A 288,358-nucleotide genomic window follows, 5' to 3' on the forward strand; every position below is an offset into this window, starting at 1 on the left:
CCCTAGTGACGCCACTGTGGGTGAGCTTATTAAGGACATTCTTTTGCTCCACTGTACCGTGTGTGTGCGCACTCCTCCGAGCCTCCAGGATGTTTCCTTATGGTTGTCAGTCCCTCACAGAGTCATACAGGGTACAGACTCACATTCCATCCCCCCTCCTGTGGCATGGTACTAATGTGAAGCACAGCTGCACAGTGGAGAGGCTGCCTTGCAGATGCTCACTGAAACTACTCAGTGTTGATTTCCCACCTTTGAAGTGCAGATAAAAGTGTTAAAGCGAGGTGCAGGAACTCTGTAACTGCTCACATATAAAAATAGTTGTGCATTAACTGTAAAAAAATAAATGCTCCTGTGCTCTAAGTTTGTACCCCCCTGCTGTGGGCTCTTAGGCGGCTGCCTTGTTTTCCTTACACAAACGCCAACCCTGAATGCTGGAAGCAATAATTTATAAGGTGTGACATTGTGGCCTGTTTGTAATGTAAGGTACCGCAGTGAGTTACCCACTCTGGCCACTAGTTGGAGGGTTTCCGGAGCGTTGGTATAGTATGTAGTGGAGAAGTGGAGGAGGGCAAGGCAAAGACGTAGTAAAACAGGCAAGGTTGGCAACGAGCGATGTGGCACAAAAGAGTAATCCAAGAAAGTAGAATTTAAGGCTAATTTGTGGCTAATTGGTAGCTCATGACAACAGAAACAAGCTGTGTAGGTTCAATACCCACATAGGCCGTGACACAAAACTAATTAGATAATTGAAGTAAATTGGAAAGGTGTTTAAACTTACAAGTTCTATCTGAATCATGAAAGTTTCATTTTGACTTTACTGTCCATTTAAGGCAGCTGCATCTTAACTTGCAATTGCAGGCTCCTGAGTGTCACCACTGCTTCATAAATGGAGCCCAAACTGATATTTAAAACTGATTTTCAATCAGTATGATTCAGGTTGCTATAGATATGAGGAAGCTCTAGTCTCCTTTGTTTTGTTGCTACTTTGTGGTCATAGAGACTCAACATTTTACTTCCATTTTACTTCAATCATCAAATGTGCTTCATTCTCTTGTTATCCTTTGTTAAAGGAGCAGCAATGCACTACTAGGAGCTAGCTGAACACATGGAGTGAGCCAATAACAAGAGACTTATTTGTGCAGCCCCCAATCCACTTCTAGCTCCCAGTAAAGCATTGCTGCTCCTGAACATACCTAGGTTTGCTTTTCAACAAAGCATATCAAGGGAACAAAGCAATAATAAACAGAAACTGCACACTCTATCTAAAGCATGAAGGTTTTTTGGGGTTTTATGTCTCTCTTTATTCCTGTGTAGTCATACCAGTGCTCGTTTTCAAAGTGTTACGTATACTGTGGTTTCACCTCTGACCACCTTAACGTCTTACAGAACCACTGTCTATCCAATGCACAGAGCGCTTCTGCTTTATAAAGTGATCCTGGGAACGTAATATACTCTGCAACTTATTTCCCATATCTGCAATTCTGTTTTGAGCTCTTGTAGATTTCAAGATTTGATAAATTAGTTGAAATGTGGGAAAATGTTTTTCCATAAAAATATAAATAGATTTATATAAATAGATTATTTGTTGTATTATAGAAGAGTTGACCAACCAAAGGCCCTAGGGCCACTCCCAGCCGTCCCATATACACAGATTATTTATTCTTCTCTGCAAGTGGCTTATTCATGTACTTAGCCTGTGTCTGCTTAGCTTTGTGACATTTATATTGATAAAGAACAGTTCATATGAAGTTTATTTATATATACATTTATATGTAATAGCCATCTAGTAAAAATAATAAATAAAGTGGCAGAAACATTTTGAGTACAGTGTCCCTTGCACTGGACTTTCCAATGGTAAAAACTGTTTAAATTTAAATTGAAACTAACTTATTTACATCAGTTGTGCACTTCTTGTTAATTGAACATTTTCAAGAAGTACCTATCTACCATTGGGAATTAACAGGAAATACCTATCAGCCAATGAACATTATTAGGAAGTTCTTATCAGGCAATGAAGTTCTTAAAGGGACAGGGTACTGCCAGAATTTCTATTGTATAAAAGATAGATAATCCCTTTTTTTCCAATTTCACAGTTTTGCATAACCAACATTGTTATGTTAATACAATTTTTACCTCTGTGATTATTTTTTATCTAAGCCTCTGCAGACTCTTCTTTTGACAGACTTGCATTTTAGCCAATCAGTGTTGACTCTTAAATAACTCCATGGGAGTGAGCACAATGATATCTATAGGACACACATGAACTAGCAATGTCTAACTGTCAAAAACTGTCAAAATGCACATAGATAAGAGGTAGTTCAACAGCTTAGAAATTAGCATATGAGCCTACTTAAGTTTAGCTTTCCACAAAGAAAACCAAGAGAGCAAAGCAAATTTGATGACAAAAGTAAATTGGAAAGTTGTCTAAAAGTGCATGCTTCTGCTAAAGGCAAGGGGACTGGGTCATACTGAGCTAATTTAATGTTAGTAGTTCCACCACTACTCAATAGGGAACCTGCTGTACTGATACAAAAATATACCCCACACAGTGACAATGCCAGGCAGGCAAGGGCACTAAATAAGAGCTTTTCCTGACCATAACATTGTCCACAAACCATGTAGAGCTTTGTAACACTTGCACAAGCAAGGGATGGGGTTCTTGCAAATAAACGGGCTCCCCTACACTATCATAAGTGAAGCTGTTATCTCTTTGTGGCAACTCTTGAATTTGTTTAATAAAGGGTCTTCTGCCACATCATAAGATCGGAATCCTGTGGCTTAATGCCAAGTTCCTTTCTTAAGACTAGATTCTCTGTCAGAAGATCCCAGGGGTGACAAGGTTTGGTCAGAAAAGAACATAGGATGGGGGTAGGATGCTCCTACTAACTCCCAGACACGGTCCACTACTCGGTCTGAGCTTAAGTTGTTTTGGCTTCCTCCATCATCACGGCCATCCCTCCTTGATGACACCTGACTGGTGCCTTCTGCAGGATCATTATTCACCTTCCACTTCAGGTTGAGTAACAATTGATTACTGTTCTTTGATTTGACTCCTGGTAAATTGGAAGCTTTTTCAAGCAGGATAATTTTTCATCAGTCAGACAGTTTTCCAGGTACCCAGGTTTATCATGTGCACTCAATCTCCAGGTTGAATATCTGTATATAAGAGTATTCATGATGAGACACGGCACCATTAAGAGACTGCGGGGCAAGAAACCACAAGGTGAGAGTTGAGACAATAAAGAGACAGATTCTAGCCATATTGCCTTGCTTGAGGTTTCAGGAAGTGGGACACCTTTTCTGCACTTGTGCACTTTAAGAGGTAGTAAGTGCCGCCTGTCAATCATCAAGGGCTCCAGTATACACAACTGATATAGGGACTCAGCAAGAGTACTGCAGTACTAATTTGGAGGAGGGTATGCTCAGAGTATGGTATTATATTGTTGCTGTTACATCATAGCAATTGCATAGAGATAGTCTACAAGGAATTTAAAACTATACTGTTAAGCAAAAACACAGTACAAGGAATCCAATGTCTGTAGTATATGCCCTGAATATGTAATAATCCAATAAATAATAGGCCAAATTACAAGTTGAGTGCAAAACATTGCTTCTGTGAAAGTGATATTTGCACTCAACTTAGTAATACCAGCTCACACAAATGTGAGTTGCAATGCGAACGCATAGGCGATATCACAAATGATAATCCAGGTTCTGCCTTATTGCAACATTTAATAGACATTCAGACAAAAATGTGAAGAAATTTAAATAATATACTATTGAGGTGATAGAACTCCCCCTAGAGGAGGTAACAAACTTGTCTAGGTAGGAAATGTACTGGATATTTAGGTCCTAGATTTCTTTAACTCTTAATATGTTGGGAATAGCTCAATACAAATAGAAGAAATACCCTTAGATCATATGTAGTGTGTTTACATTAAATTGTTATTTGTACAAGCTTAGTTAAAGAACCTATTGTAGAGTCTAAATATAAACTGTATATATAATGCAGACATCATGAAATGACATGCTACAATTGTATAATGCAGGTAGAACAACAATTATATTATTAGATTTAGAGGGTTTAAAATATGAATAACAAGGATGGCAGCTTTTGTACGAAGATTTATATAGCATCCGAGGATGAAACAAATAAATAACGTTTTGTACCCTTTAGTTTTAAGTAGAAGGAACTGTAATAATTTACAAAGCTGTTGTGTGGTCATATAAGGGTTAAGTGGGAGTGTATATTGATTTTGGGTGATGGACCAATGAGGTAAAGAGGTTTGATTTTTAAATGTTATTGTACCATGAGAAGCTATGATCTATGACTATGGCATTCTGATGAAACGTGTAATATCTGTACATTTGTCAGGGTTGCAGCCTCCCTAATAGGATGGAGTCCAAAGGGAGGGATAGTACTATGCAAAATTGGCAGATTTCATAGTAATAGCTAAAGACTCAGTATATAAGAGTCTTATTAATTAGAAGAAATGTACACAGTCAAATAACGAGTAATGTACTGAAATAGATTATACTGGGAAACAGGTACAGGCACGTGTTAACTGGAGCAAACTGTACAAACTGGTCAGCAGCTACAAGTTGAGACAGACAAGACCCATGATCTGGAGTGCCCGCTTCAGGACCAAGGACTGGAGTGCCCCTTTGGGGCTAAATAAGGGAGTGTCCACTTCTGGTCCAAGCAAGGGAGTGTCAGCTTCTGGGTCTAGCAAGGGAGTACCTGAGCAAGGGATACCAGGGTGCTAAATACAGGCTGCAAGCAGCAGCAGAGAGGGGCAGAGCTGGTGACAATGAAGTAGGCAATAAGCTACTAGACCTGGAAAAACTGCAACATTTAGTTTTAGTTACTGATCAAGAAAACAAAAGCAAGACAGTCCCCTTTTAACCTCAGTGTCTTTCTTTTACCTACATCCTGCCCTTTGCCTTATTCCACCACAAAATGGCAAGCGTCATTGTCAGCTGTTCTTGCTGCTTGCAGTTTCCGTAGGATAGTGCAAAGTATCACTACTCTCACGCCTCCCCTTATATGCTATGAAAACCACTGATTTATACTGTCTAGAAAGTCAGATACATTTACCTTGGTTGTTTAGTGCCTTATATTGCGCTATATGCCATTCATTTTCTGGTGAAGCTAAATAATATATTGCTGAATTGGTGCCTGGATCATTAATGTGCATTTGTGGTGGGTATCTCTCATGCTGGCGCTAAAGGGGTTGCACTTGTTTATTACATGAGGAGGCATAGGCACTGATGATATAGGGTCGCCAGACCAATGACAAATGGCCTTTTTGGTCTCTTCAGTCTCGCAATACATAATAAGAAAATGGGCTGATCCTCTCTATTGTGACAAATAGTGATGAAACTTCTATAGGAAAGACTAAAGATCGCTGCCTGTTCAATAATCTGCCCACATCACCAGTGCGTTCCCTAAAAGTAAACATGTTTTACATGTAGTAACAGTTTAAATAATAGATATGTAATCTAAGTTTCACTGTACCTTCAGTAGATTTCCTATTATTTAAAATCTTGCCAATGAAAGGTGTAGGTGCATCATAATACGCCCATGAAATTCCCATGGAACACCTATATATTCACCATGTATGTGATTATTGTTAATAAAATACGTTTTAAAAAAAAACACTTTAAAAAACCTACAGGAGCTGGGGGACTTGGGTATATAAATCATGAGTGTGCAGTTTACTATTGAAATGTTAAAGAGGCTGAAATCAGTGTTTGAAGGTGGTCTTGCCAAGATGCGTTTTACTATACTTCTCAGTGGGAGGTGATGAGTCTCTGACACTGGTGGAATTTTAAAAGCAGCCATGTAATATACATTGAAGGTGAAATGTAAATATTATTACACAATATTGAATGTTAATATAACTTATGTGTGTGAACTGAAACTCAATACCATTGTGAAACCATCAATAATAAACATGTAGGACCTTAGGGATTGTGGGTATATTGTACGTTTATTCACTGTGTTATGAATATGTATTATACAGTTAAATACAATACTATAGTCTTTCTCATTATTTAAATAAAAGTGCTTTATCTTTTGGCATGTTCTTTTCTTTTTAGACCTAAGATTTCATGTACAGGACATTAATTTTCCATAGAAGACACTACCTGCGGATTTTTTGTTTTACAAAAGATTTTCCAGTTTTGCACTATGTAAAACATGTTTTTTGGAATTGACAGCTTTTTCTTATATTATGTTTTTATGTTTTCGCTGTACTGAACGTGCTTTACATCTAATATTAAAGGGACACTAAAGTAAAAATTAAACTTTCATGATTCAGATAGAGCAGGCAATTTTAAGCTACTTTCGAATTTACTCCTATTATCAAGTTTTCTTTGTTCTCTTGATAACTTTATTTGAAAAAGCAGAAATGTAAGCTTAGGAGCCGGCCTATTTTTGGTTCAGCACCTGGTTAGTGGTTGCTGATTGGTAGCTACCACTGTCTTGGGCTTATAGGAGAGCACCTTGGTTGGTAAGGATGGACAGAAGGTGTCATCAGTGGAATGGCACAGTGCACCATCTCCAAGATGCTGCCCTGTTTCCTGAACGCCCTCTGCATTTACTGTTAGATGTTTATTTGCATTTCCTCCAGGCCTAATGTAATATCAAGAGGAGATTCTACCTACAGGGAGATTTGCCCAATGTCCTGAGAGCCATAGATTATACCAATGTGACACACAGATTAGGAAAAATATTATTATTTTTTTAAATATCTTTTTATGAAGAACAAGCTCAAATCTGTGGTTGTCAGATATTTTAAGATATAAATAACATTGGCGAATGTGTGTTACATGATACAGACAAACAGTTGGCATATTGGCCCAAACTATTTTGGAGAAATCTCTATATCTTAAACATACATATAACATAACCCAGAAATAACATTCACAGATGTGCATGTGTTACACTATCATATACTATTTGTGTATCATTACAAAATGCACTGTAGCATAAACCACCACCGTGCATTCAGGGCACTTTATGGCCTCTAGGTTTATGAAGAAATGAGATGCAATTCGGGTTCACATTGGAGAGGTCATGCATATTTGACAAAGAACATTTATTAGGATCCATAGAACTCAACATTTATCTTCTAGGCTTCAACCAAATCTCAACCAGAAGTGTACTTATGAGACGAACTATGATAATGTTACCTTCCTAGATCTAAGCATATCCAGGGACATGTTTGGTAAGGTAAAATCTGATTTACATAGAAAAGATGAGGGAATGTAGAAAGAGTCCTTCTAAGAGAAGAAATAAAATGGATATTTTGGTTACAAACTATGGCCCCTGCAGGTCTAAATGAACAGATAACATATGGCTCATATTTGTAGGATCAAAAATACTGGTAGATACTATACGGTCCTATATTCATCTGGAGAAAAAAAAGACAAGCAAAACATCAACATCTATATGTGTACTTTTAAAATAATTATGAATGTTTGTGAAACTTAACTTATTATTAAAAAAAATACTGAGGAAATAATGTGAACTTGTAAATGTGCCCTATCCCAATAGGGTTTGAGAGTCCCTGATAACTACATAATGAAATACTATTCATATAGAGAATGAATATAGACCCATCCTGTCAGTTTAATTATATGACATACAGACATATGAATACTCTTTGTTCAGGGAAAATATGATACACAATGACCCTGGATCACTGCATAACCAATACATTATGTGATTTGTAAAGGAATAAGTGAATATCAAGTGAATGTGTGAAATTCAAGAATGATAAGTATGTATTTAAATAAATACGATCATAAATATGAGTGGTAAACACACTATCTTGCCAAAATATGAACACACTATGAAACAGATGATTATCTGCAAACATCGATGACCAAAGAACGGAGATAATTATAACTCTAAAATTATAGAAGCAATAATATGGACATTAGATGCTTTACTATATGAGAGTTTAAATGAGAGACTGGTCTGCTGTAAAACCTCTATAAAGTAGATTAGATTGGTGATTGGTGGACATATATCCACACACCCCCTTCTGACGATAATATGCACATTGAAATAGGGAAATTCTGAACGTCACTACCGCAATTTGACTGGCGGTTAAAATCACATGACGGTCCAGACACACCTCCCTTCTGATTAGCCAAGCGCTCTTTAAATAGGTGGCAGTGAGGGCGATCTGTGCATTTGAAAAAGCAGTGGCGAAACGCGCATCAGGCGTTCACACTGCCTCTCCATACCAGCTATTATAATATTCTTGGCCTTAATTGGCATATAGGGGCTTAGTTAGGTATTTGGCTAACGGGAAATAATTGGGTCTCTGCGGCCCTCACGCTCGATGGTTACATGGAGTGGGTGATTGTTTATACTCCCTTGTGAGTCCGGCTCAAACCTGATATCGAAACCTTTATTCGTAGAAACGGCTCTTATCCCTAGCCTTTACTAATAGTGTCCGTAAGCTCCCTACTATAGATAATTATATATATATATATATATATATATATATATATATATATATATACATACATACAGTATATATAATATATGAGAGGTTAGTTCTTGATTAAGATCTCCATGTTTTTAAATGTGTGTTATGTACAGATAGCATAGTCCATCATCTTTTTTTAACCCCTTAATGACCACAGCACTTTTTCATTTTCTGTCCGTTTGGGACCAAGGCTATTTTTACATTTTTGCGGTGTTTGTGTTTAGCTGTAATTTTCCTCTTACTCTTTTACTGTACCCACACATATTATATACCGTTTTTCTCGCCATTAAATGGACTTTATAAAGATACCATTATTTTCATCATATCTTATAATTTACTATAAAAAAATTATAAAATATGAGGAAAAAATGGAAAAAAACGCACTTTTTCTAACTTTGACCCCCAAAATCTGTTACACATCTACAACCACCAAAAAACACCCATGCTAAATAGTTTCTAAATTTTGTCCAGAGTTTAGAAATACCCAATGTTTACATGTTCTTTGCTTTTTTTGTAAGTTATAGGGCAATAAATAAAAATAGTAGTTTGCTATTTCCAAACCACTTTTTTTTTTTTAAATTAGCGCTAGTTACATTGGGACACTGATATCTTTCAGGAATCCCTGAATATCCCATGACATGTATATATATTTTTTTAGAAGACATCCCAAAGTATTGATCTAGGCCAATTTTGGTAAATTTCATGCCACTATTTCACTGCCAAATGCGATCAAATAAAAAAAAAAGTTCACTTTTTCACATTTTTTTTTACAAACTTTAGGTTTCTCACTGAAATTATTTACAAACAGCTTGTGCAATTATGGCATAAATGGTTGTAATTTTTTCTCTGGGATCCCCTTTGTTCAGAAATAGCAGTCATATATGGCTTTGGAGTTGCTTTTTAGTAATTAGAAGGCCGTAAAATGCCATTGCGCACCACACGTGTATTATGCCCAGCAGTGAAGGGGTTAATTAGGGAGCATGTAGGGAGCTTTTTGGGGTAATTTTAGCTTTAGTGTAATGTAGTAGACAACCCAAAGTATTGATCTAGGCCCATTTTGGTATATTTCATACAACATTTCACCGCCATATGCGATAAAATAAAAAAAAACATTACATTTTTAAAAATTTTAGGTTTCTCACTGAAATCATTTACAAACAACTTGTGTAATTATGGCATAAATGGTTGTAAATGCTTCTCTGGGATCCCCTTTGTTCAGAAATAGCAGACATATATGGCTTTGGCGTTGCTTTTTGGTATTTAGAAGGCCGCTAAATGCCGCTGCGCATCACACGTGTATTATGGCTAGCAGTGAAGGGGTTAATTAGGTAGCTTGCAGGGTTAATTTTAGCTTTAGTGTAGAGATCAGCCTCCCACCTGACACATCACCCCCTCCAGATCCCTCCCAAACAGCTCTCTTACCTCCCCCACCCCACAATTGTCCCCACCATTTTAAGTACTGGCAGAAAGTCTGCCAGTACTAAAATAAAAGGCATTCTTTTTTTTCTTTTTTTTTTTTACATATGCTGCTGTGTAGGATCCCCCCTTAGCCCCCAAACCTCCCTGCCCCCCCCTAACAGCTCTCTAACCTCCCCCTCTACCCTCTTGGCAGCCATCTTGGGTACTGGCAGCTGTCTGCCAGTACCCAGTTTACACTATATAGTCTCTTTTTTATTTGTTATTTTATTTTTTTCTGTAGTGTAGCTGTAGTGTAGCCCAAGACCAACCCCCACCCCCTCCCAGATCCCTTAGATTACTTTTTTGGGGCATTTCTTCCCCCCTTCCTCCCACTTATACTTGATAATTTTCTGTAGTGTAGCGGTTACCACCCGCTCCCTCCCAGTGCACGCGCCCGCCCGCCGCCCCCCGTGCACGCGCGCGCATTGTGTGCGCACCCAACTGTCCCGCCCCCGATCCCGCCCCCCTCTGTGTCTTAGAACCCATCGATGGCCGCCCACCCGCCTCCCACTGCAGCTCCCACACACCAACGAATATGCGGCCATTGATGTCCGGTGTAGAGAGGGCCACAGAGTGGCTCTCTCTGCACCGGAGGGGTACAAATTGTTATTGCAGGATGCCTCAATATCGAGGCATCCTGCAATAACCGGAAAGCAGCTGGAAGCGATCAGGATCGCTTCCAGCTGCTTTCCAAACTGAGGACGTACGCCATACAGCCTCAGGCGTTAACTGTATTTTTTCTGAGGACGTATGGCGTACGTCCTCGGTCATTAAGGGGTTAAAATGATTTACTAATAAAAGTTATAATTTATATACAGCCCTCATCCCCAATAAATTGGTATTATTCTTTACTCAAAAATGTGTGCTAATAATGCTTCTTTGTTTGTTTCTAGAATAGCGGTAATAGGCTGATGCTTTTTATGCCCCCCCCCAGGGGAGCTTAATAATAGACTGATTTCTTTCTACATTGCACCCCTATATTTAGGGAAACTGAAATTAATGGATGTTACTAAAAACAACATCTGAAAGCATTAATAAGCCAACATTGTATCTGACAGTATTCATTGTTAAATATACTGTGTTACAAATTATATTTCTGACACTCAGTAATAAAATGTTGTTATCTCAAGGTTTATGCTTAGAGGCCCATTTATCAAGCTCCGAATGGAAGTTGAGGGTCCGTTTTTCTGGCGAGTCTTCAGACTCGCCAGAAACAGCAGTTATGAAGCAGCGGTCTAAAGATCACTGCTCCATAACCCTGTCTGCCTGCTCTGATAAGGCGGACAGAGATCGCCACAATTCAACCCGATCGAGTACGATTGGGTTGATTGACACCCCCTGCTGGCAGCCGATTGGCCGCGAGTTTGCAGGGGGCGGCGTTGCACCAGCAGTTAACAAGAGCTGCTGGTGCAATACTGAATACAGAGAGCGTATTGCTGTCCGCATTCAGTGATGTCTGTCGGACCTGATCCGCACTGTCGGACCTGAACCCCACTGTCAGATCAGGTCCGACAGACATTTGATAAATAGGCCTCAGTGTAATCACACAGATTCAATAAAATGGAGTACTTAGATACTGTATAAACTGCAAGCACATATTTTAATTGGCCTTTTACTAGATTTGGTGATTACATATTTGCTAGTGTGTTGGATTTTTTTTGCAACAGAATTGTACTTTTTTATTATTTTGTGTAAAGTTGAGTCTCTTTCGAAATGATGTAGATTTCTCTTTAGTATTTTGACTATGCGCTCTAATTGTTCTGTGCCTCTCCATGTTTTTTAGTTTTTATATGAAATTGTAATTATTGTTTCTACACTTTACAGTTTATGTGCTCTGTTTAGCAATTATTATGTCTTGTGTGATCAGAGCCAATAAATCCACGTAAACCCACAAATATAATAGTGATAATAGTGCCAAATAGGACACCCAAACAATAAAACCAATAGACTTATTGTTTTATTCTTCTCTCCTGCATTAATGTTTATATAGTGTGCAACAGTGCTGCATGTGGTCATGTTGTCAATAATTGTGAGTGTGTAGTTGATATGTGAAGTTCTCTAAAAAGAGCAAAAATTGACCATTTTATATTTGAATGTTTGTTGCGCAGTTGTGTTTTTTTTTCATGTACTCATCTGGTTTTTGGTTTTCGACCATTATCGTTTATTAACGGTGCCGTTGTGGGGAACTGAAGAACAAATTTTGAGGGAGTCATCAAGCTCGGCTGTGTTTGACTGGGAAAGACTGTGGTTGTTTTGATAAAATATTATTTCTAATATTGAACGAAAACTTTGGAAATATTCGAAAGGACCTCAATATCAGAGACCAATAGTTGCATGTGGCACAGATTCTTCACAGCATCTTCTTCTAAATAACTCACTAAACCCGTACATCTTTGTGCCTTCATTGCAATAATAAAACTGCTTTTTCACAGTGAAGTATTTTATTTTAATGTTCAAGCAGTTTCTATGTTGGTAGCCTGGGTGTCTACAGTCACATGTGACTACATAATCCCCAGTGTGACGTTTAAAAAAGTTGTTGGCGTTTGTACATAATTCACCAGTTTGCTTGCTCATTGGTAGAATATCCAGTTTGGTGTTGGCCCTATTCACAGATTGCAGGAAAATGGGCTAAAATTAGTGTGTAACACACCTCACAGTAATGCACTGTTTACTTTAGCAAATAAGAATTAAGTTCACACGTATACACCCAGCGAATGTCACTCATATAGCCACAGTATGTATTATTCTCTTTGTTAATGGTCCTGTTATCCAGCCAAAGCACACATACTATAAGAAAATATTGTGCACACTCCCACTTAAGCACAGTAACACTGCACTGCTCAGTCATAAATTATCTATCTATCTATCTATCTATCTATCTATCTATCTATCTATCTATCTATCTATCTATCTATCTATCTATCTATCTATTTATATCTATCTATCATCTATCTATCTATCTATCTATCTATCTATCTATCTATCTATCTATCTATCTATCTATCTATCTATCTATCTATCTATCTATCTATCTATCTATCTATCTATTTATATCTATCTATCATCTATCTATCTATCTATCTATCTATCTATCTATCTATCTATCTATCTATCTATCTATCTATCTATCTATCTATCTATCTATCTATCTATATCTATCTATCTATCTATCTATCTATCTATCATCTATCTATCTATCTATCTATCTATCTATCTATTATCTATCTATTTTCTTTCCACTACTTTCTATCATCTATCTATCTATCTATCTATCTATCTATCTATCTATCTATCTATCTATCTATCTATCTATCTATCATCTTTCCACTACTTTCTATCTATCTATCTATCTATCTATCTATCTATCTATCTATCTATCTATCTATCTCTCTCTGTCTATCTGTCACCTTGTGTAGTGCATAAACATGGCACTATTATTAGGTACTGTGTTGCTGGCACATAGACAAGCAGTGAAAATGTTAATAAAAGACCTTTACCCCACAATTAGCTGAGTTTTGTTGGTAGAGGTCCAGCCCAATCTGCTCCCCTCCTCTTTTCTTCAGTCTCTCCTCCCTGTATCCTGTGGTTTCCACAGTCTTGCTCTGTATAAGTCAGTCTGTTTACTCTGAATATTGTGCAGTTTCTGTTTGTGGCTTTAGAAGTTCCTCTGTGCTGTGAGAAAATGATGCAGCCTCATTGTTTGCTACTTGTGACCGGTCCTTATGTCCTTTAGTACCCTGCAGTGATGTTTAGACCTTGCTCATAACTTGCCTGATATTGGTGGTCAGCACAAGAGGGTCAGCATGTCTTGCTGCCTTAAACTAAGGGGCTGTAAGATTCCTGTGACATTGCTGCTGCTCATCCTGTATACCTGTTACCTGCTGGTTGGTGCCACTGTCTTCTGGGCACTGGAGAGCAAAGCAGAGGTGGATCTGTCCCAGAACTTTCAGCATGAGAAGTGGGAGCTGCTGAAGAACTATACATGTATGGACAACGAGACGCTGGAGCAATTTATAGTGGTAAGACCATTAATATTACTGTGGAGCTTTATGTACAGGATGTAATCAATAAGATACAGGTATGGTGTTGTATCAGAAGGTTTTGAAGAAATGGCTAAAGGCATGAGATGTCTCTGCTAATCTATATGTAACTGACTCACCTGCTGTGCCCACGCTCTTTATATCTGAGATCATTTAGCTACATTGTAAATTGCTATTGTAGACAAGTGTTAATATACGTTATGACCACTGCACATTATGCAGAATTATCATAGAAATCCCAATGTGCCCCCATCCCGGAATTCTGTCCTGCTTCTTGTTTGATGTACCCCCATCCCTGGATTCTGTTCTGCTTCTTGTCTGTTATTCCCCAATCCCTGGATTCTGTCCTGCTTCTTGTTGGATGTGCCCCCATCCCTGGATTCTGTCCTGCTTCTGGTCTGGTGTACCCCCATCCCTGGATTCTGTCCTGCTTCTTGTCTAATGTGCCCCCATCCCTGGATTCTGTGCTGCTTCTTGTCTGTTATTCCCCAATCCCTGGATTCTGTCCTGCTTCTTGTCTGATATTCCCCAATCCCTGGATTCTGTCCTGCTTCTTGTCGGATGTGCCCCCATCCCTGGATTCTGTCCTGCTTCTTGTCTGATGTGCCCCCATCCCTGGATTCTGTCCTGCTTCTTGTCTGATGTGCCCCCATCCCTGGATTCTGTCCTGCTTCTTGTCTGATGTGCTCCCAACCCTGGATTCTGTCCTGCTTCTTGTCTGATGTGCCCCCATCGCTGGATTCTGTCCTGCTTCTTGTCTGATGTGCCCCCATCCCTGGATTCTGTCCTGCTTCTTGTCTGATGTGCCCCCATCCCTGGATTCTGTCCTGCTTCTTGTCTGATGTGCCCCCATCCCTGGATTCTGTCCTGCTTCTTGTCTGATATGCCCATATCCCTGGATTCTGTCCTGCTTCTTGTCTGATGTGCCCCCATCTCGGGATTCTGTCCTGCTTCTTGTCTGATGTACCCCATCCCTGGATTCTGTTCTGCTTCTTGTCTGACGTGCCCCCATCTCGGGATTCTTTCCTGCTTCTTGTCGGATGTGCCCCCATCCCTGGATTCTGTCCTGCTTCTTGTCTGATGTGTCCCCATCCCTGGATTCTGTCCTGCTTCTTGTCTGATGTGCCCCCTTCCCTGGATTCTGTCCTGCTTCTTGTCTGATGTGCCCCCTTCCCTGGATTCTGTCCTGCTTCTTGTCTGATGCGCCCCCTTCCCTGGATTCTGTCCTGCTTCTTGTCTGATGTGCCCCCATCCCTGGATTCTGTCCTGTTTCTTGTCTGATGTGCCCCCATCCCTGGATCCTGTCCTGCTTCTTGTCTGATGTGCCCCATCCCTGGATTCTGTCCTGCTTCTTGTCTGATGTGCCCCCTTCCCATTATTCTGTCCTGTTTCTTGTCTGATGTGCCGTCATCCCTGGATTCTGTCCTGCTTCTTGTCTGATGTGCCCCATCCCTGGATTCTGTCCTGCTTCTTGTCTGATGTGCCCCCATCCCTGGATTCTGTCCTGTTTCTTGTCTGATGTGCCCCCATCCCTGGATTCTGTCCTGTTTCTTGTCTGATGTGCCCCCATCCCTGGATTCTGTCCTGTTTCTTGTCTGATGTGCCATCTGTACTTTATGTGGTATGTGTACTTTTTGTAACAGATGTATTATTTCAGCAGTGGTGCATTTTTTATATTGTTTTTCATTAGCCTTTGCTGGTAACATTTAAGAATTCGGTGCCACTGTGCTACCTTATGTATTGGTTGCCCTTGTGCTGTAGCTGCAGAACCTCTTTTGCCATTTTAACCCTTTTCTAACCTCCTGTACTTCCTTTGGTTACTGCATTTATCATAGTGAAAGGAACTGATGTCTTTTAAAAGAGAATTTAAAGTGCCATAAAACAGGTTGAGATCTGTTCATATCCTAAAAGGGCTAATTAAGTAAAAATTAGTTTGCATTAAAAATTGTTTAAAAATTGCTGGCAAGTATTTTAAAATAATTTTCAAAAATAAGCAAAATTAGTTACAAAACCATGCTGTCTGGAGCAGCCTGCTCCACCCCCCTTATGTATTTAGTAGACACAGGCATTGTATTTCAACTGAGTTCACAGCTTCTAGGCATGCTCCAGCAGATAATCACCATGCACTTTTGCATTCTAGCAAAACAACAATATATATAAGATATAGATACAGCCTTAAAAAGAAAGGGTTAATAGTGAAGCACTGCAGTATAAATTTGCAGGTAAAGTAAATAAAGTACATATTATTATATTTTGTCTCTATCCTAACTTGTTTTATGTCCCTTTAATGTTTTGTTGCATTTCCATACTAATGGTAAGCAATGCAGAGCCAGTATCTAACACTTACTCTGAGTGCTGTTTTTTATGAAACTGTTTGTTTTAAATTAAATACAGCAGCTGTGTCCTTGGCTCCTCTGTTTATAGAAAGCTAATTTATTGGTCAGATAAATAAACAGTGTTTCCAGAAGTTTGTGCTAAGGACTCGATGATACAAAACTCTGGTATTTACCTCAGCATTTTTATTAAACTTACATCTCATAGGGTCTTTTCTCCATCTGGAAAACCTTGTGTTATCCTTTAGGGCCTATTTACTAAATGTGTAAGATCTCTGCTTTATGGACTGTAGCTCTTAAACATCTACATATAGGGACTATAGGGCCAAGGCCCCAGATGTGGTGTTTTTAAGTCCGGGGCTTCGAATGAAAGATTTGTTTTGGATTTTTCAAATATTCAGTTCGGCTGAATATTGTCCATGGAGGCATTTGTTTTGGATCAATATTGGATTTGCATTTGATTACCGTTATTTCCAAAGGGAACAGCAAATTCACGGCTAGATTTAGAGTTCTGCGGCCAAAGGGGTGCGTTAGCTACGCATGCTTTTTTTCCCCTGCACCTTTTAAATACCCCTGGTATTTAGAGTTCACAGAAGGGCTGCGTTAGGCTCCAAAAAAGGAGCGTATAGCATATTTTCCGCAACTGCAACTCTCAATACCAGCGTTGCTTACGGACGCGGCCAGCTTCAAAAACGTGCTCGTGCACGATTCCCCCATAGGAAACAATGGGACAGTTTGAGCTGAAAAAAAACCTAACACCTGCAAAAAAGCAGCGTTCAGCTCCTAACGCAGCCACATTGTTTCCTATGGGGAAACACTTCCTAAGTCTGCACCTAACACCCTAACATGTACCCCGAGTCTAAACACCCCTAACCTTACACTTATTAACCCCTATTCTGCCGCCGCTATCGCTGACCCCTGCATTACACAATTAACCCCTAATCTGCCGCTCCGTACACCGCCGCAACCTACGTTATCCCTATGTACCCCTAATCTGCTGCCCCTAATACCGCCGACCCCTATATTATATTTATTAACCCCTAATCTGCCCCCCACAACGTCGCCGCCAGCTACCTACAATAATTAACCCCTAATCTGCCGACCGGATCTCGCCGCTACTCTTATAAATGGATTAACCCCTAAAGCTAAGTCTAACCCTAACACTAACACCCCCCTAAGTTAAATATAATTTAAATCTAACAAAATAAATTAAATCTTATTAAATAAATTATTCCTATTTAAAGCTAAATACTTACCTGTAAAATAAATCCTAATATAGCTACAATATAAATTATAATTATATTGTAGCTATTTTAGGATTAATATTTATTTTACAGGCAACTTTGTATTTATTTTAACCAGGTACAATAGCTATTAAATAGTTATTAACTATTTAATAGCTAAAATAGTTAAAATAATTACAAAATTACCTGTAAAATAAATCCTAACCTAAGTTACAATTAAACCTAACACTACACTATCAATAAATTAATTAAATACAATACCTACAAATAACTATAATTAAATAAACTAACTAAAGAACTAAGTTACAAAAAATAAAAAAATATTTACAAACATTAGAAAAATATTACAACAATTTTAAACTAATTACACCTACTCTAAGCCCCCTAATAAAATAACAAAGACCCCCAAAATAAAAAAATGCCCTACCCTATTCTAAATTAAAAAAGTTCAAAGCTCTTTTACCTTACCAGCCCTGAAAAGGGCCATTTGCGGGGCATGCCCCAAAGAATTCAGCTCTTTTGCCTGTAAAAAAAAACATACAATACCCCCCCCAACATTACAACCCACCACCCACATACCCCTAATCTAACCCAAACCCCCCTTAAATAAACCTAACACTAAGCCCCTGAAGATCTTCCTACCTTATCTTGCCATGCCAGGTTCACCGATCCGTCCACCGAAGTCTTGATCCAAGCCTCCGAAGTCTTGATCCAAGCCCAAGCGGGGGCTGAAGAGTGACGTCCATCCTCCGGGTGAAGTCTTGATCCAAGTGGGCAGAAGAGGACATCCAGACCGGCAAAAATCTTAATCCAAGCCGCATCTTCTATGTTCTTCAATCCGATGACGACCGGCTGATCTTCAAGACCTCCAGCGCGGATCCATCCATCTTCACCGACGACTTCCCGACGAATGACGGTTCCTTTAAGGGACGTCATCCAAGATGGCGTCCCTTGAATTCCGATTGGCTTATATGATTCTATCAGCCAATCGGAACAGCCAATAGAATGCGATCTCAATCTGATTGGCTGATTGGATCAGCCAATCGGATTGAACTTGAATCTTATTGGCTGATTCCATCAGCCAATCAGAATTTTCCTACCTTAATTCTGATTGGCTGATAGAATCCTATCAGCCAATCTGAATTCGAGGGACGCCATCTTGGATGACGTCCCTTAAAGGAACCGTCATTCGTCGGGAAGTCGTCGGTGAAGATGGATGGATCCGCGCTGGAGGTCTTGAAGATCAGCCGGTCATCATCGGATTGAAGAACATAGAAGATGCGGCTTGGATGAAGATGTTTGCCGGTCCGGATGTCCTCTTCTGCCCGCTTGGATCAAGACTTCAGCCGGAGGATGGACGTCACTCTTCAGCCCCCGCTTGGGCTTGGATCAAGACTTCGGAGGCTTGGATCAAGACTTCGGTGGACGGATCGGTGAACCTGGCATGGTGAAGATAAGGTAGGAAGATCTTCAGGGGCTTAGTGTTAGGTTTATTTAAGGGGGGTTTGGGTTAGTTTAGGGGTATGTGGGTGGTGGGTTGTAATGTTGGGGGGGGGTATTGTATGTTTTTTTTTACAGGCAAAAGAGCTGAATTATTTGGGGCATGCCCCGCAAATGGCCCTTTTCAGGGCTGGTAAGGTAAAAGAGCTTTGAACTTTTTTAATTTAGAATAGGGTAGGGCATTTTTTTATTTTGGGGGTCTTTGTTATTTTATTAGGGGGCTTAGAGTAGGTGTAATTAGTTTAAAATTGTTGTAATATTTTTCTAATGTTTGTAAAAAAAAAATATTTTTTGTAACTTAGTTCTTTTTTATTTTTTGTACTTTAGTTAGTTTATTTATTTATAGTTATTTGTAGGTATTGTATTTAATTAATTTATTGATAGTGTAGTGTTAGGTTTAATTGTAACTTAGGTTAGGATTTATTTTACAGGTAATTTTGTAATTATTTTAACTAGGTAACTATTAAATAGTTATTAACTATTTAATAGCTATTGTACCTGGTTAAAATAATTACAAAGTTGCCTGTAAAATAAATATTAATCTTAAAATAGCTACAATATAATTATAATTTATATTGTAGCTATATTAGGGTTTATTTTACAGGTAAGTATTTAGCTTTAAATAGGAATCATTTATTTAATAAGAGTTAATTTATTTTGTTAGATTTAAATTATATTTAATTTAGGGGGGTGTTAGTGTTAGGGTTAGACTTAGCTTTAGGGGTTAATACATTTATTATAGTAGCGGTGTGGTCCGGTCGGCAGATTAGGGGTTAATAATTGTAGGTAGGTGGAGGCGACGTTGGGGGCGGCAGATTAGGAGTTAATAAATATAATATAGGGGTCGGCTGTGTTAGGGGCAGCAGATTAGGGGTACATAGGTATAATGTAGGTTGCGGCGGTGTACGGAGCGGCAGATTAGGGTTAAAAAAAATATGCAGGTGTCAGCGATAGCGGGGGCGGCAGATTAGGGGTTAATAAATATTATGTAAGTGTCGGCGATGTTAGGGGCAGCAGATTAGGGGTACATAGGGATAATGTAGGTTGCGGCGGTGTACGGAGCGGCAGATTAGGGGTTAAATTTTTTTAATAGAGTGGCGGCGATGTGGGGGGGCCTCGGTTTAGGGGTACATAGGTAGTTTATGGGTGTTAGTGTACGTTAGAGCACAGTAGTTAAGAGCTTTATAAACCGGCGTTAGTCCAGAAAGCTCTTAACTACTGACTTTTTTCTGCGGCTGGAGTTTTGTCGTTAGATGTCTAACGCTCACTTCAGCCAAGACTATAAATACCGGAGTTAGAAAGATCCCATTGAAAAGATAGGATACGCAAATGGCGTAGGGGGATCTGCGGTATGGAAAAGTCACGGCTGAAAAGTGAGCGTTAGACCCTTTCCTGACTGACTCTAAATACCAGCGGGCGGTAAAAACCAGCGTTAGGACCCTCTAACGCTGGTTTTGACGGCTACCGCCAAACTCCAAATCTAGGCCATAGACAACCAAAAATTATTTCATGATTCAGATAGAACATAACATTTTAAACAACTTTCCAATTTATTCTATTATCAAATGTTCTTCAGTTTTTTGTTATCCTTTGTTGAAAAGCAAAGGTGTAAACTCACGAGTGTGCACGTGTCTGCAGCACTATATGGCAGCAGTTTTGGAACAATGTTATACATTAGCGAGAGCACTAGACGACAGCACTATTTCCTGTCCTGTAGTGCTTCAGGCATGTGCACGCTACCTACCTAGGTTTCTCTTCAACTAAGAATAACATGAGAATGAAGCAAATGTGATAATAGAAGTAAATTGGCAGTTTTTTTTTTATTTGTATTCTCTATCTGAATAATGAAAGAAAAAGTTTATGTCCCTTTAACATAAATCATACATCATAGAATTCAAACAATTAAAAGAACCTATATTTCAATGTTAACATAACAAAACCCTCTACTTGTATTTGAGTCAATGACTAGCTCACAGAGGCCCAGAAGTCACACATCTGCAAGCTCCAATAGCTCTAGTCAAAGTGATTAAAAATATCTGAGCCTCTTCTAGTTTCCCACCTCCCTATGCCAAGTTGAGGTTTGATTGGACAAACTCATATGACTAAAAACCAACATTTAGTACCTGATTGGCTTTCCCTAACATCAATGATCACTAATACATAGCAATATTGGAGAGGGGACGATGGACAGAGCCCCTGTATATCATTACAAATAAGGAGCTGATTGATCAAACAATACAACTATGCTCCTTCCTGCTCCTTTCTTGGCACCAAACAAACTGATTTTGTCAAGCAATCATTTGTTCTTTCTCCATTTTGTCCAATAATGTATTTGGCTGTTCATGTATTGGACGACTCAATAAATCAGCAAAATCCGGATTAAGTTTTATTAGTCTGAAGCCTGAATGCACATCCCTAATTAGCACCTCTTAGCTGTGCTTCCCAGTGATGGGTGTCCAGGGTATGGAGAGGCAATGCATCCCCTTGGAATCTCAAGGAGAAAAAAATGCCAAAAACGCAAATAGAATTTCACATCCTTCAGCCCACAGCTGATAAAATTGCTCTGATTTTCCTCTCCCCTTTTTGTGATTCTTTCAATTATTTTATCCATCTCTCTCCCACCCAAAAAAAAAGAACTTATATGAATGCCCATGTTTCCAGTATCTCCTTGTCCTGTAGTGCAAATAGGTGTTATCACTCCCCAGGGAGTGCATGTGCTTGTCATTCACATAACTTGGCACACTGAGCTGTGCTGCAGAATTTCTACTAGATATTGTAGAGGCTGTATAATGGGTTGCCAGTGTAGTCAGCCTGGTAGTCTGCTGAATAAAGCCCAGATAGGCTCCTCCAAATAAGATACATGGGCATCTATTTATCAAGCCATCAACCGCAAATACACTGGAATTCCGCAGCATATTTGTGGCGAGCCTGATTCGCCTTAGTTATCAAACCCTACAAACCGGCAAAAGTAGAATTTGGTGACGTAACATACGATCCGCCGGACTCAGTCCGACACAGATCGATGCTTACGTCACTACAGATGTTCCGAACGCAAGTTCGGCACAATCTGACTACTTTTGGAAGTTATCAAATATCCACCATGTACGCTTGGCACTATTCCGGCCCAGCGTACCTGGTTTTCAATCCGCCGCCCTGGAGGCGGCGGATGCCATAGGAATCAATGGGAGTCGGAAAGCAGCGAGAGCTCATGTTCGCTGCTGCCCGATATCCCATTGATTCCTATGGAAATGTTTACACCTAACACCCTAACATGTACCCCGAGTCTAAACACCCCTAATCTGCCCCCCCTACACCACCGCCACCTACATTATACTTATTAACCCCTAATCTGCCGCCCCGACACCGCTGCCACCTAAATAAAATTTATTAACCCCTATCCCGCCGCTCCCGGACCCCGCCGCAACTTAATAAACTTATTAACCCCTAAACGGCCACTCCCGGAGCCCACCGCCACCTACATTATACTTATTAACCCCTAATCTGCCGCCCCCTACACCACCATCACATACATTATATTTATTAACCCCTAATCTGCCCCCCTACACCGCCGCCACTATATTAAATATATTAACCCATAAACCTAAGTCTAACCCTAACACCCCCTAACTTAAATATAATTTAAATATATCTAAATAAATATTACTATCATTAACTAAATTATTCCTATTTAAAACTAAATACTTACCTATAAAATAAACCCTAAGCTAGCTACAATATAACTAATAGTTACATTGTAGCTATCTTAGGGTTTATTTTTATTTTACAGGCAACTCTGTATTTATTTTAACTAGGTAGAATAGTTATTAAATATTTATTAACTATTTAATAACTACCTAGTTAAAAGACAAATTTACCTGTAAAATAAAACCTAACCTATGTTACAATTACACCTAACACTACACTATAATTAAATAAATTCCCTAAACTAAATACAAATAAATACAATTAAAAAAAAATATCTAAAGTACAAAAACCCCCCACTAAATTACAGAAAATAATAAGATAATTACAAGATTTTTAAACAAATTACACCTAATCTAATCTCCCTAACAAAAAAGCACCCCAAAATAAAAAAGCCCTACCCTACACTAAATTACAAAAAGCCCTTAAAAGGGCCTTTTGCGGGGCATTGCCCCAAAGTAATCCGCTCTTTTACCTGTAAAAAATACAACCCCCCCAAACATTAAAACCCACCACCCACACAACCAACCCTACTCTAAAACCCACCCAATACCCCCTTAAAAAAACCTAACACTAACCCCTTGAAGATCACCCTACCTTGAGAAGTCTTCACTCAACCGGGCCAAAATCCTCCACGAAGCCGGCAGAAGTGGTCCTCCAGACGGGCAGAAGTGGTCCTCCAGATGGATAGAAGTCTTCATCTTCTATCCTCATCCATATGGCGCGGAGCGACTCCATCTTCAAGACATCCGACGCGGAGCATCCTCTTCAAACGATGTCCAACTGAAGAATGAAGGTTCCTTTAAATGACGTCATCCAAGATGACGTCCCTTCAATTCCGATTTGCTGAATTCTATCAGCCAATCGGAATTAAGTTAGGAAAAATCAGCCAATAGGATTGAGATTGCATTCTATTGGCTGATTGGAACAGCCAATAGAATGTAAGCTCAATCCTATTGGCTGATTGGATCAGCCAATAGGATTGAACTTCAATCCTATTGGCTGATTGCATCAGCCAATAGGATTTTTCCTAGGATTAATTCGGAATTGAAGGAACGCCATATTGGATGACGTCATTTAAAGGAACCTTCATTCTTCAGTTGGACGTCGTTTGAAGAGGATGCTCCGCGTCGGATGTCTTGAAGATGGAGCCGCTCCGCGCCGGATGGATGAAAATAGAAGATGCCGCCTGGATGAAGACTTCTGCCCGTCTGGAGGACCACTTCTGCCGGCTTCGTGGAGGACTTCGGCCCGGTTGGGTGCAGACTTCTCAAGGTAGGGTGATCTTCAAGGGGTTAGTGTTTTTTAAGGGGGTATTGGGTGGGTTTTAGAGTAGGGTTGGTTGTGTGGGTGGTGGGTTTTAATGTTTGGGGGGGTTGTAATTTTTTTTTACAGGTAAAAGAGCGGATTACTTTGGGGCAATGCCCCGCAAAAGGCCCTTTTAAGGGCTATTTGTAATTTAGTGTAGGGTAGGGCTTTTTTTTATTTTGGGGGGCTTTTTTATTTTGTTAGGGGGATTAGATTAGGTGTAATTAGTTTAAAAATCTTGTAATTATTTTATTATTTTCTGTAATTTAGTGGGGGGGGTTGTACTTTAGATTATGTTTTTTAATTGTATTTAATTGTATTTAGTTTAGTTAAGTTATTTAATTATAATGTAGTGTTAGGTGTAATTGTAACTTAGGTTAGGTTTTATTTTACATGTAAATTTGTCTTTATTTTAACTAGGTAGTTATTAAATAGTTAATAACTATTTAATAACTATTGTACATAGTTAAAATAAATACAAACTTGCCTGTAAAATAAAAATAAACCCTAAGATAGCTACAATGTAACAGTTATGGGGGGCAGATTAGGGGTTAATAAGTATAATGTAGGTGGCGGTGGGCTCCGGGAGCGACGGTTTAAGGGTTAATAATTGTATTTAGTTGTGGCAGGGTCCGGGAGCAGCGGTTTAGGGGTTAATAATTGTATTTAGTTGCGGCAGGGTCTGGGAGCGGCGGTTTAGGGGTTAAACACTTTATTTAGTTGCGGTGGACTCCGGGAACGGCGGTATAGGGGGTAAACAGTATAGTATAGTGTGGATGTTTAGTGACAGGGTACCAAGAAAGCTGAAAAAAAGCCGAAGAGCAGCGAGATCGATGACTGTTAGTTAACAACAGTCCGCTGCTCATCGCATCGTACTTGGTGCGCGGCTTATTGACAGCTTTTTTGATAATTATGGAGAACGTATTCCGGTCCGCGGCAGCGATGTTAGGCGATCTTAGGCGAGCGTATTGGTGCCGTTGAATGCAAGAAAGTCGACGCTTTGATAAATAGATGCCATGATGTGTGGAGTTTGGCTATTGAACAATTATTGCAGGAGATGTTAATTTGTTTTAAAAATGTTATGATTTGGCTGATATGTTATTGTTTATCAGCGCAACAGAAATGTCTTCTAATAACAATAACTTGCTAGAGTTATAAAACTGTTATTTAATACACTGAGCATATTTTTTTCCTGCCTCTGCGGCAAAAGCGCCTTTTGAATACATGTGGGGAATGTGATTTACAAACAATATTGTGTTTCTCATAATATTTAAGACATAGAGATGTGGAATTACCATTTAATAACAGAAATACACTACTTGTATATTTTAGATTAAAAACAATGTCACTCATTATAGTATAAACAATATTCTCATGTGCTACAGATTTATGACAAGGAGTGTAAGGGAGAGCAGTGTTTGTTATAGCACAAGTATTCACATTATTTTGTTGGTGCAATGCAGCTGGTGAATTATCTCAATCTTACCATTTTCTTATTTTTTAATAAAAGTTATGTTTTAACTACACTATCTGAAACACGCTCACACCATTTGTCATATTCTAGCACAGACCAGTGAGTGTTCAGGAGTGTACCCTTTGTTCTTTTGCTGAAATCTTTCTTGTCTATTAAAGGGACTGGAAACACATTTTGTTCTTTCATGATTCAGATAGGCAATACAATTTTACACAAGTTTAAAGTTTACTTATGTTATCTAATTTGCTTTATTATCTTGACATCCTTTGTTGAAGAAGCAGAAATGCATTACTGGGAGCTAGCTGAGCACATCAGGCGAACCAACAACATAAGGCATGTACAGTATGTGCAGCCACTAATTAGGAGCTCCTTAGTCTACCTAGGTATCCTTTTCAACAAAGGATACCAATAAAACAAATTAGATAATAGAAGTAAATTGTAAAACTGTTAGCTCTATTTGAAGCATGAAAAAATAAAATTAGATTTCATGTCCCTTTAAGCTACCTCTGGTTTATTGGTTCAGTCCTGTGTAGTACACTGATATGTGTATACACAGAAACAAGTCTATCTGTTCACTGGAGGGGAATATGTATGTATGCAGCGCCCCTGGATTATTGGCTAGCAAAATATCATGGCACAACCCTTCAGGATATGATAAGAATTTCACTTATCTCTAAATCTAATCCTTAGGGGTCAATTTATTATTGGCCTATACGATCAGGCTGATTGACACCCCCTGCTAGCAGCCGATTGGCCGTGAATCTGCATGGGGCGGTATTGCACAAGCAGTTCACTAGAACTGCTTGTGCAATGCTGAATACGGACAGCATATGCTGTCGGCATTCAGCGATGTCTGGCGGACATGATATGCTACAGTGTATCATGTCCGCCAGACTTTAATAAATTCACCCCATTGAATTTGTTTTCAGAAACATTTTTCTTCCTGCACAGTTCGCTCACTTACCATAGCAGCCAAGTCTTTCTGCAGTTTATCAATGTAATACATCATAGGGTGTATAAGGGCAGCAAGAAACTCTGTTTTATTGTAGGATCTTTACAAACGGAGCATTATCTCTTACACTTCATTGTTTCCTATTTAACTTATCAGGGAAACATAAAGATATAATGTCTATGATGATTCTTATCTGTGTCACTAAGATAGAGCTTGTTGTTTTATGATTCAGTTATCAAGTAAATATACAATATTAAATCCTTAGGCTTTCCCTCTGGGCATAAAGTTCCTCTTTACAACTTCTATAAATGTGAGCCTGCAGTATTTGGAGAAGAGTGGGCACCATGCAGTGGCGTAGCGTGGCTTCTCAGCGCCCAGGGCAAGGCAAGAATTGCACTGGTGGTCTGGTTCTGATACGGACCCGGTGATGAGTTTGGTAATTTCTGTTGACACTACTTACCTTATCATTGCGGGCGCGGCGTACTAGTCAGTCTGACTCCACTCTGGCTCTGCTGCTCTGACTTCTTCCTCCCTCCTGACATGTGCGCTGGGAGTGGGAGTGGGCCGTGCTAACTAGTGGCATAAACACTAGTCTAGTAGCAGGTAATGGTCGGATAGGATTACACTCAGAAAATTATGATAATTAAATCCTTACACAGCACGTCTTGACTTCAGAGTAGTAGACAGTTCACTTGAGAGACAGAACGGCTGGGCGCAGGCGCCTGTCAGATTTTTTAGCCTCCCTGTAGCGCCGCTGGGAGTGGGACTGTGACTGTCTACTGTCTTGAGATGGTGGGGACTGGGGAGGCTGGGAGCCAAGCATTTTGCGCCCCCCAGAATTTTGTGCCCGGGGCAACCGCCCCTGTGGCCCCCCCCACGCTATGCCACTGGCACCATGTAACTGTAATATAAGTGATGGGAGTATGCAGAGGAGACAAGTATGTCACGTGCACAGTACAGTTATCACAGTATCAGTCATAACAACCAATGTATTGTGACAAACACAAGCATATAACAGCAATGTTTCTAATTGTACTTGATATGTGCTTCTGTGCTCTTCATATACTGCTCTAATGTCCCTTTATATGAAGATTATTACTACTGCTCCCAGAGAAACTGGAGTGTAACTCACTGTGTAACATGCTCTGCAGCAGTTGCATGATCAGTGCAGGAGAACATGTATATACAGGATGTTCCTAAAAGATTAGATAAAAGCACTTCTAAGGATGTGTGTCCCTGGACTACAGAACAATGCAACCTATTTCTAACAAAATTAGAATGTGATGCTTTATTGAAAAAACATAAAGTGTATATATGAAAATTAGTTTAAAGTGAAAGTAAATTTGAATGAATAAGTGCCCAGTTTTTAAAATACTATTAAAAACAGAGGCACTTTCATTCATTAAAATTTACATTGAAGCGTTTTTTTAAAAATACCTTTTTCTTTAGGAAACCAGACCGGCGAACTTCCGCCTGCTGCTCCTCTGTACTGCAATGACGAAACCGGCTTCCTCCAGCTCGTGAAGCCACATAACGATTGGAGGAAGCCGGTTTCGTCATCGATATGCTAAGTACAACAGGAAAAGCGGGCGGGGGATCGCCGGTCTAGGTTTCCTGAAGAAAAAGGTATTTATTTTTTTTTAAAAACGCTTCAATGTATATTTTATTGAATGAAAGTGTCCCTGTTTTTAATAGTATTTTTAAAAAACGGGCATTGATTCATTCAAATTTCCATTCACTTTAAGGGTCCTATAAAGAGACTTATCGTTCTGTCTTCCCCACCTAAAAAATAAAACCATGCATTACATATATTGTCTACTGCAATACCCACTCCTGTACAATCTCTCTGCTTACAGAAACCACTAACTGCTCTTGGTGTAAAGAAATGAGGCCACTGTCACAAACATGAGATAGAGGGATGATTAATAATGACAACTGCTGTCTACAGACATATTGTAATAAAGTATTTCTGTAGTTGCCTTTCTCAGGTCCTTCTGTACCCCTCTGTTTTAGACAACATTATAATGGTACAGACTATCACTGGAATTGCAGGGGTTAACTCAGGTAGCGTCTGAGTCTAGAGACTAGGTTGTTCTTTTTGTGTTGACTTTAGTAATGAAATTGTTATTAGAACTATTGTTGGGGTTTGTAATTCCTTCCTGTTTGATTATAATGTCATTATAATCTGATGCCGTTAGCCCTTTAGTCTAGTGTAAGATGACTAAGTAACAATGTTAGCAGGATGTGATTATGTCCATGAGTTAAACCTCCCCACTTATATAAACTGTGTTCTGTATTTAAAGGGAAAGTTTACTCTTAGATATTATCCCCTTTAATTTGTTCCCAATAATCCACTTTACCTGCTGGAGTGTATTAAATTAATTACAAGTATTTCCTTTATCCTTATATTGGCATTTGAAATAGTTGATTTAGCCGAGGGTATCACCACCTACTCTGAAAGTTTCTGGCCTTAGGTCCAAGCTATAGATAAGTTTTGCAAACACAGCCAGCAGAAGAAATTACACTCCCAGTGGGGTATAGAAGAGAGATAAGATAATAAAATGTTATTTTTCAATTGTTATCTCCAAGTATTGGTCTTTGGTTTACAGACAAATTTAATAAACCCATTTTATTAGGTTTATTAGGTTTATTAGGTTTTATTAGGTTGTGGCTTCAAAACACAAAATCAACTATTTCATCTACACAAATAAACCTTAAAAAGCAAATCTCTTAAATTTTATACTCAATTTGTAAAAAAAGTAATTGGAAACACGATAACGGAAAAACAATTTTACAACCCTCCTTGTTGTGGTTCTCTGGGGGATGCTTAGCGCTACCCGTTGGGTGGTGCTGGAAAGCAAGACACACTGCTGGATTTTCCCTGTCGGAGAAAGGATGAACGCTGAGGAGGAAGAGGTCTGGAACCCAAACCCGGGGACCATTCCTCCAGTGTCTGCTAAAAACTAAAAAATTAGAGAATACAACAGAACATAATCCTTTACTGAACATTGTAGTCACATAGTAAAATGTTATCTTCCAAGTGACATCAACTGAGTTACCTAAACAAACCCCAAACCCTACTAGATCAGCTGCCCAACATTGCTTCTCTCCACAGAGCTCCTCCTTATAGGACCAACCCACGTAGAGGAGCTCACAAGCTCAGACCTGAGGTATCATGCTCTTCTCATTGGCCCAACCCGACTCTGCTCTTCATCTGGGATTCTACTACCGTCAAGGCCAGGGACAACACAGCACAAAACCTTATAGGACCCCCATCAAACCTAACATGCAGACCCAGCGACAGCAGACTTGAATGTCCCTCAACTAGCATTTCTAAAGAGCCATAAACACTCAGGGCAACCACCCAAAGAACCCGGAACAAGACAAACAAACCTCACAGAAAGGAAAGGGAGGACGGGATATTCACGGGTAGGATCAGGAGCAAAAAGGAAGCTGAAGTGGTTTTATGCAACTTTATAAAGTAAACCCAACCCTCCCACCACCTTGCAACATACATTCACCTAGATTTGGAGTTTTGTCGTTAAAGACCTGCTGTGCTAACGAGCCTTTTTTTCCAGCGCACCCTTAAGCCAACGCTGGTATTACGAGTTTTCTGAATGACTGCGTTAGCCTCAGAAAAGTGAGCGTTGAGCCAAATTTAGCTCCACTTTAACCCTCAATACCAGTGTTGCTTACGGTAGCAGTAAGCTGGAAAAACGTGCTCGTGCACGATTTCCACATAGGAAACAATGGGGCTGAGCTGCCTGAAAAAAACCCTAACACCTGCAAAAAAGCAGCGTTCAGCTCCTAACGCAGCCCCATTGTTTCCTATGGGGAAATAAATTTTATGTCTGCACTTAACATCCTAACATGAACCCCGAGTCTAAACACCCCTAATCTTACACTTATTAACCCCTTACCCACCGCCCCTGACATCGCTGACACCTACATTATATTATTAACCCCTAATCTGCCGCTCCAGAAACCGCCTCCACCTACATTATAGCTATGAACCCCTAATCTGCTGCCCCTAACATCGCCGACACCTATATTATATTTATTAACCCCTAATCTTTCCCCCCCAACGTCGCCGCCACCTACCTACACTTATTAACCCCTAATCTGCCGACCGGACATCGCCGCCACTATAATAAATGTATTAACCCCTAAACCGCTGCACTTCCGCCTCGCAAACACTATAATAAATTTTATTAACCCCTAATCTGCCCTCCCCCAGCGTCGCCGCTACTATAATAAAGTTATTAACCCCTTAACCTAAGGCTAACCCTAACACCCCCCTAAGTTAAATATAATTTAAATAAAACAAACTAAAATTAATATCATTAAATAAATGAATCCTATTTAAAACTAAATACTTACCTATAAAATAAACCCTAATATAGCTACAATATAACTAATAGTTACATTGTAGCTATTTTAGGATTAATATTTATTTTACAGGCAACTTTGTATTTATTTTAACTAGGTACAATAGCTATTAAATAGTTAATAACTATTTAATAGCTACCTAGTTAAAATAATTACAAAATTACCTGTAAAATAAATCCTAACCTAAGTTACAAATACACCTAACACTACACTATCAATAAATTAATAAAATAAATTAACTACAATTAAATAAACTAAACTATAATACAAAAAAACAAAACACTAAATTACAAAAAAAAAAAAATATTACAAGAGTTTTAATCTAATTACACCTAATCTAAGCCCCCTAATAAAATAAAAAAGCCCCCCAAAATAATAAAATTCCCTACCCTAAACTAAATTACAAAGTAATCAGCTCTTTTACCAGCCCTTAAAAGGGCTTTTTGTGGGGCATTGCCCCAAAGTAATCAGCTCTTTTACCTGTAAAAAAAAATACAATCCCCCCCAACATTACAACCCACCACCCACACACCCCTACTCTAAAACCCACCCAATCCCCCTTAAAGAAAACCTAACACTACCCCCCTGAAGATCACCCTACCTTGAGCCGTCTTCAGCCAGCCGGCCACCGATGGGACAGAAGAGGACATCCAGACCGGCAGAATTGACCTTGCATTCTATTGGCTCAGCCAATCGGATTGAACTTCAATCCAATTGGCTGATTAAATCAACCAATCAGATTTTTCCTACCTTAATTCCGATTGGCTGATAAAATCCTATCAGCCAATCGGAATTCGAGGGATGCCATCTTGGATGACGTCATGTAAAGGAACCTTCATTCATCGTTAGGACATCGGAAGAAGAGGATGGCTCCGTGTCGGCTGGATAGAAGATGGCTCCGCTCCGCTCCGCTCCGGAAGGATGAAGATAGAAGATGCCGCCTGGATGAAGATGTCTGCCGGTCCGGATGTCCTCTTCTGCCCGGATAGGATTAAGACTTCTGCCAGTCCGGATGTCCTCTTCTGTCCCATCGGTGGCCGGCTGGCTGAAGACGGCTCAAGGTAGGGTGATCTTCAGGGGGGTAGTGTTAGGTTTTTTTAAGAGGGGATCGGGTGGGTTTTAGAGTAGGGGTGTGTGGATGGTGGGTTGTAATGTTGGGGGGAGTTGTATTTTTTTTTACAGGTTAAAGAGCTGATTACTTTGGGGCAATGCCCCGCAAAAAGCCCTTTTAAGGGCCGGTAAAAGAGCTGATTACTTTGTAATTTAGTTTAGGGTAGGGAATTTTATTATTTTGGGGGGGCTTTTTTATTTTATTAGGGGCCTTAGATTAGGTGTAATTAGATTAAAATTCTTGTAATATTTTTTTATTTTTTGTAATTTAGTGGGTTTTTTTGTATTATAGTTTAGTTTATTTAAATGTATTTTAGTTTAGATAATTGTAGTTAATTTATTTTATTAATTTATTGATAGTGTAGTGTTAGGTGTATTTGTAACTACATTTATTTTACAGGTAATTTTGTAATTATTTTAACTAGGTAGCTATTAAATAGTTATTAACTATTTAATAGCTATTGTACCTAGTTAAAATAAATACAAAGTTGCCTGTAAAATAAATATAAATCCTAAAATAGCTACAATGTAACTATTAGTTATATTGTAGCTATATTAGGGTTTATTTTATAGGTAAGTATTTAGTTTTAAATAGGATTAATTTATTTAATGATAGTAATTTTAGTTCCTTTTATTTAAATTATATTTAACTTAGGGGGGTGTTAGGGTTAGGGTTAGCCTTAGGTTTAGGGGTTAATAACTTTATTATAGTAGCAGCGACGTTGGGGGCGGGAGATTAGGGGTTAATAATTGTAGGTAGGTGGCGGCGATGTTAGGGAGGGCAGATTAGGGGTTAATAACATTTATTTTAGTGTTTGCGAGGCAGGAGTGCGGCGGTTTAGAGGTTAATACATTTATTATAGTGGCGGCGATGTCCGGTCGGCAGATTATGGGTTAATAAGTGTAGGTAGGTGGCGGTGACGTTGGGGGGGGCAGATTAGGGGTTAATAAATATAATGTAGGTGTCGGCGATGTTAGGGACAGCAGATTAGAGGTTAAATAATTTTATTTTAGTGTTTGCAATGTGGGGGGGGCCTCAGTTTAGGGGTTCATAGGTAGTTTATGGGTGTTAGTGTGCTTTATAGCACTGTAGTTAAGAGCTTTATGTTCCGGCGTTAGCCCATAAAACTCTTAACTACTGACTTTTTTATGCGGTTGGAGTCTTGACGGTAGAGGCTGTACCGCTCACTTCTTCCAAGACTCGTAATACCGGCGTTAGGCAAATCCCATAGAAAAGATAGGATACAGAAATTAACATAAGGGGATTTGCGATAGCCTCGAGTCGTGGAGAAAAAGTGAGCGGTACACCTGTACCTGCCAGACTCGTAATACCAGCGGGCGTTAAAAAGCAGCGTTAGGACCCCTTAAGCTTTTTAAGGCTAACGCAGAACTCTACATCTAGCCGATTGTTTTTCCAATTAAATACAGCAGTAGAGAGCTAAGCCCACTGCCAGAACAAACAAACCAATCACTCCCACTGTACACATTACATGATATGGCAGGAGCACAGAGGGGGTGGCAATGCTGACCAATCAGGGTGTATGTGGGACTGTTGTAGGCTTCTATAATTATTCAGTGGTGCATGTGGTAGACATATATCATATGACTTTGTAATCATTTTGTTACCTGCACTAATTCTATTATAGTGATATGAAATTAAACATTTGTTTTTTGTAGAGACAGTGCACAATTTTAATTTACTTCTATTATTAAATTTACTTTATTCTTTTGGCAACCTTTGTTAAAAAGCATATCTAGGTAGGCTCAGGAGCAGCAATGCACTACTGGGAGCTAGCTGCTGATTGGTGGTGACACACATGTGCCTTTTGTCATTGGCTCGACAGATCCGCTCAGTTATTCCTGCTCTGCAAGGGTTAAATACACAGTTATACACAAGCTATAGTGCAGTAATAAAATGCGTTTGTTTTTGCACTTATGGTCCTTTAGGTTTTTACTGTATCTCTCATGAGCACGACCAATAGCTGCTGTTATTTACACAATAGTCCTTTATATAGATGACACAATGCAAGTAGCAGATAAATGACGATCAGTAAAATAATAACCAGTGTGTATCTGATACCTTCATTTAAAGAATTGTAATAAATATTTTTTTTTCCTCTTTTTTGTTTGATATAAAAGACATTTCAAAATGTATTACGGTTTTGCAGTCTAGTCAAAATTAAACTTTTATGATTTAAATAGGGCATGCTATTTTAAGCAATGGGCAATAAAGGGATTTTTTATCTTTTTATATAACAAAAATTCTGGAGTAGACTGTCCCTTTAATTAATCTCTTCCGATTAAACCAACATTTTATTGTCAGACTTGTAAGACATATTCCTTTCCACCAATAGACAGTTGGGGTGGGTGTCCTTATCTACCAGTGAGCATTTCTTAAAAAAAATACACAACCTGGTACTGTCATATTAATCTACATTTATTTTAAGTACATTATCTCTAATTTCAATGTAAAAAATTTTTGTATCATGTTTAAATGTTGCTCAATCACATGTAATAGTGGCGCAGTGTCTGTTTAAGGCACATTTGACAGTAAAAACAACTCTTGGTGGTCCTAAATATGACTAAATGTGCACAAGTAGCTTCTGGTGCAATAGATCATATATAGGGGCTCTGGTATGTCATCCTATAATAAGTATTGCATATTATCCATTCCGCATATCCAGACCAAGATGGAATTTCTTTTACATACATACCCAGGTATTTGTGCAGTTCTGTACCAGGGGAGGCTTAAACCCTTGTCTGTATGATCTAGAGTTTGTTATGTTGTCCTACATTTCTTCAGCTCAAATAAATACCAATCTAAAAACTAATTCTGTCCTGCACAGAAATGTGTAGTGAGTTAGCATGTAAATATGTGTAGTGAGTTAGCATGTAAATATGTGTAGTGAGTTAGCATGTAAATATGTAGTGTGTAGTGAGTTAGCATGTAAATATGTGTAGTGAGTTAGCATGTAAATATGTGTAGTGAGTTAGCATGTAAATATGTAGTGTGTAGTGAGTTAGCATGTAAATATGTAGTGTTTAGTGAGTTAGCATGTAAATATGTGTAGTGAGTTAGCATGTAAATATGTAGTGTGTAGTGAGTTAGCATGTAAATATGTAGTGTGTAGTGATTTAGCATGTAAATATGTGTAGTGAGTTAGCATGTAAATATGTGTAGTGAGTTAGCATGTAAATATGTAGTGTGTAGTGAGTTAGCATGTAAATATGTGTAGTGAGTTAGCATGTAAATATGTAGTGTTTAGTGAGTTAGCATGTAAATATGTGTAGTGAGTTAGCATGTAAATATGTAGTGTGTAGTGAGTTAGCATGTAAATATGTGTAGTGAGTTAGCATGTAAATATGTGTAGTGAGTTAGCATGTAAATATGCAGTGTGTAGTGAGTTAGCATGTAAATATGTAGTGTGTAGTGATTTAGCATGTAAATATGTGTAGTGAGTTAGCATGTAAATATGTGTAGTGAGTTAGCATGTAAATATGTAGTGTGTAGTGAGTTAGCATGTAAATATGTGTAGTGAGTTAGCATGTAAATATGTGTAGTGAGTTAGCATGTAAATATGTAGTGTGTAGTGAGTTAGCATGTAAACATGTGTAGTGAGTTAGCATGTAAATATGTGTAGGGAGTTAGCATGTAAATATGTAGTGTGTAGTGAGTTAGCATGTAAATATGTAGTGTGTAGTGAGTTAGCATGTAAATATGTAGTGTGTAGTGAGTTAGCATGTAAATATGTGTAGTGAGTTAGCATGTAAATATGTGTAGTGAGTTAGCATGTAAATATGTAGTGTGTAGTGAGTTAGCATGTAAACATGTGTAGTGAGTTAGCATGTAAATATGTGTAGGGAGTTAGCATGTAAATATGTAGTGTGTAGTGAGTTAGCATGTAAATATGTGTAGTGAGTTAGCATGTAAATATGTGTAGTGAGTTAGCATGTAAATATGTAGTGTGTAGTGAGTTAGCATGTAAATATGTGTAGTGAGTTAGCATGTAAATATGTAGTGCGTAGTGAGTTAGCATGTAAATATGTAGTGTGTAGTGAGTTAGCATGTAAATATGTAGTGTGTAGTGAGTTAGCATGTAAATATGTGTAGTGAGTTAGCATGTAAATATGTAGTGCGTAGTGAGTTAGCATGTAAATATGTGTTGCATTAAAAATATTACTTTAAAGCTGATTAAACTGATACCAAACAGGATAGTGTAATCAACTGATATCCCAGGGTTCAGTAGTTCACTGGGGCCCGATGATCTAAAGTGCTGTGAGGCAGTGAAAAATTCAAAAGTGCCGAAATTAAAAGGCAGTATCGCCAATAGGCGTTTTACTATAAATCGCAATGGGTGGCGATGCTGTCAAAATATTCCAAGTAGCATTAGCACCGACATTGGTGATGTAAAAGTAAAGGATCCCTTTTAAATATATATCATTGTGCCTAATAAATATACCTATGTACCCCTAATCCGACATAACCCACAACCGCAAACTAACCTTACACTAACTAACCCCTAAACCGCCAATAGCCCAACACTAAAAACTTCCTAACCGATTAACCCCTATACTACCAATACCCCGCCACAATAAACTTCCTAACCTATTAACCCCTATACCGCCAATACCCCACCACAATAAACTTCCTAATCTATTAAACCCTATACTGCCAATATCCCACCGCAAACTACCCCTACACTACTTAAAGGAATACTGAACCCAAATGTTTTCTTTAATGATTCAGATAGAACATGCAATTTTAAGCAACTTTCTAATTTACTCCTATTATCAATTTTCTTCGTTCTCTTGGTATCTTTATTTGAAAAAGCAGGAATGTAAGTTTATGAGCACCTGGGTAGGGCTTTCTGATTGGTGGCTAAATGTAGCGACCATTCAGCAAGAGCTATCCAAGGTGCTGAACCAAAAATAGTCCGGCTCCTAAGCTTTCACTCCTGCTTTTTCAAATAAAGATACAAAGAGAATGAAGAAACATTGATAATAGGAATAAATAAGAAAGTTGCTTAAAATTGCATGTTCTATCTGAACTATGAAAGAAAAAAATTGGGTTCAGTAACCCTTTAACCCCTATATACCACCATAATCCCCCATTGTAACCCCTGTAACCTATTAACTACGAAACCGCCACAACACCGCAATACAAACTAGCCCTACAACTAGCCCTACATTACTTTACTACCTTACAGTTAACCCCCCCATGTCCCCTAACCTAACATCCCCCAAGTTACACAAAATAACAAACATTAAAGTTACACATTACCAAAATCAAAACAAAAATGAAGCACTACAAAAAATATAAAAACCTAGTTATGGACACAGCTTTCAGTTTGCTCAATTGTTTTATGACGGAAAAATTCCGTCATATGCCCATAAAAGGTTAAAAAAAAGCCCACCCAAAATAAAAAACCTATAATAACACTAAAATCTACTCTAACAATTGTCACTTTAGTGTTTGCGTTTTCTATTTTCTATTTGAATTCATTTAGATCCAGCAGTGATTTTACAAATTCTGATTCTGATTTGAAAGTTTCTATGTAACTTTAACAAATTAGAATCATACTTTGTATATTTCTGTGTAACTTTTACAAATAGCATTGCACTTTGTATTTTCTCTATTGTAAAATAAAACACAGCTTCAGAAAGTGGGAGGGACAGGGGAGTCCCCTTGCCTGAACAGGGGAGTTCCCAGGGTATGTCTGAAGCTCTCTCACAAGTCTTGTGAAATTCTAGTTTTTACCTATTAACCCCTATACAACTAATATTATTATTATTATCAGGTATTTGAAGAGCGCCAACAGATTCTGCAGCGCTAATAAACTTCCTAACATATTATTCCTAGCCTTTTAACCCCTATACAACTAATAGCCCACCACAATAAACTTCCTAACCTATTAACCCCTATACTTCCAATACCCCACCACAATAAACTTCCTAACCGATTAACCCGTATATTACCAATACCCCGCCGCAATAAACTTCCTAATCTATTAACCCCTATACCGCCAATACCCCACCACAATAAACTTCCTAACCTATTAACCCCTATACTGCCAATAGCCTGCCGCAAAGTACCCCTACACTACTTAAAGGGATACTGAACCCAAATGTTTTCTTTAATGATTCAGATAGAGCATGCAATTTTAAGCAACTTTCTAATTTACTCCTATTATCAATTTTCTTCGTTCTCTTGGTATCTTTATTTGAAAAAGCAGGAATGTAAGTTTATGAGCACCTGGGTAGGGCTTGCTGATTGGTGGCTAAATGTAGCCACCAATCAGCAAGAGCTATCCAGGGTGCTGAACCAAAAATAGTCCGGCACCTAAGCTTTCACTCCTGCTTTTTCAAATAACGATACAAAGAGAATGAAGAAACATTGATAATAGGAATAAATTAGAAAGTTGCTTAAAATTGCATGCTCTATCTGAACTATGAAAGAAAAAAATTGGGTTCAGTAACCCTTTAACCCCTATATACCACCATAATCCCCCATTGTAACCCCTCTAACCTATTAACTACGAAACCGCCACAACCCCGCAATGCAAACTAGCCCTACATTACTTTACTACCTTACAGTTAACCCCCCCCATGTCCCCTAACCTAACATCTCCCAAGTTACACAAAAAAACAAACATTAAAGTTACACATTACCAAAATCAAAACAAAAACTAAGCACTACAAAAAATATAAAAACCTAGTTATGTTTATCCTAAAACTAAAGTACCCTTAAAAAAAAAAAGCCCACCCAAGAAAAAAACCTATACTAACACTAAAATCTACTCTAACAATTGCCACTTTAGGGTTTGCACTTTCTATTTTATATTTGAATTCATTTAGATTTAGATCCAGCAGTGATTTTACAAATTCTGATTCTGATTTGAAAGTTTCTATGTAACTTTAACAAATTAGAATCATACTTTGTATATTTCTGTGTAACTTTTACAAATAGCATTGCACTTTGTATTTTCTCTATTGTAAAATAAAACACAGCTTCAGAAAGTGGGAGGGACAGGGGAGTCCCCTTTCCTGAACAGGGGAGTTTCCAGGGTATGTCTTAAGCTCTTTCACAAGTCTTGTGAAATGCTGGTTTCACAGTTTTTTCTCGCCAGCCGTATGCAGGTAAGGTACACGTATTTAACTAACAGAAAAGTAATAAATACTATACTATAGGCTAAAGCAAGTTAAATTGTAGCGACAATGTTTCCATTTAATATATAATCAATGTAAATCAAGCCTTTATATTAGCCCCAGGTGTTTTCCAGTTACTTTCTCTCTTCCCTGTGAAATTCCCAGAGAGCTTCTTTACTTTCTATGGAAGGCATCTCTCATATCTCTGGGACTTCCAGGTTGCACCATTTTTCTTATAGAGTTCAGTGAGTTTAGTGCCTGTGAAGTCTGCACTATAATTTCACTCCAAACTAGAGAATCTTTGCTTATCGGGCCCATAGAATGTAATGAAGCTCTCTGGGAGACTGAAGCTGTCAGTTTCTTAGTTGTCAAATCGAAGAAATACAAAATGCAATGTAATTTGTAAAAAAAATGTTTTAATATACAAAGTATGATCCTAATTTTTTAAAATAACACAGAAACTGTGAATGCACAATAATAATTTGTAAAATCACATATACACTGCTGTATACAAAATACAATACAAAATAGAAAGTGCAAAGTTTATATGTAATAAAACATCATCTGAAGTATATAACAATATGAAATACAAAGCACAAAGTGTAAATGCAGCAGAACTGTCATGTCACGCAGTGCTATATGGCATTGGGCTTGTCTCTCCTTCACATACAGAAATGTAGGGAATGCCCCTTGGAGAAGTAAAGCAAAATCTGCCTTTTAAAGGCACAGTCTACAACAGAATATTTATTGTTTTAAAAGATAGATAATCCCTTTATTACCCATTCCCTAGTTTTGCAAAACCAACACACATATTAATACACGTTTTACCTCTGTGATTATCTTGTATCTAAGCTTCTGCAAACTGCCCCCTTATTTCAGTTCTTTTGACAGACTTGCATTGTAGCCAATCAGTGCTGGCTCATAGGAACTCCACGTGCATGAGCACAGTGTTATCTATATGGCACATGTGAACTAACACCCTCTAGTGGTGAAAAACTGTCAAAATGCCCTGAGCTAAGAGTGGAGAAATTTAGGTCATCAGGCCCTTTGTGCTTTATTATGGTTACTTATAGTGAACTAACTGACTGTTTTGTGTTTTGGAGGTTTGTAACGTTCTTGGCAAACAATGAAACATAAGTTTGATGGATAGTGTCAGACCTTGTAATTCATAGCTTATCCTTCCTTAAAGGGATACTAAACCCAATTTTTTCTTTCATGATTGAGATACAGCATGCAATTTTATGAAACATTCTAATTTACCCCTATTTTCTATATTTTTTAGTTATCTTGCTATCTTTATTTGAAAAAGAAGGCATCTAAGCTAAGGAGCCAGACAATTTTTGGTTCAGTATACTGGAGAGCACTTGTTTATTGGTGGGTGCATTTAGACACTAATCAGCAAGCACAACCCACGTTATGAACCAATATTGGGCTGGCTTCTAAACTTATATTCTTGCTTTTCAAATAAAGATAGCAAGAGAATGAAGAAAACTTGATAATAGGAGTAAATTAGAAAGTTGCTTAAAATTTCAGGCTCTATCTGAATCATGAAAGAAAACATGTGGGTCACTTACAGACAGCGCTGGTATTATGGGTTTTTACAAAACAGACAAGAAGTGAGCGTTGAGCAAAATTTTGCTCATTATCGCACACCAATACCAGCACTGCTTACGTTAGTGGTGAGTTGGTGTAACGTGCTCATGCACAATTTCCCCATAGGAATCAACGGGGAGAGCCGGCTGAAAAAAGTCTAACACCTGCAAAAAAGCAGCGTAAAACTCCTTAAGGCAGCAGCATTGATTCCTATGGGGAAATACATTTTATGTCTACACCTAACACCCTAACATTAACCCCAAGTCTAAACACACCTAATCTTACATTTACTAACCCCTAATCTGCCGCCCCCGACATCGCCGACACCTACATTATAAATATTAATCCCTAATCTGCTGCTCCGGACCGCCACCACCTACATTATACTATAATGGGTAATAAAGGGATTATCTATCTTTTAAAAAAATAAAAATTCTGGTGTAGACTGTCCCTTTAATAAAATTTCTCACTGAAAAATGATCTGCAGTATGGCTAAAATATGAGCAGCATCTAAAAATTCTAAAACAGCTCAGCACAGGGATGTGAAATGGCTCAGCAGTTAAGGGGTTAAATCCATACAAATCTACCAGAAACCCTTTTTTTTTGCATAGTTTTTTTATGTATTTATTTTACTTATCACTGTGAAAACTCATCACATACTTGAGCCTCTGCTAAGCAACAATTTCTGCCAAACATATTGCATCCTTTTAAATATAACTTTATTTACAGCCTTGTCCTTTTTAAACCTCATTTTGTCCTATTTCAAGCAGCGTATTTTGGCTTTATGCACAGCTTTTTTTTGTTTTGTTTTGTTTTGTGCATTTGTTGTTGCAAATAGAACAAAACCTGTATTTGTTTGCTTTTATTAGTTAAGTGAAAAACAATTGTATTAAAAAATCAGGCAGCCTTAAAATTAAATAAATTACTGGTGGTGGCTAAAATAAATATTCTATCCCATACTATTGTATTTTGGTAACTTTTCAACATTTATTCTGTTAAAAGGATGCTTGTTTTTTTGTGACTGTGGTATTTGTGTCATTTATATGTACATGGTACCAATCACAAACGTATAAGCAATCTCTTAATGAAGCATATGTGCTGTGCATGCACTTGATATGCACCCACCAATCAGAAACATGTGAAGCTCAGCATCTTGTGTACAATCATATCTTGACCTTAAAAGAAAAGTCTAGGCAGTATTTTTTTACAGAAGGCTTATTGTAAAGTTGTTAGCAAACTACAGAGCCTCATGATAAAGGGCACCAAAATATCCTTATAACTAATCAAAACAGCTGAGCGTCTTATGGAACAAAATGTCATTGGTATAGCACTACTATTTAATGCAACCTCACAGGCCACTCCCTGCCCTGACATTATGGTTTATACACCCTGTTTGTGCCTCTGACCTGCGCCTGTATTCAAGATATTCTGGTTTATTTTCTGACTTCTGTGCCCGGCTTGTCTCCTGAGCTGTCTTTTGGATCTCCCCTGTGTTTAGACGAAGGATCGGACAACTTCTCTGGACTGAACTTGGCTTGTTTTCTGACTATTCTTCTGGATACTCCCTTTGTTTGGTGACTGATCAGATTGCTTTCTGGTATCTGACCATGGGTTTATCTTCAGTCTATTCTCTTGTTTACAGCCTATCAAAGCTTCCAGTATATTTAGTGTCACCAACCTGTAACTCCAGGGTCCTGCTTCCATACCTAGCCCTGCAGAGGGCCCCTGCCAAGCACTGGTATTCTGCACTGTACCCAAGCCCTGCAGAGGGCATCTGCTAAGCACCGCTAATCTTCTCCGGTATCCACCCCCTGCAGATGGCATCTATCAAGCACCGGTATCCTGCTTCAGTACCCAAGCCCTGCAGAGGGCATCTGTTAAGCATCAGTATCCTCTTTCAGCACCCTAGCCCTGCAGACAAAGGGCATCTGCTCCAGTAATCACCCCCTGCAGATGGCATCTGTCAAGCACCGGTATCCTGCTTCAGTACTCAAGCCCTGCAGAGGGCGTCTGCCAAGCATCTGTATCCTGTTCCTTTCTTCGACCTCAAGTGGGCACTTTAGTCTCAGCCTCAAGTGTGCACTCCAGTCTCGACCTCAAGTGTGCACTCCGATCTTCGGCCTCTAGTGGGCACTCCTATCTTTGACTTCAAGTGGGAAGTTCTGTCTTCAGCCTCAAGTGAGCACTCCTGTCTTCAACCTCATTGGGCACTTCAGTCTCGGGCCTCAAGTGGGCACTCTATCCCGGAATGGGCACAAATCAGTAATTACTGTGTTTGTAATTGTAATATTGTGTTTGTAATTACTGATTTGTGCCCATTCCGGGTATATACTTGAGCCACAGGTTTGTGCACTTTTCCGGTTTTAGGGCTGGCGCACCTCTTATTTACAAATATGTCTATCCATTTGACTATATCGTGGTATAATATATGTTAGTGATTTTTGAGCACTATGTACTTACGTTTGTATTGTCAGGATATTAGCTAATGGTGCTAGACATTGAGTATACTTAGGTTTAAGATGGGATAAGTGAGTACAGATAATGTTAGTATCGCTTAGTAAAAAATGATATGCTCCAATTATCTGTATATATCAAGCAGGATTCAATTCGATTTGGATTCATAGTTTGTAACCTTTTGTACTGACAATGTATTTAGTCTATTTTGTTTAGCATACTTTGTGACAATTTTTGTAACTCCGCCTACGGCTCCTGGTTGGTCATTGTAATGATGAGTCACATTTGTTTTGGACACGTTGCTATGGCAACGTTACGCTTATGTGAGTACGTCCACATGGTTTACATGCTTCAATGGGGAAGCCGTAATGCGGATATGTAATGTAGGTGATGAATGAAATTAATAATATGGTTGCTGAAATGGGGAACAACTTGCTGTATTTTAGTCTACATTTATGATCCTTTAACTTAGGTAGATATATGCTTAGGATGGCCATAGGGAGATATACATCTTGTAATAGTTTTTTTTTTTTGCAATGGCTATCATTATATAATTGTGACTGTGTTGTGCAATATTTCCCCATATTAGGATGTTTGGATTTTTTTGTAAATACTGCTGATATTTTATTCATTGATTATGATTGGTGTATTGTCTTATGTAGAGGCAATAGATATATTTATATTCTTATAAAACTCTGTGCTTGTAAAGGGGGAGTGTACCAAGTTTTTCTTGTGTTGTCCCTAATCAGCTGCAGATCATCAGTGATCAGAATCATGTGACTGGATTCCAATATGTGTATCTAATGTGATTCTAATTATTGTATATTGTTATGCTCTATGTATATGTTGTTTATTGTATAGCTCACTTATCACTGCCTGATGAAAGGGTGCCACAGCACCTTGAAACGCGTAGCAGTTTTATTGTATTGATTTTAACTTATCTTTTAAAAAAATATATCCCATACTTTGGGATATTTATTTTATATGGTTTGTGAGCTTTATTTGAGGGATATAATCCTTCTTTGGACCGTGGTCCGTTGTGTTCTGGAGTGAGCCAGCTGGTGGGCTCTGATATACCAGCTTGTGTTACTTGCATTGCATTATAGTGCGCAGCCTATGTGAGTATCCATTCTCAGCGGGGAACTATTATTGGGAACATTGAATTTTATAAGTGACCATCTGCACTATTGGAGTATTTTGCCCCCTCCCCTGTCTTCTTTTCCATCATTACAGGACTAAGGATACATATAATCCTGTGGGAGCTAGCTGGTAGGCTCTGATCTATCCAGCCTGTTTGAATAGCTTTGTACCATAGTGCGCTCTCTTTGTGAGTACCTAATTATAGAGAGGGTGTTTTTGGGATTGATTTGAATTTATTTTGTTGTAACATACTGCACCATTAGCAGGAGGTATATATCGGCCAATAAGCATTAGCAGGATGTACTTGCCAGCTAATGTGCATTAGCAGGAGGTACTAATCAGCCAATGAGCATTAGCAGGAAGTATTTTTTAGCCAATGTGCTTTAGAATGATGTACTTATGAGCCAATGTGCATTAGCAGGAGGTACTTATGAGTCGATGAGCATTAGCGGAATGTCATTTTCAGCCTATGAGCATTAACGGGGTGTACTTATCAGTCAATAAGCATTGCGACAGATACTTATAAGCTAATGTGTATTAGCAAAAGATACTTTTCAGTCAATGATCATTAACTGGATGTATGGATGTACTTATCAGCCAATGAGTATTAGCAGGGGTACTTATCAGCCAATGAGTATTAGCAGGGGTACTTATCAGCCACTTATTATTAGCAGGAGCGATACTTAGCAGCCAATGAGCATTAGCAGGCGGTACTTATCAGCTAATGTTCATTAGCAGGATGTACTTATAAGCCAATGTTCATTAGCAGAAGGTACTTATTAGCCAATGAGTATTTGCAGAAGATACTTATCAGCCAATGATCATGAGCAGGGTGTACTTATCAGCCAATAAGCATTAGCAGGAGCGGTACTTATCATCCAATGAGTATTAGCAGGATGGGCATTAGCAAGAGGTACTTATAAGGCAATGATCATTAGCAGGATGTACTTATCATCCAATGCGTATTAGCAGGATGTACTTATAAGCTAATATGAAATAGCAGGATGTACTTATCAGTCAATGAGCAATACAACTGATGCTGCTGTAGTTTTAAATTAAATTCAAATAGCTAACACTTAACATTTCTTCAAACAAAAAAAAATAAACATGCTTCTATGCTGATCTTTCATGTGGATGGTAACATTTTTAGGATGTGTGTCCCTTATATAGTACAGCATGGGGTCTCTAATTGAATTCAGAGGGATTTTTATTACATTCTCCCTATGCTGTAAATTATGGGCCAAATTACAAGTGGAGCACTAGATATTGCTTTTGTAAAAAACGATATTAGTGCTCCACTGAGTAATACCAGCGCACGCTAATGTGTGCTGGTATTACAAGTTGACAGCAATGCGAACACAAGCTCTTGTTTGCTTTGATGGGAAGCATTACGCTCATGAGACCGCTCTTCCATAGGCTCAAATGGGAGCCTTATTCTCATTCCGAGACACATGGCATGTGAACCTCACGCAGCAAAGGGGGAAATAGCGCAGCAAATGTTAAATATATATGTATATGATTATATATATATATATTTATGTGTTAATCTGTATTTATGTACATACAGTATATATATATATATATATATATATATATATATATATATATATATGTTTACAGGTGACACACAGTTCCTATAGACCACAATGTAAAGGCATTTTTCAGTGCTGTTTGTTTTTCTAACATCCCCACACCAGCAGTTGCTAATTTTTTTTATAATATAAAATTAGAATACCCTCTATTTTGAGGGCATTTGGGGCACGTTTAGAAAATTAACCAGAGATCTGATCTCTGGTTAATTTTCTGAACGCTAATTGCTACCACAAGCAATAAGCAGTCACTTACAATGGCTGGTTATTTATTGCATGTCCACAAACGGGAAGATTTGCAGGCACACAATAAATTAGCGCTCCACTTGTAATCTAGCCCTATATCTGTAAAATCTTATTTCACTTAATCTGTGAAAGAAAATTGCTCAATGAGGTCAAAGTGCAAAACATATCAGTGTCTTGTAGCTGCAATTATAAAATACAATGACCCCAACATAAAAGTGTAGCAGCAAATTCCACCACAGACAGGTAAACTTAAGGAAATCACAGAGAGTTTACATATTACATAAATGGTTCAGAATAATAGATGACTTAGAAGACAACCCTGATATACTAAGTAACTGCAATATACAAACCTCTGGATTTGATTACTTCATGTATTTACACTTCTGCAAAGCTGAGTATCAATTCCCGACAGGAGGTCTCAGTTCAGGTGAAGTATTACATTATAGTGAGTGCAGGTGAAGTAATACCTTATAGTGAGTGCAGGTGAAGTATTACATTATAGTGAGTGCAGGTGAAGTAATACCTTATAGTAAGTGCAGGTGAAGTATTACATTACAGTGAGTGTAGGTGAAGTAATACCTTATAGTGAGTGCAGGTGAAGTAATAACTTATAGTAAGTGCAGGTGAAGTAATACCTTATAGTGAGTGCAGGTGAAGTAATACCTTATAGTGAGTGCAGGTGAAGTAATACCTTATAGTAAGTGCAGGTGAAGTAATACCTTATAGTGAGTGCAGGTGAAGTAATACCTTATAGTAAGTGCAGGTGAAGTAATACCTTATAGTGCGTGCATGTGAAGTAATACCTTATAGTGAGTGCAGGTGAAGTGTTACATTATTGTGTGTGCCGGTGAAGTGTTACAATATAGTATGTGCAGATTAAGTAATTCCTTATAGTGAGTGCAGGTGAAGTAATGCCTTATAGTAAGTGCAGGTGAAGTAATACCTTATAGTAAGTGCAGGTGAAGTATTACATTATAGTGCGTGCATGTGAAGTAATACCTTATAGTGAGTGCAGGTGAAGTGTTACATTATTGTGTGTGCCGGTGAAGTGTTACAATATAGTATGTGCAGATTAAGTAATTCCTTATAGTGAGTGCAGGTGAAGTATTACATTATTGTGAGTGCCGGTGAAGTGTTACATTATAGTGAGTGCAGGTGAAGTAATACATTATAGTGAGTGCAGGTGAAGTATTACATTATTGTGAATGCAGGTGAAGTATTTTATTATTGAGAGTGCAGGTGAAGTATTACATTATAGTGAGTCAGGTAAAGTATTTTATTATTGTGAGTGCAGGTGAAGTATTTTATTATTTTGAGTGCCGGTGAAGTGTTACATTATAGTGAGTGCAGGTGAAGTAATACATTATAGTGAGTGCAGGTGAAGTATTACATTATTGTGAGTGCAGGTGAAGTATTTTATTATTGAGAGTGCAGGTGAAGTATTTTATTATTGAGAGTGCAGGTGAAGTATTACATTATTGAGAGTGCAGGTGAAGTATTTTATTATTGTGATTGCAGATGAAGGGGCACCGCTCAGGCCCTCCTGTTTTCTTGGTGGGGGACACAATGTCAGGGGTGCGGTTATGAGAAGATACAATGTACATACTGTATTTAAGAAGTGTTTATGGAATCAGGAGGTGTAATATTTAGTGTTATTCTTTATATAGATAACAATGAATGCTGGAACAGAGCAGGGCATATAGAGGGAGGGAATAAGCATTCTGGGCTGAGGGTCATTACAACTGTATCTTGCCCAGGGCCCTGCAAATGCTAAGGGTAGCCCTGTTGTTTGCTATAATGTTTGAGGTCACATGACATTAATATACTTCCCACCTATCCAAGATCTTGCAGGTTGTGATGGGATGGGACGTCTGCCCGCTGTCATTTTGTCCCTCCCCCTGTCATGGAAAAATTACAGAAAAAGGGAATAAAATAAAGCATTAAATCATACTGCACACTTTTTGCTACCCATATTTATATAACAATCTCAAACCCTGTAAAGATGTAAATTTAAATTGCCAAATTCCTGTTGTATTTCATTGAATGCTCCCTACTGAACAAATGGCAGCATTTCAAAATACAATATTCAACATAAATATATATATATAAATTTGAATAGAGATTTCCATACACTTAAATTGAAATCCATGAGTCAACATTTAAATGTTAATATTTGAATACTGGAATAATAAATATGATAACCATAGACTTAACATTCATTGCAAAATATTGTTGTTGAATGTTAATGATTTCTACAAGGAATATAATATTAATAAAATGCTTGTTATAGTCTGAAAGAATTTACACAGCCCGAAAGCTTTCAAGTAATGTTGCACACAGCGCCAAGGTTACTTACAACAATCTGCCTTCCTGATTGAGTTTTGCGTTATTTAGCTTTCTGATGCCTGCGTCACATTTGTCACCTGGATAACCCAGGAGAGACGTTAACAGGATAAGAAAGTTTTTCCTGGAAGAGGAACTTATAAATATCTTACTGACATCCTCAGAATGAATGTAAATTTAGCTTTACTGTCTACTTAAAGGGACACAAACTTCCCTTGTTTTATTTCAAGAGGGTATTTTAAATTGTATTACTTTTTATTTATTTATACAATTTTTTTTATTTATTTATATACTTTTTTATTTATTTATACACTTTTTTAATTTATTTATACACTTTTTTTATTTATTTATATACTTTTTATTTATTTATACACCTTTTTATTTATTTATACACTTTTTTTATTTATTTATTTATACACTTTTTTATTTATTTATATACTTTTTATTTATTTATACACGTTTTTATTGATTTATACACTTTTTATTTATTTATACACTTTTTTATTTATACACTTTTTTTATTTATTTATACACTTTTTTATTTATTTATATACTTTTTATTTATTTATACACTTTTTTATTTATTTATATACTTTTTATTTATTCATACACCTTTTTATTTATTTATACACTTTTTTATTTATTTATACACTTTTTTATTTATTTATATACTTTTTATTTATTTATACACTTTTTTTATTTATTTATACACTTTTTTATTTATTTATATACTTTTTATTTATTTATACACTTTTTTTTATTGATTTATACACTTTTTTTTATTGATTTATACACTTTTTATTTATTTATACACTTTTTTATTTATACACTTTTTTTATTTATTTATACACTTTTTTATTTATTTATATACTTTTTTATTTATTTATATACTTTTTATTTATTTATACACTTTTTTTATTTATTTATACACTTTTTTTATTTATTTATATACTTTTTATTCATTTATACACTTTTTTATTTATTTATATACTTTTTATTTATTCATACACCTTTTTATTTATTTATACACTTTTTATTTATTCATACACCTTTTTATTTATTTATACACTTTTTTATTTATTTATACACTTTTTATTTATTTATACACTTTTTTATTTATGCACTTTTTTATTTATTTATACACTTTTTTATTTATTTATATACTTTTTATTTATTTATACACTTTTTTATTTATTTATACACTTTTTAAAATATATTTATATACTTTTTATTTATTTATACACTTTTTTATTTATTTATACACTTTTTAGCAAAACGAATGTTCAAGTACTGAAAATACGATTTTTGTTATTATATTTGAGACACTGTCACTATACACCAATAAGGCAATGAGAGATCTGTTCATCAGCCAGTGAGAAATCAGGCCTTAAGGCCCACAGGCACTTCTTGTAAGCTTTCAAATAAAAATAAACAGTTTTCATTTAACATTTTTTCATAGAAAACTTTAAGTTGTGCTTTTTCTAGTAAATGATACTACATTGTTTTTAATAGTTTTTGTTCATGAGGTTTATAAACCTTGTTATGTTCTTAAAAACTGAAACCCTGTTTAAAGCCAAGAGCACAGAATGTAAGAATCAGTGCTTCCTGTGCTGTATTAGAGCACAGAATGTAAGAATCAGTGCTACCTGTGCTATATTAGAGCACAGAATGTAAGAATCAGTGCTACCTGTGCTATATTAGAGCACAGCATGTAAGAATCAATGCTACCTGTGCTATATTAGAGCACAGCATGTAAGAATCAGTGCTACCTGTGCTGTATTAGAGCACAGAATGTAAGAATCAGTGCTACCTGTGCTATATTAGAGCACAGAATGTAAGAATCAGTACTACCTGTGCTATATTAGAGCACAGCATGTAAGAATCAGTACTACCTGTGCTATATTAGAGCACAGCATGTAAGAATCAGTGCTACCTGTGCTATATTAGAGCACAGAATGTAAGAATCAGTGCTACCTGTGCTATATTAGAGCACAGAATGTAAGAATCAGTGCTACCTGTGCTATATTAGAGCACAGCATGTAAGAATCAATGCTACCTGTGCTATATTAGAGCACAGCATGTAAGAATCAGTGCTACCTGTGCTATATTAGAGCACAGAATGTAAGAATCAGTGCTACCTGTGCTTTTTTAGAGCACAGCATGTAAGAATCAGTGCTACCTGTGCTATATTAGAGCACAGCATGTAAGAATCAGTACTACCTGTGCTATATTAGAGCACAGCATGTAAGAATCAGTGCTACCTGTGCTAGATCACAGCATGTAAGAATCAGTGCTACCTGTGCTGTATTAGAGCACAGCATGTAAGAATCAGTGCTACCTGTGCTGTATTAGAGCACAGCATGTAAGAATCAGTGCTACCTGTGCTGTATTAGAGCACAGGAAAATGTATAGGACAATATAAATAAAACAATGGTTTAGATATAGTCAAATGTCTATGTTGATATTTGAGTGATCACCTATGCTAGTTGTTCTGGTATGCAAACAGCTATACACTCAAATCTATCAGAATCAACTTGAATATCCAATTTAATAACCAAATTTTACATTCAGGGCCAGATTACAAGTGGAATGTTAATTAATGCTCCCGCTCGAGCATTAATGGCGCTATAACAAAAAAGTTGAAAGTAAATTGTTTTCGTTCGAGCGCTAACACTACAAGTGCAAAAAGCCGAAGTTAGAACATCAAGTGCATGTTCACATATTCCCCCATAGAAGTCAATGGAGAAAAAAGGTGGGAAAAAAAACCTAAAACTCCCCTCTCGCACAAACATGATCGCATATTCTCATGTGCGCAAACCCAACATGAAAATATGAATATTTCACCTTCCAATGATATTAATATTTCACCTTCCAATGTTCTTCACATAGAAGAATATGTTCTATTTATTCATAAATATATATATTAGATTTTTTTTGGTACACTATATATCTATACCTATATAAATATATATATATACTGTACATATATGTGATTATATATAGGTATCAATATATACAGATATACATAGGAATATCTATTTATAAATGTATAGAACATATTTTGCTATGTGCAGAATATTGGGATGTGTAATATTTATAATAAATACATAGGGGCCGATATATCATGGACTGAATGGCCCCTGATACCCCTGTATCCGCACGAGCCTTCAGGCTCGCCAGAAACAGCAGTTATGAAGCAGCGATCTTAAGACCGCTGCTTCTTAATTGGTCCGCCACCTCTGAGGCTGCGGACATCAATCCGCCTGATTGTGTACGATCAGATTGATTGACATCCCTTGATAGCGGCCGATTGGCCGTGAATCTGCAGGGGGCTGCATTGAACAAGCAATTCACCAGAACTGCTTGTGCAATGTAAAATGCCGACAGCGCTGAGCGGATCATGTCGGACAGACATTTGATAAATCGACTCCATAGTCTGGTCTGACCTCTGGTTAATTTCACTAAGCGAAAGGTGAAACTGTAAGCTTGAGGGAACATTAACCAGCCACTTATAATGGCTGTTTGTTTAACGTGCGTCTGTAATAGGGCAAAATTTGCCCCCTTATTGGCGCACATTAAAATGGCCCTTAATGTGTTCCCAATGAACCGTATTACTTGCTGGATTGCATTAAATTATGTACATATATTTCCCTCACCTTTATTTTGTCATTTAACATAGCTGCTTTTACCTGTTGAAACCACTACCTGTAATGAAAGTTTCAATACTGCTATATTGTGTATCGAAAGACTATGTAAACACAATGCAACAACATAAATCAACCTTGAGGTGGGAGAAAGACTAGCCCATTTAAAATGGTGTTCCTGTGGTTAATGTAAATAATCTGAGTATTGTGGTAGAAAATCATGAGGAGCTATCCAAAAAAATGTAACTGTTTTTCTTTTCTGATTTATTGGAGTGGTCTTGAATTTGAAAACCCTTAGTCCTGTGTGATTTGATAAAACTGCTTTTACAAATTGGAACACGCCCCTGTGATAAAAACTAGACAGTGTGTCATGTGCAGTTTTATTTGTAGGACAAATGTAAGCAAAGTCATTTAATAGAAAGTTTTCATAAGAAAAAAAATATTTTTAAATATCCATACCAGTTAACAGTGAAGTAACTATATAGCATGCAACATAATTATGTATTTCTAAAATCAAATCAAACAGATATGATGTTTACCCCAGTTTTTATAGTCAAGAACAAACACTAGTGCCTGTAAAATGAAATGAGTCAATATTATGATTGAATAATTCTCGGAAGCTGGATGCAATGGGTTTAAAATATAATATTAAATAACAAAACTGGTTTAAATTAGAGAATACAAATAACAGAGCAGCTAGACATTGTAATTCATTTATACAAGCTGAGATTACTGGTTCCATTGTGTTCCTTTGCTAAAGACCGGTGTAACTGCAAGATAATGCAACAGGAGCATTTGTGTTAGGTCCCCCTGGGGTCCCCCTGGGGTAATGATGTGCTTATATCTCACAGTGATATTGAAATCGTTTTTAAAGGGCCAGTACAATTTCAGCATTTATCATTGCACAAGCATTTCTAGTAATATGCTTGTGCAATGCCGCCCACTGCTCACTGATGGCCAATTGGCTGCTAGCAGGGGCTATCAATCATCCAGATCGGACAGTTGGCGGACAGGTTAAGGAGTATTTAGGTTTTGTGCTGCTGAACACACAGGATCCCTAACAAACAGGTTAGGGGGTAAAATGATATATTTTTACATTTTTCATAACAATTCCAATGTAGATGCTTACCAGGGCTTGCAAAACACTTACATACATTCATGTGGGTTGAATTGCATGCATCTCATACCATTTTTACACTCAGCTGCTTCAACTGCCCTCTCCTAACTTACAACAGGTAGCCTTCTGGAAAACAGATCTCAGACCTTGTCTCCAGATACTCTCCCTCTCGTCCCCTTCGCTCTGCTTATGGCCACCTACTCTCCTCAACTCTGGTTACCTCATCACACTCCCGTTTACAGGACTTCTCCAGACTGGCTCCCATCTTGTGGAACTCTCTGCCTCGCTCCACAAGACTCTCTTCTAGTTTTAAAAAGCTTCAGGCGCTCCCTAAAGACTCTACTGTTCAGGGATGCATCCAACCTATGCTAACCTTACTTTATACCAGTTCCACTCCTCCATTGCTATCCCTTGAACCCCCTTAAGTCCAGCTGTCTGTAGATCACCTTCTTAAGAGCAAATTACAACAGTGCAACTCTTGGCAGGGCCCTCTACCAATTTGATCCCTTTAATTGTTTTGTTGTACTACCCTGTGTTTAAAGCGCTGCGGAATCTGCTGGCGCTCTACAAATAACCAATAATAATATTCTCCCTGCGAAGGCAGGGAGACCAGAGAAGAAAGGGGAGGGGAGAGGAGTGAAAGGACAGAGAATAGAGAAGCGGATGGAGAGAAGTGGAGGGAGGGGAGAAAACTTAGGGAAAGGAAAGAAGTAAGGGAGGGAGAGGAGAAAAGGGAGGGAGGGGAAAGACATAAGGGAGAGCAATAAAGGGAGGGAGAGGAGAAAAGGGAGGGAGGGGAAAGACATAAGGGAGAGCAATAAAGGGAGGGAGAGGAGAAAAGGGAGAGAACAAAGGGTAGGCATATATAAAAGGGAGGGGGAGAATATATATATATATATATATATATATATATATACACAGTATATACAGTATATAAACCAGTGTAGGAACACAGGATGCTTTTTAATAACTAATTCAGGGACACATTGATGGGGCTACACAGCTTCACCATTTTATTCTAAACAACTTTGTGGTATAAAATGTGTTTTTAAAACATAACCAAACAAATAAGCAAAAGAGCGGATTTATCCTTTTTGATTCTATCTTGGAGATGTTCTTCAGCATTAAGTGCACCCTTGTTCAAAAGAGGGACTATTACAAATGAGTGTTTTCAGTAAATTAAGGGGTGAGATTGGGATCACAAGATCTTCCCTCTATAAATTATTTGTTCCTGGTGTTTAGTAGTATCAGTGGGGCAAATGAAGAAGGAAATAGGAGCTTCATTAGTGCCCCACAAAAAACTCTCTTTGACTTATTATTGCAGGTGATTAACCTTAGAGAGGCCACTCCTCATATAAAGTAAGGTGTCACATATCCCATACGTTTATAAACATCAAGATTGTGAGTTTTTAATACATTCTGCACACATTCAGAGCAGTAGGTAATATTCTCAGTAACAATGTATATAATTAGAAGGGGCCTCCCATTCCTCCTCACTAGAGGACAATGAGTGTGGGGGATGTGAATACCGTATTGTGCAGACGTATCACAGTACAGGACATATAAGGACAAGTAGTAAATACTTTACAGATTGTGCTAACCTTATAGTACATGAGAATCCCCTTCTATTTAGAGTGTGGTTTATGGCCAGGACACTGCATCACAGGTCTTTGTCATTTAATTAAATACGCAATAAAGGTAACAAGGAGAGCTCACTACAGTGTAAACAGAGAAGCTGGCTGTGTTATGATATAGGTTATAAACCAGGGACAGTCACTGTAGAATGGCAATGCTGCATATTGATAAGATAAATATTTGTTTAACCCCTCTTAACAGCACATTTACCCTAATTTAAAGCTATATACCCATGTCAGGAATATACTTTATGCTATTTACCATTACCTAGATTATGAGTCTTGCGTTAGCCTTAAAAAGCAGCGTTGAGAGGTCCCAACTCTGCTTTTTAACGCCCGCTGGTATTACGACTCTTGAAGGTACAGGTGTACCGCTTACTTTTTTGTCAAGACTCGAAAATACCGCAAATCCGTCAATTGCGTATCCTATATTTTCAATGGGATTTGCCTAACGCCGGTATTATGAGTCTAACCAAAAGTGAGCGGTAGACCCTCTCCTGTCAAGACTGGTACCGTATTTAAAAGTCAGTAGTTAAGAGTTTTATGGGCTAATGCCGTAGCATAAAACTCTTAACTAAAGTGCTAAAAAGTACACTAACACCCATAAATTACCTATTAACCCCTAAACCGAGGCCCCCCCCACATTGCAAACACTAAAATAACATTTTTAACCCCTAATCTGCCGAACCGGACATCACTGCTACTATAAAAATATATTAACCCCTAAACCGCCGCTCTCCCGCATCGCAAACACTAGTTACATTTTATTAACCCCTAATCTGCCGTCCCTAACATCGCCGACACCTACCTACATTTATTAACCCTTAATCTGATGCCCCCAACGTCGCCGCAACTATATTAAATGTATTAACCCCTAAATTCTATCAGCCAATCGGAATTAAGGTAGAAAAAATCCTATTGGCTGATGCAATCAGCCAATAGGATTGAGCTGGCATTCTCTTGGCTGATTGGATCAACCAATAGAATGCAAGCTCAATCCTATTGGCTGATTGCATCAGCCAATAGGATATTTTCTATCTTAATTCCGATTGGCTGATAGAATTCTATCAGTCAATCGGAATTGAAGGGACGCCATCTTGGATGACGTCACTTAAAGGAACCATCATTTAGCAAGAAGACGTCGAAAGAAGAGGATGCTCCACGTTGGATGTCTTGAAGATGCACCTGCTCCGTGCCGGATGGATGAAGATAGAAGATGCCATCTGGATGAAGACTTTTGCCCGTCTGGAGGACCTCTTCTTCCCAGCTTGGATGAAGACTTCTGCCCGTCTGGAGGACCACTTCGCCCGGCTTTGTTGAGGACTTCGGCCCAATTAGGTGAATACTTCTCAAGGTAGGGTGATCTTCAAGGGGTTAGTGTTAGGTTTTATTAGGGGTGGATTGGGTGGGTTTTAGAGTAGGGTTGGGTGTGTGGGTGGTGGGTTTTAATGTTGGGGGGTATCATACTTTTTTTACAGTTAAAAGAGCTGATTACTTTGGGGCAATGCCCTGCAAAAGGCCCTTTTAAGGGCTATTTGTAATTTAGTATAGGGTAGGGCTTTTTATTATTTTGGGGGGCTTTTTTATTTTATTAGGGGGATTAGATTAGGTGTAATTAGTTTAAAAAACTTGTAATTATTTTATTATTTTCTGTAATTTAGTGTTTGTTTTTTTCGTACTTTAGATAATTGTATTTAATTGTATTTAATTGTATTTAGTTTAGGGAATTAATTATAGTGTAGTGCTAGGTGTATTTGTAACTTAGGTTAGGTTTTTTTTAAACAAGTAAATGTTACTTTATTTTAACTAGGTAGCTATTAAATAGTTAATAACTATTTAATAACTATTCTACCTAGTTAAAATAAATACAAAGTTGCCTGTAAAATAAAAATAAATCCTAAGCTAGATACAATGAAACTATTAATTATATTGTAGCTATCTTAGGGTTTATTTTATAGGTAAGTATTTAGTTTTAAATAGGAATAATTTAGTTAATTGTAGTTATTTTATTTAGATTTATTTAAATTATTTTTAAGTTAGGGGGTGTTAGGGTTAGGGTTAGACTTAGGTTTAGGGGTTAAGAACTTTAATATAGTGGCGGCGACGTTGGGGGCGGCATATTAGGGGTTAATAAGTGTAGTCAAAGAAAAGAAAAGGACAAATACGGATAGATAGCCAGTGCAATTAGTTTTTATTCATCTGTGGAGTAGTTTAGCAGGGCAGCTTAAACTAATAAGTGTAGGTAGGTGGCCGCAACATTGGGGGCAGCAGATTAGGGGTTAATAAATATAATGTAAGTGTCGGTGATGTTGGGGCAGCAGATTAGGGGTTAATAAGTATAATGTAGGTGTGGCGGCGGTGTCCAGAGCAGCAGATTAGGGGTTAATAATATAATGTAGGTGTCGTCGATGTCGAGGCGGCAGATTAGGGGTTAATAAGTGTAAGATTAGGGGTGTTTAGACTCGGGGTTCATGTTAGGGTGTTAGGTGTAGACATAAAATGTATTTCCCCATAGGAATCAATGGGGCTGCGTTAGGAGCTTTACGCGGCTTTTTTGCAGGTGTTAGTTTTTTTTTCAGCTGGCTCTCCCCCATTGATTCCTATGGGGAAATCGTGCACAAGCACGTTTTGCCAGCTCACCGCTACCGTAAGCAGCGCTGGTATTGAGGTGAGATGTGGAGCAAAATTTTGCTCTCCGCTCACTTTTCTGCGGCTAACGCCGGGTTTCTAGAAACCCGTAATACCAGCATTGTCTGTAGGTGAGCGGTGAGGGGAAACTGCTCGTTAGCACCGCACCCCTGTTACCGCAAAACTCGTAATCTAGGTGCATGTGTGTCTATTATGTAACATTTTGTGAGATGATTATGGTCATGTGATTATGGCTTCATGGTCTCATGGTCATGTGATTATGGCTTCATGGTCTCATGGTCATGTGATTATGGCTTCATGGTCTTATGGTCATGTTATTATGGCTTCATGGTCTCATGGTCATGTGATTATGGCTTCATGGTCTCATGGTCATGTGATTATGGCTTCATGGTCTCATGGTCATGTGATTATGGCTTCATGGTCTCATGGTCATGTGATTATGGCTTCATGGTCTCATGGTCATGTGATTATGGCTTCATGGTCTTATGGTCATGTGAATATGGCTTCATGGTCTCATGGTCATGTGATTATGGCTTCATGATCTCATGGTCATGTGATTATGGCTTCATGGTCTTATGGTCATGTGATTATGGCTTCATGGTCTTATGGTCATGTGATTATGGCTTCATGGTCTTATGGTCATGTGATTATGGCTTCATGGTCTCATGGTCATGTGATTATGGCTTCATGGTCTCATGGTCATGTGATTATGGCTTCATGGTCTCATGATCATGTGATTATGGCTTCATGGTCTCATGGTCATGTGATTATGGCTTCATGGTCTCATGATCATGTGATTATGGCTTCATGGTCTCATGATCATGTGATTATGGCTTCATGGTCTCATGGTCATGTGATTATGGCTTCATGGTCTCATGGTCATGTGATTATGGCTTCATGGTCTCATGATCATGTGATTATGGCTTCATGGTCTCATGATCATGTGATTATGGCTTCATGGTCTCATGGTCATGTGATTATGGCTTCATGGTCTTATGGTCATGTGATTATGGCTTCATGGTCTTATGGTCATGTGATTATGGCTTCATGGTCTTATGGTCATGTGATTATGGCTTCATGGTCTCATGGTCATGTGATTATGGCTTCATGGTCTCATGGTCATGTGATTATGGCTTCATGGTCTCATGATCATGTGATTATGGATTATGTTCAAACATTCAGATGTAAGCACGTTTTTGGCAAAAATTTAGTTTTTCAACAGTCATCAATAACTCTGAATATGTGAAATAAATATATATATATGTCTTTGAGATATAAAAAAGCTCATATTGCAATGGCATTAAAACAGTACAAGGCTATAAAGAGACATTGCAGCACCATGGGTGCATGATATAGACAATATCACTTATCAGGTAAAGACCATTTTATGTACTTGCCTCTCAGTCACATGATGCTACACCAACATTCCATGATGTCGGTGTCAGTACACTGATTTCAGTCTGCAAATGTCAACACATGACCAGAAGCAGCCAATGGGAGAATGTAACATCTGTGCATGGGCAGAGGGCAATGTGTTCAAGTGGATAGCTCCATCTCACAGCACATACATAGGGCTGATTCTTTAAACCTCGCCAGATCAGGCGTGGTTTTTCACGGTGACTCTCATAGGGGCTGCCATTGTGGAATTATTGTAAAAAAGAGGCTATCCCTGCAAGTGGCGAGATGGCTCCTATGTAATGTAATGGAGCTTGCTGGAAAGGGTCACTTCGCTCCATAGAGTCAAGTTAGTAGTAAGCAAGGGGGCGCACTAAAGAAGTTAAATCCTGCAGCCAATATAAATAAAAAAAGTGTAAGTGTTAAACTAATAATATGCAGTATATGTATTTAAATAGTTTTAGATGGCCTAGAATTTTATATTTTATTTGGCTCTTCAAATTAATTGTAATAGATCCCTTTTGTTCCTAGTAACTTGTGATACATTTTAATGTTCTGGGGTATTATAAATAAGAATACCGCAATGCATTCGGACTGATGAAGGTTTTCAAATTATACCCAGTCTAGTATCTTGCTCTACAAATACGTTGTTCTACTAAAGTATCACGATTCTCTAAGAATTATTATATTTGTTTTTGTAACATCGCGTTACTGTAACATGGGTTGCCACCTAACTGGTAATCTACTTATGGGGAACTTGACAATTATTACATTTAAATGCTATTTAATTAGTCCATAATATTCAAACACATATTTTCAACCAATTGAGAGGGAATTGTTTTATTTTATTTGGATACCTTGATTTATTAATTAGATATCGGATTTTGTACTTTTCTGTGATCTTTTACATTTTTCTTTTTTAATTTTTAATATGGGGGTGTCCCAACCTGACGTATCTGGCTATTGGCGAGAAAATTGTGACAACAGTTTTTTTTTTTTTTAATCATTCTATTTATTTTTTCTAGAATTTTATTTTTATTTGGGACTTCTTTACCTATTTATTTCAGTAATTTCCAATTTTTTTAATTTATTATTAAAAGTTACATTTTTAAATTCTGTGCAGTTTAAAACCCTTTTTTTTGTAGTTCATGTTTTATTTTTCTTTGGGGTTTGCTGCAGCAGGTTATACCTGCGTACTGCATTATCCATAAGCTTTTTCACACACTACTGATATAAATACGTGGGCTTTTACTGGTAAGCACAATATTTTTCAACCTAAGGTTGATTTAGATTTTGAATTATAAAGAGCTTTAGTTTATGCATTAAACTACATCGTAATTTATGCTAATTCATGCTAATTAGTAGGACTGGTAATTAATTTTTCTAAAAATAATTATCAGCCCTTCTGTCACACTGCCTGTGTGCTGATACCTAATTGCCTGTAATGATTTATCTGTGGTCATTAAAGGGACAGTCTAGTCAAAATGAAACTTTCATGATTTAGATAGGGCATGCAATTTTTTACAACTACAATTTACTTTTATTATCGAATTTGCTTTGTTATCTTGGTATTCTTTGTTGAACGTTAAACCTAAGTAGTCTCATATGCTAATTTCTAAGACCTTGACGGGGCATTAGTTCATGCGATATAGATAGAATTGAGCTCATGCACGTGGAGTTACCTAGGAGTCAGCGCTGATTGGCTTAAATGCAAGTTTTTGAAAAGAACAGAAATAAGGAGGCAGTCTGCAAAGGCAATCACAGAGGTAAAAAGTCTATTAATATAACTGTGTTGGTTGTGCAAAACTGGGGAATGGGTAATAAAAGGGATTATTTGTCTTTTTAACCCCTTAATGACAACTGACGTACCAGGTACGTCATGCAAAAACTAACAGTTAATGACAATAGACGTACCTGGTACGTCAGTTGTCTAACAGAGTGCTGGAAGCGATCACAATCGCTTCCAGCAGCTCTGAGGGTATTGCAGTGATGCCTCCATATGGAGGCATCCTGCAATACCCCTTTACAAGCCTCCGATGCAGAGAGAGCCACTCTGTGGCCCTCTCTGCACCGGAGCGTCGTTGGTGGGTGGGAGCAAGGCAGGGAGGTGGGTGGGCGGCCTGCCAAGGGCCTGTGATTTGGAGGGGGGCGGGATCGGAGGCCGGATCGGATGCGGCAGTGTCCAGGGGCGCGCACGGACGTGCGGGCGCGTGCACGTGGGCGGCGGGCGGGCGCGTGCACGGGGCGGGAGCGGGTGGGAACTGCTACACTACAGAAAAATGTAATTTCAAAATTGGGAGAAAAGGGTTTTTTTAAATGCAATAAATGATCGAAGGGTTCTGGGGGGGGAAGCTACACTACAGAAAATGGGAAAAAAGTCCAAAAAAACAATAAAAGCATATTTTTTTTAATAAACTTTATTAAACTTTTTAATAAACAGCTGCCAGTACCCAAGATGGTGCCCATTAAGTTAGAGGGGGAGGGTTAGAGAACTGTTTGATGGGGGATCTGTGAGTTTGGGGGCTAAGGGGGGATTCTATACAGCAGCATATGTAAATATGCTATAAAAAAACAAAAAAAAACAAATATACCTTTTTATCTTAGTACTGGCAGACTTTCTGCCAGTACTTAAGATGGCGGGAACAATTGTGGGGTGGGGGAGGGAATATAGCTGTTTGGGAAGGATCAGGGGGTCTGATGTTTCAGGTGGGAGGCTGATCTCTACACTAAAGCTAAAATTAACCCTGCAAGCTCCCTACAAGCTACCTAATTAACCCCTTTACTGCTAGCCATAATACAAGTGTGATGCGCAGCAGAATTTAGTGGCCTTCTAATTACCAAAAAGCAACGCCAAAGCCATATATGTCTGCTATTTCTGAACAAAGGGGATCCCAGAGAAGCATTTACAACCATTTGTGCCATAATTGCACAAGCTGTTTGTAAATAATTTCAGTAAGAAACCAAAAATTTAGAAAAATGTAAAAAAAAAATTTATTTGAACGTATTTGGCGGTGAAATGGTGGCATGAAATATACCAAAATGTGCCTTGATCAATACTTTGGGTTGTTTACTACACTACACTAAAGCTAAAATTACCCCAAAAATCTCCCTACATGCTCCCTAATAAACCCCTTCACTGCTGGGCATAATACAAGTATGTGTGCAGTGGCATTTAGCGGCCTTCTAATTACCAAAAAGCAACGCCAAAGCCATATATGTCTGCTATTTCTGAACAAAGGGGATGCCAGAGAAGCATTTACAACCATTTTTGCCATAATTGCACAAGCTGTTTGTAAACAATATCAGTGAGAAACCGAAAGTTTGTGAAAAAATTTGTGAAAAAGTGAACGATTTTTTGTATTTGATCGCATTTGGCGGTGAAATGGTGGCATGAAATATACCAAAATGGGCCTAGATCAATACTTTGGGATGTCTTCTAAAAAAATATATATACATGTCAAGGGATATTCAGAGATTCCTGAAAGATATCAGTGTCCCAATGTAACTAGCAGTAATTTTGAAAAAAAGTGGTTTGGAAATAGCAAAGTGTTACTTGTATTTATGGCCCTATAACTTGCAAAAAAAAGTAAAGAAGATGTAAACATTGGGTATTTCTAAACTCAGGACAAAATTTAGAAACTATTTAGCATGGGTGTTTTTTGGTGGTTGCAGATGTGTAACAGATTTTGGGGCTAAAAGTTAAAAAAAGTGTTTTTTTTCCATTTTTTCCTCATATTTTATATATTTTTTATAGTAAATTATAAGATATGATGAAAATAATGGTATCTTTAGAAAGTCCATTTAATGGTAAACGGTATATAATATGTGTAGGTACAGTAAATGAGTAAGAGGAAAATTACAACTAAACACAAACACCGCAAAAATGTAAAAATAGCCTTTGTCACAAACGGACAGAAAATGGAAAAGTACTGTTGTCATTAAGGGGTTAAACAATTAAAATTCTAGAGTAGTCTGTCCCTTTAAGGTTTAATTTTTCTTTTATAACTCTTAACATCTTTTTGCATTGTACGTGTTATTTTATTCTCCCTTAGAGCCTCCGAAATATCAGCTGTGATTTATTATTATTGTGGGATATTCAATATGATTATTTGCACCGTGTTTACACTGCAAACAAATGATTTTTTTATCACTGCAAAACTTTGCACTGACCTACATCTCACGAAAGCAAGGATTAAAAGGAAACTAAACCTAAATTTGTAATTATTTACCAAACCCCTCCAGGGTACTCATTCACCAGTTCCTATTCTGGAGGTCTACCCAGGTAGGAATATGGTGGACTGTAGCTGTGAATCGCATGCACAAGCTTCAGAAACGTAAGCCGTTACGTCACTGAAAGTTTCCCTCTATTGAAAGCACCAGTTCCCATAACATTATGATGGTAGCATCGACTTCAGGGTTTGCATATGGGCATGCACAATTTGACTGCTCGGACTGCGCATGCTGAGGGTGACAAAATCGTCACCTAATAATATTCATAGGTACGGCATACGATTCGAGAATAGCTTTTCCACTTGTATTGCCCACATTTCTGGATTGTTTTGAGTGACATCAAAAAATGTATAGATGCATCGTTGGACCCTCAAAGTAGGTGCTTTTTATTAGTTTATTACTTATAAGACTAAATTTATATTTGTTTTATGCACAGAAAAAAAAAAATATTGTGATGTTTGGTTTTATCCCTTTGTACAGAGTTTAGGGGGACAATTTATAAAGACCACTGTGCCATAACCTGTCTGCCTGCTCTGAGGCGGCAGACAGAAATCAACCCGATCGAATACGATCGGGTTGATTGACACCCCCTGCTAGGGGCCGATTGGCCGCAAATCTCCAGGGGCGGAATTGCACCAACAGTTCACAAGAACTGCTGGTGAAATGATAAATGCCGACAGTGTATGCTGTCAGCATTTATTGATGTGCAGCAGACATGGTACGCTACATGGTATCATGCCTGCTCACACATTAATAAATTGACCCCTAAGAAATGTTATCATTTACATGTGTAAAATGAACAATCCTGATAAGTGTTAAACAATATCAATGCCATTTGTCTGTGTGTTTGATGACTATACTATATATGTTTGTTCTGTGTGTGTTTTTTTAACTTTTAATATTTTAAAAGTATTTTTTTTTTAAATCTTCTCATTCAATAAGGAAATACTGTTCCCTAACTTGGCAAAGCTTTCATCTGAAATCCCATAGAACAGGACAGGAAATTAATTTCCCCTCTATAACAGGATTTTAACACTTCCCATACTGTAAATTGCAAAAGTTTCAAATGTCACCAAAAGTTACAGACCTCACTGTACAGAATGAGGTTTGTCTTTACCAAAATATTATTGTAAATACTGTAAGAAGGTACTGACAAAAAGCTCAAGATAATGTATATCCTAATTATATAAAACACAATTTGTGGGACTTGCTATTTAAAAAAAACCAGTGCTAAAGATCTCAGTGAATAGCAAATCGCAATCACTACGACGAGATTTCCATTTAAAATGAGAATATATTGTAAATTGTAATCATGAAAATGCGAGTAGGATTTCTGTTAGCTCACTTTTATACAGATCTAATTAGCGGTAAGATAAATGACATATATGGCTATTAAATATGTATACATATGTAAATTTTTTAATATCAATGGACTATACAATAGCAACACAAAAGCATGAAAACCGTGTGTAAATCGAAAGCCGATACAATGCAATGAGAATGCAATAAATTTGACAAAGGTTTTTCTAAAATTGCATGGTCTATAAATCATGAAGATTATGGGTCCGATTATCTGAACTTCACCAGATCAGACAAAGGTTTTCTCACTGACTCTCGCAGGGACTGTCCTTGTGGAATTATTGTAAAAAAGGGCAGAGATGTATCCTATTGAAAGATTTGGAGCTCGCTAGAAAGAGTGATTTTGCTCAGTGGAGTGAAGTTAGCAGTGAGCAGCGGCGCAATTTAAAAATTAAATCCTACAGCCAATATGAATCACATATCTGCGTGATAGCATCTTAAAATCACCTGTATTTTCGTACGCATCTGTTTTTCAATTAGAGCTATAATTATTTGAGTGTTTGGAGAAAAGCTCACCACCTTTTAGTTTGCGAGAAAAAACTGTGAGATCTGTAGTGAGAGGATCTTTACAGAATTACGCTGGGTTTAGAGAGACAATTTCATATACACACATGGAACGACAATGTTCAGCCCATTTTACAAGAAAACATTTCCACGTTGTATTTTGTATTTATAAGTATGAATTTATGTGTGTTTTTGCACATCTAGTGCACTTAAATTATAATTTACTCTGTGCACATTTAATATGATTTATTCCTGTCTAATTTACATACAAATTTTACGTTTTTTTTATAAAATACGATTTATGGTGAAGAATTTTTTTATGATTTTCGATGCACCTTAACAATAAAAAATGTATTTTTGTGTGACTGGTTCAAGTATTCATTTTGTAAGATTTTTAAAATATGAATTTATTTCTGCACTTTTGTAATGTCTGTATATCTTCCCCATTCGATGGGTACTATGCACCCATTAGGGAGACACCCTGTTTTCAGGGTAAAAATCGGCTTCAGATCATTCGACCAGGGAAACAGAAGTACTGGCCACATTCTTTATTAATCTTGCAAGCCCAGAGACCTTCAGATTATCAGGCCCTTGGCCTTTACAGTCCATTTAATTCAATTTGAAATATAAAACACCACAAAAAGCACAATTATATATTAAATGCACACATATGGTAAATAGAGAACTTGTAATCTAGCAGTTGTGCTGGCCTGAGGATCGTAAGGTTGTTTTGTGGTTTTGCTATTTCCCCTCAGCAAGCAGCTATAGTCTGGGCTCAAGATAAATGTTTAATGCAAAGAGAATTCTTGAGCTGTAGAGCCCCTGAACAGTTTTATGCACCAATCAGAAGCTTGCAATCTTCTGAGATTGAAACCTTGTCCTGAACTTAGGAAAAAAACATTTTTTTCAAAGCAAGTGAATTGCAACCTTGCTAAACAAATTGGAACAGTTTGGGCTGGAATGCGCCTTTAAGGGCAACATTACAAGTGAAGAGTTATTTATTGCTCCCTCTCATGCGTTAATTCCACTAGATGTAGGCTTTTTGCACACGTCGGGTAGCACGAGTAAGTTGAAAGTAAAAAGTTTTTGAACAAACGCTTACCCGATGCGCACAAAAAGCTGAACTTCGAATATCGAGACCATGGGGATATTTATCAAAGCCTCAACCGCAAATATGCAGCGTAATTGTTGTGAGCTTGATCCAACCTAGTTATCAAAGCCTACAGACCGGCAAATGTTGAAATTTGTGACGTAACATATGATCAATCCAACGCAGATCGATGCGTCATTACAGATGTTCCGAATACATATTCGACTCTATCTGACACTTTCTCCCATTTACCAAATAGTTAACAGGTACGATCGCGGCTATTCCGGCCCAGCGTACCTGGTTTTCAATCCGCCACCCTGGAGGCCGTGGATGCCAATGAAATCAATGGGAGTCTGAAAGCACTGAAAGGTTATGTTCGACGCTGCCTGATATCCTATTGATTTATATGGTAGAAAACAAGTGATGTTTACACCTAACACCCTAACATAAACCCGAGTCTAAACACCCCTAATTTGCCACCCCCGACATCGCCGCAGCCTAAATAAAATGTATTAACCACTATTGTGCTGCTCCCCGACACCACCACCACTAAATAAAGTTATTAACCCCTATTCCGCCGCTCCCCGACACCACTAAATAAACGTATTAACCCCTAAACCTCTGGCCTCCCACATCACCACCACTAACTAAACCTATTAACTCCTTAACTGTCAGCCCCCACATCGCCATAAACTAAATTAAGCTATCAACCCCTAAACCTAACAACCCGCTAACTTTAAATGAAAATTAAAACATCCCTATCTTACTTGTAGAATTAAAATAAACTATTTTAAAATATTAATTAACCTACCCTAACTATTATACTACGATTAAATTAAACTACCAATTAAATTAACTAAATTACATATTAAAAAAACCTTAACCCTACTCAAATTATTTAAATATACTATTAAACCTCATTAAAAGTACTACATTACCAAAAGAAACAAAAACTATGTTACAAAAAAAAAAAAAACACTAAATTAGGAAAATTAAAAAACCACATTATCAAAAATAAAAAAAGAATTACACCTAATCTAATAGCCAAATCAAAATAAAAAAGCCCCCCCAAAATAAAAAAAAACCCTAGCCTTGAATAATCTACCAATGGACCTTTAAAAAGGCCTTTTGTGGGGCATTGCCCCAAATAAATCAGCTCTTTTACCTGTAAAAAAATAATACAAACACCCCCAACAGTAAAACCCACCACCCAACCAACCAACCCCCCCAAATAAAAAATCTAAAATAACCTAAGCTCCCCATTGCCCTGAAAAGGGCATTTGTATGGGCATTAGCGCTGCGGAATCTGTTGGCGCTCTTCAAATACCTGATAATAATAATAATTGCCCTTAAAAGGGCATTTAGCTCTTTTACATACCCAGATCCTAATCTAAAAATAAAACCCACCCAAAAACCCTTAAATAAACCTAACACTAAACCCTGACGATCCACTTACAGTTATTGAAGTCTCGCTTGAAGGATCCATCCAGCCGGCAAGAAGTCTTCATCCAGACGGCCTCATCGATTTTCATCCAGCCAGCAAAGTCCTCATCCAGGTGGCAAGAAGTCTTCATCCAGATGGCATCTTCTATCTTCATCCATCCTGCGCGGAGTGGGTCCATCCTGAAGATTTCAATCAGACAATAGGATTAGAACTACTAAAATCCTATTAGCTGTTCCAATCAGCCAATAGGATTTGAGCAGCTCTCATTCAATCATATATATATATATGTATAGATATATACAGATAAATATAGAAATATATATTTATAAATACATAGAACATAATTCCCTTATGTGAAGAACATTGGAATGTGAAATATTTACAGTAAATACATAGTTAAAGTGATGGTAAATTCTCCCTTTATAAAAACAGATCCGTAATGCTAGTGATATTTTAGATGGAGTTGAATTCCTCAGTTGCAATGAAGATGCGCTATAACTTACTTTTTAATATCGATATGAAATTTAAATACCCTGCGCTCTGCCGCCCAATTCATAAAGTCAAATTTTTCTGTGAGCAAACAATTTTAAATTAAACTCCATCTATTTAAGGTTGGAGGAAAGGAGATTAAATCTCCTGCAACGGAAACGTTTTTTTCACTGTAAAAGCAATAAAATTGTGGAACTCATTACCAAAGGAGTTAGTGAATGCCAATACCCTAGATACATTTAAAAATAGTCTGGATACATTTCTGTATATAAACAAAATTCATGGATATGATTGCTAGTATTAAATGAGTCACCTTTTAGTGGGGTTATTTAAGCTTAACTGGAGCTTTTGTAAGTATTTTAGATTTGTATAGATTGAACTCGATGGACTTCGGTCTTTTTCAACCTCATCTACTATGTTACTATGTTAAAATATCACTTACATTACAGATCTGTTTTGGTAAAGGGGAGAGTTTACCATTACTTTAAAAAAAATATAAATATTGCCTAAATATGATTTTACATGTTTTCAGCTACTTAACTGTCCAATGCACTTATATATGCACTTCTAAAAATGTACACATATGTATTTATATATACATATGTACACACATATAAGCACACACACATATATACAGTATATAAATATACATATGTACACACATATAAACACACACACATATATACAGTATATAAATATACATATGTACACACATATAAACACACACACATATATACAGTATATACATATACATACTGTATGTACACACATATAAACACACACACATATATACAGTATATAAATATACATATGTACACACATATAAACACACGCACATATATACAGTATATAAATATACATATGTACACACATATAAACAACCCCCCCACACACATGTATGCAGTATATAAATATACATATGTACACATATATAAACACACACACACATATACAGCATATAAATATATATATGTACACACATATAAACACACACACACATACAGTATATAAATATACATATGTACACACATATAAACACACACACATATATACAGTATATAAATATACATATGTACACACATATAAACACACATACACATATATACAGTATATAAATATACAAATGTACACACATAAAAACACACACACATATATACAGTATATAAATATACATATGTACACACATATAAACATACACACATATATACATTTTATACATATATATATGTACACACATATAAACACACACATATATACAGTATATAAATATACATATGTACACACATATAAACACACACACATATATACAGTATATAAATATACATATGTACACACATATAAACACACACACATATATACAGTATATAAATATGCATACTGTATGTACACACATATAAACACACACACATATATACAGTATATAAATATACATATGTACACACATATAAACACACACACATATATACAGTATATACATATACATATGTACACACATATATACAGTATATAAATATACATATCTACACACATATAAACACACACACACATATATACAGTATATAAATATACATATGTACACACAAATAAACACACACACATATATACAGTATATAAATATACATACTGTATGTACACACATATAAACACACACAAATATATACAGTATATAAATATACATATGTACACACATATAAACACACACACATATATAAAGTATATAAATATACATATGTACACACATATAAACACACACACATATATACAGTATATAAATATACATATGTACACACATATACACTCACACATATATACAGTATATAAATATACATATGTACACACATATAAACACACACACATATATACAGTATATAAATATACATATGTACACACATATAAACACACACACATATATACAGTATATAAATATACATATGTACACACATATAAACACACACAGATATATACAGTATATAAATATACATATGTACACACATATAAACACACACACATATATACAGTATATAAATATACATATGTACACACATATAAACACACACACATATATACAGTATATAAATATACATATGTACACACATATACACACACACATATATACAGTATATAAATATACATATGTACACACATATACACACACACATATATACAGTATATAAATATACATATGTACACACATATAAACACACACACATATAAACAGTATATAAATATACATATGTACACACATATAAACACACACACATATATACAGTATATAAATATACATATGTACACAGTCACACATATACACACACACACATATATATAGTATATAAATATACATATGTATACATATATACACACACACATATATACAGTATATAAATATAACACACAGAGAAAACCCAGCACTCACTTACAAGCTCTCAGCTAAGATTTAAAAGCAAATATGGAAAGGTTAGTCACCGCATCTGGCCAAATGGGACAAGCTCAGGTACCACGTCAAGGTCCTTTCCAATACCTGAGACCCTAAAACAGCCACACAATGCAAGCTTTCAAATCCAAACAAACTGAAAACAAGGGAAGGGTGCACAGGAATATGTAACCACCCTAGACATATACAAAACACGGAAGGGAACTGCACTCTCATACCGGACCGGGTACACATCCCATGACCCTGCAACATGCTCAGCCCTGGGTGCCGCTGGCACTCACAGGAAGCTGTGCTGTCCCCAGAGCCACAAGCAGTTAACCCCAGACAGGTCTGGGTGCAAGAACCATAGGGAAAATTACAAAACAAATTAATACAACACACAGAGAAAACCCAGCACTCACTTACAAACTCTCAGCTAAGATTTAAAAGCAAAAATGGAAAGGTTAGTCACCGCATCTGGCCAAATGAGACAAGCCCAGGTACCACGTCAAGGTCCTTTCCAATACCTGAGACCCTAAAACAGCCACACAATGCAAGCTTTCAAATCCAAACAAACTGAAAAAAAGGGAAGGATGCACAGGAATATGTAACCACCCTAGACATATACAAAACACGGAAGGGAACTGCACTCTCATACCGGACCGGGTACACATCCCATAACCCTGCAACATGCTCAGCCCTGGGTGCCGCTGGCACTCACAGGAAGCTGTGCTGTCCCCAGAGCCACAAGCAGTAAACCCCAGACAGGTCTGGGTGCAAGAACCATAGGGAAAATTACAAAACAAATTAATACAACACACAGAGAAAACCCAACACTCATTTACAAGCTCTCAGCTAAGATTTAAAAGCAAAAATGGAAAGGTTAGTCACCGCATCTGGCCAAATGGGACAAGCTCAGGTACCACATCAAGGTCCTTTCCAATACCTGAGACCCTAAAACAGCCACACAATGCAAGCTTTCAAATCCAAACAAACTGAAAACAAGGGAAGGGTGCACAGGAATATGTAACCACCCTAGACATATACAAAACACGGAAGGGAACTGCACTCTCATACCGGACCGGGTACACATCCCATGACCCTGCAACATGCTCAGCCCTGGGTGCCGCTGGCACTCACAGGAAGCTGTGCTGTCCCCAGAGCCACAAGTTCTTGTAAGTGAGAGCTTGTAAGTGAGTGCTGGGTTTTCTCTGTGTGTTGTATTAATTTGTTTTGTAATTTTCCCTATGGTTCTTGCACCCAGACCTGTCTGGGGTTAACTGCTTGTGGCTCTGGGGACAGCACAGCTTCCTGTGAGTGCCAGCGGCACCCAGGGCTGAGCATGTTGCAGGGTCATGGGATGTGTACCCGGTCCGGTATGAGAGTGCAGTTCCCTTCCGTGTTTTGAATATGTCTAGGGTGGTTACATATTCCTGTGCACCCTTCCCTTGTTTTCAGTTTGTTTGGATTTGAAAGCTTGCATTGTGTGGCTGTTTTAGGGTCTCAGGTATTGGAAAGGACCTTGACGTGGTACCTGAGCTTGTCCCATTTGGCCAGATGCGGTGACTAACCTTTCCATTTTTGCTTTTAAATCTTAGCTGAGAGCTTGTAAGTGAGTGCTGGGTTTTCTCTGTGTGTTGTATTAATTTGTTTTGTAATTTTCCCTATGGTTCTTGCACCCAGACCTGTCTGGGGTTAACTGCTTGTGGCTCTGGGGACAGCACAGCTTCCTGTGAGTGCCAGCGGCACCCAGGGCTGAGCATGTTGCAGGGTCATAGGATGTGTACCCGGTCCGGTATGAGAGTGCAGTTCCCTTCCGTGTTTTGTATATGTCTAGGGTGGTTACATATTCCTGTGCACCCTTCCCTTGTTTTCAGTTTGTTTGGATTTGAAAGCTTGCATTGTGTGGCTGTTTTAGGGTCTCAGGTATTGGAAAGGACCTTGATGTGGTACCTGAGCTTGTCCCATTTGGCCAGATGCGGTGACTAACCTTTCCATTTTTGCTTTTAAATCTTAGCTGAGAGCTTGTAAGTGAGTGCTGGGTTTTCTCTGTGTGTTGTATTAATTTGTTTTGTAATTTTCCCTATGGTTCTTGCACCCAGACCTGTCTGGGGTTAACTGCTTGTGGCTCTGGGGACAGCACAGCTTCCTGTGAGTGCCAGCGGCACCCAGGGCTGAGCATGTTGCAGGGTCATGGGATGTGTACCCGGTCCGGTATGAGAGTGCAGTTCCCTTCCGTGTTTTGAATATGTCTAGGGTGGTTACATATTCCTGTGCACCCTTCCCTTGTTTTCAGTTTGTTTGGATTTGAAAGCTTGCATTGTGTGGCTGTTTTAGGGTCTCAGGTATTGGAAAGGACCTTGACGTGGTACCTGAGCTTGTCCCATTTGGCCAGATGCGGTGACTAACCTTTCCATTTTTGCTTTTAAATCTTAGCTGAGAGCTTGTAAGTGAGTGCTGGGTTTTCTCTGTGTGTTGTATTAATTTGTTTTGTAATTTTCCCTATGGTTCTTGCACCCAGACCTGTCTGGGGTTAACTGCTTGTGGCTCTGGGGACAGCACAGCTTCCTGTGAGTGCCAGCGGCACCCAGGGCTGAGCATGTTGCAGGGTCATGGGATGTGTACCCGGTCCGGTATGAGAGTGCAGTTCCCTTCCGTGTTTTGTATATGTCTAGGGTGGTTACATATTCCTGTGCACCCTTCCCTTGTTTTCAGTTTGTTTGGATTTGAAAGCTTGCATTGTGTGGCTGTTTTAGGGTCTCAGGTATTGGAAAGGACCTTGATGTGGTACCTGAGCTTGTCCCATTTGGCCAGATGCGGTGACTAACCTTTCCATTTTTGCTTTTAAATCTTAGCTGAGAGCTTGTAAATGAGTGTTGGGTTTTCTCTGTGTGTTGTATTAATTTGTTTTGTAATTTTCCCTATGGTTCTTGCACCCAGACCTGTCTGGGGTTTACTGCTTGTGGCTCTGGGGACAGCACAGCTTCCTGTGAGTGCCAGCGGCACCCAGGGCTGAGCATGTTGCAGGGTCATGAGATGTGTACCCGGTCCGGTATGAGAGTGCAGTTCCCTTCCGTGTTTTGTATATGTCTAGGGTGGTTACATATTCCTGTGCACCCTTCCCTTGTTTTCAGTTTGTTTGGATTTGAAAGCTTGCATTGTGTGGCTGTTTTAGGGTCTCAGGTATTGGAAAGGACCTTGACGTGGTACCTGAGCTTGTCCCATTTGGCCAGATGCGGTGACTAACCTTTCCATTTTTGCTTTTAAATCTTAGCTGAGAGCTTGTAAGTGAGTGCTGGGTTTTCTCTGTGTGTTGTATTAATTTGTTTTGTAATTTTCCCTATGGTTCTTGCACCCAGACCTGTCTGGGGTTAACTGCTTGTGGCTCTGGGGACAGCACAGCTTCCTGTGAGTGCCAGCGGCACCCAGGGCTGAGCATGTTGCAGGGTCATGGGATGTGTACCCGGTCCGGTATGAGAGTGCAGTTCCCTTCCGTGTTTTGTATATGTCTAGGGTGGTTACATATTCCTGTGCACCCTTCCCTTGTTTTCAGTTTGTTTGGATTTGAAAGCTTGCCTTGTGTGGCTGTTTTAGGGTCTCAGGTATTGGAAAGGACCTTGACGTGGTACCTGAGCTTGTCCCATTTGGCCAGATGCGGTGACTAACCTTTCCATTTTTGCTTTTAAATCTTAGCTGAGAGCTTGTAAGTGAGTGCTGGGTTTTCTCTGTGTGTTGTATTAATTTGTTTTGTAATTTTCCCTATGGTTCTTGCACCCAGACCTGTCTGGGGTTTACTGCTTGTGGCTCTGGGGACAGCACAGCTTCCTGTGAGTGCCAGCGGCACCCAGGGCTGAGCATGTTGCAGGGTCATGGGATTTGTACCCGGTCCGGTATGAGAGTGCAGTTCCCTTCCGTGTTTTGTATATGTCTAGGGTGGTTACATATTCCTGTGCACCCTTCCCTTGTTTTCAGTTTGTTTGGATTTGAAAGCTTGCATTGTGTGGCTGTTTTAGGGTCTTAGGTATTGGAAAGAACCTTGACGTGGTACCTGAGCTTGTCCCATTTGGCCAGATGCGGTGACTAACCTTTCCATTTTTGCTTTTAAATCTTAGCTGAGAGCTTGTAAGTGAGTGCTGGGTTTTCTCTGTGTGTTGTATTAATTTGTTTTGTAATTTTCCCTATGGTTCTTGCACCCAGACCTGTCTGGGGTTAACTGCTTGTGGCTCTGGGGACAGCACAGCTTCCTGTGAGTGCCAGCGGCACCCAGGGCTGAGCATGTTGCAGGGTAATGGGATGTGTACCCGGTCCGGTATGAGAGTGCAGTTCCCTTCCGTGTTTTGTATATGTCTAGGGTGGTTACATATTCCTGTGCACCCTTCCCTTGTTTTCAGTTTGTTTGGATTTGAAAGCTTGCATTGTGTGGCTGTTTTAGGGTCTCAGGTATTGGAAAGGACCTTGACGTGGTACCTGAGCTTGTCCCATTTGGCCAGATGCGGTGACTAACCTTTCCATTTTTGCTTTTAAATCTTAGCTGAGAGCTTGTAAGTGAGTGCTGGGTTTTCTCTGTGTGTTGTATTAATTTGTTTTGTAATTTTCCCTATGGTTCTTGCACCCAGACCTGTCTGGGGTTAACTGCTTGTGGCTCTGGGGACAGCACAGCTTCCTGTGAGTGCCAGCGGCACCCAGGGCTGAGCATGTTGCAGGGTCATGGGATGTGTACCCGGTCCGGTATGAGAGTGCAGTTCCCTTCCGTGTTCAGTATATAAATATACATATGTACACTCATATAAACACACACACATATATACAGTATATAAATATACATATGTACACACATATAAACACACACACACATATATACAGTATATAAATATACAAATGTACACACGTATAAACACACACATATATATATATAGTATATAAATATACATATGTACACACATATAAACACACACATATATAAAGTATATAAATATACATATGTACACACATATAAACACACACAGATATATACAGTATATAAATATACATATGTACACACATATAAACACACACATATATATACAGTATATAAATATACATATGTACACACATATAAACACACACAGATATATACAGTATATAAATATACATATGTACCACTATTGTGCTGCTCCTCGACACCACCGCCACTAAATAAAGTTATTAACCCCTATTCCGCCGCTCCCAGACACCACTAAATAAACGTATTAAACCCTAAACCTCTGGCCTCCCACATCACCACCACTAACTAAACCTATTAACTCCTTAACTGTCAGCCCCCACATCGCCATAAACTAAATTAAGCTATTAACCCCTAAACCTAACAACCCGCTAACTTTAAATGAAAATTACAACATCCCTATCTTACTTGTAGAATTAAAATAAACTATTTTAAAATATTAATTAACCTACCCTAACTATTATACTATGATTAAATTAAACTACCAATTAAATTAACTAAATTACATATTAAAAAACCTTAACCCTACTCAAATTATTTAAATATACTATTAAACCTCATTATAAGTACTACATTACCAAAAGAAACAAAAACTATGTTACAAAAAAACCAAACACTAAATTAGGAAAATTAAAAAACCACATTATCAAAAATAAAAAAAGAATTACACCTAATCTAATAGCCCTATCGAAATAAAAAAGCCCCCCCAAAATAAAAAAAACCCCTAGCCTAGAATAATTTACCAATGGACCTTAAAAGGGCCTTTTGTGGGGCATTGCCCCAAATAAATCAGCTCTTTTACCTGTAAAAAAATAATACAAACACCCCCAACAGTAAAACCCACCACCCAACCAACCAACCCCCCCAAATAAAAAATCTAAAATAACCTAAGCTCCCCATTGCCCTGAAAAGGGCATTTGTATGGGCATTAGCGCTGCGGAATCTGTTGGCGCTCTTCAAATACCTGATAATAATAATAATAATTGCCCTTAAAAGGGCATTTAGCTCTTTTACATACCCAGATCCTAATCTAAAAATAAAACCCACCCAAAAAACCCTTAAATAAACCTAACACTAACCCCTGACGATCCACTTACAGTTATTGAAGTCTCGCTTGAAGGATCCATCCAGCCGGCAAGAAGTCTTCATCCAGGCGACCTCATCGATTTTCATCCAGCCAGCAAAGTCCTCATCCAGGTGGCAAGAAGTCATCATCCAGATGGCATCTTCTATCTTCATCCATCCTGCGCGGAGTGGGTCCATCCTGAAGATTTCAATCAGACAATAGGATTAGAGCTACTAAAATCATATTAGCTGTTCCTATCAGCCAATAGGATTTGAGCAGCTCTCATTCAATCATATATATATATTTATGATTATATATATATATATATATATATATATATATATATATATATATATATATATATATATGTATTGATATATACAGATATAAATAGAAATATATATTTATAAATACATAGGACATAATTCCCTTATGTGAAGAACATTGTAATGTGAAATATTTACAGTAAATACAAAGTTAAAGTGATGGTAAATTCTCCCTTTATAAAAACAGATCCGTAATGCTAGTGATATTTTAGATGGAGTTGAATTCCTCAGTTGTAATGAAGATGCGCTATAACTTACTTTTTAATATCGATATGAAATTAAAATACCCTGCGCTCTGCCGCCCAATTCATAAAGTCAAATTTTTCTGTGAGCAAATAATTTTAAATTAAACTCCATCTATTTAAGGTTGGAGGAAAGGAGATTAAATCTCCTGCAACGGAAACGTTTTTTTTTCACTGTAAGAGCAATAAAATTGTGGAACTCATTACCAAAGGAGTTAGTGAATGCCAATACCCTAGATACATTTAAAAATAGTCTGGATACATTTCTGTATATAAACAAAATTCATGGATATGATTGCTAGTATTAAATGAGTCACCTTTTAGTGGGGTTATTTAAGCTTAACTGGAGCTTTTTGTAAGTATTTTAGATTTGTATAGATTGAACTCGATGGACTTCGGTCTTTTTTCAACCTCATCTACTATGTTACTATGTTAAAATATCACTTACATTACAGATCTGTTTTGGTTAAGGGGAGAGTTTACCATTACTTTAAAAAAAATATAAATATTGCCTAAATATGATTTTACATGTTTTCAGCTACTTAACTGTCCAATGCACTTATATATGCACTTCTAAATATGTACACATATGTATTTATATATACATATGTACACACATATAAACACACACACATATATACAGTATATAAATATACATATGTACACACATATAAACACACACACATATATATAGTATATAAATATACATATGTACACACACGCTGTGGAATCTGTTGGCGCTCTACAAATAACCGATAATAATAATAACATATAAACACACACACATATATACAGTATATACATATACATACTGTATGTACACACATATAAACACACACATATATACAGTATATAAATATACATATGTACACACATATAAGCACACACACATATATACAGTATATAAATATACATATGTACACACATATAAACACACACATATATACAGTATATAAATATACATATGTACACACATATACACACACACATATATACAGTATATAAATATCCATATGTACACACATATAAACACACACATATATACAGTATATAAATATACATATGTACACACATATAAACAACCCCCCCCACACACACACATATATAGTATATAAATATACATATGTACACACATATAAACACACACACACACACACACATATACAGCATATAAATATATATATGTACACACATATAAACACACACACATATACAGTATATAAATATACATATGTACACACATATAAACACACACACATATATACAGTATATAAATATACATATGTACACACATATAAACATACACACATATATACATTTTATAAATATACATATGTACACACATATAAAGACACACATATATACAGTATATAAATAAACATATGTACACACATATAAACACACACACATATATACAGTATATAAATATACAAATGTACACACATATAAACACACAAACATATATACAGTATATAAATATGCATACTGTATGTACACACATATAAACACATACACATATATACAGTATATAAATATACATATCTACACACATATAAACACACACACATATACAGTATATAAATATACATATGTACACACATATATACAGTATATAAATATACATATCTACACACATATAAACACACACACATATACAGTATATAAATATACATATGTACACACATATAAACACACACACATATATACAGTATATAATTATACATATGTACACACATATAAACACACACACATATATACATTATATAAATATACATATGTACACACATATAAACACACACACATATATACAGTATAAATATACATACTGTATGTACACACATATAAACACACACACATATATACAGTATATAAATATACATATGTACACACATATAAACACACACACATATATACAGTATATAAATATACATATGTACACACATATAAACACACACACACACATATATATATAGTATATAAATATACATATGTACACACATATAAACACACACACACATATATACAGTATATAAATATACAAATGTACACACATATAAACACACACACACATATATACAGTATATAAATATACATATGTACACACATATAAACACACACACACATATATACAGTATATAAATATACATATGTACACACATATAAACACACACACATATATACAGTATATAAATATACATATGTACACACATATAAACATACACACATATATACATTTTATAAATATACATATGTACACACATATAAACACACACACATATATACAGTATATAAATAAACATATGTACACACATATAAACACACAAACATATATACAGTATATAAATAAACAAATGTACACACATATAAACACACAAACATATATACAGTATATACATATGCATACTGTATGTACACACATATAAAAACATACACATATATACAGTATATAAATATACTTATGTACACACATATAAACACACACACATATATACAGTATATAAATATACATATGTACACACATATAGAGTATACAGTATATAAATATACATATCTACACACATATAAACACACACACACATATACGGTATATAAATATACATATGTACACACATATAAACACACACACACATATATACAGTATATAATTATACACATGTACACACATATAAACACACACACATATATACAGTATATAAATATACATATGTACACACATATAAACATACACACATATATACAGTATATAAATATACATACTGTATGTACACACATATAAACACACACATATATATATATATACAGTATATAAATATACATATGTACACACATATAAACACACACACACATATATACAGTATATAAATATACAAATGTACACACATATAAACACACACACACATATATACAGTATATAAATATACATATGTACACACATATAAACACACACACACATATATACAGTATATAAATATACATATGTACACACATATAAACACACACACATATATACAGTATATAAATATACATATGTACACACATATAAACATACACACATATATACATTTTATAAATATACATATGTACACACATATAAACACACACACATATATACAGTATATAAATAAACATATGTACACACATATAAACACACAAACATATATACAGTATATAAATAAACAAATGTACACACATATAAACACACAAACATATATACAGTATATACATATGCATACTGTATGTACACACATATAAAAACATACACATATATACAGTATATAAATATACTTATGTACACACATATAAACACACACACATATATACAGTATATAAATATACATATGTACACACATATAGAGTATACAGTATATAAATATACATATCTACACACATATAAACACACACACACATATACGGTATATAAATATACATATGTACACACATATAAACACACACACACATATATACAGTATATAATTATACACATGTACACACATATAAACACACACACATATATACAGTATATAAATATACATATGTACACACATATAAACATACACACATATATACAGTATATAAATATACATACTGTATGTACACACATATAAACACACACATATATATATATATACAGTATATAAATATACATATGTACACACATATAAACACACACACATATATACAGTATATAAATATACATATGTACACACATATAAACACACACACATATATACAGTATATAAATATACATATGTACACACATATAAACACACACACACACATATATACAGTATATAAATATACATATGTACACACATATAAACACACACACATATATAGAGTATATAAATATACAAATGTACACACATATAAACACACACATATATACAGTATATAAATATGCATACTGTATGTACAAATAGAAAAACGGTAATCCTGGAGTGAATCAATAAAACGTCTTTATTACAAAAAAGATAAAAACGAAAGGCATACACACAAAAAGGCACAGCAGGTATGGCACTGTCTGGCTTACGCGTTTCGGCTTTGAGCCGTAGTCATAGCCTGTAGTGCTATGTGACACACCTATTAAATACACAAACCTAAAATCTAATTGGTTAAAAGAAATTCAAACACACCTGTTGATTACCTAATCCATACAATGTAAGACTATATTCTACAACACCTCCATAGCAAATTGAGCAGTACCGAAAGCATACTATTATTTGGAATACAGCGTGACAGGGGAATGCAAAAGGGAAACGCCAGGAGATAAATGCCATAGTTAAAGCAAAGGCACATATTATTACACAGAAAATACAAAAAATGCACATAGTGACCTGAAGTTCAAAGAGTGTGGTGACATAGGAGCTAAGCTACATAGAGGATCATAAGTACTCAAACTAACCTGTAAACATTATTAATGGGAATACAATGAGAGTATAAGAAAGAGACTGTTAGACATTCTCCAATAAAGTGCTTGTTAGGGTAGTATTGGGTAAATAAAACCTAAATTGGTGTGCCTGAAAATTAATAACCAAATGTTGTATGAGAGTCACATACATAAAATACATATGAGAAATACACAACTCAAACTAGTATACAGGGACCTAACGAGTGAGTTTACCACAAATTCATGATGTCATACTTGGAGTTGAGGCCACTGGGAATACGAGTGCCCATAGTAAAAATCCAATATGCCTCCCTCAGCTCCAGTATGCGATCAATTGAACCACCTCTTTTGGGTCTGTGAACCCTCTCAATAGCACTCCAAGAAAAAGAAGAGAGATTGCCTCCATGATATACCCCAAAATGCTGTACTACAGGGGTACTTGATTTAGCTGTAGTGAAAGAGGAAAGATGTTCCCTAATTCTAGTATTTACATCTCTAGAAGTGAGACCTATATATTGATTTCTGCATGATGAGCAGTTTAGTACGTATATGACATTAGTACAGGTGCAATTTAGAAGTGTTTTGATGTTAAATGTTTTTCCTGTAACATAACTTGTGAAAGTATTCCCTGTACGTGCAAGATCACAGGGTTTGCACTTCTTGTGACCACATTTGTGCATACCCTGATGTCTAATCCAAGAACAGGTATCCTTAGTGTTAGTAGGCAACACAGTAGGAGACAGCAGAGAACCCAGAGTGGAACTTTCCTGTATGCACACCTCACCCCACTTTTAACTGTTTCAATTAATTTGTCGTCAGCCTGTAGGATTTTAAAATGTTTGCGTATAATGGAGCAGATGTCATTGTATTGCCCACTATGTGTGGTAACAAAGGTGACTCCTTTGAAAGACTTCGAGTAAGTATCCTGTCTTTCAGCCAGGAGACTAGCTCTAGTTTTGAAGTTCACTGAGTGTTTAGCCCTACAGATGGCTTTTTTAGGGTATTTTCTTTGCTGTAACCTGGATTCAAGGTCCCTAGTTAGTATCCTAAAGTCGCTGTCATCTGAACAGTTTCTTTTAAGCCTGATCATCTCCCCCTTGGCAATCGCTTCAGGGACATGTTTTGGATGACAACTTGTACCAAAAAGCACTGAGTTCCCTGAGATAGGTTTTGTTACAGCACCAGTCACCTCATCTTTTAAGCCAAGCTCACCCTTCGGCTTCTTATAATCAACTACCAACAGTGTACCAAGGGTTAATACCAGATGAACAATGTCCTGCATACAGAATCAGCACTTCACAACCTTGATAAGTTTCCCTGCAAACATGAGACCAAGCTCCACATTTCAGGTTTAAAACAGAAAGACTACTTTATTTGAAGGCAGCACACAGATTTATACACCCTGGCTTCAGGTTACAGAGCCCATGGGTTTAACAGTAAAGCAAACATATGAACAATGCATCAAACCTCTAACAATTGTCTATTCACAGGTAAAACAGATTAACATATTAAGTTAATTAACTAGGGAAGAACGTTTACTCAGACAATCTGATGTTGGGCAGTCTAGTTAACATAATCACACAAGGACACAATCAGTTTACCCAGACAGACTCCTGAGACACAATCAGATCTGAAACATACATAGAATACATCTTATTACAGAATATAGGAACAGTTCTTATTAGCTATAAAGTCTTTTATGCCCACTTGGCTTATAGAGTCACAATTGCTCCCAAAAGGTGCACTCACACCCTGTACCCATCCTGTATTTATGGATACAGGGTGACATAGACATAAGACAGAGTTATGAAAGTACATGGGGTGTCCAGCATATAAAATTCCATATTTCCATGCAGTCTCTGGGTATCCTTAAGCCCATGTACCTCCAGCCCAAAGAATGTTCTATAACAGGCCCTCCAATGTACAGTGGCGAGATTGGTTTCATCACATCTCTCCCCTTTTCCAAACAGACTAACAGGGTATCTGACCTCCTGTCGGTCAGTGCCCTGGTTAGTCCAGCAACCCAGCCATAAAACACAATTAATAGTACAGCCCACCCACAATAAATGGTTACTACACCTGAAAACTTGTCCATGTCCAGGTGCCTCACCACAGCTGTGTGGGGGACTGGCACGCTGAATTGGTGGGTTGCGAGGTGGGCAGAGACCAGCTGTACTCTGCCCGGGTGCCAGCACTACCATGGAAGTAGCCTGGTGGGAGCCTGGTTGCTGGAGGGGGAGACCGATCATCTCCCCTTTGGCTAAACAGCCCTGTTGCTGGGGGACAGGACCAACTGTCCCTACCCCTTGTAACGCAGCCTGCCGCTGGGGAATGGAGTCTGGGCTCCCAATTCCCTGTATATTCCTCTGCTGCTGGGGGACAGGACCAACTGTCTCTGCCCCCTGTAACTCAGCCTGCCGCTGGGGAATGGAGTCTGGGCTCCCAATTCCCTGCAGGACCGGTGGAGAGACCTCGGTCCCATCTCCACCGGCCACCTGGGGTCCTTCCCAGTAAATCTCCACAATATCTTCCCAGCTGAATGGGTCTGGATCTGGGTCTTTCACCTTGCTGTCCTGCTGAGCCTTCCCAATGGAGTGGAAGAGATCTCGGTAGTCCTGCTCCAGTTCCCACTCCAGGGCTGCTAAGTGAGCCAGGTCTGGCTCTACTTCATGGGGGTCAGCCCAGTCATGCCTAGCCTCCCTCTCATAGAAAATGTCCTGAAGTCTGGTCTGCGCAGGGCTCCCAAAGTCAGGCTCTGCAAAGGACTCCCATAACAAGCCAGGACCATCAAACTCCTCTCCCTCTGGTTTGTCATGCTCAGCTGTCCAGGGTATATACTGTGCCATATACCACCAGAGCGCCTGGTAGGCATCCTCCAGCCATAGCTCCTGAAATGCCCGGTGCTCTAGTGCCTTCACCCATTCCTCCAGGGGCTGCTCTCCCAGGAAGGGCATCCGCAGGGCCACTTGCTTCTGCAACCGCTGCTCTTCACTGGGGAGACTCTTACCCTGCTGGTATTGTACATTATCCAGGGCCTGGTACCAGATGCCTTTCCTTAATGCATCCCGGCCATCCAGGTCCTCCTCCTCATATAACACCGCTGGTTCCATTCTGTTGCTTTTAGGGTCGCTGTACTGGGACATGCGTTGCCCCCAACTTGTAAATCCTCGGAATGGTGTCTCCTGTAGCTGTCCTTCTGGCTGTAGGATCAATCCCACCGCTGCCACCAATGTTACGGTACCAACAGTGTACCAAGGGTTAATACCAGATGAACAATGTCCTGCATACAGAATCAGCACTTCACAACCTTGATCAGTTTCCCTGCAAACATGAGACCAAGCTCCACATTTCAGGTTTAAAACAGAAAGACTACTTTATTTGAAGGCAGCACACAGATTTATACACCCTGGCTTCAGGTTACAGAGGCCATGGGTTTAACAGTAAAGCAAACATATGAACAATGCATCAAACCTCTAACAATTGTCTATTCACAGGTAAAACAGATTAACATATTAAGTTAATTAACTAGGGAAGAACGTTTACTCAGACAATCTGATGTTGGGCAGTCTAGTTAACATAATCACACAAGGACACAATCAGTTTACCCAGAAAGACTCCTGAGACACAATCAGATCTGAAACATACATAGAATACATCTTATTACAGAATATAGGAACAGTTCTTATTAGCTATAAAGTCTTTTATGCCCACTTGGCTTATAGAGTCACAATTGCTCCCAAAAGGTGCACTCACACCCTGTACCCATCCTGTATTTATGGATACAGGGTGACATAGACATAAGACAGAGTTATGAAAGTACATGGGGTGTCCAGCATATAAAATTCCATATTTCCATGCAGTCTCTGGGTATCCTTAAGCCCATGTACCTCCAGCCCAAAGAATGTTCTATAACAGGCCCTCCAATGTACAGTGGCGAGATTGGTTTCGTCACAGGTTTCCTGTAGGAAACTGTTTTAACTTTGCCATTGGGGAGCCCTATAAGGGTAAGATCTAAGAAATTGACAGTCTTGTCATTAGATTCAAATGTAAATCTGAGATTCATATCATTTAGATTAAGATATGTGCAAAATTCTTCTGCTTGAATTTGTGTTCCTGTCCATATGAAGATCAAATCGTCTATATATCTCTTGTATGTAGATACATAGGCACGGAAAGGGTTACTATCTCCAAAGATGTGGAAAAACTCCCAGAATCCTAGGAAAAGATTAGCATACAAGGGGGCAAATTTCGCCCCCATCGCTGTTCCATATCTTTGGAGATAGTACACCCCCTCAAACACAAAATAATTGTGTGTAAGGAGGAACCCCACTACCTTCACGATGAAACAATTAAAATCTTCAGTGTAATCAGCGAAGTTCTCTAGAAAAAAGCATATTGCATTTAAACCTTTGTCATGTGGTATGCACGAGTAGAGTGAGACAGCATCCACAGTCAACCATCTAGAATGTGATGTCCAAACAACATCTTCCATTAACTGTAACACATGTTTTGTGTCCCGCAAGTATGAGGGCAGAGAAGTTACAATCGGCTGTAGGATGCTGTCCACCCACTCAGATAAATTGCACAACAGGGAATCAACCCCACTCACAATTGGGCGACCCTTCACTTCAGAGAGGGACTTGTGGACTTTGGGAAAATGATGAAAAGCTGGGATTTTTGGAAAGTCAGGAACCAAATATGCAAAAGTTGTCGAATCGATAAAACCTGATTCCACTCCCTCATCCAAAAGATCAATAAGATCCCTCCTGAAGACAGAAGTTGGATCACATTTAAGGATGGAGTATTCATACTTATTGTTAAGTTGTCTTAATGCCTCTGCAACATAGGCTTCACGGTCAAGTACAACAGTCATGCCACCTTTATCGGCTTTTCTTATGGTAATACTGGAGTTATCTTTTAGCTCCTTAACTGCTGTTCTTTCCCTGAAACTTAGGTTGTTCTTTGGGCGTTTATTGGTCTGTTTTAAGGCAATAAGATCATGCTCCACCCTATTGTAGAAGGTTTCTACAATATTACCCCTTACCTGTATGGGGTAAAAAGTAGATTTACCCTTCATAGAAGGGCCTCTACTTTGTGTACCTTGTATGTTATGGAGGGACTCTGACTGTAATTGTTGAAGAGAGACCACATCACAGGTTTGTGAAAAGGAGAGAGATTCAGTGTGAGCTGAAGCCCCCTGTTGTTCAAAGTCAGCAACCTCTGTAGTATTAGCAAAAAAATTCTTCAAAGTGATATTTCTAATGAATTTATTTAAATCCAATAAGGTTTTAAAAACGTCAAAATCATTAGTGGGTGAAAAGTTAAGACCCAAACTAAGTACTTTCAATTGCTCAATAGTGAGCGATATAGATGAAAGATTGATCACATTGTTATATGTGGCATTCTTTGAGATTGGTTTGGCTTGTCTCAACTGGTATCTCTGCTGTCCCTGTGAATTGTAAGCTTGTGTCTTGGGATTGGTTCCCCCCCCCCCCTTTGTGTGTAATCTGGTCCTGGGGAAAAACCTGTTCCATAAGACCTATATTCCCTGTTTGTGCAGCAGTGTAGTGTAAGCCAGGCGGGGGTACAGATGCTGGGTACATAGAATAATTAGAATTGTGTTTGGGAATAAGTGTTTGTGATGTCTCAGCTGAATATATGGAGGAGGTAGTGTCAGACCTATTTGCAATTTGTAAATTACTCTGTGTCTCTCCTACAAACGGAGGTTTATTGGTAGTATTTACACTATCAATCAGACCTTGTGTTTGAGTATTTGATGCTTCATCACTACCATCTGTACTATACTCAGTATCACTTCCAGTAAAAGTTACATTTCTAGCATTGTTTGTTTGTCTTTGTTTATTCCTATGTCCCCTTCTTCTCCTCCCAAACCTGGGCTGATTTTGTCTAAGTGTGGCCCTTTGTTTTTTGCTCCATATGTATACTGTGTTGTTAAGATAGTCATTTTTATCTCTAAGAAATTAGGTATGTTTCCTCTCCATGATTGTGGATCTGCTGGTAGCTAGGATGCCTCTAAGGATATTATCAAATTTAGCAAAATCAGGGACTGTACTACGTAAGTTTAATTCTGCCTGTAACTCTGCAATTTCTGATTTAACTTTTTCAAGTTGTTTAACTTTATACTGTAACATAAGAAGCATCAGATTCAGTGAACAATTAGATAAAACTTGGTTCCATTCTTCTACAAAATCTTTATCATTACAATCCACATCAAAAGTGGGGAATTTAAAGATTCGTAGGCCTCTTGGGATCATTTTTAATGAACGGTATTTCTCAATTGTCCAAATGTCCCACTGAATTTTAGACTCTTTAATTAGTAGATTCTCCATCATGTCAAAAAGTGAGCTGAGTGCTAGCACACTCTTATCCTCAGAGAAAATCACTTCACTGTTTACAGTCCCTTCTTGTCTCGCTGTGTAAGGCATCAAGGAATAAAATTGCTGAATATGAGGTTGTATAGGAGGTTGTATAGAAGTGTGAGCCATTTCGTCCATACTGCTGTGGGGAGCCCAAAACTAGTGTGATGTGTGTGTAGATTGTTGGTACTGCCAGCAAAGTACCCAAAATAGTCAAGCATACAAAGAGGAAAAAACTCAGTAGCGCAAAAAACAATATGTGGTTGATAACCACTAGTATCCAGCTTAATATATGGTATGTTACAATAGTTTATCCAGCCTTCAGATCAAAGCGGTATGACGGTTTCGGATAGCCAAAGAAGCAAGTACCGGAGTAAGTCCCCCCACTGCTGCCCAAGCCTGCTTTCTTCTTACCGGAATTAATGGGATCTGCGATGCACGGGTACCTTATACCTCCTCCGAGTGCTCGTCTCTCCACCGGCTCAGCTGCTTGGCGTCCTCGTGGGTATGGGAATGTTCAGCGTCTCTCCTGATCGCCTTTCACTGGACGCCGAATCCTATTGGCTGGTAGTGATGTCAGTCAACTAGAGCCAATCTATGGTGTGAATAGAACTGAAAGTCCACCAGTAGCTGTAAGTAGAAAACACACACCTCCCCACAGCACGATCATCCAGGAAAAACTGGCCAAAATAGCATAAATAGAAAAACGGTAATCCTGGAGTGAATCAATAAAACGTCTTTATTACAAAAAAGATAAAAACGAAAGGCATACACACAAAAAGACACAGCAGGTGTGGCACTGTCTGGCTTACGCGTTTCGGCTTTGAGCCGTAGTCATAGCCTGTAGTGCTATGTGACACACCTATTAAATACACAAACCTAAAATCTAATTGGTTAAAAGAAATTCAAACACACCTGTTGATTACCTAATCTATACAATGTAAGACTATATTCTACAACACATATATAGCAAATTGAGCAGTACCGAAAGCATATTGTATGTACACACATATAAACACACACACATACATACAGTATATAAATACACATATGTACACACATATAAACACACACACATATATACAGTATATAAATACACATATGTACACACATATAAACACACACACATATATACAGTATATAAATATACATATGTACACACATATATACAGTATATAAATATACATATCTACACACATATAAACACACACACATATATACAGTATATAAATATACATATGTACACACATATAAACACACACACACATATATATATAGTATATAAATATACCTATGTACACACATATAAACACACACACATATATACAGTATATAAATATACATACTGTATGTACACACATATAAACACACACACATATATAAAGTATATAAATATATATATTTACACACATATAAACACACACACATATATACAGTATATAAATATACATATGTACACACATATAAACACACACACATATATACAGTATATAAATATACATATGTACACACATATAAACACACACACATATATACAATATATAAATATACATATGTACACACATATACACACACACATACATACAATATATAAATATACATATGTACACACATATAAACACACACACATATATACAGTATATAAATTTACATATTTACACAAATATAAACACACACACATATATATAGTATATAAATATACATATGTACACACATATAAACACACACACACACATATATACAGTATATAAATATACATATGTACACACATATAAACACACACACATATATACAGTATATAAATATACATATGTACACACATATAAACACACACACACATATATACAGTATATAAATATACATATGTACACACATATAAACACACACACACACATATATACAGTATATAAATATACAAATGTACACACATATAAACACACACACACACATATATACAGTATATAAATATACATATGTACACACATATAAACACACACACATATATACAGTATATAAATATACATATGTACACACATATAAACACACACACATATATACAGTATATAAATATACATATGTACACACATATAAACACACACACATATATACAGTATATAAATATACAAATGTACACACATATAAACACACACACACATATACAGTATATAAATATACATATGTACAAACATATAAACACACACACACATATATACAGTATATAAATATACATATGTACACACATATAAACACAAACACATATATACAGTATATAAATATACATATGTACACACATATAAACACACACACATACATACAGTATATAAATATACATATGTACACACATATAAACACACACACACATATATACAGTATATAAATATACATATATACACACATATACACACACACACACATATATATAGTATATAAATATACATATGTACACACATATAAACACACACATATATACAGTATATAAATATACATATGTACACACATACACACACACATATATACAGTATATAAATATACATATGTACACATATATAAACACACATATAAACAGTATATAAATATACATATGTACACACATATAAACACACATATATACAGTATATAAATATACATATGTACACACATATATACACACACACATAGATACAGTATATAAATATACATATGTACACACATATAAACACACACAAATATATACAGTATATAAATATACATATGTACACACATATATACAGTATATAAATATACATATCTACATACATATACACACACACACATATATACAGTATATAAATATACATATGTACACACATATAAACACACATATATACAGTATATAAATATACATATGTGCACACATATAAACACACATATATACAGTATATAAATATACATATGTACACACATATAAACACACATATATACAGTATATAAATATACATATGTACACACATATAAACACACATATATACAGTATATAAATATACATATGTACACACATATATACAGTATATAAATATACATATGTACACACATATAAACACACACACATATAAACAGTATATAAACATACATATGTACACACATATAAACACACACACATATATACAGTATATAAATATACATATGTACACACATATACACACACACACATATATACAGTATATAAATATACATATGTACACACATATAAACACACATCTATACAGTATATAAATATAGATATGTACACACATATACACACACACATATATACAGTATATAAATATACATATGTACACACATATATACAGTATATAAATATACATATGTACACACATATAAACACACATATATACAGTATATAAATATACATATGTACACACATATAAACACACACACACACATATATACAGTATATAAATATACATATGTACACACATATATACTGTATATAAATATACATATGTACACACATATAAACACACACACATATAAACAGTATATAAATATACATATGTACACACATATACACACACACATATAAACAGTATATAAACATACATATGTACACACATATAAACACACACATATATACAGTATATAAATATCCATATGTACACACATATAAACACACACACATATATACAGCATATAAATATACATATGTACACACATATAAACACACACACACACATATACAGTATATAAATATACATATGTACACACATATAAACACACACACATATATACAGTATATAAATATACATATGTACACACATATAAACACACACACATATATACAGTATATACATATACATATGTACACACATATAAACACACACACACATATATACAATATATAAATATACATATGTACACACATATAAACACACACACATATATACAGTATATAAATATACATATGTACACACATATAAACACACACACATATATACAGTATATAAATATACATATGTACACACATATAAACACACACACATATATACAGTATATAATTATACATATGTACACACATATAAACACACACACATATATACAGTATATAAATATACATATGTACACACATATACACACACACATATATACAGTATATAAATATACATATGTACACACATATACACACACACATATATACAGTATATAAATATACATATCTACACACATATAAACACACATATATACAGTATATAAATATACATATGTGCACACATATAAACACACATATATACAGTATATAAATATACATATGTACACACATATAAACACACATATATACAGTATATAAATATACATATGTACACACATATAAACACACACACATATATACAGTATATAAATATACATATGTACACACATATATACAGTATATAAATATACATATGTACACACATATAAACACACACACATATAAACAGTATATAAATATACATATGTACACACATATACACACACACATATATACAGTATATAAATATACATATGTACACACATATAAACACACATCTATACAGTATATAAATATAGATATGTACACACATATACACACACACACACACACACACACATATATACAGTATATAAATATACATATGTACACACATATAAACACACACATATATACAGTATATAAATATACATATGTACACACATATACACACACACATATATACAGTATATAAATATCCATATGTACACACATATACACACACATATATACAGTATATAAATATACATATGTACACACATATATACAGTATATAAATATACCTATGTACACACATATAAACACACATATATACAGTATATAAATATACATATGTACACACATATAAACACACACACACATATATACAGTATATAAATATACATATGTACACACATATATACTGTATATAAATATACATATGTACACACATATAAACACACACACACATATAAACAGTATATAAATATACATATGTACACACATATACACACACACACACACATATAAACAGTATATAAATATACATATGTACACACATATAAACACACACATATATACAGTATATAAATATCCATATGTACACACATATAAACACACACATATATATATATACAGCATATAAATATACATATGTACACACATATAAACACACACACATATATACAGTATATAAATATACATATGTACACACATATAAACACACACACATATATACAGTATATAAATATACATATGTATACACATATAAACACACACACATATATACAGTATATAAATATACATATGTACACACATATAAACACACACACACACATATATACAGTATATAAATATACATATGTACACACATATAAACACACACACACACATATATACAGTATATAAATATACATATGTACACACATATACACACACACACATATATACAGTATATAAATATACATATCTAAACACATATAAACACACATATATACAGTATATAAATATACATATGTGCACACATATAAACACACATATATACAGTATATAAATATACATATGTACACACATATAAACACACATATATACAGTATATAAATATACATATGTACACACATATAAACACACACATATATACAGTATATAAATATACATATGTACATACATAAACACACACAGATATATACAGTATATAAATATACATATGTACACACATATAAACACACACACATATATACAGTATATAAATATACATATCTACACACATATAAACACACATATATACAGTATATAAATATACATATGTGCACACATATAAACACACATATATACAGTATATAAATATACATATGTACACACATATATACAGTATATAAATATACATATGTACACACATATAAACACACACACATATATACAGTATATAAATATACATATGTACACACATATATACAGTATATAAATATACATATGTACACACATATAAACACACACACATATAAACAGTATATAAATATACATATGTACACACATATAAACACACACACATATATACAGTATATAAATATACATATGTACACACATATACACACACACATATATACAGTATATAAATATACATTTGTACACACATATAAACACACATCTATACAGTATATAAATATAGATATGTACACACATATACACACACACACACATATATACAGTATATAAATATACATATGTACACTCATATAAACACACACATATATACAGTATATAAATATACATATGTACACACATATACACACACACATATATACAGTATATAAATATCCATATGTACACACATATACACACACATATATACAGTATATAAATATACATATATACACACATATATACAGTATATAAATATACATATGTACACACATATAAACACACACACATATAAACAGTATATAAATATACATATGTACACACATATACACACACACATATATACAGTATATAAATATCCATATGTACACACATATAAACACACATATATACAGTATATAAATATACATATGTACACACATATAAACACACACACACATATATACAGTATATAAATATACATATGTACACACATATATACTGTATATAAATATACATATGTACACACATATAAACACACACACACATATAAACAGTATATAAATATACATATGTACACACATATACACACACACACATATAAACAGTATATAAATATACATATGTACACACATATAAACACACACATATATACAGTATATAAATATCCATATGTACACACATATAAACACACACATATGTATATACAGCATATAAATATACATATGTACACACATATAAACACACATATATACAGTATATAAATATACATATGTACACACATATAAACACACACACATATATACAGTATATAAATATACATATGTATACACATATAAACACACACACAAATATACAGTATATAAATATTCATATGTACACACATATAAACACACACACACACATATATACAGAATATATATATACATATGTACACACATATAAACACACACACATATATACAGTATATAAATATACATATGTACACACATATAAACACACACACACACATATATACAGTATATAAATATACATATGTACACACATATACACACACACATATATACAGTATATAAATATACATATCTAAACACATATAAACACACATATATACAGTATATAAATATACATATGTGCACACATATAAACACACATATATACAGTATATAAATATACATATGTACACACATATAAACACACATATATACAGTATATAAATATACATATGTACACACATATAAACACACACACATATATACAGTATATAAATATACATATGTACACACATAAACACACACAGATATATACAGTATATAAATATACATATGTACACACATATAAACACACACACATATATATATAGTATATAAATATACATATGTACACACATATAAACACACACACATATAAACAGTATATAAATATACATATGTACACACATATAAACACACACACACATATATACAGTATATAAATATACATATGTACACACATATAAACACACATATATACAGTATATAAATATACATATGTACACACATATACACACACACACATATATATAGTATATAAATATACATATGTACACACATATAAACACACACACATATATACAGTATATAAATATACATATGTACACACATATATACAGTATATAAATATACATATGTACACACATATACACACACATACATACAGTATATAAATATACATATGTACACACATATAAACAGTATATAAATATACATATGTACACACATATATACTGTATGTAAATATACATATGTACACACATATAAACACACACACACATATAAACAGTATATAAATATACATATGTACATACATATACACACACACACATATATACAGTATATAAATATGCATATGTACACACATATAAACACACATCTATACAGTATATAAATATACATATGTACACACATACACACACACACACACACATATATATACAGTATATAAATATACATATGTACACACATATGTAAGATATTACTCTTAAATAACCAAAAGATCTTATGTTAAAAACCATTCACGTCTAAAAATTTATATATAAATATATTAATAATCGGCCCTGTACAAACGAATTTCATATACCGTACTGTATATCTTTGAAACCCTCCAGAAACAGACAACCATACTACCTTCAACTATTTAAACCATCACACATTTATTAAAGAACAGATAAACAACAAGATTACATGTTACTGTTTACAAGGTTAAACACATAAAAACAATTTAACAGAGAAATAATACATAAATGAATATTACCCCGTTTGTTTCCTGTGGGAGTCCCGGCTATAGCATGTATCATTGATGTTTTCCTTTCCAAAGATGAACTCTGTCTACCATTATTTCTCCCTGATTCTTATACCATTTAAGAATGCTGACCATATACTTTTGGCTCTGTTCCAAATAAGGTGCTCTACACTATTGTAAGCTCTTGCTACCCACAGCAATCTTCTCTACCCATATATGATCTTAACTCTTGGTATACATAAACTGGCTACCTCAGCATTGCTCCATGCCTGATGTTTTAAAATAGTAAACAGACATATTAACCTCTTTATAACTGTAATAATACCATCTTTCTATAACTACAGTAATACTACATTTATACACATTAAAATCTTACATTCCACCCCTTTGCTTGGCCTTATAGTGTAACGGTAAGGTTTAGCACATTACTCTATAAACTATTCTCTTTATACAAAATGAACATAAACAAAATAATTATACATTTAACAACAATTAACATTTTTAAAGTAAAATCGTACAATCGGATGTTGTAACGTTCTTTTGTTCCCAAAATAATGTCATTGTCCTTGACTTTTATATTTTGCAAAAACAAACTTAAAAATAGATGTTTTTTTGCCACATTTAACCCATTCTGTATAACTTTGTAACATTAGACTGAATCCTTTGCCCAATGCTATGTTAATACATTCAGGATCATAATGTTTATTTTGATGTTGTTGATCATCTTCCAAAACCAGTTCAGTTACATTGATTTTGATACCAAAATCACGATTTCCATCTTGAAGTTCTCTGAGTCAAACCCAAAATACCCATGCAGTCCTCTGAAAATGCAAAAGAATTTTGTCCAGCAAAACTCTCCATAATCAGTCATAACAACATTAGGACATGGATTTTCCCAACTTGAAGATAGGTTGTCATCTTTTTGGTATTTCTTCATATTCTTTCTAAGAAAAATCAAATGCAGTATCTATTAATTCATATATTTTAAAATTGTTTAATCTAATATTATTTAAAAAAAAAAATGTTTTCTTATTCATTATTTCAAAGAAATAAAACAATAAGATTATCTTTATCCAAAACACAAAAAGAACAATTCATTTTAGGAACAAATGAGCGACTTTTTTAGACATAAAATCTCATTATCATTACTAAAACTATTACATTATATTTCAAAAGGTCTAACATTTTGTCAAAATATGTTTTTATTTGAGCTTTAATCCTTACAATATTTTGAGCTACCAACATATTTACATTGTTAATATGCTGTGATACTCGTTTTCTTCATAAAAAGAAAGAAAATTATCATGTAAGCATAATTTATGTTTTTATCCAAATTTTTATTATTGCCCCTTGTAAATTTGATGTAGCAATTGAAAGTAAAGTCCTTCCAAATGTTTTATTCAATCTACAAGTTATTACTTGATATGGCGTGACACCTGTAGTAGAATGTAGGATATATCTTATGGTCATTGAACATAAAGGTAATGTTTTGCCCATGTTGAAAGTTTAATACTACAAATTTTAGTTTATAATTGTTTATAGTATTTATTACCCCTTTCTACTGCTCCTGATGATTACAGTTTATAAGCAATATAATTTATGCTTAATTCCCAATGATTAATTAATTTCCTTGAAATATTTTTCCACTAAATGCAGGCTCATTATTACTTTCTACTACAAATGGCATTCCCATCTAGAGAAAAGCTCAAATAAATAACCTATGCAACTATAAAAACTACTTGATTTGTTTTTGGAAAAAACCTCAATCCATTTTGTGAATACATCTATTACCACTAAACTATACATGTATTCTTCTAATATTCTAGGTAAAACCAACAAAACAAAAGAATATCTATTTATATTTGTAACCAAGGTTCGTCATGGGAAAAAGTAAAAACCTTAATAATTATTGATTCATATTGACTGAAAAATTAAACTGCAGACAAGGCAAATTTCTAGAACATATTGGAAAAAAACAAAAAAAATATTATCTTTCATTGGTGGCCACCATTACACATTTTTCTGTATTTTTGTCACATGTTCTATCTGCAGAATAATGTCCGCCTATAGGAAGAAAATTACATTTTTTGAAAATTAATCTACACATTCTTAAAGGGAAAATAAACTTTCATGTTTAAAATAGGGCATGTAATTTTAAACAACTTTCCAATTCACTTGTATCACCAATTTTGCTTTGTTCTTTTGGTGTTCTTAGTTGAAAGCTAAACCTAGGAGGTTCATATGCCAATTTCTTAGACCTTGAAATTCACCTCTAATCTAAATGCATTTTTATAGTTTTTCACCACTAGAAGGCATTAGTTCACGTGTTCCATATAGATAATATTGAACTCATGCACATGAATTTACAATGGAGACAGCTCTGATTGGCTAAACTGCAAGTCTATCAAAAGAACTGAAATAAGGGAGCAGTCTTCTGAGGCTTATATACAAATTAATTACAGATGTAAACTTGTATAATTAAAACTATGTTGGTTATGCAAAACTGGAAAATTGGTGATTAAGAGATTATCTATCTTTTAAAACAACAAAATTCTGGTGTTTACTGTCCCTTTAAGGAATACAACAACTGGAAATACAAACAACATATTTTACTTATTTGAGCACATTAAAGTTCTATTTTCTTCATATTTTATAAATTTGTCATTTGCCCATGATACTGGCATTGATAAAGGTTTCCCTGCTAAATGCCTTTATTTTAACATTACATATGAAATATAAGAATTTTGCAATGACACCAAATTAGCTTTATTTTTATTTTATCTTTTTAATTTTATTTTTTTAATGTAATTGCAGAAATCTCAGGTTCCTCGTTGAACTCCCATAATTTTACTTGTTTTGCAGCCTTTTTAGCACAAGCATCAACTAAGTTATTTTGTTCATTATGTTCATCACTTTTAGTATGAACTTTTTACTTTAATTATTATTTAGCAACTATGAAATATACTTCAACAGATTTGTATGTACCATTGGTCTTTAATCATATGACTTAAAACCATTATATACATACAAAGGAAGCATTGTCAGTGTATTAACCACATATGGACTATTATTATAAATGTCAATAGCCATATCTGCTTAGTGTTCCAATGTACAACAAACATTAGCCAATTTAGCATATTGAGAATAATGTATCTCACATAAATGCATATCAATTTTATCAGGTAAAATTATTGAAAAACCTGTATATGCTTTACCATCCTTATAATAAAAAGAACCATCACAGTAAACATCTGTACTTTGCATCAAAATATATAAACTTGAATTGAGAGGGGAAAAAAAACAAAAAAACACGAAAAGTGACTATTTATGTAGTTGACCTTTATATAGCAAACATGCTGGCAACAAAGTTGTTTCCTTTATTATAATGTCTATATTTCTTTTCATTAGCATCAGCACCCACTTTTAAAATCTTGCAGATGAAATTAAACTGTTTCTTAGTTTCACCAATTAAGTTCTAAGGAAAATGTGAACTTTGCAATAACACTTTTTGAAATAATGTTATTTAAAATGTTCTTATGTCCAGAATACTGACAACAACTGTTCCTCACACAGGAATACTTTTCTTCAGTTATTTTCAAAAGGTCGTGATGCAGGTCACTGGTTTCAGTTTTCCAAACTTCTCTTTACATAGCACTGCAGATAAAGTCTTTTTTTAAGTTCTCAAACATTTTTCTTTCTTTAGCAAGTCATACAAGGGTCCAGCCAAAACTTTAAACTTTGGAATAAAGTCTCTTTGGTATTGGAACAATCCCAAAATGATCTTAAAACAGTCTTTGACACAGGTATGTTTAGTCTTTTTATGACATCCACTTTTGTTGATCTGGAGTCTTTCTTTCAGATGATATTGTCACTCTTGTAAAGTTCACTGTTGTCTGTAAAAATTGGCATTTCTTTATATTCAGTCTATATTCAGTTTATATTTAGTCCAGCATCTGCCAATAATTTCAACAATTCTGTAAACAATTTAAAATGTTCTTTTTCTGTTTCTGTAGTACATACCAAATCATCAACATATTGCAGAAGTGCTAATAGTCTTGACAATCTTGATAGAATAGTAGCCATCTTTTTATGGAAAATTGTTGCTGAATTGTTCAGGACCACAGGAAGACATAAACATAATGTGATCTTCTTTCCACTTGAAGACAAACTTGTATTGTGACTTTGGGTGCAGAGATACAAACCAATAACTGTTTGCTATATCAAGGCTTAAATAAAACTTTGTATTTGGAGGGATAAAGGAAAAAGTAGGAACCTCTCTGTTATTTTGATGCCTAGGCAGATGTCACTGGATGTAATTTACCATAATCAATTGTTAAATGCCAATTTCCATCAGGTTTCTGTACAAACTAAATAGTAAAATTAGTAACAGATTTACATTTTCTCAATACTCCTTGTTCAAGTAAAATAATATATAATTTGCTGTACATATGGCTCATTTTCCTTAATAATATAATAATAATAATAATAATAATAATAATAATAATAATATAATAATAATAATATGGATATTGCTTTTATAGCTAAATGTACTTTTCCTGTGATAAACTCCTCCTCTTGCAATTTCCCAAATCATATTTATGTTCAGCAAATGCATGTGCAAACTGCTGCAAAATATTTGTAACCTTAGTATTTGTATGTACAAGTAAACTTAACTTGTCATGTTTCTTTAGACTATAAACATAATGTGAAACAGAAATAACACAATGTTTATCATCTGTATTAAACTACATTTTACCATTAGCATAATAAAGTAAAACATTATATTTTGTGAGAAATTTATAACCCAAAATTGACATTTCATTAGACAAATTCGCTAAATATTCTTCTAATTCAAAATACCATTATTAATTAAATTCATATCATTTTTAGCTTTAAAACATCTTTATATGAACCTTGAAAAACTTGCAACACAATTTGTTTTTCCCCCTACAAACAATGGATTAGATTGAGGTTTTTTTTTGTGAGGTATAAATAATGAATATAGGTACACCAGTATTTATTAAAAATACATTCCATCATGAGCCCCCATTCATGACTCCTTTAAAAACAGGGCAATTATATACTTTACGTCTGAACCTCACTCCAGACAAGATTTGGAGGCAATTATCCCTTTTTACCCATTTTCAGAACTGGTAATTTTATTTGTAATTTGAATCAATTTAACTCTTTCTAGTTCCTTTTTTAGATTTTCCAATTTGTATCTAGTTTCAAATTGTTCAGCAGATGTTGCTACAACAGTATTATGTCTTTTGGCATTAATATGTCTCCATTTTTTACAAAGATAATACTTCAATTTTACCAATATTTTCTTGTTAGAAATGATTTTAGTACATTCTCTGTTATCTGAGAATGGCTTTCCAACTGCAGACATTCTCTGTTTTATTCCCTTGTTAGTTTCATTACACAACTCTGCTCTTTTTAGACATTCAATTATTTTGTTTAAAGTGTTACTTGAAAACACAGTCAAATCCAACAATTTTATAATTTCTGGATTACTGCAGTTTATCTCATGCTTATATATTTTATTGTTATGATCTACTTCAGTATTTTCAGGCAAAGTTAGTTTATAAATTTCAAACAGTCTATCAGCAAATCCTTGCACTGATTCATTCTTTCTCTGCTTGCAATTTCCATAAGATGAATGAGCATCCATTTCATCAATTCCTAATGTTTTTAGTAACTCATGCACTAACTGTTGTTTAACTCTTGGTCTAAGAAAAACATCTGAAGGCATGCTTACTTTTAATGCATCATCCATACTTGTTACAATTATATCAAATATGTCATTTGTTTGCAATTCTTTGTGTATTCTTTCAAACTGTGATAACCTAATCATAACATCTAAGGGATCATCGCTTAATTTAAACTGTCCTAGTTCTTTATTTAATGTAGCAATTTCTGTGCTAGACAAAGACTGGTTAATTTTAGTACGTAAAATGATCTTTCTCTCTTCATCCAACTGTTCCTTAACTAGAATTGGTGTCATCTTTACATTCTCCATATTCTTTTTGTCACACACAACTTCATCAACACACTTTGACTCTACAAAATTAACTGGTATTTTGCATGCAGCGATTAATGCATTTCTTTGACCAAGTTTTATTTGTAAATCATTAATAATTTCATGACATTTAGAATGATCCTCAGGTACACACACTTGCCCTGAATGTTTTAAAACTTGTATTGCTCCATAAGCATCAAGTAACATTTGTTGTAAAGACCCAATTTCTGCACTCAATTCTCCATTTGTCAACAAAGCTTCTCTAGATTCTTGACTAAAAGAAACAGCTGAAGTATTTTTTAAAGATTCATTCCGACACTTCACCTCAGTTAACTGTCTTTGTAAATCCTGCAATTCTCCAGTTACTTTAGAATAATTGCCTGCTATTTTGTATGCACTAAACATTAATGCTTTCTTTCCCTCAGACTTGGAAAATATCTTATTGTCAATCGATTTATTAACATACTCTTGCACATTAGACCATGGATTAAAAACCCCTTCACTATAGTTTAAAATTTCATTCTGTTTTTTTAACTGAAGCGATTTCTCCCAAATACAGCTCCATAACCTTTTAACCTTGTGAATGTTACAAACAACTACTCATCTAAAGATGCTAGCTAGTTCTTCAGCACAAGTAATCTATCTCTCTTCAACAAAACCTAAAAATAAAGCTATCTGTTGTGAACACGAATCTTAACAAATCTCCTACCTGCTGCCGCCAAAATGTAAGATATTACTCTTAAATAACCAAAGGATCTTATGTTAAAAACCATTCACGTCTAAAAATTAATATATAAATATATTAATAATCGGCCCTGTACAAACGAATTTCATATACCGTACTGTATATCTTTGAAACCCTCCAGAAACAGACAACCATACTACCTTCAACTATTTAAACCATCACACATTTATTAAAGAACAGATAAATAACAAGATTACATGTTACTGTTTACAAGGTTAAACACATAAAAACAATTTAACAGAGAAATAATACATAAATGAATATTACCCCGTTTGTTTCCTGTGGGAGTCCCGGCTATAGCATGTATCATTGATGTTTTCCTTTCCAAAGATGAACTCTGTCTACCATTATTTCTCCCTGATTCTTATACCATTTAAGAATGCTGACCATATACTTTTGGCTCTGTTCCAAATAAGGTGCTCTACACTATTGTAAGCTCTTGCTACCCACAGCAATCTTCTCTACCCATATATGATCTTAACTCTTGTTATACATAAACTGGCTACCTCAGCATTGCTCCATGCCTGATGTTTTAAAATAGTAAACAGACATATTAACCTCTTTATAACTGTAATAATACCATCTTTCTATAACTACAGTAATACTACATTTATACACATTAAAATCTTACAACATATAAACACATACATATATACAGTATATAAATATACATATGTACACACATATACACACACACATATATACAGTATATAAATATCCATATGTACACACATATAAACACACACACATATATACAGTATATAAATATACATATGTACACACATATAAAGACACACACACACACATATATACAGTATATAAATATACATATGTACACACATATAAACACACACACACATATATACAGTATATAAATATACATATGTACACACATATACACACACACATATATACAGTATATAAATATACATATGTACACACATATACACACACACATATATACAGTATATAAATATACATATGTACACACATATAAACACACACACATATATACAGTATATAAATATACATATGTACACACATATAAACACACACACATATATACAGAATATAAATATACATATGTACACACATATAAACACACACACACACATATATACAGTATATAAATATACATATGTACACACATATACACACACACATATATACAGTATATAAATATACATATGTACACACATATACACACACACATATATACAGTATATAAATATACATATCTACACACATATAAACACACATATATACAGTATATAAATATACATATGTGCACACATATAAACACACATATATACAGTATATAAATATACATACGTACACACATATAAACACACATATATACAGTATATAAATATACATATGTACACACATATAAACACACACACATATATACAGTATATAAATATACATATGTACACACATATATACAGTATATAAATATACATATGTACACACATATAAACACACACACATATAAACAGTATATAAATATACATATGTACACACATATACACACACACATATATACAGTATATAAATATACATATGTACACACATATAAACACACATCTATACAGTATATAAATATAGATATGTACACACATATACACACACACACACACACACACACATATATACAGTATATAAATATACATATGTACACACATATAAACACACACATATATACAGTATATAAATATACATATGTACACACATATACACACACACATATATACAGTATATAAATATCCATATGTACACACATATACACACACATATATACAGTATATAAATATACATATGTACACACATATATACAGTATATAAATATACATATGTACACACATATAAACACACATATATACAGTATATAAATATACATATGTACACACATATAAACACACACACACATATATACAGTATATAAATATACATATGTACACACATATATACTGTATATAAATATACATATGTACACACATATAAACACACACACACATATAAACAGTATATAAATATACATATGTACACACATATACACACACACACACACATATAAACAGTATATAAATATACATATGTACACACATATAAACACACACATATATACAGTATATAAATATCCATATGTACACACATATAAACACACACATATATATATATATACAGCATATAAATATACATATGTACACACATATAAACACACACACATATATACAGTATATAAATATACATATGTACACACATATAAACACACACACATATATACAGTATATAAATATACATATGTATACACATATAAACACACACACATATATACAGTATATAAATATACATATGTACACACATATAAACACACACACACACATATATACAGTATATAAATATACATATGTACACACATATAAACACACACACATATATACAGTATATAAATATACATATGTACACACATATAAACACACACACACACATATATACAGTATATAAATATACATATGTACACACATATACACACACACACATATATACAGTATATAAATATACATATCTAAACACATATAAACACACATATATACAGTATATAAATATACATATGTGCACACATATAAACACACATATATACAGTATATAAATATACATATGTACACACATATAAACACACATATATACAGTATATAAATATACATATGTACACACATATAAACACACACATATATACAGTATATAAATATACATATGTACACACATAAACACACACAGATATATACAGTATATAAATATACATATGCACACACATATAAACACACACACATATATACAGTATATAAATATACATATCTACACACATATAAACACACATATATACAGTATATAAATATACATATGTGCACACATATAAACACACATATATACAGTATATAAATATACATATGTACACACATATATACAGTATATAAATATACATATGTACACACATATAAACACACACACACATATATACAGTATATAAATATACATATGTACACACATATATACAGTATATAAATATACATATGTACACACATATAAACACACACACATATAAACAGTATATAAATATACATATGTACACACATATAAACACACACACATATATACAGTATATAAATATACATATGTACACACATATACACACACACATATATACAGTATATAAATATACATTTGTACACACATATAAACACACATCTATACAGTATATAAATATAGATATGTACACACATATACACACACACACACATATATACAGTATATAAATATACATATGTACACTCATATAAACACACACATATATACAGTATATAAATATACATATGTACACACATATACACACACACATATATACAGTATATAAATATCCATATGTACACACATATACACACACATATATACAGTATATAAATATACATATATACACACATATATACAGTATATAAATATACATATGTACACACATATAAACACACACACATATAAACAGTATATAAATATACATATGTACACACATATACACACACACATATATACAGTATATAAATATCCATATGTACACACATATAAACACACATATATACAGTATATAAATATACATATATACACACATATATACAGTATATAAATATACATATGTACACACATATAAACACACACACACATATATACAGTATATAAATATACATATGTACACACATATATACTGTATATAAATATACATATGTACACACATATAAACACACACACACATATAAACAGTATATAAATATACATATGTACACACATATACACACACACACATATAAACAGTATATAAATATACATATGTACACACATATAAACACACACATATATACAGTATATAAATATCCATATGTACACACATTTAAACACACACATATGTATATACAGCATATAAATATACATATGTACACACATATAAACACACATATATACAGTATATAAATATACATATGTACACACATATAAACACACACACATATATACAGTATATAAATATACATATGTATACACATATAAACACACACACATATATACAGTATATAAATATTCATATGTACACACATATAAACACACACACACACACATATATACAGAATATATATATACATATGTACACACATATAAACACACACACATATATACAGTATATAAATATACATATGTACACACATATAAACACACACACACACATATATACAGTATATAAATATACATATGTACACACATATACACACACACATATATACAGTATATAAATATACATATCTAAACACATATAAACACACATATATACAGTATATAAATATACATATGTGCACACATATAAACACACATATATACAGTATATAAATATACATATGTACACACATATAAACACACATATATACAGTATATAAATATACATATGTACACACATATAAACACACACACATATATACAGTATATAAATATACATATGTACACACATAAACACACACAGATATATACAGTATATAAATATACATATGTACACACATATAAACACACACACATATATATATAGTATATAAATATACATATGTACACACATATAAACACACACACATATAAACAGTATATAAATATACATATGTACACACATATAAACACACACACACACATATATACAGTATATAAATATACATATGTACACACATATAAACACACATATATACAGTATATAAATATACATATGTACACACATATACACACACACACATATATATAGTATATAAATATACATATGTACACGCATATAAACACACACACATATATACAGTATATAAATATACATATGTACACACATATATACAGTATATAAATATACATATGTACACACATATACACACACATACATACAGTATATAAATATACATATGTACACACATATAAACAGTATATAAATATACATATGTACACACATATATACTGTATGTAAATATACATATGTACACACATATAAACACACACACACATATAAACAGTATATAAATATACATATGTACATACATATACACACACACACATATATACAGTATATAAATATGCATATGTACACACATATAAACACACATCTATACAGTATATAAATATACATATGTACACACATACACACACACACACACACATATATATACAGTATATAAATATACATATGTACACACATATGTAAGATATTACTCTTAAATAACCAAAAGATCTTATGTTAAAAACCATTCACGTCTAAAAATTTATATATAAATATATTAATAATCGGCCCTGTACAAACGAATTTCATATACCGTACTGTATATCTTTGAAACCCTCCAGAAACAGACAACCATACTACCTTCAACTATTTAAACCATCACACATTTATTAAAGAACAGATAAACAACAAGATTACATGTTACTGTTTACAAGGTTAAACACATAAAAACAATTTAACAGAGAAATAATACATAAATGAATATTACCCCGTTTGTTTCCTGTGGGAGTCCCGGCTATAGCATGTATCATTGATGTTTTCCTTTCCAAAGATGAACTCTGTCTACCATTATTTCTCCCTGATTCTTATACCATTTAAGAATGCTGACCATATACTTTTGGCTCTGTTCCAAATAAGGTGCTCTACACTATTGTAAGCTCTTGCTACCCACAGCAATCTTCTCTACCCATATATGATCTTAACTCTTGGTATACATAAACTGGCTACCTCAGCATTGCTCCATGCCTGATGTTTTAAAATAGTAAACAGACATATTAACCTCTTTATAACTGTAATAATACCATCTTTCTATAACTACAGTAATACTACATTTATACACATTAAAATCTTACATTCCACCCCTTTGCTTGGCCTTATAGTGTAACGGTAAGGTTTAGCACATTACTCTATAAACTATTCTCTTTATACAAAATGAACATAAACAAAATAATTATACATTTAACAACAATTAACATTTTTAAAGTAAAATCGTACAATCGGATGTTGTAACGTTCTTTTGTTCCCAAAATAATGTCATTGTCCTTGACTTTTATATTTTGCAAAAACAAACTTAAAAATAGATGTTTTTTTGCCACATTTAACCCATTCTGTATAACTTTGTAACATTAGACTGAATCCTTTGCCCAATGCTATGTTAATACATTCAGGATCATAATGTTTATTTTGATGTTGTTGATCATCTTCCAAAACCAGTTCAGTTACATTGATTTTGATACCAAAATCACGATTTCCATCTTGAAGTTCTCTGAGTCAAACCCAAAATACCCATGCAGTCCTCTGAAAATGCAAAAGAATTTCGTCCAGCAAAACTCTCCATAATCAGTCATAACAACATTAGGACATGGATTTTCCCAACTTGAAGATAGGTTGTCATCTTTTTGGTATTTCTTCATATTCTTTCTAAGAAAAATCAAATGCAGTATCTATTAATTCATATATTTTAAAATTGTTTAATCTAATATTATTTAAAAAAAAAAATGTTTTCTTATTCATTATTTCAAAGAAATAAAACAATAAGATTATCTTTATCCAAAACACAAAAAGAACAATTCATTTTAGGAACAAATGAGCGACTTTTTTAGACATAAAATCTCATTATCATTACTAAAACTATTACATTATATTTCAAAAGGTCTAACATTTTGTCAAAATATGTTTTTATTTGAGCTTTAATCCTTACAATATTTTGAGCTACCAACATATTTACATTGTTAATATGCTGTGATACTCGTTTTCTTCATAAAAAGAAAGAAAATTATCATGTAAGCATAATTTATGTTTTTATCCAAATTTTTATTATTGCCCCTTGTAAATTTGATGTAGCAATTGAAAGTAAAGTCCTTCCAAATGTTTTATTCAATCTACAAGTTATTACTTGATATGGCGTGACACCTGTAGTAGAATGTAGGATATATCTTATGGTCATTGAACATAAAGGTAATGTTTTGCCCATGTTGAAAGTTTAATACTACAAATTTTAGTTTATAATTGTTTATAGTATTTATTACCCCTTTCTACTGCTCCTGATGATTACAGTTTATAAGCAATATAATTTATGCTTAATTCCCAATGATTAATTAATTTCCTTGAAATATTTTTCCACTAAATGCAGGCTCATTATTACTTTCTACTACAAATGGCATTCCCATCTAGAGAAAAGCTCAAATAAATAACCTATGCAACTATAAAAACTACTTGATTTGTTTTTGGAAAAAACCTCAATCCATTTTGTGAATACATCTATTACCACTAAACTATACATGTATTCTTCTAATATTCTAGGTAAAACCAACAAAACAAAAGAATATCTATTTATATTTGTAACCAAGGTTTGTCATGGGAAAAAGTAAAAACCTTAATAATTATTGATTCATATTGACTGAAAAATTAAACTGCAGACAAGGCAAATTTCTAGAACATATTGGAAAAAAACAAAAAAAATATTATCTTTCATTGGTGGCCACCATTACACATTTTTCTGTATTTTTGTCACATGTTCTATCTGCAGAATAATGTCCGCCTATAGGAAGAAAATTACATTTTTTGAAAATTAATCTACACATTCTTAAAGGGAAAATAAACTTTCATGTTTAAAATAGGGCATGTAATTTTAAACAACTTTCCAATTCACTTGTATCACCAATTTTGCTTTGTTCTTTTGGTGTTCTTAGTTGAAAGCTAAACCTAGGAGGTTCATATGCCAATTTCTTAGACCTTGAAATTCACCTCTAATCTAAATGCATTTTTATAGTTTTTCACCACTAGAAGGCATTAGTTCACGTGTTCCATATAGATAATATTGAACTCATGCACATGAATTTACAATGGAGACAGCTCTGATTGGCTAAACTGCAAGTCTATCAAAAGAACTGAAATAAGGGAGCAGTCTTCTGAGGCTTATATACAAATTAATTACAGATGTAAACTTGTATAATTAAAACTATGTTGGTTATGCAAAACTGGAAAATTGGTGATTAAGAGATTATCTATCTTTTAAAACAACAAAATTCTGGTGTTTACTGTCCCTTTAAGGAATACAACAACTGGAAATACAAACAACATATTTTACTTATTTGAGCACATTAAAGTTCTATTTTCTTCATATTTTATAAATTTGTCATTTGCCCATGATACTGGCATTGATAAAGGTTTCCCTGCTAAATGCCTTTATTTTAACATTACATATGAAATATAAGAATTTTGCAATGACACCAAATTAGCTTTATTTTTATTTTATCTTTTTAATTTTATTTTTTTAATGTAATTGCAGAAATCTCAGGTTCCTCGTTGAACTCCCATAATTTTACTTGTTTTGCAGCCTTTTTAGCACAAGCATCAACTAAGTTATTTTGTTCATTATGTTCATCACTTTTAGTATGAACTTTTTACTTTAATTATTATTTAGCAACTATGAAATATACTTCAACAGATTTGTATGTACCATTGGTCTTTAATCATATGACTTAAAACCATTATATACATACAAAGGAAGCATTGTCAGTGTATTAACCACATATGGACTATTATTATAAATGTCAATAGCCATATCTGCTTAGTGTTCCAATGTACAACAAACATTAGCCAATTTAGCATATTGAGAATAATGTATCTCACATAAATGCATATCTATTTTATCAGGTAAAATTATTGAAAAACCTGTATATGCTTTACCATCCTTATAATAAAAAGAACCATCACAGTAAACATCTGTACTTTGCATCAAAATATATAAACTTGAATTGAGAGGGGAAAAAAAACAAAAAAACACGAAAAGTGACTATTTATGTAGTTGACCTTTATATAGCAAACATGCTGGCAACAAAGTTGTTTCCTTTATTATAATGTCTATATTTCTTTTCATTAGCATCAGCACCCACTTTTAAAATCTTGCAGATGAAATTATACTGTTTCTTAGTTTCACCAATTAAGTTCTAAGGAAAATGTGAACTTTGCAATAACACTTTTTGAAATAATGTTATTTAAAATGTTCTTATGTCCAGAATACTGACAACAACTGTTCCTCACACAGGAATACTTTTCTTCAGTTATTTTCAAAAGGTCGTGATGCAGGTCACTGGTTTCAGTTTTCCAAACTTCTCTTTACATAGCACTGCAGATAAAGTCTTTTTTTAAGTTCTCAAACATTTTTCTTTCTTTAGCAAGTCATACAAGGGTCCAGCCAAAACTTTAAACTTTGGAATAAAGTCTCTTTGGTATTGGAACAATCCCAAAATGATCTTAAAACAGTCTTTGACACAGGTATGTTTAGTCTTTTTATGACATCCACTTTTGTTGATCTGGAGTCTTTCTTTCAGATGATATTGTCACTCTTGTAAAGTTCACTGTTGTCTGTAAAAATTGGCATTTCTTTATATTCAGTCTATATTCAGTTTATATTTAGTCCAGCATCTGCCAATAATTTCAACAATTCTGTAAACAATTTAAAATGTTCTTTTTCTGTTTCTGTAGTACATACCAAATCATCAACATATTGCAGAAGTGCTAATAGTCTTGACAATCTTGATAGAATAGTAGCCATCTTTTTATGGAAAATTGTTGCTGAATTGTTCAGGACCACAGGAAGACATAAACATAATGTGATCTTCTTTCCACTTGAAGACAAACTTGTATTGTGACTTTGGGTGCAGAGATACAAACCAATAACTGTTTGCTATATCAAGGCTTAAATAAAACTTTGTATTTGGAGGGATAAAGGAAAAAGTAGGAACCTCTCTGTTATTTTGATGCCTAGGCAGATGTCACTGGATGTAATTTACCATAATCAATTGTTAAATGCCAATTTCCATCAGGTTTCTGTACAAACTAAATAGTAAAATTAGTAACAGATTTACATTTTCTCAATACTCCTTGTTCAAGTAAAATAATATATAATTTGCTGTACATATGGCTCATTTTCCTTAATAATATAATAATAATAATAATAATAATAATAATAATAATAATAATAATAATAATAATAATAATAATAATAATAATAATATAATAATAATAATATGGATATTGCTTTTATAGCTAAATGTACTTTTCCTGTGATAAACTCCTCCTCTTGCAATTTCCCAAATCATATTTATGTTCAGCAAATGCATGTGCAAACTGCTGCAAAATATTTGTAACCTTAGTATTTGTATGTACAAGTAAACTTAACTTGTCATGTTTCTTTAGACTATAAACATAATGTGAAACAGAAATAACACAATGTTTATCATCTGTATTAAACTACATTTTACCATTAGCATAATAAAGTAAAACATTATATTTTGTGAGAAATTTATAACCCAAAATTGACATTTCATTAGACAAATTCGCTAAATATTCTTCTAATTCAAAATACCATTATTAATTAAATTCATATCATTTTTAGCTTTAAAACATCTTTATATGAACCTTGAAAAACTTGCAACACAATTTGTTTTTCCCCCTACAAACAATGGATTAGATTGAGGTTTTTTTTTGTGAGGTATAAATAATGAATATAGGTACACCAGTATTTATTAAAAATACATTCCATCATGAGCCCCCATTCATGACTCCTTTAAAAACAGGGCAATTATATACTTTACGTCTGAACCTCACTCCAGACAAGATTTGGAGGCAATTATCCCTTTTTACCCATTTTCAGAACTGGTAATTTTATTTGTAATTTGAATCAATTTAACTCTTTCTAGTTCCTTTTTTAGATTTTCCAATTTGTATCTAGTTTCAAATTGTTCAGCAGATGTTGCTACAACAGTATTATGTCTTTTGGCATTAATATGTCTCCATTTTTTACAAAGATAATACTTCAATTTTACCAATATTTTCTTGTTAGAAATGATTTTAGTACATTCTCTGTTATCTGAGAATGGCTTTCCAACTGCAGACATTCTCTGTTTTATTCCCTTGTTAGTTTCATTACACAACTCTGCTCTTTTTAGACATTCAATTATTTTGTTAAAAGTGTTACTTGAAAACACAGTCAAATCCAACAATTTTATAATTTCTGGATTACTGCAGTTTATCTCATGCTTATATATTTTATTGTTATGATCTACTTCAGTATTTTCAGGCAAAGTTAGTTTATAAATTTCAAACAGTCTATCAGCAAATCCTTGCACTGATTCATTCTTTCTCTGCTTGCAATTTCCATAAGATGAATGAGCATCCATTTCATCAATTCCTAATGTTTTTAGTAACTCATGCACTAACTGTTGTTTAACTCTTGGTCTAAGAAAAACATCTGAAGGCATGCTTACTTTTAATGCATCATCCATACTTGTTACAATTATATCAAATATGTCATTTGTTTGCAATTCTTTGTGTATTCTTTCAAACTGTGATAACCTAATCATAACATCTAAGGGATCATCGCTTAATTTAAACTGTCCTAGTTCTTTATTTAATGTAGCAATTTCTGTGCTAGACAAAGACTGGTTAATTTTAGTACGTAAAATGATCTTTCTCTCTTCATCCAACTGTTCCTTAACTAGAATTGGTGTCATCTTTACATTCTCCATATTCTTTTTGTCACACACAACTTCATCAACACACTTTGACTCTACAAAATTAACTGGTATTTTGCATGCAGCGATTAATGCATTTCTTTGACCAAGTTTTATTTGTAAATCATTAATAATTTCATGACATTTAGAATGATCCTCAGGTACACACACTTGCCCTGAATGTTTTAAAACTTGTATTGCTCCATAAGCATCAAGTAACATTTGTTGTAAAGACCCAATTTCTGCACTCAATTCTCCATTTGTCAACAAAGCTTCTCTAGATTCTTGACTAAAAGAAACAGCTGAAGTATTTTTTAAAGATTCATTCCGACACTTCACCTCAGTTAACTGTCTTTGTAAATCCTGCAATTCTCCAGTTACTTTAGAATAATTGCCTGCTATTTTGTATGCACTAAACATTAATGCTTTCTTTCCCTCAGACTTGGAAAATATCTTATTGTCAATCGATTTATTAACATACTCTTGCACATTAGACCATGGATTAAAAACCCCTTCACTATAGTTTAAAATTTCATTCTGTTTTTTTAACTGAAGCGATTTCTCCCAAATACAGCTCCATAACCTTTTAACCTTGTGAATGTTACAAACAACTACTCATCTAAAGATGCTAGCTAGTTCTTCAGCACAAGTAATCTATCTCTCTTCAACAAAACCTAAAAATAAAGCTATCTGTTGTGAACACGAATCTTAACAAATCTCCTACCTGCTGCCGCCAAAATGTAAGATATTACTCTTAAATAACCAAAGGATCTTATGTTAAAAACCATTCACGTCTAAAAATTAATATATAAATATATTAATAATCGGCCCTGTACAAACGAATTTCATATACCGTACTGTATATCTTTGAAACCCTCCAGAAACAGACAACCATACTACCTTCAACTATTTAAACCATCACACATTTATTAAAGAACAGATAAATAACAAGATTACATGTTACTGTTTACAAGGTTAAACACATAAAAACAATTTAACAGAGAAATAATACATAAATGAATATTACCCCGTTTGTTTCCTGTGGGAGTCCCGGCTATAGCATGTATCATTGATGTTTTCCTTTCCAAAGATGAACTCTGTCTACCATTATTTCTCCCTGATTCTTATACCATTTAAGAATGCTGACCATATACTTTTGGCTCTGTTCCAAATAAGGTGCTCTACACTATTGTAAGCTCTTGCTACCCACAGCAATCTTCTCTACCCATATATGATCTTAACTCTTGTTATACATAAACTGGCTACCTCAGCATTGCTCCATGCCTGATGTTTTAAAATAGTAAACAGACATATTAACCTCTTTATAACTGTAATAATACCATCTTTCTATAACTACAGTAATACTACATTTATACACATTAAAATCTTACAACATATAAACACATACATATATACAGTATATAAATATACATATGTACACACATATACACACACACATATATACAGTATATAAATATCCATATGTACACACATATAAACACACACACATATATACAGTATATAAATATACATATGTACACACATATAAAGACACACACACACACATATATACAGTATATAAATATACATATGTACACACATATAAACACACACACACATATATACAGTATATAAATATACATATGTACACACATATACACACACACATATATACAGTATATAAATATACATATGTACACACATATACACACACACATATATACAGTATATAAATATACATATGTACACACATATAAACACACACACATATATACAGTATATAAATATACATATGTACACACATATAAACACACACACATATATACAGAATATAAATATACATATGTACACACATATAAACACACACACACACATATATACAGTATATAAATATACATATGTACACACATATAAACACACACACATATATATATTATATAAATATACATATGTACACACATATAAACACACACACATATATACAGTATATAAATATACATATGTACACACATATATACAGTATATAAATATACATATGTACACACATATACACACACACATATATACAGTATATAAATATACATATCTACACACATATAAACACACATATATACAGTATATAAATATACATATGTACACACATATATACAGTATATAAATATACATATGTACACACATATAAACACACATATATACAGTATATAAATATACATATGTACAAACATATAAACACACACACATATATACAGTATATAAATATACATATATACACACATATATACAGTATATAAATATACATATGTACACACATATAAACACACACACATATAAACAGTATATAAATATACATATGTACACACATATAAACAGTATATAAATATACATATGTACACACATATACACACACACATATATACAGTATATAAATATACATATGTACACACATATAAACACACATATATACAGTATATCAATATACATATGTACACACATACACACACACACATATATACAGTATATAAATATACATATGTACACACATATAAACACACACACATATATACAGTATATAAATATACATATGTACACACATATATACAGTATATAAATATACATATGTACACACATATACACACACACATATATACAGTATATAAATATACATATGTACACACATATAAACACACATATATACAGTATATAAATATACATATGTACACACATATAAACACACATATATACAGTATATAAATATACATATATACACACATATAAACACACACACACATATACAGTATATAAATATACATATGTACACACATATATACAGTATATAAATATACATATGTACACACATATAAACACACACACATATAAACAGTATATAAATATACATATGTACACACACACACACACACACACACACACACACACACACACACACACATATAAACAGTATATAAATATACATATGTACACACATATAAACACACACACACATATATACAGTATATAAATATACATATGTACACATATATAAACACACACACATATATACAGTATATAAATATACATATGTACACACATTTAAACACACACACACACATATATACATTATATATATATATAAATATGTACACACATATAAACACCCCTCCCATACACACACATATATACAGTATATAAATATACATATGTACACACATATAAAACACACACATATATACAGTATATAAATATACATATGTACACACATATAAACACACACACATATATACAGTATATAAATATATATATATGTACACACATATAAACACACACACACATATATACAGTATATAAATATACAAATGTACACACATATAAACACACACACACATATATACAGTATATAAATATACATATGTACACACATATAAACACACACACACACACATATATACAGTATATAAATATACATATGTACACACATATAAACACACACACACACATATATACAGTATATAAATATACATATGTACACACATATAAACACACACACACATATATACAGTATATAAATATACATATGTACACACATATAAACACACACACACATATATATACAGTATATAAATATACATATGTACACACATATAAACACACACACATATATACAGTATATAAATATACATATGTACACACATATGAACACACACACATATATACAGTATATAAATATACATATGTACACACATATAAACACACACACATATATACAGTATATAAATATACATATGTACACACATATAAACACACACACATATATACAGTATATAAATATACATATGTACACACATATAAACACACACACATATATACAGTATATAAATATACATATGTACACATATATAAACACACACACATATATACAGTATATAAATATACATATGTACACACATTTAAACACACACACACACACATATATACATTATATATATATATAAATATGTACACACATATAAACACCCCTCCCATACACACACATATATACAGTATATAAATATACATATGTACACACATATAAAACACACACATATATACAGTATATAAATATACATATGTACACACATATAAACACACACACATATATACAGTATATAAATATATATATGTACACACATATAAACACACACACACATATATACAGTATATAAATATACAAATGTACACACATATAAACACACACACACACATATATACAGTATATAAATATACATATGTACACACATATAAACACACACACACACACATATATACAGTATATAAATATACATATGTACACACATATAAACACACACACACATATATACAGTATATAAATATACATATGTACACACATATAAACACACACACACATATATATACAGTATATAAATATACATATGTACACACATATAAACACACACACATATATACAGTATATAAATATACATATGTACACACATAAACACACACACATATATACAGTATATAAATATACATATGTACACACATATAAACACACACACATATATACAGTATATAAATATACAAATGTACACACATATAAACACACACACATATATACAGTATATAAATATACATATGTACACACATATAAACACACACACACATATATACAGTATATAAATATACATATGTACACACATATAAACACACGCACATATATACAGTATATAAATATACATATGTACACACATATAAACACACACACATATATACAGTATATAAATATACATATGTACACACATATAAACACACACACATATATACAGTATATAAATATACATATGTACACACATATAAACACACACACATATATACAGTATATAAATATACATATGTACACACATATAAACACACATACATATATACAGTATATAAATATACATATGTACACACATATAAACACACACACATATATACAGTATATAAATATACATATGTACACACATATAAACACACACACATATATACAGTATATAAATATACATATGTACACACATATAAACACACACACATATATATATACAGTATATAAATATACATATGTACACACATATAAACACACACACACATATATACAGTATATAAATATACATATGTACACACATATAAACACCCCTCCCATACACACATATATACAGTATATATAAAAACATATACAAATTTAGACATGTGTATGTAGGTATCTCTATGTTAAAGCCCTTTGCCTGCCTTTTTTTCCCTAACACCTGGGACCTCATATCTTTGAGCCCTTATAACTTTTTTATGCAATTATATTTTTTTAAAACATTTTTTTATCAATGTTATTATGAGTGTAACTGTAATTTTTTAAAATGTATTTATGAATATTTCTTTCCTACTTTTTAGTCTTGCGGAACAGTTAACCAGAGCTCTGAAGTTGCGCTATCCCAACGCACATTAAATTCAATTGCGCTCAAGCGAACATGTCAATTTTCAACTCGTAATATGCACGCTAGTTCTGACGCACGCAAAGAGCCGCAATATACCCACTCCTAACCTAGCCCTTAATATGATTTGCTTTATTCTGCACTATGATTGTCCTCATATAATAGCACATCTGTATTGCACAAGTAAATAATGTAAGCTTGGATTTGCTTATGATTAGCACAAGTAGATGTCACTGTCAAACTTCATGGAAAAAATGTCATCTCACTAAGTTCAGCAAAGACATGCATAGTCCACTGATTTGGTTTATTGATACTATAGTGCCACCTTGTGGCTATGATTGCAAATACCTTTTTTTCTATTACATTTGGTAAAAAGGACATGAAACCTAATTTTTCTATCAATTTTTCTTTGTTTTCTTGGTATCTTTTGTGGAAAAGCAGGTACTCAAGCTTAGGAGCTGGTGTTCTGTCGATGTTTTGCTACCCGTCGGATTTTGCTACAAGTCCTGTCATCCCATTCCACAAATGTTTTAGTCCCAAACTGCGAGCATGCGCAGAATGTGAGGTAGCAAAATCTGTCGGATTGCAAAATTCTTCATTACTTTCCTTACATTTTTTTGCACGCCAGACTTCCTAGTCCTCGGCTCTCATTCAATTTCCTACACTTTGCAGGCACACGCTTCATCCTGGCAAGTGGGGGTCCATTTACTTTATTGTCTTATATATACAACATCTGCGGGTACAAGTTGAGGCTGTGTACACGCAAAATGTTAGGTTCCCATGCCTACTGTATTTAAATACTGAATCAGAAGACATCTGCTTTTAAAGGGACAAAAACCCAAATGTTTTCTTTCATGATTTAGACAGAAGAAACGCATAGTGCAGCCTGCAAAGTTCCTTAATACAGCATATGCATAAATAATATAAATTGTATAAATTTTGAATACCAGGGCTTATAGGTGAATTCCAACACCCCCCTTATATATCTCGCTCCTCCTGTGGCAATGAAATGCTGCTAACACAAGTGCTTAAACACAATATGTATGTATGAAAAGGAGGAACACCAAACGGACCGAGAAATTGCTCTATAAGGTGCATCAGCTGTTCGCCGGCATAAGCTCCTCCACACTCCAAGACAAGCTGGATAGTACACGTCAATGACGTTCGTGTGATGCGTCACGGGGGGAGGGATTAGACACTGCCTGGTAACTTCACGGACCGGACTCAATGAAAGGTGACCAGTGGCTCCAAGTAGCTGGCTCAATAAGTGAAATCAAGAGTGTCTTTTATTATTCCAAAACAGGTTAAAAAGTAGGAAGCATCCCACAGACAAGCAAAAGGCAGGATACCAATGCTTACATGTTTCAGCTCTCAGGCCGTAATCATAGCATATGGTATTGATAGAATAGTGTAGTTATCTGATTGGACAAAATTAATTAAAACAGATACGCCCTTATGCTTCACTTGACCATTAACTCCACGCATGCCTGAAATAAGTGCTAAAGACATAACATATAAGACTGTACAGAACATATATGGTATACAGATGTTATTACCATATTATTGTATATGCAAAACACAGTACAGATATAGTTAGAAATGAATAGCAACAAAAACAAATAAATGAATAGATAAATAGATGATTAGAGACAAAAGCTTTTAATAAAGTATAAGATACTGGGAGTAAATCATATCGGACCTAATATCATATTATTAGTACCAACATAAGTGGCTGGTCCAATAAAAAGATATAAAATAACAATCCCATGAACTGGATTATATTATGCAAACAGAACCTAAACAGATGTATATATATAAATATTTATACACATAACTCTAAATTTATTTTAGTTTATTTTATTTTATAATGCAAATAATTTAGCAAATAAGTTCATGGAGACAAGAATCCAAAGCATCCAACATATGATGCTAATCTAGAGTATGTATATAACTATATATATTGACAGCACAGTTTATATGTGAATTTATATGATATGGATAAATAAATAAATCAATAATTGATTATGGGTTGACACAGAAAAAAGAAAAAGAAGAAAGCCTGAGATAACATAGTTAAAGTTAAAGTTAATGATACTGTATATCAGATTTAAATATAGATATACATTAACATGTATGCCAAATTAGAAAGATGGAAAATTCACATTGTAACAAATATACATATATGGGATACCCACAGATAAACCAACTCAGCATAGATTCTATTATTCCCAAACGTTGATTAGATCATATCTGGAATTTAAACCTTGAGGTGTCCTGGTTTTTAGATGGAAAATCCAGAACACCTCACGTTTGGCTAGGAGACTATCAATGTCCCCTCCTCTTTTGGGTACTGCTACTTTTTTAATGGCAATCCACCTAAAGGTGTCCAATTTGCTATTGTGAAGAGTAGCGAAATGCTTTACCAGAGGAGTAGTAGATTTTCCCCTATCAATGGTGGAAATGTGTTCTCTTATGCGTGTATTTATGTCCCTTGAGGTGAGACCCACATATTGGATATTGCAAACCAATACCCAAATGTCTTCTTTCATGATTTAGATAGAACATAACATTTTAAACAATTTTCTAATTTACTTCTATTATCATATTTTCTTCGTTTTCTTGTTATCCTTTGTTGAAAAGCTGAAATGTAAGCTCACGAGAGTGCACATGTCTGCAGCACTATATGTCAGCAGTTTTGCAACAATGTTATACATTAGCAGGAGCACTAGATGGCAGCACTACTTCCTGTCATGTAGTGCTCTAGGAATGCGCACGCTACCTACCTAGGTATATCTTCAACAAAGAATAACATGAGAATGAAATAAATTTGATAATAGAAGTAATTTGGAAACTTTTTAAAAATTGTATTCTCTATCTGAACCATGAAAGAAAAATTTTGGGTTTAATATCCTTTTAAATAATTATCTTTATTAAAACCACGACCAATAAAATAAACAAATTATAAAATGATTTATTACAAATGAGTTATTAGGGAGCGCTACAACACCATTGGTGTTCTGTGGGCAGAGTTGTGGGTTTTCTGCAGACAGAGCTTGTCAGTCTGGAGGCATGTGAGAAGATTTGTTGGTGTTCTGTGGGAGGAGTTGTGGGTGTTCTGTAGGTGGAGCTTGTCAGTCTGAAAGCATGTGAGAAGATTTGCTGGTGTTCTGTTGGAGGAGTTGTGGGTGTTCTGTAGGTGGAGCTTGTCAGTCTGGAGGCATGTGAGAAGATTTGTTGGTGTTCTGTGGGCAGAGTTGTGGGTGTTCTGTAGGTGGAGCTTGTCAGTCCGGAGGCATGTGAGAAGATTTGCTGGTGTTCCGTGGGAGGAGTTGTGGGTTTTCTGCAGGCGGAGCTTGTCAGTTGGAGGCCTGTGAGCAGATTTGCTGGTTTTTAATGGGAGGAGTTGTGGGTTTTCTGCAGGCGGAGCTTGTCAGTCTGGGGGCATGTGAGCAGATTTGCTGGTGTTCTGTGGGAGGAGTTGTGGGTTTTCTGCAGGTGGAGCTTGTCAGTCTGGGGGCATGTGAGCAGATTTGCTGGTGTTCCGTGGGAGGAGTTGTGGGTTTTCTGCAGGCGGAGCTTCTCAGTCTGTGGGCATGTGAGCAGATTTGCTGGTGTTCCGTGGGAGGAGTTGTGTGTTTTTGCTGCAGGCGGAGCTTGTCAGTCTGGAGGCATGTGAGCAGATTTGCTGGTGTTCTGTGGAAGGAGTTGTGGGTTTTCTGCAGGTGGAGCTTGTCAGTCTAGAGGCATGTGAGAAGATTTGCTGGTGTTCTGTGGAAGGAGTTGTGGGTGTTCTGTAGGTGGAGCTTGTCAGTCTGGAGGCATGTGAGAAGATTTGTTGGTGTTCTGTGGGCAGAGTTGTGGGTGTTCTGTAGGTGGAGCTTGTCAGTCCGGAGGCATGTGAGAAGATTTGCTGGTGTTCCGTGGGAGGAGTTGTGGGTTTTCTGCAGGCGGAGCTTGTCAGTTGGAGGCCTGTGAGCAGATTTGCTGGTGTTTCATGGGAGGAGTTGTGGGTTTTCTGCAGGTGGAGCTTGTCAGTCTGGGGGCATGTGAGCAGATTTGCTGGTGTTCCGTGGGAGGAGTTGTGGGTTTTCTGCAGGCGGAGCTTGTCAGTCTGTGGGCATGTGAGCAGATTTGCTGGTGTTCCGTGGGAGGAGTTGTGTGTTTTTGCTGCAGGCGGAGCTTGTCAGTCTGGAGGCATGTGAGCAGATTTGCTGGTGTTCTGTGGAAGGAGTTGTGGGTTTTCTGCAGGCAGAGCTTGTCAGTCTAGAGGCATGTGAGCAGATTTGCTGGTGTTCTGTGGGAGGAGTTGTGGGTGTTCTGTAGGTGGAGCTTGTCAGTCTGTAGGCATGTGATAAGATTTGTTGGTGTTCTGTGGGCAGAGTTGTGGGTGTTCTGTAGGTGGAGCTTGTCAGTCTGGAGGCATGTGAGAAGATTTGCTGGTGTTCCGTGGGAGGAGTTGTGGTTTTTCTGCAGGCGGAGCTTGTCAGTTGGAGGCCTGTGAGCAGATTTGCTGGTGTTCCATGGGAGGAGTTGTGGGTTTTCTGTAGGCGGAGCTTGTCAGTCTGGAGGCATGTGAGCAGATTTGCTGGTGTTCTGTGGAAGGAGTTGTGGGTTTTCTGCAGGCAGAGCTTGTCAGTCTAGAGGCATGTGAGCAGATTTGCTGTTGTTCTGTGGGAGGAGTTGTGGTTGTTTTGTAGGTGGAGCTTGTCAGTCTGGAGGCATGTGAGCAGATTTGCTGGAGTTAATTGGGCAGAGTTGTGGGTGTTCTGTAGGTGGAGTTTGTCAGTCTGGAGGCGTGTGAGCAGATTTGTTGGTGTTCTGTGGGAGGAGTTGTGGTTGTGCTGTAGGTGTAGCTTGTCAGTTTGGAGGCATGTGAGAAGATTTGTTGGTTTTCTGTAGGCAGAGTTTGTCAGCCTGGAGGCATGTGAGAAGATTTGTTGGTGTTCTGTGGGCGGATTTGTGGGTGTTCTGTAGGCGGAGCTTGTCAGTCTGGAGGCATGTGAGAAGATTTGTTGGTGTTCTGTGGGCGGATTTGTGGGTGTTCTGTAGGCGGAGCTTGTCAGTCCGGAGGCATGTAAGCAGATTTGTTTGTGTTCTGTGGGCGGATTTGTGGGTATTCTGTAGGCTGAGCTTGTCAGTCTGGAGGCGTGTGAGAAGATTTGTTGGTGTTCTGTAGACAGAGCTTGTCAGTCTGGAGGCATGTTAGAAGATTTGTTGGTGTTCTGTGGGTGGATTTGTGGGTGTTCTGTAGGCGGAGCTTGTCAGTCTGGAGGGATGTAAGAAGATTTGTTGGTGTTCTGTGGGCGGATTTGTGGGTGTTCTGTAGATGGAGCTTGTCAGGCATGACTAGGAAGGAAGGGACAGTGACAGGGAGGGGAAATAGTATTATTGAGAATCAACTTTATAGATTAGGGTACTTGCACCTACATAGAATCCTGTAGAACTCCTCAGCACCTCATACGTTTCTTATTTGCATATTCTTACCCACAATTCCTTGCTCCAGTGGAAGCTCTGTATGCTGAGGGTTTCAGGGGGAATAAACTGATGTTCTACATAGTGCTCTATATATTGTATCAATTGCAGTGTCAAAGTACAGTGAGAAATGTTTGTCTATAAACCTGACAAATGTGTATGTTCTTTCCAAGGGTATCATCAAGGCTTATAAAAATGGTGTCATCATCCAGGGAAACACTTCTGAATTTGGAACATGGAGCTTCACTGGATCCTTCTTCTTCTCTGTAACTGCAATAACCACAATAGGTAGGTTTTCTGCAGGTCACACAGGGCTGTTTTTAGTGGTAGGCACAGTGACCTGCTGCCCAGGGGGGCAGCACCATTTCCCTTCTGTATGCTCATAATAATTTTTTATGTGTGCTGCTCACTTCTCAAGGCTACCCCTGCTACATATCTGTCCTTAATTGGCTAAAACAGATAACAACTGCAAAACAATGTACTTAATACTAACATAATGACAGTTGCTACCTTTGTAGCAGAAATGCCGGCACTGTGTCACTTTAAGGGATGAAAGCTGTCCACGTCCTCTGTTGATCAGAATCCTCCAGCCTCTCCCACCTCCAAAACAAAAGCCTAGAATAGTGTAGTAACTTCAACACAAATTGGAGGCGCAAATTAGAGCATACTCACAGGATTCAAATAAAAATAAGCATTTATTTTAAAATCATCAGCGGGACGTCCTCAGGTACAGCTTCAAAGGTTTATTCAAACATATCACAACGCGTTTCAGTTATTATTTAGCCTTTTTCTAGAGCAGATTAAAAGCAGTGTAAAAACAGGCTGTGATCTGGAGGATTCTGATCAACAGAGGACGTGGACAGATTTAATTCCTTAAAGTTACACAGCGCCGCCAATTTTGCTACATATCTACTATAAACGGTTTGGGAGAACCGGGGGTTGGCAGTAATCACCTAAAGGGAAGTGTGCTGACAATGTTTGATACTTAACCTGTTATACTACAGTTGACAGCTTTGTCTTCTGGAAATTTAAGCCCAGATTGGCTCCTCCATATCAGGCAAGTGATAGGTTTAGGATTAGCTATTAAAACACAATTCCAGCAAACAAGATTTTTATTGCAATATCACAGTAATATTCCCCAGGGTTCACAGTCACTGTAACTCAAAGTGATGGCTATGTAAGTACTCCAAAACAAAAACCTGCCGTTAAAGTGTTATAATGTGTATTGTCCCCATGGAAAGCACAAGTCCATTATCTCAGCGCAAGTGGAGGTAATTCACATTCAAACGATATGAGAAGAAAAGATAGAGGGTATAAGCCTCTACACTCACCCCACTGATAGTCAGCTTCACTTGTAAGTTTCACTCTAGACGTGATGGCAGCTTCCAGGTCACAGATTTTTATTTGTATTAAGGACTATTAAACTTGACTGATAAGTTATTCTACAGCAAAACAACAGAAGGTGCTTACTATCTCTTTAACATCACTATTTCTCCCTTTCATTATGTATATTGTGCTCTACATTTGTATTCTCACTTCCACTGTCTGCGTTACAGGCTTAAATTTCCTTTATATATAGAAGATACAAGGGCCACATTTAAAGGGATAGTGGACTGTAAAATTGGTGCTTCCAGGGACTGCGTATAACAGTTGAGGTTAAAATGTATGGGAAATTACTCCTTTATGTTTATTGTTGTATATTAAATAGCTGTTTTTGTTCATTTAAAAACCCCAGCCCAGGCAGTTTGCAGGCATAGCAGATCTAATTATCTTATCTCTCTAAATTTACACAAAATCCTCCTCGTATCTGTCACTGTAGTAACACTGTAGATAGCATGGAGATAAATACAGCTAAATCTTTGAGGTTTTTTTAGCATTATATTTTAATGCAGGTGTCTCTTTCACATAGCTAGATAAACTGCTCTCAAGCTAAAATGTTCCTTTTTAAAATTATTTGAAGGACCTGACAGTACTGAGGAACTGAGGAGACCTGTTAGATAATCTCACCAGAGCGGAGAGCTTTATATCAGGCCTTTAGAAAAATAGAAAATGAGGATTTTAATTCCTCTATGTCTAACCCCCTATTGGGATTTCATCTAAACATTCTTGTTTCAAAAGCTAATCTACAGCCATTTGTAAACAACGCTATAAATTCCAACAGGTACAATGGATCATTCGGAAAAACAAATCAAGGGGACATGAAACCAAACATTTCTTTAATTATTCAGACAGAGCATGCAATTTTCATCAACTTGTTACAAAGCAGGGAAGTAAGCTTAGGAGTGTGCACTACATGGTAGCAGTATTGTAAGAATGTTATACATTTGCAAGAGCACTAGATGGCAGCAGTATTGTAAGAATGTTATACATTTGCAAGAGCACTAGATGGCAGCAGTATTGTAAGAGTGTTATACATTTGCAAGAGCACTAGATGGCAGCAGTATTGTAAGAGTGTTATACATTTGCAAGAGCACTAGATGGCAGCAGTATTGTAAGAATGTTATACATTTGCAAGAGCACTAGATGGCAGCAGTATTGTAAGAATGTTATACATTTGCAAGAGCACTAGATGGCAGCAGTATTGTAAGAATGTTATACATTTGCAAGAGCACTAGATGGCAGCAGTATTGTAAGAATGTTATACATTTGCAAGAGCACTAGATGGCAGCAGTATTGTAAGAATGTTATACATTTGCAAGAGCACTAGATGGCAGCACTTTTTCCTTGCAAGTAGTGATCTAGAAGTGCACACTACCTAACTAGAAAACATTTCAACAAAGAATACCATCTGATAATAGAAGTAAATTGACTTTTTGTATTCTTTGCTTGAAACACAAATTTTGGGGGCCTCTTCAAAGAAGAGACAATAATGAAATGCTCATGATTACCCTTCAGTTACTTATGTATTACAAACAATGCTTCTGTTTCAGTGATAGCCTTTACTGTGTATGACATTTGCAAACACCACAGTCAGTCATAGAGCATATACCCAGTATATTAGTGATGGCTCAAATTGTATAATTATTAATATTATTATTATTATTTTCAGTTGTTTGTAGAGCACCAACAGATTCCGCAGCACTATAAACATGGGTCTAATATGTAGGTAACGGTTATGTGAGACAAAGGGATAGAGGCCCTGCCAAGAGTGGCACTGCAGTAAATCAGTTCTCACAAATGTGATCTAATAGGCAGCTGGGCTCTTAGGCTGACATGCTAAGGAGGTAACAAAAGGAGGAGATGAACTAAGATAAGAAAATGTTAGTGTATATTATATGCAAGGTGAAAAGGAAATGAAGAAAGATCCGGTACTTCTTGCTAAAGTTACGAAGAAACAGCTTTATTGGATTTAAAACAGGTACAATAAAAAAAAAATGTGAGTTACAGTGTGTGCCTTTGCATATGATTGCTCAAACGTATTCAAGTTTAAACCTATTGAGGTGGGGTAGAAGAGAGGTGCTTTGATCTGTTTACACACGGAAAGGAGGAACTTTTTTTGTCTTTATATTATATGCAACCCTGAAAAGTAGTCTTTAAGGAGCGCTTGAGAGTTTGAAAACTAGGGGAGAGTCATGTGGAGCGAGGCAGAGAGTTCCAAAAAATAGAGGCCAATCAGGAGAAGTCTTGTAGATTGGAATGTGAGGTGGTAATAAGAGAGGAGGAGAGAAGGAGGTTATGAGCAGAGCAAAGGGGACGAGAAGGAGAGTATCTGGAGAGGAAGTCGGAGATATAAGGGGGAGCAGTGTTATTAAAGGGATAGTAAAGTCCAAATTAAACTTTCATGATTTAGATAGAGCATGCAATTTTAAACAACTTTCTAATTTACTTTTATCATCATATTTGCTTTGTTGGCTTGTTATTCTTAGTTGAAAGCTAAACCTAGGTAGGCTCATATGTTAATTTCTAAGCCCTTGAAGGCCACATCTCATCTGAATGCATTTGACAGTTTTTCACAGCTAGAAGGCGTTAGTTCATGTGTTTCATATAGATAACACTGTGCTCATGCACATGAACTTATTTAAGAGTCAGCACTAATTGCCTAAAATGCAAGTCTGTCAAAAGATGTGAGATAAGGAGGCTGTCAGCAGAAGCTTAGATACAAGGTAATCACAAAGGTAAAAAGTGTATTAATATAACTGTGTTGGTTATGCAAAACTGGGGAATGGTAAATAAAGGGATTATCTATATTTTCAAACAATAATATTTTGGGTGTTTACTATCCCTTTAAGGGCTTTGAATCTCAATCAGTATTTTGTGTTTTATTCTGGAGGCTAGAGGAAGCCAGTAAAGGGACTGGTAGAGATGTGCAGCAGATGAGGAGCGACATGTAAAGAAGATCAGCCAGGCAGAGGCATTGTTTATTGATTGTAAGGGAAATAGTTGGCTGCTAGGGAGGCCAGAGCGGATGGAGTTGTAATTATCAAGGCGGGAAATGATGAGAGAGTGGATTAAAGGGACAGTAAAGTCAAAACTAAACATTCATGATTCAGATAGGGCATGCAATTTTAAACAACTTTCCAATTTAATTTTATCATCAAATTTGCTTTGTTCCCTTGGTGGTATTTTTGAAAAGCTAAACCTAGCTAGGCTCAAACTGATTTCTAAACCGTTGAAAACCGCCTCCTAGCTCAGAGCATTTTGAAAGTTTTTCACAGTTAGACAGTACTAGTTCATGTGTGTCATATAGATAACATTGTGCTCACTCCCGTGGAGTTATTTAGGAGTCTGCACTGATTGGATAACCTGCATGTCAGTCAAAAGCACTGAGATAGGGGGCAGTCTGCAGAGGCTTAGATACAAGGTAATCACAGAGGTAAAACGTATATTAATGTAACAGTGTTGGATATGAAAAACTGGTGATAGGGTAATAAAGGGATTATCTATCTTTTTAAATAAAAGAAATTCTGGTGTAGACTGTCCCTTTAAAGTTTTAGTTGTGTCTTGTGTGAGGAAGTGGTGAATTTTGGAGATGCTTTTAAAGTGGAGGTGGCAGTAATTGGCCAACAACTGGATATGGGGGGGGGGGGGGGGGAGGTGAAACAAAGTCAAGTATGACCCCAAGACATCAGGCATGTGGGGTTAGGGTAATGATGTTATTATCAACAGGGGGGATAAGGTGCTCAGTTTTGGAGATATTTTTCATAAGGTAGTGAGAGGACATCCAGGATGAAATATTAAAAAGACAGTTAGTGACATGGATTTGTAAGGAAGGGGGATAGTTCTGGTGAAGAGAGGTAGATTTGGGTATCATCAGAATACAAATGATATTGAAACCTGTGGGACTTTATTAAGGAACCAAAGGATGATGTATAAATTGAGAACAGAAAGGGACCAAGTACAGAGCCTTGTGGTACCCCAACATAAAGTGGTAAAGGGTAAGAGGATGTGCCAGAGAAGGCTACACTTAAGGTCCGGTTAGAGAGGTAGGAGGAGAACCATAAGACGGCTGTGTTGCAGATGCAGAAGGATCGGAGGGTTTAAAGCAAGAGAGTGTGGTCAAAGGCAAAAGATGCAGAAAGATCGTGAAGGATTAACAGAGAAAAATGTCCTTTTGATTTTGCTGTAATTATTTAGTTAGTAACCTTAATGATTACTGTTTCTGCGGAGTGTTGGGACAAAATCCAGATTGCAGGGGATCAAGGAGGGAGTTTAATGAAAGTGTGATAAATGTGTACATACAAGTCTTTCCAGAAGTTTAGAGGCAAGGGGGAGTAGGGAAATAGGGTGGTAGTTGGATGGGGATGATGGATAAAGAGGAGAATTTTTAGGATAGGTTGGATTAGTGCATTTTTAAGGGATGTGGGAAATATACTAGTCCTGAGGGAGAGATTAAAAATATGTGCGGAAGGCCCCTGTCTGTGAGTGAATGGGTAGATGACTTTATTTGTTAGTAAATGGGTAGAGGGCTCTGTCTGTGAGTGAATAGGTAGATGACTTTATTTGTTAGTAAATGAGGAGAGGGCTCTGTCTGTGAGTGAATGGGTAGTAGGCCCTGTCTGTGAGTGAATTGGTAGATGGCTCTGTCTATGAGTTAATGGGTAGAGGATATTGTCTGTGAGTGAAGAGGTAGAGGACTCTGTCTGTGAGTGCATGGGTAGAGGGCTCTATCTGTGAGTGAATGGGTAGTAGGCCCTGTCTGTGAGTGAATGGGTAGATGTCTCTGTCTATGAGTTAATGGGTAGAGGTTATTGTCTGTGAGTGAATGGGTAGAGGGCACTCTCTGTGAGTGAATAATTAGAGGGCTCTGTCTGTGAGTGAATGATTAGAGGGCTCTGTCTGTGATTGAATGGTTAGAGGGCTGTGTCTGTAAGTAAATGGGTAGAGGGCTCTGTATGTGACTGAATGGGTAGAGGGTACTCTCTGTGAGTGAATGGGTAGAGGGCACTGTCTATGAATGAATAGGTAGAGGGCTCTGTCTGTGAGTAAATCATTTGAGGGCTTTGTCTGTGATTGAATGGTTAGAGGGCTGTGTCTGTGAATAAATGGGTAGAGGATTCTGTATGTGAGTGAATGGTAGAGGGCCCTGTACTTGAGTAAATGGGTAGAGGGCACTGTCTTTGAGTGAATGGGTAGAGGGTACTGTCTGTGACTGAATGGGTAGATGGTTCTGACTGTGAGTGAATGGGTAGAGGGCTCTATCTGTGAGTGAATGGGTAGAGGGCTCTGTTTGTGAGTGAATAGGTAGAGGGCTCTGTCTGTAAGTAAATGGGTAGAGGGCTCTGTCTGTGAGGGAATGGATAGCGGGCCCTGCCTGTGAGTGAATTGATGGAGGGCCCTGTCTTTGAGGGAATGGGTATAGCCCTGTGTCTGTGAGTGAATGGGTAGAGGGCTGTATGTGAGTGAATGGGGAGAGGTCCCTGTCTGTGAGTGAATGGGTAGAGGGCCCTGTCACTGAGTGAATGGGTAGAGGGCTCTGTCTGTGGTTGAATAGGTAGAGGGCTCTGTCTGCCTTGACTGTGAGTGAATGGGTAGAGGGCAGTGTCTGTAAGTGAATGAGTAGAGGGCTCTGTATGTGAGTGAATGAGTAGAGCTATCTGTCTGTGAGTGAATGAGTAAAGAGCCCTGTGAGTTAAAAAATGGTGCAGATAAACTTACATGGAGGTCAGTTATAGGACAGCTGCCCCCATGAGCTCACATACTAACTGGGTGTGAGGGAAGCTGGTGCAGAAGGAGGGGAACTGGGTAATGGATGTTTAGTGTACATAGCATGTACAGTATATCTATACAGTAGAGATGTTAAGAAGCACTTGAAACACTGTTTAAATAAATTCTTGTGAAAGTGGCAAAGTGACCATATAGAGATAGGTAAACAGAGTAGAGTCTGCCTGTCCTGACAACCTATTAGATGAATTAAGATGGGTAAGCAGTGGTGATGATGGAAAAGGATTGCAATAGTTAGCTATGAAAGTTGCTATTAAGTGATTAAAACACGATTCAATAGGTGCCAGTACCATTAGTGACAAATATTTATAATGAAATGTAAAAAAAACATCATTTGTAGATGTTGGTTTACTGTAGTTACTTTTCATACACTTTCTTTTTGCTGTACATGATATCACGTAGCCATCACATCTACATAAGTATAATGTCCCAATTCATATGTAAATTGTGCCCTGTGCACTGTATACAGCCTCTACAATAAGGATTAATGGAGCTTTAATGAATCAATACATTGGCCTCTATGTATGAAGCCGTCTACTTTCCTGCATTCGCCGGCCCAATACGCTCGCCTAATCTCGCCTACCATCGCTGCCGCGGACCTGAATAAGTTCGCCAAAGTTATCAAGAAAGCTGTCAAGAAGCCGCGCAACAAGTAAGGGGCGATGAGCAGCGGACTGTTGTTAATTGACAGTCATCGATCTCGCTGCTCATCGGCTTCTTCGCAGCTTTTTTTTTTTTTTTTTTTTTGGGTTCAAAAGAGCTTTATTTAATTTTTAAAGACGGTACAGATAAAAAAGTAAACGTTCTTTGCACACTCATATGAAGTACCACCATATAACAGGAATAGTAGTAATACAAAGCAGTATACATATTCTATCATAAATGTACTTACTACATGTTAGTCCCCATTTTCCCTTTTCTAATTTATCTAGATCACTCTTGGACCTTTGAGTTGTGTTCATTATGTTAAGTAAAGGGTTATTATATGACATAAGATAATAATAAGAAAAATAAACATAACAAAAATAACAAAAACACCGGATCCCACCACAATACTTGCAAAGTCCAAATGATCTAGTGATACCAAGTTTGTGAGATATGCTCCTTATCAGAATGATCAAGTAGAACTAAGGTATAAAACATTTATATAACTGTAACAAATATAAAGCTGTAATAAAAAAGAGAACAAGAAAAAAACAGAAAACAAGAATCTGGCTCGATACTTATAATAAGTTTAAACTCATTTTCGTAGCACCAACAGATCTCTCCGTGTTGAGGTTATGTCTGCTGACTGCAGGAATGTTTGAAAGATTATGAGTTAATATGTTGTGTGGTTTTAGCTGATATGGCATGTAAAACAGCAGAGTGATAGGAGGATAAACCTTTTGGAGGTAGTGATCCAAGTACAGAGAGAGCGTGAGGGCAAAATGGCAGTCTGTGTTTATGTTATTATCCTATGCCCTCTCTGCCGATTGTCTGTGCGGTATAGCTTGCCAAAATAGGGGCAATAAACAATGGTGTGTGGGGAGTGTCAAGTGCCTCAATCTCTCTAAAGCGATGTCCTGTGAGCATATTGTCTATGTGACTGACATCGCTCTTGTGTGACCCAATATGTAATCTCACCATGATGTCAGCTGCCGCACTCACTTGCTGAAAATGCCTTCCCCATACAGCTGTTGCGTTTTTGAAAGCTGTAAACAGTTCTGGTTCCGGTCGCCTCTCAGTGATGTATATGCCTCTTGATGGGGGAGCGGCAGTGACAGGAAAGTCCAGCTGGTAATGTGTAGTGTTCCCTTCTGGGAATATTTGGTTGTATGTGTTAGTGAAGGGGTTCAAGGGTTCTTCTCGCACGGAGGTTGTCGGTAATCCTGGAGTACCCTTGGTAGCTTCGGGGTATGCTGTGTCAATGAGTTAGTTAGGTACTAGCACAGCTATATCCTCTGATGTGTCGCTGCTTCCTCCCGATGTCACCCGTGTATCATTAGGTTGTGATATGGAGCTAAGCTGCTCTGCAACACCCAAAGGCAGGAGCCTCAAAGAGTCAGAGGAACAAACAGCCAGATCCTCTTGGGTGCTTGCAACATAGTCCCAGGCCTCCGGTTCAATAGGTGGTGTATGTGGGGAAAGATGTGCCTTCCTTGAGGTAGGTTCACATTTGGCTTGATCGGCTCAGTTTCCCTTTCAGGTATCTTTTGTAATAATAGATCAGCATTCTCCAGGAAGGCTCTAGGTAGAGATTTTTGATATATATTGTATAGAAGGCGCTCTATTTTAGCAAAGCGCTGATCCAATGCCAGCAGTGAGTTTGTCTCCCTTGCGGTCGCCATGTTGATACCTTCCGACATTGAGAAAGTTAAGAATTTCTTGGTTGTTGTTCTGTGGACTGAACAATATTAGATTACTTTATCCGGTGTTGTGGGTGAATCATTCAGTAAGGCAGACGTTATCTGCCAGCACTGGTAACCCGGAGAGGCCGGGGGGGTTGTGGCTTAATAGTGGGCCGCCGCCCTAGGCCCTAAATTTCCGATCTGCAGCTCCAGGTTCATAAAAACAGTAGATCCAAGCTAATATATTACCATTGAAGGTATAGCAGACATATCCTGCAGTGTGGAGATAAATGGGTCTCTGTAAAGTCTCCAAAATCGGCGGATTAATGAAGATTCTGTCAGAGCTCACAGAATGTGCGTCCTATCATGGACGCTGTACGGACACGCCCCTCTTCGCATCTTTTTTGATAGCCTGTCACTAAGCACCCACACTAAACTACACTGTTTTACCCCCTAAACAGCCGCTCCCGGAGCTCCCCGCACCTAAATAAAGTTATTACCCCCTAAATCACCGCTCCTGGACCCCGTCGTAACTATAATAAATGTATTAACCCCCTAAACCGCCACTCCCGCACCCCGCCGCCACCTACATTATACCTATTAACCCCTATCCTGCCCCCCACTACACCGCCGCCACCTATATTCAAGTTATTAACCCCTATCCTGCGGATTCCGGACCCCGCCACAACTAAATAAATTGTTTAACCCTTAAACCTCCGCACCCGGAGCCCACCACCACCTACATTAAAGTTATTAACCCCTATCCTGCCCCCCACTATACCGCCGCAACCTACATTAAACTCATTAACCCCTAAACCGCCTCTCCCGGACCCCGCCGCCACCTATAATAAACTTATTTACCCCTAAACCTAAGTCTAACACTAACACCCCCCTAACTTAAATATATTTTTAATACATCTAAATAAAACTTACTATTATTAACTAAATTATTCCTATTTAAAAATAAATACCTATAAAATAAACCCTAATATAGCTACAATATAACTAATAATTATATTGTAGCTATTTTAGGATTTATTTTTATTTTACAGGCAACTTTGTATTTATTTTAACTAGGTACAATAGCTATTAAATAGTTAAGAACTATTTAATAACTACCTAGCTAAAATAAGTACAACATTACCTGTAAAATAAATCCTAACCTAAGTTACAATTAAACCTAACACTACACTATCATTAAATTATTTAGTTGTGGGGTCCGGGATCCGCAGGATAGGGGTTAATAAGTTTATGTAGGTGGCGGCGGTATAGGGGGCGGCAGATTAGGGGTTAATATGTATAATGTAGGTGGCGGGTGGTCAGGGAGCGTCGGTTTAGGGGTTAACATGTTTAATATAGTTGCGGCGGGTCCGGGAGCAGCGGTTTAGGGGGTAATAAATTTATTTAGTTGCGGCGGTGTAGCGGGGGACAGATTAGGGGTGTTTAGACTCGGGGTACATGTTAGGGTGTTAGGTGCAGACGTTTCTATAGGAATCAATGGGATATCGGGCAGTAGCGAACATGAGCATTCACTATGGTCAGACTCCCATTGATTCCTATTGGATCCGCCGCCCGGAATAGTGGTGAGCGTACCTGGTAGTAGTTTGATAACTACCAAAAGTAGTCAGATTGTGCCGAACTTGCATTCGGAACATCTGTAGTGATGTAAGAATCGATCTGTGTCGGACTGAGTCCGGCAGATCGAAGCTTACGTCACTAGATTCTATTTTTGCCGGGCAGTAGGGGTTGATAACTAAGGCGAATCAGCCTCGCCACAAATACGCTGCGGAATTCCAGCGTATTTGCGGTTGACGGCGTGGTAACTAGAGGCCCATGTATATTAATAAACCTGTAGATTTGTAGAATATCTGCAGTGGCCATTTCCAGTGTTTAACTTATATGCAAGCAAATAGACTGCAAATAGCCATGAAATATTGTTAAAGATGTTCAAAATATCTTTTTTGAGGACTTTTTAATTACCTAGAGGCATTTATTTCATAATACAAAAATGGTCTTGAAAAGCTGTTGAAAAATGACCTGAAAATGTTTTGTGTTCGTGCCTAAACAAAAAGAAGCATTTTCAGCCCATGAAGCAAATCTCGATAGATTGTGATTTAGGCCTAAACATAATTAAACCGAACATTAGCCTGAGCCTATATTAGTTTATATATTGAAAAAATAAGCGTAAAGGTTTAGGGGCCGAATTATCGAAGGTCTTGCGGACCTGATCCGACAGTGCGGATCAGGTCCGCAAGACCTCGCTGAATGCAGAGAGCAATACGCTCTCCGTATTCAGCATTGCACCAGCAGCTCACAAGTGCTGCTGGTGCAACGCCGCCCCCTGCTGATCCGCGGCCACCAGCAGGGAGGAGTCAATCAACCCAATCGTATTCGATCGGGTTGAATTGCGGCGAATCCTGTCCGCTTCATCAGAGCAGATGGACAAGGTTATGGGGCAGTGGTCTTTAGACCGCTGCTTCATAACTGCTGTTTCTGGCAATTCTGAAGACTCGCCAGAAACACGGCCCTTCAAGCTCCACTCGGAGCTTGATAAATGGGCCTCTATGTGTCCATAAAGCAAGCTGCCATGCTTTAACCTAGATTTTGTTCTCTACTTAGACCAATTAGAGACAGTTATAAATGAGTTACTAGAGTTTGCAGCCAATAACAGTTTGGAATATAGTAGTATTAAGCCTGGAATCTGCACTTCCAGCAATTGGAAAGCCCACACTTTTCAGAATTAAAGGGAAAGGAAAGTCACAATTAAACTCAGGATTCAGAGCATGTAATTTTACGACACTTTTAAGTTCACTACTAGACCTCTATAATAACGACTGACAATATTTTATTCACTTTTTGTATCTGTGAATAGGTTTTTCTTATGAAACAATATACAAAAATCAAGTCATGTAAGTATTTTGACGACCAATAGATGGCAGCATTTAGCTAGTTGTCATGTATTAATAAGGCATAAATAAAAGATATTCGGCTACATTAAGAGTTTTGGGTTACAGTGCATACAGCTTTTTGAAAAATTGGCCATTACGCTGGAATGGCCAGGAACGCATATTACGAGTCGTGTCGGTACAGCTATACCGCAAGCATTTTAGCCTGTAACGCAATGTCCATTCCGCACTCAAAAAATTTCATTTTTGTGTGGGATTTTCATAGTGCCGGTATTACAGGTTGTGCGGTCCGGCTAAAATGCTTGCATTACAACCTATACCGACACGATCCAAACTGCCATCTGAGAGCAGTAGTTATGGATTTTGTGTAACAAAAATGTTTCACAAAACTCATAACAAAAATGAAAAGTACACTAACACCAATAAACTACCTATAAACCCCTAAATCGCCACCCTCCCACATCGCAAACACTATATTAAACCTATTAACTCCTAATCTGCCGCCCACCCACATTGCGACTATTAAATAAAGTTATTAATCCCTACTCTGCCACCCACCCACATCGCGACTATTAAATAGTTATTAATCCCTACTCTGCCGCCCACCCACATCGCCAACACTATTTAAATATATTAACCCCTAAACCATCGCTCCCCGACATCGCCTACACTAATAAAATTTCTTAACCCTTAATCCACCGCTCCCGACATTGCTGACACCTAAATAAACCTATTAACCTCTAAACCTCCAGCCCCCCACATCGTATCTACTAAACTAAACATATTAACCCCTAGACCATCGCCTCCCCATCGCAAAACACTAAATTAAACTATTAACCCCTAAACCTAACACCCCTCTAACTTTAAATAAAAATTACAATATAACCATATGGCAGCGCTATGGAGAGTGAAATAACGCATTTTTTGGCGTTATTTTCGCACCCTGTTTAGCGCATCAAATACATCACTAGTGACATAAATTATATCAGTAACATAACCCATTACATCATTCTTCAAATAAAAAAAATAAAACATTTCTAAAAGTATAACACACAGCAATGTCTTTCTGCTTTTTATCCCTATATTTTCCTCACCCATATCCTCATCTTTGCACACAAGCATCTCCTCATTCTTCCATTTCATGTCCTTTCCCTCAAACTTAGGCCTCTATTTATCAAGCTGTCTACTTACCTGCATTCGACGGCCCCAATACGCTCGCCTAAGATCGCCTAACATCGCCGTCGCGGACCTGAATACGTTCGCCAACGTCCTAACGAAGAATGAAGGTTCCTTTAAATGACGTCATCCAAGATGGCGTCCCTTGAATTCTGATTAGCTGATAGGATTCTATCAGCCAATCGGAATTAAGGTAGGAAAAATCCTATTGGCTGAGGCAATCAGCCAATAGGATTGAGCTTGCATTCTATTGGCTGATTGGAACAGCCAATAGAATGCGAGCTCAATCCTATTGGCTGATTGGATCAGCCAATAGGATTGAACTTCAATCCTATTGGCTGATTGCATCAGCCAATATGATTTTTCCTACCTTAATTTCGATTGGCTGATAGAATCCTATCAGCTAATCGGAATTCAAGGGACGCCATCTTGGATGATGTCATTTAAAGGAACCTTCATTGTTCGTTAGGACGTCGATGGAAGAGGATGCTCCGCGACGGATGGATTGAAGATGGACCCGCTCCGCCTTGATGGATAAGGATAGAAGATGCCGCCTGGATGAAGCCTTCTGCCCTTCTGGAGGTCCTCTTCTGCCCGGATCGGATGAAGACTTCTGCCCCTCTGGAGGTCCACTTGCGCCCGGCTGGGTGAAGACGGCTCAAGGTAGGGTGATCTTCAGGGGGTTAGTGTTAGGTTTTTTTAAGGGAGGTTTGGGTGGGTTTTAGAGTAGGGTTGGGTGTGTGGGTGGTGGGTTTTAATGTTGGGGGGTTGTATTTATTTTTGTTACAGGTAAAAGAGCTGATTACTTTGGGGCAATGCCCCGCAAAAGGCCCTTTTAAGGGCTATTTATAATTTAGTATAGGGTAGGGAATTTTATTATTTTGGGGGGCTTTTTATTTTATTAGGGGGATTAGATTAGGTGTAATTAGTTTAAAATTCTTATAATTATTTTTTTTATTTTCTGTAATTTAGTGTTTGTTTCTTTTTTGTACTTTAGTTTATTTTATTTAATTGTATTTAATTGTTGCTTAATTGTAGTTAATTAATTTAATTTATTTAATTGTAGTGTTAGGTGTAATTGTAATTTAGGTTAGGATTTATTTTACAGGTACTTTTGTATTTATTTTAGCTAGGTAGTTATTAAATAGTTAATAACTATTTAATAACTATTGTACCTAGTTAAAATAAATACAAAGTTGCCTGTAAAATTTAAAAAAAAACTAAAATATCTACAATGCAATTATTAATTATATTGTAGCTATCTTTTATAGGTAAGTATTTAGTTTTAAATAGGAATAATTTAGTTAATAATAGTAAATTTATTTAGATTAATTTAAATAATATTTAAATTAGGGGGGGGTGTTAGGGTTAGGGTTAGACTTAGGTTTAGGGGTTAATAAATATAATGTAGGTGGCGGCGGTGTGTGGGGGCAGATTAGGGGTTAATAAATATAATGTAGGTGGCGGCGGTGTAGGGGGGGCAGATTAGGGGTTAATAAATATAATGTAGGTGGCGGCGGTGTGGGGGGGGGGCAGATTAGGAGTTAATAAATATAATGTAGGTGGCGGCGGGGTCCGGGAGAGGCGGTTTAGGGGTTAATAACTTTAGTTGCGGCGGGGTCCGGGAGCGGCGGTTTAGGGGTTAATAAGTTTATTAGAGTGGCAGTGGGCTCCAGGAGCGGTGGTTTAGGGGTTAATAAGTATAAAGTAAGTGGCAGCAGTGTAGGGGGGGGCAGATTAGGGGTGTTTAGACTTGGGGTACATGTTAGGGTGTTAGGTGTAGACATTTACCATAGGAATCAATGGGATATCAGGCAGCAGCAAACCTGAGCTTTCACTGCTGTCAGACTCCCATTGATTCCTATGGCATCCGCCGCCTCCAGGGCGGCGGATTGAAAACCAGGTACGCTGGGCCGGAAAAGTGCCGAGCGTACCTGGTAGGATCTTGATAACTTCCAAAAGTAGTCAGATTGTGCCAAACTTGCGTTCGGAACATCTGGAGTGACGTAAACATCGATCTGTGTCGGGCTGAGGCCAGTGGATCATATGTTACGTCACAAAATTCTACTTTTGCCGGTCTCTAGCCTTTGATAAGTAAGGCAAATCACGCTCGCCACAAATTTCAGCGTATTTGCGGTTGACAGCTTGATAAATAGAGGCCAGAGTCTTATCTTCTGTGTTGCCCCTTGTATCAGCCATGTTTACATGACATCAGTACTTTGTGACCTTACGTTAATATGTACCTGTAATCACACTTGTCTAGTTTTAACACCCCTTCCTTTTTCTCATCCTTTGCATTAATCATACTCTCTTTCTAATCCTCTCATCTTTCTCTCTTTTGTACATCAGGCTTCCCTCAAATCACTCTGAGATGCACGTCCTTATCGTTTCTTGCCCTCATTTCCCATTTAGCCTCTTGTATCCTGTTGCTTTTCCTTGTATAACATCCGTTGGTTCGTTTTCTCAAGCTCACCTAGCTCCTACAGCATTGTTCTCCTTTTCACTAACACAGAGCATCTTCCTAACCCTCTTACACGTAACATAAATAATCCATCCTTACTCTCTTATGTCACACTTAACGCATATCAAGTAAGTAAATACAAACAGCATATCAAATATATTTTTTTATAGTTAATGTGCATATATTTCTACACAGCAGACCCTCTGTACACAATCTATTCAAATACCCAGTTTCAAACAAACCCAAGCAGCCGAATCTTAGATAAACTATTCTCCAACATTAAGTTTATAGAATTTTAAACTCATAACCCCGTGTTTTCAATCTCAAATATCTGAAAAACTACTTAAAGGACCAGTAAATACAGTAGATTTGCATAATCAACAAATGCATGATAAAAATACAATGCAATACCACTTAGGGGCCGATTTATCAAGCTCGGTATGGAACTAAAGACCTCTGCTCCATAACTTGTCCACATGCTCTGAGGTGGCGGACAGAAATCAACCTGATCGAATACGATCAGGTTGATTAACACCCTCTGCTAGCGGCCGCAAATCTGCAGGGGGCGCCATTGCACCAGCAGTTCACAAGAACTACTGGTGCAATCATAAATGACAACAGCATATGCTGTCGGCATTTATCGATGTGCAGTGGACATAATACGCTACATCGTATCATGTCCGCTCGCACTTCAATAAATATACCCCTTAGTATGAACTTCAAATGACAAGTAGATTGTTTATGAAAAATTTCAAAGTTATGTCTATTTCCATTCCCCCTGTATCATGTGACAGTCATCAGCCAATCACAAATGCATGTATGTATATTCTGTGAATTCTTGCACATGCTCAGTAGAAGCTGGTGACTCAAAAAGTGTAAATATAATAAGACTGTGCATTTTGTTAATGGAAGTAAATTGGAAAGTTGTTTAAAATTGCTGCTCTATCTGAATCTTGAAAGTTTAATTTTGACTTGAGTGTCCCTTTACCCAAATCACTTCACATTTTTCAGCTTTCTAGAGATTTCCATATTGGATATAACTGCCAAAATTCATGTCATTCTGCTCCAAGGATATGAGCATTTCAAAGCGTGAATTTCTACTACAAAGCCACTCTCACCTTACACTTACCAAACACAAATCCTCCCTTTTACTAAAGTCTTCTCATCCCTCACACGTCTCCTAGATCTCCTGTGTGAGGCATTCAGTAGTAACAGAGAATATCATTTACAAAAGCAAAAAAACATGCAAGGGCAAAACTGTGCTTATGGTGCCATCTGGAATTTGAAATAACTCAAAATATCTCAAAAACTACTAATAACACCCAATGTAATGGCCGGCCCTCACCACACTATCTATTCAATTGTCAAGTTTCAAACAAATCCAAGCAGCCGTTTCTACATCTCCAATAATAAGTCTATGGGGTTTTCAACTCATATTCCTGTTTTTTCAGTGTCAAATATCTCAAAAATCACAACAGAATCAACAAATTTCAGTCAGATTTCTCATTCCTGTCTAAAGATAAGTGCATCTGAAAAATTTAATTTTATTCAAAACTGTTCTCAACTTAAACTATATATATATGTTTATATCAAAGTACAAGAAAGTTCTGAAGAGGTGGAAATGCAGTTTAAAATTCTAAATTTAATTTAATCGATCCGAAATTGGCATAAAAAGACATATGGAGGCATCTTTACAAATAATCTAAGCATGAAAAAGTGCACTAGGCTGTAATCATAGCTAATGGGTACACCTGTTACTTGACCTATGTACCCTACAGAAACATATCATTGGCTAAAAACAAATCATGCTGTTCTCTGTGATTACCATATTTAAAGGTATATTTGTCATACATTGTTATTAAATGCCTGTGTTTACTATAAGTAAACATTCATTTATTTATGCTGAAGATGCATTACTCATTAATAGCTGATATCAAAAAGACTTTATAAATTGAGTAACACACAGACTAAAAATGGAAATTACATGGAAAGCGCTTATATATGTATAATAACAATATATATGCATCTAATCAATTTCAGACTGACAACAGTGTGTCTAAGGTATACTAAATTATATGCTGAGTTGTAAACTCGCTTAAAAGCTGACTGTATAATTAACATAGCAATAAACTCTCATAATGTACCAAAACTAAAGCTTGAGCTCATCAGTTTACATGAGACATTATTTTCATTCCCAGTAATTAATTAAATCATATTCGGAATTCATCCCAAAAGGAACTCGTGTACCAAGCTTGAAGATCCAATATATTTCCCTCTTGCCCAGCAACTTGTCCCTTTCCCCTCCCCTAGGGGGGGTTATCACCTTTTCAATGGCCTGCCACTGAAAAGTGGTCAAAGCTTTATTGTGCTTTCTTGCAAAATGCTGGACAAGAGGGGCAGTGGCCTCTCCCGAACTGATAGTTGAAAAGTGGTTTCTGATACGTGTATTCACATCATTAGAGGTTAACCCTACATATTGGATTAAACATTCTGTACATGTTATTACATAAACAACATATGAAGTTGTGCAGTTCAGGCATAACTCAATTAAAAAAAAACTCCCCTGTACTCATAGACTGGAAATTCTTTGAGATCAGGGCGTATTCACAAGGTCTACATCTTCTCTTTCCGCATCTAAACATGCCCTTGTGTTGAAGCCATGGCCCCTGTTATCCATTTTTGGCAAACAGGAGGGGGATACAAAATTCCCTAAAGGTTTGCACTTTCTATAGGAGCATTTAAGCCCCCTGTCAACACTGCTGACCAGCCCATCATCCGCGGCTAGGAGTCTGAAGTGCTTCTTGACAATCTTATGGATATCTCTATATTGGGCACTATAGTCTGCAATAAAATAAGTACTCTCACTTTTCCTTTTTGTGTGTTTAGTATTGGTCATTCTGTTGTCATGCAGTGTCTTTCTGTCTAGACTAGCCACCTGTTTTTGAGCTCTATCCAATATTGTATCTTAGTAGCCCCTTTCTTTTAGTCTTTTTCTAAGTTCATCACTCTGCCTACCATAAACCTCATCCTCAGTACAATTCCTTTTTAATCTTATGAACTGCCCTTTAGCCACGGAAAATGGCACATGCGGAGGATGACAGCTTCTGGCATGCAGAAGTATATTACGTGTGATTGGCTTGCAATGGGTATCACTCGTAATATACCCATTCTTATTACCTGTCAAAGCCAAATCCAAGAAACAAATATTGTTTACATGTTGTTCAAACGTGAATTTTAAACCCATGTCATTGTTGTTAATATCATTCATAAATGACCCCAACTCTTCTTCTGTACCTTGCCTTATGAGCAACAGGTTATCTATGTATCTCCTGTAAAACACAAATGGCTAGATTTAGAGTTTGACGTTAGCCGTCAAAAGCAGCGTTAAGGGGTTCTAATGATGCTTTTGACCGCCCGCCGGTATTTAGAGTCAGGCAGGAAAGGGTCTACCGCTCACTTTCTTTCCACGACTCGAGGCTACCGCAGATCCCCTTACATCAATTGCGTATCCTATCTTTTCTATGGGATTTGCCTAACGCTGGTATTTAGAGTCTTGGAAGAAGTGAGTGGCAGACTCTCTACCGACAAGACTCCAGCCGCAAAAAAAAGTCAGTAGTTAAGAGCTTTATGGGCTAAAGCCGGAACATAAAGCTCTTAACTACTGTGCTATAAAGTACACTAACACCCATAAACTACCTATGAACCCCTAAACCAAGGCCCCCCCACATTGCAAACACTATAATATTTTTTTTTAACTCATAATCTGCCGCTCCGGACACCTCCGCAACCTACATTATATCTATGAACCCCTAATCTGCTGTCCCTAACATCGCCTCGCCGACACCTATATTATATTTATTACCCCCTAATCTGCCCCCCCAACCATCGCCGCCACCTACCTACACTTATTAACCCCTAATCTGCCGACCGGACCTCGCCGCCACTATAATAAATGTATTAACCCCTAAACCGCCGCACTCCCGCCTCGCAAACCCTATAATAAATTGTATTAACCCCTAATCTACCTACAAATATTAACCCCTAATCTCCCGCCCGCAACGTCGCCGCTACTATAATAAATGTATTAACCCCTAAACCTAAGTCTAACCCTAACCCTAACACCCCCTAACTTAAATATTTAAATAAAACGAACTAAATTTACTATAATTAAATAAATTATTCCTATTTAAAACTAAATACTTACCTATAAAATAAACCCTAACATAGCTACAATATAACTAATAGTTACATTGTAGCTAGTGATGTCGCAAACCTAAAAATTTGGGTTTGCGAACAGCGAACGCAAACTTCCCCAAAAGTGTGCGAACCGGCGAACCGGGCGAACACCCATTAACTTCAATGGGCAGGCGAATTTTAAAACCCACAGGGACTCTTTCTAGCCACAATAGTGATGGAAAAGTTGTTTCAAGGGGACTAACACCTGGACTGTGGCATGCCGGAGGGGGATCTATGGCAAAACTCCCATGGAAAATTACATAGTTGATGCAGAGTCTGGTTTTAATCCATAAAGGGCATAAATCACCTAACATTCCTAAATTGTTTGGAATAACGTGCTTTAAAACATCAGGTATGATGTTGTATCGATCAGGTAGTGTCACCCCAGTGTCACTGGTGTGACACTGTGCCCTGGCAGGCAGGCATGCCTTGAAACGCACACGTGTGAAGGAAACTGACTGCTATTATTTAACACAGTCAAAAAAGTGTTGTTTTTTTTAAATCTACACTACTGTTACACCAGATATGAGTTGCACTGGGGTGACACTTTGCCCTGGCAGGCACTGAAACGCACACGTGTGAAGGAAACTGACTGCTATTATTTAACACAGTCAAAAAAGTGTTGTTTTTTTTAAATCTACACTACTGTTACACCAGATATGAGTTGCACTGGGGTGACACTGTGCCCTGGCAGGCCCTAAAACGTACACGTGTGAAGGAAAATGACTGCTATTATTTAACACAGTCAAAAAAGTGTTGTTTTTTTTAAATCTACACTACTGTTACACCAGAAATGAGTTGCACTGGGGTGACACTGTGCCCTGGCAGACAGGCCCTGAAACGCACACGTGTGAAGGAAACTGACTGCTATTATTCAACACAGTCAAAAAAGTGTTGTTTTTTTTAAATCTACACTACTGTTACACCAGATATGAGTTGCACTGGGGTGACACTGTGCCCTGGCAGGCAGGCCCTGAAACGCACACGTGTGAAGGAAACTGACTGCTATTATTTAACACAGTCAAAAAAGTGTTGTTTTTTTTAAATCTACACTACTGTTACACCAGATATGAGTGGTGGCACTGGGCAAGTGGGCACAGTATACGCTGTAAGCCTGACACACATGCTGGCTGGCAACTGCAATTAGATTACACAGGAAAAAAATAAAAAAGCAGACTGATGTTCTAGCCCTAAAAAGGGCTTTTTGGGGTGCTGTCCTTACAGCAGAGATCAGATGAGTCCTTCAGGACTGTAGTGGACACTGAATACACTAGCCTAGCTATCAATTTCCCTATTAAATCAGCAGCAGCTACACTGTCCCTCCTCTCACTAAGAATGCAGCTTCCAAATTAATCTAAAATGGATGCTGTTCAGGAGGTAGGAGGGTCTGGGAGGGAGTGTCTGCTGCTGATTGGCTGGAATGTGTCTTCTGACTGTGAGGTAAAGGGTCAAAGTTTTACTCAATGATGACGAATAGGGGGCGGATCAAACATCGCATATGTTCGTCCGCCGCGGCGAATGCGAACATGCTATGTTCGCCGGGAACTATTCGCCGGCGAACTATTCGCAACATCACTAATTGTTGCTAATTTAGGATTTATATTTATTTTACAGGCAAGTTTGTATTTATTTTAACTAGGTACAATAGCTATTAAATAGTTAATAACTATTTAACCCCTTAATGACAACTGACGTACCAGGTACGTCATGCAAAAACTAACAGTTAATGACAATGGACGTACCTGGTACGTCAGTTGTCTAACAGAGTGCTGGAAGCGATCACAATCACTTCCAGCAGCTCTGAGGGTATTGCAGTGATGCCTCAATATGGAGTCAATATGCAATACCCCTTTACAAGCCTCCGATGCAGAGAGAGACACTCTGTGGCCCTCTTTGCACCGGTAGCGATGGTGCCGTTGTCCGGATGGGGGGGAGCGTGCGTGCGCGAGGAGCGTGTGCGTGCGCGTGAACATAGTGCGCGTGCACGAGTCACACGTGTGCACGAGGCGCACGTGTATGTACACGTGCACGCGCGCGCATTAGCCACACTGACACCAATGAGGGCAGAAAGGGAGAGAAATGTAAAAAAAAAAATTCAAATATAAATGGATCTGGGAGGGGGAGAGGGATGGGGGTATTGTGGGGGGGCTGCTACACTACAGAAAGAGTTAAGTTAAAAATAAAATAAAAATACTTTGTTTTTTGGGGCCAAACTGGGTACTGGCAGACAGCTGCCAGTACCCAAGATGGCGGTAATTAGGTAGAGGAGAGGGTTAGAGAGCTGGAGGGGGGGATCAGGGAGGTTGGGGCTAAGGCAGGGGTCCATCACAGCTAAAATATTTTATTTATTTTTATTTAAAAAAAAAAAACAAACCTCTTTTATTTAGTACTGGCAGACTTTCTGCCAGTACTTAAGATGGCGGTAACAATTGTGGGGTGGGGGAGGGAAGAGAGCTGTTTGGGAGGGATCAGGGGGTGGGATGTGTCAGGTGGGAGGCTGATCTCTAAAATTAACCATGCAAGCTCCCTACAAGCTACCTAATTTAACCCCTTCACTGCTGGGCATAATTCACGTGTGGTGCGCAGCAGCATTTAGCGGCCTTCTAATTACCAAAAAGCAACGCCAAAGCCATATAAATCTGCTATTTCTGAACAAAGGGGATCCCAGAGAAGCTTTTACAACAATTTCTGCCATAAAAGCACAAGCTGTTTGTAAATAATTTCAGTGAGAAAACTAAAATTGTGAAAAATGTTTTTTTTTTATTTGCTCGCATTTGGCGGTGAAATGGTGACATAAAATATACCAAAATGGGCCTAGATCAATACTTGGGGTTGTCTACTACACTACACTAAAACTAAAATTAACCCTACAAGCTCCCTACAAGCTCCCTAATTAACCCCTTCACTCCTGGGCATAAAACACGTGTGGTGCGCAGCGGCATTTAGCGGCCTTCTAATTACCAAAAAGCAACCCCAAAGCCATATAAGTCTGTTATTTCTGAAAAAAGGGGATCCCAGAGAAGCATTTACAACCATTTGTGCCATAATTGCAGTAGCTGTTTGTAAATAATTTCAGGGGGAAACCTAAAGTTTGTGACAAAATTTGTGAAAAAGTGAACTTTTTTTTTTAATCGCATTTGGCGGTGAAATGGTGGCATGAAATATACCAAAATGGGCCTAGATCAATACTTTGGGTTGTCTTCTAAAAAAAAATATATACATGTCAATGGATATTCAGGTATTCCTTACAGATATCAGGGTTCCAATGTAACTAGCGCTAATTTTGAAAAAAAGTGGTTTGGAAATAGCCAAGTGCTACTTGTATTTATTGCCCCATAAATTGCTAAAAAAAAGCAAACAACATGTAAACATTGGGTATTTCTAAATTCAGGACAAAATTTAGAAACAATTTAGCATGGGTGTTTTTTGGTGATTGTAGATGTGTAACAGATTTTGGGGGTCAAAGTTAGAAAAAGTGTGTTTTTTTCCATTTTTTCCTCATATTTTATCTTTTTTTTTTTTTTTAGTAAATTATAAGATATGATGAAAATAATGGTATCTTTAGAAAGTCCATTTAATGGCGAGAAAAACTGTATATAATATGTGTGGGTACCGTAAATGAGTAAGAGGAAAATTACAGCTAAACACAAACACTGCAGAAATGTAAAAATAGCCATTGTCATTAAGGGTAAGAAAATTGAAAAATGGTCCGGTCATTAAGGGGTTAATAGCTACCTAGTTAAAATAATTACAAAATTACCTGTAAAATAAATCCTAATCTAATTTACAATTAAACCTAACACTACACTATCAATAAATAAATTAAATAAAGTACCTACAATTAGCTAAACTAAAATACAATTAAATAAACTAATCTATAATACAACCCCCCCACTAAATTACAGAAAATAAAATAAATTACAAGAAGTTTAAACTAATTACACCTAATCTAAGCCCCCTAGTAAAATAAAAAAGCCCCCCAAAATAATAAAATGCCCTAACCTATTCTAAATTAAAAAGTAACCAGCTCTTTTACCAGCCCTTAAAAGGGCCTTTTTCGGGGCATTGCCCCAAAGTATTCAGCTCTTTTACCTGTAAATAAAAATACAATACCCCCAACATTAAAACCCACCACCCACATACCCCTACTCTAACCCACCCAAACCCCCCTTAAATTAACCTAACACTAACCCCCTGAAGATCTCCCTACCTTGAGTCGTCTTCACTCAGCCGAGCCGAATTCTTCATCCAAGCGGAGCAACAAGATGTCCTCCATCCGGTATCTTCATCCACCCAGAGTGGAGCGGCGCCATCTTCCATCCAGCCAACGCGGAGCCATCCTCTTCAACCGACGGACTAACGACGAATGACGGTTCCTTTAAGGGACGTCATCCAAGATGGCGTCCCTCGAATTCCGATTGGCTGATAGGATTCTATCATCCAATCTGAATTAAAGTAAGAAAAATCTGATTGGCTGATTGAATCAGCCAATCAGATTGAAGTTCAATCCGATTAGCTGATCCAGTCAGCCAATTGGATTCACCTCACATTCTATTGGCTGTTCTGATCAGTCAATAGAATGCGAGGTTAATCCGAATTCATTTTTGTCTTGGCTTACTGTGTCTTGGCTTACTGTGTTTTGCTGACTATTAGGATGACTCATTACATATTTAGAACCTTTACTCAAAGCCATAGCTTGTGGTAACAATTCCTTGGGCCTAACTACCTGATCTTCAACTTGCATAAGTGTTTGGATATTAGGTTTCCAAAAAAATTAACATTACTATTGGTGTTAGTTTTGAGAATGCCTACTTGTGTATTCTGTTCCATATTGGTTACTTGCCTCATGTTCCCATGATTCCCTTCAGATCTACTCTCATTATCTGGTTTGGGGGAGGTTGTCTTAGTACTACTAGGGAATCTACTATTTCTGTTATTTCTTCTATTCCTACTCCTAGATCTACCCCTCTTTTGCAATCTTCTTGTGTTAGTTTTATCCATCCTTTTCCAGACATAAACACTGTTGCTGTCATAATCTGTTTAGTCAATAACATACTTTGTGTGTTTCAAATTAAGAGCCAAGCTTTTTGTTTCAGTAAGTGAAAATTTTAAAATACTATCAAATTTAGGGAAATCTACTTCATTTTTCCTATTATTCATTTCTGCTTGTAGTTTCCCTATCTCCTTTCTCACTGTGGCTAGTAATTTAATTTTATGACACCAACAAAAGCATGAGTCTGATGGAGCACTCTGTTATAATACTATTCCATGAATTGATGAAATCTTCATCCTGGATCTCAAAAGTAGGGAACCTATTCAGTCTAAGTCCCCGTGGAATGATATTAAACTTAATGTATCTTTCAAAGGTCCACACATCATATTGTAATTTCAATTCCTTGATAAGGAGTTTCTCCATCTCATCAAAGAGACAACTCAGACTGAAGGTCATGATGTTAGTAGAGAAAATTTGCTCTAAGTCCATGCATTCCCTGTCTATTACAGGCAAAAGTGAGTAAAAGTTGTCAGTACCTTCCATATTGTCAACGCTCCAAAATAAAGATTTATCTGACTAATAAACTGTGTTACCAGGTTTGCACAGTAAATAATATAAGAAGCAATGAATTCAGTCCAAAATCTATTAGACAATAAAAAAGTATTATAAATGCCCCAAGATGCTAATGCCCATAGATCCTCTATGCAGTGGCAATGCTTGGTAATTATCCGTTAATGTATACACAGTCTCATTAATGCAGACAGCCCACAGAGGTGTGCCAGTGTTACTTCATTCCCCAATAGTGAGATAACATCGGTATGGGTTTTAGTAAGCAAACAATTGAATTTGTGTCAGTGTGGAAACCGTTATGCGGCTGTGCCCATTTACCGGTCTCACAGTCCTTTGTCAATCCGGACAAATACCTCTACAGCTCCTGTATGCCAAAGTGTATTTGAAATATGAATACATAGTAAGACTTAGTACAACTTACTCATTTGGAGTGCCTAATCCAGAAATTTTACTTTTTCCTATCCTAAATCACTAACTATCTAACCCCTTCTAGAAAATGGCCAGGGGACACTGCTGCAGACCACAAGGCGGAGATACTCTACGCAGCTTTTGTTTTAGGGAGTTCTCGGCCCGTCATAACCAGCCAGAGCACAACCAAGAAACTGAGCCAGGGGTGTCACCCTTACTGTAATGGCCATCATTCAAACCTCCTTCCAGCCTGCAGCCATGATCCAGACCACCCGCCACAAGAGACAGACCTGCAAATTAAACGGTCCAGATTCTTGCCACCAACACACTACACCCTTAGGAGTAACGCCTGCCTGATGTTCTGAAGATCTACTCCTGTTGGTTCTAAGTGAACCCTATCCTGCCTATATAACCCTTTACGGAGCGAATACGGTCAGAGGACCAGCCCAACTCTGCTGCCGTTAAGGCTGCCCCCAATCTGAATGAGTGTGGTGCAATCCGTGAACCATCGAGACCAGCCCGCTGCGCTAACCACCCCAATATTTTCCTAAATTGGTATTGTGTCAACGGGTCCCTGCTCGCATGAATACGAAACCTGGAAGAGCCTCCTGGTCGCACTTCCAGGTATGAAGATACCAAGTGCAATGGGCAGCAGATGACCCCTGGTTGCCCTGGTAGAGAAAGCCATGCTCCCCAGCCCTCCTGGTCCATCTTAGACCTGGGAATAAAAAGAAGCACCAAATCATCCGTCACCAAAACGTGATTGTGCATGATTCCCCCGGTTACCGCCATCTTGGAATGTGGAACTAACTCTCCCACTCTCAGTGCGCCATAAAATGCTAGTCCAAAGGCCGCTCCAAAGAGTTTGACCTCAAAAGGCTAAGAGCAGATTGCCGGCAGTACTACCAGCAATTTCACTAGCCGATCCACTGTAATTGGTTCCCTGACATGTCTCTGCGGGACCTCCAAACACCCCCAACCCCATATTATCTGCTTCACGAGAAACGCGTACAGCCTACAAAGAAAGTGACTGCCGAAAGCCTGGACACCACTGCCCCCTTTTTTGCCTGCTTACCTCTCAGCTCAGCTAGCCACTGTAGCAGGAAGCTCTGCTCACCTTCGCAAGAAGGAAATTCATGGAGGTTGCAAAAACTCACCCACTCGCTCCAGTATCTCACATAAGCCGACCAGGTAGCCGGTGCCAGGGACACCCGGAGTAAAGGGATCAGCCGCTGCAGTCCACCACCATCTGCCATAAAAAGGAAGGGCAAGGAAGAACATTAGGAGCCACAGCCGGAGCCGCGGCCCTAAACGCCTCCCATTGGAAGTGAGACAATGTGTCTGCCACTATATTCTGTACCCCAGGAACATGGAAAGTTCTGAATTCGATATTAAACTGCAGGCATCTCAACACCAAGTGCTGCAGATAATGTACCACCACAGGCGATGAAGTAGAAAGTCTGTTGATGGCGAAGACCACACTGAGATTGTCCATCCAAAAAATCACGGTCGCAAAAGAGATGACCCCACAGCTCAACTGCTACTATGATGGGAAACAATTACAGGAAGCATAGGTTGCGTGTCAGCCCAAGGTCCGCCCAGCTAGGTGGCCAGGGCTCCGCACTCCTTGCCCCATCAAAATATGCCCCATAGCCAAATGCTCCTGTTGGGTCAGTGAAGAGGTGCAATGACTGATTAGACACTGGGTCGCCCCTCCACATGCAGATGCCATTGAAGTTCTGCAGGAATCTTTTCCACACCTGGAGGTCAGTCACTAAATCTCCCGTGATCCTTATGCATGATGATGCTGTTTTACTGCCCCCCCAACTGCCTTTCCAGCCTCTTTCTAAAAATCCTACCCCACGGGATGACTCTCCCCGTTAAAGTTTAGGAGTCCTAGGAGTGCAAATCCCTCAATGAGCAAGATGCTGCCATGGCCATTAACCTAACCGTCAGCAACATTCTATTCACCTTGTCCCTAGGCAGTCTACATTCCCTTGCTACAGAGTCTATTTCTATGCCCAGGAACATCAGACACATGCAAGGTACCTCTGTCTTGTCCTCAGCTAGAGGAACCCCAAACCTGGCCATCATGAACCTCATGACATTCATCAAAGAGGCAAATTCCGATGAACTGGCAGATCCCACTAGTAGGAAATCATCCAAATAGTGTGCGATCTTGTCATTTCCTACAACTGATGCTACCGCCCAGTGTAGGAAAGAGCTAAATGCCTTAAAATAGGCACAGGATATGGAGCAACCCATGGGCAGACACTGGTCCACGTAGTAACCCGCCTCGAACCAGCACCCCATCAACCTGAAGGAAGACGGGTGAATGGGAAAAAGCCTGAATGCGGACTCTATGTCCAGTTTAGCCATCAAGGCTCCGGGTCCCACTCCTTTCACAATATCCAGAGTGTCGTCAAACAACTGGTAGTGCACCGAGCTCAAAGCCTCAGGGATGGTATCGTTCACCGACTGCCCCTTCGGGTAGGATAGATGTTGTATCAGCCTAAACTTATTAGTCTCCTTCTTGGGCACCACTCCTAGTGGAGATATCACCAAATCTGGAATCGGTAAGTCCGCAAAGGGGCCTGCGACCCTGTCCAAGGCTACCTTCTTACCAAGCTTGAAATTCAAATTCCTTCTGAGCCTGAACCCCAGCACCTGTCCCACTACCGGAATAGTGAAACAATGGCGCAGACCTGAGTCCAGCAAACTAGCAGCTGCTCTGTTCGGGTACCTGCAGCGCTTGCCTTGGACCCAAACCATTCAGCTTGGGGGTCCTGCTTATTGGAGCAATCGACCACAGGGTGTTGCCTACTGCAGAACTTGCATACGTGCTTAAACGTGCAGGATGCGCCCCTCTTTTTTTTTTTAACTTTTATTTATAACCAGCAATGCATACAGAGAAAAAATAAGGAAAATCACATCTTGCGCCACGCAGGGCCCATGAAAAACAAAAGATATAACGTGAAATCACAAACAAAGAATATTTATCAATGTTGCTAACATTTCACAAAATTAGGTTGTATACTCTGCTGGAATTTTTTTTTTTCCCCCTTACAAAACAATTTCCTCAAACGTCATGCCCCTCATGACGTCACATACAGAGAAACAAAATAAAACACATGGAGAACACACAAAAAAACGAGAAAAAAACAAAACAAAAAAAAACCCCACAACTAAATAAACTGTATTATTGACATCATATATTTACGCATGCGTAAATATAGGATGCACCCCTCTAACAACACTTATCCTGGTAACGCCAGCACACTCCCCCTTTGCACCATTGAAATTGCGGGGGCTGCCTAGGCCCCTGAGCAATGACCCCGGGGAGAGTCTGCGCCCCCCGTTCGGCATCGAGATGAACCCAGAGGTGGAGATCCATGGTGCCAAAGTCCAGTAATGGGTCACCCACCTTTTTCTTCCTGTAGAACATATTGTAGTCCCTCCAGGCTCCATCAGCAATTTTTTTCCGTATGGCATCGATAGTGTCCACATACTTAAACAGAGCGGTACCCTGATCTGGGTACCTCTCCAGGTAGCATGTAGCATACGAAGCCAATCATCAAAATTATCAGGCAATTTGAATTTCTTCAGGCCCGTCCCGTCTTCCACCATTTCTTTGAACTTAAATGCTTCCGTGGATAATTCAAACATATTGACGTACTTACCATCCTGGATATGCTTTACCATCTTTGACTTCAGGTGGGCGTGCAAACTATGCACCTGGCATGAGTATGTATCTCCATGCACTGATGCCTTTCTGTTAACGGCCTGTGGTGAGCCCACCTGTACCCCCGGGGGCAGAGATACCTGAGCCGGATAACCAACAGGACCCTCCGCAGATTTGCCCCTGCTCCTTTTTCTCAACCTCCTCTACATCCTCCTATGGCCCTCTGTGTGCAAACCCAGGGACCCATTAATCTATGACCCAGACCCGGACCCACTAGAACTAGAGGAGTCATACCCCGCTGGGACATATCAAATTGGCACTCACTGGAAGGGGATGACACAGGACCTTGGCCGGACCCAGATGGGCTAGGGTCGTCCAATTGTGTTGCTGCCACTCTGGGAACAAGAGCCCGGGACCTCTGAGGAGCAACCTCTCTGCCAGATGAAGACGCCTTTGGGACCTGAAACACAGAGGACAAGAGGGGAGTACCACGGGAAGAGCCAGCCATCTCCCCCCTACCCTCTCCAGCCCCATATTCCAGACCCCCTTCATGATCACTGTCACTCACTCCACACAGAAAGTTAGGCTCCTCATCCATACTGGAGGTCTGCACACATTCATATTCATCCTCAAACCTGACCGCCCTATTAATTCCCTGTGGCCGAACCATCTGTACAGGGCCTTCCGCCCCGCTCTCATTGCCTGGTAAAGCTTCGCCTGGGATGGCGCTGATACTAGCGTGTATTCTCTTGACTGCCCCCTCGTTAACATTTGCCCTGACCCCGCCGCTTCGGTCCTGCTGGGCGATACTAAACCCTGCAGGCCTACGGCTTGCGATTCCAGGCCAGCGGCACTACTAACCGGGGCCGCTGTTGTACGTGACCCCCTAGGCCCTGCTCGAGCTGCAGATGCCTTCCCTTTACCTTTTGCCACAACGTGAGCAGGGGCCACCTTGGCCTTGCTTACCCTGATGTAGGCTGCGAGCACGAGGAGGGGGCCCTGACGGCTGCCCCTCCTTTATTACCAGCTGTGGCGGAAGCCCGGGTACGAACGCCATGCTGCTATTCACCCGCATTGCCCCCCAGATGCACTTGCTGACCCGCATCTTGAGCCCCACCTGCCCCCTTTTCAGCCTCTGCTGCGACCCCCACAGACCTTGTATGGACTCCCCTTGCTTCCTGATGTCTAACAGCACACCCCCTAGAGTCGGTGTACCCCCCCGTGGTGCTCCCTTCTTAGGATTGGAGACCGAGGGGGACGATCCGCTCTGCTCAACGCCCGGGAAATGACTGTCGTGACCGGAAGTGACGTTACCGGAAGCGCTGCCGGACTGCGCAAAGTAACCGGAAGTTGATGTGGTGGCCATCTTGGATGGGGAAAGAACTGAAGAAGCCACACGTGAAACCGTAGCTTGGGACTGCACCACCGCCGTGTCTGACCCCTGCGAGGACCGCCACCAAGGACTGCAGGAGTTCCACCGCTGTCACAACGGATTCCCCGGAAAGGACCACCGATGCCCCAAAGCAGCTGCCCCTTGAGCCCATGCTGCCCCAAAACTCGCCCGGTGCTTGCATAAGGCTAGGGGGCAGAGCTTACTTTAACACACTGGGTGCCAATTGGCTGAGCGGCCACAGGATCACACCCACTCATTCATATACTGCAGCCTGGCAGTTTCTGTATATGATCTGGGAGAACCAGGACTGGCAGCGAGCATCTGAAGGGAAGTGCTAACATACTTTACTGCTATTTACAAGCCTGGCCAGGGTATCCGGAAATCTTATTGATTAGTGGCACAGACCCTCCCCCTTGTATGATTGGCCTTAGAGTTTGTCATTCAGTATTACTAAGGAATCTGATTTGTCAACCTTGAGACAAGTTTTCTGGTTTCCCATTGGGTGTGCTGTTTATTGTTTTCTGCTGATTGGCTTAGCCTCTGTCATTCTGGTAATACCGGCTTGGTAGTTCTCTTTGCGGCTGCGTGAAATAAGCGTGTGAGCGAAAGAGCGCCATGACTATACAGAATGCATGGGTAACCAGAACCGGTGGTTATGACAGAGAGGGGATAGACAATTATATTTAGTAGAAGCAGTGGATTATATATACCGACAGGTAGAAACCCAAATATTGTGGTAGTACAGATACTGTTTATGCACTGAATTTACATAGTCAGATGTAACCTCATAGTGTGGAAGTGGCATTACTGCTCTCAAAGTCCCCCAAACTAGGGATCCTGAATTTAACAAAATAAACGCAAAAAAGGATATCTAACTAAAACAGAAGGCTTTATTATATAGTGCATATATGTTATTATATAGGGGCAATTGGGTTAAGTGGATAATGTCAAATATAAAAGATGCTTAGGCAGTGCAGTAGTCAATATAATATATGTAATTAATGGGGAGGGACCTTCCCTTAGAAAACCTAGTGTGAGAAAGGGTGGCTCATTTACAGCCAAGCATATCTCACTGACACAGTCAGCTCAGCAAGCTCCACACAGCCATCCGCTGCAGGTGTGTTCAGTAAGGGATGCTGCTGCAGTGCATGAACTGTGCTGTGGATGCTGACAGATGTTAGGGCCTGACATGTCTTGCTATGTGGGAGGCAGACTTTCAAACAACTTGAACCACTGGGGATCAAATTATCTGTTTATGGATTTATTACTTCACGTTAACCTCTTTGATACCAGAGAGGGATTCTCTATGTTAGTGTGGGTCTGAGTATATCTGTTAGTGCATATCTGTGTTATTGTCTGTGTGTGTTAGATATGGGTGCAATTTTAAATATATCTTTGTGTGTGTATGTATATATATATATATATATATATATATATATATATATATATATATATATATATATATATGTGTGTGTGTGTGTGTGTGTGTGTGTGTATGTTATGTAGCACTACCACAGTTTGATTTGTTATTCAGCACTAACACTGTTTGATTTGTTATGTAACATTATCATTGTTTGATTTACAATGCGACGCTACCACTGTTTGATTTGTTATGCAGAGATCCCAGTGTCTGATTTGTTGTGCAGCACTACCACTGTTTTATTTTTAATGCGGCACTACCACTGTTTGATTTGCTATGCAGAGAGCCTATTGTCTCATTTGTTATGCAGCACTACCACTGTTTGATTTACTATGCGGCACTACCAGTGTTTGATTTAGTATGTGGCACTACCACTGTTTGATTTGCTATGTATCATTACCATTATTTGCTTTGCTATATGGAGGTACCACTGTTTGATGTGTTATGTGGCGTTACCATTGTTTGATTTTTAATTCGGTGCTACCACTGTTTGATTTGTTATTTGGCGCTTACACTGTATGAATTGTTATGCAGAGCTACTACTGTTTGCATTTTGCCACAAATCAGCAATAGCTACCCAAGTTCTGAACCAAAAATGGGCTGGCTCCTAAGCTTACATCCCTGCTTTTCAAATACAGATAGCAAGAAAATAAAACAAAATTGATAATAGGTGTAAATGTTCACGTGATAGGAAATATGTATTTCTCTTCTTAAGTGAAATGTGACTTTGACTTATAGTATGACCTACTGTTTCCCTTGGTTTTGAAGGCTATGGTAATATCAGTCCTACAACTGTCGGTGGGCGCATCTTCTGCATCGTCTTCGCTCTTTTTGGGATTCCATTGAACTTGATTCTGTTGAACCGCATTGGTCAGAGGATGCTCTCTTTGGTCCACCAAGGTGCTACTTTTTTGGGAAATAAAGGGAACAGGCAGGTAAATTACATTAATTTTGTTACTATTTTCTACATGTTTGCTATAATAACTTGCGTTATACCTGAGAATTCTTGAGATTAAGGCTTGTAGTTTGATCATATGTGGGCATGTGTCTGACAGAGGGGCTGCAGGACCAGATGTCTGATCTGATGTGGGTATGCAGCTGGTATAGGAGCAGCAGGGCCATAGGTATGATCTGTTGTGGGTATAAAGCTGGAATAGGAGCAGCAGGTTCAGGGGAGTGATCTGATGTGGGTACAAAGCTTGCAAATGGAGCAGTAGGGTCAGGGGTCTGATCTGATGTGGGTACATAGCTTAAATACAACATGCAATTTAAAAAAAAAATCCAATTCACTTCTTTTATCAAATTTGCTTCTTTTTTTTTTTAATCCTTTGTTGACAAGTAAATCTACTGTACATAATCTGATAGGAGCACAGCAGCGACATGTATAGCAGAAATGTGATACAAGGTGCAAACACTGCAGTCATAGGCCTAGATTTAGAGTTTGGCGGTAGCCGTGAAAACCAGTGTTAGAGGCTCCTAACGCTGGTTTTAGGCTACCGCCGGTATTTGGAGTCAGTGATTAAAGGGTCTAACGCTCACTTTTCATCCGTGACTTTTCCATACCGCAGATCCCCTTACGTCAATTGCGTATCCTATCTTTTAAATGGGATCTTTCTAACGCCGGTATTTAGAGTCGTTTCTGAAGTGAGCGTTAGAGCTCTAACGACAAAACTCCAGCCGCCTGAAAAAAGCAGGAGTTAAGAGCTTTCTGGGCTAACGCCGGTTCATAAAGCTCTTAACTACTGTACCCTAAAGTACACTAACACCCATAAACTACCTATGTACCCCTAAACCGAGGTCCCCCCACATCGCCGCCACTCGATTAAAATTTTTTTAACCCCTAATCTGCCGACCGCCACCTACGTTATACTTATGTACCCCTAATCTGCTGCCCCTAACCCCGCCGACCCCTGTATTATATTTATTAACCCCTAACCTGCCCCCCACAACGTCGCCGCCAGCTACTTACAATAATTAACCCCTAATCTTCCGAACGCAAAGCGCCGCCACCTACGTTATCCTTATGTACCCCTAATCTGCTGCCCCTAACACCGCCGACCCCTATATTATATTTATTAACCCCTAATCTGCCCCCCTCAACGTCGCCGACACCTGCCTACACTTATTAACCCCTAATCTGCTGAGCGGACCTGAGCGCTACTATAATAAAGTTATTAACCCCTAATCCGCCTCACTAACCCTATCATAAATAGTATTAACCCCTAATCTGCCCTCCCTAACATCGCCGACACCTACCTTCAATTATTAACCCCTAATCTGACGACCGGAGCTCATCGCTACTATAATAAATGGATTAACCCCTAAAGCTAAGTCTAACCCTAACACTAACACCCCCCTAACTTAAATATAATTTAAATCTAACGAAATTAATTAACTCTTATTAAATAAATTATTCCTATTTAAAGCTAAATACTTACCTGTAAAATAAATCCTAATATAGCTACAATATAAATTATAATTATATTATAGCTATTTTAGGATTAATATTTATTTTACAGGCAACTTTGTAATTATTTTTACCAGGTACAATAGCTATTAAATAGTTAAGAACTATTTAATAGTTACCTAGTTAAAATAATAACAAATTTACCTGTAAAATAAATCCTAACCTAAGTTATAATTAAACCTAACACTACCCTATCAATAAATTAATTAAATAAACTACCTACAATTACCTACAATTAACCTAACACTACACTATCAATAAATAAATTAAATACAATTGCTACAAATAACTACAATTACATAAACTAACTAAAGTACAAAAAATAAAAAAGAACTAAGTTACAAAAAATATTTACAAACATAAGAAAAATATTACAACAATTTTAAACTAATTACATCTACTCTAAGCCCCCTAATAAAATAACAAAGCCCCCCAAAATAAAAAATTCCCTACCCTTTTCTAAATTAAAAAAGTTAAAAGCTCTTTTACCTTACCAGCCCTGAACAGGGCCCTTTGCGGGGCATGCCCCAAGAATTTCAGCTCTTTTGCCTGTAAAAAAAAACATACAATACCCCCCCCCAACATTACAACCCACCACCCACATACCCCTAATCTAACCCAAACCCCCCTTAAATAAACCTAACACTAAGCCCCTGAAGATCTTCCTACCTTGTCTTCACCATCCAGGTTCACCGATCCGTCCTGAAGAGCTCCTCCGATGTCCTGATCCATGCCCAAGCGGGGGGCTGAAGAGGTCCATGATCCGGTCAAAGTCTTCATCCAAGCGGGGCAGAAGAGGATCTTCCATCCGATTGAAGTCTTCATCCAGGCGGCATCTTCTATGGTCTTCCATCCGGAGCGAAGCGGCAGGATCCTGAAGACCTCCAGCGCGGAACATCCATCCGGCCCGACGACTGAACGACGAATGACGGTTCCTTTAAGGGACGTCATCCAAGATGGCGTCCCTCGAATTCCGATTGGCTGATAGGATTCTATCAGCCAATCGGAATTAAGGTAGGAATATTCTGATTGGCTGATGGAATCAGCCAATCAGAATCAAGTTCAATCCGATTGGCTGATCCAATCAGCCAATCAGATTGAGCTCGCATTCTATTGGCTGATCGGAACAGCCAATAGAATGCGAGCTCAATCTGATTGGCTGATTGGATCAGCCAATCGGATTGAACTTGATTCTGATTGGCTGATTCCATCAGCCAATCAGAATATTCCTACCTTAATTCCGATTGGCTGATAGAATCCTATCAGCCAATCGGAATTCGAGGGACGCCATCTTGGATGACGTCCCTTAAAGGAACCGTCATTCGTCGTTCAGTCGTCGGGCCGGATGGATGTTCCGCGCTGGAGGTCTTCAGGATCCTGCCGCTTCGCTCCGGATGGAAGACCATAGAAGATGCCGTCTGGATGAAGACTTCAATCGGATGGAAGATCCTCTTCTGCCCCGCTTGGATGAAGACTTTGACCGGATCATGGACCTCTTCAGCCCCCCGCTTGGGCTTGGATCAGGACATCGGAGGAGCTCTTCAGGACGGATCGGTGAACCTGGATGGTGAAGACAAGGTAGGAAGATCTTCAGGGGCTTAGTGTTAGGTTTATTTAAGGGGGGTTTGGGTTAGATTAGGGGTATGTGGGTGGTGGGTTGTAATGTTGGGGGGGGGGGTATTGTATGTTTTTTTTTACAGGCAAAAGAGCTGAAATTCTTGGGGCATGCCCCGCAAAGGGCCCTGTTCAGGGCTGGTAAGGTAAAAGTGCTTTTAACTTTTTTAATTTAGAAAAGGGTAGGGAATTTTTTATTTTGGGGGGCTTTGTTATTTTATTAGGGGGCTTAGAGTAGATGTAATTAGTTTAAAATTGTTGTAATATTTTTCTTATGTTTGTAAATATTTTTTGTAACTTAGTTCTTTTTTATTTTTTGTACTTTAGTTAGTTTATGTAATTGTAGTTATTTGTAGCAATTGTATTTAATTTATTTATTGATAGTGTAGTGTTAGGTTAATTGTAGGTAATTGTAGGTAGTTTATTTAATTAATTTATTGATAGGGTAGTGTTAGGTTTAATTATAACTTAGGTTAGGATTTATTTTACAGGTAAATTTGTTATTATTTTAACTAGGTAACTATTAAATAGTTCTTAACTATTTAATAGCTATTGTACCTGATTAAAATAATTACAAAGTTGCCTGTAAAATAAATATTAATCCTAAAATAGCTATAATATAATTATAATTTATATTGTAGCTATATTAGGATTTATTTTACAGGTAAGTATTTAGCTTTAAATAGGAATAATTTATTTAATAAGAGTTAATTTATTTCGTTAGATGTAAATTATATTTAAGTTAGGGGGGTGTTAGTGTTAGGGTTAGACTTAGCTTTAGGGGTTAATCCATTTATTATAGTAGCGATGAGCTCCGGTCGTCAGATTAGGGGTTAATAATTGAAGTTAGGTGTCGGCGATGTTAGGGAGGGCAGATTAGGGGTTAATACTATTTATGATAGGGTTAGTGAGGCGGGTTAGGGGTTAATAACTTTATTATAGTAGCGCTCAGGTCCGCTCGGCAGATTAGGGGTTAATAAGTGTAGGCAGGTGTCGGCGACGTTGAGGGGGGCAGATTAGGGGTTAATAAATATAATATAGGGGTCGGCGGTGTTAGGGGCAGCAGATTAGGGGTACATAGGGATAATGTAAGTTGCGGCGGTTTACGGAGCGGCAGATTAGGGGTTAAAAAAAATATGCAGGGGTCAGCGATAGCGGGAGCGGCAGATTAGGGGTTAATAAGTGTAAGGATAGGGGTGTTTAGACTCGGGGTACATGTTAGAGTGTTAGGTGCAGACGTAGGAAGTGTTTCCCCATAGGAAACAATGGGGCTGCGTTAGGAGCTGAACGCTGCTTTTTTGCAGGTGTTAGGTTTTTTTTCAGCTCAAACAGCCCCATTGTTTCCTATGGGAGAATCGTGCACGAGCACGTTTTTGAGGCTGGCCGCGTCCGTAAGCAACTCTGGTATCGAGAGTTGCATTTGCCGTAAAAATGCTCTACGCTCCTTTTTTGGAGCCTAACGCAGCATTTGTTTGAACTCTCGATACCAGAGTTAATTTTATGGTGCGGCCAGAAAAAAGCCCGCGGAGCGTTAACAGCCCTTCTACCGCCAAACTCCAAATCTAGGCCATAGTGAGCTAAAGACCTTTCACAATCCTGAGTCTACCTAGATTTACTCTTCCACAAAGGATATGAAGGGAACAAAGCAAATTATAAACAGAAGTAAATTCGTTTTTTTATATTGCATGCTTTGTCTAATTGGGATAATTTAATGTTGACTTCATTGTCTATTTAAGATGACAGAAAACATAAAAAAACTCCCAGTGTGATGCTTAGAGATTTATCTATATTTATTTTGTTTATTTGAAGAAATCTGCGAAGATATTGGTAAACGTCTGTTCTCTCGTCACTGGCCTCTTGCTGTTTTTCCTCCTTCCCCCGATACTTTTCAGAAGTATTGAAGGCTGGACCTATGAGGAAGGTTTCTACTACTCCTTTATTACCCTAAGCACGATAGGCTTTGGTGACTATGTAATCGGTAAGTATTCTACACAACATATAAAATACCAATACATTTATTTATTGCAGTTGTATACTGTAAGACATAATCTAAAAAATAAAATGGGTTTCATTAACTAGTCATCATTAACTAGTAAACCACGTCATCAACAAATATATGTAAAAATGGTTTGTATGTGTTCTAAACCAATGTAAAAAAACTGAATTATGTAGAGGCCTTGGTGAGACATCCTAGCTTTCTATTATTCTAACTACACAGGAGTAAGCACAATGTTATCTATATGGCAGACATGTACTAGCACTGTCTAGTTGTGAAAAACTGTCAAAAGGCATGAGACAAGAGGCTTAGAACTTACCATATGAGTCTACCTAGGTTTAGCTTTCAACAAATAATACCAAAAGACCAAAGCAAATTTGATGATAACAGTAAATTGGAAAGTTGTTTAAAATGACATGCTCTATCTGAAACACTGAAACATGAACTGTCCCTTTAATGTACACAGTAGAAATTGTATTTAGTGTATAATGTAATTTTAAAATACAAAATGACAATAGCATCAAATGCAAAAAAATGCAAAGTTTTGAACAGGAGTGTTCCTTGGCTGTGTCTGAAGTTTTCTCACAGGTCTCAACTGTATTCTCTAAGCATGTTATAGCACACAAACCAATATAAACAGTAAATGAATGTGCCTCCTCATAGACTGGACCTATTGCTGTCGAAGAGACCTACAAGTAACAAATGTAAAACAGTATTAAACAGGTAAAAACTAGCTGGTGAGAAAAATAAATAAACACATAAATAAATAAAATTAACATAAATACATCTATGTATGTATAGATATAGGTATAACTGGATATATGTTTTAATATTTTGGGAATTGTCTATGTATGTGGGTAACTTGATTAAAGACATTAGAAATAAGTCACATTGTGCAGAGGGCAATGAACAAGCTGAGAATTAAGGTACAGAGATAAATCCTAGTGCTTAGGTCAGTGGTTTCTATAGCTGTGGATCTAAACCTACTTTGTACCTACAATAAAAGTCACTGTCTTGGCTCCATAGTAGACTTCCCAGCTGTGATAAGCTATGGCAGGTACAAACCTAATGACATTACTAATATGTACAGTTTCAATGTACAAGTTAAATCATTAATTTCTTAATCTTTCTCTGTAGGAAGGATACCAGGCAAGAATTACCCTTCTTGGTACAGGAATTTGATAGCACTGTGGATTCTTTTTGGCATGGCGTGGTTGGCCTTGATAATAAGCTTGTGTATAAATTTACTGGAGAATTACCAGGAAATCTGCACAAAGACAAAAAATAGTGAGAAAGTGGAACATGAACTCATTGATGTTGTTCAGAATGGAGACTTGTGCCCTGTTCTTCAGGATAACGCAGAGAACTCTGAGACGTCGTGTGGCAAAGACACAAACACTGAGTCACCAGACTGAATTTAATTTCTATTACAAATCAAAATATATGTACATATATCTCTTTTGTTAACATGAGATTGACATTATGGTTCAATGAACCACAAAATAAGCGAATGCAGGACGAACAAATTCATAGCACAAACAGTAACTTGCGTCATAGTAAATACGGCAAACTAGCACTAGGTCTTCCTAACCAACTTACCAGCATTATCCAGAAGTTTGTTCTTCACAAATCCTTTTTCAGAGGTGTTTTGGCACAGAAAGCCATTTTCAAGTTCTGAACCATCACAGTCATTATATTAAGTGCTTCTTGCAGAACTTTTTGGATGACTTCCATCTGCTCTTCCATTTCATCCATAAAAGTGTTGAGTTTTAGTGAATCTGTTAAACTTAATTTTGATTCTTCTGTAAAAAAAATCCAACCTTGCAAAAAAAACTGCTGTTCCACATGTAGGGTGACTTTATACAGACATCTAGACTCAGTTTACATTTTAACCAATTATGTAATGTGTCATATTTGATTTTTTGTCTTAATACGTTTAATATCTATTTTTATAATTAATTGAGAATTGCAACTTGTTGTGCACATTATATACATCAACATAACACAAACCCAGCTGAAAATGAGGGAGTGAAAGCTTCTCTGTGATCCCCTTTGTTTAGAAATAGCAGACACACATGGCTTTGCCATTGCTTTATGGTAATTAGAAGGCCACTAATTGCAGCTACGCACATCACTTCTGAAATTAACGGCAGTGAATGGGTTAATCATCTACCTTGTAAGGTTAAGTTTAGCTGTAGTGTAGAGATTACCCTCCCAGTTGACACCTCCCACTCCCTGATCCCTACCAGATCCCTCCCTGGTCCCTACATTTTAGGTACTGGCAGTCTGCCAATATGCACTTAAAAAAAAAGAAAATTAAAAATTGTTTTAAATGTCTGCAATGTAGAATCCCCCCTTACCTCCCTGATCCTTTCCAAACAGCTCTCTAACGCCCCCCCCCCCCCTCTAACTAGTGTTGGCCATCTTAGTTACTGGCAGTTTTTTTTTTTTACAAATATTTTTATTAAGGCAAAACAATCAGAGTAACAATCTTGAAATGAAGGACAATATCTCAGACAATAATACAAATCAGTAATTTCGCACAGTAAACAAGTAAAAAATAAGACGTTAATCAAGTTATGGTATTGCCATTCATCAATGCCTCAGTTTTCAAGTAGTTAAAGTCTCTGGCGTCAACAATGTTAAATAGATCCACTCGTGGGATCTGGTAGCTGGTACATATCTGAAGACATAGTTCTCGACTTCAAAGAGTCCGCACTGTTAGCTAGGAAAACCAGGTGTTTTATAAGGGTAGGCTAATCCTAGATGGGCAACATGTGAGTAAACTTTACACCATAACGTACCAAACAAACAAAGTGGGGCGATGGCAAGGTGAAAAACCCGAAGAACTTCTTCTAGGGAGAGGGGAGGAGAAAAAAAAAAGCAAGAAGGGGAAAGGAGAGGAGCTAAGGTAGGTTGAGTGAGGAGTATATAAGAGGGATTCATGGCCAAGGGGTGTAGGAAGGAATGGTCAGGCCTCTACCGGGTCAGACTAGCAAAAGTATTATGTATCAACCTAACCGTCATAAGAACCAGATCGAACAGTAGAGGTTGTAGCGTCCCTCAACTCTCAACGAGTATTCTTCCATTTTCTGAATATAGTCAAGAGTCTCCAGTACTGGAGCTAGTGTTAGAAATGTGTTTCTTGTCCACTGTCTCGCTATAACAAGTTTTGCTGCCAGGAGAATGATAACACAAAGTGATCGGGTTGGCTTTGGGAGATCTTGCAGTCCAAGGTGAAAAAGTGCCATGTCTCCCGTGAGACTTTCTGTCAAGCGTAGTTGTCTTAGTAAGTCCGCTACCTGAGTCCAGAAGGTCCCCAGCCTAGGGCATTCCCACCAAACATGCAAGTGTGTGCTGCGTTGTGTGCAACCCCTCCAGCATTCCGCTGAGCGGGAGGGGAATATTCTGTGCAACCTGGTCGGGACCCAATACCATCTGAGTAGGATTTTAATATATAATTCAAACAGATTAGAGCACCGGACCGCTGCATTTACGTCTTGGAGAGCATGCTGCCAGGCCCCCTCCAAGGCCACCACCCCCAAGTCCCTCTCCCAGTCCTCAGTAGGCTGAGTTTTAATGAAGCGTAAGGAGTCAAGTAGCAGCTTGTAATGAAAAGATAGGGTACCTCGAAAAGATCTACCCGCCATCCATCTCCTCTCCCATTTGGTGAGGACTCACGTATTCGATTTATGAAATCCCCAAGACGAAAGGAGTGAGGCCAAGTGAAGATACTCAAACTGTAACTCCCTGGGGAAGTTTTCCGCTGGGTAGGCATGGGGTGGGATAGCCAGAACACCCCCTCTATAAAGATCTGAAATCAGTCTGATCTCCAAGGCCTCCCATTTCTTGGGATGGGACTTATGAAGGCAATGCATCAAAGCCTTAATTGAATGTATTGGGGAGGGGTGCAGCACGACTGAATCATGGGAACGTAATTCCCTCCAACACCTCAAGCAAGCCTTGATTATACGACTATGGATTCCATTTAAGACCTCAGCATGATCCGGGATCCATATAAGGTCGGCCAGGTCAACTCCAGCCAGTAATGAGCTCTGTTCTATTTGGAACCAGTGAGAGGAACAATCTCTAACCCCCCCAATCTGTTATATGTGAAAGCATGCCTGCTTTGTAGTAATAAGTAACGTTAGGCGCAGAGATGCCCCCACATCTTTTTGGATTTTGTAATTGGGTTAAAGGTAGCCTCGCGTGACGGTCTTTCCAAATGTACTTTGTGAAGACAGACTGGAAATGATTAAGCAGGTATGCAGGGACTGTGACAGGAAGACACCTAAAAAGGTAAGTCAGCCTTGGGAGCAACAGCATCTTCAGAGCCGCGACCCTACCCATCCAAGACACTTCCGAAACTTTCCAACCAGCAATGGTCTGCTGAAAGTCCCTAAGAAGGGACCCATAGTTCGTTGCCACAATTTGTTTGGGGTCATGGGACAGTATTATACCTAAATGCTTTAATCCTTCTGTGGACCATTAAAAAGGGTAAGAACTTCTCAAGTTCTCTAATGTGGCCTTGGACAGTCCTATAGCGTAAGCTTCTGTCTTATTATAGTTAAGTCTGTAATATGTTAAATTAGCGAATTCAGCTAATATTTTGAATAGTTCTGGAAGCAACTCTTCCGGTTCAATTAGGAATACTGTCAAATCGTCTGCAAACAGTGCCAGGACATGTGGAGTGTCATAAAGTATTAAGGGCTGGACGGAGGGAGCTGTTCGAAGTCTGATCGCTAGAGGCTCCATTATCAGGGCAAAAAGAAGAGGCGACAGAGGGCACGTGCCATTCTTTATGTCAAAGGCCCTAGATACAAATCCCAATCCCCTAACTCTGGCTGATGGGCCTGAGTAAAGAGCCATCACTGCTGTGACAAAGGAGGCAGGAAACCCGAAAGAGCATAAGACCTCCACCATGTAATCCCACCGGACCCTGTTGAACTCTTTTTCAGCATCTAGCGACAGGGTAACCAGTGGGATCCCAAGTGTAGCTGCCTCAAAAAAGATGTTTAATAACTGTCTTGTGTTGTCCGAGCCCTGATGCCCAGGGGTAAACCCCACCTGGTGGATCAAAATTAGGATCTTGGCGTATATTTTTACATCTCCATTTATGAGGGAGATTGGTCGATAATTTTCGCAGTATGAGGGGTCCTTCCCGGGCTTGGGTATGGTAATGACCGACGCCTCTAGGAAACTCTGGGGAAACTACCAGTGTCCATGGCCTCACCAAACACATGAGTTAAGATGGGACATAGGAGAGCTGAGAATTTATTATAGAATGTAACGTCAAAACCGTCTGGGCCTGGAGATTTGCGTGCCTTGAGGCTCTTAATCATCACCACGACTTCCTCTACAGAGCTGGGGGCTACAAGTAGCTCCACCAGGTTCTCAGGGACCTGCGGCAGCTGCAGCTTATCAAGAAACTGGAGAATAGCAGTTGTTGGAGCAAAATTCGAATGGGGGTCTTCAGAAATCTGATATAAGCAGCTGTAAAAATCAGCAAAGACTTCTCCTATATCGCTTGGGGAATAGAATCTTTTGTTGTCTCTTGTAATAAAAGCTATCTTGTTCAGCAGAGTTCTCTGCTGGAGTTTGTGAGCTAGAAGTTTATCCGCTCTATCGCCCTTGTGGTAATATCTCTGTTTCAGGAGATAAAGATTTCTCTGAACTCTCTCCAGTTCACATGATTCAATCTGTTTTTTAAGAGACTGGACTTTCTTTATCAGGGAGTCCAATCTGGTCTCCCTAAGCTGCTTTCATGAGGTAGTGTAGTCATGGTATAGTTGGGCCAAGTTAGCCCCCCTGAGTCTTTTATTCTCGGATGCTTTTTGTATAAAAAGTCCCCGGAGGTATGCCTTAAGCGTTGCCCACAGAGTAGATACTCGGGTACCCGTCAGGAGCATCCTCCATCCGCCATCATAGAAAAGGTGATTTCTAAAACCACTGCGTCATGATCAGACCACACACAAGGTACGATCCTTGCCGTCACCACTTTCTGTAGTGTCCACAAATGGCAAAAGAAATAATCGAGCCTCGAGAAAGACTGGAAAGGAGGTGAGTAGCAGGTGTAGTCGTCAACGTCAGCGTGCAGGGCTCTCCAGGCATCATGGTATGAGTATTGAGAAACCAAATTTCTAAAAAGTTGGGGGCAGTGCTCTTCCCCTCTAAAAGGGGGTTTTTCCTCTGAGATTTTCTGTCTCTACTTGGGTCCCACACCAGGTTGCAATGTCCACCTATAAGTACATGTCCTTGTTTAAGTCGGCTCACCTTACTCAGTAGTCTACTAAGGAAATGGGTCTGGTTGACATTAGGGGAGTACAAAGCTACTAGGGTAGTCAGAATATTTTCTAAGCAACAAACACATATATCGGCCCGAAGGGTCAGATTCAAAATAAATAGGTTAATAGGAGATATGACTACCAATCAACACAGTGACACCACTGACGTTTTTGTGGAAGGTAGAAGACAGACAAACCGGAAAATCTCTAGGTTTAAACATGATGGCCCTAGACTCCACCGAATGAGTCTCCTGTATAAAAACTACTAAATGCTGGGTTTTTAAATATATAAGGAGCAGGCTTCGCTTGGTAGGGGAGTTAAGGCCCCGGACATTAAGCGTGCTAATTCTCATTGTGGCTATGCCCACAGAGAAAAAGGGGGAAGACAGGGGAGGGGGGAAGCAGGGAGAGACAGAAGGAGAGAAAAAAAAAAGGGGGTAGAGGAACTAATCAAAATGAGAGAAACGGGCTATGTTTCACACTGATAGTAGGTAGGTTCTTCGGGCTGGGCAGAGACTGCTACACTCTGCCAGATAGAGAGTGCAGAGGATAGACTAGTTTATCCCTAACCGCACCAGAAACGGTATCCCCAGGGGGGGGGAAGGGGAGGGAGTGGAGGAGAGCTCAACACTACGGCTCCCCCCCACCAATGGTGTATAATGATCGTAATCTATACTCATCTTTAAAAAAAAGAGAACTTCAAGCCAGATATTCTAAGACCTAATAGGGAGGGAGGGAATGAGGGAAGAAGGGAGAATGGGAAAGGAGAAGGGAGGGGAGAAAAGGGTAGTGGGGGGAGGGAGTGCCTAATAGTTAATCCGAAACCAGGCTTCTACTTCTGGGCAAAGTAAGGGTTATAAGAATGGCAGAGACATTGGTGGATCATAATCAAACACCATGTCAAGAATGCAAACCTTTTAAAAAGAAAAACATGTAGACATTTATCTAAACATCTGAACTCAGGCGCACCATTAAACAGAGCTCCCGATAATGTAAGTTCTACAATTGTTAACCCAGTATAAAACATCAAACAGTAATAAATAACAAAAATAAACACCTTAGAAGAATGAAAAAAAAAAAAGAACCTTAAGGCGGACAGGTATTCAAGGGACCAGGTGAGGAGAAAGGAGAGAAAGGAGAGGGGAAAAGGGAATGAGGAAGAGAGATGAAGAAGGTGGGAGGATGTGGGCAAGAAGGGGAAGGGGGGAGGGAAAGAGGAAGGTAAGGGAAAAGAAGGGAGTAAGGAGAGAAGAAGAGAAGAGACAAGGTAAGGAAGAGGGTGGGGAAAAAACAGGGGGGGGAAGGTGAGAGGAAAGGGAGGTAAAAGAGCACATGGGAGGAGCATGATACAAGGTTGAAATACCGCCATAAGTGCAATATGAGGCCTCCAAAGGCCAAAGAACCTCTCGGAGGCAGTGAATAGTCATGTGCAAAACGTTTGGGAGTATCAAGTAAAAACACACCTGGATATGTTATCCAGCAATTCTAAAGGCATAGCTGAATACTTATACATCTTACAGACATTACATTAATCCCAAAACAAACACCCCCCCCTCACTCCCCCCCCCCCCAGGCAAACATCTCCATGTACATATCTACTACTTGCTAAAATACTGGGAAAGCATAGATACAGGAATACTAACAACCAAGATACCTCTCCACCTGTTACATGCTTACAGGGAAGAGAAGGAGGCCAGACGAGGGATCAGTGAAGAAGAGAAGGAGAGAGGATAGAAGGAAAAGGTGAGGGAAGGAAGGGAAGTAGGGAAGGAGGGAAAGGAAGTGGAAATAACAAGGAAAAGGAAGTGAGGAAGAGAAGGAAGAGTGATGGGAAAGAGGGGGAGGGGAGCAGATGGGAAGGGAGGGTGTAGAGGAGGGAAGGGGAAGAGGAGGGTGGATGAGAGAGGAGGAGGGAAGGGGGAAGGGGGGAGCAAGGGGAAAGAAGAGGCGAAAGGAGGAAGGGAGAGGGGAAAGGAAGAAGGGAGGGGGGGAGAGGGGAAAGGTAAGAAGGGAGGTGGGGAGGGGGGGAAAGGGGGGAGGGGGGGAAAGGAGGGAGGGGGGAGGGGGCAAAGGAGGTAGGGAGGGGGAAGGGGGGAAAGGTGTGGAAATAAGAGGGGGGGTAGAGTGGAAAAGAGAGGGGGAGTAGAAAGGAGGAGAGGGAGGAAAGAAGAACAGAGGGCAGGACGAGACCTATGAAAACATCATTTAGTTAGAGATTGTCTCAATACCATGAGTAAGGATATTTGACATTCATAACAGTTTTTAGAACAAAAACATACACATTTAACAAGAGAAATGTCCTTTGGTACATTACCAGATCTCTGGCAACAGCAAGGCACTTCAAACAGTCTTAGTCCTCATATAGGGCTGATCAGTAAGGAGAAAGTCCACGCCTCGGCAATCCGAGGCAAAATGCAGGCAAGGAATAGTCTTCCTCAGGAGGGGGAAAAGAGTAGGTCATCGGATTGGATCTTGTCTGCCTGGATTCCAGGCCGGAGCTACCGCTCTCAGCGGAGGGCCCACTCTCTGTGGGCGAGGAGGATCCCCATCCACATTTCCAGCGGGTAGATTCCATGTTCTTAGCAGTTCCTGAGCTTGTCTCAGAGTGAGGGCAGTGTGCTGGGCTCCATCTTTGGTGATAATTAGTTTGGTGGGGAATCCCCATCTGTAGCAGATTTGATTCAGTCGTAGGACTCTTGTAGATTCGTTGAAACTCCTTCTTTGCTGGAGCGTGAAGGAAGACAGGTCTGGATATAATGCAATGTCTTTGAATTGCTCTGGAAGTTGAGGCTGTCTCAAGGTGACTCTTAAGAGTTTGTCCTTGTATTAATAATAATGCAGTCTGGCTATGGTATCCCTAGGTTTATCCATAGGGAGGTTTTGTGGTCTGGCTGCTCTGTGAATTCTATCAATTCTCGCATCTAGTTCCCCCGAAGGACCCAATGTAGCTCTGAATAGTGCTTGGATGTACTTCTCTAGCTCCTGAGGATTCTAACATTGTTCCGTCTGGAACGGTCTTCGAGGTCTGCTAGCTTCGCTTCCAATGAGGACACCTGATCAGCAAGATTTTGAGTATAGCTGACCCAGTTCGTATGATCAACTAGTAGGTCCTCCTGTTTGCACTCAATGATATCTGTTCACTCATTAACTGTAACAATGTCTTTCCTTAAGTCATCAAAGGACCTTTCTAGTTTATTGAATCGCTTCGCGAAGGATTGGCTTTGTTGGTCTAAGAGCAGTTTTATATAGTCAATTGTAATTACTTCACTCTGTGTGCAAGAGGGTGGTGAACTTCTCACGCTAGTCCTTCCCTCAGAAAGGGGGGGGATATAGATCTTTCATCATCAGAGATTTCAGTATTCGGATCTCTTATGGGCTGGAAGTGGTCCCGAACTGTATGTTTTGAGGATTGAGGCCCCTTCTGCTTTCTTTTGGCTTGTTGTGACATATTGGAATAGACATTGTAGCTTTGAGTGGAAAAAAATGCCAAGGTAAATGCAGAAAAAGAGCCTCACCAGAATAGGCTTGACAGTTGCAGCTATTTCACACCAGTAGGGAGGGGTGCCGCAGGGCTTTAGCACCGCATGATAAGTTTAGTAATAACAGGCAGAGAAAGAGAGTCTTTTGTATAAACTTGATTCAGAAACTGACTGCAGAATATTTAAACAGAGGGGCAGCCAGCAAGTGGTTCTATGAGATGATGTATCTTGGATAGATATGTTGTGTGGATTGCCACTAATCAAACCAGGGGAATTTCAGGGTTCTTGTTAGACTTAGGAAGTGTCTCTCCTCAGGGAGGATGCCACCACTGGGCTCAGCCAGGAAAAGGAAGGAGGATATGACCCGCTCTGTTGAGAGGAGCGGGAAAGGAGGAGAAGAGACACTATAGATCTGTACCACCTCTGCTGACCTGCTGGTGTCAAAGGCCCCGGCTCCTGGGTGTAGGTGGTGATGACTGAAAATAGTGGAGATACAAATCCCCTATACCCACAGTTGTTTTAATGTCCCAGCACACCAATAAAATGTGAGTTACAGGCCGCTACACAAAACAAATCAAAATTATCCGAAATTAAAAAATAGGAGGAGAATAGTCTTCAGGGCTGTAAACTCACTGCTGGTATCCAGACTCTAAGACTTGAGGTCAGGCTGATGGGGACTGGTGAGGAGAAGGCCTGTCCTGCTATAAACTGCAGATTGCAGGTCTCCTAGTGAAGGAATATAAGTGTCCTGAGGGGTGATAACAGAGTAGCGTTAACTTGGGCAGTAAAAGAATTGAGCTCAGGGAGCTTACTGCTAGTGATTGCAGCCAGACTTATATTGGGGTCCCAGACACTGGAGCTATGTAGTATTTTAAGCGCTGCAAGGGTTAGGCAGATCAAACTAATATAAGTCTGTCAATTTCTTATTGTCTGGGGGATTTGGAGCCCCCTGTCAACTTAACTCCGGCTTCAAGCTAAGTAGCCACGTGTGTGTGTGTTCAAGAGCGGAGCCCCGACCCTCCGGAACCCAATGAGCTGTGAGTGTTTACAGCATTTGGTCTCCTCTAAACCCAGGCTGCTCTGAATAACCTGCTGGGTAACAGCATAACAGAAGGTCCTCTACCAGTGCTGCAGACGCCGGATCGCACTCTACTTCTCCACAGGCTAAGCGGTCGCCTTCTTCCCCGCCACCACCAGATGACTTCACCCTGGTATGGTGATCTTTCGTGACTTTTCGCCTCTGTTGCCTAAGTCCTGCGGGTGCCAAGTAAGGTACCTCCAATATTGTTGGCAATCCGGAGTAGTGCCCTCAAGCAGCCGATGTCCCTTAAAACACTGGGTTAGATCGTGCGTCCAGGAGCCGCCTCAGTGCAGCGTTTGATCGGCTCCCATAGAGACCTGCAGCAGAGGAAATAGGCAAAGCGTCCCTCGTTTAGTGTTGGAAAAGGTCCACACATACACCAGCAATTTAGGTACTTTGATAAGGTATACTAGATACCGAAAAAGAAAACGACTTTTAAATCTTAAATATACTATAGGTGTGCAGGAGCTCAATAAATTCACGTCTGCTCGGATCTCAGGCTAGCTCCGCCCCCCTCCAGTACCCAGTTTTTATATATTTTGTACCTCATTTTTTTTATTTATAAAAAATTGTAGTATAGTGGCCCCCTACCTCCCCCCCTCCAAGAGATTGTTTATTTGAGCTCCCCTCTAATAACATATTTTCTCCCTCCATTAAACTCCTTTCTGCAGTGTAGTGGTCTTGCCTGCTCCCTCCACCTCTCACCCCCCTCCAGTAGTGGGCCACCCACCCGCCTCCCTCCTAACCATCCCACACTACCAATGGTCAGCGCCACCGCAACAAGATGCAGAGAGCGATCTTCTGCACTACTATTTCTGCACTGCCGCACCTATGGGGAATACAGAAATAGCACGATCTTACAGCTGTCAGATTACCGCAGAAAGATAAGCGCCGTACAGGGTACTGCGCTGGTCCATGGGGGCTAAACAACCAGCACCGTACCCTGTAGGATGCTGGTCATTAAGGGGTTAATAATGATTAACTTACAGGTTAAGCTGTAAATTTAGAATCTAATCCCACTGATAACTTAGAGTTCATTCACCTTAAATATATTTCCTTGAACACTTTTGTTAGATCAAAGCAGTTTAAGGAAGTTATCTCGTCTTGCAAAAAAGTGACTTCCTACATTTCTTGAGTTTATTCCAATTAATCTGATCCCACATGCGAACTGTCTCGCATGAGCCATGCACGAAATGTACAAATTTAATGTTATTCCTATTAATCAGAAAACCAATAGAGCACTTATCACAAGCTTTTTCATGCATTTGTGAATTAAAAACCTTGAATGGAGATAAAATCAACAGCACTATTCCAATGGGGAATTTCAATTGGTTTTGCTTATTTTAAATTAGATGTTGCTTCTATATCAGAGCTTGACAAATTTATTTAAACTTTGGAAGGCAGCCTAAAATTTAGGAGCCAGAAAATGTGGTTTTATTAGCACCTCTCATATATTAAATTAGTAACATGTTGCAATAAATATATATTATTTAGTTATTTTATGTCACTCTGTTTCAGTAACCCTCATGATTATGTTGGTATTTACGGTTGTTTTTTTAACAAGAGGAGTGAATGCTGATATTGTTCAGTAGAGTGTGTCAGTAAAGGGACTTGCTGCTATCATATGATGTCTAAATATAAAACGCTCTATTTTGAAAGTACATTTTATTTTTAAACACATTTCTTTTGATACTATGTTTTAACCCTTACAAAGCTGTGCTCCTGTGCCACACCAGATAAAGATTCAGTTAATGAGCAAAAGAGAATCAGACATACATGCGTATGCTCCTCATCTTGAGACAAATGTGGGATGTTCTAATACTACGTTTCATACTAGAACGTCCCTGTGAGTTGGTATATAGAGTTGCTTTAAAGGGTCAGTAAACATTACGTAATTCTGCATAAACTTAAAGTAGCGTGCTCTCGCGCTGGGTAAAGCGAGATTAAAGGGACACTAAACCCAAATTTTTTTCTTTCATGATTCAGATAGAGCCTGCAATGTTAAGCAACTTTCTAGTTTACTCCTATTATCAATTTTTCTTTATTCTCTTGCTATCTTTATTTTAAAAGTAGGAATGTAAAGCTCAGGAGCAGACCCATTTTAGGTCCAACACCCTGGATAGCACTTGCTTATTGGTGGGTACATTTAGCAAACCAATAAACAAGCGTAACCCAGGTTCTGAACTAAAAATGGGTTGACTCCTAAGCTTTAAATTCCTGCTGTTTAAATAAAGATAGCAAGAGAACGGAAAAAATTGATAACAGAAGTCAATTAGAAAGTTGCTTAAAATTGCATTATCTATCTGAATCATTAAAGACAAAATTTGAGTTTATTAATCCTTTAAAGTGAACAGTGAGATTGAGCATGCTGTGTTTAGACAGCAAGGTAGGCTATCCTTATGATACATTTTATACATGTACTGTTCTTTTAAGATATCTGATTAGTTAACAAGTCATTCTAATGTGTATCTAATTTTTTGAAGGCCTTAAACATAGGGGAATTATTACTATCAATATAAAGTGACAATACAATGGCTGCTGTTCTTGAGAAAGCAGAGATATAAATTTACATAATGTAACAAAAATACTCTTGTGCTTTTTCCTGTATGTTTAGCACCAAACTCCTACATTAACAAACACTCACTAAGGACCAGACTAAAAGTTAGGTGCTAAATAACGCTGCCGCTTGAGCGTTAAATGCGCTAAAAGTAAGCTTTTTATGCGCATTGGGTTCCACTCGTATTATGAGTTGAAGGTATACTATTTACGCTTGTTCTAATTCGACGATGGCATAGAAGTCACTGGAGAAAAAAAGTGGAAAAAACCTAACACCCCACTCTCGCGCAAATCTGACTGATCGCATATGATAATTTCACATTCAAATCTTCTTCACATGCAAGAATGTTAAATATTTCTACATATATCTTATGGTATTTTGAGACAAAATATACTTATACTGTTACACACTGTTATACAGATAAAACCTTTATTAAAAATGAATATTGCATAAATATGCTTTTACATGTTTTCATCTACTTAAGAGACATGAAAGAGAATACAATTTTAAACAATTTTCTAGTTTACTTCTAGTATCTAATTTGTTTAATTCTCTTGGTTTCATTTGTTGAAGGAGCAGCAATGCAGTAATGGTTTCTAACTAAATTCATGGGTGAGACAATCACAATTGATATATATATATATATATATATATGCAGGCACCAATCAGCAGCTAGAACCTAAGTTCTCTGCTTCTCCTGAGCTTGCCTAGATAAATCTGTCAGCAAAGGATAAGACGAGAAGGAAGCAAATTAAATAATAGAAGTAAATTGGAAAGTTGTTCAAAAATTCTATTCTCTATCTGAATTAAGAAAGAATTTTTTTGGGGTTTCGTGTCCCTTTAACTGCAAAGGGCTCCAATGCACTTATATATATTTCATTGTCTATACAAGTGTACATATGACTTTATGTGTGTATACATATATATATATATGCGTGTGTGTGTCTGTAAATACATATATACACATATAAATACATAAATACAAATGTACACACATATAGACATATATATATATATATACTAGTCCTAAAGCCTGTTCACATGGGCCATTTTTTGCAGTACAGCGGTCCCACGCCTTGCACTCTCTCCCTCCCCCTCTCTTTTGCTCTCTCTCTCTCTCCCCTCTCTTTTGCTCTCTCTCTCCCTCTCTTTTGAGCTCTCTCTCTCCCCCCCTCTATTTTGAGCTTTCTCTCTCCCCCTCTCTTTTGTGCTCTCTCTCTCCCCCCTCTCTTTTGCACTCTCTCTCCCCCTCTCTTTTGCTCTCTCTTTCCCCCTCTCTTTTGTACTCTCTCCCCCTCTCTTTTGAACTCTCTCTCTCCCCCTCTCTATTGAGCTCTCTCCCACCTCTCTTTTGAGCTCTCTCCCCCTATCTATTGAGCTCTCTCCTCCCTCTCTTTTGAGCTCTCTCCCCCCCCCTCTCTCTCCCTCTCTCTCTCCCCCTCTCTCTCCCCCCTCCTCTCTCCCCCCTCCTCTCTCTCCCCCCTCTCTCTCCCCCCTCTCTCTTTCTCTCTCTCCCCCCTCTCTCTCTCCCCCCTCTTTTAAGCTCTCTCTCTCCCCTCTCTTTTGCGCTCTCTCCCCCTCTCTTATGTGCTCTTTCCCCCCTCTCTTTTGCACTCTCTCTCCCCCCTCTCTTTTGCTCACTCTCCCCCACTCTCGTTTGCTCTCTCTCCTCCCTCTCTCGTTTGCTCTCTCTCTTCCCCCCTCTCTCTCTCCCCCCCTCTCTCTCCCCCTCTCTCTCCCCCTCCTCTCTCTATTTCTCTCCCCCCCTCTCTCTCTCCCCCTCTCTCCCCCTTTCTCCCCCCTTTCTCCCCCCTCTCTATCTCTCTCCCTTCTCTATCTCTCCCCAATCTCTATCTCTCTCCCTCTCTATCTCTGCCCCCTCTCTATCTCTCTTCCCTCTCTATCACGCGACTGTGTATTGCCACGCCCCCTCCACAACCTACCACGCCCCCTCCACGGCCATTCATGATGGCCATGCCCCCTTCACGCTGGTCATGCCCTTTGCTCACGCCGGCCACGCCCACTTCTGCCGCAGATCAGCTAGGGACTCAAAGGCCAGGTGTGTTTGTCCTCGTGCTGTCTCTACTGCGCATGACAGCTTCGGACAAACACACTTGGCTTTTTATTTTATAGAATATATATATATATATACATACAAATATATATTCATACACAGACATCTTTAGACATGTATTTGTATGTATATTAATGTTAAAGCCCTTTACAGCCTTTTTGAGACCTCATATCTTTAAGCCTTTATAACATTTGTGTGCAATATTTTTTAAAATAATTTTTATTAGATGGTGTTATTGTGAGTGTAACTGTTCTTTGTAATGTATTTTTTATGTGTTTTGTGCAACTTTTTAGTTTTGTGAAACAGTTAACCAGAGCTCTAAAGTCATGGTAATCATTCTAGCGTAAATCCTGATTGCATTCAAGATTGCGTTTACTTTTAACTCTTAATACGAGTGATAAGCCCAACGCATGCAAACCCCCGCGATAAACCTCAAAAGTTGACACTCCACGGGTAATCTGGCTTCTAGGAAACAGAGTTCAAAACTGATAATTAGTACACTGCAAAAAAAAACAAAAAAACAGTGAGATTAGTAATTCAAATAATCAGAACTATTAAATAATTTAACCCCTTGGCTGCCAGAAAAGGGCAGAAACACGATTCATAGCAATTATACTGTTATACTCAATGTTTTAAATGCATCTATCTATGCTCATTTACTGTGTCACTGCATTTATATTATAACCCATCTGTTAGCTGTAATTCTAGTTATTTTTAACAACCGTTTAACAAAACATAAATATTTTTTAACACGTGCTGTCCAGGCAAACAAAGTTGTCAATCTATTTCACGGTTTAAGACAGTATGTGGTATTGAATTTTATAATTTTATATTTTTGTGCAATCAATATACATTAGGTACACTACAAAAAATACATCTTAAAATGATGCAGTTCACGAGCCATATCCAGGTGTGTGCTGACTTTTCAGTTACATGTTGTATTTTGTATACGCTTCTGTGTTGGATAATGAACTGGAGATCTGTCGAACACAATGTTACAGTATTTGTAAAGTTTTTGCAACTAATGTCTCCCGTTTACAAAATACTCCTCACTTATCTCTAGATATGTAGATGATGTCCTCATTGTTAAAGAGGCAGCTGATTAGAGTTTATTGAATTCAAATCTGCTGCAGAAACACTATTTCAAATGGGAGACACTATACCAAAGCATACATCCTTGCTTTTCAACAAAAGACAGAATGAACACAAGTTTATAAAAGAAGCAAATTAGAAAGTTGTATAAAAACGCATACTCTATCTCATAAATAAAAGAAACATTTTGTGTTTAATGTCCCTTTAACCTAAACTACACTGCTCCACCACTTTTAACCCTTGGTGGGGGTCACTTGGACCCCACCAATTTTAATCCTACACAACAATTATTACAGTTTTGAGTCCTCTCCACAAACATTTTAAAGGGAAAATTAATACATTATAATTAGCATGATTCTCCCCTTTCTTACTGTTTACTCCTTAAAAAGTCTCTTGTACCCCCCCCCCCACCTCTCTCATACTCTTATTTCTAGTAATTTTCCATTTGCTCTATACAATGTCATCCTTCTATAAAACAACATCACTCTGATGCACATTATAATAGTGTGTACATTTTAGCACATGTTGTGCAATGGAAAATTACAGACTTTTTCTCTTCCACTAAATAGAGAGACACTTCATTATAACAGACTAATATATGTTTATTCTATTGATCTATTCTACTGATCCATAATAAAAATATAATGGGCATGTTTTGTTTCCTGAGTATGAAATACTGACGTCTTTCATTCTATACAGTAGACTTTGTTTTCAGTGTTAGTGATGCAGCTCCAAGCCACGACATAATCATGCAAAATAACCAATTAATAGTTTGTGCAGTAAGTTTGTGGGGCGCTTAAACTACATTCTCGTTCAACTTGTGATTGGCACCAGAGAGCAGAATGATTTGATGTTTTGTTATTGGGTTTGTGAAAAAGTATTTAAACAGTGATGAAGATAAAGCCCTACATTGCTACATATATAAACTTGCTATACGTGCAAAGAATACATTTACTTTTTGTTTTGATTACATAAGACAAATTCTTTGTGACAGAGCGTCAAATTACAAAAGGGTAGACAATAAACAGGACACATATATTGTAAATAGTACTTTTAAAGGGACATGAAACCCAATTTTTTCTTTCATGATTCAGATAGAGCATTCGATTTTAAGCAATTTTCTAATTTACTCCTATTATCAATTTTTCTTTTTTTGTTTTGGTATCTTTATTTGGAAAATCAGGAATATAAGCTTAGGAGCTGGCCAATTTTTGGTTTAGCACTGTGGGTAACACTTGCTGGGTGGTGGCTACATTTAGCCACCAATCAGCAAGCACTACCCATGCGCTGAACCAAAAATTGGCGGCTCCTAAGCTTAGACGTCTGGTTTTTCAAATAAAGATAACAAGAGAACAAATAAAACTTGATAATAGGAGTAAATTAGAAAATTGCTTAAAATTGTATGCACTTTCTGAATCATGAAAGAAATAAAAATGTGGGTTTCATATTCCTTTAATTAGCCCTTAGAAGTGAGGGAAGATTAAATATAGAACCTAAGTAGACCATTTTTTTATTATCTTATAGCCATACAAGGGAAAAAGCACCTAACTACAAGACTTTTTATGCAGTTTGAAGTAAATCAATATTCCAATTGAGTGTTAAAACTTTCTAAATACATTAACACCTTCTCCACCTACTGCGTGCCTTATTTGGATGCAGCATTTCATACTTGATAGACATGGAATTTTATTTGGCAAAATTTGCATTGTTCCCCTGTGTCTTAGCTTATCTCCTTTGATTAAGCCAATTATTGAGAGATATTTAACAGGGTGGGCTTGAAAGCCTGCAGTGTTTAGTAGACATTTGCATTTGTCGATTCTATTGGTAAACATTTGGCAAATATAAAAAAATGTCAAATATGGCTGCTGGTAGCAGCATTCAGGTTTGTTTTGGTACTGGATTTATTCTGGTGAAAATGCGACACACAAACATCTGGATTCGCGCAGATCTTTGTGTGCTGCATTAACAAACGAAAAAAATCTGGCACTACTTGCGCTTTCGTTTATTAAACAAATCTCAGAAAAAATGATATTAACAAAGAAATGAAACAAGAAAAATAATAAAATTGTATGGCAAAGTTTTGTTTAAGATAAAAAGAGCAAAACAATCTGTATAACTATAAAACAAAACAATCAAGAAATCCAGGCAGGTGAAACAAATGTCGGAGTCAGAAGTCACAATGGCAAAGTCACAAGGAGGGGCAGGCACATCGAAACTATGTCGCACCGGACCCTTCTGATACCTATCTAATTCTGAAAGTGTTGCCTGTTAATAGCCACTGGGACCCCAGAGTGATGGACATTTATTGCCTTTTAACTATTCAAGGACTTTGCTTTTTAAAGAATCTTTGTTTTAACACGTTTGTATTCTTATTATTAAATATTGTACCCCTACAATCAATACAGTCTTGGATCTATTTGTACTGAGTGCACCACTTAGAGCTGTAGTAGCTCAAAATGACGATTATCCTAACATTTGTGACGGTATAATCTAGATTTTATTAAAGAGACAGAGACGAGTATTTTGCAATAACTTTCCATTTACTGAACAGACAGCAATTAAAAGCATTGAAAAATTTGAATAAATAATACAGAAAAATTCAACCAATGATATCACAGTAACAGGTTATGCAACCAGATAACAGCCAATAATATCACAACCAAAGGTATAAGAGGTAACAGTCCAAACATCTAATCCTCTTTGAACTTTGCTGCAAATAACAAAAAGAAAATAGGAACAAAAAAGAAACAAAACTCAGATACACAGGCAAATGCACAAAACAGAATAGTGATGAAAACAGAAAACTTGATTGACAGAAGTTGATTCCATAGCTGATGAGAAACTTCTTGAAGATATCTTGAATCTCTTCGTAATGTAGAAGAATTCTGAGAAATTGAATCAGACACCCAAGTTTGATTATTGTTGGAATCCGGGATTTGCAGGATTCTGGGCTGAAAAAGATAAAATGTAAATAATAATAACATAATATAAAATACACCCATAAGTAATTGGGAGGGAAAAAACATGTATTAATATAATTAAATATATATGAAAAAAGGGGGGGGAAATACTCGTCTCTGTCTCTTTAATAAAATCTAGATTATACCGTCACAAATGTTAGGATAATCGTCATTTTATTACAAGGACAGAGACTCCTATTTTGCAAGTTTAAAGCAAAACAATTAAGATAAAAGGCTATGTTGAATTGAAGAAATTGGTTTAAAATAAAACTGACGGAATACCGAATCCGAGGACCAATCTGCTGCATTAAGGATCTCTTGTAGCGAAGCGGATTTGATAAAAGCTTTAGAAGCAGAAGCTCCTCTAACCGAATGAGCTGAAAATTTGTCTTCTATTCCTGCTAAAGACATGATCCACTTAACCCACCTACTTATGGTGGTAGTAGAAACTGATAAATGAGGAGAAACAAAAGAAATAAGTAGTTGAGAAGAGGAGGAAGATAACCTGAATTGTAAGGTTCTGGATTCATACTCTTTTAGGCAAGAAACCACACATAATTTAGGGTAGTCGAAAAAGTAAGGATAAAAGATAGAAGAGGATAAAGATTTTGTTCTTCTAGATAAAGAAAAAACAACACCTTGAGGAGTAAACATCTTAGAATTATAATCTATAGCTCTAACATCAGATACTCTTTTACATGAGAGTAAACATAATAAAGAAGCTAATTTACAAGTTAATTGCTTGAGAGAAAGATCTTTATTGAAAGGCCAATTATTAAAAAGATTAATTAATAAATCCACATCCCAAAAATAAGAATGTTTAGGAACCGGAGGCTTCTTTACTCTTATAGCCTTAAGAAGTTTTTTGACTGAAGACAATTGTCCAATAGGAATATTAGATACAGTACAATGTCCAGCTGATATTGCAGATCGAGCAATATTAATAGACCTATATGCAAGACCTGTTTTAAAGAGAGAAGTTAAATAATTAATGACTTCATTTACAGGAGCTGAAAAGGGATCCAAATTTCTGCTACTGCACCAATCAGACCATCTGATCCATGCATATCTGTATAGTTTCTTAGTACCTGGTGCCCAGGAATCTCTGAGTAGAGATTTAGCTTCTTCCGAAAGTCCTTCGAATGACCAGGAACCCCTGAAATCATCCAAGCAATCAGTTGAAGGGATCCTTGAACAACTAGGTTGTGAGGTTGTCCTGACGGATCTAATAAAAGATCTTGTTGTAGAGGAAGAAGGAGAGGAGGAAGATATGACATCTCTAGAAGAGCCGGAAACCAGGATTGGGCAGACTACCAAGGAGTTATGAGGAGAATAGAAATAAGATTTCTCCTGACATAAGATATTGTCAGAGGAATCATTGAAAAGGGAGGAAACGCATAAGCTCCCTTCTCCGGCCAAGTCTGAAGAAAAGCATCCGTCGCTAGAGCAAAAGGATCTGGTCTCCAACTGTAATATGGAGTCAGTTGATGATTCAATCGAGAAGCAAAGAGATCTATTGAAAAAGGACCTCTGCGATAGAACAGAATTTGAAAAATGTTGGAATTCAGTTTCCAATCGCTGGAGTCCTGAAGATGACGAGAACCCCAATCTGCCATGATGTTGTTTTGGCCTGGAATATATTCTGCTTGAATAAAAATGTTGCGATCCAAACAAGAATGGATAAAATCTGAAGTTAGATCTGACAATATTTTTGATGTAGTACCTCCTAAACGGTTGAGGTACCTGACAGCAGAAATATTGTCCATCTTGAGTAAGACAGAAATAGGACGATCTGAATGAATGAAACTCTTCACAGCAAAAGAACCCGCTAAAAGTTCTAAACAGTTTATATGAAGATTCTTTTCTTCTGAAGTCCATTTTCCACCAGTGATGGAAGAACCCAATCTGGCTCCCCATCCTGAATTGCTGGCATCTGACTCCAAAATTATTTCGGGAGAACAACCAAAAATTGCTCTCCCATTCCAAGCCTCTAAATTGGCTAACCACCATAATAACTCCGATCTTGCTTCTTCTGACAAGGAGATCTTGTGAAAATAAGAGAAACCTTGTCGGAGGTAAAAAATCTTCAATCTTTGAAGAGCCCTGTAATGAAGGGGAGCCGGGAAAATTGCTTGAATAGATGAGGAAAGAAGACCAATAATACGGGCTAAGGTCCGAATTGGAAAGAAAGGTCTCTTGAGAAGGTAAGATATCTCTTTCTTGATTTTGTTGATTTTGTCTGAAGGAAGACTCAAAGTTGCAGATTGTGAATTTATAAGAAATCCCAGAAATTTTAGAGACTGAGAAGGATGGATCTCTGATTTGACGAAATTGATAACAAAACCTAAATTCTGAAGGAGATTTATAGTTAGTTTGAGATGAGAAATCAAACAATGACGATCCTGATTCATGATAAGGATATCGTCCAAATATATAATCAGACGAACACCTCTCATTCGAAGCCAAGCAACTACAGGACGAAGAATTTTTGTAAATGCCCAAGGTGCAGAAGAAAGCCCAAAAGGAAGGCATGTAAATTGCCAAAGGTTGTTTTTCCAAAGAAATCTCAAAAAATTCCTGAAAGAATGATGAATGGGGATAGAAAGATAAGCATCTTTCAAATCTAAAACCAATCCTTGGAAAGGAGACAGTCTCTGAGGAGATGAATTCCCTCCATTTTGAAATGATTGTACTCTAGATGAAAATTTAGATTTCTTAGATTTATAACAGGGCGAAAAGATCCTTCTTTCTTTTTGACCAGAAACATATTGCTGATGAAAGAATCTTTTTCTAATGGAGCTAGTTCTATAGCTTGTTTTTTGTCTAAATTTGATATCTCTTGGTCTAGTAGAAGATAGTCTGAAAGGGAGAAAAATATTGGATTTGGAGGAACCGACTGATAAGGAATTGATATGAAATTTAGATGGAGACCTGATACTGATTGTAGTACCCATGGGTCTTGTGTTATACTTTTCCAATTGTGAATAAATAGGGCAAGTCTGCCTCCTACTTTTTGAGGGGAAAAAGGTATGAAATGATAAGTGTTCAAACTTACTTGAGAAAGGTCTTCTAGAAGGTCTTCCTCTAAATGATCTTGTTGGCCATTGTCTGCCTCTTGTAGGAAAGAAGTTGTTGAAAGATGTTGATGGTACTTGGTTGTTTTGGTAGAAGGGCCTTGAGGAGAATGCTGAACGGCCAGGAAAGCGGCCCCTTCCTTTCCCAGCCCTGTCAAAAACTCTATTGTTTTGATTGAATATTTTCTTTGTTTGAGTTTTAATTTTATTAAGTGAATTTAGGGAAGAAACATAATTGGACAGTTCTTTTAGTCCTGCATCTCCAAATAAAAAACCTTTAGCTTTTCTACCCATCTCTTTGGGGGCAAAGTCCGACAATTTGGGATCAATCTTCCTAAGTAAAATTCTCCTTCTTTGACAGGATAAGGCAGAGTTGGAATCTCCAATTAAATACACCAATCGCTGCACCCATTGTTTAATTACAACAGGATCAACTTGAGAATTTTTTGAAATTGCATCCTCAGATAATTCCAATAATTTAGTCACTGGACCTAGAGTATCCAGCAATTTATCTTGACAGGCCTTTAAAAACCTGTCAGGTCCTTTTCTAATATTAAAATTTTTTGACCCAATAAACTTCAATAAATTGAGGTAAATTTCTGGAGTGGCATGGGCCAAACTGGGTAACTCTGGTCTAGGACATTCCGCCCTTAAAATACTTTTAGATTTTTTAGAAAGGGGTCTTCTTATATAGAAAGCAATAAATTTGGATACTCTTTTTGATGCTCTCCAATTAGATGACCTGGGATGTTCTATATCATCCGGATCTAAATAAGATTCCCCAGCATTATCTAATAATCTAGGTTTTTTGGACTTATTAGATTTTTTAGATCTCTTATATTTAGGGGACTCGTCATCAGAGGACGATGAGTCCGAAACATCCTCATAAATTGAATCTTTATCATCATCAATTTTATCATCATAAATTTTATCAGAAGTATAGGAGTCGTTAGACTCAGTTGTTGAATCAGAGTCAACATCAATTTTGCGCTTAGGTGCTTGTTTTCTGGTTATAAAAGAAGTGGTATCAGAATCCCCAGAGGAATAATTTTCAACATTTTTTATAAGCGCGGACTCATTGTCTGAATTAGACAGACTTTTATTTAATTTGTCAGTAGAAATGACAGAAGAGTTATCATTAGTATTAGAATTTAAATGTTTTCTTTTACATGTCACTTTTTTGGGGATAGTGCCAGAGAAATTAACTGCAGCCATGACAGACTGCATTTGTTGCTGAAGGCAAGTCATAGAAGACATAATGTCTTGCAAAGATTTATTAGAAACTTCAGATATGTTTTCATTAGACATTTTAAAATAATATATGAATTTAGATTTATATCAATTTTTTAAAATATATAATTTAAGCTTTAAATTAAATATCTTTGCTGAAAATATGGGGAATCAAACCTAGGACCTTGTGAACTAAAGGCTAACAAGAAAACCACACAACTAAACTATTATTTGAAAAATTGGCAAGCTAAGAGATATTAGACAAGTAAAATAAGATACACTTTGAAAAATAAAAAACGATTTGCAACAAAAGTTGCCAAAACCCAAATCTAATGAGAACCAGAGGGAGAATATTGCGGCTGACAGGCTGAGGCGGGTCTGAGGGCGGGAAAAGAAAAAAGTGATGCGTCACTAACAGGGGGCGGAGAAAGAAGCCGACAATGAAGAAAAGCCTGACATAGGAGGAAGAGGCACTGGAGCAACGGGGTTAGTAAAGGAAACAAACGAAAATGATAAATAAAGTGATTATGAACAAATACTCAATATAATTAACGAACTGTCACAAGGGTTATCAATTATAGATAAGTAATATATTGTGTAAACAAAAACGCTATAGGGGTGAAAAGTTGGAAACGACAACTTGATAAAAAGAAATATACATAAAACAAATAATAATAAAAGCAATAATAAAACAAATGAAGAAAGCGCAATATTTATTTAAAAATGAAATTCAAATAATACTTAACGTCTGTTCAGCAAAGTGAAAAGAGAATTAGATGTTTGGACTGTTACCTCTTATACCTTTGGTTGTGATATTATTGGCTGTTATCTGGTTGCATAACTGTGATATCATTGGTTGAATTTTTCTGTATTATTTATTCAAAATTTTCAATGCTTTTAATTGCTGTCTGTTCAGTAAATGGAAAGTTATTGCAAAATAGGAGTCTCTGTCCTTGTAATAAAATCATGTGAGTCATTTTCCTATTGTGTTTAAAGGATATTCTTATATGGTTTAACACTATGAAAGTTTCTCTTCATTTTCTTTGAGGTATGAAGAAGATCCCCTTTTGAATATTATCCCGTGACCGTTTAGTGTACACAGTGTTGTCTGGTATAATTTTTTCTTTATTCTGTATAACTATACTACATAAAAACAAAAAATATGATTCATTAAAATACTGCAACAATATATAATTCCTTTATAACATAAAATTACTGTATAAATATCTCTTTATAATTAACAATAATTTTCAATGAAGATATCTACTGGACACAACTGTCTACTGCACATCAGGTTTTCTGCCAGGAAGTTTTGACCCAGAAGACCCTACAAGACAATTGGACCATATTCTCACTACTATTGGCCCTTGGTTCTCCCACTCTTCACTATATTCAAACTGAAATTTTAATTGAGTATATTACGCTAGTTTGGCCAGTACAGCCTTCAACCACACAGAATGCATTTATGTGGGTAGCGAGACATATGACTGTCTTACAACTGACCATACACACTGGCAGTTGAATTCCCACAGGAGACTGAAACCTATTTACATTTCTTAGTTAAAGGGACAGTTCACCCAAAAACTTTCTCTCCTTTAAATTATTCCCAATGATCCTTTTTACCTGCTAGAGTGTATTAAATTGGTTGCAAGTGGCTCCTTTACTCCTATTTCAGAATTTGAAATAGCTGATTTAGCATGTGGTTTCCCAACCTATACTGAAAGTTTTGATACTGGAGTATATGCTATTGACAAGCCTAAGTAAACACAGCCAGCAGAAGAAGTTACACTCTCAGTGGGATGCAGGATAGTTAAGTAATAAAATGATAATTGTCCTTTGTTCTCTCTATGTATTGAGCTTTGGTGTTCCAGACAAATATAAGATAAGGAAGCAAGTCTGTGTACACAAAGTTATAACATAATGACATCTGATAATACCTTATGTTCAAACCCTTGTAATAGGCTGTGGTTTCAAAGCACAAAACCAGCTACTTCATACAGAAATAAACCCAAAAATGCAATTTCTCAAATATTTTATACTCTGCAGGTGGTATAACAAGTCATTTAAAATTTAAAAATTTATGGAAAAACAATTTTTCAGTGTACTGTCCCTTTAAGTATCCATTGTTTGATTTCTTTGGTTTCTCATACATAAAACTTTCTGGCATATCAAGCATGTAAATAAATGCATATGCACTCATGAAACTTAAAAATAAGGGGTCACAAAACCAGTCCTCTTATAAATACAGAATAAAAACCTTAAATACTCATCTTTCATGTCCTGTAAGAAAAACAACTTGTTAAACACCAGAACTTGTCAACACCAGAATTTTTGTTGTTTAAAAAGAAAGATAATCCCTTTATTACCCATTCCCCAGTTTTGCATATCCAACACAGTTATAATAATACACGTTTTACCTCTGTAATTATCTTGTATCTAATCCTCTGCTGACTGCCCCCTTATTTCAGTTCTTTTGTCATACATGCAGTTTAGCCAATCAGTGCTCACTCCTAGGTCACTTTACGTGCATGAGCTCAATGTTATCTATATGAAACATGTGAACTAATGCCCTCTAGTGGTCAAAATGTATTGAGATTAGAGGCAGTCTTCAAGGTCTAAGAAATTAGCATATGAACCTCCTAGGTTTAGCTTTCAACTAAGAATACCAAGAGAACAAAGCAAAAGTGGTGATAAAAGTAAATTGGGAAGTTGTTTAAAATTACATGCCCTATTTAAATCATGAAAGTTTTTTTTTACTTGACTGTCCCTTTAATGAATTAATGGAATAATTTCTAAAATCAACCCCCTTTGGTTAGACCATAATCCTGCTGCCTCTTCTTTGTTAGGGTTTGCAAAGTGGGCTGTGCAGTTGTGGACATTGTAAAATATCTAACTCCCCATAAAGAATTCTGGAAAACCCTCGGGATGTGCCCACTCAAATCTCTGACATCACAGGTCATATTCAAAAGATTTAAATCATTCTCCCGTCAAGCCAAAAACACAATGAAATGAAGATTCCAACCATATTAAGATAGGCATTGCTAACATCATTCAATCTTTTTTGGACACTATAATGTTTTGCACTAGATAATCATTCTTCTATGAAAAAGAAGGGCTCAGAGACACCAGCAGTAGTCTTTGACCAGAAGTATGTATTTATACATTGATTTAAATAACCATTAGAAATCAGTTGAAATCAGTAAAAACAGATGTTTTCTTACAAATTAATTTTTCTGTCATCTGTGTCATGTGACAACCCTATATAGGGCTAGATTACGAGGGGAGCAGTATTTTGTGCTCTCGTGTTAACTTTGTTAGAAGTAAGCTATTTGTGTACATTGGGTGGCGTGCGTAATACAAGATGAAAGTAAAAAGATTTTGCATAAGCGCTAACCTGAGATGCGCAAAAAGCCAAATTTTGATTATCCCAATTGCATGAACGTATTCCTGCATAGACTTCAATGGAACGTGAAAAGTGGAAGAAAAAAAAGAATTAAATAATTTTAGCCACCAATAAGGAAGCACTTACCCAGGTGCTGAACTCAAAATGGGCTGGCACTTAAGTAGTGATGTCGTGAACTTAAAATTTTCAGTTCGCGAACAGCGAACGTAAGCGTCCGCAAAAGTTTGCGAACGGGCGAACTGGGTGAACCGCCATTGACTTCAATAGGCAGACGAATATTAAAACCCACAGGGACTCTTTCTGGCCACAATAGTGATGGAAAAGTTGTTTCAAGGGTACTAACACCTGGACTGTGGCATGCCAGAGGGGGATCCATGGCAAAACTCCCATGTAAAATTACATAGTTGATGCAGAGTCTGGTTTTAATCCATAAAGGGCATAAATCACCTAACATTCCTAAATTTTTTGGAATTACGTGCTTTAAAACATCAGGTATGATTTTGTATCGATCAGGTAGTGTAAGGGTTACGCCCGCTTCACAGTGACAGACCAAACTCCCCGTTTAACGCACCGCAAACAACCGCAAACAGTCCATTTGCACAACCGCAAACTCCCCATTTGCACAAGGTTGGATACCAAGCTAGCCATGTTCCGTTCCTTGTCCTCACTGATGTCATTGAAGGTCTCTTCCTCCACCCACAGACAACACCAAGGGTCCCCGAAAGGTGACAACAAGCCCCCTGGGATGCCTGATGTGTTTGGTCTTCCACCTCCTCAAAGCCACCTTCCTCCTCTGACTCCTCTTCTTCAGACTCCTCTCTCTGCGTTGCCTCCCTCTGCGTTATTATAAGGTGTGTTAAGTAGTACTATTCCTATCAGTTTAATCAATGTTCCATCCCCTATCAGGGGACGTGTATATGGCATGGATTTTAGGAACCGGGAGATGGAAAAAGATGCTTGGTCGGTCCTCCTACTTCAAATTTGGGGCACTGCGCGTGCAATCTAATGTGCCACCAGATAGGAGTGGTGTATTAAGTAGTACTATTCCTATCAGTTTAATCCCTGTTATGTGCCTTTTTTATTGGTTTGGTTTTTGAAGCCACAGTGCTGCACCAGAGGCCAGAAAAATTAGGCATGTACACATGCCTGAAAAATTAGGCATTGTTGCAGCCGCTGCTGTAGCAGCGGCCAGAAAAATTGATGTTTGTTTCCCAGACAGAAAGTGCCCTAAAACATTGCGGCTTGAACCCTAGTTGGTGGCGGATAAGTCACGCAAGTCATCCGGCATTCGAAGATAAAATACAGCACCGTGTGGACCATTTTTAGCCCAAGGCAGCTCATCTCATCAGGCCTTTTTTACTTGAATGTATCGCCCAATGTCAGTCCCTTCGGGATCCATCCCTCATTCACCTTAATAAAGGTGAGGTAATCTAGACTTTTTGGACCTAGGCGACTTCTCTTCTCAGTGACAATACCTCCTGCTGCACTGAAGGTCCTTTCTGACAGGACACTTGAAGCGGGGCAGGCCAGAAGTTCTATCGCAAATTGGGATAGCTCAGGCCACAGGTCAAGCCTGCAAACCCAGTAGTCAAGGGGTTCATCGCTCCTCAGAGTGTCAAGATCTGCAGTTAAGGCGAGGTAGTCTGCTACCTGTCGGTCCAGTCGTTCTCTGAGGGTGGACCCCGAAGGGCTGTGGTGATGCATAGGAGTTAAAAAGCTCTGCATGTCCTCCATCAACAACACGTCTGTAAAGCATCCTGTCCTTGCCGGCGTAGTCGTGGGTGTTGTAGGATTACTTTCACCTCTTCCCCTGTTAGATTCCCGTTGTGCTGTGACATCACCCTTATATGCTATGTAAAGCATACTTTTTAATTTATTTTTGAACTGCTGCATCCTTTCCGACTTGCGGTAATTCGGTAACATTTCAGGCACTTTATGCTTATACCGGGGGTCTAGTAGTGTGGACACCCAGTATAGGTCGTTCTCCTTCAGCTTTTTTATACAAGGGTCACTCAACAGGCACGACAGCATGAAAGACCCCATTTGCACAAGGTTGGATGCCGAGCTACTCATGTCCCGTTCCTCGTCCTCAGTGATCTCACTGAAGGTATCTTCTTCACCCCAGCCACGTACAACACCACGGGTACCAGATAGGTGACAACGAGCACCCTGGGATGCCTGTTGTGGTTGGTTTTCCTCCTCCTCCTCCTCAAAGCCACATTCCTCCTCTGACTCCTCTTCCTCACAATCCTCTTCCAGCGTTGCCGCTGGTCCAGCAAGCAATGCTGATAAGGCTGTTTCTGGTGGTGATGGTGACCACAACTCTTCCTCTTCCTCTTCATGCTCATCTACGGCCTGATCCAGCACTCTTCGCAGGGCACGTTCCAGGAAGAAAACAAATGGTATGATGTTGCTGATGGTGCCTTCGGTGCGACTGACTAGGTTTGTCACCTCCTCAAAAGGATGCATGAACCTAGCATTGTACGATCAGATTACAAACATGTGCCATGCACGGCTAAATGTGTCAACTTGCCCAATTTCAATGCCGCCACCAAATTACTTCCGTTGTCAGAAACCCCTTTGCCGATCTCCAGTTGGTGCGGAGTCAGCCACTGATCCACCTGTGCGTTCAGGGCGGACAGGAGTGCTGGTCCGGTGTGACTCTCTGCTTTCAGGCAAGTCAACCCCAAGACGGCATGACACTGCCGTATCCAGGATGTGGAATAGTACCTGGGGATCTGGTTGTGTGCCGTTGATTTGGAGCAAGACGCAGCAGCAGAAGAGGACTCAGCCGAGGAGGTTATGGAAGAGGATGGAGTAGGAGGAGTAGAGGAGGTGGCAGCAGGCCTGCCTGCAAGTCGTGGAGGTGTCACCAACTCCTCCTCTGCAGAGCCACGCATTCCATGCTTGGCAGCCGTCAGCAGGTTTACCCAATGCGCAGTGTAGGTGATATACCTGCCCTGACCATGCTTTGCAGACCAGCTATCAGTGGTCATATGGACCCTTGCCCCAACACTGTGTGCCAGACATGCCATTATTTCCTTTCGCACAATCGTGTACAGGTTGGGGATTGCCTTTTGTGTAAAGAAATTTCGGCCGGGTGCCTTCCACTGCGGTGTCCCAATAGCTAAAAAAATTTTGAACGCCTCAGATTCCACCAGCTTGTATGGTAAAAGCTGGCGGCCTAAGAGTTCAGACAAGCAAGCGGTCAGACGCCGGGCAAGGGGGTGACTTTGTGACATTGGCTTCTTACGCTCAAACATGTCCTTGACAGACACCTGACTGTGGGCAGATGAGCAGGAACTGCTCCGGAAGACAGACGGAGTGGTGGATGGTTGAGAGGGGGCAAGGAGGACAGCAGTGGTTGACGTGGCTGAGAGATGCTGGACCAGGAGGAGGATGGCGGCTTTGAGTTTGTGTGCTGCTTCTACTCATGTGTTGATCCCATAGGCATTTGTGATGTGCGATCATGTGCCTTCGCAAAGCAGTTGTACCTAGGTGGGTGTTGGACTTCCCACGACTCAGTTTCTTTTGGCACAGGTTGCAAATGGCATCGCTGTTGTCAGAGGCAGACACACACAAAAAATGCCACACTGCTGAGCTCTGCGATGACGGCATTCTGGTGGTGGCAACAGCATGCGTTGATTGGCGTGCTGTCTGGCTGACCCCGGGTGCCGATGCATGCTGTCTGACTGTGCCACTAGCTCCTTGCGACGACCTCCCCCTGCTTCCAACTCGTCTCCTCCTCCTCCTCTCTGTCTCCCCATCTGAACTTTCCCCCTGTTCTTCTTCTCTTCTAGCGGGCACCCACGTGACATCCACGGACGCATCGTCATCATCAACCGCTTCACTTGTATCTGACAAATCAACAAAGGAAGCAGCAGTGGGTACAACATCATCATCATCACACCGTACGTCCATGTCTGTAATGCTGCCTGACTGAGACATATCACTGTTATCTACATCCTCTGTCAATGATGCTTGCGCATCACTCATTTCTTCCAACTGATGTGTAAAAAACTCCTCTGACAGATCAAGTGAAGCGGCTGTGGTGCTAGTGTTGGTGGTGGTGGCAGGCGGGAGAGTGGTAACTTGAGAGGTGCCCGAAGATAAGCTGGAGGAGGATGGTGCGTCAAGGTTCAGAGTGGAAGCTATAGAAGATTGGGTGTCCTGTGTTAAAAAGTCAACTTTTTCCTCAGAAATTTTTGAGTTCATGAGACGTGGCCTCTGAACACTGGGCATTATTCTAGGGCCAAAGGGAATCACAGCACCACGACCACGACGGCACCTGCGGGGTGGCCTGCCTCTGCCTGTCATTTTTTTTTAAATGTACACTTACACTACTATTAAACAAGATATGAGTGGTGGCACTGGGCAAGTGGGCACAGTATACGCTGTGAGCCTGACACAAAAAAGCAGACTGATGTTTCACAGTCCAAAAAGTTTTTATTTTTTTAAATGTACACTTACACTACTATTAAACAAGATATGAGTGGTGGCACTGGGCAAGTGGGCACAGTATACGCTGTGAGCCTGACACAAAAAAGCAGACTGATGTTTCACAGTCCAAAAAGTTTTTATTTTTTTATTTATATATTATCTTTTTATTTGAATTGTTTTGAACAAAACAAGTTACAGTTTATGCATTTTAGTACAAAATACAAGTAAGGCCATTATTTAAACAGTTATCTCCAGTATGCACCTCAAGGTTATAATAGTTCCAATCGGATGTGGGAAGTCCAATTATTATACAATTGAAGAGGTAATAAAATTTTCTTTTGAGGTGCTATCAGTGGCCCAATGCTTTATGCATAAACAAAAGACACAAAATAAACATACAACAATAAAACAAAGCAAGTCAACCAGGGATTTGTGCATAACAGTAATCTTATGTTGAGCAGCGTAATTACCTCTCCTCTCCCTCCCCCCTCAAAAAATAAACAAGTCAAGAGGCCAAAAAGTAGAAGAGGAAAAGAAAGAAGGAGGGAGTCAAAATGGCTCCACACTCCAGAGGGCTCCCGCATTCCCATTATGGTGAAAAGTTTAGTGTGGTTTTGCAGAGATGTATTGTTCCCATAGGAACATCATGTCATGAAAGAAATCTAGCTGACCTATCTTTAAATAATGAAATCTCTCTAAAATTAATGTGTTTTTCACTAAATCTATCCAATGGGGTATGCTTGGGATCTGGGGCTTTTTCCAAAATGTAGGGATAAGACGTTTAGCAGCATTTATTAAAATTTGGTAGAGATGTCTTCTAATTTTGCAGGGGATTTCAGGTAAAGCATTAAATAGAATCTTATCTGGAGAAAGATCCATTTGGACCCCTAATATGTTACATGCTAAAGAATGGATTTGCGACCAAAAAGATTGTATCACATTACAGTCCCACCAAATGTGGCACATAGTGCCTACCTGACCGCAGCCTCTCCAGCATCTATCACTAGCATTTTGGAACATATGTTTTAATTTGCTGGGAGTTAACTACCACCTAGTGATGATCTTTAAGTTAGTCTCTAGACCTGTTGCTGAGTGGGCCGATTTGGCTATAGCTTTGAACCATGAGGACCATTGCTTAGACGAAATGTGCATATTAAGCTCTTTTTCCCATTTGAGGGTATAATTCGGCTTAAAGGGATAATATGATTTGAGAAGGCTTTGATACATGAAAGAAATTATTTTTTTCAGAGGGGCTTGTGATGAGCAAAGGGATTCAAAGATTGTGAGTGGTCTTAGCATGTCTTTATGTGATTTGTGGGATACGAGAAAGTGACTAACTTGATTGTAATATAGCCAGGAGTTGATTGGGTTAAGTCCCTGTCCAGCAATGCCTCCCTAGAGGACATCTGGCCTTGCATCAATAATAGATATACGGGTAGGTGGCTCTCTAAAGAGGTTGGTTGAAGACTGTTGGCCGGCAGTCTCGGTGCATCTACTGGAAATTCCCTATTTGGATGTAGGATAGTTCTGGGGAGCCCAACAGCCCCCACCCAAATGGGTGACTCCTGATAATTGATTTTCCAGGTGTACGCAACTTTTATAAGAGTTTCATCCTTGCCTACACCAATCAATCACCCTATTCAGTGATATCGCCAATTTATAAAGAAAGATGTTAGGGACCCCCAGCCCCCCCCCTTCCCTGCCTGTATACATGGTGCTTTTCGTTATTCTAGGAGGCCTGCGGTGCCAGATGTATGTGTCCATTATGGTTTGTAGTTTTTGGATATATATAGTAGTGCCAGGGATTGGGAGAGCCTGCAAAACATAAAGGGCCTTTGGTAGTAAGGTCATTTTCATAGCTGCAATTCTACCCAGCCAAGTAATATTCTTTGGTAGCCAAGATGAAGACAAATGTGTAAACTCCTCTAGGAGCCTTCCATAGTTCAACTTGCGAAGGTCATCTAATTTGGGTGTGAGACGGATCCCTAGGTATTTTAAAGCATGGTTTTGGATTTTGAAAGGGTGCTGCTGACTGATTAATAAAAGATTGTTAGCTGACACATTTAGTGGAAGGATTTCTGACTTGTTATAGTTAATTGAAAAATTCGAGACATCACCAAATGTTTTTAATTCATGCTGGACAGCTGTCAGGGATTTTCTCGGAGAGGACAGTGTCAATAAAATATTGTCGGCAAACATTGCCAGTTTATAAGTTTCTCCTTTTATTGCAATGCCGCATATTTCTGGGTTCTTACGTATTTTCTCTGCTAGGGGCTCTAAGGACAACACAAATAATAAAGGGGATAAGGGACAACCCTGACGCGTCCCATTACGAATTTCAAAAGACTCTGACAGGGTCCCATTGACTCTAATTTGGGCTGAGGGATTGGAATAAAGAGCAAATATTTTATTTATAAATGTATTGGGAAAGCCAAATTTTTGAAGGGTGGACTGGAGAAAGGTCCATTCCAACCTATCAAAAGCCTTCTCGGCATCAGTTGATAGGAGTATAGAGGGGATATTTAAATTTTTAACATATTCCATGAGGTGTAACACTTTACATGTGTTATCCCTAGCTTCCCGAAATGGGACAAACTCCACTTGGTCGTAGTGAATTAAATTTGGTAAAAAGTTATTAATTCTATTTGCTAGTATTTTAGCGTATAGCTTCAGGTCCACGTTCAACAGGGAAATGGGCCTAAAGTTTGCCGGGGAAGTAGGGGTTTTACCTGGCTTAGGAAGAATTGAAACATGTGTCTGCATCATGGTGTCTGGGAACCCGTTAGAGTCTGAAATGTAGTTGAAGTGGTTAAGAAGGTGAGGAGTGAGTTGGGCTTTAAAGGCTTTATAGTATCTATTTGAAAAGCCATCTGGGCCAGGGGCCTTTTCCGGCTTCAAGTCCGTTATAGCATCTAAGATCTCTGTGCTCGTAATTGGGGCATCTAATACTTCCTTCTCATTGGAGCTTAGTTCAGGGAGTTTAATATTGCTAAGGTACTCATCACATAAAGTCTTGTGTGGTTCTGAAGGTCTATTTTGAAACAGATTATATAACCTGTGGTAGAATGATTTAAAAACCTTGCCTATGGTCTTTGTGTCTTCGATTGCCTTACCTTGTTGTGAGATGAGAGAGTGAATGTATGAGTGTAGTGATTGTTTTTTCAAGGCTCTTGCCAGGAGTTTCCCAGATCTATTCCCTTCCCCGTAGTACTTTTGCTTTATAAACATTTGTTGTCTTTGGGATCTATTTGTAGGTATTGAGTGAGATTATTTCGCTTTTCATTTAAAGTAGCAAGAAGGGTTTGGTCCTTCGGGTTTAGTTTTAAGAGATAGTCTGCTTCTGTAACTTCTTGTGCTAGCCTAGTGTATGCTGCTAAGGATTGTTTTTTCCTAAAAGCCTTAATCTTAATTAAATCGCCCCTTAGAAAGGCCTTATGGGCTTCCCAGACCAGAGCAGCATTGGATTCCGGAAGATTATTAAGAGAGAAATATAGAGCTAATTGTTTATTTAGTTTCTCCAAAATCAGTGGATCAGATAGTAGGGAATCGTCTAGCCTCCAATTGAAGGGTTTAACCGGGATGGAGGGCCAATTCAGGGTGCATTCCACCAAGGAGTGGTCTGACCAAGAGGTATGTTTTATATGGATATCTTTAATTAATGAGAGGGCCAGATGGTCTACTAATATATAGTCAATCCTAGAGTAACTTTTTTGTGGGTTTGAAAAGAAGATATAGTCCCTCACTTGCGGGTGAACATATCTCCATGCATCATGGAGAGTCAAGGACTTGATATTTTTCCAAATGGAGTGCAAGAATTTCCGGTTAGTCTTGGTATTGGGATTTGAGCAATCCAATTCAGGGTCTAAGGGGGTGTTTAAATCTCCAGCGACCACAAGCAGGCCTTTCTGGATGTCCGATATTTTAATAGAAATATGGGAGAAAAATTTGTCTTGACCAGTGTTGGGAGCATGAAGGTTTACTATGGTGACCGGCTTACCAAACAGTAGACCTGTAATGCCTAAGTACCTGCCTTCTCTGTCTTTGTCTAACCGTTGGAGTTTAAATGAAATAGATTTATGTAGTAATATACTTACTCCATTTGTTTTTTTTGTGGGGCAAGTGCTATGGTAGTGCTGAGGATAATGCATGGAAAAGCATTTGGGGATTGTATTACCTTTAAAATGAGTTTCCTGCAATAGCAATAGATGCCCCCCTCTCTTACATAGATCCCGTATAGCTAAAGCTCTCTTGCTTGGGCTATTGAACCCCTTCACATTTTGTGTAATTATTTGAACATTTTGCGCTTTTAAAGACAACTTAGCCATTATATCTTACTAAGTAAACAGCAGAAAAACACAGAACCATTTTTGATGCAACAACACTTCCGGCTTTTGTCAAATTTCCTTGGACAAGTAAAATGAACATTTTTAAATAACTGTAACACTAAAATATAAAAGAAAACTAAAAATACACAACAGATGTAACAAGAGTAGTAGAGGATAGGAATCCTCTAGTATAGGAGATATAGGGGGGTAGTTATCAACGTGTCTACTTTTCCTGCCTTCGCTGGCCCAATACGCCCGCCTAAGCTCGCCTCACATCGCCGCCGCGGACCTGCAAAAATTAGCCTAAGTTATCAAAAAAGCTGCCAAAAAGCCGCGCACCAAGTATGGGGCGATGAGCAGCGGACTGTGAGAGTTATCACTCATCTGATCTCGCTGCTCTTCGGCTTTTTTACAGCTTTCTTGCTAGCCTGTTACTAAGCACTCACACTAACTACACTGTTCTACCCTCTATACCGGCGCCCCCGGAGCCCCCCGCAACTAAATAAAGTTACTAACCCCTAAACCGCTGCTCCTAGACCCCGCCGCAACTCTTATAAATGTATTAACCCCTAAACCGCCGCTCCCGGACACCGCTGCCACCTACATTATACCTAGTAACCCCTATCCTGCCCCCCCTATACCGTCGCCCTCTGTAATAAAGTTATTAACCCCTATCCTGCTGATCCCGCACCTCGCCGCAACTAAATAAATAGTTTAACCCCTAAACCGCCGCTCCCTGACCCCGCCGCAACCTATATTGAATTTATTAACCCCTATCCTGCCCCCCCTACACCGTCGCCACCTATAATAAATTTATTAACCCCTATCCTGCCCCCCACTACACCGCCGCCACTGTAATAAATTTATTAACCCCTAAACCTAAGTCTAACACTAACCCTAACACCCCCCTAACTTAAATATTAATTAAATAAATCTAAATAATATTTCTATTATGAACTAAATTAACCCTATTTAAAACTAAATACTTACCTTTAAAATAAACCCTAATATAGCTACAATATAAATAATAATTATATTGTAGCTATCTTAGGATTTATTTTTATTTTACAGGCAAATTTCAATTTATTTTAACTAGGTACAATAGCTTTTAAATAGTTATTAACTATTTAATAGCTACCTAGCTAAAATAAAGAGACATTTACCTGTAAAATAAAAACTAACCTAAGTTACAATTACACCTAACACTACACTATATTTAAATAAATTATTCCTATTTAAAACTAAATACTTACCTGTAAAATAAACCCTAAGATAGCTACAATATAATTAATAATTACATTGTAGCTATCTTAGGATTTATATTTATTTTACATGTAACTTTGTATTTATTTTAGCTAGTTAGAATAGTTATTAAATAGTTATTAACTATTTAATAAACTACCTAGCTAAAAGAAATACAAAATTAACTGTAAAATAAATCCTAACCTATGTTACAATTAAACCTAACACTACACTATCATTAAATTAATTAAATAAATTACCTACAAATAACTACAATTAAATACAATTACATAAACTAACTAAAGTACAAAAAATAAAAAAGCTAAGTTACAAAAAATAAAAAAAATAAGTTACAAACATTTAAAAAATATTACAACAATTTTAAGCTACTTACACCTAATCTAAGCCCCCTAATAAAATAACAAAACCCCCCAAAATAAAAAAATGCCCTACCCTATTCTAAATTAAAAAAGTTCAAAGCTCTTTTACCTTACCAGCCCTTAAAAGGACCATTTGTGGGGCATGCCCCAAAGAATTCAGCTCTTTTGCCTGTAAAACAAAAATACAACCCCCGCCCCAACATTAAAACCCACCACCCACATACCCCTAATCTAACCCAAACCCCCCCTTAAAATAACCTAACACTAATCCCCTGAAGATCATCCTACCTTGTGTCGTCTTCACTCAGCCGAGCAGCGATGGAATCGAAGAGGAGACCCAGAGCGGCAGAAGTTATCCTCCAAGCGGCGCTGAAGAAATCTTCCATCCGATGAAGTGATCCTCCAAGCGGCGCTGAAGAAGTCTTCCCTCCGGGTGATGTCATCTTCCAAGAGCCGCTGCTCGGCTGAGTGAAGACGACTCAAGGTAGGATGATCTTCAGGGGATTAGTGTTAGGTTATTTTAAGGGGGGTTTGAGTTAGATTAGGGGTATGTGGGTGGTGGGTTTTAATGTTGGGGGGGTTGTATTTTTCTTTTACAGGCAAAAGAGCTGAATTCTTTGGGGCATGCCCCACAAATGGCCCTTTTAAGGGCTGGTAAGGTAAAAGAGCTTTGAACTTTTTTAATTTAGAATAGGGTAGGGCATTTTTTTATTTGGGGGGGTTTGTTATTTTATTAGGGGGCTTAGATTAGGTGTAAGTAGCTTAAAATTGTTGTAATATTTTTTAAATGTTTGTAACCTATTTTTTTTATTTTTTGTAACTTAGCTTTTTTTTTTGTACTTTAGTTAGTTTATGTAATTGTATGTAATTGTAGTTATTTGTAGTTAATTTATTTAATTTATTTAATGATAGTGTAGTGTTAGGTTTAATTGTAACTTAGGTTAGGATTTATTTTACAGGCAATTTTGTATTTCTTTTAGCTAGGTAGTTATTAAATAGTTAATAACTATTTAATAACTATTCTAACTAGCTAAAATAAATACAAAGTTACCTGTAAAATAAATATAATTCCTAAAATAGCTACAATGTAATTATTCATTACATTGTAGCTGTCTTAGGGTTTATTTTACAGGTAAGTATTTAGTTTTAAATAGGAATAATTTATTAAAGTATAGTGTAGTGTTAGGTGTAATTGTAACTTAGGTTAGTTTTTATTTTACAGGTAAATTTCTCTTTATTTTAGCTAGGTAAGCTATTAAATAGTTAATAACTATTTAATAGCTATTGTACCTAGTTAAAATAAATTGAAAGATGCCTGTAAAATAAAAATAAATCCTAAGATAGCTACAATATAATTATTATTTATATTGTAGCTATATTAGGGTTTATTTTAAAGGTAAGTATTTAGTTTTAAATAGGATTAATTTAGTTCATAATAGAAATATTATTTAGATTTATTTAATTAATATTTAAGTTAGGGGGGTGTTAGGGTTAGTGTTAGACTTAGGTTTAGGGGTTAATAAATTTATTACAGTGGCGGCGGTGTAGTGGGGGGCAGGATAGGGGTTAATAAATTTATTATAGGTGGCGACGGTGAAGGGGGGGCAGATTAGGGGTTAATAAATTTAATATAGGTTGCGGCAGGGTCCGGGAGCGGCGGTTTAGGGGTTAATACATATATTATAGTTGCGGTGGGCTCCGGGAGCGGCGGTTTAGGGGTTAATACATATATTATAGTTGCGGTGGGCTCTCGGAGCGGCGGTTTAGGGGGTAATAACTTTATTTAGTTGCGGCGGTGTAGGGGGGACAGATTAGTGATGTTTAGACTCGGGGTACATGTTAGGGTGTTAGGTGCAGACATCTCCCATAGGAATCAATGGGATGTCTGGCAGCAGCGAACATGAACTTTCGCTATGGTCAGACTCCCATTGATTCCTATGGGATCCGCCGCCTCCAGGGTGGCGGTTTGAAAACCAGGTACGCTGGGCCGGAAAAGTGCCGAGCGTACCTGCTACGTTTTTTGATAACTAGCAAAAGTAGTCAGATTGTGCCGAACTTGTGTGCGGAACATCTGGATTGACGTAAGAATCGATCTGTGTAGGACTGAGTCCGGCGGATCGAAGTTTACGTCACAAAATTCTACTTTTGCCAGTCTCTAGCCTTTGATAACTAAGGCGAATCAACCTCGCCACAAATACGCTGCGGAATTCCAGCGTATTTGAGGTTGACGGCTTGATAACTAGGCCCCATAATCCCCTAGTGGGCATAAACATGTTTAATAAGATGGCTAACACCACTTACGGTAAAATATGTGTATAAGAGGGATAAACCTTTTGTGATATGTTATGGGTTTTGGAGATAATGTAGTGGACTGAACATTTATATTCCAATAATGCTAAAGCACAAGTTATATTACCAATGAAGCATGCCCCACTGCAATTTGGGCATGATAATATATCTTTAACACATCATAAAGGTTGTGGAAGTGGTTGTGGAAGCGGTTGTGGAAGCGGTGGTGGATGCAAAGTTTCTTTAGCTGCAGAACGGTTGGTATTATCCTGCAAAGGTGGTAGATTTATTTCCGAATCCGGAATCAGTTTGGTTGTTAAAGGCCTGAGATCCCTTCTTTTTAATAGAGTTCTGTGTGTAAGGTCTTCAAATACCTGTATGGAGGTTGATCTGAACCTTATGGGATGTTTTTGCCTAGCCTTTTTCATTATTTCTTCTTTGATGGGGTAGTTAGAAATTTTGACAATAACGTCTCTAGGAGGCTGATCCCCCAGTGGTTTATTTCTCAGAGCTCTGTGAAAGCGGTCTAGTGCTATTGTGGCATCATCACCTGTGTCCATTAGAGATGTAAAAAAGCCTTGGATGAAATTCTCAAGGTCTGCTGGGGCCACAGTTTCAGGAATGCCCCGAATTATCACGTTCCCTCGGCGGCTCCTGTTTTCTAGATCATCGATCTTGTTTTCCATTTGAGCCATATTAGATTCCTGCTGGACTATTTTAGCCCTGAGAAAAGCAAGGTTAGTATTAGTGAGGTCAGAGTGGCCCTCCAGTTTCTCCACCCTCTGGCCAATTTCCATGATTTCTTTTTTAATATCTGCAATTTCTTCTCTAATACATTGCTTGACCTGGCCAACCAGGGAAGAAAAGTTTTTCTTAGATGGTAGCGAGTCCAGCAAGGCCTTGGGAATAGTGATGGCAGATTCCAAATTTTCCGGTTCAGACTCTGATGAAGAAGAGGGTGATCTGGGCTGTATAGCTGATGTTTTAGATAAAGCAGGAGCCGGGGTTTCCATAGATTTAAAAAAATTGTTCACTGAGGGAGTTTGCCCCTATTTTTTGGTGTTTTTCTCAGGTTTGCCTCGCCTCGCAGAGGTGTTGTAGTGTGTCAGATAAGTACAACCGCATTCAACTCACCAAATAGTTATTAATTATGGCAGTGATGTTTGTAAGGAAAAGGGAGACAGCAACTGCTCAAAAAGAAAGCTCTAGTAAAACGGTTGCAGTTCAACTCCAAATGTATGAAAGTGCATTTATTCAATCTTTTCCAGCATTGTCTGCATCACTAAGGGAGCGTAGGCATCTTGTTATATTAAGGCAGATGTCATGCTATTCAGGCCTAAATTATCGTCAGAACTGTCCTGCAGAGAGCTAGGAATATATCAAGGGTGCATGAAAAGTTTGGGTTGCATCCAACCTATATGTTATGAGTGTCCCAGTTAGGCTTACTCATGTGGCTTCACATCCTCTCCACTTCATTTACACCTTTCAATGAGGTGCAAGCAGCCTGGTTCAGCTTGGAGGTATGTGAGGGTGAAAATATGGCGCCGTTAGCGTTTATGTGCAACGCACCTTAAAAGCTCCTGCTCAGATGTCGCCAGATTGTTTGTGAGAACGGGACTAACCTCTGTAATGGATTTCTGTGTTCCGGAGCATGTAGTAGTCAGGCACTGAGTAGTTGTTGATGAGCGGCTAATTCCTTTGAGAACCGGAGCCCACGTGGCTTTCCTTGCCGAGAGGAATGCTTACAAGCTGGTTCCAAAGACAGATTGGGCAAAACGGGTCCAATATTTCACCTCAGCATGCTTTCACCTCATCCATAGTCGTCCTCTGAAACACTTTTCTGTGCTGCTAGGGTGTTATTAAATCTATTTAGCCCTGAAGGGAGCTTGGAGCTCACAGAAGTGCAGCCATCTCCGTTGAGCGCTGGCTCCGCCCCCCAAGTTTTTATTTTTTTAAATGTACACTTACACTACTATTAAACAAGATATGAGTGGTGGCACTGGGCAAGTGGGCACAGTATAAGCTGTGAGCCTGACACAAAAAAGCAGACTGATGTTTCACAGTCCAAAAAGTTTTTTTTGTTTTTAAATGTACACTTACACTACTATTAAACAAGATATGAGTGGTGGCACTGGGCAAGTGGGAACAGTATACGCTGTGAGCCTGACACAAAAAAGCAGACTGATGTTTCACAGTCCAAAAAGTTTTTATTTTTTTAAATGTACACTTACACTACTATTAAACAAGATATGAGTGGTGGCACTGGGCAAGTGGGCACAGTATACGCTGTGAGCCTGACACAAAAAAGCAGACTGATGTTTCACAGTCCAAAAAGTTTTTTTTGTTTTTAAATGTACACTTACACTACTATTAAACAAGATATGAGTGGTGGCACTGGGCAAGTGGGCACAGTATACGCTGTGAGTCTGACCCAAAAAAGCAGACTGATGTTTCACAGTCCAAAAAGTTTTTTGTTTTTAAATGTACACTTACACTACTATTAAACAAGATATGAGTGGTGACACTGGGCAAGTGGGCACAGTATACGCTGTGAGCCTGACACAAAAAAGCAGACTGATGTTTCACAGTCCAAAAAGTTTTTTTTGTTTTTAAATGTACACTTACACTACTATTAAGCAAGATATGAGTGGTGACACTGGGCAAGTGGGCACAGTATACGCTGTGAGCCTGACACAAAAAAGCAGACTGATGTTTCACAGTCCAAAAAGTTTTTTTTTGTTTTTAAATGTACACTTACACTACTTTTAAACAAGATATGAGTGGTGGCACTGGGCAAGTGGGCACAGTATACGCTGTGAGCCTGACACAAAAAAGCAGACTGATGTTTCACAGTCCAAAAAGTTTTTTTTTTAAATTTACACTACTGTTACACCAGATATGAGTGGGGCCACTGGGCAAGTGGGCACAGTATACGCTGTGAGCCTGACACAAAAAAGCAGACTGATGTTTCACATCCAAAAAGTTTTTTTTGTTTTTAAATGTACACTTACACTACTATTAAACAAGATATGAGTGGTGGCACTGGGCAAGTGGGCACAGTATACACTGTGAGCCTGACACAAAAAAGCAGACTGATGTTTCACAGTCCAAAAAGTTTTTTTTGTTTTTAAATATACACTTACACTACTATTAAACAAGATATGAGTGGTGGCACTGGGAAAGTGGGCACAGTATACGCTGTGAGCCTGACACAAAAAAGCAGACTGATGTTTCACAGTCCAAAAAGTTTTTTTTTTAAATTTACACTACTGTTACACCAGATATGAGTGGGGCCACTGGGCAAGTGGGCACAGTATAGGCTGTGAGCCTGACACAAAAAAGCAGACTGATGTTTCACATCCAAAAAGTTTTTTTTGTTTTTAAATGTACACTTACACTACTATTAAACAAGATATGAGTGGTGGCACTGGGCAAGTGGGCACAGTATACGCTGTGAGCCTGACACAAAAAAGCAGACTGATGTTTCACATCCAAAAAGTTTTTTTTGTTTTTAAATGTACACTTACACTACTATTAAACAAGATATGAGTGGTGGCACTGGGCAAGTGGGCACAGTATACGCTGTGAGCCTGACACAAAAAAGCAGACTGATGTTTCACAGTCCAAAAAGTTTTTTTTGTTTTTAAATGTACACTTACACTACTATTAAGCAAGATATGAGTGGTGACACTGGGCAAGTGGGCACAGTATACGCTGTGAGCCTGACACAAAAAAGCAGACTGATGTTTCACAGTCCAAAAAGTTTTTTTTTGTTTTTAAATGTACACTTACACTACTTTTAAACAAGATATGAGTGGTGGCACTGGGCAAGTGGGCACAGTATACGCTGTGAGCCTGACACAAAAAAGCAGACTGATGTTTCACAGTCCAAAAAGTTTTTTTTTTAAATTTACACTACTGTTACACCAGATATGAGTGGGGCCACTGGGCAAGTGGGCACAGTATACGCTGTGAGCCTGACACAAAAAAGCAGACTGATGTTTCACATCCAAAAAGTTTTTTTTGTTTTTAAATGTACACTTACACTACTATTAAACAAGATATGAGTGGTGGCACTGGGCAAGTGGGCACAGTATACGCTGTGAGCCTGACACAAAAAAGCAGACTGATGTTTCACAGTCCAAAAAGTTTTTTTTGTTTTTAAATATACACTTACACTACTATTAAACAACATATGAGTGGTGGCACTGGGCAAGTGGGCACAGTATACGCTGTGAGCCTGACACAAAAAAGCAGACTGATGTTTCAAAGTCCAAAAAGTTTTTTTTTTTAAATTTACTGTTACACCAGATATGAGTGGGGCCACTGGGCAAGTGGGCACAGTATACGCTGTGAGCCTGGCACACACGCTAGCAGGCAGGCAACTGCAATTAGATTACACTAGCAGACTGATGTTTCACAGTCAAAAAAGTTTTTTTTTTTAAATTTACACTACTGTTACACCAGATATGAGTGGGGCCACTGGGCAAGTGGGCACGGTATACGCTGTGAGCCTGGCACACACACTGGCAGGCAACTGCAATTAGATTACACTAGCAGACTGATGTTTCACAGTCAAAAAAGTTTTTTTTTTTTTTTAAATTTACACTACTGTTACAGCAGATATGAGTGGTGGCACTGGGCAAGTGGGCCTGGCACACATGCTGGCAGGCAACTGCAATTAGATTACACAAGCAGACTGATGTTTCACAGTCAAAAAAGTTTTTTTTTTAAATTTACACTACTGTTACAGCAGATATGAGTGGTGACACTGGGCAAGTGGGCCCGGCACACACGCTGGCAGGCAGGCAACTGCAATTAGATTACACAAGCAGACTGATGTTTCACAGTCAAAAAAGTTTTTTTTTTAAATTTACACTACTGTTACACCAGATATGAGTGGGGCCACTGGGCAAGTGGGCACGGTATACGCTGTGAGCCTGGCACACACACTGACAGGCAGGCAACTGCAATTAGATTACACTAGCAGACTGATGTTTCACAGTCAAAAAAGTTTTTTTTTTTTTTAAATTTACACTACTGTTACAGCAGATATGAGTGGTGGCACTGGGCAAGTGGGCCTGGCACACACGCTGGCAGGCAGGCAACTGCAATTAGATTACACTAGCAGACTGATGTTTCACAGTCAAAAAAGTTTTTTTTTTAAAATTTACACTACTGTTACACCAGATATGAGTGGTGGCACTGGAAAAGTGGGCCTGGCACACACGCTGGCAGGCAGGCAACTGCAATTAGATTACACAAGCAGACTGATGTTTCACAGTTAAAAAAGTTTTTTTTTTAAATTTACACTACTGTTACACCAGATATGAGTGGTGGCACTGGGCAAGTGGGCCTGGAACACATGCTGGCAGGCAAGCAACTGCAATTAGATTACACTAGCAGACTGATGTTTCACAGTCAAAAAAGTTTTTTTTTTTTAAATTTACACTACTGTTACACCAGATATGAGGGGTGGCACTGGGCAAGTGGCTTGGCAGGCAGGCAACTGCAATTAGATTACACAGGAAAAAAATGAAAAAAAAAAAAAATGACGTTCTAGCCCTAAAAAGGGCTTTTTTGGGGTGCTGTCCTTACAGCAGAGATCAGATGAGTCCTTCAGGACTGTAGTGGACACTGAATACACTAGCCTAGCTATCAATTTCCCTATTAAATCACCAGCAGCTACACTGTCCCTCCTCTCACTAACAATGCAGCTTCTGAATGAATCTAAAATGGCTGCTTTGCAGGAGCTGGGAGGGTCTGGGAGGGAGGGTCTGCTGCTGATTGGCTGGAATGTGTCTGCAGACTGTTAGACACAGGGTCAAAGTTTACTCAATGATGATGAATAGGGGGCAGATCGAACATCGCATATGTTCGCCCTCCGTGGCGAACGCGAACATGCTATGTTCGCCGGGAACTATTCACCGGCGAACTATTCGCGACATCACTACACTTAAAGGCTTTATTAAATTTTCATGATTCAGATAGAGCATGTAATTTTAAACAACTTTCCAATTTACTTCCATTAAAAAAAATGTGCACAGTCTTTTATATTTACACTTTTTTTGAGTCACCAGCTCCTACTGAGCATGTGCAAGAACTCAGACTATACGTATATGCATTTGTGATTGGCTGATTGCTATCACATGGTACAGGGGGAGTGGAAATATGCATAACTTTAAAATGTGTTAGAAAAGAATCTACTACTCATTTGAAATTCAGAGTAAATGCTATTGTATTGTCTTGTTATCTTGCATTTGTTGATTATGCAAATCTGCTGTATTTACTGGTCCTTTAAGCTTAAATTCCTACTTTTCAAATAAAGATGCCAAGAGAATAAAAAAAATGCTAATAGGAGTAAATTAGAAAGTTGCTTAAAATTGTATGCTCTATCTGAATCATAAAAGAAAAAAATGTGGATTTCATATCCCTTTAACCCCTTAAGGACCAGACTATTTTCAAATTCTTACCCTTAAGGACCAGAGCTATTTTTACATTTCTGCTTTGTGTGTGTTTAGCTGTAATTTTCCTCTTACTCATTTACTGTACAACACATATTATATACCATATTTTTGCCATTAAATTGACTTTTTAAAGATATTTTTATCATATCATATAATTTACTATAAAAAAATTATAAAATATGATGAAAAAATGGAAAAAAACACACTTTTTCTAACTTTGACCCCCAAAATCTCATGCTAAAAAGTTTCTAAATTTTGTCCTGAGTTTAGAAATACCCAATGTTTACATGTTCTTTGCAAGTTATAGGGCAACAAGTACAAGTAGCACTTTGCTTTTTCCAAACCATTTTTTTTCTCAAAATTAGCGCTAGTTACATTGGGACACTGATATCTTTCAGGAATCCCTGAATATCCCTTCACATGTATAAAACATTTTTTAGTGGACAACCCACCACTGTACGATGCAGAGAGGGCCACAGAGTAGCTCTCTCTGCATCAACAACTCTGCAAATCTATTTCTGCAGTGCTCCACTCGTGGGGCATGCAGAAATAGTGCGATCTCGCTATTTTAAGCGAGATCAAGGCAGAGGGAAGCCCAGGAATGCAGCGACGTACAGGGTATGTCGCTGGTCCTTAAGGGCATAACGACCAGCATCGTACAGGGTACGGCACTGGTCGTTAAGTGGTTAAATATATATTTCTGTATATATATGATGATAATGTGAAATATATATATATATATATATATATATATATATATATATACCTACATACCTATACCCTCTGACGAAGAAGGCGCTTTTAAAGCTTGATAGGCCTGTTTTTTTGAATTTTACTCTTGTGACAACAAAACTAGCCAGTTCTGAGGATATACCCTATATCGTACAAACGTTAGGGGATCAGTGAGAGAGATAACGCCGTTGTGCAAACTTCATCTGTATTTGTTTTATGTGTCAGATAAATACCTCATATAATGAGGTTTATAAATGTGAGTGTGAGGTATTAAATATTTTTTATAATTTGTGATTTTAATAAACGGAATACACTATTTGCTTCCTTATGAGAACGGCGAGATCACACAGTGACCAGGCTGAGAAGTAAAAGGACTGACATCATTATCTAAACAAGTCCCTGTCAAGAGCAAATACAATGCGGATACATCAGATACGTCTAACACTTACCTCATATTGATTGAGGTAGCATAAAGTAAGTGGACACTCAAAAGGGGATTAACTTAGAGGATCTACACACATCTACTTAAAGGAAAACTATCTCTGTTAGACTATACACAGTACCAGACAGAGGCATTACGGCAACTTAGTGATGAGTCCACTTATTGCAAACTAACATTTAACTTGACCAACATGTTTAAATCACAGGTGGATACATTTATTACTTTAGCCTTGGATGCTAATTATATTGATGAAAATATATTTCACTATCTGACAGTAGGTAACCAAATTTGCCTGATATTATATTTGTTATCCAAAATACATAAATGTTTGAGTAATCCTCCCGGGCGTCTGATTGTTTCCGCCAGGGGATCACTGTTTCAACCCCTGGCCGAATATATTGATTATTTTATACAGCCCGTTGTCCAGTCTACCTCCTCCTATCTCCGAGATTCATCGGAACTAATTTCTCAACTTATTAGTCTTAATGATATACGATCATCTGACAATGGATGTTGTCAACCTGTATACCATTATTACACACACACATGGACTTGAGATAGTCAGACAAATTTGAATTGATAATGTTCATTATACCGATGATCTGATCTGAAGCATAGTCGCAACAAGATCAGAGGACAACGCTGCCGGAGGCTCCACTCTGGTAGTACTTCAGTCTTACTGGCTACAAATCCGAAAACCCGTAGCAGCCAATAATGCCACACATTGCAGAAATGCTAAAACTGGCTAGGTAAGCAACACCTCCCACGCACTTCACCACCCTGACCTGAATAAAGTTAGTGGCTCCACAAATTCCCTCAGCACCACGCTAAGAACCCTTTCAGTAACGGGACATTTGCAGGCAACAGATAGAGAAACAGGTGAAGCGGAAGTTAAGCAGTGACATCGCCATCTTGGCTGCTTTCACTACGCAGCTCTTAAAAAGAAAGACAAAGAGCACAAAACCTACAAAAATCTGCTATGCAATTTTACCCCTTGCAAAGCTTAAACGGGTTAAACAAGACCCATACATCACCTCACACAGGAACGCTAAATCAGCTCAAATCACCAATTTTAACAGAGCTGCTACCCTCCTTACATAACACTTTCACAAAAACGGTCCAAACTCCTCACCCAGAGCTTAACCAATGTAAAATTTCAGACTAGTGATTTTGCTATCAGTAATTGATGTATTTCTTACCACAGGAAGTTCTTCTTAGAACAAAATAAAATGTTCATTTCTTAGCCTCTGAGGATGACGGTGCAGATTTTATAAATTGCAGAATGGGTAGAGTCACAATCCCTGGGTGTTGGGGTTACAAGCTCCTACAAAACCAAGTGCACAAGCTGATTGGAATTTTTGCCTCAGTAACACCACCCATTGCAATGAAAGGCAAAACTCAATCAGTAAAAGACTGTCTATCAAAGACTCAAGCCAAAAAAACCCCCATTGTGGGTGAGAATACTGCATCTATGGAGCTCGGCGATCCGAAATCAAGCACAAAGACTGTAGTCTCTGACCAATTACCACTTGTTCCAAGTGACTTTAACCGACAGATAAAAGAGATATTCCAAACAGATTAAAAGTCAGCAGTTAAAGAATTAAGAAGCAATATCTTGGAAATCAGAAATAGGAATGCAGAACAGGAGGACAAAGTTGATGAAATTGTAGGAGTACTTCCTTGCATAGATAACACACTTCAGGAACAAAATGTGAAAATCCTAGGGTTAGGATGAGCCAGAACTGGAGCGGCAACAAAGGCAGTCTTAAGACTATCAAAGGCCTTAATGGCAGTAGGTGACCAATGGAGTGGATCATTCTCTTTACAGGTCATGTCTGTGATAGGTTTGACCAAGGAAGAAAAGTTTCTATAGTAATTGGCGAACCCCCAAAAAAACGTTGAATAGACCGAAGACCAACTGGGCGAGGCCACTGCAGAACTGCAGAGAACCCTGCAATGGAGATAACATAACCTAGGAAGGTTACTTGAGTCTGATAGAACTCACATTTCTCGAGTTTACAAAACAGGCCGTTCGCACGTAGTGTCTGAAGAACCCATGTAACATCAGAATGATGAACCTCAAGTGTGGGTGAGTGTATGAGGATGTCGTCTAAGTAGGACATCATTAATAAATTCTTGAAAAACAGCAGGAGCATTACATAGGCCAAAGGGCATTACAAGATACTCATAATGCCCGCTCCTGGTGTTAAATGCTGTTTTCCATTTGTGGGCCTCCTTAATCCTAACGAGATTGTACACTCCTCTCAAATCAAGTTTAGTAAAGACCGTAGCTCCCTTGAGGCAGTCAAAGAGTTCCGTAATATGCGGAATATGGTAAGCATTCTTAATGGTAAGACGATTAAGACCCCTATAATTGATACATGGTCTTAACTCTTTTTCTTCACAAAGAAGAAGAGAGCCCCTGCAGGAGAGCAGGATTTGCGGATCATCCCCCGCAACAGAGCATCGGCAACATACTCCTCCATAGCACAATTCTCTGCAACAGAAAGAAGGTACACCCGGCCCGAGGAGGAATGGCTTTGGGTTGCAGGTCTATGGCACAATTTTAAGACCGGTGAGGAGGCAATGTACCGGCAAACATGTCTAGGAACTCTCTGTACTCCTCTGGCAATTGAGATACCGAAGAAGTGCACAAGACTTTAACTGGTTTCCGAAGACAAGTGGAAATACATTGTGGGGACCACGACAAAATTTCGGACCTGCGCCAGTCGAGACTGGGATTGTGCTTTTGGAGCCAGGGATAACACAGAACAACCAGAAAATGTGGAGAGTTTATCACCTGGAACTGGAGGGTTTCAAAATGGAGAGCCCCAACAGCCATGGACAACGGAGCAGTTTTGTGAGTATCAAATGCTGGCTGAAGGGGCCTGCCATCAATTGTCTCAATAGCAAGCGGAACGGACCAAGGCAAAACAGGAATGGAGTGCTTTGATACAAAAGCACTGTCAATGAAATAGCCCGCAGACCAAGAGGAGTCCACCCAGGAAAGGACAACCGTGACCAAAGGTTTCTCCTTAAGCGGTTCCGGGGATGAGGATAAACCACCCAAGGTCTGCCCCCGACAGGACCTTAGATGTGAGCATTTCCCAGCCATGTAGGACAAGACTTCAAAAGGTGACCCTGTAACCCACAATAGAGGCAGAGCCCCTCCCTCCTCCTAAAGGCCCTCTCCGCCGCAGAGAGACGCGTGAATCCCAGCTACATTGGCTCAGCAGTACCTGGTGACTCGGGACCAGGAGGCATGGGTGGAGAGGGAGGCATGGGTGGGAATGAACACGTAGGAGACAACGGAACAGGAGGCTTCCGCAAGCACTCCTTGAAAGAGGGCCTCTCTCTGAGTCTGATGTCAATTAGGAACAAAAAAGACACCAATGCCTCGAGATCCTCTGGTAAATCTCTGGCAGCAACTTCGTCTTTAATTGCATCAGAGAGCCCATGAAAGAAGGCAGCAACAAGGACTTCATTGTTCCAACCTACCTCTGCGGCAAGCGTACAGAACTCAATAGCATACTGAGCAACAGATCTTGTACCTTGCTGAATGGACATGAGTCGTTTAGCAGCAGAGGAGGAGCGAGCCGGAACATCAAATACCCTTCAAATGGAGGTCACAAATTCAGGGTAATTTGAAATCACAGGTTTATTAGTCTCCCACAAGGGATTAGCCCAGGCAAGAGCTGTGTCAGAGAGTAACGAGATGAGAAATCCCACCTTAGCTCTGTCAGAGGGAAACGCCTAAGGTAACATCTCAAAGTAAATGCCCACCTGGTTCAAAAACCCTCTGCACTGAATAGAATCGCCTCCATATCGCTGAGGTAGAGATGCAGAACCAGACATGCTCCTGGTAGGCATAGGTGCAGCAGCGGAAACAGGAGCAGCCATAACTTGCAGGACACTTTGGTCAAAATGTGCAGTGCGAGTCAGCAGGGTTTGCAGGTCTAGTGCAAAGTGATCCAAGCGGTGATTCTGTACATCCATCCTGGAAATGATGGCAGGTAAAGGTGGATAATTAGCACCATCAAGATTCATGGCCTTGCGTAATGTCAGGGTGCCAGGAATCAGACTGAGAAGAAAAGTGAAAAAATAATCACACCTTTATTAATAGCAAAAAATAATAAAAAGTCCACAAGTCAAATAACAAGCCAGGATTCAAAACCAGAGCTGGTAGTCAGATGAGCCGAGTCAGTAGCCAAAGCGAATAGTCAAACAAGCTGGAATAAGGAATAAGGAAAACAGCAGAGTCAGGAACAAGTCAGGGATCAGGAACCAGGAAGGATGTCAGGCAGCCAGGCAATACACAGGAACTCTCACAAACAGACAACGCAAAAGACAACGCAAAGGCAAAGCATACTTAACAGAGGCCCTTTAAATAATAACTGATGACATCACAATTCTGAGACTGCATCCTGTCTCACATGGATGATGCACACCAGTCTGGCCATAAAAGGAAGTGCAGGAAATGAGCAGCATCCCCCACAATGCACCATAGTCAGGAAGAGAGATGAGTAAAATGGCTGCCAGCAGCACATGGCAAACACAACAGGGAAAAAAACCTGACAGAAACGAGGAAAACCCAACATGTGGAATTTGAAACGCACAGAGAAGAGAACTTAAACCCATAACAGCCATCTTGATGAAGGCACAAATAAAATACAGATGGGCCTTCCGTTCAGGCTGGTGTTCATCATCAATAAAAGCACCTACTCATGCACCAACTTGGAAGAAGGGTTTGAACTTGAGCGGAGGCTCAATCTTCAAGGAACGGAAGAAAGTCAACTACAGCCCCTTCCCCAGAGATCTCCTAAAAAAAACAGTCCAGCGCCTATGGAATAGGGTTACCAGGGACTGCTTCTCAGCAAAGCCTACTTAAGAGTTCATTATCCACTTGATTGAGCATATTGTTGGGGCAAGAGACCAGTTTCCAAACTGGTTTTATGGTCTTCTTTTTGCCACGATAACCTCCACTATGGTATGGTGGGGCCTTTGGGGTAATGGGATAGATCCATATCGCTGCTTTATCACATTGTTGCCTTATAATTTCCCTTGACAAAATTTACGTTTGTATGGAACTTTATAACATTAGAACATACAATACAATAGTTAGCCATGATAGTCTTCTAAAAAATGTGCGAGAAATTAACTTCATGAGATAAAACTCATTACTTTCTGACAGGAAATAGGTGAATATCCATTCAAATTGTTCTAGCTTCATGATGTTTATTATGTTTAAATGTTATTGTTATTACTGTATGCTATAAAGTTTACTACATTTTAATGTTGTTACCGCTATTATAAGCTGATAGAATATCCCTTAAGAATAGATCCCTGGGACTTTGAGAGGCCTACTTCTCACACTACCTGTGAATCAATCGAATCTTGGGATCTCATGTACAGGTTATACACTACTTTGCTATTAATCAGGGTTTCTGTGGTAGTCCTGCACAAAGATAACCGTTAATCCCCCCCCCCCCCCAAAAGGAGCTTATGGGACCCACACTACTTCACTAGAACGTACACTGAAACTCTTTATGAAAATGGTCCTTTGCAGAGCCTGTGGCTCTTAAAAGTCCCAAAGTTAATTACCTTTGCCTGCAGGAGTGGGAGGTAGGTGGGGAAGGGGGAAAAAAAAGAAAAAAAGGTTGTAAGTGATGATCCTTCCCCATGTTCTTGCCCTTACAAATTGCCTAGCCTGCAATAGGTAGCTATGTAGTTGTTGTTTAATCCGCATCGTCGATTCAGATCGGTTTAATTAAAATGTTTGAGTATCCCACACAGATGCTTATGTTCTTCCCTGTTACCTTCCTTTTTTCTAATATACCTTCTTTCCCCTTGGCTCTACTTTCTTTTCTTCTGGTCGCCCATGGATTGTCTAGGGACTTGATACACAAACAGTTTTTTTTTCACACTGTATGCTGATTACCTTAAAGAGAGGAGACAAACCCCTTATAGGAAAGAGTATATCTTAACTGTAAGTAGCTTGCCTGTTGTCTTACTTTTGCACACATCTACCCAAACGCATAATGTTGTCGACTAAAATCTTATCACATAATGTTAGAGGCTTACACACTCACATAAAGAGAAAAAAAGCTATTATTGACTATAAGGCTCATAAGGCACAAATTCTCATGCCACAGGAGACCCATTTTACCTCACAACAAACACCAAAATATTGGGATAGAGCCTTCCCAATACAATATCATGCTACATGGAAACAAAAGATAGGATGTTTATCTATTATCTTACATTCGTCCCTTAACTTCCAGGAAGAAGAGGTAATTAGAGATCCCGAGGGGAGGTTCATCATATTAAGAGGTAAAATACAGGGTAATTCATTAATACTAGCAAACATTTATGCCCCAAATGAAAATCAGGCACATTTTCTAGATAAAATTAGCAAGTTACTAACCACTTAGAAGCAATATAAAATAATTTTAGCTGGAGACTTCAATCTTACGCTAAACGATAGGATAGATAGATCATCTACACCTAGACGTCCTTCTAAAAGAATTCTAGGCGATTTATTGATGGACCACAATTTATTAGATAGTTGGAGAACATTTAATAGTGGAGTCAGGAACTACACCTATTACTCTGCAGCCCATAACTCGCACTCACGGATCGATTATATTCTTATTAGCCAGATCCTTCAACCCCTAGTGACTGATACGGATATAATCCAAAGTGCATGGTCAGACCATGCAATGGTAGAGACTTCTCTATTGAGAAATGATCAGGTATGCCAGAGATTGTTGTTACACATCAAGAATTTCTGGGAAGATAATGTTGATTTTACCAGGAATCCGCTATATGTCTGGGGGGCCTTTAAGGCTTACCTGAGAGGTATCCTAATCCAAGAGAAAGCTAGAACAATCTTAATCCAACAAAAAAAACAAGAACTAGAAGAACAAAATATAAAACACACCCAGAGCAGTTCTGCCAAAGTTACAAATAAACTTAAACAAAAAGAAGAAATTGACAAAATACTAGAGGAGGAAGCCTTGCCTTACGAGTATTAGATGCTCAATATTTCATATACGCTAATAAACCAGATTGTATGTTAGCTAACAAGATAAAAAACATAGTCAGGACTTCCTCTATACTTCAGCTTCAAACCCCAGATTTTTACCAAAAATTGTACCACCTCAAGCTAGAGCAGACAAACCATCAAACTACACAAATCGATTCCTTCCTGGAGGTTAAATCCAGAAGATTTAGAGGACCTCAGTTCTGCAATTACAGCCCAAGAAATATCCCTAGCCATTAAAAACATCAAAAGTTCCAAAGCTCCAGGCCCAGATGGTTTTTCAGGCTGTTTTGATAAGAAATTCCAAATGGAGTTGTTACCACAGCTAACCTCTTCTTTTAATCATCTATTATTTTTATTTTTTTATTATTCAGCATAAAAATAAATAACAATCCACATAAAAATTGTGACTCGTATCAGTACACGATATTCATACTGTAACATGACATACTTAGCAAGATAACATAAAATCATCCTCAATTTTCAATAAAGCATATTCATACAGAAATGTCACATAAATTATACTTTTCGTCAGTCAATATGCTTAAAGTCATCTATAGAAATCATCAAATAATATGCAATAACCCCCAACAAAGAAAAGACATCCATAAAAACCTATCCAGCAACTTATACATTACTTCATATATGGATATCGATATTTAACCCACATAATTTCTGATACCATGTTTCATTACTGATACCTATTGATTCTTGTTCCCAGTTAGCTCCTGTCTCTTCTATCTAATCATATAGTCTACTTGCGGAAAAAGAACTCTATAAACTATTTTCGGACCAATTTGGATTGCCATTTCTAAATCACAAAGTCAGACGTTCTAACCCTAAGAAGGAGAAAAAAAGAAGGGAAGAAAAGAGAAAAGAAGGCGGGAAAAAGAAAAAAGAGGGCCAGCGGGAGAGAAAAAAACCCCCAAAAAAACCATAAACAAAAACAAAAAAAAAAAAAAAATGGGAACCCTCCGGATCCGTGGAGCTCGACCTTAGGAGCGGTAGTTCATAACTTTATGGGATATCTCTGTAATTTCTTATCCAGGAGTCGGGAAATACTTGTAGCAAGACTAGTTCAGCAAAGCTGATAGAAGAGACAAATGGAGACAGAATCCGTCGCTGTAGTTGTATTGAATAAGTCTTAATAGTGGGTGCCCATTCTAGCAAAAAAATCTTGATTTTTTTTCTCTGAAGCCTGTGATAGATGAAAGGATTCATATATAATTTGGGATTGTATCCCTTTAAGAATTACCCCTAGGCTGGGTGGCCTCTTGACAATCCAGGATTTGAAAATATTGTATCTAACAATTAATATAATGGTATTCAAAATCCGAGTTTTTAGATCTGACATGGGATTAAGTATCAAGCATATTATATCTTCCAGAGAGAAGGAGTAAGCCCCATTATATTGCCTATTAAACCAAAACTGAACTTTCTGCCAAAGTTGTTTTATTTTGGGGCAGTGCCATAACATGTGCATAAGGTCTGCTTTGCGATATGAACACCGCGGGCAATCAGCCTTTTTAAGAGGATAAAATTTCGCTAACCAGGAGGGAGATAAATAAAATTTATTCATTCATTTGAGATGAGATTCTTTCCAGCTTACCGAGAAAGGGTAATTAGCTACCAACTCAAGGCTGCCAGAAATCTTCTCTTGATCCATTGTAGAGATACAATTTATCCAAGAATTAACCAATTTTTCGCTCAGCAATATGCCCTGTTTGGTAAGCATTATATCGTAGATTAAAGAAATCGATATGTCTCCGGCTATAAATTTTTCGATACAGATCTTGACCTCGGACCACTCAGACCTAATTGAAGAATACCAACTTTGGGAGCTAACATAATGACGGACCTGGAAATAGGCGAATTGATTCCCCGTGCCTAGCGAGTATTTTGAGACAATAGTTTCCCAAGAAAGAATCTGACATTGATCGTTCAATAACTGATAAATATCCTTAAGGCCTCTGTCCTGCCACACTAAGAATACTTTTTGGTCTATTCCAGGCATAAAAAGCGGGTTACCCCTAATAGGTAGAAAGTCTGAAAAAAAAGGATTCAATTCTAATATCGAACAGAACTTTTGCCATGCGTAAATCGGGTTTTTGAAAGATTGTAGTATAGAGACTTTTTGTGGAAGTTCTTGTATCGGGCAGTGTAGAAGAGCCTTCAGAGACCATGGATTAATCAGTCGGGATTCAAAATCAAAAGAGGTAACCCTATTCGAATGAGCTATCCAATCTATAGCTATTTTAAGTAGTGTTGCGATATTGTAAAGTCTGATATTAGGAAAAGCTAGACCAGCATTAGAAAATTTTTGTGACAATTTTTCCAATGATATACGTGGTTTTTTAGCTTTCCAAATTAACTTGGAAAACCAGGAATTCAATCTGCGTACATCTTTGTTTGTTAAAATTAATGGCAGATTTTGTATAGGATATAGAATCCGTGGGAAGATTATAGTTTTGATCAAATTGACAGACGCAGATATGGATAAACGAAAAGCCTTCCAAAGCTCAAGATCTTCTTTGATCTTCTGAAAGAGTGCACCAAAATTCGCTGAATACCAGTATTTAGGATTTTTATGAATCTCCAGCCCCAGATATTTAATGGCTGAAACCGTACGAAACATTAAATTAGTTTGTCGATTAGTATATTTGCCTAGCCACATAAATTCACTTTTATCCAGGTTAGCCTTGTATCCCGCAAAGGAGCTAAATTCCTCCAATGTGTTTATGACCTTGGGGATTGTATCTCTGGTATTTTGTAAACATATTAGTATGTCATCCGCGTAAAGTAAGACTTTCAAGTTTGGGTCTAAATCTGGTATCCCCGGCAAAATTTCTCTCAATCTAGTTGCTAGCGGTTCAAGAGCGATATTGAACAAGAGAGGTGAGAGAGGGCAGCCCTGTCTTGTTCCTCTCTCTAGAGTAATCTTAGGAGAAAACATCCGATTAACCAGCAGAAAGGATTCTGGCTTCCAGTGAATTTTCTGAATAAAGTGTAAAAAATTTCTGCAAAGCCAAATTTGTCTAAGGTTTTAAATAAATGAGTCCAAGCAATGCTGTCAAAAGCCTTGACTGCATCCAAAGTGAGAACTGCATTGTCATTTAAATTAATTCTGTCTTTGAACTGATCACTATTCCAAATATAGTCTACCAAAGTATTTAATCTCCTAATGTTCTTAGTGGGGTTTCGGGCGGTCATAAATCCGACCTGATCGGGATGTATAAGTTTGTCCAAGCACCCTGCAAGTCTACAAGCAATGATAGAGGTTAAAATCTTATAATCCGCGTTAAGGACTGAAATTGACCTGTATGAGGCTGGATCTTCTGGGTTCTTCCCTTTTTTCAGTATTAGTGATATATTTGCTGCAGCGAAAAGACTTGAAATTGGTTTGTCAGTAACATAATAACTGTTAAACAATTTCTCTAAAATTGGAGTTATTTCTACCGCTAGACTTTTATAAAACTCCGCAGGAAACCCATCAGGGCCAGCGGCTTTGTTCAATTTGGAAGAATTAATGGCTCTTAATATTTCTTCAGCAGTGATCGGAGCATTCAGAGATTCTAATTCTTCCTTCTGTATCTTGGGTAGAGTGACCTTCTCCCAAAAATTTTCTTGGTTAATGAAATTGCATTCCTGCTTGGAATATAATAGCTTGTAATACTTAAAAAAGACTCAACATATCTCTTCTGTATTGGTATATCTAGAGTTTCCTTCCTTAACACTAGAGATAAAGTTCTTCCTTTTCCTAGCTTTAACCAGTCTAGCTAAATTTTTAGCTGAGCTACCGTGAAAGCTCCTGAAATATAGATTGGTTTTAGCCTCTTCTTCTAGGTGTTTTTGAGCTAAGAATATGTCCCTCTCTTTTCTAAGAGCTATATACTTATTCCAGTTACTATTGGAGCGGTCTCCATAATATTTTTTATAGGCTTTTTTAACCTGGTTAGTAAGTTGCAGGTCTCGGGCATGTTGTTTCTTATTTTTAATATCTAGAAATGACATGATTTCACCACGTAGGACCGCTTTTGATGCCTCCCAAAAGGTTTTAATCTTATGAAAATAAGAAATATTACGTGTACTGTAATCCTTCCAAGACTGTTTTAGCCATTGACAAAATCTGGGATTATTATAAAGATAACATGGATAATAAAAGGTCCTAGGCCTTTTGAATTTACTGCTGTCGTGGCATTTCAATGTTAAAGATATGATTGAGTGGTCCGAGGTCACAATCTCCCCAATTCCAGCCTCTATTTTACCGATCGAAAGTGATTCGGCAATTAAAAATAAGTCTATCCTAGCAAATGTCCTATGTGCTTTAGATTCACATGTGAAGCTCAATAGATCCGGATTAAGGCGTCGCCATATCTCAGTGAGATGTAATTTATGACAAAATCTAGTAAAATATTTAGAGCTTCTCCTGGTCTCTGGAAGGTTCTTCTATGAGAATCTATCTAATTCTGGGCACATGGCCATATTAAAATCTCCACCTAATATGAGGTTCTCTTTTATATAAGGAAAAAGTTTAACTTTAACATTCTCCCAAAAATCACTACAGAATTTGTTTGGGCCATACACATTACAAAGAACATATTTAGTATTATTAATAATAATTTGTAATAAAATAAACCTGGCGGTAGCATCCGTCTCCACTTGTATGATCTTATAATCCAGAGATTTGCTGATCAATATTGCCACGCCACATTTTCTCCTGCTTGAAGAAGAGGCAATTACTTCTCCCACCCATTTTATCTTAAGCTTGGTGACTTCCTGTTCTGTAAAATGAGTCTCTTGAATAAAAGCAATATCTGGTTTTTGTTTCGCCAATAACTTAATAATTACTTACGTTTCATAGGAGAGACAATCCCTCCTACATTCCAAGATAAAAATTTAATATCCACTACCGACTCTTAATGAAACAAACAAAAAAAAGATTCCTCTTGCGGACCCGGAGGGGGGAAATCTATAAGGAGCAGATAAAATAAGAAGAGAAGGATGAGGAGGGAGAAAGAGGGAGAGAGAAAAAAAAAAAAAAAGGAAACCTTTGAAAAATATCAGAACAGAAATCCCTAACTCTTCTAAACATGCATTCCTCCAAAAGAGATAAAGGACTTTAGGATCTAACTCACCCTTCATTTTATAGGGGACAAAAGTAAACCTTAAATAGCTGAGCAGTCAGCTATTTATCATTTATGAATTTTTTTACCTCCCCGGCCTCTCGATAGATTTTTCTGGCACCGTCCTGCTCAACAATTATACTAGCAGGATATACCATCCATGCATTATAGCCTTTATTAATAAGTTGCGAGCAGAGCGGTGCCATTATCTTTCTTTTTGAGGAGGTTTCTACTGAATAATCTTGGAATAATAAAATTCTATTATTTCCAAACAAGAGTGGTTCACTTCTTTTTTTGAATAATCTCAAATATTCAACCTTGTCTTGGTAATTCAGAATTCTAAAGATGCACATTCTATTTAGGTGAGATCCCCCAGGCTGAATATTTTTAGAGCCCGTTCTATGGGCTCTCTCTATGACAATGGGAAGCCTCTGCTGGGGAAAACCTAAGGCCTGGGGCAATGTATAAGAAGTAAAATGATATAAATCCTGGAATTCCGGGGTCTCGGGGAGGCCAATAATTCGAATATTATTGCGTCTGGAACGATCTTCCAGGTCGTCCAGATGCAATTGCAGATTGGCAATTTTAGAGTTCTGTTTAGTTATAATGTCATCTTGGACTTTGGCTTGATCTTCTAACTCAGAGACTCTATTCTCCATTTCTAGCATTCTATTGGAGAATTGTTTGACCTCCACAGAAAGGTTAGATATTACCGTTGAAATCGTGCCCAGTTCAGCCTTTATTATCTCAAACTGTGGGGTAAATAAATCAGTTAAATGAGTGATCAGCATCTGAGTGTCATTTATATTAGGTAATGTCTCACTAGAGCTATTTAAACTGGGGTCGCCCAGCTTAGCTTTTTTGTCTTTGCCTTTAACGGGCATTCTGGGCTAAGAAGATTTAGCTTGAGTGACAAATCTTTCCATATAAAGAAAGAAAGTGATAGAAAATATATAGTGAAAAGAGGGGAGCTATAAGGGGGCACTCCAAGTCTGCTGGTTCCTAAGTTCGATCTAATTTCCTACCCTCCTGATTCTCCTGGGCGTGTTTAATAAACAAACAAAAAATTAAGTGTGGTGAAAGAAGAGAGAAAAAGAGAAAAAAGAAAAAGAAAAAAAAAAAAAAAAATTTGATTAGATTTGGATCTAGTGAAAAATAGAAGTGCTCGAATGTGCTTCTCTCCTTGCTATAGAGAGTGGTGTGAATGTAAAAGTGGAAGTTGTACTACTTCCTGTAGTGAAATGTGAAAATAAGTGTCAATACACAAAAAAAAAAAAAAGAAAGACCTAAATTGGTCTAGTGAAAAATAAGAGTGCTTGAATGTGCTTCTCTCCTATCTGCAGAGAGGAGTGTGAATGTAAAAGTGGCAGTTATACTACTTCCTAAAGTGAAATGTGAAAATATGTGTCTACACACAAAAGAAGAAAAAAATAAATAAGCTCTATAACACCTGAGAGGCAAAAAATAACTTCTCTGCTTTAGTGAGAGAAAAAAATATTGCATGAAATTCTGATATCCCTATACAGAGTAGAAAGACCACAGTTATCAAAAATGCTTTGTGACCACTATAATGACCAGTTCCTGTGTAGGATACTAATATCTAATAAGTGTCTAAGAGAAAAACCAGCTAATTTCGATGATAATTTTTAAACTTTTCACACTCTCCACTTTTCTTTGCCTAGATAATCATTTATTTATTTATTTTTTTATTTCTTTGTCGTCCCCCCCCCCCGTTCTCTTAGACACAGAGAGCTACTTATCAAAACACCCGGGGATAATTACTTACAGCTGTAGGGTTACGTGACAAATATATATATAAAGGGTTACGTGACAAATAACGTTTTGTTCTAAATAGCAGCCCTGTTTACCTCATCAGGATTTAAGGGTAGGTATATTTAAATGAGATAAACCATTTAACATGCTAGTTCACTCACTAGCCGATCCTAAACCAAGAAAAGTACAATAAAAAAAAATCATAATATAGCAAAGCGTAAAAAAAAAAAAATTAATAGCTATACAGATTCCTAGATTACAGCTCTTATCCACAGCAGATAGAATTATTGCAGGAGATAACAATAAACCATTTCTCCTAACCTAGTGGAGTACAAAACATAATACACTCTCTTTTTCATGAATTGGATACATATATAGCTTGTATTGTAATACATGGATTTTGTTCTGTCCTTTTAGGGTATTAAGCTGCCAGTATTCTTATGGGGCTTTGTAACGAGCTTTTATCTGTTAGTCCCCATTATATTAGTATGAAATGTCAAGCAAGCAGTTTTTTTTTCCTGCTGTCCTGGAGAAGAGACAAGGACACCTTTATATAATATCAATGAGAATCCTAGTGTCTGTTAATTCACCAGCTCAAGAAGAGGCTAACAACATGTAAAGCACTGCAATAACACACAGGGCGAGGGCAGAATCAGTCAGTTTAGAGGGAACACTTATCAATGTCAGGTTTTAAGCCTGAATCTTACCACTGCAGCCTCAAGATATGTCTGGGAAGGAATATCCAAATGTCCCAATTGCAGATCCCCCTTGTCCTGGCTGTGTGTCAGAATATTCTCCTCTCACCGTAAATCTCCAGCTACATACGGCCAGCCCTGCAACCAGCAAGAAATCTGAAGCTACTGGAGATCCTGAGCTGTTTGAAAAAGGTAAGTCTCGGAATGTTGGGACCAGCCTATACCTTAGAGATCTTCTCTGTGCCTTGATATAATCCGGCTTCCTTGCTTGTTACACCTTAGGGCACAGCTGATTTTAGGGCAGCTCCTGTATCACGCCCCGGCCAGCACCTGTGTTAGCTAAATCTCCACTGATTAAGTCTTGTCTCCGGACACCGCTACTCCCCTGAGCGGTTAGTTTGCAAGCTCTTGTCTGGTTCCGGCTGCTACAGATCACCGCGCCGCCTCCAACAGATCCGCTGCCTCAACCCCAGGCTACTCCACTTCTCTCTCCCAGTGCAGCCGGATAGCTGAACACATGCCCCGCCAGACGTTGTCTGCGCCTGGTCCCGAGAGGCCTCCTCACCGCAACTGCCTCACTCACCGACCAAAGCCTGCAATCCCCAGGCAGCGACCGGCAGGATATCCACTGCTTTCCCTCTGTCTTCAGCCCCTGCAGGGTATGGATATTTTCAAGAAGGTGAATATTTCTTTTCCCTTTTCCTCCCAATTGGCTTAAGGGTAATTATCCTTTTTCAGTATTAAAATTTCCAGCGAAAGGATCGCTTAGCTATATCAGCTATTGGAGACTCCAAACTCGGGCGGGCCGAAGCCTCGCAGAGCGCCACACACCAATCCCAGGTAGCTCTCCCGGGCAAGTGGCTAGGAGCGGGGAGACGGTAGAATAGTGTTCTCTCTCAACACCTGTGTGCAGCAGGTAGTCTGCACAGTTCCTCCCCCAACGGAAGTCTCTCCGTGTTTATTGCTAATCTACAGTGCCACCTAGTCCTCTTCTTTTAATCATATTCTACAGGGTGGATATATACCACCTGAGTTACTAGAAGCTAGAATTAGCGTTGTCCCTAAGCCAGGAAAGAGTAAATTTCATTGTGGAAATTACAGACCTATCTCCTTGATTAATCAAGATCTAAAGCTGTTTACCAAGATACTAACAAACAGGCTGAACCCGCACATGACAAAGCTAATCTCTTGTGACCAGGAAGTATTTATTAAAGATCGAGAAGCCCCTGACAATGTCAGAAAAGTAATAGATCTGGTCAGTGGCGTCACTAGGGGGGTGCGGGTGGTGCAAGCCATACCCTGGTGACACCCTCCAGGGGACGACACCACCAGAATTTTTTTTTTAATTTTATTGAAATTCAAAGAAATACAATGTAGAAATGCAAAGATTTTTTTTTATTAGAGGGGCCAGCATTTGTGAACATTAGTGGGACTGGGGAAGTTTTAGACACACTTAATTTTTTTGCCCCTTGAGCCAGCGCTGCAATTTCCCCAAAAAGTTTTCCCGGCTGCTTTTGCTTGTTTGTACTTTGCTCCTCCCCTGTCCAATTTCACTATGAATGTTGTGGGCATGCCGTGGGGCTTGTGAAATTGTGCTGCTAGACTAAACCTGCCTGCCTATCTGTGCTCATTGCTCAGTGACGTGTGGAGCAGTGGAGTCACTTACTGCTGTGCTGTCTCTCGAAACGGGAACCAGGAAATCATGAGGGGGATGCCTGGCACCTGACCGCTTGACTGTCTGACACTGTCTCTAAAGTGAAGGAGCCAGGTATGATGCCCACCAGACCGGTTACGTTAACGGTTATGGTACACTAAGTGCACACTGAAAAGGTAGGAGGGGAGGGTGGGCGGGGGCCTGGAGGTGGGCAGAGTGCAGAGGTGATTGGCCATAAGAAGTGGTAGGCATGCGGCCCAGGGCTGTGAACTGACAGACTTGGAACAGAGTCAGAGAGAAAAATTTACATAGCTTGCGTGCCTAAACCTTTTCTTTAGTGATTTATTTTTAGAGTACACTGTTTATCTTTCATTTGATGCTCTGCTGAGCCAGGGGGCAGCTCTAGGCATGTGCTTTATAATTAATGCAGTGCAGTTTACATATTTTGTATGTGTGTGTCTGAGTTTTTGTGTGTGTGTGTCTGACTGTTTCTGTGTGTGTGCCCGAGTGTTTCTGTATGTGTGTCTGAGTGTTTTTGTGTGTGTGTCTAAGTGTGTGTGTGCCTGAGTGTTTTTGTGTGCGTGTGTCATTGTGTTTGTGTGTGTCTGAGTGTTTTTGTGTGTGCATCTGAGTGTGTTTTTAAGTGTGTCTGAGTGTGTGTGTGTGTGTGTGTCTGAGTGTTTGTATGTGTGTGTGCCTGTGCTTTTGTGTTTGTGTGTGTCTGCTTTTTGGGGGGTGGGGGAGGGTGACACCAAAACTTACCGCACTGGGTAACACCAACCCTAGTGACGCCACTGGATCTGGTTGATTATGCCATGAATAAAAAATTGCCTTCTCTGTTCCTCTCTTTGGATGCAGAGGAGGCATTTGATAGAGTACATTGGCACTATATGTTCTCCACAATGAGTCACTTCGGGATTGAAGGTCATTTTTTAAAAGCCATAAAGACCATCTACACACATCCCACTGCATTTCTAAAGGTAGCGGGATATCAATTGCAAAGAATAAAAATACATAATGGTACAAGACAAGGGTGCCCACTTTCCCCACTATTCCCCACTATTGTTTGCCTTATGCAGAGAAACATTGGCGGCACGTATTAGGAAGAACCACGATATCTCAGGCATTAAAGAAGGAAACACTATGCATAAACTCTCTCTATTTGCTGATGATGTTATTCTAACTATCACAAAGCCAATGATCTCCCTTCCTCCTTTGTACGAGCTATTATCTAAATTTGGCGCCCTTTCGGGCTATAAAATAAATAACAATAAATGCGAAGCATTAGACATACATATACCCGAGCACACAAACAAAATACTGGAGATTAACTTTAATTTCAAGTGGGCAGCAGAAGCAATACAATACTTAGGAGTATTTATCCCTAAACAACTTGACAAATTATACCAGCCTAATTATGTCCCCATGTATTCCTTCCTTAAAAAAGAAATGAAAAAAAAATGGTCGTCTTACAAGATCTCATTCTATGGGAAAATAGTAAGTAGTAAGATTGCCATTCTACCCAAATTGTTGTACCTTTTTAGGTCTCTACCCATAGGAGTTCGGAAAACAGATCTACAGGACCTACAGAAACATCTCTGGGGCTTTATATGGTCCTATAAACTTGCAAGAATAAATAAGAAAACAATGTTAAAGAGCAGAAGTCGGGGGGGGGGGGGGTGGGAATACCAGACCTCATAGCATATTTTCAAGCAGCAAGAATGGCACAAACTGCTTTATGGAATCATCTGGCATGGGTTCAACTACAGGGAGTGCAGAATTATTAGGCAAGTTGTATTTTTGAGGATTAATTTTATTATTGAACAACAACCATGTTCTCAATGAACCCAAAATCTCATTAATATCAAAGCTGAATAGTTTTGGAAGTAGTTTTTAGTTTGTTTTTAGTTATAGCTATTTTAGGGGGATATCTATGTGTGCAGGTGACTATTACTGTGCATAATTATTAGGCAACTTAACAAAAAACAAATATATACCCATTTCAATTATTTATTTTTACCAGTGAAACCAATATAACATCTCAACATTCACATTCGGGCCCATCAAGACTCACTCTCATTTCATCAGTCCATAAAACCTTAGAAAAATCAGTCTTGAGATATTTCTTGGCCCAGTCTTGACGTTTCAGCTTGTGTGTCTTGTTCAGTGGTGGTCGTCTTTCAGCCTTTCTTACCTTGGCCATGTCTCTGAGTATTGCACACCTTGTGCTTTTGGGCACTCCAGTGATGTTGCAGCTCTGAAATATGGCCAAACTGGTGGCAAGTGGCATCTTGGCAGCTGCACGCTTGACTTTTCTCAGTTCATGGGCAGTTATTTTGTGCCTTGGTTTTTCCACACGCTTCTTGCGACCCTGTTGACTATTTTGAATGAAACGCTTGACTGTTCGATGATCACGCTTCAGAAGCTTTGCAATTTTAAGAGTGCTGCATCCCTCTGCAAGATATCTCACTATTTTTGACTTTTATGAGCCTGTCAAGTCCTTCTTTTGACCCATTTTGCCAAAGGAAAGGAAGTTGCCTAATAATTATGCACACCTGATATAGGGTGTTGATGTCATTAGACCACACCCCTTCTCATTACAGAGATGCACATCACCTAATATGCTTAATTGGTAGTAGGCTTTCGAGCCTATACAGCTTGGAGTAAGACAACATGCATAAAGAGGATGATGTGGTCAAAATACTCATTTGCCTAATAATTCTGCACTCCCTGTAGAAGGCGAAATGATAGAAGTTAGGCTTTGGGACATGCTGAATCATAAATTTAATTTAATCAAAAAAACTCTAGAGCCACTCCTCTCATAACCATTTCTACTTCTCTTAGTGACAATGTTAAGGATATATAGGCTAACAAGGGTCTTTATCACATAGCAGACACAATTAGGGGAAATAAGCTCCTTACTTACGAACAATACAGAGATGTACTGCCAATACTTCCAAACTCATGGTTTCACTACCTCCAACTTACTTTTCGGGTAAATGAAGTCTGTGCTTCTCAAACCCACTCTGCTAATACTTTTTTCGAGGCATTGTGCTAATACTTTTTTCGAGGCATTGTGTGTTTCTCCCAAAAGATTAAAAGGAGCTATTACAGGCCTATATAATGTATTAAATACTGAGACCCCTTCAAGTAAGTTAAAATTTATTAAAAAATGGGAAGACGAAGGGCAATTTTCAAAAGATAACAAAGAATGGGCCGATATCCTAAACAGAGGCTTAGCATGTTCTTACAGTGCAAATTTAAAAGAGAACTACATCAAAGTGGCATTTAGGTGGTACCTACACATCCTCCTCTATTGAAACCCTACACTCACATAACTGCTATAGGGGGTGCCCAGAGGAAGGAACATACACACACATGTGGTGGACATGTCCTAAAATACAATGGGTGTGGAAGGAAACCAACCACTTGCTGAGTAAAATCTTTGATATTCAGATTAGCCTCGCTAAGGAACAAGCTCTTTTACATTTCCCAATTGTTGGTTTATCAAAATACTCTTTAAAGTTAGTGGGGATAATCTGCATGGTAGTAAAAACCCTTATTGCAAAACACTGGAAATCTTCAATTTCCCATTTTCAATTAATACTGAACAAAATTAGACATTATCATCAAATGGCTAATATTGCCTCTTCCCTCCTCGATAATAGGTCAGAATACATAAAAATTTGGGAGGAGTGGATTATTTGAGAGGACTCAGAAAGGCTTCGAAATAGACCCAGTTTAATGAGACCTATATCAGCCTAAGGCATCAAGAGAAGGGAAGGAACTTAATTATTTACTTTTTTTTTTGTCACCTCTCCTGTTTGGATATCAATGGGTGACCACCCTATCTTTCCCCCTTCTCTCCTTGTCCCCATCCCTCCTAAACTTTCCCTAACCTTAATCTACTATAATGTCATGCCCTATTTGAAACATAAACGTTTTTGTTAGTCTTAACTGTTCCTTTAACAGTCCATCACCTCCAAACCACTAAAACCATAGGCTGACATGTACATCAGACCATGTCATCTATATTATCATCCGTCCATGCTCCCTATATTATATTGGAAAAACCATCACCACATTCAGAGAGAGGTTGGCGAATCATAAATCGGCAATCAGATTGGCCTTTGAAAAATGCGGATCAGACCAACCAGTGGCACGCCACTTCCAGCAAGCTGGCCATTCCATCTCTACTATGAGGACAATTCTGATAGATCACATACCAAAGTTAAGGTGTGGAGGAGATCGACCGAAAGCACTATTGAGGTTGGAATCGAGGTGGATATATCGTCTGGGTACTACCTCACCAAATGGTCTAAATACCATGATTGACTACAGTTGCTTCTATAAATAAAACTGTTGATTTCCTTTCCTCTATTATGTTTCTACTATAAGCCTTGAGGCACATTACGTTTTGCTTTCTTGTTCTTTGTTTTTAGTACTTTAGGTCTGCTAGGAAATAATTTTTGAGTATATCTGCTCTGCATATGGATAAGATGTAATATAGCTTTAAACTATAGGCAACTAGATGTTTGGCTACATACAAGCTGGCTATATTATTCAAAGTCTTTTGCTGTGATTTCCTGTTAGCAGGTTCTAATACTTTTTATGACAGGGGATCCCTAGAGTCGCTGCAGTTTTGGACTAACGTCCTTTCGCGTTGTCTATGCGTTGTCATGGTGATTTTGGAAACGCCAACTAGGTCAGCTGAGAGAGCGTCATTTGTTCGGCTGATTATAATGCTGTATAGCACATAGCTGCCGGTTTTTGTTTGGTGATCACCTTGACAACAGACTCGTCTTGATGACATATACACTACATGTGTTTTCTTTTTCTTTTTTTTTTTTTTATAAATTTTTATTAAGTTTCATGTTAATACAGAGATTTCACAATAATAATTCAATCATATATACTATTACAAATTACAATTGCTCATTTTAACCATAGTATTGCTACATTCAGAGAACAAAAAAGGAAAAAAAAAAAAAAAACTGACTGTAAGGACCAGATCTAATCACGGATCTTCTCTCCCTTTGTCAATATTACTATTCTGTCTACATCTCTGTATTGAGCTCAATCAATTACTCCTCTAACAAAAAAAATGAATAAAAAGAAAAAACAACAAAAAACAGAAAAGACAAAAACATCTACCTATACACACTATTGGAAAATTGCTGTGAAACCTGTAGCTAAAAACTATCTTAGGTTGATTATTCCCTACAATTCATGTGAATCCTTTCCCAAGAGACACAGCTACTCATATCGTGATGATATGTACTAATGACACAACTCCAGATATTGTACATATATCATCACATTTTTGTAGTGAACGAGGAGATAGATTACCCTATACCTGTCCCTTTTCTTATTCTCGTCAGTTAGCATAATGTCCCTCTGCCTATCCTATAACCAATTATTCCGGCAGGATTGTGTTGCTATTAACTAAATATTAACCCCAGCCCAAAAACAAACATCAGAACAAAAAAAAAAAAAAAAAAAAATGGTCAGTGTTACTAGCAACCACTCACAGCCAGTGGGGGGGACCACCTCCTCGGCCACTATAAATTATCAAGAAAGGCATATTTTTTAAAGGGAGCCAAAAATTGAGTCTGTGCTGGCCTAGGCCAAGATAGAATTATTCTCTTCCATTTATTAATGAAGGATCTAAACACTTTTTCAGACGCCAATACTAAATATTGTCTTTCTATACACATTTGCATTTTTATATTATTTATAAATTCAGATAGACTAGGAGCTTCATAGGATCTCCATTTCCTAAATATCAGAAATCTAGCTGCTAAAATAACCATTTTTGTTAATTGTCTGTCAGCTTTTGATCCGCCTTCTTTCAACAAAAGAATATAACTCCATTGTATAGTGCATTTTTCTTGCAGATGTCTATTAATCCAATACTGGACTTTATTCCAAAATTGCCTAATTTTTGGGCATTCCCATAGACAGTGAATCAGATCAGCCCCTTCTCTGTTACATTTAAAACGGTTTCCTGCATGCCCTTCGTTTGACCATTTCCTAATCCGCATTGGTGTTAAATAATAATTATTCAACAGTTTCGTCTGAGATTCTTTCCAGCTCACTAGCACTGTTGCCCGATTGGATAAATTAAAACTCTTTTCTATTTCCTCTACCTGAAGCGTATTAAAATATCTCCCCAACACCTCTTTTATTTTGTTTAAATGCTCTTTCCCAGAAAGCTTTTATAGCAACCCGTACCAGTAAGATATAGCTCTTTTACCTATCATGTATAATTTCACTCCAGAATTAATTCCCAGATCCCAAACCATCCTCTGTGTTTGCAGCAACTTTTTAAAATAACTTCTGACCTGCAAATATGCATAGAAATTTTTTGTTGGTAGAGAATACTGATTAGCTATTTCCTCATATGTCTTAGGCACTTGCCCATCCAGTTCTACTAACTGTGAGAAATAAGTTATCCCTTTTTTTTTCCACTCTCTGAAAACCACATTATTTATCCTGGGCAGGAAATCCAGAGTGCCCACAATCGGCAAAAATTTCGATAAATGAAATTCTTGACCTAAAGAGTCACAATAAATTTGCCATGCCTGCACTACGTTACCAAAGGTTAGCCTGGTACTCACATTGCTCGGTAATTTTCTGTACTAATGGTGTAAAATTGCTTTAAGATCAAAAGGCTTTATTATTTCTGTTTCTAACTCAGAATGTGTGACATAGTTCGCCTCCGTAAGCCAGTCTATACCGTATTTAACTATTGACACAATATTATATTTGACTATATTTGGTAATGCGAAGCCACCACAACTCCTTTTTTGTGAAAGTTTGTCGATTGCCATTTGGGGTCTTTTCGTACCCCAAATAAAAAACGCACAAGCTCTATTATACCTTTTGACATCTTGTTTAGTAATAAATAATGGCAAGTTTTGCATCAGAAACAATAATTTAGGAAAAACAATTGTTTTTATCAACATGATTTTAGCCGATATTGACAGATAATGAATATTCCATTTGCCCAATTTCCCTTCAATATTCTTGAAAAAGTCCGCAAAGTTAAGATTATACCAGTCTTTGGGATTTCTCCCTAGTTTGATCCCTAGATAGTTTAAGACCTTAACTTCTCTTAGCCCGTGATTTCTTAAACTGGAGGCGGTTTTATTAACCCATAATAACTCTGACTTCTGCGTGTTAATTTTATACCCCGTGAATAAACTAAAATTATTAATAATCACTAGACTTTTTGAGATGCTTATCTTGGTGTCCTGCAAGAATAACATAAGATCATCTGCATATAACGACACCAGAAATTTTTGTCCCCCGATTTCCATGCCATTAACTTCCTGCCTTAATAGAATCGCCAGGGGTTCCAGAGCGATGTCAAACAGGAGCGGGGATAGTGGGCAACGCTGTCTGGTCCCTCTGTGAGGATTGTCCGGGTTGTATGCTATCCCTTTAAGGATTTTACTTCCTTTTACTATTTAAGGACCCACCTCCTATTTTCCTTTGCTGGCGAATTGAGTGTTGTAGCCATTCAGCTACGGAATCTTATCCTTGCTAGCTCTGAGGATTTACTTCCCTACGTTTCCTGTTACCTGTTTCCAGACTTTCTGAGGGAACCAGTTTACAACTCTGAACTTACAGCAGTCTCTCTCCTTGCTTCCGAGAGATCGTGTGCTCTACTCTGACGTCATCAGCTACGGACGTGCAGAGTAACCTGAACAGCCCTTCTCACTCCCGGCATCTCCGGATGCAGTGAGAGCTGTGTGAGATACAGACCAGCCTGTCTTGCTCCCGACGTCTCCGGTACCATCGTGAGCACACCCCTTCTGATAACGGTAACACCTTTATTGCCATTTTGATTGTAGTAAAGTTATTTTAAGTTAATCTTACTGCTTCATTTTGGCATAAATTAACTCAATGTGTTAACTGAGGAAATCTCGCTAATTGTTGACACAGTGACACACTTCCACTATTTTGTATACAAAGTGTTCCTGAGTAACCTATACTTAAGTATTAGGATATCAACTAAGATATTTCCTAGTAAATTCTTATACATAAGTAGTACTTTACACCCTCTTTGCAATATATGTTGTGATAATTCGCCATTTACCAATAATTGAGATCTCGGGCAATTGAATATCTTTTTAATAGTGGTAGTCACATTCCCCTCCAGGCCGAATTCCTTGAGTGTGTTAAATAGATGATCCCATATAATGGAATCAAACACTTTCTCTGCGTCTATTGTGAGCAATGCCACATCTGGTAATCTTTTACTTTTGGCATATTGTACTTTGTTATAATAATGATCCAGAGTCACTAGGACCCTCCGCATATTACGCACTGGATTCCTGCTCGGGACAAATCCTGTTTGATCCGTATGGATCAATTTACTGATTATTTTTTTGATTCTATCTGCTATGATTGCAGTGAATATTTTGTAATCTTGATTCAAGAGTGAAATCGGTCTGTAAGCGCCCATATCTTCAGGATCTTTGCCTTTCTTGTGTATTAAAGATATAATTGAGTCTGTAAAATACAAAGAATTGGGTTCCCCCTGAAATTAATATCTATTATATAGCTCCACCAATATACCCTCAACCTCTTCTTTCATGATCTTATAAAATTCTGCTGGTAAGCCATCCGGTCCTGAGGCTTTAATCGTTTTCATTTGATCTATCTTTTTCATAACTTCCTCCGCTGTAATCGGCTGGTTAATCTGCTGTAACTCACTTTTAGTTATACTGGGTACTTTAATTTTTTGCCAAAACTCCCGTTTCTTATCCTCTCTGATCTTTTCTCCTTAATATAACCTCTGATAATATCTGACAAAAGCCTCACTTATCTCGGCGGGGTTAGGATTATTCACATACCTTGTGTATGAATTTTTCAACTGATTTGTCAGTTGGATCTCTCTGGCCTTGCCTTTGCGCTTCCTATGTATCATGTAACTTTTTATCTGGCCTCTTAAAACTGCTTTACCCGTTTCCCAGAGAATTTCTGGGTTCCCTCTATAGGTATTATTCTGCCTGTAATAATCCTTCCAACTGTTCACCAGGAAGTTATAAAATTTCCCGTTGTGTATCATATGCTTAGGAAAACTAAATGAATTTACATTGTTCCCTTTTTTATTCCCAGCCTCTATCTTGAGACTGATTATTGCATGATCGGATATTGTTATCTCTGCTATTTGCACGTCCAATTCCGAGGCCATTACTTTCTCATCTACCAAGATCATATCTATCAGCAAAAAGTTCTTATGAGATTTAGATTCACACGAGAATTTGCGCTTATCAGGGTGCTGTAACTGCCATATATCTTTTACTTTTAATATCTTCGCAAATTCCCTCAAAAGTTTTGCCTCCTTATTATGCCGTCTTGAGGCCTTAGACTGAAACCTATCAATTGCCGGGCACATAGTTGCATTAAAATCACCAGCCATAATTAAATTTTGCCCTAAGTAAGGTGACACTTTATATTTAACTTTTTCCCAAAATTCTATACTAATTTCATTCGGGCCATAAATATTACATAACGTCCAAATCTTGTTGTTAATTTCCACTTGAAGGATCATAAATCTCCCAAGTGGGTCTTGCACTTGTTTAATGACTTTATACTCCAAATTCCTATTGAACATTATCGCCACTCCGCCCTTCCTACTACTAGAAGCAAATACTTCTGCTATCCAGTTCACCCTCAGTTTGGGAATTTCTGCCTCATTCAAATGTAATTCCTGCAGAAACATAATGTCAGCCTTATGACGCTTCAACATTTTAAAAATATTTCTCCTCTTAACAGGAGAGGTGATCCCCCCCACATTCCACGAGATCAACTTCAACATCTCAATATTTTAATTAAAATTTTATTCTGACTGCACATTTGCACAAATTTCTCTCTCAAAAAACACTGACCCACGGGGGGCGGAGCCGACCATGGACTGAAATGGCCGCTTTGAAGTGAAGCTCTGAGAGTTAATAGACACAGTGGGGGAATAAGTCTAAATAAAACTATGCTTTAGTTGCACAAGAGTATGTATTAAGAAGCAAAGAACCTCGATACACTTTTTAAGCGAGAGGGAAGTGAGAGATCTGTTCCAGCACTGCCGGAAAAGGAGCGCTAAATCCGCCATTACAGGATTAACATAAACTCTGCATGGAGGACAAAGATCTCGTGAAACGCTACAAAGATCTCACACCGGATACTCTTATTTAACGTGGCTATCTAACTTGGCCATTTGCCTGTTCTGGGCACGAATATCACAGAGGAGGGTGCGAGGAGAAGGTTTTCGGAGCGGTGGCCATTACAACACCCACGCACTTGTAAGGTGAGCGCCATACCGCATTACAGCTATACATTAAGCAAAGGGGTATACTCACACCATAGCGGATTGTAGCGCTGGGATCAGGGAGCAACCTGTTTGTTACCACATTGGAGATTTGTCGCTCTCACGGGTGTCACACTATCGCTGCAGACCAGTAACCTGTAGCTGTGAACTGCCAGCAAAAATAAGGGACAGCCTTTGTACAGCGGCTGCAGCCTGGTCGGTAAGCACACGCAGCTTGTTACTTGAACTGGGGAATTGTCAAAGGGACACAAGAAACTGAGATCAGACCCTCAAACACAATTCTTTAGCCCACATAAGCAGACCTGCCTAACAATATTCAGAATTCTTAAAAGCTGCAAACAGTGTCACAGAAATACAAGCACTAGCATTACCACTTTCCTCCTGTTTATTTGCACTTGACTGGAGAACTTTTATTGACAGTTGAGTAGGCCTGTGACTGATTTTATTGTCTATACAGCTCCACATCCCTAAATAAAAATAAGTAAATAAATAAAGAAAGAAAGAAAGGGAGAAAAAGATCAGAAGAGAAATAGGAGCGGCGCAAAAAAGGTTTAAAACTGTTTAGCAGCTACATCATATCCTATTTTTTGTGACCTGCAAGGCACTAGCTCCAGGAAGAGACATTTCACTCTGTGCTTTACCTATCCACACAAGTATGGCATCAAAAAGATCACTCAAAAATGATAAGGGCTTGAAAGCTAGCTCTAATAAAATGAACATGTTTTTTAAAACAACCCATGCAATGACAACAGATGATGAGGACTCATCCCAGGCGCCAGAGGAGGGGGAAAATCTACAAAACACGACACTAGACACTCCACTCACAAGAGCGGACTTGAAAGACCTCCCCACAAAGGGGGACTTCACCTCATTCATACAGCAGGTGGGCCGTATGATCAAAGATGGGCTAGCAGAGGTACGGAAAGAGGTTAATGAATTAGGCAACAGAGTGGAATACTTGGAGGAACAGTCAGAGACTCAAACCTCAGATATGGACCTAATAAACAGAAAATTATCCACTCAAGAATCTCAAATATCCTTTCTTCAAGAAAAATTAGAGGATCTGGACAATAGAGGGAGGAGGCAGAACATAAGGATTAGAGGCTTACCAGAAAGAATTGCTCCTGAGAATCTGCTCTCCTCCCTTCAGGACTTGTTCAAAACCATACTAAAAGTCCCAGAATTTACTGATTTGCCATTAGATAGAGCCCATAGGGCGCTGCGTCCACAACCTAAAGACAAAGACCCCCCAAGGGATGTAATCATAAAGTTTCATAGATATCTAGACAAAGAAAGAAACATGAAAGCGGCGAGGCAACAGCAATCAATAACCTACCAAGGGCAACAATTACAAATTTATTCCGACCTCAGCCCACTCACTCTACAAAACAGAAAAGAAACAAGATTCTTGACGCAACATCTACAAGATAAAGGGATCCCTTATAGGTGGAGGTTCCCTTTCAGCATTAAGGTGCTGAGGGACAACCGAATGCACACCTATAGATCTCTAGAAGATTTGGAACCCTTCTGCACCCAACTCGGAATACCACAGCCCTCCTTGCCATCACTCCACGAGACAAAAGCTCCAGAAAGCCTTCACCAACTACAGCAAAGACCATGCTGGCAAACAGTTCAACGGAAAAGAACAAGAGCTCCTATCCTGAGTAGCTCTTCAGCAGCTCAAGATCCTGACATTGGATGAAACAAACCACTCGGGAAATAAGCCGACCAAGGTGGTCCGCAGGTGTCTTGAAGACAGTTCTTGGACTGTCCTTGCCATTTTGCAGAGACTCTACACTCAGTTAATACTGTTTTATGTATATCTTGTTGTGATGTCTCAAGCCCCTTCCTGGGAATTGAAGCCGAATCCCGGTGGGAAAGACTATGAGAACATACAACCTCATATAAGGGCTATTTACCAATGACTGTGAAAGACTCTGCCTTTTTTTTTTTAGTTTTTCTTTTCCTTTTTGTGTATTAGAGGCGCTATAGCTTAGTTGGGAGGAGAGGAGGAGAAAGGAAAAAAGAAATAAATAAATAAAAAAAATAAAAAAAAAATAATAAGAAAAATAATAAAAAAAAATGAATGTATAAACATGTGCACTTCCCTTACGCTTTGAAACCCCATCTGTGTCTAGACCGAATTAGGTCTTTGAATTCCCCTATCTTATTGATTTACCTCTCACTTGAGAGTTTGTAACTAATGATCATGCTTATGGTTAAAATGTGGTTATTGTTTTATTTTGTTAGCAGGTTTGTGTTTTTTTTTTTTGTTTATTGTTGGTCTCTACTATGTGTCATAAAGTACTATATTGCCCAATCGATAGAATTACAGAATAAGAATGTGCTACTACAAAAAAGATATCTAGCCTATGCCTTATGATATAAAATTGATATCACAAAACTGTAGGGGCCTGAACTCTCCTAACAAGCGGTCCATGGCCCTGGCCTGGTTTAAAAAATTACAAGGATCGATAGTATTCCTTCAGGAAACACATTTTTCAAAGAATAATGCCCCACCCTTATATTCGAAAATTTTTAGTTCTAACATCGGGAAAAAGAATGGGGTGGGCATTTTAATTAGTAGAGACATCCCATTCCAGGTCTTAGAAACGCATGCAGATGAGGACGGCAGGTTTTTGCTACTAGTAGGAAAGCTATATAATACGCAACTAACGTTAATGAACATCTATGCACCAAATACTGGTCAACAACAGTTTTACAATAGAGCTCTAACTAAATTGGGAGAGGTTCAGAGGGGAGTGGTAATAGTAGGCGGCGACTTAAATATCACTTTGTGTAGACAGCTCCACAGGGAAAAGTCAAATAGCTCAAAAACACAGGACACGAATCACCCAAAAGATAGATACATTATTACTAATGGATGTATGGAGGCTGAATCATCCAAGGTCACGTAGTTACACCTTTTACTCACACCCATGCCACTCTTATTCCAGAATAGATTACTGGCTGATAGACCATAACAATATAGCACTGGCCACGGATGCGGATATCCTGCCGATTTCATGGTCAGACCATGCATCCATCACTCTGGAACTTAATTGGCCATCAATGCCTCAATGCCAAGTCCCATGGCGTTTAGATCCCACTATATTACACAACCCAACCACCAAAAAATATATAGGTGAGCAGATAAAAGAATTCTTCCAGCACAACACTCCGACAGACACGAATGGGATTAACAATTGGTTGGCCCATAAGGCAACTATCAGGGGGGAGTTGATTATGCAAAAAGCGATACTACGGAAAAAATACAATACAGAATATAACAAGTTACTCTCAGAGTTAAAGCTAGCGGAACAGCGTCATAAACTCAACCCTATGAGGGAAGACCTTACACAGTTAGTCAATAAAACTAGAGAGGCTTTTAGACAGCTTTTGCAACGGAATGAAAACAAAAAAGCTTTTTATCTTAAGAAAATGTATTTCCATAACAGCAACAAAGCCGGTGCCTGGCTGGCGAGAAGTTTAGCCAAAAAGACGTATCAGGCCCACATTTTTAAAATGGATAATGCTACAGGACAAACAGAAACAGAGCCTCAAAAAATAGCAAATGTGTTTGGAGACTACTATACCAAACTATACAATATCGCTAGGCAGGGTGATTCGGATAATCTGATAATCTGAACGCACTTAACCAATATTTAGAAACTGTAGATACTCCTAAAATCTCTGCTCATGAAGCGGATATTCTGGACTCTCCTTTCACTTTGAAGGAGATCATGAACGCCATTGAAACACTTCCAAATAATAAAAGCCCTGGCCCGGACGGATACTCCAATGACTACTATAAAACATATAAAACCTCTATAGCCCCACACCTGTTGAAGACTTTCCAACACATAGACGAATTGGGCTATTTCCCAGCTGAATGCCTGGAAGCCCATATCTCCGTACTGCCTAAACCAAATAAACCAGCCACTTTACCAAGTAGCTATAGACCCATTTCCCCACTCAACATGGATCTTAAACTCTTTGCAAAAATCTTAGCAGGGCGAATCAATAAAATCTTACCCCAGATCGTCCACCTAGACCAAGTAGGTTTTGTCCCAGGGCGAGAAGCGAGAGACAACACCATTAGAACACTGCAATTAATTGACTATGCTAAAATTCACAATCTGGGAATGGTGATTGTCTCCGCTGATGCTGAAAAAGCGTTTGACCACCTGGATTGGAGATTTCTGCGGCCGGTGTTAAGTAAAATGGGATTCGGGGAAACCATTATAAAACGAATTTTCAGTTTATATCACAGCCCCTCGGCTAAAGTAAAAGCAAATAAAATATTATCGGAACCGTTTGTTATACGAAATGGAACCAGACAGGGATGCCCCTTGTCTCCTCTTTTATTCGTGTTGAGCATGGAAATATTGGCGCATAGAATCAGACAAAATGCACACGTCTCCGGCATAAAAATAGGCCAAGATAACTATAAGTTATCACTCTACGCGGATGACGTGTTGTTTACACTGACCAATCCCACAGAATCGATAGCAGCAATACTAAGCGAGTTTGGGGAGTTTGGTTCTCACTCCAACTTTCTTATAAATGACCAAAAGTCAGAGATTCTAAACATCAATCTGCCAAAAGCAGAATACACTGAGTTACTAGAGAAATGCCCATTCAGCCCTCAAAAAAAGGCCATTAAATACCTAGGAATATACCTGTCCCCCAAACCTAACATTCTGTTCGAACGGAACTATCTAACCCTATATAATGAACTAAACAAAGATCTAAATAGGTGGAGTGATAAATTTATTTCTTGGTGGGGCCGTATCCAGGCGGTGAAAATTAATGCACTGCCCAGAATCCTTTATTTGCTCCAAACGGTGCCAATTACTTTGAATACCTCATTTTGCAACAAACTTCAAAAATTGTTAAAAAACTATGTTTGGGGTAAAATTAAGCCGAGAATTCTCAAAGCAACAATGTACCGACCCACCCGTGGAGGGGGCTTGGGACTACCCAACATAGAAGTATACTATAAAGCTAAATGCTTACAAAAAATACTAGATTGGCACCGCAATGCGGAAAATAAAGCCTGGGTAGCACTAGATTCCCATATTTTGAAGTCCCCCTTTCCAGGAGTGTTGTGCTAGGTGGAAAAGAAGTGCCGTCCGCCTTGGGTTAAGGCATACCCATTGTATCGGCATGTGTTCGAGATCTGGGACAATAATATAGCTGATGCTAGCAGCGTATCGTCCTTGAGATCCCAAATGTCCCCAGTGTCACCTAACGCGGAACTGCACAGAGGACTAGAACAAAAACTCACTAAACAACATGATTGGGAGATAGGATACACGACACCCATATACAAATTTCTATCTGACGGTAAACTCAAACAGATGACTGACCTAAAAGACATAATGGGAGGGGCCTTCTCGAGATGGTTGAAGTACTATCAACTTCACCACCTCCTGTCCACTTCACCAGACAGAGAAGAGATGATCAGACGACCCACCTTGTTTGAGCAACTATGCCTGGGTGATCAGACACTAAGTCATACATTGGCTTGGGCCAAGAAAGCCCTTTCTCAGAATGACGTAAAAGATACTCCTAATTACAGGGACAGATGGCACAGGGAGTTGGGTAGGGAGTTAACTGACAAAGAATGGAAATACATTGTTCATAACACTAGTACATCCTCGGTATCTGCCAAGGCGTTAGAGCTCAATTTTAAAATACTGACAAGGTGGTACCTCACCCCAGTGAGGATCAAGACAATATACCCATCGGCTTCCGATACATGTTGGAGGGGTTGTGGCAGTAGGGGCACCATGCTTCATATATGGTGGTCCTGCTCTAAACTACAGCCCTTTTGGCTAAGAATAGAGGAATTTATTAAATCCATTAGCAATCAACATAGCGAATATCATATGCACCCTACTACTGCATTATTGAACCTACTCCCACACTGCAAGTGCAAAATACGTAGGAAATTAATACAACTAGCCTTAAACACAGCAAAATCCCTCATAGCAGCTAATTGGAAATCACAATCAATCCCCACATACCGGGCCTGGGAATCACTCATGGATCATTCAATCCAGTTAGAGGAATATGGCTATTTCATTAGAAAAGATATGGAGATGTTTCATAATATAAAGTTCTATTGGGAAACCCGAATGCACACACACTGACTGTCTTGCATATCTGATATGATAGTGTCCACTAGTTGGGAAACACCCCTCTGTAAAATAGATAGGTACGAATTAAAAGGCATATTCCTGTATCGAATTGGGTACAGAGACTAAAGTTTTTGGGCATGACTATAGAGACCAACCAAGGTTTTGTTTTACTATTAAGTTGTGTAATGTTATCTTAATAATTCACCCATCATACAAGAAAATTTTGGATGTTAAGCATTGTAGATTAATGGAATAGCATCATTCATATGTATCCAATGTAACTTGAATTACACTGATATGTATTGTTACCATTTTCATCCAATAAAAAAATATTTAAAAAAAACAAAAAACACTGACCCACGCAACAAAACAAAAAAAACAAAAAAAAAACAAAAAACAAAAAAAACAAAACAAAAAAAAGCATCCTGCGACTATTTATATAGTAGAGGAATAAAAGAAATCTACTACTGCTGCCTACTTTGCACTCCTATACCTTTCTCTAAACAAAATTTTTTGGCTTCATCTACTGTATTCAACATGGTATCATTCCCATCTGGATTCATCACAGCGATTTTAGCTGGGTACCTCAAGTTCGCCTTAATTCCTGCTTTAATTAGACTAGTACAGAAGGGTGCCATAGTTTTTCTCTTTGAGGATGTCTCTGCCGAGAAATCCTGGAACATATATATTTGCTTTGAGTTAATCATGAGTGTTGGTACCCTTCTGTAATGTCTCATCAGCTGTACTTTGTCCTGAAAATTCAAATATTTTATAAGTATCATCCTTGGTCTTACACTGCCGTCTTGATATTTTTTAATGTGTCCTATCCTGTGTGTCCATTCTACCTGGATTTTGCCTGGTGTTTGCATTCCTAGAGCTTGTGGTAGCGTCATAGCACCAAAAATTACCAGGTCTTCATGATCACTCCCTTCAGGTAACCCTACAATTCGAATATTATTCCTACGCAATTTATCCTCTAAGTCATCTACCTTTAGTTGCATTATTTTTATTTTGTCTTCATAATTTACCCAATTAGCCTCCTTTACATTAAGTCTATCTTCTAGGTCTGATACTCTCTCTTCAACCTCTAATATTCGATTAGAAAATTATCTGATTTCTGTAGATAGGGAAGCGATCTCACTTTTTACAGCTTCAAACTGGGGTAGTATCATATTGGCTAATTGATTTAACGTCAGCTGCTTTTCTGAGACAGTTATCTCATCTTCGCTAGGAGTCTCTGCTCCGGGATCTAATGGTGTTTTCGTTTTCTTATCCCTTTTAGTAGGCATGGCAGGAGACCTAGTTTTAAGATTTGGTATAAATTTTTCCATATATTCCCAACAAGTGTGTTATAATTGTGAGAAAAAAACAAAAAACAAAAAACAAAAAGAAAACTCAAAGGAAACTTAAATATTTCCGAATGTGCTATTGTGCTTGTGGCTGCTTGAAAGTGATTATCTCCTATTTGGGAGAAATAGTGCTTAGTGTATCCTGTAATAGGATCCTAACGTGCCCCTTCTTGTAGTGTTAATAAAGGAGATGGCTCTCAGATAGATAAAAACCAAAGAAAAGCTTGAATGTGTCTCTAAATAAGTTTATTGTGAGTGTAGGTCTATGGACGACCAAATTTAGAGTGGTAATCTCCAAAAAAGGAGAAAAAGTATGTGTGTCCCTGTGATAAGATCCTAATGTGCCCCCCTGTGAAATGTGAATGAATATTATTACTTATATGAAAAAATATATCTCTAGCTTTAGATCCTATGGCCTCGCTGTCACTTATACTTCTTACACTTGACACAGTAAAATATCTACTGCACTACCTCTTGTTAAGTGCTGAGTGCTATGTGTTATATATTGTGTGAGATTCCCTCTGCCTTCCACCTCTCACTCCAATTTCATTAACCACTTATTATTATCACAATCTTCTTTGTATAGTTACCCCGCCCTTCTTCAATCCACACACAGTAATTTATTTCGCTATAAAAAATAGATTCTGATCTGTATCTAAATATACTGCAGTTTTTACCTCCTGCACAACATAGGCATGTAAAATATATTGCTCAAACTATACTCTAAATAGTTAACATTTTACATATTATCACAGTGTTATTTACACTTGCTGCAATATCTAATGATCACTCTACACACTGTTAATAATCCTGTTAATAATCTTTAACCCAACGTCCTGTCTAATAATCAGAAGCATACAAAAAGCAACAGATTTGAGCAATAGATGATAATGCTTCTATCTAATAGAAATCAACAGAAAGTCACTGTCCCACTTCTTATTTCATTCTGGGTGCAAATTACTACTAGAAGGGACACACAGATCTCAAATCGCTGTTATGCCCAGTTCTAACAATGCCAACAGATGTTATAGACACTATCACTGTGGCAAATAAAATGATCTTAACAGTACATGAGCAAAAATAAAAACTCTTCCCCTCTATAGTGTCCTGTTGGTTCTCTGCATCCGATATCCTAGTGGATTTAGCCAATCTCTTTTATTGTATAGCTCCTTTTCAGGCACAGTTTTTCTATTTGCATATTCTGTATGTCTTAGGGCTTATACACTCAGTTATTACAGTCAAGTGTGTATGTCGAAATATTCCTTTCCTTGTGAATAGAGAGGTAAAAAACAGATAGATGCAACAAAAACAACCCTAGGATTACAACTTATTCTCCGTGTCGCAACACTCCCTCTGAGGTTCATTCATCTGTTAGGAACAGCTTATCAGTTTTACAGATCGCCTCCTAACTTGAAGGCATATTCATACAGCTATTTACAGTTCAGAACAAGTAGCAAGATGTTCTCTTCTTATGTGCTTGTAGGGATTCCCTCTTTTCCAAGCTAACAGCTTACTCTCCCAAACCACAGCGCTCCCTTTTAACTGTTCCCATCTTACAGGGGTCCAAATTAACCTCTGACCCACCACATCGGCTGCTTTACCGGCCAAACAATAAACACATCTGTGGCCCCTTTTACATGCACACCCAATCTTGGATCGTCAGCCACGTAACAGAAATTATACTTGCGCTTTTCTGCTGTACTTGCTTCAGTGTTCCAGGCCGCTGATCCAGACCTCCTTCTCTGCTACTCCGCCTCCCCGGCTGCAGTCGAGACACCTCCCATCCGCGCCGGGTGCTGTGAGCAGGTAGCGGTTTCTGTCTGCCTGTTAGTGATCAGCCGCAAGCTTTGTCGCTACCAGGGCAACTGTCCCGTATGTGGTGGTCACTGCACACGCCGCGATCTGGCGTCTTGATCTATCTTCAGAGCGCTGTGGTATGCGTCCCTGGCCGGGACCAACCGGTCGCTATTCAATTGTACTTGACTTCCACTCCAGGTGGCACTTAGTCTCCCCAGCAGGGCTCTCACCCCCGGCACTGGGAGCAAATTTTGGCGGGTTTGTTAGTAAAACGGCTCTCTCTCACAGAGCTCTAGCGTGCATGTCCTCCTCACGCTCCTCCCACAGGAAGTCCCCCACACTACATGTGTTTTCACTTGCGTTTGATGCAAGGCGTCACGTGGTCCACTCTGCAGCGAATCAGGTTATTCCCTGGGGGTATATTAGGCACTATTGTAGGGGTGTGTTGGGATACGTTGTGTGACCAAGGCCTCTGTGAGGGGCCAAAACGTTATGTGTTGCGCTTTTTGACACAATAAAGGTAATTGAAGTAATCTGCGGTGCCTGCTTACTTGTTTTACAGTTGGGATTTTTACCAAGTTCAGTTCAACAAACCTGTTCATGGTGGATATGATTTTGGAAGAGCACACAGTGGGTGGAGGTGTTGGTGAGTGCTGATCTTTTTGGATTTATATATATATATATATATATATATATATATATATATATATACACACAGATATAGGTATATACAGATTTCTGCTCTCCATAGACTTCTATGTGGAGAATACATTAATGAGGTTGTGATATTTGGTTAGCATGTGTCAGATTTTCCTTGCTCACAAACTTTTTACTTTCAACTTGTAATACGTGCAAAACCTGATGCAGCAAAAAGATTACTTCTTGCAAAGCTTACGCTCAGGCAAAAGCACTAAATAGTGAGTGTTTGGCATTATCTTATAACCGGGGTATCACTTGACACTTAGCAGTATTCTACACTTTCACCTGGAACTGAATGGGTTACTTGACGAGATGTCGGAAAACAACATTTAGACAGGCAGCAAGTAAAGTCTAATCACTGTTCTGTTTATTATAATGCATAACATACTTTTATATAGACAATGGTTACAGTATATGGGGTTAAATAAATAACGTATCACAGTCAGACCATGTTACACATAATAATTTAAAACAAAGAAGCATAGTAAAAATAATAGGAATAAGGAGGAATAAGGTTTTTACTGTGAAACTAACAATTTTAGATAACCAAGTAGCTGGGCGCCATTCTTGAGACACAATTGTTGCATATGAAACTAAAATCTAATGTCAGCATATGTTCTCACAGCATAATAACCACATTACAATGAAATATAATGCTTAAACAAAATGGAGTGAGTATGGACAAATATATATTCTTACAGTGCGTCACTTGTAATCTGGCCCATAATTGTCACATAAAAAAAGACCTTACACTCTAAAACAAACTGATCACTTTACTGGTGGACTTGATATCTAAAAAATAGTATAAATTACAATACAGTTCATTCACCATAGCATTATAACATTTGCAGATTTCAACCCCTTAAATTAACCCCTTAATGACCGGACCATTTTTCAATTTTCTTACCCTTAATGACAATGGCTATTTTTACATTTCTGCAGTGTTTGTGTTTAGCTGTAATTTTCCTCTTACTCATTTACTGTACCCATACATATTATATACCGTTTTTCTCGCCATTAAATGGACTTTCTAAGGATACCATTATTTTTATCATATCTTATAATTTCCTATAAAAAAAATATAAAATATGAGGAAAAAATTGAAAAAAACACACTTTTTCTAACTTTGACCCCCAAAATCTGTTACACATCTACAATCACCAAAAAACACCTATGCTAAATAGTTTCTAAATTTTGTCCTGAGTTTAGAAATACCCAATGTTTACATGTTCTTTACTTTTTTTGCAAGTTATAGGGCCATAAATACAAGTAGCACTTTGCTATTTCCAAACAACTTTTTTTCAAAATTAGCGCTAGTTACATTGGAACCCTGATATCTGTCAGGAATACCTGAATATCCCTTGACATGTATATATTTTTTTTTAGAAGACAACCCAAAGTATTGATCTAGGCCCATTTTGGTATATTTCATGCCACCATTTCACCGCCAAATGTCATCAAATAAAAACAAAAGTTCACTTTTTCACAAATTTTGTCACAAACTTTAGGTTTCCCACTGAAATTATTTACAAACAGCTTCTGCAATTAAGGCACAAATGGTTGTAAATGCTTCTTTGGGATCCCCTTTGTTCAGAAATAGCAGACTTATATGGCTTTGGGGTTGCTTTTTGGTAAGTAGAAGGCCGCTAAATGCTGCTGCGCACCACACGTAAATTATGCCCAGCAGTTAAGGGGTTAAATTAGGTAGCTTGTAGGGAGCTTGCAGGGTTAATTTTAGCTTTAGGGTAGAGATCAGCCTCCCACCTGACACATCCCACCCCCTGATCCCTCCCAAACAGTTCTCTTCCCTCCCCCACCCCACAATTGTCCCCGCCATCTTAAGTACTGGCAGAAAGTCTGCCAGTACTAAATTAAGAGGAGTTTTTCTTTTTTTTAATAAAAAAAAATAAAATGTTTTAGCTGTGATGGACTCCTGCCTTAGCCCCAACCTCCATGATCCCCCCCCCCAGCAATCTAACCCTCTCCCCTACCTAATTGCCGCCATCTTGGGTACTGGCAGCTGTCTGCCAGTACCCAATTTGCCCCCCAAAAAAGTGTTTTTTTTATTATTTTTTTATTACCAATTTAATTTTTTTCTGTAGTGTAGCAGCCCCCCACAATACCCCAACCCCCTCCCCCTCCCAGATCCTCATATATATAAATTTTCCCCCCTCTTCCCACTCATTGGTGTCAGTGTGGGTAGGTAATCGCGCGCGTGCGCGCGCACCCATGCGCGCGCACCCGTGCGCGCACGCGCACGCGCATGCGCGCACCCGCACGCGCACGCGCATGCGCGCCCCCGCACGCTCCCGGCACCCGGCGTGCACATTGCACTTACAGGAGCCGGATGCCGGGTAGCGATGGGCCGCCCACCCGCCTCCCTGTTGCGCTCCCACCCACCAACGAACCGGCCGCATCGCTACCGGTGCAGAGAGGGCCACAGAGTGGCTCTCTCTGCATCGGATGCTTTCTAAGGGTATTGCAGGATGCCTCAATATCGAGGCATCACTGCAATACCCTGAGAGCTGCTGGAAGCGATTGCGATCGCTTCCAGCACTCTCTTAGACAAGTGACGTACCAGGTACGTCCATTGTCACTAACTGCAAGTTTTTGCAGGACGTACCTGGTACGTCACTTGTCATTAAGGGGTTAAGGAGCAAAGTCTTTGATAATGGAAATTTCCATTAGCAAAGACTTCTGGTCTTTAAAGCGGCAGTAAATATTATTTTTTTCCTTCCATAACTGTGCAGCATTCCTCTGAATATGTGTATTTTATAACCATTTTCTGTTAATATGTATGTTCAGTTAAATTCACAGATTGTGTTATAAACAGCCAGCAAAACCCCTCAAAAAATAGGCAACATATAATGTAATTAACCCCACACTTATCACATAAACCACAGGGGCGCGATCCGATATACGGCGTAGTTTTCGGCGCAAGCGAGGGAACCTGTGTTGCCCGTAATTTCACCTTGCACATCGGGGTATTACATATACTGCGCCGTTAGATGCTAAACTGGCGTAAGTAGGACAAACTGGCGTTCCTCCGAAAAGTGTGCAAATACAAATTTTACTTGTCGCAAGTAACTTACGCCTGTATTTTGTCCACGTAAAGTCTCAATAAAGAGTAGTTTTATGCAAATTAGGCTAACCCGCGACTACCCGCGACTACATCTAAAAATGCGCCACGTAATTACGCTATTCAAAAGTCATATATAATGCCATGCACAGCCGCCATTTTCTTCAGTGTGTTTGGATGGTTCGTTGAGCTACAGCACACTACAGTGGAGTGGAGGATTAGTCACAGTAGAGAGAGAGGCGCAAACAGAGGAGTTAGTTAGGTCGCATTGTTGTTTGTTAAATCTTGTACACTTACACATATTTTTACATATTGCACATATATTGCATACATACATATACAAAATACACAACACTTTTTTTTCTAACACCTCACAGATTTTATTTCAATTTTACAGTGTGATAGGCTGAGTGTTTGGTTGTGATTGTGTGTGATTGAACTGGGAGTGAGTGTGAGTGTGTGTAGTGTGAGGATGGCAGGGAGAGGTAGGGGGGAGGGGAGGATGGGAGAGGAGTGGCAGGGAGAGGAGTATTGTAGAGGACAGGAGGAGCAGCGGGGCCCCTGTCAGGGAGTAAGTGGAGTGGGGAGAGGGAGAGCTAGAAGGGATGATGGGAGGGGAGATGCCCGAGAGCACCAGAGACCAGGCACATCAAGGAGAGGGACAGAGGGTGCACATGGGGTCAGAAGGGGGGAGGAGGGGGAGGATAGGGAGGAACCCACACCAGGGACATCGCAGGGAGCAAGCCAGGTGTCCACAGAGGATGAGAGGATGAGATGTCCAAACTTCTCATTCAATGAGAATGTTGCCCTAGTCCAGGCCATCATGGACAACCACAGTGCCCTCTTTGGCCAGAAGAAGGGCAAAGGCGTTGTCAGAAGTTGTAAAACAGCATGGCTGGCGGTAGAGGATGCCGTCAACAGTGTGACCCCGCAGAGGAGGACTGTTGAGGGCCTTAAAAAAGGTGGAATGACTGTAAGAGGTGGGTGAAAGAGAAGATGGGGCAGGAAGCCATGCACCAGAGGGGAACAGGTGGTATTCCACCCCTGGACACAGAATACAACACCTGGCAGGAGATGATATGCAGGTCCCTGAGTATCACAGCAATCCGTGGACTTCCAGGGGTTCGTGACTCAGGGGTTGCAACCACAGCACATCATGCTGGTGAGTAAAATCCTACACACCAGTATGATATGAATTTGAGATATAACATCCTTTAATGTCACACATTCATGTACACAATGAGGAGCATGGTATTTGGCCTACTAACAAAAACATCTACAATTATATTTGACATTAATGCTACTTAACACAATGCAATTCATGATATGAGGTGGAATAGTGCAATACTAACATGTCTCAGAGTAACACAGGCCACAAGCCATATGTAGAGTTTTCATTAAATGGACACTATAGCCATCACAATACTTTTAGCTCAGAAACCAGGTTCTGTGCCTACATCAGGCTAAAGTAAATTGTGTGACCATAGTGTCACTTAAAGAACACATTTTTTCCATCATTGACATGTACACATAACTATTGTATGAAACACATACCTGTATACTGTGCAGATTAAAATTCCTCATATCACAAATCACAATGTGCACATGCATGTTATAGAGTTTGACATGAGAATGAGTATAGGCCCTAGCATGTATCAATGTACATTGTATGCCCACATGGACATATATATGACTGTACTAATCCCTCTCATCATTTGACTCCTCCACAGAACCTCCTGTCACCAGGATGCAAACAGGCATGCCGCCACCTCCACCACCAGTCACAGGCATGCAGCCACCTCCACCACCACCACCAGTCACAGGCATGCAGCCACCACCACCAGTCTTCAGGCAACCATGTGAACATTATGCTCCCAGGCATGAGCAGGGTTGGATGGCTTCAGTAGAGGACCCGGAAGTGATGCCACCACCATTGACATCTGACCCCTGGCAAGATTCATGGCCAGAGGAATATTCTTCTTTTGGCTTTGAGGGGGAGCCAAGTCAGCCACAAAGGGTCCATGTCTTTACCCCCCCGTCAACACAATATCAGGGCAGTCATGGATTTTACACACAAGGTATGTCACAAGAAGTGCAAACTGGACAGGCTGAGTGGTCACACACTGGTCATCAATGGGACTACCAATCCACCCTTAGAGCTCCACCATCCTCTTCCCTTGGGAGAGCACCACCATCCTCTTCCCTTGGGAGCTCCACCATCCTCTTCCCTTGGTAGAGCTCCACCATCCTCTTCCCTTGGGAGAGCTCCACCATCTGCAGATGAGCATATAGCTGGAATTACTCAAGCACCAGCCGATGCAGCTGAAGCTGTCCCACAAGCACCAGCAGATGCAGCTGAGGATGTCCCACAAGCACCAGCAGATGCAGCTGAGGATGTCCCACAAGCACCAGCAGATGCAGCTGAACCTGCACCTCAAGCACCTAGAAGTCCTGCTGCTCAAGAGCCTGTGGATGCACTGTATTCTCCCCTGGGTGAGGAATACATTTCACTCCAGAGGAGGCTCATAACAAGCTGCGAGAGCAGACAAAGAGGCCAACAGAGGTTTCACAGGAGCCAAGAGAGGTTACTCAAGTGTAGCATAGAGCTGCAGAGGGACATGGCAGCATCATTAAATGGAATTGTTCAAAACCAGTCGCAGATGATGAGAATTCTGTCTGATATGCAGATGCAGATGGACAATAGATGGCGAAAACAAAATCAACTCTTGGGTGTGTTGGTTGAGCACTTTACACACCAGCAGGACACTGCCTCCAGCCTATCATCTGTGGCCAGCACACCAGCAGAAATAGAAGAATCTTCTCAAACCAGGAGAACAAGGCAATCCACTACAGCCACCTCAGCTCCCTCATACAAGAAGCCAAAAAAGAAAGACATATTCTTATAGTTCACCATAAATCTTGTCCTCTGTTATTTTCCATATAATTGTCATCCACATCCATGTGAGGTGTGTTTTAGTACACTAATATTGTTAAAACATATAATAAGGCCTGTGTGGAAAATGGCCCAAAAAATGTAATATTATCCTGTTTATGACATATTCTTGTACTATAACTCACATCCACAATAGTTTTTTCTGAAGGGTACATATAGTAATATTCACTTCTAAGATGTAAATCAATGTATCTCACATCCAATATAAATTGACACATTGGTATGTATAGTAGTGTTGTTACTGATAGGGTGGGCATTATCAGGTGTTTTAAGTCTGCAGGTGAGAGGTTGTGGTGTCTGTGATTGGGTTGACACAATTGCAAAGAGGCAGCCTTCAAGAAGGTGTTAGAAATGATCATATGAGCCATCCTAGGTTTTGCTTTCAACTAAGAATACCAAGAGAACAAAGCAAGTGTTCTAATTAAATCTGAAAGTATTTTGTTTTTAACATGCCCTATTTAAAAGGAGAAGGTTTTCTTTGGACTTGACTGTCCCTTTATATATTTTGGCATCAGTGCCAAGCTGTGTTAGCATTAGAATAAATTACACTCCAGTGGGTTCTAAAGAGATGAAGGTAATACAATTTAAAGTAAATAAGCAAGTGTATGTCCACAATGTGATAAAGTACCTACAAGCTCAATCCATTTGATTTTGTTGTGGCTTGAAACTATTTCAAATACACAAATAAACCTTAAAAAAGCAATATCATAGTATATTGTCCCTTTAACCTTGAGATGCTGCTTAAATGTATGTGTTTGTTAAGGCTTCCAGGGAGTTACGTTGCTTTTTTAGTCAGTGCAAGGGTTCCTGCGCCTGCAATTTGTGGCGAGATGAGAATGGAGTAGATTTTCTGAAATTTGCGTGCGTAAGTATATTGTTATATATATGTATTGTATATTGGATACCAAATTGAGCGTAGTTCTATGTTAGTCTATGGGTAAAAAAATATATTACGCCATTTGCTACGCCGTATATGTGATACCAAAATTGCGCAAAAACTTGCGTCGCCGGCTTTTGGGGGCGACGCTGCATATCGGATCAGGCCCCAGATTTTTTATGAATCCTTTTGCTGTGCTATTCATGTGAGTCAGGGTCAGAGCAACTTATGTGACAAGTACAAGAAAGCTTCATTCTCTCTGTAAATTTCCACCTTTTGTGTGTTGTTGATGACTTTTATAGAACAATAAATCATCATTGTGCTTTAATGTGCCATGTTACACACATTAATGTTTTTGTACCAAATAAACAATGCATCTTAGATATTATCTCATAATGTGTTGAGGAAATTTTAATGGACACTATTTACTAGACCAGCACAATGTATTACAAAAAATGAATAGATGTTTATCTTAGGAATTTATAATAAAGATGTGTATTCAATAATCCTCTTTCCTGGCTTTAATTCTTGGATTCCATACAGTAGCCTGTTTACAGGTTGGTAGAGCTTAATGCATGAAGAAAGTAATTATGTAAGAAACCATATCAAATAATTTTTGGCATCATATGGGACTTGGTAAAAGTGTCCTCATTCAAGTTATGATTAGCAAATACAAATAGAAAGAGAAGCGCTCTACCAGGAACTAACAAAAGCTCAATCACTTGTTCTATGGTGCCTCTGTTTAGCCCAATTGTGCTTTTCAAAGAGGAGAATTTTCCTGAAGTACATCAGTCTGATCCCATCTAGTAAGGTCAGTCCCACCCTAAATTAACAGTAATTAACCTATGAACAAGAAACATGGCAACTCAAACCAATCATTTTGGCCTTTCTGGGCTTTGTCCGTAAGATACAACTATATTCCTCTAAGCACATTGGGCAAGGAGTCCACATCTGGTTTCCCCCTTAGGGAGACTTCCCCAGAGTCATATTGCAAATCCATACAGAAAGAAGTAATCTGCCAGGAATTAATAACAGCTCAGTAGCTTGTTCTACAGCTAGTTACCACCTGGGAACATCCTCTTTAAACCAGACGTGGACTCTTTCCCAATGTGCTTAACAGGATATGATTGCACCTCACTGACGAGGCCCACGGGAGGCCAAAATGAACGTTTGAGGTTGCCATTTCTGTTGTTTAGATGATAATTGCCTGGTATTTTGGTAATGGACTAACCTTGTTAGGCAGGATCAGACTGATATACTTCAGAAAGTTCTCCCCTGTGAAAAGCGTGTTCGTGTGTGTCTGAGTGTTTTTGTGTGTGCATCTGAGTGTGTTTTTAAGTGTGTCTGAGTGTGTGTGTCAGTGTGTGTGTGTGTCTGAGTGTTTGTATGTGAGTGTGCCTGTGTTTTTGTGTGTGTCTGCATTCTGGGGGGTGGGGGAGGGTGACACCAAAACTTACCGCACCGGGTAACACCAACCCTAGTGACGCCACTGGATCTGGTTGATTTTGCCATGAATAAAAAAATGCCTTCTCTGTTCCTCTTTTTGGACACAGAGAAGGCATTTGATAGAGTACATTGGGACTATATGTTCTCCACAATGAGCCACTTTGGGATTGAAGGTCATTTTTTAAAAGCCATAAAGACCATCTACACACATCCCACTGCATTTCTAAAGGTAGCGGGATATCAATCGCAAAGAATAAAAATACATAATGGTCCACTTTCCCCACTATTCCCCACTATTTTTTGCCTTATGCATAGAACCATTGGCGGCAAGTATTAGGAAGAACCACGATATCTCAGGCATTAAAGTAGGAAACACTATGCATAAACTCTCTCTATTTGCTGATGATGTTATTCTAACTATCACAAAGCCAATGATCTCCTTTCCTCCTTTGTACGAGCTATTATCTAAAGTTGGCACCCTTTCGGGCTATAAAATAAATAACGATAAATGCAAAGCATTAGACATACATGTACCCGAGCACACAAAAAAATTACTGGAGATTAACTTTAATTTCAAGTGGGCAGCAGAAGCAATACAATACTTAGGAGTATTTATCCCTAAACAACTTGACAAATTATACCAGCTTAATTATGTCCCCATGTATTCCTTCCTTAAAAAATAAATGAAAAAATGGTTGTCTTACAAGATCTCATTCTATGGGAAAATAGTAAGTAGTAAGATTGCCATTCTACCCAAATTGTTGTACCTTTTTAGGTCTCTACCCATAGGAGTTCGGAAAACAGATCTACAGGACCTACAGAAACATCTCTTGGGCTTTATATGGTCCTATAAACTTGCAATAATAAATAAGAAAACAATGTTAAAGAGCAGAAGTCAGGGGGGTGGGGTGGGAATACCAGACCTCATAGCATATTTTCCAGCAGCAAGAATGGCACAAACTGCTTTATGGAATCATACAGACAATCAACTGGCATGGGTTCAACTAGAAGGCGAAATGATAGATTTAACACCAATTTACCAGATATTATGGACCCCTAAGAAGGATAGAAAACAAGCACGGCTAAAATACATCTCAATAACACACTCCGTTAGGCTTTGGGACATGCTGAATAATAAATTTATTTTAATCACAAAAAACTCTAGAGCCACTCCTCTCATAACCATTTCTACTTCTCTTAGTGACAATGTTAATGATATATGGGCTAACAAGGGTCTTTATCACATAGCAGACACAATTAGGGGAAATAAGCTCCTTACTTACGAACAATACAGAGATATACTGCCAATACTTCCAAACTCATGGTTTCACTTCCTCCAACTTACTTTCCGGGTAAATGAAGTCTGTGCTTCTCAAATCCACTCCGCTAATACTTTTTTCGAGGCATTGTGCTAATACTTTTTTCGAGGCATTGTGTGTTTCTCCCAAAAGATTAAAAGGAGCTATTACAGGCCTATATAATGTATTAAATACTGAGACCCCTTCAAGTAAGTTAAAATTTATTAAAAAATGGGAAGACGAAGGGCAATTTTCAAAAGATAACAAAGAATGGGCCGATATCCTAAACAGAGGCTTAGCATGTTCTTACAGTGCAAATTTAAAAGAGAACTACATCAAAGTGGCATTTAGGTGGTACCTACACATCCTCCTCTATTGAAACCCTACACTCACATAACTGCTATAGGGGGTGCCCAGAGGAAGGAACGTACACACACATGTGGTGGACATGTCCTAAAATACAATCGGCTAGATTTAGAGTTTGGCGTTAGCCGTCAAAAGCAGTGTTAAGGGGTCCTAACTCTGCTTTTTACTGCCCGCTGGTAGGAAAGGGTCTACAGCTCACTTTCTTTCCGCGACTCTAGGCTACCGCAGATCCCCTTACGTCAATTGCGTATCCTATCTTTTCAATGGGATTTGCCTAACGCTGGTATTTGGAGTCTTTGAAGAAGTGAGCCTCTACCAACAAGACTCCTACCGCCAAAAAAAGTCAGTAGTTAAGAGTTTTATGGGCTAACGCCAGAACATAAAGCTCTTAACTACAGTGCTATAAAGTACACTAAAACCAATAAACTACCTATGTACCCCTAAACCGAGGCCCCCCCACATCGCAAACCCTCTAATAAAATGTTTTAACCCCTAATCTGCCGACTGGACACTGCTGCCACCTACATTATAGCTATGAACCCCTAATCTGCTGCCCCTAACATCGCCAACACCTACTTTATATTTATTAACCCTTAATCTGCCCCCCCCAACGTCGCCTCCACCTACCTACACTTATTAACCCCTAATCTTTCGACCCGACATCGCCGTCACTATAATAAATGTATTATCCCCTAAACCTCCGCACTCCCTCCTCGCAAGCACTATAATAAATTGTATTACCCCCTAATCTGCCCTCCCTAACACCGCCGCCACCTACCTACAAATATTAACCCCTAATCTCCCGCCTGCAACATCGCCGCTACTATAATAAAGTTATTAACCCCTAACCTAAGTCTAACCCTAACACCCCCCTAACATAATTATAATTTAAATAAAACAAAATAATATTCCTATAATTAAATAAATTAATCCTATTTAAAACTAAATACTTACCTATAAAATAAACCCTAATACAGCTACAATATAACTAATAGTTACATTGTAGCTATTTTAGGATTTATATTTATTTTACAGGCAACTTTGTTTTTATTTTAACTAGGTACAATAGCTATTAAATAGTTAATAACTTTTTAATAGCTACCTAGTTAAAATAAGTACAAAATTACATGTAAAATAAATCCTAACCTAAGTTACAAATACACCTAACACTACCCTATCATTAAATTAATTAAATAAATTACCTACAATTATCTAAACTAAAATACAATTAAATAAACTAATCTACAATACAAAAACAAACACTAAATTACAGAAAATAAAAAAATATTTCAAGAAGTTTAAACTAATTAGTACTAATCTAAGCCCCCTAATAAAATAAAAAAGCCCCCCAAAATAATAACATGCCCTACCCTATTCTAAATTACAAAAGTAATTATCTCTTTTACCAGCCCTTAAAAGGGCTTTTTGTGGGGCATTACCCCAAAGTAATCAGCTCTTTTACCTGTAAAAAAAAAATACAACCCCCCCAACATTAAAACCCACCACCCACATACCCCTACTCTAACCCACCCAAACCCCCCTTAAAAAAACCTAACGCTAACCCCCTGAAGATCTCCCTACCTTAAGTCGTCTTCACCCAACCGGGCCAAAATCTTCATCCAAGGTGCACAGAGGAGGTCATTCATCTGGTAGAGCCATCTTCCAAGGAGCCGATGTGGAGCCATCCTCTTCATCCGGAGTCTTCTAACACAATGACGGTACCTTAAAGTGACGTCATCCAAGATGGCGTCCCTTCAATTCCGATTAGCTGATAGGATTCTATCAGCCAATCGGAATTAAGGTAGGAAAAAATCTGATTGGCTGATTCAATCAGCCAATCAGATTGAAGGTTCAAATCCGATTGGCTGATCCAATCAGCAATAGAATGCAAGATCAATACGAAGTAGGGATCGTATTGATTTGGATATAAGAATGACCAGCTACGATTCCCTCTATGGGTAATTGTCTTGGTTTACCGTGATATTGGATCCTCTTAAATTAAATGTTAGGACAATAAGACAGACATGGCTTGGGGTACACAGTACATGGAAGTAGATAGGAGGGAAATAATATTATCACTCCATGTTAGTTCAAAAGATAAATAAATTGGAGTAAATAAATAAATCCCACTAACTACTATAACTACGATTATTACTAGGTATCTGATTTGGGCTTTTCCCAAATTACTTAGAGACCACAATATTCGGTACTAATAAGGTAATTAGTCAGGCTTTCCTGTCTACCGAGCAGATACCTTCGACGATACAGTTTTTTGATGACTAGGTTTTTCAAGTGGTAACAATATATTCTCCATCATCAGGGGCAATAACATATCACTCCAATTTATTTATCTTTTGAACTAACATGGAGTGATAATATTATTTCCCTCCTATCTACTTCCATGTACTGTGTACCCCAAGCCATGTCTGTCTTATTGTCCTAACATTTAATTTAAGAGGATCCAATATCACGGTAAACCAAGACAATTACCCATAGAGGGAATCGTAGCTAGTCATTCTTATATCCAAATCAATATGAATCCTTACTTGGTTGTATTGTTTTTTCTAGCCATTACACTATTTTATGGCTATATGGTAGTAGACCAAGTGTATTTTAAATGTGTGTGTGAACCCCGTTTTTATCATGATCTAATAAAACAAAAATTGATGTCTATTTTGGTTAAACATGATAAATCAGAGGTAGCAATTGAGATAGATGAATACAAATTGAAATTAACAGAATTTGAACACCTGGAAGATTTCCAAAAATTATACCAACAATATCAAAAAGAACTAGATAAACTAGAGGAAGAGATAACCAAAACCAAAGGCCAAAAACTATACAGGGATAAAACTGACTTCGCCAACCATAAAGTATATAGATGGAGACAAAAGGGTTTCTTTAAAAATAACAAGACATCCAACAATATTATACAAACTGATATATCTGATACAGATGGGGAGGAACTTGATGGAACAACTTCTGAAAGTAATGATACTCCAGCTCCCAATCCAAGTACAAATATTCCACCACGTACCCACTCTAGTTTTTTAGGTCCCAGTTCAGGATCAGAAACAGACACACCAGGCGAGGGAGAGGTAAAAACAAGGGCCAAAAGGAAACCCCAGGAACATCACAGAAGGGAAACCAGGGGTGCCAAACAAAGAAAAAGAACAGTGAGCCCATTCTCCCATATCAGACTGAACAATTAAATATCATTAATCTTTCTGACCATACTCTGACTGAACACCATTCGTCTGTCTTAACTAAGGGGTTATCCTTCTGTCCCAACAATAAATTAGATAAATTCTTACTAACAAAAGATATTCATCTATTTGTTAGAAAATTGATGCTGAAAAAGATACACTGCATGAGAAACAACCCTAACAACACAGAATGGTCCAACGATGAAGTACAAAGCCTAAAAGACTTAGAAGACCTTTTAAAAGAAAGTGATGACACACAAATTAATGCCAAATGGCGTGACTTAATTAAGAACAAATCACAATACATACCCAACATTTCACAATTTCATAACATACAAACTTTTAATCAAATAGTTTGTAATGAGATTAATTCACTTACTATTCGAAATACAGGTGCCAATATCTCATTACCAGAACAACAAGCACTTAAGGAAATTGAAAGTTGGGATGATGTATTGATAAAAGGTTCTGATAAGGGTGGGAATATTGTCATTTGGCCGGTGGAACAATATCTAAATGAGGCCAATAAACAATTGGATGATGTTAACTGTTACAAGAAATTAATATTCAATCCATCAGCATCCTTCAAAAGACAATACGATACTATAATTGAAATGGCTAAAGCTAACTGTATTATAAACAATAAAGAATTCAAATGTTTACAAGTCAAAAATCCAAGAATCTCTACACTATACTTAATCCCCAAAATACGTAAGGATATCAGAAATCCTCCAGGTCGCCCCATTGTTTCAGGCAATGGGTGCCTGACAGAAAAAGCAAGTATATATGTCGATAAAAGATTGAGGTGTTTTATAGAAGAGTTACCCTCCTATGTTAGAAGGCATTCAGGTCACCTCAGAAACATGGCTGATCACTGCCGATGTCGAATCTCTCTATACAAGTATGAAACACGATTTTGGCATAAAAGCAGTGAAACATTTCCTTGACTTGGATTCTTCCGAATCTTATGAACACAATCTTTTCATTTTGAAACTAGTAAATTTCATATTAAATCATAATTTCTTTGTATTCAATGATCGTTACTACTTACAAACACGTGGAGCTGCCATGGGCACTGCTTGTGCACCAACATATGCTAATTTGTTTTTAGGGTGGTGGGAGAAGGAGATCGTTTTCTCAGATAATAATGCCACCTATATGGAACAAATACCTTTATGGATACGCTACATCGACGATATCCTCTTTATCTGGGAAGGATCCAAATCAGATCTGGACAAATTCCTGGATATACTTAACCATAATAACATCAACGTTAAGTTGACATATGAATGTAGCCAATCTGAGGTAAACAACTGATCTCTTCTGTAAACAAACCGCCACCAATTCAATTCTACACCACAGCAGTGCCCATACGAGAAGTACCCTAAGATCTTTACCAACAGGAGAGTTTCTCAGAATACGAAGAAACCGCTCGTCTGAATTAATTTTTAAAACAAGAGCAAAAGAGTTGGAAAACAGACCGAAGGCAAGAGGGTATAGTAATAGGAGCCTGAAAAAAGCAAAATACAGAGCCCTACATACTCCTAGACAAGATCTCTTATTTCCTAAACCAAAGAGAATGGACAATCAAACACGATTAATAACAACATTCAATTCACAAATCAAGGATGTAACACATATGATCCAAAAATCATGGTACATCCTTAAAAACGATCCTGACTTGAATGAAAGTTTAGGAGATAGAATTTCTATCTGTTATCGAAGATCTAGGAATTCAAAGGATAGATTGGTACAAAGTCGCTTTGTAAAAAAGAAAACAAAAATTACTTACCCTGGTAATTATCCATGCCGAAATTGCACATATTGTCCTAATACGTTTCAGATTAACCAAATTCAAGACAGATTTGGCAAGACACATCTAATCAAACATCATATTACATGTAATACAACAAGTGTAATATATGTATTACAATGCAGCTGTAAGCTGAACTATGTAGGAATGACCTCACGCCCGCTAAAGAAAAGAGTGGGCGATCATATGTGCAATATAAGAAATGCAGAATCTGATCTGAGAAAAGGCAAGAAAATTACACAAATTGCTAGACATTTTCTTATAAAACACAGTTCAAATACTGAAGTTTTGTCTTTCTTTGGCCTAGAAAAAGTGTCATTGGGCATCAGAGGTGGAGATTTGGAAGATGCATTATTACAGATAGAATGCAAATGGATTTATTTGCTGAACTCTGTCAATCCACATGGATTAAATGAGAACAATAACTACTATGTCTTTTTACCTAAATAAGCGATAAACTAACTTATTCAAATATATATGACAATATTTTTCCTGAATTTAAAATGTTCAAATAAGCGACTAATGAGCATATCAATATGACATCGAAATCATACGATACCTCCCATATAAATATGTTGTCAATCAAGATACATATGAATAACATATGATATTATGATATAATCATGTGATAATACCCCACACGAATATGTTATCCACAATGATATACATTATAATCTTTCCAGATATACTTTGTAATATCGAAAAATAAACTTTTTTCACTTTTTCTCTTTTAAGATTTTAAGATATATCTAATTATACAACACATCTAATTTCCAAACTATCAATTTTTTCAAATATGCACACATTATCACCAACCCTCAAATTTATTCTTATTTTCATTATTAGTGCACCATATTATTCAAGGTGCAATCCCTTTAAATTTCACATGTCCACACACTAATTCCCTTTATCACATTTGATAGTTATACACTTATAACATCCACACTCCTTGAACTGTCACCAGTTCTAACCAAAATATAATTACAATGTCACTTTTATTCACACTTTGAATAAATACATCTTTAATGTCACCTTTTTCCACACCTTTTCACTTAATTTACACTAAGTTGTATATTTATTTTTAATTTATCAAGCTTGCAGCTCATCTGCTATCTACACAGGTAACCCATTTTACAATATGTTAAATCTTCTTCACTGAATGAGACATCACTCACCTATATTTGCACCTACACATGACCTTGATCATATAGGATTTGATATATTAACACACATCGAACCCATGCGTATTTCATATCGAAAAGTTTTATTTGTCATTTTTTATGTTAAATCGCCCCCGTGACTTCGGGTCAATGTTTATAAAAAATAACATGAGTGGTATATAATATCTGAGTGGTGTATAATATCTGGTTTAATGTCTAACAGATAGTTTAATGTCTAACAGATAGATTAGCTGTCACAACAAACATACGAGTGTACAAAAACATAATAGCTCACATCAAAAAGATCCACGTTATAATTTGATTCTTTTTTCATCACAATAAAGAGAGGATAATGTGAGGAACCAATCAGAAAACAAGCTAACTAATCCTCAATGATTGATAGTTTCAAGAATCACTAGTGAATAGCGTACATCGGGAGCTTAGCAACCAGGATGCGGATGACGTACTCGCGTGTAAATCAACCGGCACAAGATTGACAGCATTTATAACCTATAGAAACCGCTCAACAAAAACATGTATCACTAGTCAACAGCGTACACCGGGAACTTAGCAACCAAAATGCGGATGACGTACTCACGTGAAAATCAACCAGCTCAAGATTGACAGTATCTATAACCTATAGAAACCTCTCAACAGAAAACATGAATAACTGACAAATTTTAAAACCAATGAGAACTAAATAACGTGATATTACTGACAGGGATCACAACCAATCAGAACGATGGGATATCGAAGAGAGTTATAATAAAATCATAAAATAAGTATATTAAGACAACAATATCTATTTGGGAGTAGTAATAGATAACAAGCTAAAGATGAGTGCACAATGCAGGGCAGCGGCTTCAAAGGCTAATAAGATACTAGCATGTATTAAAAGAGGCATTGATTCAAGGGAGGAAAGCATAATTCTGTCATTATATAAAGCCCTGGTAAGACCTCACCTTGAGTTTGGAGTGCAGTTCTGGGGACCGATTGCTAAAAAAGATATTGCAGAACTAGAAAAAGTTCAGAGAAGGGCCACAAAGCTAATAAGGGGATTGGAGAAATTAACCTATGAGGAGAGGCTAGCCAAACTGGGTCTGTTCTCTTTAGAAAAAAGGCGCTTGAGAGGTGACATGATTACTTTATATAAATATATTCAAGGCCCATATACAGAGATGGCAGAAGCTCTTTTTATTCCAAGAAAATTGGTTCTGACAAGAGGTCATAATTTAAGGTTGGAGGAAAGGAGATTTAATCTCCTGCAACGGAAACGTTTTTTTCACTGTAAGAGCAATAAAATTGTGGAACTCATTACCAAAGGAGGTAGTGAATGCCAATACCATAGATACATTTAAAAATAGTCTGGATAAATTTCTGTATATAAACAAAATTCATGGATATGATTGCTAGTATTAAATGGGTCACATTTTAATGGGGTTATTTAAGCTTAACTGGAGCTTTTTGTAAGTATTTTAGATTTGTATAGGTTGAACTCGATGGACTTCAGTCTTTTTTTCAACCTTATCTACTATGTTACTATGACATAAAATAGAAGTATTTCACTGAACACATACATAACATGAATTATATTTAACATTTGAATATCGCAAAATCTTCTCCACCAATCAACGATGCCAAAAAACCAAGCCCTTTACCAGCAGCCAATCCATTCACAGATAAGGGTATTTTAACCTCACGAAGACAGAGTGAGACTGCCCTTTGATACAGCCACCACGGCGAAACGCGTCAGTGGCATTCCCCCTTTCCCTTCTTGTTGTTTTTATGAATTTGTGTACTACTACCTAGCATAGAATGACTATTTAACTTTAGAAAATAAACTGCTTTGGCGGTCAGAAATTGACTCAGTTACGCTACGCTATTGAATAAGCCTAACCAATAGGGACTTTCCATTATATGCATATATTTTATAACGATATTAATCAAAATACAGTGGTCAGGCTTATCTTAACCATGTTAATGGGTAATTTTAATAGCCACAACAAAGAGCTATTTACGGGCACTTAGTTGGACGCCTCTTAACTGGGTATTTTTGATCGAGCTCAAGTTCCTCTACTTTTTATAATTAAATTCATGGATGGTTACATTAATGGCAGAGTATTTAGTCTAACCCACTCACGGTAATAACAAGGTATCCAATTTGGGCTTTTTCCGAACTATCTATAGACCATTATATTGGGTATAAATTAAGTAATCGGTCAGGCTTTCCTGACTATCTAACTATAATACCAGGTACTAATAAGGTAACTAGTCAGGCTTTTCCTGACTACCGGACGAATACATAATTATCCAAATTATTTATCACCTAGTTATTTAAGTGGCAATAATATATTACCAGAATCCCACTAACTACTATAACTACGATTATTACTAGGTATCTGATTTGGGCTCTTCCCAAATTACTCAGAGACCACAATATTCGGTACTAATAAGGTAATTAGTCAGGCTTTCCTGTCTACCGAGCAGATACCTTCGACGATACAGTTTTTTGATGACTAGGTTTTTCAAGTGGTAACAATATATTCTCCATCATCAGGGGCAATAACATATCACTCCAATTTATTTATCTTTTGAACTAACATGGACTGATACTATTATTTCCCTCCTATCTACTTCCATGTACTGTGTACCCCAAGCCATGTCTGTCTTATTGTCCTAACATTTAATTTAAGAGGATCCAATATCACGGTAAACCAAGACAATTACCCATAGAGGGAATCTTTCTACACGTTCAAGAGTGCTATATTTGTACCCTATAGTCAGTTCTTCACTGATTCCTTGTATAGTTTATAAGCTGGTACAAGCACCAACCCCTAACCAGACTGTGATTATTTGAATTTATCGAGACTTAACAAACCCACCATTTTGGGCTTACAGGGGAACGTTCAGTATAACTTTATCAAGTTTTGAGTAGTGCCATTGTTTCCTCTCCTATTAAGGAAATACCAACTAGGTCAGCTGAGAGAGCGTCATTTGTTTATAATGCCGTATAACACATAGCTGCCGGTTTTTGTTTGGCGATCACCTTGACAACAGACTCGTCTTGATGACATATACACTACATGTGTTTTCACTTGCGCTTGATGCGAGGCGTCATGTGGTCCACTCTGCGGCAAATCAGGTTTTTCCCTGGGGGTATATTAGGCACTATTGTAGGGGTGTGTTGGGATACGTTGTGTGACCAAGGCATCTGTGAGGGGCCAAAAGTTATGTGTTGCGCTTTTTGACACAATAAAGGTAATTGAAGTAATCTGCGGTGCCTGCTTACTTGTTTTACAGTTGGGATTTTTACCAAGTCCAGTTCAACAAACCTGTTCATGGTGGATAAGATTTTGGCAGAGCACACAGTGGGTGGAGGTGTTGGTGAGTGCTGATCTTTTTGGATTTATATATATATATATATATATATACACACAGATATAGGTATATGCAGATTTCTGCTCTCCGTAGACTTCTATGGGGAGAATACATTAAAGGACCAGTCAACACATTAGATTTGCATAATCAACAAATGCAAGATAACAAGACAATGCAATAGCACTTAGTCTGAACTTCAAATGAGTAGTAGATTGTTTTATAACAAATGTCAAAGTTATGAATATTTCCACTCCCCTTGTACCATGTCATAGCAAACGGCAAATCACAAATGCATATACGTATAGTCTGTGAATTCTTGCACATGCTCAGTAGGATCTGGTAACTCAAAAATTGTAAATATAAAAGACTGTGCACATTTTTTTTAATGGAAGTAAATTGGAAAGTTGTTTAAAATTACATGCTGTATCTGAATCATGAAAATTTAATTTAACCTGAGTGTCCCTTTATTGAGGTTGTGATATTTGGTTAGCGTGCGCCAGATTTTCCTTGCTCACAAACTTTTTACTTTCAACTTGTAATACGTGCAAAACCCGATGCACGCAAAAAAGATTACTTCTTGCAAAGCTTACGCTCAGGCAAAAGCACTAAATAGTGCGTGTTTGGCATTATCTTATAACCGGGGTATCACTTGACACTTAGCAGTATTCTACACTTTCACCTGGAACTGAATGGGTTACTTGACAAGATGTCGGAAAACAGCATTTAGACAGGCATCAAGTAAAGTCTAATCACTGTTCTGTTTATTATAATGCATAAAATACTTTTATAGACAATGGTTACAGTATATGGGGTTAAATAAATAACGTATCACAGTCAGACCATGTTACACATAATAATTTAGAACAAAGAAGCATAGTAAAAATAATAGGAATAAGGAGGAATAAGGTTTTTACTGTGAAACTAACAATTTTAGATAACCAAGTAGCTGGGCACCATTCTTGAGACACAATTGTTGCATATGAAACTAAAATCTAATATCAAAATGGAGTGAGTATGGACAAATATATATTCTTACAGTGTGTCACTTGTAATCTGGCCCATAATTGTCACATAAAAAAAACCTTACACTCTAAAACAAACTGATCAATTTACTGGTGGACTTGATATATAAAAAATAGTATAAATTACAATACAGTTCATTCATCATAGCATTATATTTCCAGATTTCAACCCCTTAAATTAAGGAGCAAAGTCTTTGATAATGGAAATTTCCATTAGCAAAGACTTCTGGTCTTTAAAGTGGCAGTAAATATAATTTTTTTCCTTCCATAACTGTGCAGCATTACTCTGAATATGTGTATTTTATAACCAATTTCTGTTAATATGTATGTTCAGTTAAATTCACAGATTGTGTTATAAACAGCCAGCAAAACCCCTCAAAAAATAGGCAACATATAATGTAATTAACCCCACACTTAGCACATAAACCTCAGATTTTTTATGAATCCTTTTGCTGTGCTATACATGTGAGTCAGGGTCAGAGCAACTTATGTAAAAAGTACAAGAAAGCTTCATTCTCTCTGTAAATTTCCACCTTTTGTGTGTTGTTGATGACTTTTATAGAACAATAAATCATCATTGTGCTTTAATGTGCCATGCATCTTAGATATTATCTCATAATGTGTTGAGGAAAATTTCATAGAGACTATTTAATAGACCCGCACAATGTATTCCAAAAAATGAATAGATGTTTATCTTAGGAATTTATAATAAAGATGTGTATTCAATAATCCTCTTTCCTGGCTTTAATTCTTGGATTCCATACAGTAGCCTGTTTACAGGTTGGTAGAGCTTAATGCATGAAGAAAATAATTATGTAAGAAACCATATCAAATAATTTTTGGCATCATATGGGACTTGGTAAAATTGTCCTCATTCAAGTTATGATTAGCAAATACAAATAGAAAGAGAAGCGCTCTACCAGGAACTAACAAAAGCTCAATCACTTGTTCTATGGTCCCTCTGTTTAGCCCAATTGTGCTTTTCAAAGAGGAGAACTTTCCTGAAGTACATCAGTCTGATCCCATCTAGTAAGGTCAGTCCCTCCCTAAATTAACAGTAATTAACCTATGAACAAGAAACATGGCAACTCAAACCAATCATTTTGGCCTTTCTGGGCCTTGTCCGTAAGATACAACTATATTCCTCTAAGTACATTGGGCAAGGAGTCCACATCTGGTTTCCCCCTTAGGGAGACTTCCCCAGAGTCATATTGCAAATCCATACAGAAAGAAGTAATCTGCCAGGAATTAATAACAGTTCAGTAGCTTGTTCTATAGCTAGTTACCACCTGGGAACATCCTCTTTAAACCAGACGTGGACTCTTTCCCAATGTGCTTAGCAGGATATGATTTCACCTCACTGACGAGGCCCACGGGAGGCCAAAATGAGTTGCCATTTCCGTTGTTTAGATGAGAATTGCTTGGTATTTTGGTAATGGACTAACCTTGTTAGGCAGGATCAGACTGATATACTTCAGAAAGTTCTCCCCTGTGAAAAGCACAATTAGGCTAAAGGAAGCTACTGCCAGGTGGTAACGAAGTCATAGAACAAGCCACTGAGCTGTTGTTCGTTCGTGGCAGACTGCTTCTCTTTCTGTATGTAGAAGTTATGATTGGCACCAACAGCAGTTTTTAAGGTCCCTACTACATTTATTATACGGCTGGTGAACAACCTTATGAACAAAAAACTTCCTTCGGTAATTCCACCTTTTGTGTGTTGTTGATCACTTTTATAAAAGACAAGCCACTGAGCTGTTGTTCGTTCGTGGCAGACTGCTTCTCTTTCTGTATGTAGAAGTTATGATTGGCACCAACAGCAGTTTTTAAGGTCCCTACTACATTTATTATACGGCTGGTGAACAACCTTATGAACAAAAAACTTCCTTCGGTAATTCCACCTTTTGTGTGTTGTTGATCACTTTTATAAAAGAAATCATTATAATTATGTTCTAACATACCATACTACACACTTACATTAATGTATCAGTGGCTCTTGGTTTTCACGTTCATGGGCGTAGGTCTTTAACAAACAATACAATAAAGCATTGTGATCACTCGAGAAACTCAGCTCCCAATTTGAATAATGAGCAAAAATTGTTTTCTGGAGCTGATAGCTAATAGGTTGTGATCAACCCCATAATATGAAAAGGTTCCTTTACTTTATTTAACTAAGTGACAACTTGTTCTGAGACACTAATTTCCTTCCAACAATAACCAAGTTTAGGGCCAGATTTAAGATTGGATCAGAAAATTGCACTTTCACAAGCATGATATTTGTGCTCCACTCGTAATACCATCGCATGCGATTGTGCGCTGGTATTAGAAGTGGCTCGCAATGTGAACGCATGGAAGCTTTGCACTCATGTGAGCGTGCTTTCATAGGCTCCAATGGGAGCCTCGTTCTCATGCTGTCAGACATAGCATGAGAACCTAAGCTAAGGGGATAAGTCGTGCAGCGATCGGCAGCAAATTTAAATATATATGTATATGAATATATACATATATATTTATGTGTTAATATGTGTTACAAGGTCATAGGATGTGTACCCAGTGCAGTTTGAGAGTGCAGTTCCCTTCCGTGTTTTGTATGTATCTAGGGTGATTACATAAGTCTGTGCAACCTTCACTTGTTCCCAGTTTGTTGGATTGAGAGCTTGCATTGTTTGGCTGTTTAGGGACCCAGGTTTTGGGAGAGACCTTGTTGTGGTACCTGGGCTTTTCCCATTTGGCCAGATGTGGTAACTAACTCTTCCATTTTTGCTTTTAATCTTAGCTGAGTGTTTGTAGGTGAGTGCTGGACTTCCTCTGTGTGTTGTATTAATTTGTTTTGTAATTTTCCGTATGGGCCTTGCACCCAGACCTGTCTGGGGTTAACTGCCTTGGACTCTGGGGACAGTGCAGCTTCCTGAGAGTGCTTTTGAGCCCCCAGGGCTGTGCATGTTGCAGGGTAATGGGATGTGTACCCAATTCAGTCTGAGAGTGCAGTCCTTTCCATGTTTTTTATGTATCTAGGGTGATTACATAAGTCTGTGCACCCTTCACTTGTTCCCAGTTTGTTTGATTGAGAGCTTGCATTTGTATGGCTGTTTAGGGGCCCAAGATTTGGGAGAGACCTTGACGTGGTACCTGGGCTTGTCCCATTTGGCCAGATGCGGTAACTAACTATTCTTAGCTGAGTGCTTGTAAGTGAGTGCTGGACTTCCTCTGTGTGCTGTATTTTTTTTTTTTTTTGTAATTTTCCCTATGGGCCTTGCACCCAGACCTAAGCAAATGCATATATATTTATAGAGAACACATATTTCCCCATAGACTGCAATGTAAAGGCACTTTTTTTTCTAACACCTAAGACCCGCTCACTTTAAGCCCTAAAAACTGCTTCATGTGGTTATTTTTTTTTTTTTTTAAATGCTACTCTGTTTTTATTTTAATAGATTACAGTACACTGTATTTTGGGGGAAATTTGGGCACTTTTTAAAAATTAACCAGAGATCTGATTTCTGTTTAATTTTCTGAACGCTAATTGCTATGATGAGCTAACGGTAGTAATAACCAGCCAGTTGTAATGGCTGGTTATTTATTGCACGTCCATTAACAGGGAATTTACCATTTACGGGCACGCAATAAACTAGTGCTCCATTTGTAATCTAGACCTTAATGAATGTTAAATTAAAATGGGGATTTTAAGCAAAAATGCTTATATTTCAAATAGAAATGCACCCATTCACCAATGTATGGGTGGCCAAGAAATGTGAAGTCCTGAATTTAGCACGCCTTGTTTTTTTGCTTTTGTTCTAACGTTTTACTTTAAATTTGTAATAAACACACTAATTATGCCGCAATAAAAAAAAATTGGAGCACAGCTAGCACTTGAGTTGGGAAAAAAATTAGAGCGCGAGTATAAAATAAAAACAAATATCTTAAGAGCGAGATTGCTAAACGCCATTCTTGATGTAGTTGTCGTGATTTCAATTTTCTATTGTTTCCTGCAGATCTTGCTAGCTGTATTTCGTATCATGTATCTGTCTATTAAATAAGTTTACATATGTACCAGGTCCCGACGAGTATACGGACACCTTTCACAAAACATTAATAGATAAATTCGCCCTCCTCCTACTTAGAGTATTCAATACAGCAAGACAACAAGGAAATTTTCCAGAAGAGTTTCTCAAAGCCACTATTGTCACTATGCCCAAACCGGGTAAGACCCCTGACACATGTGCTAATTTCAGGCCAATCTCATTATTAAACCTTAATACTAAAATGTACGCAAAAAATTCTGGTGAATCACCTTAAAGCTTTAATCCCACCCTTAGTTAATCCTGACCAGGTTGGCTTCACATTGGGACAATAAGGAGCAGACAATACTAGGAGGTTAATCAATATATTCCTAGAGGAGGTTGACTTTGTCAACCATGCATCACTTTGTAACTCGATGCTGAAACCGCTTTCAACCAAGTCGACTAGTTATACCTGCAAGAAACGCTATTGAAATTTGGTTTCCCCCGAACATTTTGTTCTATGGTTATGACCCTCTACTCATCCCCTTCGGCAGAGGTATGTGGTTTAGGTTTCTGTTCTCCTACATTTTAAATAACTAACGACACTCATCAGGGATGTCCTCTTTCCCCATTGCTTTTTGCCCTTGCAATGGAACCACTCACGGCGGCTATCAGAATCTCCCACAAAATACAGGGAGTCTGTCTCAGTGGCTCCTTACAAAAGGTGGCTGTAAAGGTCTTACCTGGTTTGGAGTCTGTAGCAAAGATATGTGCTCACCCTTACAGGTATCACAGCCCAAAGTGATCATGTAAGAAAACCACCTGGGCTGTGAATAAATGCACGGGGGCTGTGTGCAAAAACCAAGGATCCGAGTATGCTTTACAAACAAGGGTAAATCCAAGAGAGTAGTCAAGGTATTGCAGAGATCATAGGAAGCCAGAGGTGCAGGTAAAAGATGAACAGAGCTGGGGTCACAAGCCAGGGTCAGTCTTGGGGATTCAGGAGCAAAGACACAAAAACTAGAAACAGGAAACATGAAACAAAGAACTGACACTGAGCACAGGAAAAGTCAGGGTTATATAGCTAGATAATGTGCTGTTAAATGGTAGGAAGTCCCAGGTAAGCCTGACTGACAGGTTGTAAATGAGCACAGGGGATCCAGGCAAAGCAATATCCAGAGTCTAGCCGCAGTGGTGCAGGCAGGATAAGGAAAGGTAATGAAAGGCTTACATACACAGACTAGTAGAGAGAAGCAGCCGTGGCTTAGTGGCAAGAGAACAAGCCTAGGATAAGAGAGGACCCAGGTTCAAGTCCTTTGCTTGCCCCCAAAGGGGTGACTACGCTTGGCTGTCTGCATGGAATGGTGGGAACTGTGACAGTGGCATTGTTTGCAGATGACCTCACTGTATTCACCTCAAATCCCACCTCTTCATTACCAGCTCTCTTCTCCCTACTGGATGAGTTCACTAAAATTAGTTTCTATAAACTGAATTTCCCCAAAACAATAGCCTATGCTTTAAAAATTACAGATAAAGAACTCAGACTTGAGAAGGCAGTTCCCGTTTGTATGGTCCACAGAAACGATTTGTCTTTTTTGGAGTATTTCTATCACATGACATATCTATAATGATATCAAGTAACTTTACCCCATTATTGCAAAAATGTAGGCACCTTACGAATCATTGGAACTTGCCATGTCTTTCGTGGTGGGGCAGAATAGCAGCAGTTAACATGAGCCTTTTTCCTAAACTAACCTATTTTTTCCTCTGCTTGCTGATCCCTATTCCCAAACCCTTAATTGTACAATTTCAGCAAACTTGTAACTCCTTTATTTGGAAGGGAAAACAACCCAGAGTACCTATGAGATACTTACATTACCCCATGTCAGCAGGGGGAGCTGCTATGCCCAAACTTGTGGCATACCACAAAGCAGCAAGACTTGCACATATTTTAGCCTGGGGAGACACCACATCAAACAGTAAATGGTCCATACTTAAAGGGACAGTCAACCCAAAAATTACTTTAACTTATTTAGATTAGTTAACTAACTATCTTTACAGTAAACTGTAGCCAAATTTCCATCTAAATAAACTTTGGCAGAAAATAAACTTACTAGATCTCATCTGGCAGTTTGGAAATGGCCGCCTGACCCCTCCTTCTCTGACGTCTCCCAAAAGCTTGCACTAGTACAGGATCCTTTTCTCGAGTCTAGTAGTCTCGTCCCTGCGCGCTCCTGCAATTTCAGTTAACAGCTGTTCATACCCGGCCGGCACTCACTGCCTCTCATCCATGCTGTGTGCTGTGTGTTACAGAGACTGAGAGGCAGTGAGTGCCTGGCAGGCAGCGATATGATGGTCTGAGAGTAGAGAGAAATGATATGATGGTTTCACCTATTTGATTCTACAGAAAGAAATACAATTTGCTTACTAAGCAGAGGCTTCATAACGTTCCTTGTTACACAAAATGTCATATCCTGTATAAAAAAAAATTACGCTGAGCTGCAGGGTTTATTCTCAGCTTAAAATAATGTTATGTGAAGTTTCTGTTATAATCAGGGAATCTTGTAACCAGAATATTACGTTATTGATCTAACCACTTCTGCCCAGGAACAGTCTCTTCTTCAAAATCACCGTAGAGCACAGCTTGATTGCAGCCCGGCGTAGAAATAGGAGTTAATTTTTTATATTTTTTTAGGTCTGAAAGGTTTGTCTACACCTTTATGACTTATACAGATGAAGGATTTATTGCTGGAAAATATTACAAAATGCCACGTAATTATTTAAGTGAACCATTTGCTTAAACTGGAATAATCCATTTTTTTTGTGCTATAAAGTATTCTATGCAGAGCAATAAGTGGTCAGTCTGGGTAAAATAGCATAAAACAGGATTGTAGTGTTTGGTTTCATTGTTGATTTATTTTTTTAATCTCTGCAGACTGGTTTGTAGCTATAGTTTTTGTCTGATATCTCTAGCCATTTCCAAACTTGCTACAGTTTACTGTAAAGATAGTTAGTTAACTAATCTAAATAAGTTAAAGTAATTTTTGGGTTGACTGTCCCTTTAAAACAAGCTTCAATCTCCCTTAAGATAAAACTACACAATCTTATCTGGATACCTAAACATATGAGAAAAGCGAACCTCTCTGAGAAGTTCATAGTTTAATGTAATTTGAAGTTCTGGGACAAGATTAGCCACACACCTAGGGTTTTACCCCATCCATCCCCGACCCAATCAATCACAGGATTATTAGTAGCACTAACGGACTCACACCCAGACTTGTGGACAGAAGCAGGGATAGTATCTGTTGCTGACTTATTTACTAACTGTTCCAAACTATATTTCCTCAATCACCATTACTCCATTTCAAGTTTCTAAATTCAAAAAGTATTTTAAGATCTTAGGACTTTCTTGATGTACTTTTGAGACAAAAAAAACGATTGAGAAAAGAAATGGGCCACAGGTACACGAATACCAAAGATGTTCTCTTTGCATTACATAGTATCTCTTATTTAGAATTACATTTTAAGATTCTTACCCAGTGGCATCTGACACCCCAAAGACTTTTTCAGATTTCTCACTGAAATTACCCATTGTGCTGGAGAGGTTGTGGGAAAATCGGATTTCCCACACATATGTCGTGGGATTGCCCAAAAATTCAACGATTATGGACTAGAGCTTTTCTGTAGAGTAGAAAATTTGGAATTGATAGAAACAGAAACCCTCAGATGGAACTTTTTCACTTGTTCCACAAAAAAAGTTTTGAAAATAATTACACACATTCAGCTAGATTACGAGTTGAGCGTTATGAGTCAAATAGCAGCGTTGTGGCCCATAACGCATCATTTTCCCTAACGCAGCCATTACAAGTCTTGTCGGTATAGGTGTATCACAAGCCTTTTAGCCTGTAATGCAAAGTCAGTACCGCACTCTTAAAAATGACGTTTTTTTTAAATGGGATTCCCATAGCGCTGGTATAAAGAGTTTTGCGTTCTGGCTAAAAAAACGCGTTACACCCTATAACGAAAAGATCTGTAACGCCATCTCAAGTCAATAGTTATGAGTTTTACGCTACAAATCAGTAACATAAAACTCATAACTAAAGTGTTAAAAAGTACACTAACGCCCATAACCTACCTGTTAACTCCTAAACCGAGGCCCTCCCGCATTGCAAACACTATAATAAACTGATTAACCCTTAATCTGCCGCTCCCGACATCGCCGCCACTAATAAAATTTATTAACCCCTATTCTGCCACTCCCCGACATGGTCACCACTATGCTAAAGTTATTAACCCCTAAACCACCACCCTCCCGCATTGCAAACACTATTAAAATATTATTAACCCCTAACCTACCGTCCACCCACATCGCCCCCACTATACTAAAGTTATTAAGCCCTACACCACCGCCACTATAATAAACCTATTAACCCCTAAGCTGCAAGCCCCCCCCACAACAAAATATACTAAATTAAACTATTAACCTCTAAACCAAAAGCCCCCACATCGAAGTAAACCAAATTAAACTAGTAACCAATAAACCTAACGCCCCCCTAACTTTATATTAAATTTACAATCTCCCTTTCTTAAATTAAACTAAAATTTACCTGTCAAATTAAAAATAAGTTTAAACTAACAATTAAACTAATATAATTATTAATCTAAAATTAAACTAACTACTAATTAAATAAACTAAACTACACAGTAAAAAAAAATCCTAACACTACTCTAAAAAATTACAAAATATCTAATTACAAAAAAAAATTAATAAGTTACAAAAAATAACAAACACTAAATTACGGAAAATAACAAACAAAATTATACAAAATAAAAAAGAATTACACCTAATCTAATAGCCCACCCAAAATTAAAAAAAAACGTAGCCTACAATAAACTACCAATGGCCCTTAAAAAGGGCCTTTTGTGGGGCATTGCCCCAAAGATATCAGCTATTTTACCCGTAAAAACCCCCCACAAAGATCCCCCCAACAGTAAAACCCACCACCCAACCAACCCCCCAAAATAAAAACCTAATTCTAAAAAACCTAAGCTATCTATTGCCCTGAAAAGAGCATTTGTATGGGCATTGCCCTTAAAAGGCAATTTAGCTCTTTTACTGCCCAAAGCCTAAACTAAAAAAAAAACCACCCAAAAAACCCTTAAAAAAAGCCTAACACTAACCCCGACGATCCACTTACAGTTTTTGAAGTCCCGCTTGAACGATCTTCATCCAGGAGGCGAGAAGTCTTCATCTTTCTCTATTCATATCTACTCTTTCTTCATACTCAAAACGTCTGTTCTCCACATTCAATACTCTTCTCCGCACACCCCCACCTCCCACCACAACTTTTCTCTCAGCCCAAGATTTTGCCAGCTACTTCAACAACAAAATTGACTCCATCAGAACTGAAATCAGCTCTCAACATACTACTGGTCTCCCACCCCCTCAAAAGCTCACAATTATCCAAAACCCACATAGTCATAAATTTAGCTCTTTTGACCATGTTACAGAGGATGAAGTTTCTGCCCTTATACTATCCTCTCACCTCACTACCTGTCCCCTCGACCCCATCCCCTCACAACTACTCCCCTCCATCTCTTCTACCCTTACCCCTATACTCGCACACATCTTCAACCTCTCCCTCAGCACTGATATAGTTCCCACATCTCTTAAACATGCATTAGTCACACCTATCCTCAAAAAATCTTCTCTCGATCCAACCTCCCCTTCCAACTACAGCCCTATTTCCCTTCTACCTCTGGCCTCAAAGCTTCTTGAAAAGCTAGTATTATGCATGTCTATCCAATTTCCTTACATTAAACTCCCTCCTTGACCCACTGCAATCTGGATTTTGCCCCCTTCTCTCAACAGAGACAGCAATTGTTAAGGTTACCAATGACCTACTTACAGCAAAATCAAAAGGCCATTTCTCTCTACTTATGCTCCTTGATCTGTCTGCAGCCTTATAAACTATCAACCATCCTCTTTTTCTCCATACCCTCCAATCCTTCGGCATCTGTGACACAGCTCTCTCTTGGTTCTCTTCTTATCTGTCTAACCGTACCTTTAGTGTAGCCTTATCTGGGGTATCCTCTGCCCCATTACCTCTTTCTGTTGGGGTACCGCAAGGCTCTGTCCTCAGTCCCCTTCTCTTCTCAATCTACACGTCCTCACTAGGTTCCTTAATAAAGTCCCACAGGTTTCATTATCATTTGTATGCCAACGATACCCAAATCTACCTCTCTGCACCAGAATTATCTCCTTCCTTGCTAACCTGTGTCACTAACTGTCTCTCTCATATCTCATCTTGGATGTCCTCTCACTATCTCAAGCTAAATCTCTCCAAAACTGAGCTCCTTATTTTCCCCCCTTCTTCCAAAATCTCCACCCCTCATGTCTCTATAACTGTTGACAACTCCATCATTACCCCAACCTCACATGCCCAATGTCTTGGGGTCACACTTGACTCAGATCTTTATTTCACCCCTCACATTCAGTCCTTGGCTAAAGCCTGCCGCTTCCATCTTAAAAACATTGCTAAAATTAAACATTTCCTTACACAAGACACAACAAAGATTTTAATCCACTCTCTCATCCTTTCCCGCCTCGACTACTGCAGCTCTATCCTCTCTGGTCTCCCTAGCTACTGCCTAGCTCCTTTACAATCCATAATGAATGCCTCTGCCTGGCTCATCTTCCTTGCACGTCACTCCTCATCTGCCGCACCTCTCTGCCAATCCCTTCACTGGCTTCCTCTTGCCTCCAGGATTAAACACAAAATCTGCACTCTGACAAACAAAGCCCTCAATTGCATTGCTCCCCCGTACATCTCAGACCTTGTCTCCAGATACTCTCCCTCCCATCCCCTTTGCTCCTTTCATGATCTCCTACTCTACCTCCTCACATTTCCATCTACAAGATTTCTCAAGACTGGCTCCCATCCTATGGAACTCTCTGCCTCGCTCCACAAGAATCTCCCCTAGTTTTAAAAGCTTCAAGTGCTCCCTGAAGACTCTACTATTCAGGAACGCCTACAACCTACACTAACCTTCTTATCTCCACTGCTATCCCCTAAAACCCCATAGCATGTAAGCCTATGAGCCCAGCTGTCTGTAGTTCACCTTCATAAGAGCCGACTACAACAATGCAACTCTCGGCTGGACCCTCTACCCATTTGATCACTGTAATCGTTTTTTATATACCACCCATGTTCATAGCGCTGCGGAACCTGTTGGCACTCTACAAATACCTGATAATAATAATATTCCAGACGGCCTCTTCAATCTTCATCCCGGCAGCGAAGTCCTCATCCAAGCGGCGAGAAGTCTTCATCCAGACGGCCTCTTCAGTCTTCATCCAGGCGGCATCTTCTATCTTGATCCCGGTGGAGTGGAGCAGGTCCATCCTGTAGACATCCGGCGCGGATTAAGAATGAGAGCTGCTTAAATCCTATTGGCTAAGTTGAACAGCCAATAGGATTTTAGCAGCCCTAATTCCTATTGGCTGATTCAAATCTTTCAGCCAATAGGAATGCATGGGACACCATTTTAAATCGCGTCCCTTGCATTGAAGATTCAGTGTTCGGCGGCGACCGTATAAAGAGGATGCTCCGTGCCGGATGTCTTCAGGATGGACCCGCTCCTCGCTGCTGGGATCAAGATAGAAGATGCCGTCTGGATGAAGATTTAAGAGGCCGCCTGGATGAAGACTTTTCGCCGCCGGGATGAAGATTGAAGAGGCCGCCTGGATGAAGACATCTCGCCGCTTGGATGAGGACTTCAATGCCGGGATGAAGATCATTCAAGCAGAACTTCAAAAACTGTAAGTGGATCGTCGGAGGTTAGTGTTAGGCTTTTTTAAGGGATTTTTGGGTGTTTTTTTTTTTTAGTTTAGGGTTTGGGCAGTAAAAGAGCTAAATGCCCTTACAAATGCCCATGTCAGGGAAATGGGTAGCTTAGGTTTTTTTAGAATTAGTTTTTTTAATTTGGGGGTTGGTTGGGTGGTGCGTTTTACTGTTGGGGGAATCTTTGTGTTTTTTTTGCAGGTAAAAGAGCTGATATCTTTGGGGGAAATGCCCCACAAAATGCCCTTTTAAGGACTATTGGTAGTTTATTGTAGGCTAGGTTTTTTTTATTTTGGGTGGGCTTTTTTATTTTGATAGGGCTATTCGATTAGGTGTAATTCTTTTTTATTTTTGATTATTTTGTTTTTTATTTTTTTGTAATTTAGTGTTTTATTTTGTAAGTTTAAGTTTTAGTGTAAGGCAGGTTAGGTTTTATTTCACAGGTAAATTTGTATTTATTTTAACTAGGTAGTTAGTAAATAGTTAATAACTATTTACTAACTGGTCTACCTAGTTAAAATAAATACAAACTTACCTGTGAAATAAAAATAAAAGTATGTATTTAGTTTAAAAAAGGTATTATTTAGTTAATAATTGTAACTTTAGTTTAGCTCTAGTTTAATTATGCTAAAGTTAGGGGGTGTTAGGATTAAGGTTACTTTAAGGTTATGTTAGGGTTAGGTTTAGGGGTTAATAGTTTAATTTAGATTTTTGCGATGTGGGGGGCTAGGGGTTTAGGGGTTAATAGATGTATTTAGTGGTAGTGATGTGGGAGGCCAGAGGTTTAGGGGTTAATAACTTTATTTAGTTGCGGCGATATTGGGGAGCGGCGGAACAGGTGTTAATAACTTTAATATAGTGGCAGCAATGTTGGAGTGCGGTGGAATAGGGGTTAATAACTTTAGTATAGTGGTGGCAATATCAGTAGCAGCAGATTAGGGGTTAATAGATTTATTTACTTGGTGGCGATATTGGGAACGGCAGATTAGGGGTTAACAACATTATGTAGGTGCTGGCATTGTCGGGGGCAGACGATTAGGGGTGTTTAGACTCAGAGTTTATGCTAGGGGGTTTACATGTTAGTTTTTTTCCCCATAGACATCAATGGGGCTGCGTTACAGAGCTTTTTTTTTCGCGATCGCAGGTTTTTTCTGACACCTTCTCCCCATTGATGTGTATGGGGGAAGCGTGCACAAGCATGTCAAAACAGCGCTTGTATTTATGTGATGTATGGAGCTCAACTCAGCTATATTGCCCGCACAAGCCAATTTTTTTAAAATTGTAATGACTGCGCTATTGGGGTTTAAATAACGCAACTTTTGTTGTGTTTGTTAATTTCCCTATAGCGCTAAAAACTCATAATCTAGCCAATAGAAAATATGGAAAGTCCTATATTTGCTGTCCATAACAAAAAGGATTTACATTGTATGAGTTTGGAACTATGGAGGCACCATCAGAAGGATAGACCATGTTAAACTGCTTTAAGGTGAGATAAACACCAAAACAACCTACATCATATAAATTTACACAAGACTATATTACGGTAATAACGTTTCATCAAAACATGTTATAACAACACAGAAGTGCGGCGGTGGGAGTATCGGAAACCTCCCCTTTCCTCCTTTCCCCCTTTTTATTTTTTAGGACTGACAGCCTTCACTTAAACTTATGCAAGACAGTTGTAATAACATTTTAGAGGTACTTCTAAATATACTACCCCATATTCCCATACCCTACTGAGTAACATCCTCCTTAAATATTTTAAAACATACTATCCCTCAACAGTCAAACTGAATAAACCAATCTACTTCTCTTTCCCTGTTTTATTATAGCTAAAAGGAAAATGTCATATCGGGATATTGAATTATCAAAATCTATATCTACCTCGTTTTAGACAAGACTTGTTATGCTTGTTAAAAACTATAGTAAACACTGCACTGTCATTATTGAGACATAACACTGTTATCCTTGTTGTTGGTTTGTAAGCATTGTACAGACTTTCTACGTTTGTAATAGTGCTTTAACCTGTAAAAATGTAATAAAAAATTATTTTAAAAAAATAAAATAAATGAGTTTACATATGTATGTGTGCTACAAACACCTGTGTGGAATATAGCAATTTTAAGTCTGAAGTCATATAATTATAATGCGTGGTTTTCCACTCTGATGAAAGAGAACTTTGAACCTGATGGCGTGCTGCGACTCCAATCTGGCACACTTTGTAACAACTTAAAGGCTCATAACGAATATCATTGAAATAAGCATTGACACAGGATCTGTGTCCTAAAAGAAGGCAAATTGACATTCAGTCATAAGGAGAGGTATCAATTTTGTTAATATTGGAACCGCTAGATGTGGAGCCTGCCATAATTGATGGACGGCAGGTGATCCGGTACATTACACATGGCACCTTTTGCTCCCTCTGCACATACTACATGCTATACCCCTTGTTGAAGTGGGGCTACTGCTATACTACTTGCTTGCCGGGACATTGCTTTACTACTAATTCAGCTTGCTTTGGCTAACCGCATGAACTTCCTGATGTCTCCTTTTGCCTTTAAAGCCTCTTTTCTAACATATGCTTATGTTTAAACCTATATGGATGTACGTGCAGCCTTTTGCCCACTAATATATTACTTTGGAATCGCATCATTTCAAGGGATGAACTTTCTCCTATAAAATGAGCCATCTCAACAATCAAGTTAACATGAACTGTACACATGCACAGATCCCCACGTATCCCCTGGCCAAACACTACCTATTACATATAGGGTTTGGTTCAGCAGGGTGTTGCATGTTATTCTTTCTTCAGAGAAGATTTTTTATTTTGTATTTATGTTTATGTGTTTTTTCCATAAAGGTATTTGGTACTAATACATTTTCTTTGCACTTCTAGGTTATAGGATATGTGCATTCTTACTTTGACGACAATGTGTATTTTTAGATATTTTCAGAATACATATTATGAACAATAACAATAAAAGTTTTTTTGATAATTAAGAGTGCTGAATTCCCATTCTTTCACATATGGGGGCCCATTTATCAAGCTCTGCAAGGAGCTTGTGGGCCCGTGTTTCTGGCGAGTCTTCAGACTCGCCAGAAACACAAGTGATGGAGCAGCGGTGTAAAGACCGCTGCTCCATAACCCTGTCCGTCTGCTCTGAGGAGGCAGACAGGAATCGCCGGAAATCAACCCGATCAAGTACGATCGGGTTGATTGACACCCCCCTGCTGGCAGCCGATTGACCGTGAGTCTGCAGGGGGCGGCGTTGCACCAGCAGCTCACAAGAGCTGCTAGTGCAATGCTGAATACGGAGAGAGTATTGCTCTCTGCATTCAACGACGTCTGTCGGACCTGATCCGCACTGTCAGATCAGGTCCGACAGACATATGATAAATAGGCCCCATAGACTCTCATATCTATAGTGTCTATCTTTTCTAGTTTTAAAAAATAATATAATAATAATCTAATAGAAAAAGGGATTTTTCAGATTAAAATGATAGAAAAAGGGGACAAAGTAAATTTACATTTATATTATGATTTTATTTTGTTACTAAATATAATTAAACATTGTATATTACAGTCTCAAGGTGTTTAACAAAGTGTCTATTTAGGTTATCAGCAAATATAGCATAATATAGTAGTGCTAAAAAATGCAATGGTTGGTTGTTATGATGGACCCTGTAAGAAATTAATAAAGGTCTTTTTAACTTGACTGGAGGCTGGAAAACTACTTATTTTAAAAAAATGCAATGACCACTTTATAAAAAGAGGGGACATCCACTTTCTCTCAATACATTTCATGACCCTGGGAAGCATTTTCAAATTTTGGGGGAAATGGGTATATGAGGGGTTTTATTTGTTTTAAGGCAAACTTATCTGGAACCCATACAGCAAGTTCTTTAAGTATCTATCTCTAGTAAAGTGTTAAATAACTACTCTTAACAGAAGATCTGCCAAGTATGTAAGATGCTCTTAAGCCTCACAATAGCTGGCTTGATACCTTGAAATGGCATGAAAGTTACTTTATGACCAAGCGTAGAGCATTGGCAGGATTTTAATTTCCCTAACAGCTCTCCTTCCACAACAAAATAGTGCAACACCTGCGGCTTAATTTCAAAACTATGGAGAGAATATGTCAGTTTACTGAAGATAATTAATTTCTGTGTATTTAGTGTCTTAACAGGGATACACTGACACATAGTATCACAAAAATAATAACTTCTTTGTTCCGTTGGTATTAGTCATCTCATTTAAATTTTTATTTGATTTACATTTAACTTGAATAAAAAACTTTTGTGTGTTTATTTTATATTATAAGAAATGCTCCAAAAAACTCTAGCAACCTGTAAGTATTAACATAATAATAAAGTAATGATGCCCATAAATTGCTTGGTTTATAACAATGCATGCAATGGTTTAAAGCAGGTTTTTTTTAAAGGCACTGGGCCTCCCCTCTAATGAAATTTACAAGACAGAGCCCCCCAAAATAGATTTTACATTATTCTCTTTAAAGAAAATTGTAATATTTATTTTTAGCTTTAATTTGGGGGATTTAAATCTGGCTCAGGGTTCACAAACAGCTCTTAATAGAGTGCTTCAATCTGCACTTTGTTTCCCCTGTGTTAAACGCACATTTCCATAGGATAGTGCAAAGTGTCATTGCTTCCACGCCTCCCCATTTATATGCTCAATTGACCTCCTAGGGAGGTCAGCCTCACACTTTGAAAACTAATGGTTTAAAAGGGTGGGACACCACTGATTACCTCTGAGTATGATCTGTTTACTACTACTCATTGCTCCCTGTCATTTATCCAGTTATTTATCTATGAGCTAACATTTTCAATTATTTCTAGTCCCTTCATTTTGTACATCGAAACATAGATATTGACAGCAGATAAGATCCATAGGCCCAGCACGTCTGCTCTATATTTCCTAAAAGTATAAACTAATCTAGTTTGTAGGATAGCCTTATGCTTGCCCCAGGCATTCGGAAAGTCTCCCACAGTGTTTTCCAATTCTACCTCTTGTTGAAGTGTATACCACAAATCAATCACCCTTTTTGTAAAGAAGTGCTTTCAAAAATTACTCCTGAATATACTACCCTTCAGCTTGAGATCATGACCCCTTGTTCTTGATATTTCCTTTTTATGTAAAATAATCACTTCTCAGTTTTACTAAGCCCTTTATTATACTTGAAAGTGTCTCTCATATCACCTCTTTCACTTCTCTCCTCTAAGCTATACATATTTAGGTCATTGAGCCTATCCTGGTAAGTTTAATTTTTTTAGACCATGTACCATTTTGGTAGTCCCCCTTTGCACAGATTTAAGTCTCTTTATATTCTTCTGAAGATATGGCCTCCAGAACTGCACCCATTACTCAAGATGAGGCCTTAATTTCTCAAGTGGCACTTTGCAAAATCTAAGTAAATCACAGCAACTGATTCCCATTATTAATATTTTTTACTTCCTTCCTCATATAATCTAATTAGATTAGTTTGACATGATCTATTTCTCGTAAAACCATATTGATTTGAACTCATAATGTTGTTTACACGAATATGCTCATCAATATAATCCCTTATATTCCTTTCAAGTATCTTCCCCACTATTGATGTTAGACTAACTGGTCTATAGCTTCCTGGATCAGACCTGCTTCCTTTTTAAAAAAAATGGCACCACTTCAGCTTTACGCCAGTCCTGGGGTACTATGCCTAAGGACAATGAGTCTTGAAAAATTAAGAGTGTATAACGTCCCTTTAATATTATCCAGTTTTTTCCTGATATCATCTAGTGATAACCCAATTAATGGTATGGGTTTGTATGTTCTAGTTTGTTTCAAAGTATCTCCCATTGGTTCTTTGCTTGTGTATACTAAAGAAGAGAAGCTGGGTTAGTACCTCAGCCTTCTCCCTGTCACTGTTAATCATGCTACCTATATTTTCCCTCTTAGATTTTTTTGCCATTTATGTACTAAAAAAAACTTTTAGGGTTTGACTTAGAATCCTTTGCAATAAATCTTTCATTTTCAATATTGGCTAATTTGCTTTGTTACATTCCTTATATATTTAGAATGTCGAGTCTGTACTATTTTCTTTGAATAATTTAAATGCCCTACATTTTTCATGATTCAGATAGAGCATGCAATTTTAAACAACTTTCTAATTTACTCCTAGTATCAATTTTTCTTTGTTCTCTTGCTATCTTTATTTAAAAAGCAGGAATGTGATGCATAGGAGCCGGCCCATTGTTGGTTGAGAACCTGAATAGGAGTAAATTAGAAAGTTGATTAAAAATTCATGGTCTATCTGAATCATGAAAGAAAAAAATTGGGTTCAGTGTCCCTTTAACACATTTTTATTTAGCCACATTGGCTTGGATTTTTTTATTTTGCTTTTATAACCATGTGATATGTAAAAGAAAGAACACAGAGGCACCACAATGGCCTAGTACCACCAGCACAAGAACAAGAGACAGCAAAATGAACAGGTACTCACAAACATGGAACACTATATGGTGCTAGTGGGACAGGCTGGAACTTTAGCAGTAGTCCAGCTAACTGTATATACACCGTCTCTTGTCCAAACCAAAGGATATCCACGGGGGTCTTCTCCAACTTTTATTCTGGAAATATAAAATAGACAACATTGGGTCTTGATCAGGGGATGATCACTAAAATGAAAGAGATTTTTGTTTCCCCAAGTACCCTAGCACTGCCTTTTATTATCACCTCCCCAAGATCCACAAGGATCCAGTAAAACACCAAGGATGGCCTATCATTGCAGGAATTGGGAGCCTTACAGACTCTCTGTCTGCCTACATAGATGTTTTTCTACAGAATTGTGTCATCACTCTTCCCTTTTATATCAAAGACACCACTGACCTATTATTAAAACTCAAAGAATTATACCTGGATGATGAATGTTGGTGGGTCTCCTGTGATGTAGGGGCCCTCTATTCTAATATCAAGCATGATCTAGGGATCAAAGCAGTACGAACATATTTAGAACAAGATTTGTATATGCCTAGAGAACAGGTTAGTTTTATTATTGAGTTGATCACTTTTATTTTACAGCACAATTATTTTTTATATCAAAGTAGATATTGTTTACAAATCAAGGGGATGACCATGGGCACCAGGTTCACACCCAGTTTTGCAAATTTGTTTATGGGACAATTCGAACAACTATACATTTATGATTCCCAATTTGCAGCGAACCTGGTGTTCTATGGCCATTATATCGACGACTTACTATTTATCTTTAGGACTTATAATGAGATTTCAGACTTTATAAATCATTTAAACAATGACACTTTTGGAATATCATTTACATCCAATATTCAAAAAGATAGCATTGAGTTTTTGGATCTGGTTTTGGGGAGGTCCAGGGGTGGAGTTGTTTATTCCAA

General features: G+C 37.9%; 1 protein-coding gene across 1 annotated transcript; it reads left to right on the forward strand.

Moving 5' to 3' along the window:
* Positions 1–13,695: 13,695 nt before the first annotated feature.
* KCNK17 (potassium two pore domain channel subfamily K member 17) lies at positions 13,696–166,184 on the forward strand. The gene is made up of 5 exons (XM_053712674.1): positions 13,696–13,984; positions 125,704–125,818; positions 159,032–159,198; positions 164,154–164,322; positions 165,478–166,184. Exons 1-5 carry the CDS (start codon positions 13,769–13,771, stop codon positions 165,753–165,755), a joined length of 945 nt encoding a protein of 314 aa, XP_053568649.1. The 5' UTR covers positions 13,696–13,768; the 3' UTR covers positions 165,756–166,184.
* Positions 166,185–288,358: the final 122,174 nt, after the last annotated feature.

Source organism: Bombina bombina, chromosome 4 (genome assembly GCF_027579735.1).
Source record: "Bombina bombina isolate aBomBom1 chromosome 4, aBomBom1.pri, whole genome shotgun sequence".
Taxonomy (NCBI): domain Eukaryota; kingdom Metazoa; phylum Chordata; class Amphibia; order Anura; family Bombinatoridae; genus Bombina; species Bombina bombina.

Bases quoted from the DNA above. Each gene is read 5' to 3' on its own strand.
- KCNK17 (XM_053712674.1), top strand. From the start codon at position 13,769: ATGTCTTGCTGCCTTAAACTAAGGGGCTGTAAGATTCCTGTGACATTG. The intron at 13,985-125,703 runs GTAAGACCATTA...GTTCTTTCCAAG, and splicing joins CGCTGGAGCAATTTATAGTG to GGTATCATCAAGGCTTATAA. The intron at 125,819-159,031 runs GTAGGTTTTCTG...TTGGTTTTGAAG, and splicing joins AACTGCAATAACCACAATAG to GCTATGGTAATATCAGTCCT.